The sequence below is a fragment of the Motacilla alba genome, chromosome 2 (genome assembly GCF_015832195.1).
Source record: "Motacilla alba alba isolate MOTALB_02 chromosome 2, Motacilla_alba_V1.0_pri, whole genome shotgun sequence".
Classification (NCBI taxonomy): Eukaryota; Metazoa; Chordata; class Aves; order Passeriformes; family Motacillidae; genus Motacilla; species Motacilla alba.
Window position 1 is genome coordinate 137710912 of NC_052017.1, and position 257500 is coordinate 137968411.

General features: G+C 43.1%; 1 protein-coding gene and 1 long non-coding RNA gene across 2 annotated transcripts; both read right to left on the reverse strand.

Annotated features, from left to right (window-relative positions):
• Positions 1–12761: 12761 nt before the first annotated feature.
• On the reverse strand, positions 12762–16121 carry LOC119697834. The gene is made up of 3 exons (XR_005255957.1): positions 15885–16121; positions 15627–15750; positions 12762–12918 (listed from the first exon to the last, which is right to left on the reverse strand). It is a non-coding gene; the product is annotated as an uncharacterized LOC119697834 (long non-coding RNA).
• A 51575-nt stretch (positions 16122–67696) lies between these two features.
• EXT1 (exostosin glycosyltransferase 1) lies at positions 67697–243315 on the reverse strand. The gene is made up of 11 exons (XM_038128528.1): positions 242022–243315; positions 93193–93286; positions 90390–90497; positions 86677–86796; positions 81043–81175; positions 79570–79688; positions 78754–78849; positions 75686–75775; positions 71855–72015; positions 70684–70855; positions 67697–68161 (listed from the first exon to the last, which is right to left on the reverse strand). Exons 1-11 carry the CDS (start codon positions 242966–242968, stop codon positions 67976–67978), a joined length of 2226 nt encoding a protein of 741 aa, XP_037984456.1. The 5' UTR covers positions 242969–243315; the 3' UTR covers positions 67697–67975.
• Between the last annotated feature and the right edge of the window lie 14185 nt (positions 243316–257500).

The window sequence follows — 257500 nt, forward strand, 5'->3', positions numbered from 1 at the left end:
CATATTCACATGCTACAAAATATCAATTCCCTTCTTTTCAATCATATACTTTTAACAAATGTAAAAATAAATCACCAGTAAAAAAATAAGCTAAACAACTCAGCTGCCTACACACTGAACTGTGCTATGCCGTGCTTGTCAGTAGGTGTCATGCAACACCACGGTTTTTAAACACCTGGCTTGCACAAGAATATCCCTTAAAAAGGATTTTCACCTCCAAATGGCTTTTGTTGTTATTTTCTTAAGTCACAAATATTCTTATCTGGGTGATGAACGAGCGTAATGTGAGCATCCGCTAACGAGGGACTGCAGCTCATTCCTGTCGCTTTGGATACGCTGTTGGTTGCCTTTGGGAAGGCAGCAGCAACCAGCAATGGGCTGGGTGGACAGGCTAGCAAAAAAGAGAGCCCTTGCTGGAGAGACTGAGCACAGAGGCACCAAGCCTAATACCTGCTCACCTCTAACTTACCTTTTCTCTCCCCTTTTCTCCCTGTGCTCCAGTAATCCAATAAAAACTCTTTGTTTCTGTCATAGCTGCAAACACAACTCAATAATGTCATCATACAGATCAGCCAGCTCAATTTTTCTCTAATCCAATCAATAAAATGACCATGCTGTGCTCCCTGCTCCAATTTAAAATTGAGGATGATAGCCTGAAAGAAGTAAATCCCAGAGAGCTGCTGATCAGACCTTAGGGTATCATTTTGTTTGGTTGGTGTTTTCACAGCTTGGTCATACACACACTGAACCTGCAAATGCAGCAATGAAGCTAAACTAAGTGGGCAGCAAAACCAAAGCTGAATTTTGCAGAATTTAGGCTGACTGGGGCCCTCAAAGAGCCTATCAGATGCTCCAGCTGTGAGTTGAGTGAGTGCCTGGGTGCTCAGTAGGAAGAAATAGGGTTCAGTCACATGCCTGGCATCACACATGTGAGTGATTTGGCAGACCACAGGGATTTATGGTTCTGTGCCCTAAAATCTAGATCAATGCACAGCCCTGCGGGGTTCAAACTGCCCTGAGACAGGACATTACATATAGTGGCTGACATCAGCAGGCATTTCCATCCCAGCTCCCTCTGGCTAATTCCTGATAACACTTTGAATGTCTATTGATCAGGCAGAAATTTTTCTATTTGCTCCTGCAATTGAAATCTCATTTGATTTGTTGGCATGAAGATATCACCAGCTTTTAATACAAAGAGAATGATTTTTTTTTTTAACATCTATAAAGCAGAAAATTGTTGCAACTCTTTTTTTTTTTTTTTTTTTTAACAGCTCTAATGCCAAAACAGCTGGGGAAAGCAATCCTGAATTTGTCAGACAGATAGATAGCCCTCATTGCAGAGAAGTGTTTTGGAGTGTTCCGGTTAAAATTGGTTTTCATTTGCCAGAGTTAAGAGCTGTTGAGAATTGCACATGCAGTAAATATTTTAACACTGATAATGCTGAGCTGGGAGCTGGCAGAAGCTCGCGGTGCTGCTGCTGTGGCTGTGGTCTGGCCAAGTTTGCTGAGGCATGGGATGTTGGAGGCCCCCGGGGGTTGTAAACCGAAGGGGCCAGGTGCAGAGATCCAGAAGTGAGCTGGAGCCAAAAAAATGCCAAAGTCCCCCGCGGCACCTGACTTCTCAGACCCCCTGTAAATCCAGGCCTAGGACAGGGTGAATTTTTTCTCCCACACAAAGGCTTCCCAGGGGAGATGCCATGCTGGTGTCGCCGGTCAGGCAGCAAAGTACTCTGACAGCATATTGATTTTGCACAATATAAGATACTTCAAGGAAAGAGAGAGATTTAGTGTGTGGCTGATGGACAGAAAGGCAGGTAGCTGTGTAATCAGAGAAAATGGAGTCTACTAGCAGCATCTTATTTATGGTTGTTTATTGTGAAAACACAGAGCACCCAAGAAGGACTGTTATTTTCTCTTTAAAAGCCCTTGGAACAGTTTCCCAGCACCACCTGCAGTATTGCAGTGAGTGAACTATTGGACTAAGTAACTTGGACCGATGTTTTGTTAACAGATATATATTGCTAACAGCAAAGCTATTGATCTATCTCTTGCGTTGGGGCCAAATCTTGGTTCTAGTCAGAACCTCTGGGGTATCTGTAAACTGTGCAATGCCATGGCTGTACCCCCTTCCACAGAAATCTTATTACCTTCAATTCATGTCATTGTTTCTTCATCCTGTGAACAGCCACAGCAAATTTATCTATAGGGCCAACATCTGGGGGTGAGCAGAGAAAAGATACGGATGGTGGCAGTGTACTTGTCTGTAAGGTTGTCAATAAAATCTATAGATTGAGAAATAAATATGGATCCTCTAAACAGCTGGAATATATAAAGAAGTAGAGACACAGCAGGGGAGTGGGCGTGAATGAAAGACAAATTCATTCATGAGATGTATTCAAATATATGTCTGCAGATACACAATTTCCATACATATTACAAGACCGTAAAAAGACAAGGTTGGATATGCATTTTCAGAGATACCCAATTCCATAAGCAAGGGAAAATACGCAAATACAGCAAATAGCTCAGAGCAGCAGAACTAATGCAAGCTGGTTTCCTATGGATTTGTGTCCTGGCTTGACTATATAATATATAACAACCTGTGAGCTCCAAATTACTGTTTCCCATATCTGGGAACCTGACAGGGTTTCCTAGCACCAAAGAAAGGGTTAGGCAGAGCTTGTCTGCAATCTTTCCGTCAGTGGAGATGACAGCACAGCTCTTTCCTCCTTTTGGCTGCTGATTTTCATTAAATCTATAAGAATACAGTGCCACTGAGATTGTCAAATATGTTTCAAATTAGTCAAGGAGTTGAAAACGTATTAGTAACACATACACATCCATACATGCACACACGTGCAGCGCGTGCTTGGAGAAGCATGGGCTCATAGGAAGCCAAGCCTCAACAAACATGTAAAAAGCTCTCTGATCTATAAGCTGCTCATTCCCAGTGTCAAACAAAACAGCAGAATGCATTTTATTAAAATATTTGTCAGTCTGTTCCTAATTTAGATTCTGGTTCTTTCTATAGGAGAAAAAAAAGAGGTGCCCCTCCTACGAGCAGAACTAGAGGCAAATGTGGAAACATTTGTAGATTTGAAAGCTGGAGGACAATTACATTCATGTAGTCCCACATCCTCACCAAAGAGTGTACAGGTGAGGTAGCTCCTGCATGCACAAGGCACACTTAGTGCATTAAGCTGAGAAAGACTTTGTTAAGTCTGTACCTGGAGTCTCATACCCAGCTCTCCTGCCATGTGGTAACAAAGAAGAATTCAGTGGGGTAGATCAGGCCTTGTAGGATGTTCTGGAATTTTAACATTTATTTTTTTGAAGGAACACTAAAAAAGGTTGACTTTTTTAGCTTATCAAAGTGAAGGTTGGGAGAGAATATGGTCATTATCTGTATTAAAAATATCAGGGGCAAGTGTGAGCAAGGCAGAAGAACTGTTTAAATGTAGAGAATACTGACAGCCTGAGAGCTCACAGTTGTAAGTCAATCTTCTAAAATTAGAACAGAAGTTGAAAGAGGCTACCTAGCTAAGAGAGGAGCTAATTCCTAGATCTGCATTTTAGCACAAGTGGGAGTAAATTAAAAACTCATGTTAAGATCTAGCTTAATGAAAGATTGCCAGGAAAGTATTTGACATAGCAGTATATAACTAGAAGAACTTAAACTTTGCCACCCAAGATGTTCTTCATCATCATGAGGTTCCAAAGGACTTAATTCAACAGTTCAGAGACTGGAAGCCTGAAGCTGAGCTGTACACTAAACTGGAAAAGCAATGTGCCAAAGGGTAGGTCTGCAGTGCAAAGCTACATTCAACACTGAAGGAGGATTGGGATCTACCCAAGAACGAAGGGGAATTCAGGCCCCTGTCCCTACACACCACACCAAGTGGCACATGATGCAAGCCTCCAAGGGATGACTGCAGCCCCATCACACTTAACCTGGCACCATATCAACTCCTGTTAACTGCCTTTAGTGAGCACAGTGTTCTGTCCTCTTTCTTGAACTTTATGGGTTTCTTTGCTCATATCCTATTTACCAGGCTTATAAAAGATGTATAGCCTACAAGTGGCAGAAAGAGTTTGACTAGAAATATAATTAAGAGAATTTTGTACAACACAGACATGGAAACTGTGGAAAGCATCAGCCATAATGTCAATGCTGTTGGATATGCATAAATGATTGCCACTAAGCCACCCAACAGCGTTCCATGTTGCGTGGGCTTGATTTCTTTTTCCCAGATTCTGCTGAACAGATTGGTGGGAGTCTGAAGAGAAGAAAACAGAAAGATTTATATTCTGACTTGCACCCTAGATGCTGAGCCTCACCTCTCACCAGCTCTCCAGCCTGAGATAATTTCTGCAGATATGTAGGTGTAGGAGAAATCTCATTCCTAATGTGGCATATAGGCTGTATTTCAGTCTCTCTTTATGTTTGTCAGTAACATAAATCTCTCTTCTTACAGTGCAGAACATCTCTTGGAGGCAGGAACTCATTGACCACATGCTGCAGCAGTTGGAGAGCCATGCCTACTAATTACTGGCACTCTGCAGCACTTCATCAACATTTGCAGTTGTAATAATAATGAGCCACAGCATGGGTTGGATCTCACAACCAGTAGCTTCCTTCCTACTTCTTGGGTTTTTTACTCTAGTTTTTTCTTTTCACTTTTTGCCTTTGCACCCTGATCACCTTCCTCATCCCTGGACGATTAACAGTCTCCAGGTTTGGCAAAACTTCCAAGTAGGAACAAAGGAAAGTAAAGGCATTAAACCTGTCTGGAAATTTGTCTGAGAGAGGTTTCCCCTGAGCCACTCACTCATATTTCAAGAAGTATATTTAGGTTAATGTTCCCCAGGGTGTGGCAGGCCTGACCGTGACAGCATGAGCTGGTGTTACAGGATAATTTTCCTATGTCAGGTGAGGAGGAAGCCTTTCTGGATTCTAGGTAGAGAAAACTGATTGTATGTCCGTCCATTTTTTTGTGATGTTAACAATCTGCACTCAGATTAAAAAGATTGAGAGAAGTGATGATGCACTAAGCTACCAGAGAGAGTCAGGGAAGTCTTCTCAAATGAATGGAGATCCAATGCTTTAAAATGCCTGTGAATATTAGAAGAACAGAAGTTTTGCACAGTTAGTTTTTCATGGTGGCCTTCTTTTCATCTCTTACATCTCTGCAAGTTCCTCATAAGCAGGTAGTGTCAGCAAAGGCTGGACAACTTACAGATAGCCAAGATGGATGCCTCAGGGTAGTACTGCAGTCCTGACCACCCCTGACATCTCCCTCCAGATGCTTTGCAGGTTATTCCTACCAGACTGACATCTGTGGTCTGAGACCTATTGCTAATGTGCTGGATGCACCTGTGTGCTGCTCTGGTTTGTGATGGTGCCACCTTGCCCTGAAGCAGGACACAGTACCAGCACGAAGAGCAGAGCGTGGTGGATCTCCCCGGTCGCCTTTCCACCCAAGTGATTTTGGAGCAGTCAGCTTTCTCAGAATGCCAGTGGGAACAACTGTGTGTCCATCTGAGGCAAAGCTCACCAGCATCACCTCAAGAACTCCCCGCATCTTCCAGCCATGCCTCAAGAAATCAGATGTAACATCAGAAAGTCCAGCTCACATGGTCTCTTGGCTTGAGCTACAAAGGGTGTTTCCTAAAGAGTTCCTAAGCCCATACCCTGGATCCTTCCTCACCAGAAAATGACTTCCTGATTACTTTTCTACATGGCAGTACAAATCCCCTTCTTTGCACCCACAGGCCCCCATGGTCCCTCCTTAGCCAAATTAACATATGCCAGCAGCCAGGAGACTCACAGGGATGCTTTCCAAACACGTCCATGGAGAGCATCAACCTGCCACTGCACAGGATGAGGCAAAGTACAGCCCATGCAGACTGCAAAGCCTCGAGTTTAACTGCTGTATTTTCTGGTATCTTCTTTCTTGTTTATTTTGATTAATATTTATAAAACCACCACCAGTACTAAAGTAATTGCCAGTATTTTGACTAGCAACTTGCATTTTCAAGATTAAGAAGTTAATGTTGGTCATAACACATCAGCCTAAAAACCTGTGTTGTCTAATATCCTGTTCCTGAGAAAAAGCAAGGGAAGAACTCAGCCACATAAACTGATACTGACATGAAATATCCTTCCTGCCTCCAGCAGCTTGGGGACTACACAGGCTGTGCAGGCAGTTTTTGTGTGAATGATAATGTGATAAATGCTCTTTATTTTTAGTCAGCCAGCACATATAAGAAGCTTTTAGGATTTTAGTCTACTAAAGTAGGAAGCAAAAAGATTTTTAGATGTTATTTATTTCTATATAGAGAGAAAACTACTGTTTATTTCCCCCAATGTATTCCTGTTTTCTTTTTATTATCAAGGTTTTTCCTGCTAGAAAAGCAAATATATCTGTGAGTTAAATATATCTTTTTTGTTGAAACTGATATGACGACTTACTGGAAAAAAAATAAGGTAAAATACTGTCTCGGTTGAGTCTTATTTTTTTCAAAATAAAATACATATAGATGAACACTTGTCAAATCAGAATATGGATGGTCCACAACCAGGTAAATAGTGCTACTTTGCTGGCTGTTTTCCCAGCTCAGAGCCAAGATTCGTAATGGCGCCAAAGAGGAGTGTGCCAGAAGTCTGTACCAAGTGCCAAAAAAGTCTGTACCATTAACAACCCAAAGTCTTAGTGGTCCTACCCAGCCTAAAAATTATCATACATGCTCTGAGTGTCCTTTCCTGATGCTTGTCTATTGATCTGCTAAAAACATATGTGCTATAGCATAGTTAAGTTGCCCAATTTGAAATATTAGTCAGTCTTCAACTCCCACTGATCTCAGTGTTTAGGTTTCAATGAAAAAGAAAACAAACCGCAAAACAAAACAACAAAGATTTGGCTGTCTTTTCAGGAGTCTAGATGTGGAGACAGAAAAACAGATACTCAAATCCTGGCACCAGATATATGATGGCATGTTTGCAGAATTAGTAAGACTGAAAAGACAAGAAAAAAGGAGAAGTTTTCACTTCCAATATGATTGGAATGTATCTGCTAGCAATTATTACATCATTATGATTTCACAAACAATATGTATCAACTGGTACACAAATCTTCATCAGTGCTAAATGAAATGTTAACCATTATATTCCAAATGCTTTATCACAAGAGACATTTTGTGACATCAGAAACAAGTTTTCCTTCCACTCCATTATGTCTATTAACTGGTAATGTATACTGAATCCCTGCCATGCATTTTGTAATGCTGATCCTCATTAACTGAGTAAACAGAAGGCAGCCTCATTGGCAAGGCAACTCAAGTGACCAGAGAGCAGGGATCACTCTGGCCAGAGACCATCCATCATCATCCCTGTGTCAGGATGGGAAGTTAGCATGTAATTATTGGGCACTTGGGGTGAGCAAGACCACAGATGGAGTCTGGAACAAGTATAACACTTCCACAAAATACTACAGCTGTGGCAAGGTGAAAGACTTTGCTTTATAGGAAGCATTTTACAGCATCAGGTAGATTTCAATGCCCCAAAACATGAAGCAATTTATAAAGCAAAATGACATAAACCCAAAAAGCACAATGCACACAAACACAAAACCCTTCTCTCTTCATGCGAGAAAACTTTTGTTTTCTCCCATGTAGCAGTGCAAAATCGGACAATTATCCTTCTCTTGAAATACTTGAATTATAAATTACATTTCTAGATCTCTGTAAATGAGTAACTCTCACACTCTTGAGTAGTGGCCTGATGCTTATTAACTTTGACATCATATATAAAATGCTATCAAACCAAGGACCCACTTCAGAAAAACATTTAAGCACATGCTTAAGCTTAACTACTGCAATGAAGTTGATAAAAGTGAGCTCATATTTAAATACTTTTGTAGCACAGATGTTGTTATGAGTTGAAAAGAAGCCCTGAACTGAAACTGCTTGGACTTCAGAACGGCTTCATCCGCTTTGTCTCACGACAGAGTGGTTTGAATGGCTGAGCAGGGAGCACAGCTGTGCAAAAATAGCCCCAGCCCCAAAATCCACCAAATTCAGCTCTGCTGGCCTCTCTCCCCCGTTTGGTATGATTGCATGAGCACAGCTTGAATCTCTTCTCACTTCTGCAAGTGTAAATCACAAGTAAATCCTCTGAAGAGGGGACTGAATAGTGGAAAACAGGGAGAGAGTGAGGCCAACTCTTCTCTCTGTAGGTGCTCAGTAAAATCACGCCAACAGTGGAAAAACAATCCCTAAGAAAAAAAAGAAAAAAAAGTTTCTGCAAAACTGTCACACCCTACAGCTCTGGATTTCCTGCTGGCTTTCTGTCATCACCTTCTGATCACCCTTTAACTTTTTGCTTATCTAATTCTTCCTGAGTTTGCTGAGCCTGGTTCTCTCCTGACAACACTTCAGTGTAGATCTGCCGACGGTGATTATGTGTGATTTACACCAGCAGGAGCAGGTGACTGAAGAAATGGCCCCAGTAGCCCTTACCTTCCCACCACTGAGCATCCTTAACTCACAAAGAGTAGGGATCACACCCAGCAGCTTGTCACTCGTGGGCTGAGTTGTAGAGGCATGGAACCTGTTAACAGGATTTATTAATGGAGAAGGTGGTGATGGCAGTGCTGTTTTTCCTGCAATCTACATAAAATCTGTGCAGAAAAAGGGAGAAAAATTGTGAACATCTGGCTATACCCGTAGCCAGTACAGAATTCCATTACCGTGTTGGCATGAGCCTGTGAGCATGGCACAGCTAAATAATTCATTAAATTAGCAGGAATTGCATGTGGAAGATATACTCTAATACAGTGCAGAGCAATACTGTTCTCTGTGTCAGAACAAGCTTTACAAGAGGAGGTTTTTACTACCTGATGTACCAAAGCCAGGAAAGATGTTGGTCTTCGTTCAGTGAATTTAGTATGGGATAGAAGTTCAGAGGTCACTTACTGTCCATCTCATGGATGCTTATTGTGCATCACAGGGTACAAGGACAGCTGCTCTCCCTGCCTCCACAGAAGTTGTGCCACTGGCCTGCAAAGAGACCCTGCCCAAGTGCTACCAAGACAGAAAAAAGGATATAAGCGGGACTGAGTGTGTCACCCACTAGGTGTTGCAGCTCCCTCAGCATCACTCTCTAGATAAGGGTAATAAAGAGCTCTCAGCCAGGCAAAGTGCATGGCTTCTGTCCACCTGGAACTCTTCTATTGTATGGGTGTTTGTGTCTCCCAGCCACTGGGTGAGAGCCATGAGACCAGCACCTTGAAACTTGAGCATGAGGTTCAGCAGGGAATGCAGAGCTCCCAAGGGCCAGATCCAGGCCATCAAGGCCTAGGCTGAGGTCCTTGACAGTCTCAGAGGAGCTGGGAGCAAGTCCCAGGGCAAGGACTCCTGCTGGGGTTCAACGCTGACCCACCTGGGACTGGCATTTCCTCACTGTGTCAAGGCAATTCTTGATGTCCTTGATGTCTGCAAGCAGCTCAGGTACTCACAGGAGTAACCCACAGAAGAATCTGCTTAAATAGCAACAAGAGCATAACCAGAAATCAGCATCAAGTGGAGAACCCAGACAGAAGCAGCCCAGTGTTGGTCACTTACTCAAGATTAATTCAACCATCTCTAATTTGCCTAACATAATACATTTGCATTTACTCTAAATTTGCTATATTAGCTTCCACACAGCAAGACACTGGCATCCTGCAAACACCATTTCTCCTCTCTTTGTAAGCTAAATTTTTACTGCCTTTTTTCTTTCTTTTTTTATTTCTTTGATTTTTTTCCCCTCTCTCTCTATTTTTAAGGCAATGAAATAGAGTTCCTTTCATTGTTTTGAAAACAACTGCTGAGTAAAAGAGCAAAACTGTGTCAGGTCTCTGTATTGCCTGAATGAATGCCATTCTCAGAAAGGACAGTGCTTTCATCTTAATTGCTAGCTAGGAACAAAAGTGTTGGAGTTCAGCAGTTCAATATAAATCAATGATGGAAAAAATCACAACAATTTACTAGGAAAGAGAGTACCTTTGTGGATATTTATAGTACTGCAAGAGTAGGAGAATTACATAGTCCATACTAACACAATATTTATATGTCCCATTTATGCCGGTTTTCATAGGTTTTTTTCCCTACTCCTGAGCAATTTGCAAATAGTGCTTTAGGTTCTGATAAACACTGAAATACAGACACCTTGCAATACCCTGTACTTGTGAGCTTACAAATGAGCTGTAGAAAACCCTAGTAATTTAAAACTTATTAAAAAAAACCAAAACATACACATCTCTGATACTGCAGAGCTATAAAATATCACCTAGAATTGGAGTGTGATTCATTGTGATGTATTTAATGTCAGTAATTCATTATTTAGCATGAAACCTGGTCAGTGTGGCTGGCCCCTTTCCAATGAGTACTGCAGTTCCCATAGTCACTCCACCATAATCATGTGGCCTGATTGAGTGGTGGCTCAGACCAGTGGAAGGACTACAATGCTAAAAGGGGACTAATGATTTGAAGTATCCACCCTTACCTTGAAAGAGCTTAATCTCAGAGATAGGAAAGAAACTGAAGGTCTGTCAGGTATGCAGAAGCAGAGGTGCCTAAAACCATGGATACTAGTGGCTGCCACCTTTCCCTGAGGAGAATTTTCTATCACAGAGCATCATCTGAGAATTGATATAAAAAAACCTCCAGTCTCTAAATTAAATAGTATTTAGTTCATCTTTTATCATATTTAGATCATATTTATCATTAAAGATAAATCTTTCTTGCTAAATTGCTAAGATTTTATTATAAACAAAACCAGTCTTGTCCATAAGTCCATGGTGATCTTCACTATGAGATACTGGCACAGGCTCCCGAGAGAATCTTTGGATGCCCCATCCCTTGAAGCGTACAAGCCAAGCTGGATGGACCTTTCAGTAACCTGGTCTAGCAGAAGGTTTCTGCTCATGGCAAGGGGATAGCAACTAGATGATTTTAATGTTCCTCTCAACCCAAACCATTCTATCCATGTTTCTGTAATTCTGTGATTCTATGATGAATGCTTTAAACATGTACCCACAAGCCAGTGTGAACCACTCACATTACCATCTGAAGCTGACATCCCAACTTCTCCAGCAGCTGGTCCCTGTATCCAATTAGTTTTCTTGACAGGACCTGAATATTAATTTGCTGTGGGTTTTAATTAAATATTGAAGAATTATGGTGACATAGCATGACAGCCTACTGCAAAATAATTTACAATATCCTGTTGCACTGTTATTCTAAAACAATTTTCCTAGCATGTTTAATCTTCTTAAAACCTGCTGCTAAGTGAAATTACTGTATTTTGCTATATATCAAATAATGATAAATGGCATCTTGTGTTTACATGTGCCTTCCATATCCAAGGAGCAGAGTACTTCTTACCTGCTTCCCTCTCTCCCTTAAAGAGAAAAACATTTATTTTCATCACTGAGAAGCCGAAGTTTCTTTAGAACAGATCCCCAAGGGGGTCACTTATATATTAAAAACTGAGCTCATGCTGAACATATGCTGTTACCATCAAAGGCAGAGAGGTCAAAATGGATATTGCAGATCTGTATAAACCCTCTCTGTCTTGCAGCTCAGGTCAAAAAGTGCCAATTCATATATCTGATGTTTTGATGCAGTTTTGTGCATTGGCTGAAAAATAAATCACAAAATCCACCGTTCAGCAGAAATTAGGTGTGCAATAAAAATGGGTAAGATCCTGTTCTCCCCTTCAGCTGCAAAACCATGGTGAAATTTCTTTGGTAAGTGCAATCCAGAGATGGATTTACTGAACAAGTGGCAGTATCAGCATCAGCAGGTATTGTGTCAATCTAGTCTGGAAATACCTATAGAGCCGGGCTTATGCTTCTTTTCAGGTTTTATGCAGTGCCCATCACCTCATTAGCCAAGCAGTGATCTGCTGTGCTGATCCTTCCACAGACCATGAAATCACGTATTTAAAATAGACCGTCATGATACCAGCGTTTGAGGTATCACTGGTTATTTGAATGACACTAGAATTGAATTTTTAATCAGCTTTGCTTGAACTAAACCAGCAAAGGAGCATAAGATCTCTGAGCACACAGTATATTTTTTCAAATGTTAGAAATCTTTTTCAGCATGAACAGGAAAAAATGGAGAGTTAATTTTGACAGCACAGACACTGCTACCATTGTGCAGGCAGAAACTCGAACTTCCCAGCTGTCTTGCTGGCTCAACACTCCATTAGACATTTGAAAGGGAAGAATACATACTGGAAATTTTGTTTGGAGGAATAGCTGAAGGACAGAATGCTAGACCATTGTCAGAGTGTTCTGGAAGCAATATTATTATTATTATTATTATTATTATTATTATTATTATTATTTCCATTCTTCTCTTTATAATGTCCAGCTTCCAGGGACATAATGACACACTGCTGCTTCCTAAAACCATAATCATGGCAAATGAAGCTTGGGCCAGCATCATCAACAACCTGCAACCTGAAAGTAGAGAAAACAGAGGTGCCTGTGGACTAGGCAGAATGCCCCTCCAACAATCCTGCTCAGTGTCAGTCTTATCTGAAATAATGTAAGGCACATCTGTTCCTAAAGCAAAAATTATCATTAAAACAAATAGTTTCAATCCAGCTGCAAATACAGCAATAAAAAGATGGATCAGTATGTGGGAAATAACAATAATGTGGATTAAAAACCAGAAGGATATATGACACCTTTATTCATAGCCTTTCCTCTGAGCCCAGCAGCCTGCCCAGGCACACCATTCATTTTCTTTGTACAGTGTTTTGATGCATCTTCCTGGAGCAGGGCAGTTCCTCCATGCCACCCCTGCAGAAAGACCATCCATGCTAGTGGCAGTCCTGCACACAGCATGGGTGACATCTTCATGCTGGAAAAGAGGAAAGAAGTTTTACTTTCCCTATGATCCTCTTAATGCATATTTGTTTTTCAAAGTAAGTGACTAGGATTGCTGCCGTGGAAGTGCTTTGGGGAGCCCATGTGACGAAAGCTTTAAAAGCATAAAGGGAACTATTAGTTTTCATTAATCCCAAAAGGCTATTCTGAGAGTTGCCCAAAGGAAACGCATGAGCAATACTTGAGAAGAAGAAATATTATTTTTCAGTAAGGTATAAAATATTTACTATCTGCCAGTGATGGGCGCTGAACAATTTGTGGATATTACTTTGACAGTGCAGTGTTTAAGGATGCATTTCTCCCTACAAAGGCAGCCATCAGAGCCATATATCAAAACCTAAAAATCTCTTGCCAGTGTAGATATTGACTGCATCTGAAAACAAATGCATGCATAACTTACCCAAAAGTTGTGCAATTTTTAAATACGTGCATACGTATTGTATAAAGTTCCTGTTGGATGAAACTCACAGCTGCTGTGCCTTGTTGCTCAAGAATGAAAGATCAAGGTTATATTTTACATCACATGCAGGAAATTTAGATGTCTTTCCCATTATTTACTTAGACAGGGTGCCTGCCCTCCATCCTGTCAATTGATGAATAAAAGCCTGATCCCCAGACAGACCAGAGCAAAAGGTAGCCCCAGGGATAATGCACCTTCTCTGTCTTGCCTTCAGATGGGCACCTCTCACCAGGGAACACTAATGAGCTGCTTAGCACACAGACTTGAGGAGGGAAGAAAAGTGGATGTCTACTAGTGAAAGAGACATAGAGGTATTTTGCCTTTATTTTAAAAATATTTTCTCCAAATTATTTATCAGCATCTTTCTAAATTGTAGATCTGTGCAAAACTCCTGAAACAGTGGAATCTTTGCTCTACTGGTTTTAATTCATTTACACACAAGCTCAGTGGGCTGCATTTTTAATTCTGGCTTCGACTGAACCCAAATTGAGCTGAAAGGCTATGGATATAATTGTTCAGTACACAGGAATATTCAAAGCCTAAAGCTTTTAATGGTTTCAGAGCAGGCAAGATAAATCCCTTCAATTTTCTCACTTTTCCCCCCAATGTTATGTTTATTTTTTAATTGGTTTGAAACAGAAAATTTAAACAAAGGCTTCACATTTCCTGCAAGGATTTTGTGTAGATGTGCATAAAACTCTAGGCCACTTGAGTGATGTTATTCTTCTGAGTGCATTGCCCAGTAGTACCACTGGACCTCTGGAAGCCTAATTACACACCTCTGGATTATTCTGAGGAGCAAAGCCTGGAAGACAAGGCTCTCCTAATGAGAGATTGCTTTACCCAAACCTGACATGTAGCCACCTCTAATATGGATTGTGCTAGCATTTAACAGTGCACAGCAAGATAACCCGACTAAATTAGGACAAGAAGTGGAAAAAGAATAATGCTGCCAACTGGATCTCCGGGGACACTGAAAGTAGGCAGATTGCAGCTACCCAAGCTGTAACCAGGCCAAGGAGCCTGGGGGAATGCTGTCAGTAGCACAACAGTGGCTGCACTGTTCCAGTGACTGGAAGGAACTAAAACCTGGTTTATCTCTTACACCTCATATTAAACTGCACAGCCCCCTTATAACTGGCTCAGGTGGGAGTAAGGAGCAATACCTTGGAGGAGCTCTGTAGGTAGCAAAAGGACCAGATGAGGGCTGCCCCTGGGTGCATTCCACAGCAGGGGTGACCCAGCCACCTCTGCCTGTCTCCATGCTCTTAAGGGAGGGCATAAATCCCTAGGAAGTAATCTGCAGCTATTATGGTTGCTATTACTTTACCAGGGCTTACTTGCTTTATGGAGCTGTCTGGGCCATTAGGAAGTTTCTGGATTGTATGAGACTTTTGAACTTTTTGGGTATCTATGAATAAGCTGAGACACATTAAATCATAGCCTAAAGGAAATTAAGAGTCTGAGTTTAATTCTGGATGCATGCCTGAAAAAGTCTTGGAGTGCACCAGCAAGCTGAGATGCCCTCCTTCATACCAAATTTCTGGTGAGAACTTTGTTGGTTTTTATTGCGTTCTGTTGCTCAGCTTCAGCCTGAGAGCATTTAAAATGACCCCAGCAGAGGCATCTGAACTAGCAGGGCTAGAAAGCATCTGTCTCCACCTCTTCAATACAAAGACTTCATGCTATTTTGAAACAGCCTTTTGGTGGCTGCTCAGAGCATCCCAGAGAGTGCTAACATGAACATAAAGTCAGTTCCTTAATACCAGGAATGCAGTTGTTTAGGTACCCCGTGACATACCAGAACATAGATTAATATTAATGAGAAAGCCCCCTCTGCTGAACTTCTTCTCAGCATTAATTTCTCAGCCAATCCATGTTCTGTGAACTTGAAACCACAGGCAGAATCCACGTGAAGAGAGAATCTGGTGTGTCACAGGACTCAGAAGTTTGGAGCCCAAACCTACCTCCCCGGGACGTTCCTCTTGGTCTTTTCTGGTGGAGTAGTCATTCCCTGTCAATACTAACTTGTTGCATGAGGACTTCCACATGGATTCTGCAGTTAGCTGGAATGTGTTTCATGCCTATCTGCGACTGACTTCAGCTGTTCACTCCTTTACCACTAGTGTGATCTAGTTACATCTATGGGATCAGATGGGATCCATTGCAGGGTGATGAGGGAGCTGGCAGATGAGCTTGTGAAGCCACTCTCTGATACTTACCAACAGTCTTGGCTCACTGGTGAGGTTCCAGATGACTGGAAGCTGGCCAGTGTGATGCCCATTCACAGAAAGGGTGGGAAGGAGGATCCTGGTAATTATAGGCCACTTAGCCTGACCTCATTACCTGGTAAGGCAATGGAACGGTTTATACTGAGTGTCATCACACAGAACTTAGAGGATGGCCAGGGTATCAGACACGGTCAGCATGGGTTTAGGAGTTTGACCAACCTGATCTTCTTTAATAACCAAGTGACCCACCTGGTGGATGCAGGAAAGGCTGTGCATGTTGTCTAGGCACACTCCTGGAAAAGCTGGCAGCCCATGGCTCGGACAGGAGCACTCTTTGCTGGGTTCAGAACTGGCTGGGTGGCTGGGTCCAGAGAGTGGTGGTGAAAGGTGCTGCATCCAGCTGGGGGCCAGTCACCAGTGGTGTCCCTCAGGGGTCTGTGCTGGGGCCAGTTCTGTTCAATATTTTTATTTACCACATGGATGAGGGTATTGAGACTTTCATCAGTGAATTGGGGACGACAGTAAGCTGGGAGTGTGTGTTGATCTGTCGGAAGGTAGGAGGGCTCTGAAGAGAGACCTGGAATGGTTGGATGGATGGGCAGAGTCCAATAAGGTGAAGTTCAATAAGTTTAAGTGCCAAGTCCTGCATTTTGGCCCCCTGCAATGTTATAGGCTGGGGACACTTTGGCTGGACAGTGCCCAGATGGAAAGGGACCTGGGGGTACCGGTCAGCAGCCGAGTGGACATGAGCCAGCAGTGTGCCCTGGTGGCCAAGAAGGCCAAGGGCATCCTGGCCTGTGTCAGGAACAGTGTGGCCAGCAGGAGCAGGGAGGTCATCCTTCCCCTGTACTCAGCACTGGTGAGTGCTGTGTCCTGTTCTGGCCCTTCAGTTTGGGAAGGACATTGAGACACTTGAGAGTGTGCAGAGGAGGGCAACAAGGCTGGTGAGGGGCTTGGAACACAGGCCCTGTGAGGAACGACTGAGGGAGCTGGGGTTGTTTAGCCTGGAGAAGAGGAGACTCAGAGGTGACCTTGTCACTCTCTCCAACTTCCTGAAAGGTGGCTGTAGTCAGGTGGGGGTTGGTCTCCTCCTCCAGGGAGCAACTGACAGAAGGAGAGGACACAGTCTTAAGCTGTGCCAAGGGAAGTTTAGGTTGGATATTAGGAAAAAGTTTTTATGGAAAATAAAATACTGGATAAAATACTGGAATGGTCTGCCCAGGGAGGTGGTGGAGTCACCATCCCTGGATGTGTTTAAAAAAAAAAAAAACCTGGATGTGGGACTTGAAGCCATGTTTTAGTTGAGGTGTTAGGGCATGGGTTGGACTCAATGATCTTGAAGGTCTCTTCCAACCTAGTGATTCTGTGATTCTGTGAGACATCTGGTGTAAGACACTCGGGTTGTACACCAGAGATTCACACAGCACTTCATATGGCAGAGCTGACCCTGAAAAATCATATTTTTCCTTCAGATCTTGTATTGTCTTTTCAGACACAACAAAAATGGAGTTCACAATGTGATCAGTCATTCAAATAATTCTCATCTTGAGCCCAAAGTACCTTAAATACTGCTTAAAGCCCTCAATAAAACCTGCACTCGGTAACTTTGCTCTTCTGCTGCAACTGAACCTCTCTAAAACTAGGGCAAAGCTTATCTGTGGAAGCAGAAGTGGTCAGCCTGTGACTGTGGAATGAGGTCCTTCAACCTAACCTTGTCTCTCTAAAATAAATACAGAATAACATGTGCATTTTTCCAAGAAAATAAAGCTAAACAAAACCAAATCTGATAAAGCTGTACCAAAATAAAACATTCAGGGAACACAGTTCACTCCAATGCAGGGATGAAGAGTAACCATCACATGATAGATACTAATGACAATCACTTAAGACATCAGTGCAAGGCATTCAAATACTATCAAGATAAACCTATGCAAATTAAAAACCTGAATTTCTTGAATAGTCTGTTGTGAAACCTTAACTTCTGCCTCAAAATCACTTTGGAACTGAGAAACAGCAATGTCCCTTTCTGTACAGGAGATCAAGGGAGATATCGATGTGTACAACTGACACAACAAACAGACAAATTAGGAATTGTAGTTAAAATAGGAACAGGGGATGCCTGAATACATATGATGTATTTTTGGAAGTCAGTAAAGCTATTATAAGTATAAATCCTGCCTTAGAAATCTATGATACCCCTTTGAAGGAGCTACCAAAGAGGTGAATAAAGGAGATCAGCTAATAATGGATTGCTCTTTACCAAAGGGGTTTGTGCACGAAATTTTGTTGCACTGTTTCACAGAAAATCCAGCATATTAATGGGAGAGGAAGAAACAATCATTTCTGGTACAGAAGGCCTCTAAGCTGAAAATGATTAAAAGTTGCTCCGAGGATCACGTATGTTTATCTTGTTCTTAGCCACGAACATTTTCACTCTTCCATAAACACACAAGAGTACCAAACTGCATAGGCCTTTAGTCTGACCATTTGTCATTTTATCCAGCTGTTGATCATTTCAGCATCTTTCAATAATCACCAACAAAAGATCATCATCAGAGTAAGAAACAAAGTTGGACATTCGGTTGGAAATGAGTTTGAGTCTCTCTTTTCTCAATTTTCATGCTGGACTTTAATCCTTCCCTGCCAGAGTGAATGGGATTCACTCTGCTTCCTTACATCAGTGACATTATGTAATGGACTGACAGGTGCCTGGACTTTCCAGTACTGACAGACAGTAGACACCCTATAGTTACAGAAAGGGCAGGAAATAATGTGTGGTGGGAATACAGGCATGGTCTGGTTTGGGTTCTGTGAAAGAGATAATTATGGCAAAAAACCATATACTATCTTTTGTGATGTTTTTGAGTACCCAGGACAATCACATGAAGTTGCCACATGGGGCTTTGAGTTTCCAGGGACCCATCCCTTTCAGAGGGTCAGTCACACAGAAAGAGGTACCAAAAGCTCCTGAGTGGCACAACCAGCTGCACTCTGTCACAGCCACAGAATGGCTCAAGTTGGATCGAGATGCTTTGAATTTTGACCTCGGAGAACTAGAATGACAGCTGAGGCCTGCCACACTGGTATGGATGGGACTTTTTCCTCTGAAGTGACAGAAGAGAACTGCTCTGGTAGCTGTGAATCACTGCCTGCTGACAAAGACCATCAGCTCCATGGAGCTGCTGCTCTTTTCAGAACTGTGCTGTGAGCTACTTTTCTACAGTCTAAACCAGATTTCTTTCCTAAATGAGCCCAGCACTTATGTGAAAAAATATACAATATACACGAATATACAATATATATGCCTCTGCTTGGGACTCCAGCAACCACACTGGGCAGAGAAGGTTCCAGAAATCAAGGGAGAATCAATGTCAAGCTGCCAACTGTGAAAGAGTCTTTTCTGTTGGACAGCCTTCAGCATCAATTAGACTTTTTTCCCCTTTTTTACCTAATTTATTGTGTTTTCACGTAAAGGGTTCAGAAAATCTCTAGTAAATAAATGCCCTGGAAATAAGAATATAGAAATAGGCTTATGTTCCAATTTTTCACTTCATACAAACCAAACCTTGTGGCGACAAGAAAGGTACATTGCACACATTACTAAGTGCATACAGGAGAAGGTGAAGTAAAGCTGGGGTCCACTGAGAAAAGCCCAGGATAAAAAGAGAAAGGCCAAGAACCTCCTTGAAAGCTGTAAATATAATTAAAACATGGAAGGGAGAATGTCAAATGGATTAAGGTTAATAGTTCATGCACTGCCACGGTTTGCTTATGAAGATCATTAACAGTTTTACCAGAAAGGAGTGGTAAAAGAGACTGTGAGCAATTTGTCTCACTTCTGAAGCAACCTGCAGAGCTCTCAATGCTGACCTCTAAGTCCTATCTTGACCAGTCAAGAAGGGCCACCTGAAGACTACAGTATAATAAGGTAGGGAGGGAAAAAGACTCAGAAATAAGTCTGAAATCTGATTGAACCTTCCTGGGTTTGCAGGCTGATCCAAAAGAAAATAAGCAGAAAGCTTGGGCTGACTTGAAATATTATCTCAGAGCATCTCTTTCAGCTCCCTCCTGCATTATTTGGCAGTCTTTTGACAGCACTGTTCTTTTCTCAGTGATTTCAGACACAGCTGGCTTTCCTCCAGGCAAGTGCTGGCTGAGAGCTGGGGACAGGCCACTGAGGAAAAAAAAGCCCTTGTTTTATATGTTGTGCATGGAGAGAAAATCTTTATGGTGTCCACATCATGTGGAGGGAGGTATAAAGGGGGTGCAGGGGCTGTACACTGAGGAGCCAGATAAGAAATGGAAATCCCTAATCTGGCACAGAATGTGATGTAAGATGGTAATACTTTGAGAAATGGTTCAGAAGTGTAACAGTTCTGGTTTCTTCAGGGAATTAGTAACACAAAAGTCAGTCTGATTTTGCTCAGCAGAGGAGAAACAATACCTAGCTGACAAGATAGCTCCAAGTACAGGAGATGACTAGTTAGATTACACTGAACAAAGAAGGCTACTGTGGCAGCAAAGTTTCCTTTCTTGTGTCTCGCAATCTTAACAGATGTTTACTGAGAATACTTTTTTCCACTCACTCTTTTAAAAAAACCTGCTTCAAAGGACTTAGGAATTCATGACCACTGACATAACAAAAGAAGCAATAAAATTATGCATATCAAGGCTGATGTGTCAAAAGCCTCAAAGACCCAAGAAAGAAATATAGTGGTGTACTATGATATAAATAAGATACTGTGATGCATCTCAATAAATTATTTTTATTACATAGTCAGAGTGTCTCAAAATCCCCACACCTTCTGAAGAAGGGGCTTCTCTAATAAGCATTTCTCTTATGGAGAGAAGTATGTGTTTTACAGGTATACTGTGTTCTTTATTAACTGGACTTTTCAAATATAGCAGTAGTATTCTTATCCTAGTTTTTCTTGCCATAGTGTCATTTTTATCATAACAAGCAAGCAGATTTTTTTTTTCTTTTGGGGCAGAAATCCAACACCATCCCTGGAAATACAGGCAGCCCCTTTCATCTTGGCTTTTCTGTTGTGGAAACAGAGACACCTTTACCTTCATGGATGTAAGACCAATATTTTCAAAGTGATCACTGCTAGACCTCATCTCTGTCTGATCTGGGTTCATTTATCTTGTTTATTTCAATTTTCACATTGTGGCCTAATCTAGCTGTTTTACCATCACACACTAGCTTCACATTAAAGATAGCAGCAAAACATATATTTCCTGATGTGTTACCTCCCAAAAATGTTCTCTGTCTTCAAAGAAGAAATAGGATAAAGGAATTCTGATAAGGTGGAAGGTGAACCTGTTTCAAGATGCACTATTCTATAATGAGCCAGAGCTGCCACTGTACCACTGCACACTTTAAAATCTGAACAGAAATAAATAAAAATGGTAGGCATCTACAACAGCCCCAGAGCCTAGTGAGGGCCACAGATTTCCTAATGTTTGATTAGAGAAATCCATTTATAAATTTACTCTTGTCCTGTGAGCTGCTTATGGCAGTCAACAAGTGAAAAATCCTAAACCCCTATGTTTCTGGTTAAATATTATTTAAAAATGGCAACTGTGTTTAAGAAGAAAAGCCATCTCTCTGCTACTCTCATCTCAGCTTTTGAGTTCAGTCTACAAGCTCCTGGGCAAGCAGTGCGTGTTTTGTCTGTGCTGCAAGTGTAACAACTGCCACAGCAAGTGGTGTTCTGCATCATGGTCTTGCTGCAACTCCTGAAACACCTCAAGGGTAAGGTCAAAGAACCACCTGAGATGTAGTTGCCTCACAGCTGTGAGGGAATAAAAACACCATTAAAACAAGGTCCATGTTCACAAAAAAGATGCTACTCTTCCGTATTTAATGGAAAAACGTGTTGGACAGCAGCCATTGGGTATAGTAAGCGCCATCTGCCCCGTTGCCCAATATCACATACCAGCTGCTGTGCACACAACTTGACCAGAAAAGGGTTAAAATCAGCTCCTGCCTCCTCTCTGTATAAAACATAACATCCATTGGCATAGTCTCATAGTAAGAAATAAGGACAATTTGACCCCACCTTCTTATGGATTTTAGTGTTAACACAGAGAAACTAATCTCCAGCATTGTTCTTCCATCCATCCATCCATCCATCCATCCATCCATCCATCCATCCATCCATCCATCCATCCGTCCATCCATCCATCCACCCAGACACCAAGGTACTTACCTGACACTGGTTGCCATGATTACTTTTGCTGTGAACACTGAGGCATGCAGACAGAAATATGATACTACCAAGACTTTGGACTTGGGCCAGTTGGTTGTAAAGGCAGGGGAGTTAGAAAGTATTTTCCAAGCAAGGAGGCACACATACATCTGGGTAAGTTAGTGCAAGCAGGAAAGGATGGGCAGATAGCCACAACTTCTGAGGCACATGTGTTATTTTAAAGCAGTTTTCCTTCAGTATATCTGTCACACCTAAATTTAGTATGGTCACATAAAACTCATTCCTTTCACAGAACGGGCTTCTAGAGGTCCCTTTCTAAATTATATTGGTTTCTCTAGTGCAGTTGTGCTCTTTGGAAAAGAAACTATAATCATCTGGAGTAACAAGTCCAATTCACACAGAAATACTTCTTGCAGAAGCTCTGTATTAAGATGGTAATATGCCTTAGGCTCAGTATTCCTATGTCAGGGAGATTCTGAAATTCACTAGTGAGATTTATGCTCAAGAGCTAAATAAATATCTATCTGTGCAGGAGGTTCAATTTCCACATAAACTCAGGAGTTTATTGCCCTTGTGGCCACAAGTCTTGTGCCATGCCCTTATCAGCAAGCAACATTTATCCCCCTCTGCACCTGCTTTGCAATCTCAGGATACAAACTGGTGATTAGAGATGGAAGAAATCCAAACTGGCAATTTAATGTCATGGGAAAAATTTAAATTTAAAATCATGGTAGGCAGGGCTACTAAGTTCCTCTGGGTAGTAGCCTCTTCCTTCACAGTCAAGCTCTTGCATGTTGTTTGGGCATTGTCCACGTCTGCTTTGATCCAAATGCCTGACAAATTACATAAGAAGGAAAAATAGGGGAGAAAAGACTGAATAAAAAGTTCATAAGAGCATGAGCTGTCCTTTAGTATTGCATGTGACCATTGCTAGTGACTTTCCTCAGCTGGCCACCCCGTCTCAATGCACCACCAGATGTGTCCTATGTGTCCAGAGTTGTCATGACTCACAGAGCTCACCTGAAGAAAGTGAGCCCAGATCTTGTTGATACTTGACTTCAAGAGGAAAACAACAGTTTAATCTGACAAACTGACTCTGGAGATTCCCATTTCCCTCCACCACCCACATCCCTATCCTTTCCCTCCAGCTCTCTTGAAGGTAACCTGAGCCAGTAACTGTCAGCTTGCTTTTGCACTTACTTTTTGGGTTGTCCTTGCCTGAACTACATACAAATGCAGAAAAATGTCAGTTTTGATACTGTTGAACACCTCTTAGTGTGAGACGGAAACCCGCTGAAGCAACTAGAGGCCAAACCGTCCCGTTACATATGGGGCTCCTCGGCTTCAGGCAGGTGAGTGATTGCTTTGGGCATGGTTCTGTCAGCTGGAACAAGCCACGTGTCCAGCAGCCAGGAACTCGCTGGGCTTGGTCTTCGCCTCCCGCCCCAGCCTCCCATCCCCTCCGTGGGCATCTGGAGGAAGGCGTCTCTCCAAGTGCCCCTGGAGAGGCCCAGCTGTGGCTCAGCCGGCGCTGGCAGCCGCGGGGGCTGCGGGAGAGGCCGGCTGGCTGCCAGGCTGTGGCCATCCCTGCCGGCCAGCCAACCAGGGGGTCCCCAGCCACACAGCAGCCATCCCTGCTGGCCAGCAAACCAGCCACAGCACGCCTGGAGACCACGGCCTACAGGAACAGCTGCCAGCCATGTTTGACTTGTCTGGAGCGTGCTGTGTTTTCCTCTGGTTTGGAAGTCGTGTCGAATCAAGGCATCTCTCATGAAGCTCGTGTGTGTGCCAGAACAGTGTACCTGCATATGCTCTTTGGAGCCGGCAGATCCCCCATATGGTGTTGAGAGCTATGGTGTGAGATAAATGGGAAGGAAAAGCTCCTCCTCTGATCTTTCCTAGCAAGCCCGAAAGATAAACTGGCAACAAAATCCTAAACTTCCCTCTGGCAGTCCTGACAATAGAGAAAAGCACCTGTATTTAAACTCTAGAGGACAGCAGAGAGAAGGAGGAGGAGGTGAAGGAAGAGGAGGAGGAGGATAGCCCTGCTGGAACAGGCACAAAGGGTCCCAAAGCCCCCCAGCTGCTCCATCTGGGGCTGTGCTGTGCCTGCTGAGAGCTTGAACCCCAACACAGCTATGCCAGTGTGACAAGATTTCTTCTTCTTGTCCCTGGGCAAACAGGTTGAGAGCAAGCATTGTATTCAGTCACCAGCCAAGCAAAGGGTTAATCCATCACTGCCACACAGTGTCACCGGCTTTCTGATGCTGCCTGATTTTAAAACAAGACTTAACAGTATTTCTGACCCAGACCATAAGTTATTGCCATGCTTTTCTCAATAGCCTTCCTCAAATATCACTGCAGCACCCACAGATTATTTTGATTTACTGCAACCACAATTTAACCACAGGTGAACTCAGATCCTCTTCCCTCTCTGCAGCCAGTTCCCTCTCTTTCTAACTGGTATCACAACAGTCACAATTTTTTCCCTTGACTTACCAGCCCCTGTCGTTTTCCACCTAATAGAACTGTTTGCCTGGCTGCAGGTTCAGTAACAGGATGCAGAAATCCTAACCTGCCCAAAATATCATCTCAAGCAGACAATTTGTAAAGCCCCCAGTTGCTTTGCTGAGAAACTTTCATGGTCAATTAAAGCAAGGATTATCAAGACATCTACTTTCAAAGTCCAGAAAATTTACAGGGCGCTTTTTAAATAATAGAGTTTTTAGAAGGTTTGTAACTCTTGTACTACAGAAAAGGTTGACTCTTTTCTTCACAGATTTACTCATAACAATAGGGAGCTTGGTTTTCTCTCTCATTGTTTCCTATTCAGACAATTGGAGGATATTTCTGAAACCCCTGGAGGTGTTGCACATTCTGGGAGGGCTGGCTATCTTATCTAAGAACACCCACTGTGCGCATGTTTTCTACAGTCTTTGTCAGAAGTGTCCAAGAACCCTGCAACTCCCAGTTCATCTGTATAAACCAGGTAGGGATTGACAGAGGAGGCTTCTTCTGCTTTATCTCTGCCATCTGGTGCAGGACCTAAACCAAGAGAACAGCAGTGATTTTCCAAGATTGTTGATAGTAAATGTAGTGAATGTTCCTTCTGACACACAGTCCAGTACCCTAATTAGAGTTATCAAAGCATTGATTGCTTTGGGTGTTGGGGGAGTGTTGATCACTAATGTTTAACATTTATCTTTTCAGTCAACAGAAATAATACCCCAAGATAGAAATGACCATCACTTTTCAAAGTAAGAGAAAAGCATAGATGTCATCATTAGATGAGATTAGGGAGATATGGTCTGTATTGCATTTATAACTGGCCTGCATTACAATGAACATGTGCAGTTTAATGCAGATGAAGATAATCTGTATCGTCTGCTAAACACATTCCATCATTTTACATTTATGGAGCTCAAGGCAAATGTTTAAAATTTTGGCTAATGTACAATATGTCTAAAATGTTTTAGTTCCATTTGACATTTTTAAAATATTTTTTATTACAGTGGTAGGTCACTGAGTAATTTTTTTTTTTCTAGAGCTGGGTATCATATAGTCCCTTTTGCCACAGCATTCCTCGACCTGTCTGCCATGATGTCTTTATTTTTTGGCTCACTAATCTAATTTAATCTAATGTAATTGGTTTGGCAGCTCTATTAACTTTTTTTTTTTTTTTTGTATGTAGGTGCTAAATGAGGCAGAATGTGTGCACGGCATGCAAGGCTGCCTTTTTCCACTTGTCCATTCTAAAGCATGATTGCAATTTTCTGGACAGCAGCAAGAAAAGTGGGACAACACAGCCCCTCTGTGCAACCCACCTGGTGGCAAATGAAGCATCTTCCATGGTAGATTAGCAGTGAAGCCTGCTGGCAAGCAACGGCATGGTGCAGGTCAGGATCAACTTTGTGCAGACTGCTCAGGGTGATTAATGTGCATGAAAACTGCACCTCAATAGGAAGACCTTACACAGACAAATATAGAGATGGGACAAACACACAGAGGCAAGAGTCTGTCTGGCTTTATCCAGGAGAATTTAGTTTTGATACTAGCTGGGAACCCTTATATTACAGGCTGTGCTTTGGGTTCCTCAAAATAACATTAGGCAAAAATATTTAGGCAGATATAATTTCTTCAGTGTTTTCATTTATGCCTGCTTCTTCACACATAACTAGCACTCTGCTTTCCATAACATTGTAGCTCTCTGGAAATTCTGACTGAGAGCAACAGTGCAACAAGTTTTTCAGCAAGACACAAAAGCCATTATAACAAATGTCAAAATAGCAAGTCAGCCTAAATGTTTAATGAAGTGAGATTCAAACATAGCTTAATAGATTTTCTCTAAAACTTCACGGGAACATCCTTGTTGGCTCTGAAAGAAAATCTTCTTGTTTCTGTCTGGATCAATTTTGTAAATTAAAATTGTAAGGAAACACAAGTAAGTTTTATTGCTTAAATCTCATCATGAAACATTGCATGGAACATTTATTAGTATGATACTAAAATCAGAGCTCTCTGACTGCAGCAATAGCAAAACAAATTCTCTGCTGATGTAACTTAGTTTAGGTCCTGGGTGCTGTGCTAAAAGCATACTTCACCCGATACCACCATCACATTGTTCTAAGAGGTAGATTAACTTAGGTTCAATGGATTTATGTCAAGAGAGAATTTAGCCTAATATTCCTCACTTTGGCTTCCATCTAGGGAAATATTCTAAGAGGAAATTTAAAGGGATTTTGACTGATTTTATTTATCAAATTCCAATAGAAGACCTCACTGGAGAAAGGAGAAGGTCAGCTTTTCCTCAGCACAATCCAATTTAGATGATTGTCAGAACAGCAGCAGATGCTTTTGAGGAACCAATGATAAATATTTTTCAGAACTTAGGGACAATTTGTTTTTCATGGATGGTGAAGCACTGCTCAATCATGATGGGGTTCAATTTTCAAAAGCATATCTTTGCCTCTTTGGCTTTCTCCAATGACAGTTGAAAGAGGCATAAGAGAGAGGTTTGTTTACCTGCAGATTCAGGCCACAAGAGATGACCAGGACTGTTAAGAACAATTTACATAAATGTCTGACAGGGAAGGCAAATGATGGGTTTAATTGTGTCTGTCTAGGATGAAAAGAGAGATTGGACAACTTCTTGGTCTGAATGCCCTGCAGACCTCCCCGTGCAGAACCCACTGCTTTGCTGTCATCTGCTCTCCCACAGATCCTGCCCTCTTGGCACAGGACTGAAGTTTTATACTTCTCCCTTCAGCAAGACACTGCTTTATACAAATGCCAGCAAATGAATCGTGATAAAGTAATCAATCAGTTTAACAGAGTGAAATCCCTGTGTACAAAAAGGTGACATGAAATTATTGCCTAACATATTAAAGGAATACACTGCTGTACCCAATTACACCTTCACTATATACAATGAAATACCTTTCAAGCAATTCCTCAACAAAACAATAAGCCTGTCATGAAAGAAAAATTTATAGTTCATCAAGGCTGTGTATTCAGGAAGTAATACTACTTTCAGGGTCATGCTGGTAGTAACTTGGCTTGAGGTTAAAGAAAATTATAGGGAGCCTTCACTGAATTTTACAGTTTCCCTTTGTGGAGCTAACGAATGTCTGTCCGAATCCCTAAACTTCACCAGCAAAGGATTATTCAGTGAAAAACAGAAGTGCAAATTGATAAGAATAGCAATTTATATATATATACCACTTCCTACTTTGTAAGAACTTCCTTCCTGAAAATAATCTTGAAAGTTATACCATCTAAAACTAAAGTAACTACACTGAATTTTGGGGAAAAAAAATCTTCTGATTTGCATTGGTATACCTCAGAGTAGAATCTGACCTCTTGTCAATATGAAGTATTCAGACTCCATAATCCTGAATCCATCTATAATTCTGTTTGTAGTCTAACAAAGAAATCGTGAGGTGAACTACTTCTAATGATTTTCAGTATTAAGAATTCCCCTCTCAATCTTGGCAAAAAAAAAAAAAAAAAGACATACTAAAATAGAAAGTATCATATCTCAGGCTTTTGGTTAGCTGAGCAGCAAGTTAAAATCACAGAGAGAAAGGTTGTGAAATAGGCTTAAATATTGATTGGATGCCTGCTCTCATTCTGAGAAGTTTAAGCTGTATATTCCCGTGAGCTTCAGTTGCTGAAACCTTTTCTAACAGCTTTGCTAGGCTATTCAGGCAACTTGCTGGTTCACTAAATACTCACCTAATCAAGCTAATTAGTATGGTTTTCTATAGAGAAAAATTAAAAATTACCCAAAGCTGTATTAGAGAAGATGCACATTTGGTGAAAGGAAGAAATACAACAGATTTAAGAGCTGTCCTTTATAAAAAGAATGATGGTTTTCCCATTATGGCTTTTTGTGAAGATCAGTGGAACAATTCCTCCACATAAATATGATTTCTGAATCATTTAACAGTCATTTAAAGCAGAGCTTCTGAACAATTAGAGGTATGATCAGAAACCACAGAGCTGCTGAGGAGGGAAAGTGAAGCTAGTTTTAATTCTGCTCCTCCACAATGGGGTGAAGGATTGTCATATAATTAAACTTCCTCAAGCTTTTATTTTATGGAAACATTTATGAAATAAGACCCTCTTTTAAATACATTGCTGGTCCATTTATTATTCTAAAAATATCTAATTGACAAAATATTCACCCTGGCTTGATTGTTAAACACATTTGTGAGTCAGGCTCAACAAACATTCTGAAGATCTGAACATTACAACCACAGGACATTTTCAGTCTGTGCCTACTACATGACCCCATCAGCTCAGGCAGAAGAGACAAAACATACTGCGATCACAGCAAGTGGAACAGGGAAATTGTGCCTCCCCAGCATTGTTTTCCCTTTCCCTGACCACAAAAAGGCTGTCAAATAAACACTGTGAATTATGAGTCCCCTTATTTCAGAGAGAATATTGCAGAGCTGCAGGGCTACAGGAAAGCAAGGCAGGTCAATAAAAACAATAAAAGTCTTGGGAACATTCTCCTAGGAGAAGAAATTGCAATGATTGGAGTTACTTACCTGAAAGTCCCAGTTCAGGAATAGGAACCAGATAGCTTAGGATGGCTGACATGTTTTCTAGCCTCCAGATGTTGGCTCTGCCCTCTTGGAAGATCCCATGTGTGCAGCAATGCTGTCAGAGATGGTTGCAGAGCTACTTCTAAGCCCCTGATTTAAGGCAGCTGAAGAGAGAAGGCTAGGGATAGCTCCCTTCCGGGCTGTGAAGACCTTAGAGAAGGCAGAAGGGTCTTTTGTCTTTTCCTGTCACTAAGGCACAACCTGGAGGCAAGAATGGAGGTGGTAAGAAGGGAATAGCAATGAAATTAAACACTGAACCAATTCAAATACAAGAGAAACCTCTTTCCTGACAAGTGGACCTATCCTGTGAACCTTGATGCTCAGGGCACTGCTAATGGTGAGAAGGTGAAAGAACTGGATGTGAATATTGCTTTGCTAAAGGGGGTGTAAGTGAAAATTCCTATAGTTTTGACTCTTAGAGTAGTAGTCTTTCTTATGCTTACTTTGAAGTCTTGCCTCATTGCTTGAGCCAATCTGTAATGAGCAGCAAGAGGAGGATGCCTAAAGCAGTAGCCCTCATCAGTGGAGGTCTTTTGACACCTTTCTTTAAAAGGAGAAGGATGGAACACTTCCAGATGTATGGTGAGAGTACTGCCTCCGGTGCTCATGCCAGCCCTGTTGGACTGCAGCCCCAGCATGGTCCCAGTAGCCCTCTGCTCAGGGTCTTGCAAAAGGATAAGGCAAAGGTTACAGGCTCCAGCAAGGGAATCTTCAAACTAGCACAAGAAAGGAAAGTTCACTTAGGATCAGGGGCCCAGGAGAGACAGTGCCGTCTCCATCTTTGGAAGTATTCAAAACCAGCTTGGACAAGGCTCTGAGAAACCTGGAGTAAGATAGCCCTGCTCAGAGCAGGAGGCTAGAGCAGCTGTCATATGTATCTGATGGCCTCCTGTACCTCAGCACAGAGCCAGGTTAAACATTAATATCTCAGTATCAGTAAGACTTGTCATACAAGGTGCTGGAAGGAAAGATGGGAAGTTGACTCTACATAGGAATGACCATGTGGACTAGCCCTGGGCTTTACAAGGCTTTATGTGTGAGAGCAGAGCCAGTGCTGAATGCCACCAGCTCTCTACAGACCGTGGGTGGAGAGGAAGGAAAGCATCACCCTGTGACTGCTCTGAGGATGTCTATCATGATAGCTTGATCCTTGCCTTTCTAGAGGATCTACTTCAGAGACAAAGAACTTAAATAAAGATTAACCTTTGTATTCTTAGGGAAATGAGAAAGAAATGTAGAATGACCTTTTACCAATTCACTGATATGCTTTTTTTCTCTCTATGTCTGGTAAAAGGCAATAATAATCATCCTACAGAGACTTGAGGAAAGTCATCAGTGCACATTGTTCCCATCTGATTTTTCAACATTTCTGTCTATCTCCTGCCACAAATCATCTGAAATTGTCTCCATTCATTAGAAAAGAATATAATTAGAAATCATATAAAAACATTTCTTTTTTTTAGGAGCACTAACTCTGCAAATGTCTGGTAGATCAAGAATATTTTCCAGATCCTCAGGCCACATTGAAATTAAACAGAAGCTCAATTATTTTTCAGAGATACCCACAAACCTCCAACATTTTAACTTTATTTCAATACTTTTTTCTTGTCCCTACTGACCTCAGAAACTCATGTCCCCAAGACACAGAACAATCAGCTTTTCTGTTATTATTTGAAGGCAGATGTTTGTTCCATATTTTTAAATAGCAATATGATAATAAGGCAGAAGTTTATTTGACTCACAGATCCCAGCAGCTGCAGTTCCCCTTAGTAGAATAACCATAACTTCCCAGGCTGAAAGGTTTATATGACATCCTTGCACATCCCATGCATAGATTTATGGTCAAGTCCATCTGCAAGGCCACATTAGAAAAATTATTGTACAATTCTAGAAATCAGTACACCAAAAAGCAATTTAGTACATATTAGCAAAAAAAAATATTTTTTCCAAAGTGCATCAACCCTTCTGAAATATTAAAATTCATCCCATCTTGAGGAGCTTGTGTAACAGTACTTGGTATGAGCACTTGCATGACCTTGCAATGGCTTCATGCACTGGTGCTGAATGAAGTCAGACTTAACTGATGAATTCCTCTCCATTGCTTTTTGCCTTTCATTCTCATCTCCAAGCATGCAACAGTCACACTTGGATGCAGAATTCCTTCATATCTTTTTGACTGCTTATCTGTTCTTCTCTTAAAAACACCATACCCTGAGCAGCTGCAGTCCTTTGCTCTCTCCTGTACTTTCATGATGTGCTGCCACAGTGTAAGCCCCTGACTTTTGGGACTATTAAACTCCCCTTTCTATTCTGTGGGCATGAAGTGTTGAGTGCGGATGAGATCAGGACACCTCCATGTTATGCAAGAGCAAATACTGAGTGCAGCACAGTCATTTTCTATCTTTAGAATGATAATGTAGCCACTGCCTGGTTTTCTCCCTCCATTCCCTTCATTTTTGCTAGCAGCATCTGAAGGCACTAATTTTGCATATGCTCCAGTGGAAACAGCAAGATGTCTTTTTCTTCATCAACTTCAGTAAGGAAGGGATTTCTTCTATGAAACCTCACTGATCTTGAACAAAATTATTTTTAATGATAGGTGAATAAAATCAACAGAAAATTTCAGATTTCACTCAGAAATTTACTTAGAAGTATTACATTTCTGATTGAGTTCTGTAGTCCAGAGCTGCTAAGCCAAAGTAAATTTCTTTACCACTCTTCATCTCATCAAAACTTGCCATTTTATACCATTTGAAGATCTATCTCCAATTACAAAGCAAAATCATATAAAACTAATTTTCATTTATTCTGTGACCTTCCCTTATGAAATTCTAGTCATCCAGTGTAAGTAATTTCCATGGAATACATCTTCTCCGTTACAATCAATAATGGAAGCAGACAGCAGATGAGAAGATACTGTAGCTGCGTTAGAAAATTTTCCCAACAGGTTTGAATGACTGCTTAATTTCTCACAAATACCACATTTTTAAAGCAGTCTCCCAGGTTTTAATTGCAATGGGCAACAGCTCCCTGGACCATCACTGCAAAGCAGTGCCTGAAGCTCTAAAACACTGAAACTAATGATCTAAAATTTCACAGAGCGAACCACAGGCAACACAGCAGGTTTATGTTTCTGTTACAACAAAATATTTCTGTACGCCAAAATGACACATACAATTTCATTAATAGAGCACAGACCAAGGGAAAAGAAGTGATGTAGCTACTATGTGTATATATATACAGCATCTTCTGCAAGACACAAAAAAGTGTGACTGGTGGGAGTCTGTATTGCCCTGTCATGTCAGTCTAAGTGCATGCTTCACACTGGATGGGCTGAATTTCATTTAATTCTTTTCTCATGCCAAGAAATCAATTCTGTCATTCTGTCTTTTAGTTTTCATACCCATTCTTAGCTTATAATATTTGGTAATTTTTTTGTTTAAAAATGTTTTCACTAACTTTTGACAGGCTAGAAAGGTCACCAAACAAACTCAGAAGAGTTGTCTGGTGATTTTCCTATTATTCTGGTGAGCAGTTTCTCTATTTCAAATCCACGAACAACAAAACATTGTATTTTTCTTTCTACATGGGCAAATTTGGATTTCTGCTTCACGTTGGAAATTTCAGTGAATCATTTCAAGCCCACTATTCACTCCCTCTTTTCTGCTTCAGAAATTAAAGCAGTATTTACTGAGTTGGCAATCACAATGATTCTTCATAAATTAATTCAGGGTCATAAGGTAAAGGTATACAGGATGAAATGACATTTTTGGTAGACACAATGCAGCAACAGGGCACGGCTGCTCACCCCAAGTCTTTGGACAAAGGGCTGCGGGCACAGCATTTATGGGTAAGATAAGGATGAGTTTGGAGCTTTGATCTGTATGATCATGCATGCTGTGCATGTGCAGATGGGGATGCCTGTGCCCAGTGTAGGCTGGGGGAGACAGGGTAACTCCTGCTCTGAAATCCACCAATGTCCATTTGCATTAATGCAAAAGCAGAGACTCCATCCCAGCCTAAGCCAGGGCCCCTGATTTAGAGGCAGGACTTGGGCTACTCTTGTATCTGACATGAGCATGAGGCTGGAAGCAAAACTGCCTGCAGCTGGGGTGAGGAAGGGGCATCTGTCCTGCCCTACCCCGTGCTGCTGGAGAGGCCCCCAGCCTGGGACACTGAGTGTGGCCCATGCACCAGGCACTCTGCTGGATCCAGCAGGAGCAGCAGCACGTGCTGTCCCCAGCCCTCGGGGAACACCAGCACCTACTAGGTTGTTTTGTCACCTCCTGTGGCCACCCAGATTGCAGCACAAGCAATGCACAGTGAGGCAGCCAGAGTCCCATCAGGGGTAAGCATGAGAAGTGCCAGGCTTGGGCATCTTCTCACAGTTGCCCCTTGACTGCTGTAGAGCTACAGACAAAAATCTCCACTGTTTGAATGTCAGACAATGTCCTTCAGTTGTGGCTTTATTCTGTGATCTTCACGGGTGGTAAAAGAGCTGGAGAGGGAAATACTTGTCCCCTGCCAGGAATTATTAATGCCTTCCTTTATGAAATGAGAAAGGCATGTATGAGCAATCCCTAAACACAAATTAGATGGCTGGATCAGAGGATGCTGGTCTGGTGAGGTGCCATCTCCTGTTTTGTTATGAGATTTCAAGGAGGGCCTCAAGCAGTTCTTGAACCCTCACTTTCTTCCCTAGTTAGCATGGACCATGTGGGTAAAGGCACCAATTGCAATTCTTAAAGCAATAAGCTCTTCCAAGCAGTGGAGAAGGAGCTACTGACACGACGCATTTAGAAATCATGCCAAGTAATCGTCTACAGGGGTACGGAGCTGAGATAATGTCATCAGCCTGCTTTTAGAAAACTGTATCTCTGTAGATATTATATACATATTGTATATATTGAAGCATGCACCTATTTGCAAAATGTTTAAAGAAGCAGAACAGACTAACGGGAATATTTTTAATTGTTGTGTATTGTTTTAATCACTCTTCTTCCCTGGCAAAAACTAAATTGAGGGGACAAAATGGCCCGTCCTTGAAAGAGAACAAGAATGAAACTAGAGATCCAAGAGCAGGGTGGGTTTCTGATTAAAGCAGTAGAAAGAACTGGCTACAGTTATGTCTCTAATATATGACTAGTTACTTATTTTTAAGACTCTTTACCTAATTATCCTGATTTTTTTTAAAAGACCTACTAATTCACAGGTATTCAGTAAAATACTCCATTATTAATTACAGGGTGATTTATCATAAGTTTTGAAATACTCAGATAAGGAAATGTTCTGTGCTGAAGCAAAGGAGCAGCTTTCTATACTGTAACCAGCACTTCTAAGAACAAAGTCTTTACTGAAATAAACATCACACAGAAGTGGGATCCTAAATAACCCAAGTGCAAGAACTAAGGAAGTAAAAAGCATACCAGACATTTCTTTAAAGAAACACGAAGCAACAAACAATCCCAAGGGCAAATCTGTCTCTGATTCTTTCCTAGGAAGAACATTGTACCAAATGCTTGTAAATCCCATATACAACTCAAAGAAATAAGACTGCTGCCACCCTTTCAAAAATGCTCACCAGACCTTCTGGACATCTACAATCAGGCAATGACACCAGCCCTTTGCTTCATCAGTTGCTCCATTCTGGCAAGTACATTTGGGTACTTTATTGCATATTACCAAAGGTTTTGTAATGGGATGAATCCCATGGATTCAGGGACACTGTGCAAGTCCCATAGGATACAGAGCATTAAATCTGCTGTTCTGGTCTCCCAGCACCTGGGAAATGTTATTTAGTCTGGTCTTTTTCAAATGCTTGCAGAGTGGATGAAATGATGCTTTCCTCCTCAGAGGGCTTGCCTGGCAGGAAGGCATTGGACAGGCAGTACCACAGCCATGACTTTTACTAACTGAGATGTCATAGGTATGTAAAATAGAATGCAATGCTGCGCCGTGATAAGGTTTTCACTGGGGCCCACATGTCCTGGGTTGCTTCATTGCTCCTGTCGTCCCCAAACAGGAGGGAGGAGCAGGATTAAAAATAAAATGGAATCTTATGTATTTGCAGGTTTCCTCATATGGGTATGGGACTGCAAGTAATCAGCATTATAGAGAACATCAATATTAGAAAATAATTCAGAAAAGAAGAAAGTCATACAAAAAATGAAGTCAAATGTTTTTTCGTTCCTGCTAGATGAACTGCAAGAAATTCAGATTTAACAAAGAGTAATTGAAGATAATAACATAAATCATTAGACCCAGCAGGTAATATACTCAGGAAGACAGAGAAATCATGTTACATGGGGTGATGGCTGTAACAAAAAAATCTACACCAAACAAACTTGAAAAACTAATGAAAGGGTGAAATGAAGACTACATAAGGACTCAAGGTAAATAATAAAACTTTTTTCAAATATGTAAAGAAGATGGGGTCAATAAAGGAATCATTTGTGCCTCCCAGAGACACAAGACCAGATGCCAAAAGAGGTAGACATTACAGAAAAATTAAATTAACTTCGTTTGCTGTTTATGAGGGAGGAGGATGAAGTATTGTCAAAGAGAGGAACGCACATTCCTGAATGAGAAAAAGTAAACTCAAAAGTGAACTCAAGGTCAACATACAAAAAATGATAAAGCTATTAGATTCTGAAAACATTTCTGGGACTCTGGGGTTCAGCAGGTCCCATCCCATTCCTTTGGAAGGGCGCAGCAAGGAAATCCTTATAACAGAGTCATCTTGGATTTACTGAATGTAAATAATTTCTGATTGAACCTATTGTTTTCTGTGATCAAATAGCTGGGTTTCTGTACAGGGATCAGTGGATAACACGTCAGCTTTAGCAGGGCTTTGGAGAGTGTCTCCAACTACATTTGTACCTGAAGACACAGTGGTCTAGATGGCTGGGCAACCAACGGCGTGGGTAAAGCTTGGCTGGAGGGTTATGCTCAGAGGAGAGTGATTAATGGGTTGTGCTCTATCCAAGGCAGGCTGGGCTGATTGGCTTTACTGCAAAGACTGAGGACTCCTGGCAGACAGAGCACTGCCTGTGCATCAGGAGTGGGAAAGGTGGCCAATGGCATCCTGGGCTGTGCTGGTGGGAGCAAAGCCAGGACCTTTTGGGGAGGGACTAGCCTCCCACTCAGCTCCTGCTGGGCCACATCTAGACACTGCATTCTTTTGAGCAACCCAGTACATTAAAAAATGGAGAAGAAAAAGTGTTAGGATCTGCAGCACATGATTTGTTCAACCTGGAGAAGAGGTGGCTTCACATGGGCATTGTAGCAGCCTGCCAGCACCAACAAGGAGGCCTCAAGAAGGTGACCAAGCTCTTCAGAGTGATGCTGAGGAGATGAGAGACACTGGGCATAAGTTTGAACATGAAAGGTTAACTGAGATATCAGGCAAAACTTTATCCCCAAGAGGACAGTCAGATATTGGAGCAAGTTACCCAGACAACTTGTGCAGTCTACCCCCTGAGAAGTTTTCAAGACTAAACTAGATAAAGCCCTTAACAACTTAATCTGATCTCAGACCATCTTTGAGCTGAGGTTGGACCAGAAATCTCCTGAGGATCCTTTCAGCATCAATTATCTTGCAATCCTATGATCTGCAGGGGTCAACAGCCAGCCAGCTGAGAAGGGAGAAATGGAAGGCCTTGCTAGATCATGGAAAAACTTAGCCGTGATAAAAAATAACCCCATCGAGAGTCTCTGGCAAGTGAAATAGCAGCAATGCCGGTTAAAGGCAAGATTAGGAACAGAGATTAACCAGCAAGTGAGGAAAAAAGGAGCAAGGGCAGAGCCCACAACTAAAGGCAGAAAAGCTGCTTCTACCAGTACTGTCCTTGGCTTGCTGTGCAGATTTGGAGAAGCCTCAGGGAAATTTCTCTACAGGGGTTAAAGCCATGTTTTTTCCCCCCTTTCCGATATAAAAGTATGGACAACCAGCAATCCAGACATTTGAGAGTGTTTACCATGCAGAGACAGCAGCCGTGGAGCCAAGGGCATGAAGATGATGGCTGTGTTGAAGATACACAGATACATTCATAGCATTTTCTCTCCAGCAGAGAGACCAGTGGTCCAAGCCTGGACTTAGAAACAATTTTCCTTTTGCTGCAGAAACTACCCAGAGAACCTCACTGTCACCCTGATTTTCTAAGACTTTGCTAAGCCTTCTGATGTTTGCATTCTTGTAACGAACTTTCCCACACACAGTTCTGTAAACAACTTATGTTTTGCATTCTTTCATGGAGGAGGAGAGAATTGATGGACTCTTGGTCTGTCCAGTGTCATTGGAGAGGTGGCACTGTCACCCTCCAATCCACTGTCACTTTTGGAAAACTATAAATGTTGGAGTCAGAAAATAAAGGTCCCTCTTTTTGTTCACCTGGAGAGCAGCAGTGTCCGTGTCGTCTTTTTGTGTCGTATTACGACACCTCACCAGCAGAAGCAACCACCAGAGCAGGAACCACTCAGAAAACATTCACTATTTTTTACCAGAGTTTTCTTTATCTTGGGTTAAATGCTTGCCATGAGGAGACAACAAATACTGACTACCTGTGAAAATTCCTGAGAAACCCAAGTTGCTGAAGACTGGAAAAGTATCATAAAAGTATTATTGCTTTTCAGTCCCGTGCCTAAGAGACTGGGATGGGTAGACCTCTTTCCTGTTACCTTTTTTAATCTTTTTTCCCGAGTGATTTTGATTTCTATTCATAAAATGGGGGGAAAGCTTTTATTCCAGTAATTCAGAGACTATGTCAGACTATACTCACAACAATAAAAGGCTGTTTGATCTTCAGATAAATGCAGATAAAGAAAAACCATGTGTTCTTATGCTTGTAAATAATTGCAATTTAAAGTGCCATAAAAAGAAGTAAACCCATTCCCAAGAGGTCAACAAATAGCATTGTCCAGAGATTGTAACCCAACACTGGGGTCATTCTCAATAGACAGCTGTCTCATTTCCCTTTCAAAGAAACAGCCATATATCTCACTGCAGCTCATCACAAAAGTGTAATAAAAACGTACATTCATTAACCTGCAGAAAGGAAAAGGGAAGGAATAAAACATGCTGATGAAACAAAAATAGTTCAGCCTAGCTAAGACATGAGATTCTAAGGGGCTTCAAGTGAACTAAACCAAACTAGGTAATTGGACAGTAGCATACTAGAGGAAACTCAGCCTAGGCATGTGGTTTGTGGGAAACAGTTTAAAACTACTTGTAAACATTTCTGGGCTCTGAATTTGTTGTTACCACCAAGGAAAAAGATACAGGCATTACTGTGGACAGCTCAATGAAGACATGCATTAAACATGCAGCAGCAACTTAAAAAAAAAAAGGAATTAAAAGGTACAGGATATTGAGCACGGAACAGACAGAGAATAACACAGAGAACACTGGAATCAATGAGACATCCTCAGCCTTGCCAAGTCAATAGACATTTATTTTGTATGCCACCTCTCCTGAAATCTACAACCTCAAGTGCCTTGCAAACCAATGCAATCTAATTGCAGAATTAAATAATAACAAGGGGAAATAAATTTGGTTCTCTGTTCACAAACCGAGTTAAGGAGCAAAGGGCTGAAATGAAGTCTGGGTGAGAGCTGCAGTCCTTCACAACTGATGAAGAATTTCTGCCTAGAGAAGACCAGAGAGGAAAGAGAGAAGAGCAAGAAAGCAAAGGAAAAATATAGGCCTGCTCTGGCTGCTGGAAGGGAAGCAGTGTGAGTAGATGCCTTGGTTCTTTTGTGGGTAGAGATCCACATACATTGCAAAAAATCTATATATATTGGTTTATCAGTGGATAGCTCCAGGGGAATCATAGTCACTGTTTCAATAAGAGCAGGGCTGGACCTCCAGGGCTGCAGCCAGGGTTCAACTTTCTTCACCTATTTTTCACATCTCTGTTTTTGTCTGGTTTTTATTCCTTGAGTCATTTATTGTGTAGGTTGAAAACTATATTTCTTTGCATTTTCTGTATGTTTGTGCTGAATGGGAAAACCCCTGAGTAAAATGTATGGGGAGCAATGCTGGCAGGCTCAGAGCAGGAGAGCTGAACACCTGATCTGTCATGGCCATGTTATGTTTGCAGTTTCATAGCAATAGAAATAGTGTGGAGGAAAAGAATGCAAGGATAGTACTGAGATAACAATCAGTAAAACTAATGCAAAGCCTGAGTTAAGGAAGCTTTAAAAAATGTATGTAAAAGTAAGCAAATCTCAGATAAATGAAGTCATAGGCAAAGTACTGATGCTGAATCCTGCTGGAGTGGTTCACATTCCCACTATTAAAGGCAAAAAGCAATCACTATCCTCATTGCACAGATGAAGAAAATAAGAAGAGAGGAGTTAAAGATCACCCACAAAGTCATAGAGTGGAACATTAGCACATGGAGAATGAAACTCAGCTTTGCAGTGATCTACCAAGAGATTACACTGTAGAAAAGTCACTGAAAAGTTCAGCTATGGGAAACACCATTAATGTGCTTTGAAAATTTCCAGTTAGAGGTAAACAACAAAGAGTAAAAAGCTGAAAAAGAAAAAACCCTAAAATTATTGTGAAAATTACATTGGGTCACCTCTTTTCTAAAAAGATGTCCCAGAAACAGAATTGATAAAGAAATAATAGGTGGGATTGGCACTGCTCAGGTTTTGGTTTGTAACCCCAGGAAGGGTACAAAAGTCAGTGCAAGAGGGGAAGCTGAAGGGGAACTGTCACTGTATTATACTGAGAGCTTAACTTCTGCCCAAGGCATTTGTCCCTCACCTTTTGCCTACACATCCTACCTTAGAGGTCAAGTATTCACTGCAAATCTCTCAAAGCACACACTGGGGTCCACTATAAAATCTAAGTATTAGTATCACAGATATATATTTTATTCTCACAAAGTAAATGTAAATGTGCAGGAACACATTTTTTTTTTTAAGTAAGGAATTTCAGTCTGAAAAGATTGCATAGAATTAGAGAAAAATTGATCATGGGCAGACATTTGAGAGAAAAAAATAAATCAGATATTTAAGGTGGACCCATTTTGTACCTTTAATTAATTGAAAAAAAAAATGAAAAGGAAATCCTTTTACTGAATGAGAAACTAGAACCTGATCCAAATATAACCCTAAGTTTTATTTAGTAAATTCTGTTCCTTGAAAGAGTGAAATAAAGAATGGACTGGCACAAAGAAGTTGGGAAGAAGAGTGAGCATTTTTTCCTAAATATAGAAGTTCCAGTCTAAATTTGATTTTGTGTAAGACAGACATGTCCTTCTCTCTTTCAATGAGGTGAATAAGGAAAAAAAAATAATCAAAGGTGTTCCTCTTAGGCAAACACTCAGCATTGCTTATTTACATCTGCCTTCCTGTCAAAAGGAAAAATAATTAAGTGGGTAAAAACTGAAATAGGATTTTTCTTTTCTCTATCACTTAAAAACAACAAAAAAGGACAATTTTGAAATCTAATTTGAAAAATTTAAAATTACATAAAATAATTTAAGGAGATCCTATTTTAACAAAGAGGAAGTGTCAAATTAGTCACAGCCATGCAGGTCACTGTCTGAGACAAGAGCTGAGGAAAGACACACATGATCCTTTTCCTACAGTCAAATTCCCATTTCTACAAGATGGTGGTAAGGAGTCAGGTGGTGGAAACACAGAGATTTCAGAAAACTGAACTGGAAACCATATTGTCCTTACACAGCCCTCTGCTACCATGTTTAAATCCTATTCCCTGCTTCCAATGCTGTAATAGTTTCCATCTCAGTGTTCCCTCCTCTTAGCACTTCTCAAAGTAATACAGGAGACTAAATTAATTTAACCTGGAAGCATCATCCAACTCTAGAATCTACATTATTCCCAAGGTAGTAAGTTCCTTTTATTCTCTGTTGTCATGCCACTTTGAGGGGCAAGAGTGAATCTGGACTGTGATAAACATAAAATTTCTAAACCCTTTTTCCTATATACAGCTATACTGAACAGACACCACTGCCAAGTGTTATTTGAATCAAGAAGTATTTGAATAGTCATGGTCTGTAGCCACCTGCAAGTCAGTTTGAGCTGTGGAGAAACTACAGGTTCTTTGCTTGTGTTGTTGGTGTTGAATGGCTCTTGTTTTTCATAAGACATTAAAGTCAGAGAAGCTTCCTTCTGCAGAGCTCCAGCATCCTCCTCTGCTGTCTGAAGGCACTCTCCTTACTGCTACTGGGACCACTTAAATACAAGGGTTTGGTCTTTTTTTTCCATTTTTCTTTCAAATCACTGCCTGTGATCTCCCATAACAATAATTAGTTTGGGCAAACTTGCTCTTTGACTCCTTGAAAGTCTTTTTCATTTGACAGACCTTTCATAGATGTTGTTACTCTAAAATATTGGGAGGCTGAAGGAATATATTTCTGCCTCAGTCAAATAAGTGAAAAACCTACAGCAATGACAATGAGAGGAGCTCTTCTCAAATTCACAATTCCCTCTCCAAACAAAGTGATCCTGCAAGAGGTTCCAGCCCCTGGGCAGAGCAGTGTGCTCTGAGCCCTCCATGCAGGCTGGCCAGGTGGGATGTGGGGCAGTCAGCAGCACTAAAGGCACAAAGGACATTGGGGACTCACTGCACTGTTTTAGCAGCCTCCACCACAGCTCTGACCCCTTGAGCCAGCAGTGCAAAGCCATTGCAGGCCCACAGTTCATCTCTGGAGCTCACCAGCCAGCTCCCCCTTCCATAGTGATTGCACATCAGCAGGACCCACGTTTCCTTTGGGCCCCATGCAATACACCTGAGACCTGTGGCATTCACACCCTCTGAAAAAATTTCTACACCCTGGGTTTTTCTCCTGGGAAGCTGAAAGGCAGCGAGAGAGGCCTCAGAGAAAAGGAAAACAATTCTTATCTCATTTGCTTCTCCTGTGTTGTGCTCGTGTGGAATGTCTTTGGAGATGGCTTACTCAAAGGTGATTGCCTGATTGGACTCCAGTGTGAGTTGTTTCGACTCATTGGCCAACTGGGGCCAAGCTGTGTCTGGACTCTGGAAAGAGTCACGAGTTTTCATTATTATTATCTTTTTAGCATTCAGTAAGTATCTTTTCTGTATTCTTTAGTTTAGTATAGTATAATATAGTATTCTTTAATATAATGTAGTATAGCAAAGAAATAAATTAGCCTTCTGATAAGATGGAGTCAGATGCATCATTCTCTCCCCTCGTTGGTGAACCTGCATTTACAATAGAGACCCTCAAACAGCATTAGTATTTTAGCTCTTTTTTTGGTCAGAGACACCCAGCAGGACCCATACCACAAACATCAAAGCCCCACTTTACAGCATGGAGAAGAGGGCTTGTGTTGCCGGCTCTGCACCACAGCACAAGAGCAGCTGGTATTTTTTGGCAAATTATCCATCTTTAACATAAATCACTAACTATTGTCATGGCTGGCATCTTCCACATTCAGAGAAGTGAGTAAATCACAGAAAGAGCACTCAAGTCCCCTGCTTGTTTTTCAGAAGAAGTTTTGGATAACTGAGCTCCTTTAGATGTTATGGACTGACAATATCTATCTCATCTGAATATTGAAAATATCATGTGTTGTCCCAGGCCTTCCCTAAACAGCTGCTTCAGATTAGCTGCAACACACTTCTTGGTTAACAAGAAGCTGAGAAATTAATGAATAAACCATTAATCATGTAATACAGTATTGTCCAATGATTTTTTTAGAAACTAGCACTACAAAATTTAAGCACAAACACAGCTCTTAGACCCATATATCCCAGGTTTTCCTGGCGGTGTTTTTTTTTTTTGTTTTTGTTTTTTTTTTTTTTTTGTTTTTTTGTTTTTTTGTTTTTTGTTTTTTTTTATGTCAGTGGACTGTAGCCAGGACAAAAATTATCTCGTTTCAGTTTCTTTCCCCCTCTCTGCCTTGGTTTTTTTTCCATGGAAAATGTTCTGGTTTGCATGCACTGTTCTCCAGCAGTTTTTCAGTGATAACATGCTTCACAAAACACACTGGCAAGAGGACATCAAAAGGGGTTGTTAGTTCTCTGAAGCATCCAGAAGCTAAGCTGATGCTCTGAGTATGCCTGTGCAGGCAGGACAAGCAAGTCAGGCCCCTTTTGCTCACATCTGGGCCTGTATTATTATGTTCTATCCCTCAGGGATTCATGTAAAATATAGGGGCAATAAATGACTGACTTATTAAGCAGATTCCAGACCAGATGGAGTTAATGCAACTCTGCATGGCTGCACCCATTCAAGGAGACATCCTTCCAGGAGAGAATTGCTCTTTTAGTATGGCAGCTTATGATATTTACATGCTCATCTTCTCTAATTTTGGTTCTTGGTATCTTCCATCTTTTACACTCCACTCCCATTTTTGAATCTGGAGAGCACTCTAAAGAATTGTTTGCTTAGGACCATTGTAGAAGTAGGAAATATTTCTGAAAATCAATTTCCACAAATATAGAAGATTTTGATGCATAAGTCAGGGCTTGGCAAAGCCCTTCTCCTTCTCAATTATGCAGTAAAACTGTACAAAATGCAAGGAGGTCGAAAGATTGCCCAAGGTCACAACAGGAATCAGTAGCTTAGGTTGAGTGAAGCGTACAAACATGTGAGCTCTGATTTTCGTCATCTAGCTATTGGACAACACTCTTTATTTCCAGCTACTATTGATTTACACCCTTCTACCCTTAGAATACAGCTGGCATTTGTTAATTCAGTATCCAATAGCTCATAATGATCCTGCTAAAGATAGACTATTATGGGGTAGTCAAACTCCATGAAATGATTGCATAAAAGTGTGACCAGGAAGGCATTTTTCTTACATAGCCTGATTTCTAATTCCTCACATGGAAGGAACTTTTTACTCAGCTAAGTTTCATGTACAGTCACTAAACAATATTTCCAGTGGAAGAGTTTTCTGGTACAAATTGCTGAATACTTTCAAACTGAATGGCTTTTAGGAATGATTTTTTTAAAATTTTCAGTGGGATGCTATTGAAATTTCTCATTTTGATAAGATGGAAATTCTTTCCTTTAAAAGGAAAAAAAAAAGAAAGAAAAAAACTTCTCAGGAGGCATGACTATCATGAAGATCTCCTTAAAAGATAGACTAATGAAAAAAGAAGGAATTTTATCATGTTACAATTTTCCAGATTCCTCAGATGTCACAAGATGTCAACCAGCATCACTCACATCATTTGCCATGACAGATCCTGCCTGACACAGTGAATCACAGTGGCCAGGGCATGTGACTGGCAACCATTAGTGGAGAGGGTCTGATTTAAAGTCAGGCTTTCCTTGACACCTGCCTGCTGTACATCTGCACAAGCTGGGGCTGTACGTGCAGCCAGCTGCTCCCGGTTTGTTTGCAGATTCAGAGAGAGCAATAGCAAGGGACAGAGAGTCCTTTTCAGCACTCCTATTTCTTTCCAATTCTCCGTGCAAAATGACTAGAGATTTCCATTAAAACATCAAAATATCTTTCTAGGTGTAAGTCCAACTCTGCATAAGATAAAGAAATAAAAACTGTATAAACAATCTTAGCATTCAAAAGCCTTTCCAAGCCAATTGCTGTATAATGAATTCAGTGTAAATGTGTGCTGACCTTGGATACAAAATGGTCTCTTTCTGCCAAAAATTTGCATAGTGGATATTGCTTTTGAGACAGCACATTGCAGTATGAAGGTTTAAAGGATGAAAAGAAAGTAGAGACTGAATATTAGCTCAGAGAGACCTGCACAAGCCAGGAAGAACATCAAGAGACATTGAGGTCTTCCTCAAGTGAGGAGAGAACTGCATGGTTTTTAAGGAGTAAATGCCTATGTTTTTATTAATATATGTTAATTCATCCGCATGATCTGGCTGCAAGCTCATAAAGTAAATTGTACATAGGGTGGAGAAGACAGAAAATGGCTGTTCAAACTACACCTGCTGCCCTGTCAGGCAAATGCCCTCCCATCAATGTGGGCACACTTCTGTGCTGGGGACAGTGTGAAGGCATCTCCTTCCACACCATTGGGAACCAGCGGCTTGTGCCAGAACCAGCTGGCATGGAAGCAGGATGTAAAGGGGAACAAAAATCTTCTCTGACCTCTTGAGTAAAAGCTTCACAGGCACTAACATGTCATTGGGACTTCTACAATCCCCACAGCTGCAAGGACGGTGCTTTAGCACGGACAGAGCAGAGCCTCTGTCAGCAGCAGCCTCTTCCTTGGAGGATCTTCCTTTGGCCAGGGGCAAGGCACTGAATAGTCCTGATCCTCCCCACTCTTGTCAGTGCTTTCCTCCTTTTTCCTCATCCTCATGTTACAGCACCTCCTTGGGGTGTCTCCAGGATTTCCATATGGCTTCAAACCCCCACATCAAATGGGTCCACGGGCCCATTTACATATATATATATATATATATATATATATATATATATATATATATATATATATATATATATATATATATATGACACTTTCCAGGTACATTCAGAATACTAAAACAGTGCAGGGCACCTTGCTCATGCTGAGCACTGCTGACCTACAAGCAAAGGATTCTCTGAAATGATGGAAGGACTACAGCACCTCAAAGTTGCAGCCCTGCACCTTCAAAGCATCGTTCCTAATGTTTGCCATGTGCACTGCACATGCCTTTAGCAAGCTGGTCTCTACTGAGGGACTGGTTATTGTCAGTGTAATACCAAGCCGGCACAAGTATTTCCTGTAACTGGTTAATATTGTAGAGCATAAACTGTTGTTGCTATTTCTCTGTCTCCTTTTAACATATGAACTATTTAGTGAGCTATTCACACTCCATGATCTTAATCCAGCTCAGTCCTAATAAACACCATCTCACTTTTCTAGAACACCTTTGTCCCATAGGATCTGAAAATACTTAACAGGATTGTACTGTTTTCCTGGATAGACTCATTTTTATTCAACAAGATCATAATGTGCCAGAATTTTTTTAAGTGAATCTTTAGATGTGTCAGCCCTTGCCCAAGAGAATTTCAGTAAATATGCCTACATCATTGATTCATGCAATTCTGGACTTCTTTCACTTTATTCTGAAAAGTCAATATCTTTGAAGGATTCAGGAAGGAATGTTAGTACAGTACATTGGTAAAGACAGCTCTTCTTCTGAGGGGATATGAATACTAGCACCAGAAAAACACTGTAAATATTAAAGGAATATTGCCCACGACAGAGGAGCAGCTGAAGTAAAATGAGGCCCTGACTAAGCACATACATTGTTTATGGGGCGGATACTTACAACTGTGAGAAAGGGTTTCCTGCCACATGGCACAACACAGGAGATGTCAAAGAACACATCGTGCTTAACAAACCATGCTTCGCCTGCTGACTTAAGGCATATTCCACACATACCCCAAATAGTGAGTGAAGAAAATATGGGAGTGCATTGGACTGTGGAGCACCACAGGGGAAAGGGCTGGATGAGGTTTCAGAGACAGGGAAATGGAGCCCCACCTCCTTTGGTGGCATGTTGCACGGTGGATGTCACAGATGCCAACTGGACTACTCAAACCTGATGGTGCTTTTGTCTTCCTGCAAGATCAGAAAGGAGGCACATTCAGCTCTCTGGCCCCACTACTGCCCTGGGCTGTCCCTGCCCTCCTGTTCTCCTCATTTGCACAGTGGAGGAAAAAACCTGCTTACTATAGTGACACAAAAGGCTTTGAGATGCTGCAGTGTAAAGTCCTGGGTAACAGCCAGGAGCATTTGACCCTTCTTCCTCTGTTTGCACAGGGGGTGGAAGGGAAGGGGGTGGGCTGGAGTAGAGATGAGCTGTTACTGTTGATATTATCAGTGCTGATGATTATTCCAGATGAGTTGAGAACAATGGACTCAAACAGAGATATCTGTGCCAAATACAGTGACAGGCCACTTCCACTTCACAGTGTCTTTGCAGTCACCAGGCAGTGGCCACGACACTCTGCCTATCCTGCCCCACGGCCAAGACTGGCACAAAGGCAGACTGCTGATGCCCTGCCTCTGACCAGTGCCAGTGGCAGGACAGACAGACTGCCAGCACCCTGTGCCTGGCTTGGCAGCAGCAGCGTGGGCAGAACTGTTAATGTAAGGTGTGCTTTGCTCCTCCCACTGCTCAGGTGGAACCAAGGGACAGCTCAACTCTCCCCTCTTCCACAAGGCGTGTGCAGCGTGGGCTGCTGCTGCCAGGCAATGGGACTCCAGCTGTCCCTGGCAGGGCTCAGAAGCCACGGCATCGCCGGGATCTTGTGTTTGCTGTCAGTGATGGGATAAGTCACTGTATGAACACCTTGCTGCTCATCTTTCTTACTGCCTCAATAAAGCTTTGGCTCATGAAGCATTATCCAAACCATTCCTGTTTGGATGCCACTGAGTTAGATGGAAACCACTGGCAGTCTTAGAGCAGAGTGAGGGGTTTGGATGAAGACACAAAAACAAGGGTGAGAAGGTTTATGTGCAAGCAGAAGATTTAGTACTACCAAGCACACAATCAATATTGCAAAATAATCTCAGCAACGTGTGTTCAGCTCCTGTCAAGGGTCAGAACAGTTCTGCTTCCTGAGCTCCCTTTCATAGCTTAAAAGCAAAGAAACAAACTTTTCTTTAAAAGCAAAGAAACAAACAAGGCTGCAGAGTGCTCCTTCTGTAGCACTCTGCAGCCTTGTTCTTCAAACTATCCCAAGAAAATCAGAGTCCTGGACAGAAAGAATCCAGTGACACATCTCATAACAGAAGACATTTTTTGGGAAGTCCCCCGTCTGAGCTTCCCAATCCTGCTGCATGTGATCTTCATCATCTGTCATTCTCATTTTGTCACCTGACAAAATGCTCTCTAAATCAGCTGGATTCCCCTAACTGATTGCAGTGGGGTTTGCAGGTTACTTTTGCTGACAAAAGGATAATCCTTTGAGAACAAAAGGCATTAAATACTCAAGGGGAGAGAGTTTGGGTATTTGAGTGCTTGTGAATGCCAAGATCCAAAAGAAATTAGTTTGAGGTAAGTCATGGGGGAGACCAGACACAGCCATTCAAAACCACATTTTCTTACAGAAAGCAACTTCACTTTTGTCACCTAGGGACAGAATAAAAGGGAAAGGCAAAGGGAGATGGGAGCACACAGACCTGCTACAGACCACTGAGTTCTTGAGCAAGACCTGTGGCCTCTCTGATCTCTTTCTTGCATATTCTTTCTTCCAGTCATACAAAAGGCATAACTACACATGCTGCAGGACAGGTTCGGAAAGGAGGATTACACCACAAGTCTTTGTTGTTCTGTGCTGTGGAGACACAGTCTGTATTACAAATGGGGGAGACTAATATTATTAATTCCAAAATTACTGGAGCTAACAGGAATATTTGTTATCAGGACATTTTCCTCTAATCTCAGGGCTACTGCTGAAAGCTTTGTATTTTCTTCATAACTTGCTGACACAGAGTAGCAGAGAGGGAAAATTACTGCTGGACAGACAAAGCGGCCTGCAAGTTAGGAATGCAGAGGTAGGCAGTTAAGGACCTAAAAAACTGGTATAATGGAAGCAGATAATCTAATTTGTAAGACAGAATCAGTCCCTGTAAGAGCTACAAAGACATGGTCCAATGCCTCTTAGAACATGCCTTCATCAACAGTTAAGAAGGAGCTGGTATCCCATCTGACTCCACAGGTCTTAACTAAGTGCACATTTCAATGGATGACTTTGAGCAGCAAAAGGAAGCAGACAAAATATAAGGGTGTGTGAACTAGACAGAAATTGTTATGTATAGAATCACAGAATTATTTCATTTTGAAAAGATCTTTAAGGTTCTCAAGTCCAGCCATTAACCCAGCACTGCCCAGGCCAACACTAAACCGAGTCCCTACATGATACATCCACACCTTTTAAATACCTCCACACCTGGTGGCTCCACCACTTCCTTGAGCAGTCGGTTCCAATGCTTGACAACCATTTTGGTGAAGAAATTTTTCCTTATATCCACTCTAAAATTCCCCTGGTCCAACTTGAGGTTGGTTCCTGAGGTTATTTGTTCCTATCCTCCTAGAGAAAAACTAACATTTGCCTAATCTAACCACATGGGTCAAATTAACTGGGACAGCTACCAGAAACCAGATCTTCCTGCACTGCACAAGGAATTGACCCATAATCCATGGTTACAACCAATTCTTCTGTTGTAACCACCGTGTTAAGCTCCAGGAGGTGATTTTTCAATTTTTCACTTTCAAGCCTGATTTTAGCATTTTGCCTAAGGGAGGATAACAAACATGACTGCTGGAATCTTTGTCTTCTGAGGGTTATGTTAAGTGAAAATGGATTATGCTAATTTATATTGGCTACACAGGAAGGCAATGACACAGTTATTAATGATCAACACAACCCAACGCAGGGAAGTACCAACAGACACAAAAATATAGTGGAGCTGGTCTTATGGATATGTTCCCAGTTCCCAGTTGTGCCCAGGCACAGGCAAATTCCTAACTCATGCAAGTAAGAGTTGTATTGCTCCTCACATCCCAGGAGGTTCCTGGAGACCAAGGGGGGTGATTTTGCAGAATCTTTATCAGCTACAGCACAGAACTTTTCTGCTACCTTGGGGGACAGTCTCTGCTACTGGCCTGTATTTTTGAAAGTAGTAAATACAGGGACATTTCAGAGAGCTATGGTATGTGCTAACCAGGAATTCCCCTGCCCTGATGAATTTACTGACGAGGCAGCACCAAAGGAGGGTGGGTGGCTGCTGACATCATGGAGACCATAAAACAAGTATTTCCAACCATATATATTTTTATTGTTCTTTGCACAACATTAAGAAAACAGTATAAACCTACTCTTTGCATGGATCAATAGATGATCAATAATAAAAACAACTTCTCCTCACAAGCAGGCACTTTTATAGTCCCAGCTAAAGTGCAAGATAACTAAAAAGGGACACCTCTCATAATAATTTTAGTATGTTTGTGTGTTTAAAAGCTGCGTGGTACTGTTGATTTCTAGTCCTGATCTTCAGAGCCACACCACAAGCACTGGAGTCCGAGAATCTTCCTGCCACCCTGCATGCAGCAGCAGCTCATGCAAACATCCATCCTGGTGCTAACTCAGCTTTCCAAGCGCGATCCTCATCCAACAAGCAAATAAAGGGTGGTCACAGGTGGTCAGAACTGGCTGCTGGGCTAAAGAAGCACCATGATGAATATGGAAAAGGAGCTTGGGAAACTACTTCAAAGCAGAGGTTTCATGATAAGGCATTTCAACCTCTCCTCAGGCCATGACAAGCAGCTGAATTTGGGAGAGCAATGCATCCAGAGGAAGGACTTTGGCTCAACACTCTCTTTCCTTCTTTTTGGCTGGAGAAAGCTCTTTTCCATTGACTGTCATCGATCCAGACAGTATTTACTCAGATTTCCACAGACAGCAATAAGTCAAGGGGCCCAGGCAGGGAAAGTAGTTAAGTTTTCCATGCAAGCTGGATCTACCATTTCTGGAGCAGACTGGTGTGCCCAATCCATATTACAGGCCTGGCCTTTGGAAAGATTTCAGAAAGAAAGAGGGACATATTTTATCCATCAGCCTTTTGATTTCTGTGTTGGGACAGCCAGCGTTGCAGCAGTAGATTTTCAGGCTTTAAGGCCAGCCAGCTCACCATGGCTGTCTCATCTGCCCACCTGCATAAGGGAGCCCATCAGTTTTCCCTGGCAGTGCCCCCATCCAGCCCAACGCCGTGCAATTCGGCAAGAGCATGCTCCTTGGAAAGCACTCAGGCTGATTTAGACTCCAAGTGATGGAGATTCCCTCCCATCCCCAGGTAACCTGTTCTGCTAATGAATTATGAGAAGGAGGGGAGCCATTTAGTCAATGGTATTTGTGTACGATGATTTTACACGTTGCAATGGTGCCCACTGCAGTAAGTAAATTGCCCCCTGGCTTTCATAAACATCATCTGTACACAAACATTATCCAGAGCAACTCTATGGCAGGGAAATTCTCAAGTGTAAGATAATGTCATCTCCACAGCAATAAGAAAGGTAAAGCAGTGCTTGGCAGCTGGGAAAGAGGGAGAGGCGACAAACAGCAGCCAGCTGTAAAATGACCATGTCAGGGCTGCAGCTGCTTGTGTCTGCCTGATTTAAAGCACCAGCCCCACAAAAGCATGCTGGGGAAACTAATTCTGTAACAGAGTAACTTCATACCCAGGAAAATTATGAGGAACCCAGAGGTCAAGCTGCTTCTGTGGGGGTGTCTTTATAATACAGCCACCAGCAGAAAAAATATCAGAAATTAAGTTCCATCTAATCAGATAGAATTGGCAATAAAGCCAGGACTGCTCCATTTATTTATTTATTACATTAGGTCCAAGGGAACAAGAGCCCATTTTCCTGCTAAATTTGGATGTAATTGCAGACAGCCCTTCATTAGTGCTTTCTAACCTCCATCTTGGAGCTGATGGCATCATTCCTGTTTTATTGGCAGAGAAACTGATGCCAGAAATTGAGAAGTGATCTGGCCAAATTCTTGCAACATCTCAGTAATAGGCCAAAGAAGGGAATGTGTCCCTGCTGCATCATATCCCTCCCCGACGTCCTCTCAAGCTGTGCCCAGAAGGAGAAAAGTCCTGACAATCCAGTGCAAATCTACCACTTCAACCAGCTACAGTTAGACTGAATGGTCCATTTTGAACACAGCCAACTCCCTGTCTACATCTCTGAAGGCTGCAACAACATCTTCCATCATGTGATCAAGGACAACAATATTTTTCTCATGTACCATAGACTCATCCAGTCCTGCTTTAGGCAGGTGTGCAGAGCTCAAGTGTCTTTAAGTTGTGAGATCTCTTGGTTGAAAGATGGAACACAACTGCTTTACGCCATTTAGTCCTTATTTTTGTCATTGAATGTTGCCTTCTAAGACAGAAAGACTCATCATTTTGTGGCTGAGCAGCAACCTAGTTATTAGAACTAATACTTTTCTCACCCTGATAGCAAACAACCCAAAAGAAAATGTTAACCTGCCTCTAAAACCTAAATGGATTTGTTCTAGGTGGGCTTCTGTCTTCTTCATATATGTTTAAAAATTAACACTTCTTCATTCAGAGTCCATTTGTTAACACAGATCAAAACAGGAATTCAGTTTTTACCTGTAGTGTCAATTGAGCAAACAGCTTCTTCGTGCAGCAAGACAGGGACGGAACCTGAAGCCTTCATCTTCCATCAGCATCTTCAGCTTCCAAAAAAACACAAAGAAAATTATCTGTTCTTCCAAAAGGGGAAAAAGGAGTTAATTTTATAGAAATTATCAGGACATGGGCCCAACACTAAGGACATAAAATTAATAACAGTCATTGCTCCTATGGGCTTACAAATGGCTGGATCTTTCTGATCAGTTCAATATATATATATTTTTTTTTTTTTTTTAATCTATGATTAAGTGTCCCAGGGGAGGCAGCTGCCTGATGAGCACTTCAGGAAATTTGACCCTTATCTGCAGGTGCTTAAATGGGAGCTGAGCCCTGGAAAAAAACCATGTCTCTGAATAGCCCAGTAAGTGGCAATGAGAACTGCAGGGAGCTGCTCCCTTGTCAGGAGACCATGGCTGTGATCCAGTCTAGCCCAAGTCAGGGCCAGTGAGAGCAGCCTGACCTCCAGAACATTCCCAGCCCTGGAGGTGGCAGCCATGAGTGGAAGGAGAAGGAAGGGCAGGGACCCAGCAGCCAGAGCACCTCAGGGAGAGCCCCTTCTCCTGCTGGCATGGAGATACCTCTTGACCTTGGTCAATGCCACCAACAAATATGAAAAGCAAAATCAGGATCTACCAAATCAAAGAACTGCAATAAGCCATCTGTACAACACGTACTCTGCTCTGGTGGTTTTTCTGGCTGTTCAAGCTCCTCAGGCATCACCGAGCATTGCCTTTGTATTCTGGATCCCCTGTCTGAGCCCATGAACATCTTGGCAGTGTTTCTGCAGGGTCAGAGCACCCAGCTGCCTGTGCTCCAGCCCACTAACAGGCTGCCTGGCATAGATCTGGCCCGTGCCAGCTCCCTGCCCCTGAGACATCACCCACACACGATTCTAGGGATGGCACAGGTTAGGAACTGTCCCTACCAGCATCTGACCACATGCATATTGGGTTTGAGGGTGGAAAGAGAGGGAAGGGAAAAAGTAGAGGTGGGTGGAAGCAAGCCAAGCTGTGACATTCAGCCTCAGGCCTGGAGAACAGACCCTGTGCTGTTATAGCTCCATAGCTGGAGTCATTTCCTGGCCCTTCCCCATTTTCAGTCCAGGGTATATGCAAGCTCTCCCTGCTCCCCTCTGTACCCTCCATTCCCTTTCTTTGGACCAAACACTGAAGTTATGGGTCTGGGCATGCTGGTGCATGCCTTAGTTCAGCAGCAGGACTTGATGCCTTTATTAGCATGTTACAGAATATTGATAGTGGAAATCACATGAGCCAGCCAAATTTCCATGCCTCAGAGACAGCTCTTATATGCTGTCTTTGCTAAACAACGAGTTTCTGATATGAGCCAGCCCAGACTCAGGCTGACTTTTTTCTCCCACTCTTCAAATCCTCAGCTTGTCCCACACAACTTTTTTCTCCAGAGATATCTTGCAAAAGAAACCAAACAAATAACAAATGACCTTCTGCTCCAACTCACTTCCTTCGCACACCCCTCTCGCCTCCCCCAGCAGGTTGGGGTTTGTCTCCCTCTAGTCCCTGAAATCCCCCAGGACAGAACACCTACTGTTCTCTCATGGCTATGTGGAGTCTTGAGCTGTGCCAGGGGAGCTTTAGGTTGGATATCAGGGAGAATTTCTTCACAGAAAGGGCGATTGGGCATTGGAATGGGTTCCCAGGGAAGCGGTAGAGTCACTGGAGGTGTTTAAGAAAAGACTGGATGTGGCACTTAGCTCCATGGTCTGGTTGACAAGGTCAGGTTAGGCCATAGGGTGGACTTGATGATCTCAAAGGTCACTTCCAACTGACTTGATTCTGTGATTCAGTGAAATATAATTTTGATGCTTTTGCTCTTTACAAAAAATCTGTCCCAATTTGTCTTCCCTTTCCTTTTCAGTTTGGAAACCTTTGCCACTTTCCCTGATTGCTCTGATATTTTTTAATGATTCCTTAGGGCTTTTCTTCACCTTGTCTGCAATTTTCAGGGAGAAATGACATGGAACTTGGTTCCCATTTACCTTCTCTTCCTCTTCCGAGGTTTATTTCCAGCCTATTCTGCTCAAAAACTGATTATTCCTGGACCTTGCTTCTCAGTTCAAATCTGCAGGGACCAAGCACAGTGTGTTCCTCCATATGTTCTACCACATCTTTCTGTTCACTTGCTCTCTAGGCAAATTAATTGTTAATTGGTCATAAAATGTGAATCTCTTAAAACAAAAAAAGGAGAAAAAAAAAAAAAGAGTGAAGAGGAAGAAGCAAACAAGGAAACAAGCTCTACAATGGAGCATGAGTGTGGTAATGGGAAACAAAGCTTGGAAGTCTCCCTTGGCTCTCATCTCACAGCTTCCCTGGAAGGTGAAGTGCCTTTGTCCCCATCCTTTTTTCCTCCTCTGTCTGCACAGAAAGCCCCTCTGAAGTAGCTGGGAAGCAGATGTGGCTTCCCAAAGTCCCCAACAGCCCTGTGAGAGCGCCACTGCCCCGGCAGGCCCCACTGCCATGGCCAGGTGCAGAGCAGGCTCATCTCACAACCCCAGCGTGCTAAAGACTCAGCCAGCTCTTGGGTGCTGGTCTCTCTTCAGCTGGTCCAATGGCAGCTCTGTGTTTTTATTGGTACCTTCAGCACTATTAGGTTGTCCCTTTCTTTCCCTTAGGTATTTTTAAATATACTAGACACCCAGTGTCTAGTAGTGGGACAGAGGGACACCAGAGGGACAGAGGGACGCCAGTCCAGATGCCTTCCCTGGGTATACAACAGCCACAGATGAGAGTTGTGCTACACATCTTGCAAAGGCAAGATCCACACCCCTGGCAGAGGACACACAGTAGATATTGAACATCAAGGTCCCCGTTTTCTGCTATGCCCCAGCTGCCGAGAGCCACTCTGATGCAGCAGAGGAAATATAAACCCAGCAAAATTGGGTTTACAGCTGCTTTGTGAGTGAATTGGCACAAAGCAGCTGGAGCTTACCAGCAGAACTGGCCCTGTTCCTGGGTCCACATCAGCCTCATTTTGTGAGGACACTTCAGATAGCAAAGACAGGAGCTGTGGATCCTGAACAGAAATACAATAAAATCAGTTAAAAACAATTATGTACTCTGTGTGTAAAATTGCACCATAGCATATTTTATGGGGACCCCTTTGAAGTTGGCTGCTTTGGAGCAAAGAGGAGAGAACTGAGGCTTCCAGAAGCAGCAGTGCTGCAAAGATCTTACCCAGCAGCACCTTCCTCACTGCCCAACCCATGCTGGAGCATTGAAATTAATTATGCTGTGGGTTGAAATGTGCTGCCTTACTTCTGAGTATTTGTTCACTAACTTTCTATCACAAAGAGATTCTTTTAGATTCAAGGAGATTCTGGAGTTACGTGTGAAAAGTTCATTGTTCACACAAGGTTTGCAAAACCTCCTAATATGATGTGATTTAAATTTGAAGTAGCATAACCTTGTAGCCAGATTAAAAGGGATAAGTGCAAAGGAGTGCAAGACAGAGCACACTTAAACCAGTGTTTTGGAAATTTAAAGTGAAAAAGTAAAGAGTCAGCACTCTTTAGTAAAAAACGAGGTTGTGTAAGCACTTGAGAGAGAGAAAAAAGAAAGAAAAAAAAAGCTTTTTTCTACATGGAGAATTAATCTGAGCACTGACCTCCAATCTGCTCTGGCACTTACACAGGGAGAGATGGGGACATAGTGCAAATGACACAAACAAATTCCTGCAGAAGAAACTCTTCTGATGGAGACATCCATTCTCCAGACTCAATCCCAACCATGCTAACACACTTGCATCTTTTGTCCTGCACAACTCCTGCTCTGCTAATGGAAATCTTTCACAGAAAAAGCATAGCTTACAAGAGAAAAAAAAATCATTGTGGGCAGGTTTGAATTTCTCTAGTACCAGAGCTGCCATGTTCTGGCACTGAAAGAAAAAAAAAAGCCAAAGGCTTTTCAGGCTCACCAAACCCATGCCGAGCCCATGCAAGTTGCCAGCCTGGAGGATCTACAGGCTCTGATCTACTGCATTGCTCAAGGCAGGATGAATGGCAGCAGGCTCAGGCAATCAGCTAGGCTGAGTGACTCTGTTGGGCAAGAAAATAGATGCTATTGCCTGCTCAGCAGTAAAGGGAAAAGGGAAAGCAGCAGCAAGAGAGAGAGACAGTTATTATAAGTTTGACTAGGGACAGAATTAAATCGATGCAGTAAATGGCACTTAATGCACTTTAGTGACCCAATGCATTTACTTCACCATACTGTGCCATGTGGCTGATCACATTTGATGCATAACACATGAAAAGCACTGGAGGCCCTTGCTGGAAAATCTCAGGATGCAAAACAAATTGTCTGGGCACCTCTGTATTTTTTCCATCATTTCTGCACGCACACATGCACCCTTTCCTACCGGCACACTGGATTCCACAGCAGCTTCCAGAGGTCAGCTTGGCACTGACTGCACATTCCCACTGAGTTTGCCTTGTCAGGATGAGCAGTCGGGGCTCATAAATAAATTCTGATAATTTCCTTAGTTTGGTTTGACTGAAACAGCCCAGCTGGGTTTTTGTTTTGGTTTGGTTTTTGGGGTTTTTTTTTAAATAAAAATCCAAGATAACTTAGATTGGTGCAATCTTGGAAAATTAAATAAGTGGTGACGTGTGCCAGCTGCAAAATACAGCAGGACTTCACTCATTCACATGGCATCGGTCCAAACACACAAACTAGGCAGGCTATCCTCAGAAAGTTCAAATCCAAGGGCTGTGTGAAGGCTCAGATTTCCTCATTTACCTGACACCTGGGGGATATACAATGTCAGAGCTGTGGAGATAGAAAAAAGACAACACAGTTCTAGAAAGATGATAGTTGTTGGCAAAGCTGGGCTCTTCTTCTTGTCCTGGCACTGATTTGCCTTTTTTTCCCTTGCTACCACATGGACATGTGTAACACGAGGGCATGGATAACCTCCAGAACAGCTGGACTTGCAGACAGTGTATATCCATAACTGTAATGAGCTGGGACTCAACAGGCTGGGGTAGCCATGCCTTACAAGACTGGACCTCAAAAGTCTGCCCCTTTGCTATGCAGGATTAATGACTTTCAACCATTTTTGTAAGTGGCTGTGACTTGTGATATTGTTATTGCTGCATGTCACCATAAATCATTACATTTTTCCAAATCTTCTCTTCAGTTAGAGGTTAAATAGAGTAAATGAGTGGAAACTACAACCACACATGTGACAAAAGCAGTTGGAAGCAGACACACCCAGTGCTCCCCTATAGCTGCCCGGTGCCCCTGACGCTGGAAATAATGTGCTCTGACTCCATGAATCAGAAGGCTGAACAATCACTTTATTAAGCTATTCTATATTTCATTAATACTATACTAAATTACATACTAAAAGATGCTATACTATACTGTACTAAAGAATACCTGTGACTGTCTGAGACAGCCAGAACACGGCTTTGAGTGACTGGCTAATCACTCAACTTTCACTGGTGTCCAATTAACCAAATCACTTTTGGTTAACAATCTCCATAACACATTCCACATGTGCAAAAACATGAGCAGTGAATAGAGACAAGAATTATTTTCTCTTCTTCTCTCTGTGCTTCTCACTTCCTTTCACAGGAAAGATCCTTGGGAAGTTGTGCCTGCTGCTCTCTGTGAAGAGAGCTGTGGCCACACTCCCCACTATTCATACCAGTTCCAGGGCTTCTGCACGATGTAATAAAAATTTTCTGTTACACTGAATGTTTCACCTGAGGACCAGAAAGCACCAGCTATGAACCCCTAAAGTTCACATTCTCCATTGCAAAATGAGGGTATTTATGAATACCCACTTGCTATTTAGAACAGTGAGGGGCACTGAGGTGAGAGAGGTTAACAGAGAGGTTAAATGGTTTTTCACCTCAGACTAAATCATTAGACGAGTTGGGAAGTGGAGCAAGAGTCCTACCCAAAGACCAAAAACCACATCAACCAGTCCTTGATCTCATTTCATGAAACACATCTTCCACAAGACTTCAGTTACTACTGACATTGCCCCTCTAAATGTTTCACACTTGAATTCTGTTACTAGGGCCATAGAATGGAATTCAGGGAGGCTAAGCCCCATCCCCACCTGAGATCATGTCCCACTTTTGGACTTGTATTGCACAACAGCACAATGAGCACAGCAAAGCCACTGTGAGGGGATGTGCCAGGCCCAAGCCATGCTCACCCCAATGCCTCACAGCTAAGGAAGGTCACTAACCTCCCGTGAGACCGCAGCTTGGGGCTCAGGGAAGCAATGAGGAACACAATAATTTTGGATTCACTCCAGTGTTGCTGAAAGCAGAATTTGGCCCTGCTCTAAGAGAGAGAGACAAAAAATTACATTTGATTTATTTGCCTTTGGAGCAATCTAGACAGATTTCAACACTTAAAGGGATTGCATTTAAATCATTCATGGATTTTGAAAACAACATTATTGCTTGGTATCATAAACAATTCCCAATTTTTAGATCTTCCTGGGCTAAACTCAGTTTTAGCCCTAGTAGCAACAATTCTATTAAGGCTGTGAGGGAAATGGAATTGCAATGAACTGGTATACATTTTCCTTAAAAGTTATAATGTGACAAATGTTTTATTTTAGCTTCTCTTGAGAATTTCCTGGATATTAAAAATAATCTTAATGTAGTCCCTGGCTGGCATTAACACAGCACTTTAACTGCCTGTTTCAGGGAAAACAGAGGACTGTATTTTCCTGGCAGCCTTTCACAAGGTGCTGTTGTAAATGTGCTTTGTTATCTAGAAGTACCAAGACATCACTGGATAAAAAGGTATTTTAACTTCATGCTTTGAAAGTCTAATTCTGCCCTTTCTTGGGCTGAAAACAATCCATTGTCTTCACCACAATCAAGAGGGATTTACACCAATCAAAGCAAGAGGAAAATCCGTCTTTTTTCCTAATATATTGACCTCCATTACTCTGTTTTAAATTCTTGATTTTTGAATACAGTTTCAGGTACTCTTAACTTGTCCATTTTCATACTGTCTTCCCAGCTCCCTGATGCTCCATCAGTGGTAGCAATAGGGTGGATATGACAATTGTGCATGCTTTATCTACCACATAGTACAGATTCACAGAAGTTTAGGTGATGAGACTGTAAAATGGGGCAAATTTTCAGAAAAAGACCCAGCCTTGTATCCACAGAGCAGACCATGGTGGAACTAAAAGCTGAACATTTTGAAACACCTGACTAGAGTTACTGCAGGTATCTCTCCAAGTCAAGATGGTCTAAATGAACTAGATGATCTTTAGTGTCTCTTCCAAATCAAACCATTCTATGATGCTATGAAGATGTCCCAACAGATCCTAAATTCTTCCTAAAACCTTTTCTGTCATCTACAGGGCTACCAAATCAAATCCTCCCTGGGGGAGCCACAGACCTCAGGATGCTTAATACAAGGAGGAACTGGCTGTCAATCCATTTTAGAAACAAAGAAAACTCACAATGTATCTCTCAATTGCCAGCAACTGATTTGTGGTTGTTTTGTGATTGTGAATGGGAGCTGAATCTGTGTAGAGGGAAAGGGATGAACTCGAAGGAAAATATTTTACAGGCTCAAAATTCTCATTTCTGCTGAAACTTTGAGAAAGTGTTGTATCTATTGCAGTCATTACCTCAGCAGTTTGCGTTAACACTCCATTCTTCTTCTGAAATCTCAGAAATGGCTTTAACTTACATTTTCTGCAAAGAAATATAGCTGTTCCTTAATTTGCTTCACCACCACCAGCAAGAAAATAGTTAATTACAGAAAGGAGGCAGGGAAGAGCTCAAGCTGCACAGAGCAGCCACTGCAGCATGGAGCACCCATCCAGCCTTAATGTGCAATAGAAATGCAGGGGATGTGCAAATTCAGCTTCCCACGACTAGCAGTACCTGGAGCTGGCAGCTCATAAAACCTGCACACAGCCCTGAAGTCATGCAAGGAAATGAAGTGTGGAATAAACCATATCGTGCAGCGACTAGAATGTCACCTCACACTGCTCAAAATCTTGAGTAAAATCTGTTTCTCTCTGATAACATTGTGGATATGATTAGCCAACAGCTTTAGAAAGGGAAAGAGACACATTTCTTTTCTCTCTGCTAATCATTTAAAAATGAAAATAAAATAAGGCGTTGGTCAGTGCCAACTCTCTTATCTACTTCCATTCAAGTGACAGCAAAACAGGCTTCAGTGAGGTTGTTCAAAAAAGCTCTCAAGAGTGCATTCTAGGTCAAACTGATTATGTGCTAAATATTTTGAGTCAGATCCTCACTTCATGAAAGGAAGCAAGGTCCCAGGGACTTTGCAGACCTGGCTTTGGTGTGTTCCAGCTAAGAACAGTTTTCATTCCCAGTGTGGCAGGCTAGCCGGCAAAATTGACACCAGCGTGGAATTCCCTCACTTAACACATCAACACAGAGATCTCCAGGGCAGGCTTTTCCTCCTTTATGGGACCACTTTTCTGTAGAGCAGAGAGGAAGTGGGCACAAGTCCCCAGGGATCCTACTCACCTGATTGGTTTTGGATTTGATCTCCACTTCCTCTGCAGGCTACCGAGGGGCACACTGTGACAGCAGGGGTTTGGTTCAGGTCAACATTGCACTTCTGAGGTGACTATTCCAGTTTTCTCCTTTATCTCATTTTGGTTCACATCACAGAGCTGATGCCTCAGGTTTTAACTTTTGTATTTTTCAGATCCTGTACTGCTTTAGCGTGTACTTCATATTAGGGGATAGTAAGCTCTCTTCACAGAGTACGTAGACAAAACAATTCCTTCTCTAGCTGGGGACCCAAGGACAAATGATCCAAATTTCAGGATTTGGATCCTGAGAGCCCAAGAGTATAAATAACGTGGACTGAAGAGAGAAAAACAAGAAGGATGGGACTTCATGGGCTAAAGCTATAACTGGACAGTTAACTCCAATATTCTAATGCACCAGAACTTATAAAAGTGTGAGACCCCGTGACCAGTTGTCCATTTTGTGACCATTTTGGGTTCATCTTGGGTGTAGCCCTGGCTGAGCTCTTATGCTGCCCAAGGTGTATCCATTGAGGCCTTTTAATAAATCCCTACTTTATTCTTTAGCTCCGTCTAGTCTCTGTTCTAGGTCAGCCTTCACAAGGCATCAGGGCCACACTGGAGCACACAAACTGGACCCTTTTCAGATGAAATAAAGCTGGAAGGGGCAGATGTGGACCTGAGACACTCCACCCCTACATTGAAATCCCCATCTCCAAGGTAAATATAGCAATGTGAAAGTCAGGTTTCAGACTACAGCTGTACACCACTCAGTCCATGCTAAATGCCAATGGAGACACCAGTCTTCTGGTGGCTTCTACAGATGTAGCTACTTGCATTTAATCAAATTAATTCCACCACAAGCTGTTTTGTACAAATACCAGCAAAATCAAAGAATTCCAGTGCTGAAGGAGTGTTGTCAAAACATTTTCAGGGAAACATTTTGTGTTCATTTTCTGGCAGGGAGAAGCCCATAGCCAGTATCAAACACCACTGGCTGCTGGGACGCTGTTTTGAAGGAATCTGTAGTGGCACTGAAAACCAGAAGAAAAAACTCACATCTTTCAACCTCTTCCCAAGACACATCAGTTTTCCATGACTGGCAGATCAGATGGCTTGACAGTATAAGGACCTCTTCACGCCCTGGCAGTCTGAACCCCAGAAGGGATGAGGTCAGCCTGAACACCTCTGATGGGAACAAACCAGTGACTAAGCTCTCAAACACACAAGCCATGATCCTGGGCCCACTAGCATTATCAGGAGCTTTCCCAGTGTGGGATTCATATGGCCAGATGTTGGCATCTGTGCTGCAGATCCTGCAATCAGTGTTCTTGTACCATCAGCACAGAGAAACCAGCACACGTGAGGCACAACTTATCTCCTACTAAAGCCCATGTCTGAAACAGGTGAGGAGAACAATCCCCAGCAGTTCTCGTTCTGTTTGTCAGCTGTGCAGGGAGACAGCAAGGCCAAGCTGTGACAGAGAGAGAATGCTTTGTGCACATATAGAGTCAGGTGGGCTGACTGCAAACCCCTGTGACTGGACAGGCTTCTGACAGCCCCCCTAATAATAAATATGGGTCATAAATCTATATATCCTCAGCCTGCATGGATCAGTCTTCAAAGGCCTCCAAGCTGGTGGAGTGATTACTTTTGCATGTACACATTAGAGCAGCTCATTCTAAATGTCACCATTCCAACCAATGACTGTGTCACAATGCAGGGACACTGTCCTGCTTTACACAAGTGACACAGACCAAAAGCTCTGCCCTCAGGTAAGACAGCAAATGCCTGTCAGTGCTGCTGGATTAGGACACTGTGTATACATGCTGCACCACATGTTTGTCAATGCAAAAGAGACACAGGATATGCACAGAGCCAGTGCTCAGTTCAGGCTGAGGAGAGAGCAGATAAAGAGCCTTTCATTTAACTACCCCAGACTTGAGATATGTGGCTCCCAAATTTGCATTCTCAAGAACCAAAGCAAGATTTATTATTCTACCTTAAAAATAAGAACACACTGCAACAGAAATGTACGTCCTTTATTAACAACTTTTCAAAATAAATCTGAAGAAAAAAAGTCTTTGGTGACACTATCTATAAAACCAACCTATCTTAGATGGTAAACCTATGATGGTATACAGGTTAATGAAGTAAACCAAATTATATGGCTTTTAAATTTCTCATTCTCTCTTTTTCTCTCACTCACACATTTGCTTTAGGTTTAATTGCACCATGTTGTCAATAGTCAAACAAAGAGGGAGAAACACTTTAAAAAAGATGTGGCAGCACTATGAAAACATTGGTAATGCATTAGAAAATTTTTCTCAAAAATGTACATTTTATACAAAATAAGATTGTATTTTTGTTTGCTTTTTTGCTTTACATTTGCCGACCTAAGAATTCCCATTTCAGGTTTCCATTCTCATAATCCAAACACTATACATATTTTCTCTCAAAATAAATATACAGAATTATGTACAAGGTCGCAAGGCCCATTGGATCATCATTAACCCACTGTGAAATAATCACTAAAAACATTGTGAAAGAGTGGGAGGGAGCATCTCAAAGCATCCGATGAGTCCCATACCCCCCCAGCCCCCCAGTTTAACCCTTGCCTAATTTAACTCCCTCTAATTTAATTCCAACTCAAAAAATGTGTGTGAAGACGGTTAAAATAGTGGTATAAAGGCCAGCTTGACTTAGTTTTAAACAAGGGTGAGATGTAGAAAATTTTGGAAGATGCAATTTTATTTCCAGCAGACACCAGCTAAGACCCTGCGTGGGGCAGGTCCCTCCTTGGAAGACCACAGGTGCATCCTGTGAAATCCCACTAACGCCCAGGGAAATGGCTCTGTCAGGCTGATGCCCTTGAAGGCCACATTTCCAGAACAGACATCAGAGCCCGCCCGGGAATAGAAAAAAAAGAAAGAAAAAAAAAAAAAAGCAGACAACAAAACCACCCTCTGCTGTAAGAGGATGTTTAAATGGAGGAATTAACAAATTGTGGTTGATCGATAACAGATGTTATGGCATTCCTTCAGTTTCAGTAGGGGAGTGCAAAAGAGGAGGAAACAACATTGTACACTGGGCATGTAAAGATTTTTTTCAAATCTGAGTCTACATCTAGATCTTTCTTTCATTGCCTCAAATGATGACTTCCATTCTCCAAACGACATCTTTTGGTAAATGAGCTATTTTAAAAGGCGCTCATTGGCGAAAGATTAATTTCTTTGCCAAAATTGGCTCTAAAAGAAAAATTGCAACCTGAAATTGATCAAATCCACGATGTTTTCCAATGGAAAAGATCAAAGTGCTCAACAGCCATGCATTAGCACACCAGTGTGTTCACTATGAAATTATTACAAAGCTTAAACATTCACATCTAGAAAAAGGTAATCATTAGAGATTCTCACCAAATAGAAAGAGGGCAAATAAAATCTTGTGCAGGCCCAAGGGACTGCAAGGAGTGCCAGGCACTTTCTATCTTGGAAGTTTGCCCCCATTTTTGTGTCTCATTTTTCTCATGAAACCTTTCTCCAGCAATAGATCTCATTCAAATTATAACTGGGAAGGGTTTCTATTTTTTTTTCTTTTGCCTTTAATAAATTCAATTAAAAATTCATCAGTTCTCCCAAACTCTAATCCCTACTTCTATTCTGTTTTAATGGCATGGATCTATTCACATTCATCCACCCATCTCACCCCTGATTAAATTAAGGTCAGTAACCTTTACAAAAGGCCACATGCGTAACACTCAGTCAAGTCATCAGGCATTCAAGTACCTGTAAAGTAAAGGCTAACATAGCCTGCTGTTAATGAAAAATAATAATAAAAAAAACCTACAAAAGGAGCAACAAGGAATGAACCTTGTTTCAGCACCATCCGAACTGGGAGAGGAGAAAAAAAAGAATAAAGAACCATTAACTTGCACCTAGGACACGACGAAAGAGTGATTTCATTCACTAAGGAAACAACACAGCTCTGTCCAACACAGGTAGATGCGGGAGGCTTTGCCTGCTGTCCTTAGGAGCCCTGGCCAGTGATGGCACAGTGAGTATAACACACAGAGTCTCTGAGCTGGGTCTGTGTCCAGCTCTTCCCCTGCATCCTGGGGCTGTGGACACGGAGACCCGCGGCCGCTCTCAAGATTGGCCGTGAGTGACATTCTTTCCCAGCAAGACGACTGCACCCGGGTAACGCACGGCAAAGAGAAACGCTCCTACCTATCCACATCCCTTCTGGAGCTAAGCCTTCCATTGTCACTTGTTTAATTAGCAATCAGTAAACACAAGGGGCCTTGAATCACACTGAGAGTGAGCTTTAGCACAGTCTCTTTCAGGCACCCCCAAAAAGTGACGATAACGGAATGTCAAACAGCTTAAAAGCTTGGCTTGACTTGCTGCACTCCAAACATAGCTAGTTACTCTCTTTCTAACTAAAACTCCAACCCACGTGCCCCCAAATGGCATTTACTAAAACCCAAGTGGAATTCTAATTTTGTTTTAGTAGAGGTCCCTCTTGCTGGCTACAGACCAGTGACTGCTTCCCAGAGGTGCAGATGCTCTGGTGGACACAGGTGCTCACTCACCTGCACATGGCACAGGAGCAAAAACGTGAGCCCTGCAAGCCTTATCCAGTGTTTGGCACATTCTCCAAAAAGGGAGTCAAAGGAGAAGGTCTGTTCCAGTCCTTGAATGAGCTACCTGATCTCCAGGTCATGGGAGCCACTGAGCCATTCATTCTGGAAAATAAAATCACTGGATTTCACCTTCCCATGCAGATCACCAAGCACAGACCTGAGAGCACAGGGAAGTGAGGTTCAGATTCTTACAAGATTTGGGCAGCTGAATTAGGAGCTCACCCAAACACAGACTGAAATATATCCTGCTCCCCTTCCCTCCCTGGCCTTGCCTACCGGCTGCTGCCTCTTTACATTTCTCTCCACATGAGGATTTAACTCTCTAAAATGGTATTAGAAAAAGCCAATAAATCACTGGACAGTTCTCCATGAGTTTAAAGACCTGAATGGGCTCACAGAAGCACCTGGTGTCCACCACCATGGCAGAAGGTGTCAGGTGAGACTGTACCTCTTCCTTTCAGCAGCTGAAGTCACTAGCTGCAGTCTCACATTTTGGCAGATTCCTTTAAAGATTTGGTTCAGATTTACATGGGTATGTAGTGACAGGACAAGGGGTAATGGTTTTAAACTGAAAGAAGGTAGATTCAGATCAGATATTAGGAAGAAATTCTTTACTGTGAGGGTGGTGAGGCACTGGAACAGGTACCCAGAACATGCTGGACGTGTCCAAGGCCAGGCTGGATGAGGCTCTGAGCAACCCGGTCTAGTGGAAGATGTCCCTGCCCGTGGCAGGGGGACTGGAACTAGATGATTTTCAAGATCCTTTCCAACCCAAACCATTCTATGATTCTAAAACAAAATGCCAGGAACCTGATGGTCCTGTCCTAACTTGATGTGCTCTGTTCAAATATTGCAGTGCATATGCAAAGCAAAGCACCCTCTGCAAGTCTTCACGTCAGGTTGCATTCAACATTTAGCAACATGTACTTTTCACTTTGACAGCAACCCTCTGTTTAGGGATAATAATCTTACCAGCAAGAGAAATTATTTAAGCTTCACAGCATTCTCTCTACAATCAGTAACTATTACTTTTACAAAGAGGAAATCGAGGCATGCCCTGGTTATGCGAGTTGCTTAAAGCTGCATATTAAATTGGTGCCTGAGCCTGAATGAAACAGGTGGTCATTCTGGTCCAATTACTCTTCATCCCTACGAGATGAGACTGGTAGTGACTGAAGAGTTGCTACTCCTCATCCCTGCTACCAGACTGCCTGCTTACAAAGAAGTGAGGTATAGAAAGGCTTGCTGGTCTTCTGGGCATCAGCACTAAACCCTCTTGCTGTGACTTAACAGAGCTCCTCTTGGGGTGGGGATAATTACAGAGCACCCCAAAATGTGAGGGTTTGAAACATTTTTAAAGTGCTTATTTTCTTAGCAAACTGGAATGGCATCTTCCTGACCCAAATCACTGCTTCTGTTTTCATTCTTCAATGCAAAGAAACACATAAATAAGCAAAGGATTACAAAAAAATAAACAACTGGAATATTTCAATTTAAAAATACTTATATTTGAAATGCTAAAACCATTTTGGAGCATGAGCAGCACTCATCTTTCAGAAGCAGGTTTTTGTGTGAGTTACTCTGACCCAAGCATGCCTGGGAACACCACTGGTGCCAGGACCCAGTGTCTGACCATATGCTTTACTTCAGGTGTCAGACCTGCATGAGGGAATGTCTCTATATATTTGCACTTCCAAGAAAAAAAAAAAAAAAGAAAAAAGAGAAACCCATGCTTTGATTTTTTTAATTTATTTCAAATAAGCCAGTGATAGGCCAAATTCCTGCACTGCAAGCACCAAAGTCCTTTCTTGCTCTCCATCAACACTCCTACCCTCAGAACGAATCTGCTTCTGGATGTTTAGCTGCCAAGTGGCACCACTGCCTGCAGCAGGGACTTGCACAGGCTCTGGGTGTCCCACAGGACCACCATGCTGGCCTTGCGGACTGCCCCAGGGTGCTCTGCCATTCATGGGCAGGGACACCCAGATGTACCTCTCTGAGCACAACCCCTGCAGCCCTGCTGTGCACGTGTGTCCCTGTGCTCCTCCACAATAGTGCTGCTCTCTCCCTTCAAGGCAAGGCTGATTGCCTTTAAAACAGAGGTCCCTAACCAGAAGGATCTGCCCTCTCATTTGGCTCCTTGGAGATTCTCCAGTTTTCCAGCTGTCCAAAGGATTTCAGCCACAGGGGCTGCTACTGGATTGGGGAAAACAGGAAAAAAAGTTGGTAGTAAATGAGAAATATTAGTACTTCAGTTCTGTCCTGTTTGTGCTCAGTTTGTTTCTGAACCTGCTGCATTTTTCCCCAGTGAGATTCCAGCGTTTAACTGTGCAGGGAAAAAGGAATGAAAATTGCATTGACAATCAAATGCATAAAAGAAAGAAATGGCAGCTCTGAAATATTCACAACCAACACAATTTTGATTAAAGAAAGAACTCTGTTTTTAATAGGGTTTTTTTTTTGATCATTAAAAAAGTTTAAACCTGCATAGCAATCATTTCAAAAATAATTATTTAATGTTCCATAATGAAACTGTACACGACCTAGTCCCAGCGACAGCAGCGTGCCGGCGGTTCGGCGCAGTCCGGAGCAGCGGCCCCGGCACCGGGACGCGGCTGGCGGGGTCGGGCGCTCGCTGTCGGCGGCACAGTCTGGCTCCCGCGGGCGAGGGCGGCTCGGCCCCCTCAGCAGCGTCCTCAGAGTCGTTCAATGTCTCGGTACTTCTTCCTCAGGATGGAGACCTGGTCTTTAAAGAGGACAGGGTCGAGCCTCATCTGCGAGTGGATCAGCGGCATATAGCCAAACCAGCTGGCAAAAGTGTTCATGCAGCTCTGCCGCTGGGCAAAGTGGTCGGGGTCGGCCCAGCGCGAGGCCCGGGACGTCTGTGAGGAGAGGAGAGCAGAGATCAGAGTCGGCCTTGGCACACAGGATGCTGGGAAGGGCGGGAGCCGGGCCAGGCGGACACCGTGGTGCCCTGCCAGGGCTCGGGGACACGCGGCTCTGTGGCGGCTTGGGGGGCTCAGAGAGGGGAAGAACACCCTGCCCACAGCAGATCCAGTGATGCTGAGCTGGACACCCCTGACTTCCCAAAGAGAGCAGAGGGCAGGGCAGCATGGAAACATGAGTTCGACCACGAGCCAACCTGTGGAACACAACACCCACAAGCAGCCCTCCCAAATCTTGCCAGCACTCTATTTCACCCCATCCCTCACTCTTCTTTTCTTCAAACCCTCCAGCTATTTCAGAGATACAACAAGTTCTTAAAAACCACCAGGAAAAAACAGAAGGCCATTGCTTTCCAGCAGAGGTGCACACCCAAGGCCAGGCCTGTTGCTGCCCATGGTCTTCAGCCATAGGAGGAAAACAATTATTCAGGGTCAAACCTGCACTTTTGCAATTCAGATCTGCAGGAATTTATGCACAAGTAATTTCAACCAGCTTGTAACTTAGATGTCCTTATGTGTTTGGCATTACTCGTGTGTGGGTGAAAAGCAAGGTGCTTCCAGGAATCGCTCTGGCCAAGTCCAGTGCATCAGACAGCACCATCTCACAGACTCAAAAAATGAACTGGAGTCCCACACTACATCATATTTAACTCTGACCCAAGGAAAACACCATGGTCTTTGACTGCATACATGCAAAATATTCTGCATGATTTTCCAAAGTTCAGGGCAGCTGTAATCCCTGCGGATGTCCACTGAAACTCAGCAGCGCTGGAAAAAAAGGCCCTAGCAGCTTTAAAGCTGTTATTATTCTTTGTCTGTACCAAAAGAACATTTATAAACATAATAAAACTATTATTTAAGATAAAGTATGGATGTTGAGAACCTAGGGGTTTTTTGTGCCATTTCCCATGTATCTCTCTAAAGCACTTATGTTTTCACTATACTTTAAAAACAAATATAAATTGCTAAAGTCAAAGGAGGTAAATTAAAACATGAAGAAACAGATAAAGTCAGGGACTTGCCAAATGACTGTGATACCAGACTTGATCTTAGTCCAAGGCCTGTCCGGTTTAGCTCAAGTGGTAGGTTATAATATGCATTGGTTACAGCCTCCTGATTATACAGAGCCACCAAAGAGCAAGTAAAAGCTTGTTGCTAGAGGATTATAGCAGGTATTTTGGCCATTAACACTGAATTTCCATATGACTATTCATCTCTGTCACAACACTGAGGTTATGTTAATTTTTTATTTGTCTTTCAAGGAATTATGAACATGGTCCATTACATTTCCCAAAGCTGCAGGAACAACTTGTCTTTAGGAGAGAGTTATAGTTCATGGCTGACTCGAGTCACCCTTGCTGTAAGATGAAAAATGAATGCTCCAGCTTTGCCAAGCAGCCAAAGCACAGCCCTGTGGAGAGGTGAAGCTGAAGCTGGAAGCAATAGGTACTTTCTGGATGGCACCTTGGTGTTCACAGAAGGTCTCCTGGGCACCCAGATGAGTCAGAACTGCTGAATGCTACCAATGCTACCTCAAGTGCAAGCACAGTGACACAGAGATAATGAAGTTATAAACTGGCATGGCAACTCCCCAGTCAAAGAGCTGAGTAATGCTATCAGGAGAAAAGGGGAGGGGAAAATCGAGGGTCCTTCTTTCACCTGCCCCCTGGTAATCGTGGTTCTGTTTGCATTGAGATCACTGACACCGTGGCAGCACAGATGGGAGGCTGCTCAGGACTTGCAGGCTGTGCAGGACTTGCTATTCCCCCCACTGTTCTCTCACACAGGGTAGGAGGAGGACAAGTGTCCCCACACTACCATGTATCCCTGTTACTAGAGGTTCTTCTGCAATGACAGAAGGCTTAACCAGTATCTGGAAGAGCACCTAAAACAAGTACTTCATGGCTGCTAATGAGTGATGGCATGACTGTGGGATAAAATGTTCCCTGTGGGGAAAAAACACTTGCATATCACAAATTATCTCTGTTGTGACAGTTCAGTGTCAGTGCTTGAATCACACTATATAATTTAAAATAGCACAGGGACAGCCTGGTACATTATATTAATTAATAATAATAATAATAAATAGAAAATCTTTCTAGAATTTACTTACACTTCTAGCATTCCATTACTAAGTCTTGGGTCTAGAATACTTACTTAGAAAATTAGGGTTTAACTGGAATTCAGTCACCACAACCATCAGTTCCAGGAGTTTGGGATTACCATGAATAACACCATGTCAGAAAACCATGACGGGAAGCAGCATTCACAGTAGACATTTGTTAGTTTTCTTTTTTCTTCATTCTAATAAGCATATCTAAAGTCTATTCACAGTTCTGCTAAACTAGAAACTGCAAAAATATTTGACAGAATTGTATCACTCTGTAAGCCTAACCTAGAAATGAACCTGTTACATTATCAATACATCCCCACTGCTGAAACGTGCTGTGATTACATACCTGTCCCATCATGGTCTCCTTATACTGTTTTTTCTGTGTTACTTTGATTGGAGGCAATTTTGTCACGGCTGACACCAAAAAATTCATTAGAATGTCCTCACAGTTGGCCAGTTGGTCCACCATATTCTTTAGGCTGGCAGGCAGGTAATGAGTGTACAGGTAGTGATAATATCTGAAAACCAACAGCAGTGTTATCAATACAAGTCACTGGGCTTTCAGGTATCCAGGACATTTCTATCTCAGTTGAGACCCAAGTTTTGTACTCATCTCCCAATATAGCACTTCCTTTCTTTGGTCTCACCCTCCAACAAGAAGGGAAATATCAGTTTCTCATCAAGACAGTAAACAGTGCTAAAGGAGAAAGAGAACATATACCTTTTTTGCAACCACGTTCAAAGAAACAATGTGGGCCTAAGTATCAAGATAATGGACAAGGAGGAAGGAGAGCCCCACTGTGCTACAGTGTGATAGACAACACTGATGAATTCATCCTCCCTACTTTCTTTCCAAACTGTTCAGTTGGAAAGAGTGATGGCACTCTTATTAAAACTGCCCTACTACTGTTCTTATTGTTGAAATTATTCTCCTTTGGGTCTATATAATCCCCTATGGCTTGTCTTCTTCTTTGTGGGGGTGTGGATTAGAGATTCCAGAATTTTCTTTTTCTTTAAATGTAGAGAGAACTTTGGTCTGCTAAGTTCTAACAACACAGGTTTTCTCCAACATGCTGCAACATGCTGAACTGTCACATGCCCATTGTACTACATTTCTAGAGTAGCCAGAAGACTTTGCAGTCTGTAGCTGTCAGCCAACACATACCCAGAGCTGGTCTGGAAGTAACCTCCTTTCTGCTATGCTACAGGCCATTCAGCCAAGCAGCTTAATGAATTCAGGAACTCTTTGAAGTATGTAATTCCTGATGTTAAAAAGAGCAGTCCAACTGCCTCAAAACACAAGTGACTTCAAAGAGACCCAACAAGTGCAGTAATGATTACCAGATCCCCAGAGCTAAACCAAGAACTTAAATTATTACCCCATAAAAAGTAGACCCACTTACTATCTTTCCATTTTTTCCCCTCCCCAGTAGAATGTTCTTCATACCCTACCCCCACCCCCTCTTCACTATTTTATTTCATACAGAAGGAGGATAGCAGATGCTCTGGATTCTTACTTGTGGTAAATAGCAGCTCCTGTCAATACCATGGAATAGTCATTAGTCCATTTGGAGGTATACCCCCACCTTTCCTTAGTGTTGTCCCAGAAGTGACTGCGTGCAGGATAGCCTACAATCCTCTCTGGAAAGCTCTGCCAAACTGTAAAGGCAAAATCCACCTGTGGACAAAGGTACAGGCCAAATGAATACCAAAACTGCTTCAATAAATGTCAACAAAACAAAATACTACCTTGCCACTAATTCGCAGTTCAAAATCTTGGAACTGTTGCAAAACAGTAATTCTGTGTATTCATCAGTAAATTAAACTGACTGCTTGACATTTTGCCCTATAATTATGCACATTTTAATGGTTCCTGTTAAAGGGAGTCTAGAGCATCACAGCATTACATTAACATTTTCAAGCTTGCCCTTTACATATCAAACCTTTTCAAGTTACAGAAAGAATGGGTGTAGGTGCATGTATTTATACCTCGATGTAACACCAAGGGGTAATAGCCATGTGGTAAACTAAAATCTTTGTGCATTGCACCTACCATTTTATCACTGTTAACACAGAGTTTGGAAAATCAGGAGTCAAGCATTTTAAATGGTAAAGGTGGCTCAGTGAAAACAGTCAGTGTGGAGTCCTTTTATATTTTCCAACTGTTTTGAGCCTTCTGAAGACCATGTCAGTCATACTTTCAAGACTGTCAATATGAACAAAAAGGATCAAGATATAGCTTAATAAAGAGGAAGATAAAATTCCCATTTACTTAAACGGCATAGGGAGCCTAAACTTTAAGAAAAATGCTTTAGATTGTATGAGACACAAGACTATGTCAAATGCTGCCGATGGCATTTTTTTACTTTAATTTTCCTGCTGTAACTATTCTAACAACTCAAATCTCTGAGAATTGAGAAGTGACAGGATATTGCTACCCCATGGTCCCACCAAGAAAAAATCTAGTGATATTAGGAAAGGGATGATCTGAGTACTTTGCAAAAGGATCGTCAGCATGATATTTGAGAAGAGTTTGGTAAAAATATAAATGGAAAGATTTTATCAATGGTTGGCAGTCCCTACCCTTCAACTTCAGTTTTGGAGATCAAGCTAGACTGAAATTTTTAAAGTTATAACAATTCTTATTGTCCTATTCAAACCCCAAAAAAGGAGGGCTTTGTTGCTGCACTGCACATTAGGTTCCCCTCAGTACCAGAGGGACCTGAAACTTCACTCAAAAATGTTTGAAAAGCCTTCCAAGAATGCAGTCAAAGTTAAGGGTGTTGAGGTTAGGTAAAGAATAGCTGCTCTGAGAACAGTCCCATTTTGTGTTGATTACTGTCAGACTTCTCACATTTACAGTGTTTTTATGAAACAGAAGAGTCGCACATGGGCTGAAATACGAAGTTAGGGCCTGGTTATTTTCTTTAAAGATGTTTCAAGGAATCTGAGGCCAACCAGAAAGACAATGTGCACAAACCAGTTACGTTGTGATAGTTCTGATCTCATCCAAATCAATACCACATGAAAGAACTGAAGGGTTTTTTCCCTGTAAAGGCCTTTCCCATAAAACGTGACATCTGTTTTCTTTTGAGAAATCTGAGAATCTCAAACTTAAATAAATAATAAAATTGCTGCACCCAGTGCCCTCTCTTCTGCTTTCAACTATCTGCCCTTGCACTAGGGAGATGCAGCAAAGCAACCACCCTAAGAGAAAACTCCCTTTATTAGAAGAGCCCCTCAGGTCTCATCCTAAGTAATTTCCAGCAGCACTGCCACTCCTGGCTGATCACTAGGAAAACCCAACCAAGCTGGCAGTCTCTTAACCCTCTGGATCATGACCCACACTGATTTCTAATGACTTCCCACGCACACACCCCTCTGAGCCTGTGGAACAGCTCCTCTCACAGAACAATTACACGCTGTTCTGTTGAGAATGGAAAACCTTTACTACACTGGGGTCAGATAGTCCAGAGGATGTGCCTGGTGACTGCTGCTCTCACTGGAAATGTGATTGTTTTTGACCATGTTTCTAATCTGCCTTTTCTGGGCCTTGTAGCTGTGCCACCACAACCCTCCATGAGTAGCTAGTTTCAAAGGAAACGTCCCATCACATTGGGGTAAGCTGTACCGTGGGGGAAGCAATAGAGAGTTCTCTCTTCATGGAGAGCCACCAAGCAGAGCTGCTGGTGGTGGCACCCTGGCAGACACAGGCTGGAGCTGCAAGGTGGGTTCTAGGAAGAGCTGGCCAGCTGGATCTGTCTGCAGCACAGGGACCAGGGGGCTTGTAGAGCAAATACCCACTGCACAAACACACAGGATCAGCTCTAAGTTGTTCACAGGAGCAACAAAGAAAACAAAGCAAAGTAACAAAACCACAAAGAAAAGTGTAGGCTGTCTCACACAACAGCAAGTATTTGTGCTTCAAAATGTTAAGGGTAAAACATGGCCAAGTCAAATGAGAAGCACTATTTATTTCAGATTTCATACATGTTCCAGAAGCCTGTGTGACTCTGAAGTTTGTAGGATGACTAAATACCAGTTAAAACAAAACAAAGCCTCAAATCCTCAGGGAATCCACAGGCTGGATTGCTGTAAATATCCTGTCATGCGATGAAGTCCCTTAGAGGTATTACCATGATCCCCAGGGCAGCTGAGATGGGACCCTTCATCATGAGCAACAACCTGCTTAGGAAGTCCAGCCCAAGGAGAAATATCTTTTATTGCTTTGGGGTTTCTTTGGGCTGAGCAGGGCTTTGCACACAAGTGCTTTGGCAGCAGCCATATTCTTCCTCATCTAGCAGGAACTACCAAGGTGTAACACTGGTATCAAACAGGTTCAATGTCAACTATTTCTTTCATTTTTGAAGCAAAAGAGGGCTACCAAGGATGTTTCTTGAGCAGTCTAACCAGAGCACAACGTCTGTACAGGGGAGAAGAGTAGTTGCAATCTCATCCATTTAGAACAAATTCAGTGACATCTTAGGGTATATAGCAGTGACTGAAGACTAATGTTACGCATTTCTTCACTGATATATAAGTACTGGCAGCATCAGTGAAAGATCCCCATCACTGACAGAAATGCATTTTTATGTAGGTGAAGTGGGGAGAACAGAATGACCATGGACATGGAGGAAAAAAGGGAAAACAAAAGAAAATCGAGTTTTTCAAGCTATTCCCTGGCCATCATTAATAATGTATTTCCCAAGTATTGCACTCTATATAAACTGTCATCGGTTTCCCTTGTGGTTCTCAGGAAGAGGTTCTAGAAATCAATACTCATCCCAGTTGTAAAAATTGGTTTTCTACAGTATTTTTCTTTTCTTAGTGCTATCTTGCTCTTGGCACAGACACTCGAGCACCTAAACTAGCAAAGATCTCCAATTTTATGGGCTGACACAATGGGGAAAGAGCATTCCTCAGTGAAATCTGCACTAGGGTGGCAATGCTGTCTTCTGGAATGATAGCAGTTCCCCTCTGCTGACAAGCCTTCGCCCTCTACCTACGGATACCGTGGCGGGGGAAGCCACCCCAATCAGAAAAGTGAGAGCAGAATATTAAAGCTGACTGCTCTCGGCTGCCTACACCCGCCTGCAGCTATGTTACTAAAATAATAAAGAACGGAAGAACCATATGCTAATGATGAGCCAATTAACCAGGGCAAAAAGCTCCTCTGATGACAGGCAGTTGCAGGGTTGCTGAAACAAGTGCAACACCTTAAATCTGAGGAGTGTAGCAGGAAATCTCGTAACATTTGCTCACTGGCAAAGCCAAGAGAAGAGCGAATCTGTTGTGCTCAGGCTGAGCCCAGGAGCCAAGCAGACTCCCAAGATGACAGAGACCCTTACCTCAGTGGTTGAAAGCACGGTGTCCTCATCCAGGCTCAGCACTGCATCTGTCACTATGTTGTCGTAGGGTAGGAAGCGACTGCTCATAACCTGTGGGTATTCACGGCAGGAAGGGAAGGAAATAAACATCACTTGAAGGACTCATTTCCAAGGCAAATACTTAATTTTATTCCTCACTCTTATTTCCTCTTGTCTGAGGTAGGTGGCATATTTCTGTCTGATGGAAAGGACTCTTCAGCTCAAAAGTGAAGGAGTGTCATTTTTGTCACCCCAGCAGTCAGCCTGTACCTTCTATCTGAGGGGTAATTTCTGAATAGACCTCCCTCTTTGCAGCCGGCTGCTTTCCTTTAGTGACAAACTGCACTGGTCTGTACAGATAATTAGATGTACCTACAGCTTCTTTGTGGAGATATTTCCCTGGTGGCTAGGACTGTCCCTCTGCTCTCCTACAGGGTGTGAGGATCAAAGGTATTGAACGCCGAGAAGGACTTTGCAGCCTTCATAACCTTACACAGCTGGGAAACCAAACAGCCCAGGCTGTGTGTGAAGGATGTAATACTACCAGGATGGTGCAACACTCTCCATCAGGAAAGGAGAATATGCTAAAGAACTTGAGCTTTTAAAGCTCAAATCGAGCTTTATCTGCATGAAGAATTATATAGGTATTGCAGCATTTTAAGAAGTCACATTCTTAAATGGCCTTCCAGTACCTGAAGGGAGCCTGAAAGAAAGATGGAGAGGGATGTTTTATAAGAGCATGTAGAGACAGCACAAGGGAGAATGGATTCAAACTGATAGAGAGGAGGTTTAAACTAGGTATTAGGAAAAAAATCTTTCCTGTGAGGATGGTGAGGCACTGTAACAGGTTGCCCAGAGAAACTGTGGATGCCCCATCCCTGGGAGTGTTCAAGGCCAGGCTGCACAGAGCTCTGAGCAACCTGGTCTAGTGGGAGGTTTCTTAATCCATGGCAGGGGGGTTGGCACTGGATAGCCTACGTCCCTTCCAACTCACACCATTCTATATATAAAAACCTATATGCAGAATAAGCTTTTTAAAGATATAGCAGGACAGTTTTCAAAGTAATAGGAAATGGATGGGAAAGCTGGATCAAAAAGATAACAGCAAGAAATAAAAATCCATATGGTTTCTTTATCAGACTAAATAGCACCTTCATGAGAACTCATGAAGAATAACAAGGACATGACACAGTTTGCTTCCCTCATTTACTAGGAAATTTACTAGGAAAAGCCTGGTTAGTTACTAGACTTCTTTACCAATTTACTATGCCAAGAGAATACTTCAAAGGTCAAGCCCAGTAAGAGGAATCCACTGTATGGAAACAGGGACGTGGAGAAGTTTTACACAACCCTTCTAATTGACATGGTCAGTTCTACATCCCCTGCAACCTGTTTGGGAACAGGCCTTTGGAATCTATGCCTTGATTCAGAGAAAGATCTGTCTCCACAATCAAGATGTTCACAATGTCTGTCTGGAGAGCACCCCTTCAGCACTGTGATGGCCTCGGTCCAGGGAGGCAGGGCTCTGATGAAGAGGTCATCTGGCTGGGCCTGAGGGTTTTGCTGTGCTTAAGACAAAGCAGAGCAAGCAGCCAGCAGGAGACCCATGTTTTCATCCCTAATCTTTTACAGACTGTGCAAAAATTTTAGGTAGTACAACAGTCAGGATTTGCCATGTATTTTTTTAATAGCTAAAGTACCATTTTGTAAAATGGGTGTGATAATATTTGATTTCAAGAGAAGAGTGAAGGTTTGATAGAGGCAGACCACCATGACCAGCTGCATGGAGTACTGGTGCCTGCCAGCAGGCCTTAGTCAAGTTTGGAGATGAAAAGCAGTTCCTTTGTGCAACCTTTGAACTGTGTTGCTCTGGCTCTGCAAACTTGGTTCAAAAAAACAGCTTTGCACATAAGAAGCCATTTGGCATATGCTGGGATATTAGAGGGAAGAGACTGTCCACTATAAACACACCTTAATGTACTCAGGAGACTCATTTGTAATCTAAACAGTGCCTGGGGCCAATTTCTACAAACATTATAGTACTGGTCAGAGATTTCTCCTCCATCTCACCTCTGCTAGTTTTACAAAAAGAAAATAAAAACACCCAGAACATTCAAAAGGCTCAGAAATCTCTACAACCTTTCTTGGCCCTGCAGCAATTCTCCTGATACTGTTTACATAGCTAGCTAAGGCCAGAGCCTTTAGGTGCCAACCTTGCAGGGCTCTCTATCTCTTGTTAAGCTGACCAGGAGAAAAGACCAAAGACAAGATTACAAATTCAAAATAGGATTGTACAGGCAAAGCAACTATGCCAACAGAGCTCTGGAGCCAGCTGACAGAGACTGCAGAGAGGTCCAGCTCAAATCCGTTTCAGATTCTAGAAGCAAGAAGTCTTGCTTCTCTCAGGCCTGCATTTTGAAAGGATTCATCCACTTAAGTGAGAATTAAAAAAACCCCTATTTTCTCATCTGATGGCATCTATTTTCACTTTGTGAAAGTACAAAAAAGACGTGTGTTGCACAGCAAGAGATGACATGGTGATTTTGTTCCCACACAAGTGTTCCATGTCCCTTCCCTTTTTTTTTTTTGATGGCAGCAGTACCTCTCAAGGCCATAAAAGAAGATACTTTTCAAAGGTAAGCTCTCATTTATAACTATGCTTTTGAGTCCATAACTGACCGCCAAGTCTTGCATGTGACTTCTCAGACTCAGTGAGTGCAGCTGCATCACTACTTTCATGCACCTGCAGAGAGATGGAATCTCCAACCATGGGGTGAGCACTCTCTGCTGCTGGGGTCACATTTCAAAACTGGGTCCCACCTGTGAATCTCAGATTCAAGGCATTAATTGTCACGCTGATGATTTCTGAGTGCACAGGGCCCATGCGTGAAACAGGAATCTGCAACTAAGCTGGTACAAAAGGCCAAGGAATAGAAGGGAGCTGTCATTTTGTTGGGAACTACAAAGCTTTCACCAAAGCTGCTGGAAAAATAAATTCCTGTCCCGTCAGAGAATGCAGGAAACCTTTTACCGTGCTTCTCTCCACCTACCTTGCTTTCTCCTTCAATGACTATGACAGGCACAGAAGTGGCAGGCCAGCGGTGTTTGGCTGGGAGGGGTTTATCACAATTCCATAAAACAATAATCTGAAAGAGAATATTGGACCATGATCAAAGACCTTTGCGGCACCATATTCTAAGGTCTCAGATTTCCAGACAGACATGTTAAATTCAAATTAGAAATTTCAAAATCCAAAGCAATGAAACAGATCTGCATAAAAATAACACTTCCTACACTGATTTCACCCAAGCCGACTACTTACAATATATATCCTCTCAGGCAAATATAGGTTGGACAGGAACCTGGGAAGTCTCTGTATCAGCCACATGATACAGATGTGACTGATTTACTGTGGCTCTCATTAAAGGCAAAACCGCCTGTGACACTCCACTGCAAGAGGGTGCTCCTACTTAACTCCCCGGAGTTTTATTTAGAGAAGCCAAAATCCTGGCACTGATGAGATTAAAAGTCACAGCAGGAGGAAGGAAGATCTTGTAATGGCTTTTGAGGCATAGGAATCCTTGTGCAGCTTGCAGCACACACACACACTATGCTGGTCTTTAAAGTGCACTCATTATTTTACCTGTCTCATCTAACAATGGGTTTAATTACTATCTCTATTCCACTCCCATTATACTCAGAATTTTTATTTCCCATGCATGTAGGTCATTGACCATAGAAATCTCAGAGGAAAGAAACATCAGAATTGACACAGGGGGTTGAAACAGGGCTGAGTCACTAGGCTCCACATTCCTGGCAGAGTGGTTTGTCTCTGCTGTGACTGACAGCCAAACAGTGCTGCTTACCTGTGCACAGTACTGGGACTTGGCTACAGCAACCAGGAGTTTCAGCACAGGCTGAGATTGGGAAACCAGGGGAGTTACTGCATGGATAACGGCAGTGAATGTGGAAAGAGGCTTCAGACCTGAGTGAAGAGAGATGTGTTCAGTAAAGACAAAATCGCCCCAGTTATTACAGATTAAAGGACTTTGGGGATGGAAAAAACAATCTGCACTTAATGCAAACCTTGCCAGGTTTTTTTAGGTCATCTCCCTTCCTCTCAGATACCAGATGCTTCAGAGGAGATCACACTTCCCTTTAACTCCCACTCTGCGCCTTTAACTTCCACTCTGAAATACCGGACTCCAAAACAATTATTTCCTTTTCTTACTCACTGTTTCCACAGATGTTCTGTTATCTCTTTTTTTTTCATCCAGTTTGTCCCAAAATATTGACATCTAGTTTGTTCAGGCAAATGTCCTTCTTGACACAGGCTCTGTTTTGCTGCCTGGCTCTGGATGCTTGATGTTTTTTACAGATTATCTCCACAAATTCCAGAAGCTTATTCATTTTCCTCAGTTCCATTACAGCCTCTGTCAGATTTTTGCTCTTTCTGGGTTGATTCCTATCCACATGCATCTTCAATTACATTCTGAGCTGATAATTCTGCTTGCATCCTTGCATTCCATTTTTATATTTTTGTCTTGCTATGAGTTCTTTTTTTGCCTGGAATAACACATCCTACTGGTGCCTACCCTTCATTACTGCTCTCAACCTCATCTAAATTCATCAGTGTGGGGGTCATAGTCGTTTTTCATCAGAATTAGCACAGAAACCTTCTTCTCCCTTTTTTAACACAGTAACTGTCAATTTTTAGCAGGTGAGCAGTACAGATCCACACAAGTGGGATGGCACAGGCTGAGCCAAAAGTAGCAGCAGTCTGGTAAGCAGGATCCCTTCAGCCTGGAGGCAAATTTGCCTGCAGAACTCATTGTTCAAGCTCTGCTTCAGGAAAAAGCCATGAACCTAAGCCCTATTCATTCCTTCTAGTGGGATTCATATGAAGACACATAGTATGCAGAGTAAATCCATACCGAGTGTGCACTCCAATAAAAAGTGTCATGGGTAAATTACCACTTTTCCAATTTGCCAAGCACAAATAAACAAAGAAAGGAAAAAGCTATTCCTCTTATGTCCCCTCAGGCCATTAATGGGTCAGCAACTCAGGCATTAATTACTAGCAACTGAAAAGTATGAAGGAACATACTTTTTTTTTTTTTTTCAAACAATCTCTGCAAGCAAGAGGCACATGATGCATGTTGATGAGTCAGAGATGTTACAGTCTACAGTGGGCAGTGAAGATTGAGACAGGATAAATGAAAGGCATCATTAACTAGAAATGAATGGTAAGTCACTTGGCACATGCTACTGAAAGACAAAACTTCAAAATTCCACTAGAAATTCCAGATGCTACTACATTATAGCAAGGATTCACTCACCAAGATTAGCATAGTAGTAAGGAAAATCTCCCAGATATGAGGAATATTGTGGCAGTACAAATAACCCTCCAGGATGTTTGTTCCATATTAAGCTATTACGTGATATGTGCTTAAATATTCTGTCCTGAATAATCTGGAAAACAAGAGAAGTAATGATTTTTAAATAGACTGTCATAGTCACTGGTAGAAGCTTTAGGGACTCCAGCTGACTGGAATCATCACCCATTCTGCAAAAAGCTGAGGCACACAAATTACTAGACACTCCTCCTTGATCTCTCTTAAAAGGACTCAGAACCTGCACACACTGACACCACTTCAGCAGCTCAGGCTTTTGTGCCATAGGTTTTAGAGCACCTGATTAGTCTCTCTGGACATGGGGACCAGATAATTTATTGCATTTTATATTTCAAGTCAAATATTTTGTCTATTTGAGTATCTTGGCAGTTGTAAGGCTGATTAGTTCATTGTCAGCTTTACTATCCAGAACTCACAGAAGATAATTATTTGAGGATGGCATTAAAAAGTCAGGTAATATTAGGAGATAAGGAGAGTATTCAAAACCAAAAAGACTTTCAGCAAATCAGGCTGCACTAATTATTATTTTTTTCTTAATTATAAAGGGATATTAGCATTCAGATACATCACTGATTCCACGTCTCAGTTCTGTAACAGTTCCTTGTTGGATGAAACAGACGATCTTTTCACAACTACTGTCTGACTCTATAGGGGGCCAAATCCAGAGATTCCTAGATTTTTGAAGTCAGAACAGATTGCTAGGTCATCTACTTTATCATCTAGAATACCACAAGCAGAAAAAGAAAAAAAGATACCAGGCTGTACAATTAGTGTGCATTTATGAAATTACAGTTGCTTCACATCGGATACCTAATTGCAGGAACAAGAATGGTTCTTACACTGATGGGAAATCCTTTAAACTTCCTGCAAAGGCATAATGAGATTCAGTGGTGGGAATCTCTAATAGGACAAATCCAGCCTCCAAAGAAGATGCAACTTTTTAAGTGCAATACACTCTTGAGCCACATCTTACAGATTTGCTTTCCCTTGGAGCTTTAGAAGTTAGCAGGTCTGGAGATGGAATACTGCAAAGGGCCAGTGGGTGGTAAAGGATGAATTTTCCCCCAAGCTGGCTAAGCAGGAACGCCCTGACTTCTTCTGAAGTTCATCTTTTGTTATCTTCCAACGAGGTTTCCATGTAACTGGCAGTTTATGCAGAGGACAGGGCTTGAGTGCCAAGAACATGCTGGTTGTTCTAACCCAGTGTCTCTGGTCTTAACACAGATGTATCTGGGTGAAACTTCATGTCTCTGAAGCTGGACTGAAGTGTAGGAATACCAAAAAATCAGAAAGACCCACCACAAGAAGAATAAAAGCAGCTGCTGCAGTCTAAGCAAGCTAAAATGTCTGTAAGCTGCTAAGTTCAGGGACATTTGGTCAATACATGAATAAGTATTGCCACAAGCAGCAGTTTTCCTGGAATTTTTGATTGCCATGACAAGAAAAGATTAAAACACCAGTTACATTGTGTTAGACAATCCACTGCTGGTGGCAATACATGTACTGCTAAACTGGGGCAGATGTTAAATGCATGCTTTTCTGAATTTTGCCTACAGCCAATTACCATAGCTAATATGCAGTAATTCACTCACATGAGTAAGTTAATTTAACTTTTTGTTTTGGAATAACAGACTTAGGACTGTAATGCCATCACCGACAAGAATGTATCTGAATATTTCAGTTGAGAAGTTAGGTGTATCAGCCCCACATGGCAGTGGGGACAGGAAAAAACACAGGCAATGACTGTTGTTTACCCAACTGCAAGTTATGCCACTAAATAAGAGAGAACCTGGAAAGTATTTATTTTTGAGTGTTTACCACAAAGCATAAATATTGCAGCTCCTCCCTCTTGCTGTCTCAGAACTGGGGCAGAATTGGACAAGTAGAAGTCTGTAAATTTGCCTGGCCAGGAGGTTTGCACAGGCAGTGGACTTTTTCAGGGCACTGGTAGCCAGCAAGGCTGCAGGGCAAACACGTGGCTCGTGTCCCGCGCCTCAGCGTGCCCGGAGCCAGCGCAGCTCCAGCAGGGCAGGGCCCCGGTGCCACTGCAGCAGCGGCTGCTTGGGAGCCCCTCAGCCTCACAAACCTCACCTGAGTGCTCCTGCATCCTCCCGGGGAGCTGGGGAGGTGGTTCACCACCGTAAAAAATGGGTCACTAATTCATCACTCTCCTGGGCCTACATACGAAACCTAGCTGTCTGTCAGAACAGAGGGGAAAAACCTGGCAGAAAGAGAACTCAGAAGTGAAAAAAAAAAACCAAACAAAAACATGGAGGACACAAGGAATTAAAATGTAGAGTGTACAGTGTTGCACATATTGCAGAGACAGCATCTACCTGGTCTCTCCAATGATGAGGGATAACAGGAAGTTTAATAAGAGAAGAAAGGGGTTAGGATCTCTGGCAAGATCTCCTTCTTCTTTTTGGAATGCATTAATAGTCCAATATTTTTGTCTCCCTCATACTCACACTTCAAAAAGTTCACATATTGCCCTAATCATTGCTGCTTTTCAACAGGCCTTAGCCAAGCATCCAGAATTTATTTTCTGTACTTTGTGCTGTCCCTCTCTCCTCTTCTTCCTGAGTGGAGGACTGGGAATGCTGTGCAGGGATGTTTTGGGTTTGCTTCAAGAGAAGATGAAGCTGAAGAAGGGCAGATACGCTGGAGCATGCATCCGATGGTGCCTGCAGCAGCCCACTGCTGCACTGCCAGAGCTCCCACTCACCAGCCTGCAGCAGACACAGCGAGCATCACTGCCTAACCCACACCGTGTGCAAGACACTGGGCAGCTCCTCTGTGCCTGCCACAGGGGGTTGCTGACCAAATGATTCAAACATCTTATTTTGGGCTATCAGCTGCTTGGCTTAGGCCACTTCACTGAGGTAGAGTTCATTTTCTTCACAGTGGCTCCTATGGGGCTGTGGTTTGGATTTGTGCTAAACACAGGGTTGACACTCTAGAGATGTTTTTGTTATTGCTGAGCAGGGCTTGCACAGAGCCAGGGCCTTTTCCGATTCTCATACGGCCACGGTGGTGAGGAAATTGGGGCTGTCTGGGAGGTTGGGAGGTGACACAGCCAGCATGGGTGACCCAAACTGGCCTAAGGGAAATTCCAGACCACATGACATCATGCTCAGGATATAAAGGTGGGGGAAGAAGGAGGAAGAGGAAGACATTTGGAGTGATGGTGTTTGTTTCCTCAAGTCATTACACATGATGGTGCCCTGCTCCCCTGGAGTGGGAAGCAGTGACTTAATTCCTTGCTTTGCTTCATTTTTTACATAGCTTTGCTTTCCCTATTAAACTGTATTTATCTCAACCCATGAGTTTTCTGGCTTTTACCCTTCCAGTTCCCTCCCTGATCCCACTGATGGGAGAGTGAATGAGCAGCTGCCTGGGGCTTGGCTGCTGGCTGGGGTTGAACCACAGCAGCCACCAAATGCTGTGAGATGATCAAGGAACTTAAAATGTGATTTAAGGTTTCCAGAGATGTGCAGAATAAAGGGCTGTGATGTCCTTGCAGACATCTGATTTGGTGAAGACTTCTTCTGTGCTCATATCCTCAGACAGGGACATACACTGGCACTGCAGTTAGTGGGCAAGTGATTATTCTGATGATATCTAGAATCATTAGAGCACTCTGACACAACAATATTGCAATAGAAGATGGATCACATCCACCAAAAAAAAAAAAAATCCTGGTAGGAATTTACTTCCAGGCATTAGATTTTAAGAAGAGGATATACTGCTTGCAGGTTTCAGACAACAAAACTTTTGTCAGAGTGAGAAAAGTCACTCTCAACTGTATTAATCCTTTCCTAAAGAAAGTTAACATGGGACTTTACTTAGGCAAGTTGAAATGTGAAATGAGTGAAAAGAAAAAAATCCCCTCAGCTATCTCAAAAGATTGAGAGTCGTGAATCAAAAAAGGACAAAAAATCCCAAAACCAACACCTCCCCCTCCCAAAAAAAAACCTCAAACCAAAATCAGTCTCCCAACAGATGAAAAAAACCCAGAACATCAACACCAGGCATACATTAATTGGTTTCAATAAACTAAATCTTCTGGGAAGACTTTTGTCTTCACTTTGTTTTTTCTGCTCTGAGCAGAAACTCCACTTGCTGGTTACCCATCTGCTTCTGCCTTAGATGTTTTGCTGTTCCTTGGGCTCCTGAAACCACAAGGGCCAATGTGTCCCAAAGCAGCACCAGAGACACATGTGTGAGCACTGGAACTTGATGTGATGGACACCAAGGCTGTGGGAGCTGCAAGTTATGTGCCCTGGAGTCCAGAGCCAGCACAGGCACGAGGGGCAGTGGGGACAGCTGTGTGCCCCTGTCCTTTTAGCAACCCCTAACAATAACAGGGCATGTGCAGGGAAGGCAGAGGCACCTGATGCACCCTGGGAGCACTTCTGTAAGGGTTAATTAAACTGTGAGCAGTGGCACATGGTCTTCCACCTTTGTGAGCCTGATCCTGGTGTGGGCTGTGGTAATTATCACTACCTCATCAGTGCTCATGAGGAGTTTGAGGATGAAGAGCATTTCCCAACAGGCAGCACAGATGAAGACATGCTCTTCTGAGGGCAATGGGAGCATTGTGAGGATAGCTATGCCAGGGGTTTTGCAAATGTTCCCTGGCTGGTTTTCTTCACTGGCATGGAAAAACCTAAGGGACTGCCTTGCAGCAGCTGGAGGTTGATCAGCCATGGGCGCTCATTTGCAGTTTTCAGGGAGAAGCAGGTACAGCAGGAAATGTGGAACCTTAACAACTGTACATTTCAACTGTGCACAAAGACAGGTGCTATTGCAGAAGCTTTAGCATAAGACGAATGCATTTGCACCTACAAAGTGAGCCCCTTTCAGTGGTACAAATGTGTCAAGAATTTATGTGAAAAATTGCAAAACAGTTAGAAAAGAAACCTGCTTTTGAAACTGCAGCCTGGGCCCTACTTCTGAAGAGCCTTTCATCTTTCCCCTGTCTTTCAATTCAGAAAGGATTCTCTCTACATTTGAGATCATCTGTCTCCCCTTTTAATAGCAGTCTAATTATGATTATCTATTAATAATTTATAAGAATGATCAGGCCTTTCCCTTTTCCTGTGGGTGAAGATAACACATAGCATTTACAACCCCCCCTTTTCTTGAGCCAGATCAACACCCCCATCACGGGGCATCAAAATGTCAAGGAATGGTGCTCTACAGTAGCATTATTTCCAAAAAGAATTCCAGAAAGGTTTCTCAAGAAATACATTTACTACCAATGACAAGGATAGTGATTCATAAGCTATAAAGCCTTGCAAAGTCAAGATCACACATGACAACTTTTCCATGTGTTGGGTAGCTCCCATTTTTCACTGTGTCAGTTTTCTAATGTGGATTCTGATAATGAAGAAAGTATTTCCTTAGGGGAGAAAACTCATCAAGATGCTGAGCTTTTTTCCCAGTGACCAATTGCATGTCATGAAAACCAAGGTCTGAAGCCAGCTGAGGACAGGAGCAGTTGGACAGGTATGGAAATCTCACTGCTTGGCAAGGTCCCAGACAATTTTTACTTACCTCTAGTGTAGTCAATACAATCTTCTCAACTGAAGAAAAATAAGCCTCCCACAAGAACTGTGTCTGCTGTCTAAGTGCTAGGATTTTATCCTGATGGATAGACCTGATTGTAGAAGGAATCTGTAATACAAGATGTAATACAGTCAGAAGCTTTAGAAACAACACAGCCTCATCAAATTAATATGCTGCTGACAAGCCCTCTCCTCCATTAGCAGGTTGTACAGCTTCAGCACTCCAATCCAATGGAGATGTGTGTCAACAGTTAAAGCCTTGATGTAAAACAAATGAGACACAACCCTTTATAACCTCTGATATTAAATATAGTAACTTTTTTTTAATCTGCTTTCTTTTAATTTTTGATGGTTTTAGGGTAATGAGTGGTGTGGCATAGTAAGGAGCTCCTCCATGCAGCCCTCATGCTTTTCATCCCACAAAACACTTCATGGACTAGTATTTTAACAACCTAGTACCTGCAGGTCTTGAGAGTTCAACAATAATCCCCACATTCCAAGTATATTAATAGGATCTGGAATTGCATTTACCACAGCATGACAACACTAAGTGTCCTAAGGAAAACACAGCAATATCTTAAGTAAGACTCCACTTTCTGGGAGCCTGTGGATCAAATTGCATTTTAGTAATTACCTTAGGTGGAAAGAATAACATCTTCCACAACATCTATTATTCACAAGGGAAAACAGTGCTTATTTTTGTCCTCTTTCCACAATCTACACAGTAATTGTTGTATAAGTTGCCTTATAAATAAACCCTAAATTGTCCTGCTGCATCACTTTTCCATTAAAAAATGTAACTGCTCACTAGTTCAGAAGGGAAGGGCTTCATGTCTACCTCTTTCACCATCCCCATGTCCTTCTCAAAACTAAGGTGTGTATATGCCATTTTTTAACTTAGGACATTGACCAAGGTCTCCAGTACAACTTGGACAATGCAAAGTGACATTATCAAGGGGATTCAACTGAAATTTGCTTCAGTGATGACAGCTAGTCACAGGACTAGAAAGGCATTTAGAGTATGTTGCTGCTTTGCACTCATCTTTTTCTAGAAATGAACAAACATGTTCACACACACACAATCACTCAATCATTTTGAGATTTCTAACTGGAATCACAGAATTGTTTAGATGGAAAAGACCTCTAAGCTCATCGAGTCCAACCACTAAATTATGCCAATTTATTCTCAGACACTGGTTTCTCATAAACCTTTTACCCGAGTCATTAGTTTTAAAAGCAAATACCTGGGCTGTGTATTTGGTCCTTGTGCATTCCAGCTTATTCTGAAGTTTGCTGCCATCCCACCACATTCAACCCTTTCCTGACCAAAACACACTATACTTACTCCTAAAATATTCTGAGAAGAGATGGTGATCATTACTTGCTTTCACGTGTTCCCAAATCAAATTATTTCCCATGAAATCTCTTCCCTGAAGAAAATTTGTGACTTTAAAAATTTACATGTAAAAAACTTTCACAAGAACCACCAAATTCTTTGCAAAGTTTGCAACCAGGTCTGGACACTTTGCCAATGGCTCCACTGGGTGCAGTGTCAGATGGGCCAGTATTTGCTCCCTCAGCCCTTCAATTCTCAGACCATCATCTTAAAGACTCTGCTAATATAACACAGACTTAGGGCTTATGAGAGAGTTGGCACTGCAGCTAGGTGGACCAGAAGAAAATGGTCAGATTGTCCAAGATGCTGCTGTATTTCCCTCCCCTATAGGCCCCTTAAGTAAAACATGGGTCTTTAGGTAAAATGCTCCCTGCAAAAGTAGTATGAAAGACAGAACCGGAATACATGTAGTGGTACATGTCTAAGAGATCACATCACTATTCATTATGTGCTCCAATAAGTAGAAGGATAATAAACATTACTTGTACTGGCTGCATATATGTGTATTAATCACACTCAGAAACATTATTAGTAGCAAAGACAAGATTTAAGTCACTTAGTGGCAATACAGAATTTTCTCAATAAACATTTAATTGCAGTATGTGCAACCTGTAGTGTGGGTGCACACATGTGTAATCCACCCATAAAATCAATACTCAATCCTCACTACATCTTATGAAAGGGACTGCTGCTCTGACTGTGAAGGTTACTGCACAAACTTATGATTTTACACACCATAGCATGCTCCTGAGTGCCAGCAAACACAGTGTCAAGGTTAAAAAGAGCCTTGATGGGGGCTCTGTTACAACAGCTGGAAAGAAAAATCAGAGCTCCCATTTTAAATGCATTTGCCTATTAATCTACTTGTCCAGAAAGACAGGTGGGGAAGATGATGTATTAATGCTAATCCAGCATGATTACACTGGAATTATTAGAACTTTAATAAAAGGTCATTTCAGCAATGAGTAGGGGGGAGGGAAAAACCACCCTGCACAAATAAATGCAGAAAAGCTCCCAGCACTATGATGAGGAGAATATGCAAATAAAAACATCCGAGTTGCTCTCAAACAGGAAATGAAAAACTGTAACATAACAAAAACATTTCCCAGAGCAGACATTCAGGCCCTCTGCCAGCTCTTTAAAAACACTGTTAATAACAGTGCAGTAGCTGTTCAATATGGAAGCAGCTGTGTGAAGTGAACGAATGGCACGTTACCGGAAAACATGAAGATCAGCAAATTATTATTATTTAAAGAGAGACATAATTTTGCTCAGAAAAAATGTGCTGTCCACAGAAGCAAAAATCAAATGGTCCTTTTACATTTGCAGCTTGTATGATATTAAGTTGAATAGGCACTCCAGGCAAGGCTTGCTAGGCCAGCTCTTTACAAATATTTACTTCCTTAGACAAGTAAACAGCCATGTGATGACATTGCAAAGATACTTTGTTTTGGGGTGCCACCACACCTGTACCTTTGAAGGCTTCTCCTCTCTGTGGAGGACACTAAACTCAAGGATAAAAAAAAAAAAAATCACTTTTAGTGGCTACTTTGTGCTTATTCCAGATCTTGTGGATCTCAGTCTTATGCTGGACAATGGCACTTTAGGAAAAACAATTTCTCAAGAACTTCTCCTAACATGAGCTTCTCTGCAGAATTTACAGAATATACTTGGACTGTAATTCCCACTAACAGCTGAAAAAAATAACCATAGTGCATTTAAAACCAATGCAGATGCTGAAAGTAGGAGGGAATTTGGAACTTCTCAGCCCATTTTTGTTCTATGACCTAAAGATTGACTATAAGTGACATGAACACTGCTTCAGAAAGCAATGCTACATGGTGCACACATCAGAAAAGGGACAGATTCTGCTTCCCACCAAATGGCTGGATGATTACTCCTGCCTGAGAAAATACCTGCTTTCCGGAGGATACCCCTGAGATAAACTGTTTTTTAAGGACTGGGGCAGAATCCACCCTCAAATGTTTTCCCCTTTCATCACAGTACCTGGGCAGGTCTACCTCAGATTGGCATCCAAGTGCTCCACACCAGAAGAGATTTCATGCTTTTTGCAAAAACAGAAGTTTCCTGCACTTAAGAATGTGGCCTGGTGGCTGCAATGACCTTCAGGTCAAATAATGAATGATGTCATATTAAATGAGTTCACAGCCAGCCTGACACAGACAATCCCTTCACGATAAAAAAATCTTTTACAACCCTGACCTTTTGGATTCATCTTCCCTGTCCATTTAGATGGTGGCAGCGATAACCAAGTGATCGGCTGAAGGCCGTGGTCTCTTCCTTACCTGTAATAACAATCTCTCATCGCCTATGATGGCAGCTTGGTTCCAATCAATCACTTCCGAGAACGGCAGCTCCCATCCGTTGCTGAGCATGACTGGGACGCAGGCAGCCTGTGGGCACAGAGGCACAGCCACCGTCAGCAGCTGTCCCTCCAGCAGGGCAGCTTCCAGCTTCCCACCAACACCCTGACCCCTTCTTGCACAAGCTCAGGCGAGGCAGCACCAGAAGGCGACACCTGACCAGGTGAGGTGAACACCAGAAGCCACAGCAGGGCAGCCCAAGTGTTTATAGCTTTCCATTTTGGCCTTATTCATCTGCACTGAAAGGTGGGGTTTGCACGGACAGTGGCATTTGCAGTCTGGTGCTCACGCTGCCAGACAAAGGCAGAACTGTTCAGTGCGGCAGACGGAACACTGGAGAATTTAATGCTAAATGATGGCCTTCCTTGCTGCTTTGTGAACCACTTAGCAGGGAGCAACTTCCCTAACTTTCATAGTAAATTGCTGACAGCCCTACAGAAAATACAGATTGTATTTAACTCCTCACCACCTTTCCCCTGAAGGAGTAAATTCTCTATCCTGTTTGGTATCAACTCTCCAAATAGAGGCAACTGCACAAATGCAACTCTTCTGTCATCACCTGTCTACAAAAATAAGAATTGTTGTATGTCCTAAAACAAACACATTTAGTATCTATTTCTTACCAGTATGATCTGTGTAAACTAATTAAACTTTTATGAGTTTTACAAGTTTTTCTGCACTGGCAGTTTGTGAATACTTAGCAAATAGGTCATTATTTCCATAAAAAAATGATCACCACTATGTTCTGGTCAGCTCAATCACAATATAAGATCCAAACCAAACATCTCATGTGATGAAATAACCTAGTATCAGAGGAATTTTAGCAAACCTGTGCTCTGGTTCAATTTTTTTTTGGATCAAACCAAGCTTAAGTGTTCTGAGTTTGGTCCAGACTAGGGTTCGGGCCTCCCAAAAGATGGTATAAGGGGAATCTTTCAGACTGCTATACTTTTCATGGTAAAATGCATCATACGGAGCATCTTAGACTGGTCAAGTCTACATTATAGCAGTGATTATGATGTGTAAACAACTGTGATCTTCTGTAAGGAATTAGATCAGTGTATGAAAAAAGCAAATTAGAAAACACTTAGTAATGTGTTTTCATGTTTAAAACATTGCACTAATATGGATCAGGACTTTCAACATCACCTGGATCCAGACAGAAACTGGGAATACATCATTATTGGTGAATACTGCTGCTAGCCTGATAGCAAAATCGTCAGTTGCCTACATTTTATCATTGACCAGGAGCCCACAAGTGCTTTGCAGTGAGGTAATCTCCTTGCTTTCCCCTCCTGAGATGATGTATCTAACAGAAGCTGCAGGACTTTGAGCCCAGACGAGAGAAGAGCTGAGGAGTGCTCTTCAGGAGGATCTGAAGTGACTTGTCATCTCATGAAAGCCAGCCCCACTTCTTCCTCTGAAGAGACTGGAGAGAGAACAGCACTTTTCAGGCTCTTAATCTTCTCCTTAGTAGGAGAAAGAGGCAAGTGACAATCCAGAATTTGGATCTCAAATTTGATTGCAGGAGCGGGGTTCAGCGGTTACACCTATGTGTCCAGGGCATGCAGGGTATCCAAAACACCCATCAGTGGTGGGCAGACATGACACAGGATCTACTGGAGTCCTTCTGGAGAAGCAGCTGAAAGCCAGAAGGGTTTCTGGGTACCCTGGGCTTCTAAAATGACATAATATACCTACACTTAGGTACCTGAATCCTGCTCAGCACTGCAGTGAACGATACTGTCTAACAGTGGCAGAGATGTTGTACGGTTGATGATGAAAAGGGATGGGATGCCATTCACTGACAGCTTTACTGTCAGAGCTGTGACACTTTCCAAATGGCAAAACAACTCCTGGAGGCATGACCCTGTAAGGTGTGTTCATTTGCCATTTCACTGAAACCAAGCACCTCCTTCTCTCCACTCCAGCCCCCATGGAAATCCAGATGCCAGACCCACAGGGGAGTTGCAGGACCTCACAAAATGCTCTCTATGCCTCACTGAAGGTCTAGGATTAGGCTGATGCTTGCCCAAAAAAACCAAAAAAAACCACCAGACAGGCAGAAGGTGGAGTAGGCAGGTGTCAGGCTTGACCACTGTGCTGCCCGGCCACAGGGACTCCAGGGCCCTTTTGTATTGCCTTCTGTGGCTGGCCCACAGTAAAAGGGGACCATTAACCAAAACATTTTTTGAAAGGTGAAGGATATTCAGGTGTTATCCCAGAAAGCACATGACGCCCCTGAGATCAGTTTATATCCACTTTCATGTGAAGCTTCTCTCTGGAGCTTTAACACCTCCAGGCCACCTTCTGTACATTCAGCAAGCACCATCTCAAAACTGGCAATGCATAAACAGGTCTGTTTTGGCTAAGTGAAAACAAAAAGCTATTTTTACTGCCCCAGGGCTTATGTGTAAAGGCCAGTGTCTCCCAGGGGAAGTCTCACAGCTTGACAAAATACTGTTCTTAACCAATCTCTCAGCTTCACCATATCCAGGGAAACCCTTTTCCTGGAGATAGAGCAATCCAACCTTCAGATGAGTTCAGTGCCTCAGCCCCTCCTGGGAAGAAGCTGCCAATTGCTCCAGAAGTATGAATAGAGGCTTTCGCAAAGTGGATTAGTGTCCACTAGGGAAATGAAATACATCTCCCTCCCCCCCGCCTCCCTGCTATTGCACACTGATTCGCAGCCAGCGTAGTCACTGCTTTAAACTGCAGCTCTTACCTGCAAGGCTTCCAAAAACCTGAAAGAGCCAAGCCTGCGGCCACGGGGAACCAGACAGAAAGTGGCATTGTGCAGCATTTCACGGTAATCATACCTAACAAGAACAGGGGAGAAAAGAGAAAATTCAATTAGCAGTGAGTCCTAGAGTAACTGAGCGTGAAAATGCAAACAGCTGTTGAGACACATCTGGATAAAATCATCCCCAACCAAGACCGTTCAGCACCAGGTTAACTAACTCCCTCCATGCATGTGTGTCAGCCTCCTCTCTGGCTCCCTTTTGTTCATCCTCAGGAGCAACCACCGTGGGAGAATGCCGGGGAGAGTGGTAGCGAGACTGATAAGGAAGGCAGTAATTTTGCCTTCGCAATAATGAGCCAGTTCTGTATAAACAGTGCACTACTTCCAAGAACAAACTCACATTAAATATTTTGATACCCAAAGCATTGTTGCAGTACTTCTGTGACCCTGATTTCTATTCAGATTTAGTCAAAGCCATGCATAACTGTGTTCACAAGAGGCTTGTACAAAGCAAAAAAATATTCAAGCTATGCCGAAGAAATATTTCCTTATCAAGCAGGCACTAAAAAGGGATGGGGGGATACAATGACTCACTTGGTGATTATTAAGTATGGAGAGAGGAATATACGACCACATTTTGGCAATTAATCACACAGCTGCAATGATCCATGCTTCTCTGAACAAAAGTACTGATAGACACTTCTGGGGTTTTTTCCCCAATTACATCAATCACCACAAAATCATTCACCAAAACCACACATCAAATCCCAAAGCTTCCCGCCTGTTATTAGCAAACTGTACTTCTGACAAGCCCATGGCACTGTGAATGGCATTGACCTCGTCTGAGTCAAAATGAGCCAGACTGAACATACTCCATTCTCCAGAGTGTCCTGGACTCTGCACATAGGTGCTATTTTGACAGCAACTTGTAGCATGAATTTTTTTGACACCAGTAGTCTAATTTTACCACGTCCTGCAGGCAGAGCAATTTTTTTTGTATGTGTGTCTATGTGCACACATATATACATGATTGTATTTTACATACAAAGAAGTTAGGATCTATGTTTGTATTCTCACACAGGCCAGACAGATGGGAGTAAGCCAATTTTCAATTATAAGCTCTGTCTTTAGGAAGAGACATCTTGCAAAGGCCCATTTGCTTAAACAAGCGTGTATAGCTAATTTGCACAAGAAAAGGTCACTGTGAATGGATTAAGATTATCTCCACTGAGAGTAAAATAAAACCCCTCATTGCATTAATTAAAACTACAAAACAGACTTCAAAGTCCCTTTTTTTCTTTTGAATCCTATCTCAACTTTGGTTAAAATACATATATACATATTCTATCTGAGTGGCAGCTATTTATTTTTCTCTGTGTGGGATAGAGATTGGCAGCCATGTCCCAGCTCACCAGTCAGCACTGACACAGCATACAGGGGAAAATATTAGGATTGGAATACAAAAACCCCAAATTTTTAAAAAAGTTGCCATTTTTAAGCACTCCTTTTCTTACATGTTGAGAGGTCTGAGGCTCATTGCTTTTACTGTGTATTGTAGGACAACAAATGTTAATAAATACCAAAAATAGAATACCCTGTAGGGCTAGAATACACCAGTCAGAAGTTCCCCATCATTAGCTAGCTAAAAACGTAAAATCCTGTTAATACCCCGGAATGCAACATTACCCACAAAACCAACAAAGGAAAGCAGAGAGGAAGGCCACTGCAAGGGAGTCTTCCATATCCCATTGATGTCCTATACTGGGCATCTTTTCTTTCATATCTAACTTGCTGGCATTAGGAGAGATTTAGAAAGGGAAAAAAAAAAAAAAAAAAAAAAAAAAAAAAAGAGGATTTTGTTGACCATTTTCCACCTCGAAACCAGTTAGCATCTTGCTCCCATTTTTGAGCCTTTTAAAACTTAACGTGTGATTTATTGCAGAGGTCTGTAATAGCACAGTTCCTGGTCATCAAGCAATTTATCTACATCATATGTACACAGAAAGCCCCATCCTAACTTTTAGGTATGGGCACAAAATAACTACTCATTTCAGGGAGGAGCCACAAATACAGAAGGAACACATCCAGAGTAAAGTAATATCCATCAAGAGCTGCTGAAGTGAACGAATCTCACCAGAGATTCTACTGAATACATTTCCCTGCAATTTCAACCAAAATGCTTTAAGGTGACTCAATGGGATCTTTGAGCTCAGTGATAAGGGACACATGCCCACTCTAAACCTCTGAGAGACCACTCTGGGATCAAGCATCTATTTGAAATCTGTAAACATGAGGCGCTATTTTAACTCCTAAGCGTTCACTGGGTAGCATGCCAAGCAATGGGAGCACTCTGCCTCAGCTGGAAGACAGAAGATGGCCCAGTATGTTTAAATACAAATTTGGGAACACTTTCTGTGCAACACATGTAAACCAGCCCCAAACATTTCTGTCAGGCTGCAAGCATAGCTTTGTAACTGGAAGCATCGCTTACAGAGGAAACAATGTACATGTACCAAACAGTATTTCAGAGAAAAAGAGAAAAACTTGCAGCAGAGACCTTTTTTTCTTTTTCTGGACTGCCTGGCAGCATCACTAGGTCCACAGGCCATAGTGAGGACAGAAGGCTCAGGGCAACTTTTTCACTTTCAGACTCCTCCTTCCCATTCAGCCCAGACAGAACCATGCATCCAGCAGCAAGCTTGATTTTTGCCAGCATTCTGACAGGGACTGCAAAATGTTTATGTACATAGTAGAAAGCATACAGCATTACACCTGAAAGCATCTCTGCGCTTTCCTTAACTCAGACTTAAAATACTTTCAGTGAAGTGAGTGAAATAATCTCTAAAGGTAAGTATACAAGTTAAGTACTTGCTGGACTTGAAATTTCTCCTTCACTTTTCCAGGAGAGAAATCAGAGCTGGCACAGACTTCCAGGAACACCCTCTCAGCTAGAGTACTGATGTTGTACATTAAGTACCAATCTGGCATTTAATGCAAACATCAGTACTGCATCAACAACGGGCTTTATTTCCCCACTATCTCCACTGACTAATCTCAGCAAAAGCTCAGGGAGGCAATCAAGTATGAGAACTTCCACTCACAGCTGGAGGAGTTGTCTTAAGCTATAAAGAAAATAGTCAAGTGTTTAGAAGAGGTTTTTCCAGGGTTTCCTCTTATTCTTCTCCCCAGCAATGGAGGTTAGATCTGTTTCCACAACTACTTATTACCATTAGCTGGTAACATCTGAAGACGGCAGGGACATTTGTTACAGTCTTCCAGCTTGCATTGCTGTGGTTTCTGCAGACTCAGAGCTGCCAGCGTGTGTGGACAGCTCTCCTTCACCCTGCCTACAGTGGTACCCCCTCTTTTTTTACCCAGCTGTGGAGGTTTTTCAGGCTCCAGAAAATCAGAGCAAAGACCAGCACTGCAGAGCACTGAGCAGGGGCTGGCTGGGCACTTCTTCCTTACTTGTGCTGCCTCGGTGTTGTACTACTTCTGTCACTTTCCTTTCCTTCTGTCAGTTTATCTTCTGTAGTATTTACTGCAGAAAAGCTTTTAGAGGAGTCCTCTGTTTTGCTCAGAAGGTATTTATTTCCACAAAGCTCCAGGTTTCCACATTAGAAGACTGGCGGGGAGTTGGGGCACATGCTTATTGCTCATACATTCCTGATCTCTTCATTCTGCACGCTTGCACAGAGGTAACATTTTACTGCCAATTTTAGGGTCGGCTTGGCCTGGGTCTCAGCTGCAGCATTCAAACATTAAAATCCAAAATGCATATGCCTTAAAAATGACAGTTGGGTCTTCAAAACTAAAATAGCTAAAGATTTAATCCAAAGCTGGCATCCCTCTGTAAGTATTAGAGGCATGTTTTATTAACTTTCAGGCTTCTTTTCATAATGATTAAGTGTACCTTGTTCACAGCTAGTACCTTTTTAGGCAGCATAAAAGAACAGCTCTATTTGCAATCAATTCTAATTTATTCACAACTTAATTGAATTATTCCCTCCCTGCCACCACCCATAGTTGAGGAAATATGTCTGGCCCCATCGATCACCCAGGTGTAAACACTGCAGGGCCCTGTGGGCAATTATCCAAAGGAGAAATGCTGCCTGACCAAACGCTCCTACCATTTTAACTCCTTGATCCAACACACAGTGTCTGTCTTTCCCCAACCCCCTTTTTTCTTTTTTTCTTCTGATGTGCCGACCATGTCAATCAGCACATGGATTAGAAGGCTGTTTGGCATTCCTGGTTCTCCATTATCCCAAGGAGCCCTGGCAGGCTGCAGAAGCTCTGCATTGACTAATCAGCCATACCATACATTCCTTCCAACAGCTTAAGCATTTCCCCATGTCACTACACTGTAGAGATTATAAACTAGCCCGGGAAATATTTTCACTATCAATTTTAGTATAAACTATATTTTTTAGAGCCACTTCTTCATCACCACTGATTGAAGAGAGGTCTAAAATCTAAGAAGACTGTTCAGACCAGCAGATACGCCTAGATGCAGTGATTATCATAACACTTTATCTAGCTATATGTCACCTGTCATGTAGACAACATGTTTTTTGACAGGATACAATCACCATTCCCATTTCAGAGATGAAACCTGAGACACAAATGACTGGTGGCTTCTCCAGCAGCTAGAGGGACCTTGAGAATGCTAACCACAGCATCCTGACCTTACTTCTTCCTCTCTGGTGATGCAGCATTCACTGAAATCCAGCTGCATGTTATGGCTATTAAAATTCAGATGGAAATACAGGAGCAGAACCCAAGCCAAATACAACAGGTTTAACTCAAATCAAATGCAATGGGTTTAACCCAGCAGTACATATTTTAACAGTGCCACACATAATCCATCTTTTGGAAGATGCTGGAGCTCATCTTTGGCAGGGACTATCAGCACATTCCACTGTAGATGTCAGATGCGACTAGAGCTGCTTTTTTACTTCCTGAGCCAAAAAAATCGTGATGGCACTTAACCAACCATGTCCAAGGCTCCCTCTCTGAATCTGCAAACCCATGAATGCACACTGCATCTTCCAGAAGTTTCTGTATCATATAAAGTACTACAACAAAGACAGACAGTAAAACCTGTAACACAAGGGTAAATGGAGAAGTGTTTCTCAGTTTTCCAGTATATTAATTTTCAGCTATTAACCAATTGGCCATTTTTCCACATGTAAATGCTTAATACAGATGGCTCTAAACTACTGGCTGGAGAGCCTGAGAAGAAGTCCCACTCAGTCACACAGAGCATCTCGTTGGTTGGTTTCCACTAAGGTATGTTGGCTTTTAAATGAACTGTCAGGTAAAACTTGGCATTGAAAACACCAAGTGAGTAACTGCCTTTGTAGAAGAGCTGAGAGCCCGGCTGTGTGTCAGACAGATAGCTGCCCAGGACTGAGCTGGGAAGGCTCACGCATCCTGCCTGGAAGGGTGCCGTCACTGCGAGCTGCTTGCTTCTGGATTTACGGCTGCGCAGTGCTTTGGGGTGATCCGGATGCCAGTTAACTGGCCACTGGCAGTTCACCTCCTGCTCTGCAAGAGCCGGTTCTGGAATTAGAAAGTTTGGAGGTGCAAAAACATAATTGGAAAACTTTTTTTTCCCTGTTTAAAAGGCTAATTGATTTCACAGGTGTTTAATTATCATTTGCTGTGAGATAATACCTTGTAGTGCCATAAAAAATGGATTTAATTTTCGAGTGCTTGCAAAACCATTGCCAAAGCCAAGTTAGAGCGAAAGCTAGATAATTATTCTATAAATCAAACACACTGCCTCCTTTCTTTGAAATTTTTAATACTTGGCTATAATGATATCTGACGACCTTGAAACTAACATAAAAAGGATTTTCTTGCCAAGTGCTGAAAGGCAGCCATTGGAGTATTTCTTTCAGTGTAGCTCATCACTGCAGCCACTGCCACCAGACTGCCCAGGCTGCTGGACTCCAAGGGATGCTACTGCCTAACTACAACAGCAGGTGTGAACAGCGACTTCGGAACACCGGTAACAGCCGAGTATGGGTATGAGCACGAGCCCAATCTGAAAACTCTGAATAATTCTACTAGGCCTTGCAATGGAAATTAAACTCTGTAAACATGCAGCAACCAAGCATGAAGCACAACTGTTTCCTTCATTTCATGTCAGCATCTTCCTTTAATTCAGAAGGTTGGATTAACAAAGAAAAACAGGGAAGTAGACTTTTCACCGCTAAAGAAACTTCATTTTACAGTTAAGATGGACAGTAGCCCTTAAAACTGAAAGTATCTTTAAAGTCTTCAGTGACATCACTGTTGGATTCAGTTCACTTCAATATTATGCGGAAAAACATTTGGATACACAAGCCGTTAACGTCAATGTGCATTCCAACAAATAAAAATGCTCTAAAGATTTCTGTCTAAATATTTACACATAATGTCCTGTAAATCTATATGATGCATGCAAGGCATGCACAACACTTGGATTGCAAAATGCTATCCAACTGGCTCCCAGTGTAGCAGCTAGGCCACCCAGAATAAGTATCTTACACAGCAAATGTGGTCTCACCTACATCATTTGACATTTAAAGATAGCTGCATATTTAGCAAGTGTACCAGAGTGGGGTTGTAAGTGGCATGTCAGAGGCAAACCTTGCAGAGGTGCCTCTCTAGGCAGTGTTACACCCTGATTACCAGCAACCTGCTAATGGCACTGTGTAGTGCTTCTTCTAAAACCAAACACCGGCTCCTAGGCTTTGAAGTCCTCTAAAAGCGCCTGTTTCACAGCCGCACCTCACTGTGCTGGCAGCGAGAAAACTCACATCATGCCTGAACACGAACAATCCATGGAGAAGCAATTGCAGTGCTTGCCTGTATCTTGTGAAGAACGTAAAGGCAGCCCCACACATTGTAAACACCCTCCAGGTCAGTGGGAAAGCAGGGATACTGATGAATGCACGCGCGGATGCACACCCAGGAACATGCACACACAAAGCCACATGGTAAGATTTTACCTGGCCCCACCTCCCCTGACATGCCCTCTGAAGTGACAAAAGCATGTATGAATGCTTTGTCTGAAAAGTGCCCAGCTGGCACTTATTGACCACAAGGTGCTGGACCCTTACAAGGTAAAGATCAGACCAAGCTATTAAGATGATCCAGTGGCTCAGACAGCTACTTTCTAACAAAATTCTTCTAACAATAAATTACATTAGCACTTTGCATCATTATGGTATCTCTACCTTGCCATTTTCTGGAGATCACAAACTCCTTTTAGAATATTTTAATATAAAGAACCCCAGTCTGCTGGCAGGAGTACAAAGCAGCACCAATGAAACCACCATGTAGTCTGAACTTGGGCTTTATCTACTCAGCCTTGCTCCTCAGTATTCTGCAAAGAAAAATGCAGGAGTAAGTTGAAAGTAGTATCTAACTCTTGATAGTCTGCTTTGGTGTTGCAACAGGAAACTTACATACTGGGCTGCATCAAAAGAAGTGTGACCAGCAGGTTATGGAGATGGTTCTCCCCCTCTACTCCACTCTGGTGAGAGCCCATCTGGAACACCGTGTCTACCTCTGGGGTCCCCAATGCAAGAAGGACATCAACTTGTTGGAGCAGGTCCAGAGAAGACCACAGAGACAATAAGAGGGCTGGAGCACCTGTCCTATGAGGAGAGGCTGAGAGTTTGGGCTGTTCAGCCTGGAAAAGACTCCAGTGAGTCTCTACTGTGGCTTTTCAATATATAAAGGGGACTTATATGAAAGAGGGAAAGACTTTTACCACATGCTGTAGTGACAAGAGTAATGCTTTTAAATTAAAAGTGATTTGATTTACATCAGACATAAGGAAGATTTTTTCCAGTGTGAGGGTGATGAGGCACTAGAATAGATTGTCCAGAAATGCCTAGGATGTCCCATCCCTGGAAGTGTTCTCCCTGCCCATGGCAGAGAGGCTGGACTAGATGATCTTAAAATATGCCTCCCAACACAAATAATTCTGAAATTCTATGATACTTATTTTTAAAATTTGGGATATTCTATTCTGCCCTTCTCAGAGTGACTTTGTTTGGACTTTAACCTTTTCATAGCCATGCAGCGGTGTCAAACACTTGTCCTAAATAGCTTCATCTACTTCAATTAACTGAACTCACATGCTGTGACAGTCCAGTAGTGAACATCCTTGGGATAACTTCCCACATCCTTGGGATAACTTCCCACTGCAAGGACAATTTTCTTATTGATTTATTGTCTAACTTTAAACCCCCCCCCCCCCCCCCCCCCCAAAAAAAAACCCCAAAAAAACCCCAACAAGTCAAAAAACCAAACCACTACTGGAACTTCAGTTGTTAAAGAATCAGCTTGGATTAAAGATCCAAACAAAGAAAAATCTATACTGCATTTTCTGAACAAAGAAACAAATTTTAGTTCATCTGCTACCCACTCTAATTTTGAGATTACAGGACATACCTGAGAGCCTCAGCATGCAGAGATATAAAAGAATTATTGTGAGATCTTTCACTTGTCAACACACCTGTTGGCTCTGAAGGTGATGACTGCTACCTACCTGTCAAAAAATAAAAGGCCTCCAAATCTTGCTTAATTATTTTTAAATAGCTCTTTATTAAAAACTTGGGGTTAAAAATGCTGAAGAGGATCAGTTTTCTATACTTTCACACTTCAGTATCTGAGGGTACTGAATGTTTTAAATAACCTAGAAAGAAAAAAGGTTGATTACTGGCCCCGGAGGGTAAAATATGGATAAAATCAGTGTTCTGCATCCATTTATGCAACAGTCCAATAACGGGACCCAGAAGAGACCAGAGGACTCTCCATTAAGCTGCCTGTAGGACTGGGGCTTCAGCAGGACAGTAGAGAAAGTACAACCCCCTGAAGATCAAATTAGAAGGGGTCAGAGTTTCTATTCTTGCTTTGAATGTCTGGCTGAGCTCTTTACCAAACAATTTAGAATAGTCCTTATGAAGCTTATCATTTCCTATTCAGCTCCACAGATTTTCCCATTACAGCTATCGAGCTCCTAAGTGGCTTGTTGGCATCTTTAAAAGTTATAATCCTCCAGACGTAACATCTAAAAATGGAAAGCAAAGCCATGATGTGCAATGCTGGCTCTAATTATGCAGGAGTTCATTTCTATGAATGACTGGATTTGTTTCCAAAAAAACAAAGAGGGACTTCACACAGGAACTGCTGGCACAGCCCCATGTTGTCTAGGCATGCTGACCTAAAATGTGACCATGCTTGGAGGAGAAATTAGTTCAGCAAATCCAAGGAACAACTTTGAATGAAATAGAGAAGTGATTTTTTACTCATACAGAGTCAGCTGTAGCTTAGTCTCCAGGAGCAGTACACCACAACACATCCAGATACTTCGTTATTTTGGCTGATTATTAATTCTTCTACTTGTCTTCATCTCAGGATCTCCAAGTATTTTCTTCCTCCTTTCTATAAATGAGACAAAGCTACCTCAAAAACTGGATTAGGACACAAAGTGGGGAGGGGGGAACAACCTTAACCCTGTATATGTTGGTTTTGTAACTCTGAATTTTAGGGTTAAATCCCAGCATTGTTAACAGTCCAGGGTGGTTTCCACTGGCTGACAGCAGATGCTGATCTTCTGGATTTAATGAGGACTAACTTCTGCAACAAAGCAGAGCAGGAGTGTGAACTCTGAAAGGGCAAGAAATGGCAATTTTTTTTTCCTTCTTCTTGCAGGCAACAGTCAGTATTAAAATAATTTGTATTTTCTAAGAGAGAGAAAAGAGAATATAGCAGGAAAAATCCACTGATAAATGTTTTTTGGTGATGCCTCCTATAACCATTCACAGTTTTGCCTAGATAAAGCTAAATCAAGGCCATGCCATGTGTGGTTTCAGAACCAGGACTGTACTTCACTGAGTGGCCAGGTAAAATGGAATCTATCACTCTGCAAATCTCCTCCTCGGGGCTTGCCCACTTCTGCTGACTACAGTAAAATCCAAGTTTTCTCTTATATATTTTTCTCAGCAAAAAAAGCATCTATAACTAGTGCACTGGTCTTCTTCATTTGTGCATCACCAAGTGCCCTTTGGAGCCACTCTCCTCTCCTCCTCAGCCAGAGTGAGCTGCATGCCATCAAGGATCAGTTTAGAACTGCAAATGGCTTTTATTAAGTGTTTCCTACCTTCCACAGTATTGTTGAGGAAACTCCAGTGATCTTCGGTCAATGTTGAACCAGAGCAGGGTGTCTATACTACATTCAGAAAGGGTGGAAAGAGTTTTATCCTTTTTCAAAGGTACAAGAGATAATCATTTCAAACTGAAAGAAGTTAAAGTTTAGACTGGATGCAAGGAAGAAATTTTTCACTTCAAGGGTGCTGAGACACTGGAATAGATTGCCCAGGGAAGTTCAGGATGCCCCGTCACTAGAAGTGTTCAAGGTCAGATTGGTTGGGGTTTTGAGCAATCTGATCTATTGAAAGATGGCCTGTCCACAGCAGGGGATTGGACTAGTCCCAGACCTTTCTATGGTTCTGTAAGTCCCCACTGTGACATATAGGACCTTTAGGTAAAATTGCTGTCTAAAAAACCTCAGAAGCACATTTGCATCCATGCATACTTATATGCACACACTTCCACACTATTTAGAAAGGACTTTCATCTGGAAACCACTGATGCATGTGTTTAGCCTTCTTCTCCTGCCTAACCCTGCCCTGACACATAAAAGAACCTCACACATGATTTTTGCAAAATCGCTTTTTCAAAAAACAAGGCCCATTTTGAGAACAAAGTTATAGGAATAACCAACCACAGCAAACTGAAGGACAGCTCTTCTTAAGCATGCAAAGCAAGAAAATCAGTTTGAAAATATTAAATGCCAAACACTATCTTAACCAAACCATTTCATAGCTCTGAGCACCACTGTCACTCTGCTCCTAAGGGTCGCACGGACATACCTGCTGATGGTGATTGCCTGACTGCTCACATCTGCCCCTCCAGTGCCTCACCACAGTGCCAGGCATCTGAGCTCTGTTGGGCCTGAGCCTATGAGCTGCAGATGGTGTTTCTCTGTCCCTACTGATACCCACTCCTGCTCTCGGTGCTCAGCACTGCTCACAATCCCGTTTCCCCTTTTTAGCATTCCTGCCCCGCTGGGCAGTGTTTGCCTGAACGTGCTACGTCTGTTTGCAAGCTAATAAATTATTTACACAAACTATTCAGGCATAGCAGCAAAGATATAAAACATTTATCAACAAAAGGAACAGTTTGTCATTTTAAAATAATTATGTTTCTTTAAAGAAACCAACAAATTCAGTTGTCTCAGAATTACTTACTAGTTTGTACAGACTTGAAAAGACTCCCTCTTTTGCAGAGAGGCACCTCTACTCCAAATAAAGCCTTAACCACAAGAAATTTTATACCGCAGCAAGGAAATCTAAAGCTGGTAGGTTTTGTAGCCAGAACCCCAATGAGAAGCACAGATCAGGTTGGGCATATGTTGGCACCTTCTCCTGTGATCTGCCACACACTGAAACACTTCACATGAGCTGTAGGAGAGCAGGGAACTCCTGAGTGTATTTGCAACTCTGCTCTGGGGCCAGTAGCTGAAGCACACGTTCACCACTCTTACACCAGGCAGCAGCTCTACCAGCCCCATCCCTGGAACACTGCCAGACACCTCCTCCATTCCCACAGGAAGTGTGCAGGGCCTCTGCCTGCCAAAAAAAACCCTTTGCTCTCTCCCTGCTCCCTGCCCTGCCTTTAATATCTCCACCAGCCATGAAAGTGCAAGGACAAATGGAAAGGGAGAGGCATCAGCATGCAAGTGCTCAGAGGGACCTATGATCTGGTGTGCTTTGCAGATTGCCAAGGAAAACATGACTGTCCAGACAAAAGGTTTTGGGAGAGGATGCCAGCAGTGATGAGATTAGTCAGATGAACAACAGCTCTTCAGCCAAATGCTAACAGCCAAGAGATGGATGGGAAAAGTATTGACTGTAAGAGAGGCCATGCAATGATGCAGTGCAACATGCAACTGCTTTTTATACAGGTGGGTTAATGCTGGTATTAGTTTTAAAATATTTAACATTATTTTTGAAATTCCACTGATAAGCACAGAGCATGTAAAAAGACATAAAGACATCTGTAAAAGAGGCTTCTGTATCAGGGTAACTTCAACTTCCTACCTCTCAAAACCTGTAACTGCAGCCCCCTGTGCTAGTGGGAAAACAGGCTGCACTGTTCCAAGCTGAGTCTGGGTTTTGTGTGTTGTGTCCCCAGGGGGTATAAATAAGACCTAGAGCTCTCCCTACAAACTTCTCAGCAGCTGCCCTTCCCCAGCTGCCCTCCTCAGACTCCAGATGGGCTGTGATACAGGCATTTTCCTACAGCAGTGCCTCAAATCATGCGTTAGATGTGTCAGCAATTTTTGCCAACATTGGAGGCTAAAAAGGTGCAGACCTGGAGCAGGGTTCTGGAGCATCCTCATGTAGCACAGACATCTTTCACATACTGTTTAAGAGACTATAAAATGCAGTAAGCCAAAATATAATGCTTGGCATCTGAAACAAGACGTTTTACCTTAGAAAGGAACAACTCTGTATAGAATTAGAGTGTCATTGTGGACAAGCAGCTCAAGGCTGTTACTGAAGAGCAAATGAATCCTTAGACATATCAACCATGTACACACAGAGAAGAAATTGTCCCTTTGTACCTGGAGTCAGTGAGGCAGACACCAGAAAATACACTTTCCTAACATCTCCACATTTTATAAAGATGGTGAATAATTGAAGACAGAGAAAAGGGACAGAGAAGTTATTTAAAGGACTGTAGTAAATACCCTTCTGAGAGAGACTGAAAGACCTCGGCTTGTTCAGCTTATCAGTGAGAAGAGGAAGAAGTGGCTTGATTACAGCATATAAGTGGCTCTACAGAGAGAAAAATAAAAGGAAGCAAGAGTTCTTCAACCTGCTGAAAAAGGGCATAACAAGAATCAAGAGGTGGAAGTTAAAAGTGAAACAAACATCAATAGAAATCTGTAGTAATGCCTGGCACTGAAGATATTTTAAGCACTGAACCAAAGTGCCAGGAGAGATGGTGACTCCTCTGTTAAGTGATCTCTTGGAATGGGAAGGAAGCGCTTAAGCCGAGGACATGCTGTAACTCCTCCCGCTTCACTGGATGCAGCACGGGGTAAAGCGGGTGACACACAATGGGCTGCGCAGGAGATCAGACACAGTAATCTCCTGGTCCATCTGGCCTTCCATTTTCTGTAAAAGCTACTAGTATCTGGTGCTTTTCCACAGTCCTGAGCACAAAACCTCTACCTCCAATATTCCATCATGTAAACTTCATCCAATTACATTAGTACTGAAATGCCTGGGGATATCTTCTGATAAGCAGCCCAGGCACTACTTCGATAGCTGTACTGGAGGTACAACAAATTCTGCAAGACTAAATAACAACAGCCTACACCTCATAACAAATAACCTCCAGGATTTTTCTACTTCAGATCAACACATTCAACTTACTCAAGAATTATTCATCTGATGGACGGGCAGTTACAAATGTATCTTTTTTTTAAAAAAACTGGTATCAATATTGTATTTCTATAAGATCTCAACTGGCTTCATTCCTATAAAATTCTCCACAAGACTCTTCCACAAGGATGATTATCCCAAATAAAGTATCAAGGTTGATTATCATTTTGGCAAACTTAAGAGAGGCATTCATAAATTAGCAGAGTAGAAGGGGGAAAAACCCCAAACCAATAAATTATTATGCCTAGATGGAAATTTAAAAAATATCTTGTTTTAATGTATTACTGAAGCCCTCCCGAGTTCATCCGCAGATGCTGGAAGCATGAATGGATAAAACTGGATGCCTAGGGATTAGCAAAGTCATTAACACAATCACATTTTCCCTACGTGGAATATTTTCTTTTCTCCTCCCTCTGCCTTTCAAAGGTTTATGATCTCTGTCTAGTAATGCAGCCAGTTCTTATACAAAACCTACAAAGACCTTTGTAATTTAGTTGGGAACATCAGTGTTTATTATATTTTGCAAGGAGATGTCCTGTTTTAAACTAGCTTCTCATCACAAATTAATATTCTGCTGCGGGAGGTTTTAGAAATGGAGAAAGAATGAGAAATAAATTTGAAGGCAGCTCCTTGCTTGTTTTATCACGCCCCAGGTTAGTTTATGTTCAGAGGGGAGGAAGGTCTGAGCACCGCAGTCACACCTCCCAAATAAAGTTTTTTTTGGTTTATACTTTCCTCTTTGGGCTTTTTTGCTCTGCTGAATAAATACATCTCTGGTAGAAACCTGACCATGCAAGGAGATGTGTGGTTTGTGTTTTGCCCACACCACGGCATCTCCAGCTGGCTGTGGTTTCACAGGTGTCTCCTAGATCTCAGCTGGCACAGAAAGGAGCCTCAGCCCCTTCTCCTTCAGCCTGGCAGGTTTGGCATGGTTCTGTGGTGACCTTTTCCATGGAGTTTTGAAGGGTAACATAACTGCTGCCTCAGCAGATTCCGCAAGAAATTCATGAGAGAGCTTTCAACTCCAGTTTTGTGAGAAACCCGGAAAAAATTAAGCCTTTAAAGTGACACACGACCTTACTGTCTGTCCCAGTGCTGCCACAAATGTCAAAAGCCTCAGACAACACTACTTGAATCAGAGATTTGACAAAAGCCCCATAGAGAAGTTATGGCAGAAGATATTAACCCATTACGCTGTGAATTCTATTGTAGCTGGTAATTTCTGGGTCTCTCCTCAACCTCCACACTCCTGACAAATGTGCAAATTCACTTTGCTCAAGGAACCAGCACTCTGTGCATTCAGATAAATGCTACAGGGAAATGTCCATGGGCATCTTCTGTAGCTACTTACACTCATCACAGCTGCAGACCGGCACTCTCCTAGCCTCAGGTCTTAATGCATCGGCACTCTTACTTATTTGCAGGAACATAACTAGTCTGCATGTGCTACACATGGAGGGAAGGGCTGGAAGATACACTGCTCCACAGCCCCCCAGGCAGGGATGGTGGTGTAGTTTTGCCTTTCCAGTGATATAAACCAGATCCCACTAAAAGCAGGTACCTGTCTCATTCTGTCTTGGTAGCCCTGCTGCACAGGAGAGTTAAGAAGGGCCTAGGGCAGAAGGGAGCAGGCTCAGGAGACAGCCAGATGCTGCATAGGAACTCCCTGCCTGCCAAAGGAGAGCTGGGCTCTGGGGCTAACCAGGACTGGAAGGCCAAGCGCCCAGCAGAGACATCCCCACGGGCTGCCTGGGACCCGGCAGTGGCTGGGTCACCAAAGGACAGGGCAGCAGCCTGCTGGCATGATCCTGCCACAGGAGGTTCTTACCCACGCACTGCAGTCATGCTGCCCTCAGGGGCCAGCCCAGATGCTCTCATAAATTAGTGCATCGAGGTCACCACGGCCAGGTTTTTGCACATCCCAGTCTACAACAACCCTGTTAAAAGCTGTGCTCTCTTCCTGGAGGCATGTGGCTGCTGACAGCAGTCCCAGGCCAAGGACACGTGGTGTCTGTGCCCAGCGGCGCCATGGCCTCCTTTGGGGCCTCCTGCACAGAGCCACGGTGCAGCTGTGGGCGTCCCCTGCAACCTCAGCCCTGCAGCTTCAGCCTCTGGAGTTTGAAAAATCTGGCTGAATTTTCACACATCGACAGCAACAAGGCTTTTACTTTGCTCTGTCTACTGCTTAGGAAAACACACCAAGGTCAAAGAAAGAACATGACTGGAAGGTTCTTCTCAGCAGCACCAGGGTCTTGGTGCCTAACAGAGGTTACACCAGCAGGAAAAGCGCTTCTGCTGCTGACGTCTGCGTGGTGACCCTGAGCAGCCAGCACCGGGCCAGTTCCGTGCGTAGCCCGAGGACTGTTTGTAAAATGATCGATGACGCACACAAATGGCCTCTTGTTTGTCTTACTGTACACTGCAAATATTGCTTTTAACGATGAAGTTTTTGCCAAATGGTTGTGAGCACACCCAAAATGGGATCTTGGAGATTAAACTGCACAAAGTAATGTGATCACCGGCTGGCTTCCAAGAGGGACTGATCAATGTCCTCTGGTGTGGGCTTGGATTGCAGCACTGTTTCAGCAGAGCTGAAAAGTGGATGCAAGTAGCACCAGCTACCCACCTCTACTGCTCTTAAGATCAGCCCAGATTGTAGAAAGCTGCTGAACTCCTTTTAAGCTGAAAATCCTCTCCTACTCAGCTTCTGGACCAACTCGAGCCCTTAAAATTTGAATTTTCTCAGTTTCCAAAGAAGATTTACTCAGAATTTGTTTTTGAAGGGGTCTAAGTCAATAATGAATACAGAAGTGTATATTTTTTAAGCAGAATCCTACTTTTACCAATCAGTAAAAATAAATCAGTGGTTACATATGATTGTACTATGTCTGTCCCCAAACTGAGTAAAATTGCCTCTCTAAAAATCAGGTGCAAAAGGCTTGTAAGAGGAAGGCAAGGGAATTATTCTCCATCCGAGCCCTCTCCTGAGGTCAGGTGGATGATGTTGGCCAGATTCTGCTCTCAGTTACTCTGGTGTGAATCTCAGTGGAGTTGCTCTGGATTTACACCGATGTAGCTGAGAAAAAAACCTGCCCTGTCAGTTTTCCTTCTTCGGTGACTGTTCTTCTAAATCCTGGGCTCCATCTTAGACCTGCTTCTTCTTATGAATTGCCTGCCTTCACCACGATGCCAGCTGGCATCTCTCTGCGGATCTGCCAGTGTTTAGTTCAGAGGATTTCCAGACGGCTTCATGGATACTCCTAGAAAAAAAATGCAGCTCAAGAGGTACCTTGCATATTCTGAGTGCAGTCATTCAGCAAACAGGTCCAAATGGCTTTGCCTGTGCCCCAGAAAAAATCAGCAGCACCACGGAAATTGGAGTTTAATGTTCTGCATTTAGAGCTGAGAGTTTTTTAATCTTTGGCACTCGTGAAAGGCTGTTTTTCACAAAACTGAGTGATAAAACCCAAGAAGAAACACTCATCCCCAAACTATCTGTGTGGCTTTTGCACACATCTGTTTCTCTCCTGTCCTCAAGAGATGTCTAAAATCTAATTAACCAATTAATTTGCAAATATATTCTAATTTATTCAAGACAGATTTTCTTAGTGTTAAATTATCTGACAGTGAACCATACGCTGTACACAGGAACAGGACTTCATTAAAATACCAAAGGTTACACAAATGGAATAAAAATTGTATTTGTACTACAGTCAGCACATACTTATATCCCCTAATGAGAAAATGTGTTTGTATTTCCCTATTTCTAATTTGTTTTTGCATGTTTGGTGCAAACCTGCAGTTAATACATTTGCTACATAACTACTACACCTAGTGTGGAAACATGACTATCCTGAGAGGTTTCCATGTCTGTTTAACTTGCAACAGAACTTAAATGCGCAAATACCACCATCAGCACTGGTAAAACTCTTCTCTCAGCCCAAGCAATGCCACAGCTCATTTGTTACTGCGAATTACATCCATGCCCCTGATCAGCTGCGCTCCTCCTGCCTCCCTCCACAGGAAGCACCTTGGCTGAGAAATCTCAAATTCTAATTGACAGCACTTGTGCAAAGTGAGTCTCGAGGAAAAGGCTGATGCCTTGCTCTTGATTGTTGCATTGAACTGCTGTTTCTTTTTTTTCTCCCCTTGCAGACTCAGGGGCTGTGTGGGTACAAGTTCCAACAGCTGGTTTCAATTCTGCCAGCTACTGGAGAAATTGTATCATTCACCATTGCATGGCATCAGTCACAGCTCCACTCGACCTCGAAAGCACAGGAAATGCACTGCTGTGCCCAGTAACAACCACCCAACAACAACAACCACCACAAAAACCCCCCTCCCTATTTATTAACTCTCCAAGAATTTTATTATACAGTGTTAGTACAAACAAAAATACTTCGTCAGTATGCACTGGGCACAAAATTACTTCTTGAAAACATTAATACCGAACAGCTGGGTTTTTTGCTTGACAAGCAACTTAGTATTTTTATTACAGCTCATTACATTCCAGTTGCACCACAATCAAGACCAAGCTATGGTTCTTCTAGCTGTACCCAAGGGACTGCTCCTCTACTGAAAGGCACTCAAACTGTATCTGTAAGTCATCAAAAAATCTGGGTCTTCCCCAGTCATACAACAGATCAGTGTCTGAGCTAGAACAGCAGGCAGATCCCTTAGCACTGCAAACCCTGGGCTGTCAAGATGCACCCAAGCCTGTTTTCATGCCACCAGGACTTTGTGCTATCAGCAGACTCCATAAATCAAGCACTGCTCATGGCTGCAGGCACCAGAGCATCAGGAATCCATCACTGGCAGAGCTTAGCTCCTGGGAAAAGGGCTGGGGGCTGCAGGGGACATGGCAACTCCCGTGGGGTTTGACAGCTGAGTGGGATGGTCTCAGCATGAACTGAGACTGCTGGCTGCATTCTTCTTAATTAAAGAAAAGGAGTAAGTGCAGACAGCTTTTCTGGGGGTGGGTGAATTAGGTCAGAAGACCAATAAAGCTGGAGAAGAACAACACCCCTCTCCCGGGGCACACTATCAGTTTTAAAACTACACTTTTCACATTTTTCTCCACGTATTTTTAGCAGCAATATTTAAGGCATGTACATGAGGAGGCAGAAATGCCCTGCTGCTCCCACTTCCTTATACTTAATTTTTAAAGTGTTTACTTTGAGCATGCAGTGACCTGGAGGAGAGGAGAACCTGCAAAGTGACTGACTCTGCAGGTGACTAGATGTATAGCAAGATGTATAGCAACTGTCAGAAGGGAAAGAAAAGCATGAAAGCAATGGGATGAAGGAAGAGAGAAGGACCATTTGAGCTTAGTGGTAGGTTATGAATGGCACTGCTCAGGCAGCCACGAATGCTTCCACAATAGAATCTGGTGTGGGTCCAAGTACTGTTAATGTGAAAGAGCAGAAACAGTTTTGCAAAAAGAAAGCAAGTTTGAGGATGAGAGCAGAGCCAGTCCCATGTGGAATGCAGAACAACAAGAAGTATAAAGCAGAAGACACTTGGCATTCCCATTTGTTTTCAGCCGTACAATAAGAATAGCCAACAAAAAAAAAAAAAAAAAAAGATGGATTTAAAGCACTAAAAGATTTTTTCCCCCCAGTCCATAGTTTATAATTAAGACATGGCACTAATTGTCTCTAAATAAAATTCAGGCCAGGAACTTCTGGGGGATCAGAGAAAGGATGAGCAATAAAAGACTATCATGGCTACATTATATTTCACATAAAATGAGTGAGGGATGCTTAAATAAAGTCTGTGGCATACTTTGGACTGGAGGTGCGGGGGAAGCTAAACTCTGGGGGGACTATTTTATAGTTACCCTTAGGGACTGTAAGGCCTTCCTCACATACTGACCAGAGCCAGAGGCTGGAGGAGGCTGCCTACAGATGTCAGTTGGCAAGGAAACAGCCCATTCCGGAGAAGCAAAGGAACCCTCTCCCACACCTGCAGGAGAAGGAAGGCTATGGGGAGGAACAGATGGAAAACAAGTTGCATGGGACTGAGAAGCAGTGACAGCTTGAAACTAGTTTTAATTCTTATTTGTAGTCATTTCCTTCACAGCTGCAGGTGAAGCCTGTAGAAAGCAAAAGCACAGAGTACACAGAGGGTCAGGAGCACAAGGGGAGGCTTTGGCAGTGAGGTGAACTATTTGAGTTTCCTATTGTGGCCCATTATGTCAGGAGGACTGTCTGCATGGCTTGACACAGCCGATTATTCCTTCGAAAGCCTTTCAAATTGATTTATTTTTGCTCATATCCAAATCAAAGAATTAAGCAGTGCAGCTATTTATTTGCTGACTGCAGCGGTCAGAGCTACCTACAACCACTGAGGTCTGAAAACAAAGCTCTTATGATTGTGCAAACAAATCACAAAAATCTCCTCATAAATGCTCTCAATTACTCCCAGCCTTTGCCCTGCAGCCCTCCCTGCTCAAGCTCCTGCAGACCAAAGGATGGCATGGGGACTGTCACACAGCACAGCCCCCGAGCAGTGGGGAGCACTGCGCTCCTGCTGGCTGCCTTGTGAGGCAATGTGGCTGTAAATGTACACGGGTGCAATTGCCTTCCCTAATGGAAAACTGATCAAATTCATCACTTGGATCAATTGATTTCATTAAATACCTGAGAATCTTTGCTACTCATGATGCTCCTGAGCCTTCTTCCATCCTCAGCCTCTGGCTGAAGACCTCTGAACCCTTGAATAACAGGACACTGCCTCCTTTGCCCCACTTTGAAGCTTTCTTGTCCTATAAGCTATACATATTTATATACTTGGTTATAATGTACCACTTTGAAACTGCAATCGGCCATTTCTCTGCTTAGTTATTAAAAATCCACAGACTCATCCACCAGTGATCAAACATGCAAAGGCTGTGAAACTTGTAAAAGGTTGGTCAGCACCTGATCCTATTTTAGTGCCATCTTAAGCTATGTGATGGTGCATCCTCCCTCCCACTCCTGTGATCTCAGAAATGCTTTCTAGGCTTTGCCCTTGATGAACAGCGCCTGAGCTAAGCTCCTCTTGACCATATCAGAAACAACATCTGCTCCCAAGAGCAAGTGCTCTCTAACAAGCTCCTAGTTTTTAATAAACAGCCATGGAAACTTATTTTTGCTGCCTGAGTAACAGTCCCCAAGTGGAACAACATTTTTGTTATCAAACTTTCAAAGAAAGTTACTGACCCAAATTGTGGCCACTTTGAAAATTACTATGACTAAAGCCAATTTCTCTGGTGACCCTATAAACAGCAGCCCCAAGTGAGACCCTTTGAGCTCTCCTGGACCACAACGGCTGTGAAGGGAGTCCTGTCAGAGTCAGTGAACTCTCAAGATCGCTATAACTTGGAGGACCACTGCCAAAAGCCAAAAATGAAGCCTGGGCTGACACCCCCACTCCTCAAGGTTCAACACTTTGCCTGTTAAGAAGATACAAAGGCGTTTGATGTGAGTACTTCACTGAACTCAGGGGGAATTTTTCCCAGGTATGTGCTTTGTACACAGCCCTTCAGCACTGTGTGTGTGAATGGAAATATGCTACAGCAAATATACTACGAATATCCTTATCTTAGACTCTTATGTATGTTAAATTAATAAGTAAGTTAGGCCTAACAGTGAGTTACTGTAGTGCTTATAGCAAATTCTACAGAATCTATTTTTAAATGTTTAAATTAGACTTTTGATTAGGTGTTGTGAAATTAAGTGGTGCTAGAACCTTTAGGCCTAAACCATGGGTCTAGTCTGGGGCTAAGTTTGGCAAGGGGGTCCACTCCAAACCTTGTGAATCAACATAGGATTATCCTAACCCTTTCTCATTGTTACCCTCTTCCCATCCCCAGTCTCCATGAAGATAATTTTAGGTTGATTTAGTTTTAAATATTGATTTTAAATTTTAGTACAATTTTTCTCTGTGTGCCTTAACCATCTAGTGAATAGTACAGTGAACCTCATCAACGAACTTTGTCACTCAAACTTTTTTCACTTTTATACTTACCCTGCTTTTGCCAATACCTTTGCTGATGATTCTTTGAGAAACCTAAAATACTTGCTTGCAACAAGCTAATCAAGTGTAGTCAGTATCATCTGCCTCAATGTCAATCACTCTAAAATATTACTGTCCCAATACAGACAATTTCAGGAGCAGAACACAATTTCTTCTACATTTTTGTTACAAAGCTGATGACACTTTTTTCCTTGCTCGAGCAGGGCCTAATAACTGACAATACATATTATATGCATACAGCTTTTGGCTCGCCTCTGAAACAGCAGTATATGCTCTCAGATTTTCCTGACAAGCTTTAACTTATTTAAGGCTCGCTCAATATTTTCATTTTAGCTGTTCAGAGAGGAAAATAAGGTGGGAAGAAGTCTGAAATTGTTACAACACAAAGGGCATTGACTATAAGTACACATCTGTGATATAAAATCAAGTGACAGTCTATAATTGAATTGTCTGGGGCTGCCTATGGTTTATTTACTGAATTCAGACAACCTGTATGGGGGTTAAAAGAGAACAGGTTTTTACTTATTCATAGGGAAAGCAGGAGGGGGGCCTTGCCACTCCAGGTACCTCTGGTATTGAGGAATTCTTGACATGTGTCTTGACTTCTACATCAGCTTCACGGAGCGGCAGCTAAACATCACCTTGTCAAACAGAAGGGTAGATGTCCTCATTACATGGGACATCCCAGCAGAGGAGAGGACACAATTCCTCGTAGAAAACTGCTCAAGTCTCTCTAGACAAGGTTTTCAGCAAGCTGAGAGACCAAAGACATTTCCCAATCCAGTGCCTCCATACCCCCCTTTTCTCCAGGGCCTATGATAGTATCATAAAATCATCACAGCTGGAAGAGATGTTCAAGATTATCCAGTCCAACCATCAATCAACTCAGCACTACCACTGGAACTCCTAAAACACTAAACCATATCATCCAGTGCCAAATCATGATGCCTCTTAAACACCTCCAGGGATGGTGACTCCATCACCTCCTTGAGTAACATATTGTAGTGCCTGACTACCCTAAATTTTTTTTTTCTAATATCTAATCTGAACCTACTCTGTCTCAGCTTAAGGCCATTTCCTCTCGTCCTCCCACTGTAGGCATTGCAGAAGTCCTGTGTGGCTCTCAGGATGGCATTCTGGAAAGAAGTACAGCTTCTTCTTTAGCCTACCTTGGATTAAAAACAAATAGCTGGGATAAAGCACCCAGATGGACCCATGCTGCCATACCAGCACAGGGCTGCACAAGGCTGGGGCAGTCGCACCAGCCCAGGCTCCCAGCAACACAGTCCTGTTTGCAACAGCCTCCAGATCCATGGGGTCAATGAAGCACGTGGTGGAAGAGAAGGACTGCTAACGCCTCTGCTGCAGGGAGGTGACGCTCCAGCCCTGACCCCAGCCTCTCCATCAGGCCATCATTTGGACATCTGTCCATGGAAAAGAAAGATCTGAGGCTACAAAAGCACTTGACACCAAAGAGCTAGCACAGTGTGTTAATCTGCACCAACACAATGTGTCAATCACCAGCCCCTGCCAGCTCACGTCTCTGCTTCTCAGGAGTCACAGAAGAAGCACGATGGCTTACCATACGTTTTCCCCAGTGAACATGCAGCCCGATACTTTGGATGTTTCTACAACACTTACAGGCAGAATGCAGACATACAGAAATCTTTCTGTATATGTCCTAGAATGGCTTTTGCATGCTTTGCCATGTGAGATTTTAAGAATACCCTGTTGTCCACCGTGTTTGCCCTAGCAGTGAGCAAACAGCACACAGGTGTTAGGAGGGATTAGCTCTTGTACCAACTTGTAGGTAGGGAGAATTGACAAACATGGGCTCACACCCACAAACACACTCAGATCCAGCTCACCCCCTCCAACTCAAACTGGTCTTAGGTCTGTTCACAGCTGAGGAGCCCTTGCTGGCACAGTGGATGCACTGCTCTGTTCATTAGGAAAGAAGATGCGAGTGACAGCGGCTCAGGCAGAACAGCCTGGGACAGCATCCCAGCCACTAACACAAGATCCTTTGACAACACTGTCTACATTTCTGTGTGCTTTAGCCAACTCTAAAATAATCCGATCACGTGATCCTGATCTAAGGAGTGCTCTGAAACACAGTGTTTTAACTATGGCACTTCAGTTGTATTTTTTTAGTTAAGGACCCTTGTTTTTTGCCCAGTTTAGATCTTTTTACTCATTGTACTAACCTGGGGCCATCCAGCTGAACCAGCTGGCATTTCCTGGTGTAACAAAGGGTGCAGAATTAATGGGGGGTTTGACTTTGGGACTTTTGGGATGGCATTTAATAGTTTGATTTTCTGTTCTCTCAGTAAACTGCTAAGGAGAGAAAGGAAAACACACTTCAGTTCTAAGTGGATAAACCTTGAGTGTTATGGACTTGCTGTTCACACTGTAGCAAAACTATGCCTGTTAGTGAGAAAAAATAATTAGGACCCAAATCTACATTAAAACATTTTTGCACGATTTGGCTCTTCAAGTGTAAAACTGTTCCCATGGTCTATTTTTAGGCATTTTACATTAAAGAGATCAGAAAAAGTCTTCATTCAACTTCTCAGAGGCAAGTTTTTACAGAAAAGGGTACTGGATCCAGGATAAGGAAGACATAAGAGGGAAGATAACTATCCCTGAAAATACAAAAGTCTGGCTAAAACCATTGCAGGGGTGATGAGGGACATGCTCAGCTCAGTCGCCTCAGCAGCCAGGGTGCCCCTCATTAGCCACAGCTCCTTTGTGCCTTATGATTACTTTCATAATAATTTCACATATGTTGGGATAATGAACTATCCAAAGTGAATGTCTCAGCGCTGAGCCTTTTGGCCTGGTTTTATTGAGTCAGGCATCGTACTTTCAAACCAAAGTCCAGAGCAGGGTCAGGGATACCCCAGCACTCAGAAAGGATGCTCAAATCCCTATGGCACTGCATAGAGGGGAGAGCAGGGGATGAGGAGAAGGGAACAATAAAGCCACAGAGGTGGAGAGACTTCAGTGGGAAAAAGGAGCCACTCCTCCTCTTGTAAAGCTAGTAGAAGGTTTTCTTGCATCAGACCTCTGTAGCAAATACTTGATTTTGTTTTTAAATTGTCATGGAATGACTGCAAGGCTATGTTCCAGCAGAGCCTTGGCACCCTGGATTCAGTTTTCAGGCTGATGCCCAAAACGCTGAGATTTTCTTTCTTTCACAAACATGTTTTGTGACTCCCCCATTTGTATCACCTGAATGAATCTTTGGGAGGAAATTGTGTTTGTACCAGAAACAAACCATGATTCTGCATCATCCAATGTATGTTTACTATTTCACATGGTAAGGAAGTTTCATCCTAAACCCTTCCAACCCAGCCAAGAACCCTTCAGATTCACCTCCTGCACATTTCTACACACCAAAGAGCAAAAAATAATCCCCTTGACCTCGGAGACATGCTCTTCCAGTGCCTGGCCAAATGCATTTTGCTTGCAACTGGATGGTTCTTAGGAGATGTGGCATTTCATGCTGTTGGAGAGCCAAAAGACAGCTACTTGAACAACAACTTATTGCTTTTTTGCTTGGCACCAACTAAGAAGAAATGACAATAGGAAGAAAAATTATAGAGATGGAAATGTCATCTAGGGCTTCTCCCTCCCTCCTTGGCATGGTGCTGAGCAGCAGGCAGCAGAGCTGAATCACACAGCATCTCGTCATCCAGGCTGGGGGATGACAAGCTCCCATGATAACTACTGAGATGTGATGCCTCCCAACACTGTGCAAATGAGGGACAGGTATGATGAACTCATTTCTACACAACTGGATGAGAGAACATAATTTTGTATTTGTCTGCTTGATTGACACAATGAGATTTAAAGGCCTAATCCTGAAAAACACTTGCAATACTTAGCAAAGCCAATGTTTCCAACTACATCTTCCTAGTGGGAGAACATGAGCAAGGTTTAAAGCTATACATGTATTTAATTTCCTTTTGAAATAAATATGTGAACAGTGCCCTATGCAGTCCTGCATATCTGGCCTGGAGTGTTCAGTTCTGGTATATGGCCACTGAGAGCACTAGAAAGGGCTTGGATCACTCTAGATCCCCAGGGAAAGGAAGTCATCATGTGCATTTGCAGCACAGCCCCAAGCTGCCTCTTGACCTGTTGCTGTCACTCACCTCAGCACCACATCTGCCTCAAACCCATAATTTTGGTATTTTACCACAAAAAGAGGTGAGGGAGAAAGGGTGTGAACAATCACAGGGCTGAGAAATGAACCGAAGCAGCAATTTAATTCATGCTGACATGGTCCGCTGCAAATAGCAAGGAAACTTTTGATTTATTTGGTCTTTGGCAGACAAGTAAAGTGGACACCAAGGGTACCAGGGAAGGCAGATCACATGTCCCATTTCAGGCAGACACCGCTGAACTAGTTTGATGGTCCTGACAGCCATTAGCAGTGGTATGGGACAGTTCTGCATGAGCAGGAGTCTTGCGTCCCCCACCATGGTCATTTTGCATCACTAGGGAATTACGTGGGCCAGACAGCAGTGAAAATTGTCTCTTTGATCTGGTCTAGGAGAACTTTTGGACAAACGTCCACCTGGGTGAGATGCAGTCCATGTATCTCCTGTACCCCTTTGGCCTAGGAACAAGGACATGGCACACAAGGACCTGTATGGAGCTTCCACACTGCCCTCCCCTCTCATAAAGAAACATTTTGAATAATAATTTAATGTTGTCTCTTATAGTAAAGAGTTCTAAATAATAATTTCTGACATCATCCGGTTAGAACTTTTCATCTTGTCTAATTTCAGACGGAGTGCTGCTAATTATTTAGACTCCAGAGCTCGCAGATTAACACAGAAGATGCAGTCAGTGCTGCACGCCAGCAGCTCTCTCTGCAAGACCAGTCCCAGTGTGATCTCAGGGAGCCGCCGCCCAAGTGCACAGCCAAGTGTCTGGCTCCAGGCTCCAGGCAATAACCAGCAGCAGGCACAGGGCATGTCACTGCATTCACGCAATGTTTATGGTTATTCTAGGAGTAAATAAGAGGCTCTGTCATGTCACCAGTCATTTCAAGCAGTTCCCAATGATTTGAGCCATTTTCCCCGATAAAGATAAGGACATCATGCAACTCAAGAGCAGAAATAATGAATGTCTGATGGACCAGAGCAAATCCTGGCCCAAGCTAGTTTTTAAATCAGCCAATTTTTGAAAGGTTATTTGGCAGAGTTGGCTGTGTGTTCAGAGACCTGGACTTCATTCTACCATGCTGATGAACTCTGCTTTTGAACTTTCTGTGCTTTAGCCCACTGCTCATTCATAACCATTCCTAACACTACGGATTTTAAAACACTGCCAGAAAATAAACCTGTATTTCAAGGTGGCAACTAGAAAACAGAAAGCAAGAGAGAGGAAGGGCTGTGTAAATGGGAGCTCTGCTCATTGGCTAAGCCCTCTTAGGAGCTGGATGAATATCTACTTGGTTTGGCACCCCCTTGGCCAACAACCTGCACTGCACAGCAATGTCCCCCAGTAAAACAGCTGAACCACCAAGGCTCATCCAAAATATCAGGCAGACAGAGCAGGATTTGGTTCTTGCAGTGCAGGGAATGGAGACCAAACACAAGAGAGGTGTAATGACATGTCTGGGTCATAAGTCAGTTAAAAGGTTTTGACCAGTTTGATGTGATGGGCTGCAGCTCAGGAATGCTCTCCTAGTTTCATGTGCACAAGTTCTGGCTCGCTGCTTAAACTGCTTTCCTTCTCATCATTTCTGTTTTGGTGATACCTTAACCACTCAGCTTGGGAAGGCAAAAATGTGCAGTGGGGAGCAGAGATTCCAGAGGAGTAATTCTTCTTTCAGAAAAATGATTTTCTCTCATTTTGTATCAAACTTGAAAACAGTATCTCGGTAGCCTTCTGCATACTTGAATAGAGGTTAATAAATTACTCTGCTTGGAAAATGTCCATATGTTTCAGACAGTGAGCTTCTGCTTGGAAGTTTCTTTAAAATCTGTTTTCACAGTGAGAGAATAAAACCAACTGTTTTTCAACCTTGCTCCCCTGCCCCTATGACAACACTTCTCAGACACTGAAAAAGGACCCAAAACCAACCACGGGCCCAGGTTCTCTTTGGGTGAACACCTTGGGGCAGTGGATGCATTTCTGTGCCCAGCAGGACACCAGAGTGCTCCAAGCACCTTGTCCTACCCTTGCTGCCCATCCGTGGCAAGTCCACCCACTTTCTCCTGCTGTGCTCCAGATTTGGTTACAAGATAAACGTCCCTGGGATGATAAGGAAATGTGTCTTACATTCACTAAAATGAGTTCCACAGTTGAAAGAAAAAGTGCTTTAGACTGAAAATAACATCTTCATTAAAGCTGATTATGACAAAAACTCAAATCCTTCCCTAATTAATTTCCTATCATCAGGCACTGCCCATTCACTGAAATCAGTATTTTTAGTAAAACAGTTAAATTTTTTTTGATGCAAAATCAAATACTTGTTATTTTTGGTTTTAATATTTTAGGTGGTTGAAAAAGTCTGGATTTCTGGTAGCATCTTGATTTAAAAATGAAGTTGAAAAGCAAAGCAAGAGCTTAAAATCCAAATGGGGCCAATTCTTCTTTCATTTCCTGTTCTCCATTTGAATTTTATCTCTGCCTCAGACTCTTTACATATTTTCATTATTTCATAATCATATTTTCCCTTTAAAAATAAGTTTCTTGTTACTGGAAGAACATCCTCAAAATCACCAGAGAGACACCGCCAAACACTACTGGAAAAATAATTATCCTGACTATGCAAGACACTGTCAAGCAGAGTCAAGGTGAAATTCCTCATGAAGAGAAGCAGCAAAAGATTTAGGGAATGTGCTTATTAAATAGAATAGAAAACAGTATTTTTGCTACTTTTCCTCTGAATCTGTCAGTTATCCTAGCTGTTGGTAGTACCACGCCTTTGTAAAATACTTCAACAGCACGTTCAACAGAACTTGTCATTTCTAAAATGAGGAGCCAGTTTTCTCAGTTTCCTCTCTTAAAGGACCGATGAGTCTTTTAAGAGAATTATATACTGAATCCAATGCACAAAGCCTGTGACTTATGTACAAACCATCCCAGACCAAACAGGAGATACTGTTACTAATAAACTGTAAATAAAGAGGAAGTGGCTTTTTCGATTTCCCAATTAAGCAAGATAATACTTCCATCAATTATGTTTTTATGTGACATATTCCCAATATGGATGTAATAAATGGTATTATGCCTCCTGGTTAACAGCTCAAAGAAAATCCATTTAATTGTCCCTGCCCTTGCACAAAATAACGCCCGTTGTCTGTAAACCATTCCCTAACTCATAGTCCATTGGTATATTTCTGGAAGCCCAGCTCAGCTTTACATAACATTACTCACTAATTAGCAGCTGCTGAACACCAGTCCTACACCACTTCTCTGCTCAGAGAATATTGGTTCTTCCAAAGCAAAGGCAGGACTATCCCAGCCTCATGGAAGTCCCAGGGAAGGCAGTGTCCTTGCAGTTCCTGTGCCAATGGCCACAGGACTGCAGGCCGAGGTGCATAGGGCTCCTGTGAACAGGAGTCAAAGGTCTTGCTGGTTTCCCCCTGGGAAAGCTCCAGTGCAGGGCAGAGGCAGGTGGGAGAGGGTTGGTGAGGATCACCCTTTGGGGGGCTTTGATGGTGGTTTGGTAAAACAGCAGAAAATCCAAAGCGCTGCTGCTGAAGGGCTGCAGCAGGATCCATGCAGCTCATGCACAGTAACTGAATCAATGCAGGTGAATGGAAAGGCAAGTAAAAATCCCTGCCCCAAGTCAACCAAAAAAGCTGAGCTGCAGAGGAAAAAACCAAAAGTGAAGCCTGCCATCTCCTCTTGAGGGCAAAAGAGGAGAAAGGTCTGTCCAATTGTGGCTACAACCTCCATCCAGGCCTTCTCATGATCCTCCACTCTGTTTCAGGGCAATAAACAGAAACTGATTCTTCATGTATTTTTCCCAGAGCTGTTTGTCTCCTGGCCACCTGTTCTCCTCTATATAAGCAGCATGCTTTATGTACTCAGTGCTTAGCAGCTATTTGTAGGAGCTCCCCACACGTCACAAAACACTTTATCCCTAAATTTCATTCCGCATATCCCTATTTCATTTAGGCTGCTGCTTTGCATCAGAGCAAACAGTGGCTGGCAGTTGCAACCTCATCCATCTCCCCCACATGGGCTCTGAGCATGCTGGCTGAGTATGCTCACAGGTTTGATGATTACACCCTTATTTCAGTGTAAGGATGAAGTGACTGAATATCCCAGTTAAGACACCAAATCCTTGAAAAAAATCTCCTATATTTTTCAGAAGCCAGGTGCTTATGAATTCCAGCCAGGAAGCTTTTGGATGCTCCACTGAATGGCTACACCTCAGGCCAGCAGCATCAATGCATCCCAGTCCTCAGGTTGAGTCTCTCAAGGAAGCAGATGGTCACCAGCAGTCAGCTTGTAAGCTCGACACAACCTCCACTGAAACGTCATGGATACTGCTTTGGAGGATGCCCAAGCCTGCTTTCAGACCTCCACAGCTACTTGTCCCATGAAGGGACAAAATTTTAGTAGTTTCTCCATTCCTCTGCAACAGTGATGTCTGAAGACCAAATGTGATGGGAGCTGGGACCATGCTGGAGGTTGCATTGTTTGAGTGCAGACACCTCTTCAAGAACAACATCACCAGTATCCGATGGCTGAAGTCCAGTGGGTGACTGTTTCCCCCCCTGTGGAATATATCATGCTGGGTTTATGGAAAACAAGCTAACATGTACCTGTTTCTACATTTTAATTTCAGGTGGGCGGTGAGAGAACATCTCAAATGCAGAGCCAAACAAAGGTCATCACCAACTTCTATTCCTCAAGGCTTTGTAAAGTGGTAAAAAAGAGAAAAAAATCTATTATGTCTAAGGCAGGTTGCTTCTACTAATTAGTGAGTCAGCTCTGCTAACAAGGATTACAACAGGGCATGAAAGCAGTGCTGAAGATGGGAGTATTTATGCAGGTCAGTGGGGGTTTTCCTACACATTTTGATTACAACTTTAACTGCACTAAAACACATGCAAAAACCCTATCATTAAATTTAAACAGCCTGATGATATGTGGTACCAGACTAAGAGAACTGCAAATAAATTGCTGTAATCTGCCATACTGTCACTTAGTCCTGCTCCTCAGCAGCCATAATTGACTAATAGGATAATAAAGTGGCAGCTATGAATCTGAAGGCTCAACTCCATTGTTCAAACATCCTTAAGGAGAAAGTATTCCAAGTTAAGAAGATGAAGCAGCCTAATCACAATCACCTCCCCCAATTCAACTTTTTTAAATACTCATCTGGACTCCAGGATTACTCTGCATAAAATGTGATGCCATCCTGGTCTTCCAGGGTGACCAGTGTCCAGGCAATGCCCATGTTCCAGAGAGCCACCAGCATTCCCTGCTGCACTTTGCCAAGCAAGCCTGTGAAGCTGCAGCAAGAAGCACTCCCTCTGGCTGAACAGCTAAGTGAGGGATCTCAAGATTGTGCAGCCAGGCTTTGTCTCAACTAGGGGAAATGCCCTTTTACTCCACAGAGGCCATCTGCGGAGTCATCTGATTCTGTGACCACAGCACCAGCAGCTACCCCATTCCACACAAGGGTTACTACCGGGGAGCCAACCTCAGGCCCATTTAATCAAGTAGATCTGCCATGTGAAAATGGTTCTGGTAAGCTAGGACATGCTGTATTGATGCCTGGGACAGATTAGGAGCATCCACTCTTCAGTGCTGTTTACAGAAGAGTATTTGAGGGGCTAAGAGCAAACAAGTTCTTTTTCAAGCAGAGCAGAGGCCAATCTGGATTAAAGAAATAGCCTTTTTGTTATTACAGCACTCCAACCATCCTGCAGTCATCCTACAGCTGGAATCAAAACTCAGATAGAGACCTCCCACTATGTGTGTGTATACATGCAGGAGAGCTGGATCATGAGAAACATCCTCACCAGCACTCAAAATCCTTAGAGACAAAAGCATGGGGTAAGATAAGCAGATGTGATATGGCCACATGGGCACCAGAGCAACCCCTCACACCAACGAAGTCTTTCAAAGAGTTTAGCAAAGAGTTAAGCTTCCTGGTGTAAATGGAAAGCCAGTGATGAGAAATGAATAAGCAAACTGACCTCCAGGAAGAGAAGTATCTGTACTTTTGCAGCCAAACACACTCTTCAACACAGCTTGGTGCAGGACGGAAGGCTGGAATTGGTGCCAGCCCTCCATCTCCCACGGCTTCCCTCCCTGCTGCTCCAGCCTGCGTGCCAGACAAGCACTTTATTGCTTTTTCCCCTGCCCTTTGCCTTTCTCAGACATCAACAACTCATTTAGTCTCTTCCTTATGGGGAATAAAAAGGAGCAGCGGGGCAGCACTGCTGCGCTCTCTGCAGCAGGGCTCCCTACAGCCAGTCAGCTGCTGCCAACGCTGCATTTCACCCTGAACCCACGTCACTCTGACCACCATCAGCCTGGATAAGAAAAACACAATGGAAAACTCTCCACTCATTTCACAGGATTTGGTTTTAAAATCTGAGGCACTGGTGCCAGTTTTGGGAATCAGTCTTACAGATCCCCATTATCCCTCACTCCTTGCCCTCAGCAACCATAGGGCTCCTGCCATGACCGAGGGCATTATTTCTCCATGGTGAGCATCCATCTTGCTCCAGATCCTTCAGGAAAAGCATGTTTTGCAGCACTGCCAGAGGAGAGGAGAGCCTCGCCTCGCTCCATCAGGACACCTCTAGACCATCAAAGAAAGACAGAGTGTCTGCAAAGGGGGGACCTTCAGAAAAAGGAAAAAAACCTGGCAAGCCTCAAAGAAGCAAGGTCAGTCTGTGATCAAGAGGGAGAGAGACAAACACAGAGGACAGAAAAAAAACAGCCAGAAATAGGATTCCAGAATCAGAAATGAGATTGCTCTGGAAGCACCTAGGGCTAAAAATCAGGATTGGAAACTACTGAAGGTGTTTTTTTTTTTTTACTTTTTCTTTCAAGGACTTATTTCCCCTTATTTAAGAATAAGTATTAACTCTTAATTTAAGCCAGAGCTTTCAACCCTACCTAACAACAGAGCTGGAAAGGACTGTTGTTTATCCGTGATTCAGTCTGTTTGCAGCACGGAATGTTAAAGCAATTAAGGGCCCTTAAAGATAAAATACTTCTGCACAGAACACCATTAGGTCCATTTGAGCATGCAGTGTCAGCAAGCAAAACAGTATCTTTGACTCGGTGCTCTGAGAAAGCTTGAGCCTGGGTAATAACTTTTGTTTAATAATGCAAATTATAGAAAATAATGAGAACATTTGCATGCTTCCTTGACAAAGAGGGCATTTCAAAGTCTCAAGGACCAGTCTAGGCAATAGGAAATGTTCTTGTTCTCACGTGTCAAACTGCTTTGCTTTTCCTCTTTCCTGCTGACCAAAGGGTTTCATGCTGGAAATTCTAATCACGCTCACTTATAGTTCGCTATAGTTCACCCGCTTGTTCTCATCTATAGAAACCTGCAATTCAACCAAATCGCCATCACCCACGGTATTCACCAGAGCACATCTATATGCCCACACATGCTTTACCCAGGAACTCCTCTGCACATCCACGTGCATGAGTTATAGCAGAATTCAAGGCAATGGGCAAATGCTGAAACCTCTGAAGTGCTAAGCTAAAGAAGATGAATCCTCTTGTTTTTCTCACTGCTGCCAAGTTCTTAGCTTCACATTCCCGTTCAATCATCAGATTAAAAAGCCTGATTTCCACAAACTTTGAAATTGAGCTTATTTGAGAGCCACAAGATTAGAAGCCAAGGGCGCCTACCACTGCCTGAACAGGCTAAACACTCATTAAGAAAACTTGAAAAAAGAGGGACAAAATATTTTTCAAGGCCTGGACAGGAACGTAAACAACTGGACTAATAATATGCAAGTAAGAGATTTAGGGGCTCTAAACTGCTCTGGACTAGCACAATCCACCTGAGAAAGCCCTTTCAACATACAGGTGTGCTGGTTTTGGCTGGGGTAGAGGTAATTTTCTTCAGAGTGGCTGGTGTGGGGCTGTGTTTTGGATTCGTGCTGAACACAAAAGTTGATAATATAGAGATGCTTCTGTTATTGCTGTCTAGGGCTTACGCAGAACAAAGGCCTTTTCTGCTTTTTATACTGCCACCCTGGCAGGGAACTTGGGGGCGCCTGGGAGACTGGGAGGAGACACAGCCAGGACAGGTGACACAAACTAATTGAAGGCATATTCCAGACCACATGACATCATGCTCAGGATGTAAAGTTGAGGGAAGAAGGGAGACATTTGGAGTGATGGCATTAGTCTTGCCAAGTCACCATCATGCATTCTGGGGCCCTGCTCTCTTGGAAATGGCTGAACACCTGCTAGGCCACAAGAAGCAGTGAATTAACTCCTTGTCTTCCTTTGTTTGCATGTGTGGTTTTTTCTTTCCCTATTAAACTGTCTTTATCTCAACCCACAAATTTTCTAGCTTTTACTCCTTTAATTCAGTCCCCAGTCCCACTGCTGGGGGAGTGAGCAAATGGCAGCCTGGGGCTTGGCTGCTGTCTGGAGTTAAACCGCAGTGATGGGAAAATCTAGGCAGAAGATGCATGTTGATGATAAAATCCAGCATCAGGTTTCCTACTACTGTAACCCACACACAACATCCACACACCACAAAGATGTCATCAACTACTCATTGAAATTTGCCCCCAAAAAATTCTAATAAGCTTTAACTGGTACTAATCCCTCTCCTGCTCTCCTGAGCAACTTAAGCTACGCCCAAACACAGACATCTGCTACCTTTTCAGGCTTCCCAGGGTCTTCTCCCCAGCCTCCAGCTGTCACTTGCTCCAAAAGACTGCAGACATCCACTGCATCCTGAACTACATATGCCAGGCCTGGGCAGATGCCTTAGATACATTTTGTCTGCTTGTGGTGCCTGGATCCTGCTCCTGGAGTCTGCATGGTGTTGACAAGGAAGCAAGGCTGTGCAGGCACCTTCAAACCCAGCAGTGCTTTGGCCGTCCAGAGGGAAACGGCTCCGCTGTGATTGACACACCATACCCTCATTAAAGCAGCACGGGGCTCTGAGAAGTCTTCCCTTTCAACTGTATCTGTGGAAACCAGAATGTTGATGGGATGCTGAATACCTGGAGAAAATATAAATCTGGAATGGTTTTCAAGCCCCAACACCCCACTAATGTCTCAGGATTTACAAGCCAGGTAATTCATTTATACTACTTGTACACAAGATCCCTGAAAAATTACTGTTTGTTTTCAAACAATTTTGCTGTATTACTCCCCATGACTCTTCTGACAAGGTAGGATGTGAAAGTTTTCAAAAATGCTATTGAAAAACTTAAAATTACATTTGCAAATGGAAAAAAAAACAATGTGTAAAAAATTTTACTCCAGTCTTTCCATTTCACCTAAGCAATTTTTTTACAATAGAAAGCTCTGCATTACCTACTAAATCTGTCTGTATTACAGGGCAGAAAAAATTAATGAATAGCACTTTCTAGACCTAAAATAATGACAGTGATCAGCTCAGAAGACCGTGTGGAAAATGATTTCTAGGCTAAGTCCTGATTCAGTTTGTAACACAGGGGAAAAACACAGAAAACCTAAAACTGTATTACATTTTCACTAATCTACACTAAACTTTCTGCTGGATAATAGGGTCTTCTAAATGATCCTAGAACATCTTTTGAATGAGAGGTCACTTGCCTGTATATAGAGCTATTTGAATGCATTTATGCTGATGTAATATACACTCTCTCACTACAGAGGAAAGGTTGCATTCAGGGAAAGCACTTATCAAGATTAAATTTACATTTTCTGAAATTGTCAAAAAGTGCCTTTTATGAAGAACAACTGCAGAAGCCGCACTCACATTCAGAAATACTGCAAAAAGCACTTTCTGAAATAGGCTTTACTACTCCTGAACCTGACAAGGCTGGGAAATCCACTAAGGGACTGATTTACCGTTTTTAAAGAAACATGTTAATGTCTTGAGATTAAAAACAATATCAAAATTAATTTGGAATAGAACTTAAATGAGATGTTTACAGACTGAACTACACACTTAGATACACCTCAGACTCAAGACCTTTACATGCATGTATATATGCTTGTATATTTGCAAGAACCAAGCATCTTTGCTGTTTTTATGTTGGTCTCAACACAGCAAAAATACATTTCCTATATCTGAGTTTGCACTTTTACATTAGAAATGTGTGCATGTTATACACTGGGGACACACATGCAAGAAATTTCTGAGATTGAAGAAAAAAGGGTTCAGAAGTTACATGAACCACAGCTTTCTCTTAACACAAAAGAATGAAAAATAAAACAATTTCAGTAAGGCTCAGCAGTCATCTCCACTCTTTCAAGAATTTGCACTTTGAACTAGAACCAAATCCTGCCAAGCCTGATAAACCAACAGCCCTGAAGGACTTAAGGCATTAACAACTCTCTTCCTTTCACCTTCAGCACACACATCTGAAATGAGGGTTACATTCTCATTTTGGATACAGGAGAATTTTATACCGACAGCAGCATTCATCAACAACAACAAAAAAATACACTCTCAAGTTTAGGAGAGAAGTTAGATTTTGCAGGCAACATTAGGGATGTCATTTGCCAAATGGGTTGTTGCCACTCAAAATTTCTGACCACATGAGGAGAGTTATTGGAAAAATTAATCCTTCCTGGTCTGTGCTCTGAAGTACCAACAATTTGTCTGAGTTACATTCTGCACTGAACCTTTTCTGTGTCCTATGAGAAATGAGTCTGGTATGTTTAGCCCAGTTGCCAGAGAGCTAATACTTCTGCACCACAAAAATTATAACATCAGTTATTGTTTCCCTCGCTGGCAATTCTCAGCACAGACCTCAAACACTGAATGTGCTTCAAACCAGAAATGACTAAATGGTGGAAACAGCTAATTTTCAATTGCAGGGAGCATTGCTGTTACCATCAACAGACTCAAGATTTTGCTTCTTTTGAGAGGAGGAACCCCAAGCTCAAGTTGAAAGAAAGACTGAAGGAGCTTATTGTACTGCTGCTATTCCGGGACTCCATGTGCTTCCTAGAAATGTCAATAATTATCTATTATTGAAAAGAAGCTAAAAGATGTGGCTTAAAAGCATTCTCTTTTTGATTAATTTCTGCCACTTGTAGGCAGTTACTCATTAGACATTTAGACTAGAAATAGGTAATTTTTGGAGATTACTATTACATTTGCAGAGGCCTAGCAAACAAGGTGCTGCTTAATTTTCAACTGTCACACTTTCTCACTAGAAATTTTTTCAAAAAGTATAAAAAAGTGGTGTGCTAGATCACCAACAATTTGGTTCACTGAGATGGCTTTATTCTTTTCCTCAAATTTCTTAATACAGTAAAGATAGTCTCCTGTGTTATTTTAAGAAATACATTGTTTCAGTGCCAAAGCCAACAGTAACAAACAAAAAGACAAAGCTGGTGTATTTCTTTCTATGCATATGCTTATGTATATATATTTATTTATATTGCTGAAGAATACAGCAAAGTGCTCTTATTAGACAGCTCCCCTTAGCGCTAAAAAAATCATTCCCCAAATGTTCATCCTTGGCGAAAATTTATTTACCTTGAGGAATAATCTACAAAACGTGCTATTTTTTTCTTTTTCTCTCAAAGAAACAAAGAACAAGAAGAGCCCCCTTGCCTCTGCATAACACATAAAAAAATTAAAGTTCTCTGTATCCTGTACATGCCTGAAAATACTGTTAGTCATTGTCAGAAGAATTAACACTCCACCAGCCTTCACAACTACAGTACTCATAACTATGGAGCAGAAGACATACGAAGACTGAGCCCAACCTACTCTACAGTCTCCAATGTTGCATGGAGCTGAGAAGTCTGACTCCAAACCTCTGACATTAATTCAAAACAAAAATTCCTTTTCTGTTACAGAAATAATAGTCAGAGAAAATAAAGCTGGCAGATTTAGTAACTCCTCCAAGGTCACAGAAAGTCAGCGGGTGGGCAGGAAACAACTGGTGGAACCCAAAACTCTCCCCGCTCCTGGTCAACAAGGAATTCACTTACTCTGGTGAGAACACACAGCACTAGAAAGTCTGTTCTCTCAAAGCCAGCAAGTCATTAAATATTTCTCTTCCTTTCCCCCTCATCTGAGAAAAACAAAAAATATGTAATTTTTGACAATTTCCTACTTTCAAGCTCACTATGACGACTGCAAAAGAGCAAAAGTAGGGAGAAGAAAATCCATCCCAAAAACAGTATTATAGATGAAGGCAATCTTTAACTATTTAAAGACTGGGAGCAGTTGATGGTGTTTAGTAAAACAGGGCAGAAATTCTTAAATGCTGGTGCTGAAGGGCTGCAGTGGGATCCAGGCAGTTCAAAAGTTAAATACAGTTCATTACTTGAACACTCAATCCCAAAATGACTTAAAAACCTACATACATGGATGTATGATGCTGTCTAAAAAAAAACTCTGGAAAAGCTCTTGGCAAAGGGTGATTCCCTTGTCTCTATTTGTGTCTGTCTAAAAGAACCAGACAGAAAATAATAGCTGCCTCCCTGCAAACAAGTGCTGTTGGGAGTGCTGGAAACAGCCAGCGACCAGAGGTTAATTTTTTATTAATTAGAGCACAAAGCATCCTGGCTTGTCCCTCATTAGGCATCTCCAGGCAGTTTGGCTTGGCTGAGCAGAGAGCCAAGGGAGGCAAGAAGCACCCTGTGACAAGGCTGTCGTGGAGACAGCTGATCACTCCTGCTCCAGGAAAGCTTCTTCAACCAGGACATGGCAAATTTGATCAACAGTAGTTTCTGAGGCTGCATAAAGGCAATCCCAGTGCATTGCTCGCTTTGTTGTCTGACAGGCTCCGGAAATCTGAGCCTGCAGCAACAAACCCCATCCATTTCAGCCAGGCAGGTTTTATTTTTAATAGGTGGAGAGGGAGAAAGCACCAGAAAAGGCAGGCAGGGAAAACCACCAGGAAAACCAGCAAAGAGAAAAGCGAGTGAGACTGAGTATTGCAGATTCATACATTTAAATATAACCGTATTATGTTTGATCCACCAGAGCTCAGGGTCTCAATTTGAAGATTAGAAAGAGCCAACACTGTGGAAATGAACCTTGTGGGGCAGGGGCACTTTGAAATACGTAGCACCAGGAGTGACCAAACTTGATTATTTTTTCTTTATTGCAAAACAGACTCCCAGCATGAAAAACTGAAACCCCTCTAGAACATCCCCACATCCTGAGAAGTCAGTTGAACATGTCCAGATGTGACTGATAAAAGAACATACAGTGCCTGCATGTACATTACTGTGTATTCCTTCCCTACATATGCTGCAGATAAGGAATGCTGCTTTCCCCAGGATGAGTTGAGGGGAGGTGTGTGTCTGTCCTCGTGCACGTTCACATGCCAGAGTTTCCTCTTCTTTCATTTCTTCTCATTTTTCGTTTCTTGCTCTCCTGGGAAGATAGCTCAGACAGTGTCTGGCCTTACCCACAGATAAAGGTCCTTGTTCTTGTCAAAAGCAGTACTGAGAATGGCAGCACAGGCAGCATGGTATTTTAACTCTTCCTCATACAACTGGCAGCAGAGTATTAGTGCTGGCACAGGTTATGCAGTACTCACCAACATTATTCACATCTTTCCAAATCAGCTGCTATTTTATTGAAGTGTCAGCCAAAACATTCTTATTTGCAGTTCTTAACAGGAGCCTATCAAATTATACTTGCAACATGGCAAGACATCATATCAACTAAAGGACAGTTTAAAAATTGAAATTAATCACCGATTTTAAATGGACTCTTCAGCAAGCCCAGTGTTACTATCTACTGGGTTTTTTTTTTGCCAGATACAGGCAGTTTCAGTCCACAGCCATCCTTTTCAATTACTGTGTTTTGGATTCAGCTGTACTGCATCTGCCTGAAGATCAAAGCATGCTTTTCAAAAAAATTACAAAACCCTAAAGAAGTAAATAAATACATAAGTTGAGGTTGGAACTATCTAGGAAATATACCTCAGAGTGAAGTTAACCATCAGCAAAATTAGAAATAAAGCTGATTTCTAGATTCAGGTTTCTTTTAAATCAGAAGTATTTTCAAGGTTGTGGGGAAGCTGAGCCATTGGGATGCAAAACCAAATATCTAATTCTTTAAATTACTTTAAAAGGTAACTTTAAACATCAGAGCCCATAACCGTTCAAGTATTTTCAGAAAATTCACTGAAAACTCATCAGTATGCCTTTTATATGCTATACTGTAGCCCAAAATGGAGGCAATAGCCATAGGTACTACATTTGCATTTTTATACAGACATTTACATGAATAAATGAAGTGTTTTGTATGTCTGGATTCCCATTTAGGCACAAATCCCTGTTTCCAAGAGCACATTTTCAGAAGCATGCTGAAAACAGAGCCCTTAAACAACGTCTTGCTGCAGCAGCCTCCCCCCAACGTGGCAGTGAGCTTGCAATTTTAAACTCATTTTTACTCTGTATCTCCAGAGCTCTGCAAGACCCTTTGAGGATTTTAAACCCCTACAAGCATGCCTGTTTACCATGGCAATGCTACAGCTCACTGCAAATTCATTCCCTTGCAAATGATCCTCTTGGCACTACATTTTGGAATTTACTTCATTATTTCCAGAGAAGGTATGCTAAAACCTATGGAAGCATCTAGGCACATGCACCCTGCATATTTTTAGCTCATTAGAAATTCAAACAATTAAAAAAAATTGAATGGGGGGGGGGGGGGGGGAGGGGGGAGGTGGTGGAAAGGACCGTGGGAAAAAGGTGATTAACCAAAATATTCAGACTCCCTGCAGGAAGGCTCACTTCAGTTGCAGCTTCTGCCAGATAGATGGTGAGGAGAAACTGCCAGGGATTTCACACCCTAATCAGTCTCTGGGGAAGTCTGCTCCCACAGCGACAGATATAGGCTCTGGTCCTGGGTCTGCTCTGAATTTCCTGTGGGACTGGGAGTTATTTAAAATTTGTAGTGCTTCAGTGTTTTATTAATTCATCAGTGGGTCAAATCACAGTTTAACATCAGTTCCAGTTTCTAAAAGGAATCTATTCCATTCAGAAGTCAGTTGTATATACTCTACTCACCATGAGACAAAAGGAAAAAAATCCCCCATGCCATTACTAAAAAAGCTCCAAATACCCACACTGTCCCTTGTTGAAGCACTGCCTTTTGCTAAATCCTGTGAAATGCTATGATGAGCTGTTTGTTTCCGTCCCCAAAGAATTCCCCTCAAAAACTCTGCAGCTCTGTTGCAAAATCTTTATTTCAAACCTTTGGAAAGCTGGATTTTTCTGAAGGACACCACAACCTTCACTCTCCCTGAGCCCTGAAGTCCTCCTGCAGCAGGAAACATGGCCAGGAGAGCATGGGGCTAGAGCCCGCAAAAGCCAAGCAGAGCTTGGAAAGAAACCCCAAACCCACAATTCCCTTGGTGCACATGTGTTTTTCTCTTCGAGTTGAATCCCCTGCTTGCCGTCTCTCAGGCTAAAGTTAGAAAAAGCTATAAAGTGTCTAAGTCATTCCTTCTATTTTAAAGGTTCAGGCATTCAACTATTCAGTGAACAACTGCTTTCCGGCATGAGAATAGCAGATGAATCATTATTTTTATCAAGTTCTGTATTCATGACAAAAGTCCCCTATTGGAAAAGAAGACTGCAGAAAGACTGGTTTTCTAGACATAGCAGCAGAAGGTAATACTGCTACTCTCCCATGAAAAGACACCACAAAATACTCAGACCCATACCCTGAAGTCCCTCTCTCTACAGCTCCTCATCTGAAGATGGTGCTCGAGTAGTGCCCACCAGAAGGTCCTGCTCTACCACTGGAGCTTCAAGGCCTGAGTTTCCTCCTCCATAAAAAACCCCAAGGGTGAAGTTTCCAAAACTGTTCAATGTCTACGATCTCATTTGTTTTTTTCCCCAAGGAGACTGCTTCTTCTCCAGCACAGCCTGCCTGCAGCTCATCATCAGGTTTTTTTTTAACACTTGCTCCTGCTATGCTCTGAGTTGGACGGAGGCAAACTAAAAAAACAGCTCAAATATTGCATGCGTGGTACAACTATTATCAAGTTCTCACACCTCCTCTGTCAGGTATGGCAGAGCACACCCTCAAGCTCATACTCGGATGGTGTAATGAAGGACATGCCACAGTGGTCCTCAACACTCCAACATGATGACAGCAGCCACGGATGGAAGCACATCTCAGCAGCGATGAAGGGGGCATTTCAATTCTTGTTAGCTCAATCATAATAAGCTTAATGGAAATGAAAAACATGCCTTTTGTCCACCAAACAAAGGCATCAGACAAGCTGAGGCTGCTGCCTCAGCTCTTTTAGAGTTATTTTTATTCGTGTGTGTGTGTGTGTGTGTGTGTGTGTGTGTGTACAGTAAGTCTGGACTCCTCTCTCTCTACGCTTTCAGTGTCCACATACAGTACCTGAACCACTTCTCTTTTTCCTGTCATTATAATGGGCAGAGGAGCCTGCCCAGACCTTACTGGGCTATGATGCAACTTGACTGCTGTTTGCAACATGTGATGAATTTTTGGAGGAATGCAGCACTTCTGTTAAACTGTTCTGCAACTGAAAGCCCCAGGACTCAAAAGCTGTTTTCCTACTTGGCTCTTCTTCTAATGGAAATTCCTGTAACAAAGGTAGAATCATCAACCACACCAGGAACTACTGTAATGCACACTCATGCTAGAGCCTTTCAAGTCCAATTCCAGTGGTCCTTAGGTAGGGTGCCAGGACAAAATCTGCAAGGCAAGGAAAGAGAACTAGAAGTGCAGAAAGTGCCTGCGATCCAGCCCACTTCATGCCAGGTCTACCAAAAAAAGTCTGAGACTTATTTCTCTGAAAATTACCTGGAAGAAATTTCAGTACTGCAGGTCCGCCCACCTGAGGCAGCAGGGTTGTGGGTTTCCTGTCCAGGGGATCCCACAGGATGAGCTCAAACTGTACCCCAAAGACTAGATGGAGCATTTCACCTGGCTAAAGACTACAGTCAGTAAAAGGTCACAAAGCACTACACTGCTAACACAAAAAATACAGATGCTATTGCATGTGCCAATAATGTGTTGAAAACACAGTTGTGCTGGAACACAATTAAGGCTCCTGAAATGTTCCGATGATTTGTAGGCCCAGTAATGCCAAGCTCTTTTAAACCTTTTATTAAAAATACATCTTCTTCCACACAGTGAAATAGAAAACAGTGCCTTCAGATACTTGGCATAAACCACCAGGAGGCAGACAAATCTAAACAAGTTCACATAGGTGCAGAATTAAACCTGCCATACTGCTCCTCAGCAAGTAAACAGTATGACCAAAGGGAAGTGGTGAAACGTCCCCCATTTGTAAAGCCAAGCTTAATTATAAGCAAAAATCCATCTCAAAAAAAGCTTTGAGAACTGATGGAAACCAATGACACAGCCTGTCACTGCAGGAGGCATCATGGGCTTTGCCTGGTGTCTCTGCTCCTGGGGCAGTTTTTGGCTGGTGGCTCTGGGATACTGTGTGAACTTGCTGAGGAAAGCCACACTGGCAAAGGACACAATTGCTCCACTGTCCCAGCACAGCCAGGAAAGCAGAGGACGAAGAAGCCAACCTGTCCCATGTCCTCCAGGACCTCCTGGAAAAGTGGGTTACTCTACGGGCTGACCTGCAAGAATGAACACCCAAAAAATCCCTGAAAATGTCTATGTGTAATTAGAAAAATGCTGTGAACCATGGTGTGTAAATCACAGGCATCTCTATAGAATGTGAGAAGGCATTTTAAGGTAGCTGAATTATCTTGACACCTCTGTCTCCTCGGAGTTATTTATACATAAATTACAGTAACTTTGCCCATGCTAACAATGCTGTCATCCCTCCCTGTGATTTACCACGGTCTTGTAATGCAAAAGCTTCATTTCCCTGGCACTGGAGTGGTTATGGGACTGGTAATTCCTGCACCATGAGCCCTTCCCTGGCCAAAGGGGGTGGTGAATACCAAGTGCATTTGCAGGTCATGGCAGTCCTGCTGGCTACCCCAAGCTCATGGAGGCCACCCAACACACCTGCATCCATCCCTGACCCCCTGGCTGCTGGGGCAGTCACAGCTGGAGGATGCCTGCCCTCATCTAGCAACCAGCTTGGAGGAAATGACATCCATATATGAGCGACTTAAATGAGGAAGACCTGGTTTAAAGCTGAAAGCTGAGTAGGAAAACTAAAACATACCAGAAGTGAATTATTTCATAACAAACACATGAAGAATTAGCCTTGTGTGGACATTTGTTTTTACAAATAAGGCATTTTGTAATTTGCCCTCTACATGAATTGTGACCCACAAACTCTCTCCTGCCGGATTTGCTCTGCCACCACTGGGCTGGCCATGGCAGCAGACCCCAAGCCAAGCAAGGGAAGGGAAGGGAAGGTGAGAAGATGTCTCCACTGCAAGACACAGTTTGGCTATGATTTTCAAGTCCAGCCACAGCTCCTGGCCCAAGAGGGGCTCTCCAGTCACACTCTTCCCTTCATCCCTGCAAAAAGACTCCGGCTTTCCTTCCCCACCCCAGCTTCTGCTCAGACTCGAATCTGCACAAATACAGGACCTTGGTCCTTCTGCATTTTTATTGTTTATGAGGCAGTAAAAAGATATTTATCTCATTTTCAAAGCAGCAGTCATCCTGTGCGAGTCTAAAATTTCCAACGTGGCAGTGTGCTGGCTCTTGGTGGAGGCTACAAACTAAGCCAAAATTATGGGAGTTGGTGTGAAATCTGCATTTATGCTAAGATTAAACTAGAACTTGTTTAATTAAAATACCTGACGGGGAAGTACTGGAACAAAGTAACAGCAATTAGTCAAAGCACTGAGTTTTCTCCAGCTGGATCCAGACACAGAGCAAAACTGGGCAGAAGGATCACCATAACCCAATTGTGCACTTGGAGTTAAAAGCCTCACATTTGCCTAGCTTGGGTCATTCCTTTGCTGATGCTCTGTCCCTGTAACACACATCTAGCACAGAGATACAGGGAATGAGATGAGCCCAGATCCATCCCACAGTGTGGGACTAGCTCCAATGGCAGCAGAGCTTTTGGGAGAGGAGTCTGTGACATCCATGGCCACCATTCTGCTCAGCCAGGAGCCCCCTCCCAGGAAAAGACCACAAATCCAGCAACGTAACAAGGAAGATAAAACTAAAAGAAGAATTTTGTCTAATCTGTCAAAAGAAAGCCCACAGTGCCACCATAATCATCCACATAAACTCTTCAGTTTCCAATCTTTCTCCATATTTAAAGAAGTACTTTGCTGCTACACTGGCAATTTAAAAGTCCCTTAAATCTCCGTAAAAAAAGAAAATTCTCCCTCACACTCAGCGGGGCTGTCCTGCTGAAGAAGATAATCCATTTAGGAACAACTGTAACTGTTCTTGGAAAGAAAACAGAATTCTCCTTGAGAGAGTTCCACCTCATTCTCCAGCCTTCTAAGTTTTACCAATAAGGCTGCTTATTTCTTCATTGCAGGACTCAGGAGTCTTGATTTAACATGAAGAAAAAAGGAGAAGGAAATGGCAAAGTGTAAAGAATCCCCCTCAGTTCAAAGAGAACTATTAACTCTGATTTTCTGTAAATAAGTGTAAAAGAAAGCAGACAAGTTATTTTATACTTTTTTTTTAATGCCTTCAAACTATTACCAGGCAGTCTAAATGCTAGAACCTGCTACTAGCAACAAACATGGACATGAAAAAGGACTCATTTTCCCTGGGAGGGCTGGCTGCTTTTCTAGTGGTACTTAGAAAGCCACTCTTGACCAGAGGCTCACCAGGGTATTTCTTGGCTGACAAGGCTGCTGTAAATTGAATTGGAATAATGCTAAATGAGGGGGAATCCCTTTGGTTGCACTGCTAACAGAAGCTAAAGAAAATTATCTATTTACACCTTCATGCAACATCCTCTCATGCAACATCCTCTCAAATCATCTGAGCACAAAGGTAATCAGCATTTGCCAGGGATTGCTGCGTTGCATGGCTCATGGCAACTTCACACTGGCCTCATGGGTTATATCATATGCTTCAGAGAAAAAACAATTATCACTGCAAGCCTAAACAAGTCAAATAAATAGGAGATGTGACCAAGCATCTGCACTGCTGTCCAGCAGGTTTATGAAAGCAGAGTAATTGTTACTGTCAGACCTTGGAGGCATAGAAAAAGAGGATAAAAATGCACAGAGGTAATTTGATCCAAGATATTTTGTATGCAAAGCAAAGTGATGGTGAGTGACTCAAGGTCCAAACACCTCCAGCCAGTAAACTAGCTGCAAACCACCTATGTTCCTATTTTGTTGATTTTTACCCTCTGTGAGCTATTGCAACAGGGATGTTTCAAAAGAGCTGACTCTTCAAAGCAAAAGTACCAGTGGGCCAGCTTACACAAATAAGCTTACACTGGGACATACCATTTATCTTTCTGGTGCATGTAGTGATGAGAATCCCCATCCCACCACACCACAGTGCTTGAAACACAAGAATGAAGAGGGAAACATTGTGAAGAAGTGGGTCAGATAAGAGATAAACAGAGCACAGCAATCATTTCCTGCTGGCAGGGCAGGCACAGGACAGGGCAGGAGCTACAGATCCCTAGGCTCCTTCCATCTCTGCCCATCCAGCTCCTTTGGGGTGGTGAAAAACCTGTCAGGTGCCTTCTCCATGAGTTAGTTTCCATATCCATAAAAGGGAAACAGGGCCACCCATTTTTTTTTGGTAAAGCTCTTTGGGATTTATAACTCTGTACTCTGCAAGGTTTCTGCTTTGCCATGCACATGTGCCAAATGCATCGTTTACAAAGGACTTTCTGAAATGAACCTTTCCTGTTGTTAATACACTTCATGTGGGGTGGGGAGTAACTAATAGATTACAGCCTTTCAGAAAAGGACCTAATGATTACAGTGAATCATAAATGCAGTGTAAGTCAGGATAACGCCTTCTGTAAAAAAATGAAAAAAAAAAAACCCCAAACCAAAACCAACAGAAAGAAAAACCTTAAATGCTGCCCAGCCTGGAAAGCAGAGACGGGAGCACAGACTGCAAGACGCATGAAGTCATCTTTCCACTGCTGTCAACAGCTTGCATGGCCCCAGCTGACAGAGCAAAGGTGACGTGCCTCCAGAAATATGTAGGGCAATTGAGTTTCTACAGAAAGCCCAAGTGAGGCCACATTGTACACCAGGGGAGTAGGAAAAGTCCTTGAACCAGACAGCACTGCAGTTCCAAGCTGCCCAGCTAGCTGTGCATTTTACCACTGAGGTGGCCAAGCGCATGCAGCTGGGAGTAGCCAGGCCAGTACTGCTGCACAGCTGATGGGGAGGACATTTGGCTACCCTGACAGTGAACAGCAAGGAAAACACCTGAAGCTACAGGTGTCATCCCACCCAAGACAGCCTCCATGGCTCAGGAAATAAAGCTGTATGCCAGGGATGGCACACTCCTGCTGGGCACTGCAACAGCTGCCCGGCCAAAAAGGAGCTGTGAAAAGCAAAGCCATGAGCTCTCTCCTATCTCCTGCTTGGCCTTAGCACAGATCCCATTTCCAACAAGGTAACAGGTCAGTCTTTACTTCTATGAGACCCACTGTACGAAGCAGTGAAGAGATGTGGGTCCTTCTCCTACTTGGTCTGGGCTTTGGTCTCCTCCCCCTCCCCTGCTCCCTGCAATATTTCCTTGGGCTCAGCTGGAAGGGATAAATATAGAAGCAAGTCGGGATGTGCAAGCTATTCAATATTTGCACCGAAAGAGGTCAGGTGCCTAGGGAACCAAAAAGGCCCATTTTCCTCCTGGAAAAGGAGCATTAGCACTTTCTTAACAAGACTTCACCCAGTTAAATTTAGCACACACATTGCACAAGGTCACGCTGGCTTTTCAGAAGCCTATCTAACTTTGACATCGTCGCACCTCATTTCTTTTTCATATATTTGCGATAAACCAATTTGTCATTCATGCTTGAACATCTATCCTCTGAGTCATGTCTAGGCACAAGGATTTTTTAAGACTGGCGTCTGGGGGCATGAACAAAAAGGCCATTAATGGCAGTGGAGGCTATGGACAGTCAGAGGTTTAGCTTACCCAGTTTATGAAAGCAATTTGTTTTCAGGTTATTGGCGATGATGGTGGATATCAGACTCACATCACAAATAAGAAAAAAGAAAAAATATCAGAGAACTGAGAACCAGGCCAAAAACAAAGCTGCAGATGAATAAGTGTGGAAAACATTACTGAAAATACTGTATATCCTCTTTCCCAGAATGGATAAACCCCTGAAAAAGAGGCCAGGTCTGGAGACTGGTTCTCCTACAGTCTCTTTTTCTCATTTCCCCATTGTTTCTTAATATTTCACATTCACCAAGTACAATATTAGATTATGACTGGCATTTCTCTTATGTGGCTTACATTAGAGAAGGGCCCAAGCAAGAGCCAGCTGGAAGAAGAAAGGGAAAATATTTCCCAAAATTTTTCATTTAAAAAGTATCTCCTGTGAAATCCACATCTGGATTTTGCTGCTGAGACTCATCTCTATCTTACTTATTTAAATCTCTTTTACTATTTTTGCATATCGTTTATTGAGTTTTCCTTATGCATACACCATTATGTATACTCAGGTTCCCAGATAATCTTGCAGCCAATAAAATCCTTTTCCATCTAAAACCAAGTTACTTACCCCCCCCCCCCCCCCATCAACTCCAGCCCCACTTTAGTATAATTATTACCTAGTCTTCAAGTCATCAGTTAAGCTGAATACTGCATTACGCTCCACTTTGGTCTAAGTTAAACAATGCCTTTCTACATGCTGTTGGGTGGATAACCTGTTTCTTGGCAATTATGTCCTTTTACTAATGAGCGAGAAGAACTAAAACATGTTTTCATACAAGTTAAATTTCCCCCCTAATTTTAAGGTCCTTTATGCTGTTACACCCATTCTGGAATGGAAGGTACCATACAAACATTTAATCATACATATGAGAATATTATGTACACATATACGCTTATATTTTATTTATGCGGTCATTTATAACTCAAATTAAATGAATGAGTTTCAGCACTATCACTTAAACAACATCACCAGTCATTTGCGCATTTTTTTCCTCTGAATTTTCCATGAGACTGACAGTGATTGAAAACAACTGCACCACCAAGGTCTCCTTGTTAATGGATGTGTCAAAATCCCAGAGGTAAAAGTAGTGACTGCAGCTCCACACATTACACTGCATTTCTCTTCCATTTCACAGCACAGAGCTGAAGTTATTTTTTAAGCCATATGGTTTTGCTATACTTGCAACCTACAGCCAACAGTATACTTCCAATGCATGAGCAGGCACTTACATACATGGAATACAAAACTCAATCTTCCAGTACTCACCTCCATATGTACCTTTGCACAAACATGTCAGATTGATGTATAATGAATGCACTTAAGAAGTCCCTTCCAATCCTTGAGATATTGGCACCTCCAGTGCGATGTTCCACGTTTCAGTGGAGGCAGGTATCTCTCTATTCCCTGCTCCTTCTACATACTACTGGGAAGGCATAAACTGGTCTACATTAGCATTATGTATTTATAATATATAGTACATTTATGCCCAGAGAAGTACTCCCCATGCATCCATTTTGAGCAGCTTGTGCACAGACTGATGCATAAATCACTGGTGCAATCTCGTAAATCAGTCACCCCTAAATTGAATCTCCCCTGCCACAAGCATCTTGTATGAAGATGTTATAACTCAGCAACAGTACAATAACCACCTCTCATGACCAAGTAAAAATTGCATGCCCCTACTTGTGACCCTACTGCCTTAAAAGTCGATGGTGCACAAAGTTGCTGTGCTCAGTTGTACACCTGTGCTTGGAGATGATCAGCTAAGGAGTAACTGGTAGCTAACCAAAGTTGCATATACTCAGACATAATGAGCACTGGCACCTCCCTGGGTGATCTTCCACTACTTGAGGCACAAAAACCGCAGACACCTGCAGACAACTCAGCCAGAGAACTTAGCTGGGGACTGCCTCAGTACCAACTGATGCAGCCGCTGCCTCCATCCCCACTCCAAGGCTTATCTGTGAACATGACAAAGAGGTCACAAAGCTTTGAAGCCACTCTGGATACCAGCTGGAGAAAGCCAAGCCAGGCTGCTCAGCTGTTCCACATCACATAGTGCCCAACGCACTTTTATTTGTTCTATAAGACAATAATAAAGATTGATAAATAATGAGAGTTGTTGAGACACTAACTTTTATTCAGGTTTTTAATTCAGACAGATAAAGCACTGCTGCCTCTGCGGACAGGCTGAGATGTCCTGAGGTACAGCAATACAAGCAACAAGAAAAATTTAGAGGGGGTCATTCCCAAGATTAAGTGCTACACAGACATGACATGGACAATGTATTTGAGTTTGGTTGGGTGTTTGTCTTCAGCAGGCCAGGCAGCAGGGTCACACAGCACCTATGCATACAGAGAATATGTGCTGGGGAAGAGAATTACTGGAAGGCTGTAAAACACAGCACGGGGTCCAGCCGGCATCACATCAACCAGAAGAACAGAGCTCAAAGGGTTTACAATGCCAAAGGAAAGCTGTGAAGTGCTTAGTGATGGGTTCGATGTCACTGTCATTTCTCTTTTGTACAGCTCTGTTATTCAGATGCTGCAACATAGGCCTTTTTTACATTTCATGGCTTTTCTGAAAAGGTTATTCCTATTCCGTCTTCTTTTTCCTGAACTACATCAACATGAATTTCAGCATTAATTTCCACAGATTATTTGATCTGCAGATGGTTAGGCACATAAATATCTATGTGTGCCAATCATGTAGTTTCAAGGCAATCATTCAAATATATAAAGAAGAGCAAAAAGGTAACAGCAAACATGAAAACAGACAATAACAGAAGATGCATCCTCTTCAATATTCTTTTAAAAATAAATACAGGTTAAAAGATACAGTGGTAGAAACATTCTTGAGATTATTCATGAAGTATGAAGTGGCATGATTTTTTAATGTTTTATTTGTAACTATTGCTTTAATTAAGGGAATAAGTTAATTAAATAAATGAGTGACAGACAAAAGAAAGCTGCAAAAACCTGAGGTACTGGTGTTCATATTTGCCTCCAATGTCATCCACAAGGCTACTGCACTGTAAGTCCTCCTTAAACACCTTGAGACTAATTTGCCTATAAAGCGGAGGAGACGTATTTTCCCCATGAGAAAGAGTAATTTCATTCTGGAAGCAATGTGCTACACAAGCAAACCCAGAACCTGGCAATGGAGAGGCTACGTGTGAATGCAGGGGGGGAGCACAGCTGCTGCAGAGGCTGATGATGAGATGGATGGAGGCACTGCTCCCCTCCCAGTGCCCGGTCCCCAGCAAGACACACCCAGAGACTCCATCAGCAGACAACCCACATCGCCTGACAGATGCACCAGCACTTCAAACCATTAAAACTCCCCCACACAGAGAGCCCAGCAACAGAATCTGGTCCAGAACATTTATTTATTGCACTTTTCAAACATGCGTGGATGCAAGGAGACACTGTGATGAGAGATGGAGGAGACGTTCTCCTTCTTCCACCCATCACTCCCAAAATAAAGTGAAGAGATGAAGTACTACAAAAAGGAGTGGGGAGGAAGAGGTGCTGCCCACAAACCCTGCTGGCAAGGCTCAGGCAGTGCTGCAAGGGCAGCACGGGGCACAGCTCTGTGCAGCCTGGGACACACTGCCTGCAGCAGCTGGGGAGGGTGAGTGGGTAAATCCTGTTTAGGGAAGCAAACTTTTCCATGCCTAGCACGAGGTTCAGAAATTAGACCCCTTTGTTTTTGGAAAGAAGTAATTCTAACTAACTCCATGCCTGTTACAAATGAAAGGCTGAGGAAAAAGGGAAAAGGCTTAGGATGTACAATAAATTTAAATACAGACATTTGTAAAAAATTAATCTCCAGTATTTAACTGCAGAGCTGTACAAATTGGTGCTTTCTGTTTACACAGGAGGCTTATGCAGTCAATTCTCACAGTTCAGCGGAAATTGTATTTTTGCATTTAACTCTATTAAGCTTATTTTTCTGTGACAGAGAGGAAGGGTCCAGGGAGCACAGTGTAGATTACACTCAGAACAGATATTCTACAAACATGTCTGGAATGGTTTAACAAACTCCTAAATTGACAGCAGCCAGGATGCAATAGCTTTCACAGAGAAAGGGCTGGGAGGAAAAAATTAAACAGAAAAGGTCATTGTAAGAACATTTCTGTGCCTCTCAGATGACAAGCTGCTGCAGAGCTGTTGGTTAAACTGGGGATGCTTCACAAGCAAATGAGAGCTGCTCACCTTCTTATCCCACTGTCCTGGTCACCCGTCCCACACCAGCAGGACTCCAGAGGCAGCTCTGCGCCACCAGCACACTGTCCTGCCCTGACCACTGCCCTGTGCTGGCCCTGCAGGAGCCTGGCCCAGCCCTGCTGGCAGGAGAGAACAGCTTCAGTGCCTGCTTTGGATTTTAAAAAACTCTCCCAAAATAAACAAGTGAAAAAAGGGTAGATCTCCACAAACAAGAAACACATCCCAATTCTGCCTTCCTTGCTCTGTAACCAAAGGTGGATTTTCTATATGCTGGCAGAAATAGAGCTGCAGCTCCACACCCTGCGTTTCCCCAATAGAAGCACAGGGTGCCATTTATCACTGATCCTGTGCCGTGATCAATCTAAACTATTTCAGCTGCTCATTAGTTTCTCTCTCTAGATAACACTCCAGGTGACGGAGGGAGGGACAGAGGGAAGGAGAGAAAGCAAGACACACTTCCACTTATCTCCATGGTAATCTTAACATGTATTGGGCTATCAGATACAAATTGGATTTTAAGATCTCAACAAACTTCTAACAATATTTGAGATGGCAACATAAGGGTATTAATATGCCTAAGAATTATGTCCTTCTTATTTTTCTTGAAGTAAACACAAGTTGGAAAACTTACACCTAAAAATCCCAATCTTGTGTACGAAACACTTGTTTAAAGGAGGTGCTCTGTAATGGCCTGCAAACAACCAGGCTTGCACAGAACTGATGTCATGCTGTCAGATGCACAAATCTCTACTATCAGTCAGGCTGATTAATATTTGAAAAGCCCCTATCTCTACATATACAGGAAAATATGTGCAAATGAGATACAGCAACGTAAGGGAAATTAAGAATCCAGTACAACATGAGATTAAAGATATTGCTTCTGCCTGGGTCTGAGGTCAACATCACTTGCTCTTCCCAAGGTGCAAAAGTGTCTCTCCCAACTCAGAGTACTCTAAGGAACATCCAAGGCTTTTTGGCTGACTTCAGTTGCAGGAGGTTACACAGGTCTTTTGCTCTGGTGGTGGGTTGTTTGGAGTAATTTTGGCTTCAATACAACGCAAGCCAAGTATCAGACCGAGATGAGATGCTCTTAGTGCCCTCCTGCTAGGAAATGCAAGGTCTGGAGGAGGATCATGAGTAGCATAGGGCAGGGCTGCTCATCCCAGCACTTGTGCAGGGGGACTGCACTGGTCAGAGGTGCTCAAGGGATGGCAGGACACATTTGTCAGAGCCAGCACCTCTATAATGTGGCTTCATGGTCTTAATGTTGATGGAGCTTGTCTGAAAGAGCATATGTGATGTCTGGCCATGGCTGTCTGTGCAACACTGAGAGGCTGCCATCAGATTTACCAGCCCCACTGGCGGCAATGGAGCAAGACAGCCTTGAATGGCCTGGAGCCATCCAGTAGGCAATAGCTGGCAGCAGCTCTGGGTCACTGTCAAGCCCTGAGTTTGCCAGGGAAGTGCTTCTGTTGACTGACCTTTCTAATCCTGCTGCATCTCATATGCAGCACGGCAATTCGAGCCAAAGCGCTAAAGTTAGGCTTGGGAGTGCCATTCCTCGAAAGCCTTATCCCTCTGACACAGCTCATCATCTGAAAAAGAGATTTTCTCAGTCAACTGGATCTGCTCCGAGTGCCTCACTCTGAAAGAAGGCCAAGAGCTGGGATTCAGTGGAGATGAGGCCTTCCTGCCAAAAAACATCAGCTACTGGTATCAGGTGCCTCTGCTAGCTGTTCATAGGACAAAAGCTGAAGCCCATCAGCCCGGATGAGTGGATCTGGATGTTCAGCTACAGCAGTTAGGATCAGTTTGGCGGCACAAGGCTAGGCAGGGGTAACACTTAACACTGCAGAGCCAGGCACACCCATGGTGGGCAGTGTGGCTGAGGTGGTGCACAGCTGCTGGGGGGCAGCAGTGGTGTGCCAGCACTGCCGCTTCCCTTTCCCTCCCTGACTGTCCAGGCAAAGTTTGTAACAGAAAAGGTCTTAAAACAACAAAAAAAGGCCAGACAGCTCTGCTTTTCTGCCCCTTTGTAATGACATGCTGGCCTCCAGTCCATACAATAAGATCCAAAGAAGGATACAAAGGTCATGCTAGAGGAACACAATTCCCCTAACTTCAAAGAGAAATGCAAAAACACTGGCAGATTATGGCTTAAGACTGCCTGTAGGTTTCCTGGTGACACATACCACTCACATCTCCGTACGGACCTGGCCCCCACACACGGGTCAGCATTGCTGCTCTGCTTGCAGCTCCCAACGCCCCATAAAGGTGCATTTTTTTTTAATTCTGCTTTTTTTTTTTTCTTAAATTTAATTGCTTTCATTTACCAGCATGTCATGCTGGACATCTAAAATACAAGAACTTTTCAGACCAAGACATGAACAAACTCATGGAAGTGTTCAGGGTCAGACTGGATAGGGCTCTGAGCAACCTGATCTACTTGAAGATGTCACTGCCCATTTGCAGGGTGGTTGGAACTAGATGACCTTTAAAGATCCCTTCCAACCCAAACCATTCCGATTCTGTGATCTCAGTCAAAATATGCACTTGAGGCAGGGCATCCTGTGCTAAAAGGCTGAGCCATAGCAATCACTTCCTCCCTGAAAAAAGGCAGCAAAGACTAAAACCACACTGACATCAAACTGTCTGGCAAGGACCCTGTTTATTTCAACATGTGAACAGACACACATACATCCATGTCTGCCACAGCTGCACTCTGTGTTACAGCCATGTTTGGTAAAAGAAGAGCAATCAAACCCAGGTCACTGTTTGCACTGATCAACAGCTGCATATAGCTAATCATACTGAAAAAGTAAATTTTCAACTATATTCTACATAAATTATTTATCACACTCCATTTCAGAACCTTTTCTTTCATACAACTCTGATGAGTAATGGATGCAAGGCAAAATTTTGAAAGTACTGGAGTATATGGCAAGCCACCTAAATCCTATTGACTTCAACAACACCTAAGTAAATTCTGTCATACTTAAATAAATCTAAAATACCTTTTACATAGTCCTAAAACTGCATTTAGAGTGAAAGCAAAGTCCCATGGTGTGAACACAGGTAGTCAGTCCTGAACTGGAACTGATGGCAACTCCACAGAAGGGCTTTAGCAATTCACTTCCCTGCCTGCAATTCTTGCCTCTGTGCAGAGGATAATAATAACAGGGTTTTACTGAGTATAATGGGGTTCTGTTGGGATTAACATTTAAGAAGCACAGTGCAATCTAAGTGTTACATTTGATTAGGAGCAAAGTCTGGCACAGAGAATATCTAAGAAAAAGGCTGTATAAAAATCACCATATGAAAAACAGCTCTCTAAGTCAAGAACTGTTCTACTCAGCACTGAAAGACCATCCCATGTGGAAACCTTCGAGCTATGATTTGGAATTTCTACATAAGATTTTTCTCCTCCTCTTTATCTCTTTTTTTACCCCCCCATGTGATTAACAGCTTTATTAATTTAACAGCTCCTTACTTAAGAGGATTCCAGCAGCTTACTGGGAGGATCCTGGATAGACAGCACAGACTGTACTGTATACAGAAAGGCAATCTAAGCTCATCCTGATATAACAACTTCACACAGTACTTAACATAATCGAAGACACACAATAGAAGTATTCTTCCTAAACTAATCAAACCATTAAAACATCAGCCTCAGCCCATATCCATGATGTACTGTGTTCAGCTGGTGGGGAGTCAATTCAAACAGTATCTCCCTAAACCTCCCTGATTCAGGAAGTCTGACCCAAACTTCCCCGTCTCCCTCCTTGGTTCTCGGTGCTGCCAGCTCATGAAAAGCCTGGGCAAGCAGATATCCTGGCACCAAAGCACAAAGCAGAGGCTTCTCAGCCCCCTCCCCTGCCGGGCTCTCACCAACACTAGTAATAATTTCAAAAGAAAAATTAATAAAACACACTCTGGGATGCAGCATGCTTTGGTGTGCCTGGTTCAAGTCAAATGCTCAACAAATCAACCCATAAATAAACGCAAGAAAGGAACGAAAGAAAAAAACCCGGATAAAATACGTGGCAGAGTGGGAATGGGCTGGGTGTGCTAGCAAAGCAGCACATACCAAAAGTCAGACTGATTACTCAGCAAGCAGGAAGCCAGTGTCATGATCTGACTCACATTTCTGAAGTCACTCTGTGATGACTACAGTATCCACAGCCAGAGATGGCTCAGATTGCTTTTAAAGAGGTAATGCCAAAACTATGAACAGCTAGTTTACAAGTTCATGGGAATTGCGTGACTTTTTTTACTTGACAAACATTCAGCGTGCCAGACAGCAACCTTCTTACCCCTCTGAAAAATGTTCCTCTCTCCCAGAGACAGCTCCAAGGACACTGCACCCTGCACAATGCAGGCGTTAGTTGCTCCAAGCCCTGTGAATGCTTTCCTTGGTGACTCCACTCATATGATACAGAGATTTCTTTTTATTTTCTTTGGAGCCAAGTTTTATGAAAACATTTTTTAGGTATTAATGATACTTTTAATAACTGTTCCTTTTCCCTCCAGTCTCATTTTTCTGAAAGGCTATACTGCTTTCTAGCACAAGCAATAAACCTGGCACTGGACAAGCCATGCAACAGCCCACCTCCTGTCCCAGCCCCTGGATCCTCCCACCAATCCTTCCCAAGGCTCAGGGGAGGCTCCTTCCCAATGCTTGTCCAGGGAGGCTGCATGTGCTGGGACAGGGCTGTGCTCACCTCCTGCCTGTAACAGCCCATTTTACCCATCCTTGCCTAGCACACGATTAATTCACAGCTCTTCTCCAGCCTGATTTCAACAGTAGACACAGGGAGTACAATTATTGTGTTTGGAACAGCCTTGTCCCCACTTTTTAGCAAAAGGAGCAAAGCTCAGGGGTAGGCTTGTCTGGTGACTCAGCTTTCCACTCCTCATTCCCAAGAACTTGGCTTCCCACTCTGCTTTCCCTTGGGTAAGCAGCTCATGTGCAGTATTGCATCTGGCTGGATGTGCAGAGCTGCTCACACGGTCCAGGGAGGTTCCTTCTGGACCGCAAAGGATGTTAGTTATCACGCCAAGAAGAAAACTCCCAAACTCACATTCCCCAGAGAAGCTCTGGGGAGGAAAAACCATGCAATCTTTGACATTGAAAAGGCAGAAATGGGGCAGAGTAACATTTCAGTGCATACCAGAGAGAGCAACTCAGGCCAGAAGTATCCCATGTGCAACTCTGTTTCGCCCCTTTTGGGGGGCTTTGGTCTACCAGGCATTACCTTCCCCATCAGTTTATCAGTTTTTTTCTGTATTTTAAGTCTGAGTCTCAGCACCATGGTACTTCCTTGCCCCCAGGGTGTATGAGCCACTTCTTGGCTCTTCAGATATCTTGGCTGGTGAAACATCTTGGACTTGTTCACCATTCCCCTACAGAAACTTTTTATTTCCCTGTTCCAAAAGATTTCTATGGAAATGTTCTTGCAACCAGAGCTTCCATCCTCAGAGCAACATGTATTTATGGTGACAGTGATCCTTCCTGCACTCACCAACCTCCAAATGCCCAGTCTCCTGCAGGAAGCTCTGAAACAGGCTCTTGCATACAGCAGTCATGTCTGATTCTCTTCCAAATTTTTCTGTTTCCTTTTTGGGACAGCACTGGCCCTTAATGATCTTTTCTTTGTCCTTCCCACTCTTCTAGCATTACTCATACATAAACTGAAGGACACCTACAACCTCCACCACATGAGCATCCTGCAGTCCTTGCAAGAGTTTCCTCCCATCAGTTTTAACCACAATGATTTCTTACTCATGAGGAAGTGTGAATTCATAAAGAACATACCAGAATGTCTCTCTGGGGTATAATTTTGCTTATTAATTAGTTTAGGATTAGAAATAGCATCAATGAGGTTCAACTGAAACATCCCTCTGTTCTGTAACGGGAAATCCTCCCTGGCTGATGGCCGAAGCTATTGCTGAAGTCAGATAAGATGTTATCAATCTCTTCTGGTCTTCTTGGTAGGAACTGACATAAATATGTGAGCCAAGGGAGCCTTCTCCCATGTGCAGCAGCACAAATGCGCTACAAACTCTGAAGGTGTTCAGTGAAGGTGCTTATGGGCTAAACTGTTAATCTACTTGCTAGTAGAAGGGACTCTTTCTGCTAGTCCTTCATATTTCCAGGGGAAAACCTTCCTTTTCCACCCTCATCCTTATTTGAAAAGATACATAGAGTAGAAGTTGCCAGATGGAAAACACAAGGGAAACACAAGGCATAAAATAGGATATCACATAAGATTAACAAATGGGAGAAAGAAAACCCATTTTTTCCATGGTGTGGTGTGATCTTGGCCAAATAATCATACCAGGATTTGTGCAGGTCCATAACCTGCTTCAATAAACAACAGATTTTGCTCCAGAAGAGAAAATGTCCCAAATAATTAACTTTCAAGTTGCTCTGTGGGATTTTCTGATGATCCCGTGCTGCCATTTGGCATCTCTGCATGAGACTTTTTGAGCCTGACTCACATCTCATTATAGAGTTTCCTCGCACCACTATAATGTAATCAACTCCAATAAACTTACTCATGATTTACATCAACCCCAGCAAGAAAAGAGTTGAGCCCTCCATCAGTTCCTCATTCTTAAGAAAAACTTATTTTTTAACTCGGCTAAATTGCGTTCAGCATAGCTTCTCTGTTAGAAATGTAGACATATGGAAAGCTAATGCAAAGATTTTATTATTACAGGGAAAGGAACAGACTGATTAAAGTAATTTATAGGATGTTCTCTTCAATATGAACACTATCAACACTGCACAAGAAAGACATGCACAAATCCATATGAAAATTATCTACATACACGCACAAACTCTGGCATTTCCACACTGACAGAACCACTGCAATTTCAAACTCTTCAATGCTTTTCATGAGTCTTTAAATATCCCACTCCCCTTTATTTTTAACCCAGGGTTCACATAAATATGCTTTTCTCCTTTTCACACTTAATGATCTTAAAAAACCCCACAATTAAAAAGAAGGCATTTTAGAAGAAATCATTGACCTTTCTGGGCATCAGGAAGAACAGCAGGAATGCTGCAACAGCACTAGCAAGCAGAGATGTTCTGTCAAACCCAGGACATCCCTACACAATGCCTGTGCTAATGTCCCCTGCAGCCAGGCAGGACCTTCCCCTAAGTGCTATTCCCCATCCCAGATTTCCATGAGAAGGGCCCCAAGCCAGGGCCCCACCAATGTCGTGCTCTGCCGCCCCAGCAGCCTGACCTGCGCCTGGATCTGGCCCTGCAGGGACTCCATGCCTCCAGAGCACAGCTCTTCCTACCTGGTGATGACTGAAATACTTAAAGACTGTCAAGTATTCAGAAAATGTGCATTCAGTCTCCAGAAGACTGGGTGTTCATTTCTCCTATGAATTTGACCCAGCCTCTGAGAAGACAGATACTGAGTGGGGCTGGCCCCCAGCTCTGGCTTTATGTGAGCGGCAGGTGCCCGACATGAATTAAACTTGCTCGGTTTTACAGCCATCAGATTTGAAATGAGATCAACAGAGTAGGAACAATCTCCGTGGTTTTCTCCCTGGCTCAGTTGTTTATGCATTTTCCGCCTCGTGTCTCCAAAACGAGTAACCAGCTTCAAGTGCACTTGCACAGGCATTATGAATAGGAATAACGCCTTAAGCAGCTGCTAGTCATTCAATTCTTCGAGGATTATGAGTCTCGCTCCAGTGATCTCTGCTTTAACCTACCCATAAAACCAGCTGTGCATTAGCCCTCCCCATTTATGGTCACTGACACTTCTCGGGTAGTGTTTAGATCTAAACCCAGGTTGTATAAACAGCACAAGGCAGGCTGCATTGTGATTTCTTTCATACACACAAGCCCCAGCTTCTTTCTTTGCATAATTTAAAAAAAGGCTCTCCATTATTTTGTCCTTATTTGCTTTTCAAATAAGAAGGCAAGGCACTTCTAGCAAGGAAGGAGAATTGCATTGGGAAAGATTAAGAGGGATAATAAGCACAAAGGCCACTTATGCACCCATGACCTATGGTGAGGAGACAGAAGCAGGAGAGGAGGAAAACAGGAAATCTCAGAAGCTAAACTCTGTGCCTTATAACTGATGCCGCAGGTCCTGCTTCCCTCCAGCTTGGCTTCTGTTCCCCTTCATTACATCTGCTGAAACAGCACTTAGGAGCTGCTGTCTAATGCAAGTATTGCAGCTTGTTCAAACTGATGGTTAAAGCCTACAGGTGCCATTGGCCCCTGGCTGCAGAGCCCAAGCCACTGTCATGGACCTCCCAGAGATTCCTCTTTAGCTTGAGAAATAGAAACCAGTAGTTTGCAGCTGATAATGTTGGACTCTCTAGATATTTTGGTAATGACCTTCCCCACAGTTTATCCTCTAGTCTATTTTGCAGCTTGACAATATACTCTATAAGTCCCAGCTAAACAAACATTTAAGAGCATGACATCCATCCATAATGGGATGGTGAGCACTGCCATTTATTAGAGGGTCCTTGGTTTTGGACTATGATGCCTTTTTTCTGCCCTATTAGTTTATGGTGTTCCAGCCCAGAATTATCCACTTTTCAGGAAGGTCGCAAGTGAAGTGCTTTAAAGTCTTCTATATTACAGTTTGGCATGCAATCATTAAACAAAGACCTAAAAAAATGGGTAAAAAACCTCAAAACAGAACACAACTCTGGGACACACAAAAAGTTCTAAGAAAAAAACAAACACCTAAACCCCACAATCTAAAAAATGGAAAGGCACGTTGGGCTGCAGGAGCATGAAACCACAAGCCTTACAAAGTGACTCCCAGGCTCTCACAGTTAACTGCAGGCAGGAATTCACATCCTGCTCTGCTTAGCCAGAGCAATCCAACACTAATTTTTTACCAAAGAATGCAGCCTCATCTTACACTCCTCAGTTAAAAAAAAAAATCACCAACAAACCAAAACAGAACATGCCTAAAATGCTTCTGCTCCTGTCTAGACTTATGCAGTCAAAGGGAGTAATTTTCTTTTGCCCAAGCTTTGAACCACCCAGGGCAATCAAGCGATGCTGATGGTGGAGGGGGATGCAGAACCTGCAGCAGTCCCTGCAGGAGCAAGAGCTCTGTTTAAAACAGTGAGTGGTGCTCTGCGGCTCCATGTTTGCTCTCAGGACACCCATCAAGCCATCCTTCCCCACCACTACAACTCCTTCCTTGGGGAGAAACGAGAGCAGTGCTGCTTTGGTACAGAAAACATCCAAACTGACATGAAGAGAAGCAAGCTGGCCATCCTTCCTAGCAGGGTCCATATACCTCACTTGATCAGGGCACAATCTTCCAAGCTGTTGGCTTCTTCTCCAGGTTAAGTGGCTGCCCTACCCACAGGGGATGTTCAGGGAGTGGGGCAAGGGATGCAGCTGCTATGTCTACCCCAACCCCACAAGGACTCCCACTTAAGGCAAGGCATCTGAGTGGTTTAACCTGTAAAGTGCTTAAGTGTTTATATTGGCACATGTTTCGTTATAATTGCAAACTGCTCTCAGTAAGATAAGGCTATTGGGATTAGGCTGCCCAAGTGATCTGATCCATTTAACCAGCTACTAGCAATGGCTTTACTAAACAGAGGGCTAGAAAGCAGCCAGGCCAGCCAGGGCAGAGCAGCCTCTCCATCAGACCTCATCACTCAGCATGGCAGACTGAGCACTCAAGAGTTCATTGGGACAGAGAGGTGAAGCACATTTGTAAAGACAGGACCTTACTTTAAATTTATATCAGTAACTATTTCAGTGGATATCAGGAGCTCTGAACCTTCTTTTAAGATCTAGGAAGCAGTGGGGTAGAAGGAAGGTTGAGGAAGCTTGGCAGCATATTACAAAGTGACTATATTAAAGCCTCTTGGAGAGGTAACTGGGGATTTCTTATGATTTTAGAAAAATCCCTTGTAAACAGAAAAACTCAGAATGATTCAGAGATATTTGACTTTAAAAAACTAGACTAGCTTTAGCCCATAGTGGAAATTTCTGTTCAGAGAAACATCTGTGTTGATTTAGGTATCAGTGAAACCTAACATGTTCTCTAAGTAGTAGCACTTCAGCAACAAAAACCAAAAAAGTGCAAGAAAAGCTCCTGTCACCTTGTACCAGATCTGGATCTCAGCAGTACAGATACAAATGTAGAGGAAACAGTGCTGACTTCAAAGCTAAGACCACTCCAGACTTACACTGGACTCAGAGACCAGCACCTGCCTGTCTAGTCCCAGCCCAATATGCAAGCAAGAAAAAAAAAAGCTCCCTATGATAGCTGAAGTGATGCTCACAAGAAGTGGGGAAACTCCAGTGCCAAGGGCACTGAGTCACAAACCAGTGGTGTGGCTGTAGGCAGACAGGACACAGCAGCACTGCCAGCACAGAGCCAGGCACCATGGGGAAATGGCTGAGCCTCTGCTTTCCACCACCACCTTTTCTGCTGATGCCTGGACTCTGTCACTCCTGAATCATCAGCTCCCATACGTGATACATTTTAAACATGGCACACCATGGCACAGCATGGCAAACATTTGATATCCAGTCCAATCCTCCTCCCACCCAGTCAATGTCCAACATAAAACTACACTATTGAATTAATGAAATACCCTGAAGGAAGTTTCTAAGAGACTGTCATGCATATTAAATCAGAGCAGCAGAGGGCTTGAAAGACTGATATTCCTGACTGTCTGATGCTTAGGTTAACATTCCTGAACTTTCCACTCATTAAAAATTAGATGTTGCCAACAAAAAAGCCTTGCAGAAATAGATACAATTCCAATATCATAAATGCCAGGCATTAAAGAGTACAATAGAAAGTTTTAGGAATATCAGTTATTGAATCAAAACTAATTTTTGTATCAAGCATATAAAAAAGGATAATATCTGCTCCTTAATAGTGTTAGTGGGGAGGGAAACAAAGAAGGACTTCCAAAGAAAAGGGATGGGGCTCCCCACTGGGCTCAGCAGAAGCTGTCTCCAAGTTCTGAGAAGTCAACCTCAGCATGGCTAAAACAGTGACTTGAATGTGAAATGAAAAAAAAAGTAATTAAAATGGTCTCTCTTAGCTGACAGCTGTAGACATCCACCTTCCAGACAACCTCTGTGACAGCAACAGTCCATAAGCCAAGAGTAAAAAAGAAGGAAAGAAGTATATAAAAGAAGTAGTAATAATATAATGCTGTCTGTGTTCAAAAAAAGTTTTTTGTGATCAGTAATTAATCCTGGAAGAGAAGGTAGGGTTGTTACATCTGTGTGCTCAACAAAGGGGTCAGACAGACATCTGACTCTGATCTCAGCTTCCCTAAGGTAAGCAAAGATCATTTCTGGAGATCTTGGTCAAGTCACACAGTGTTCACAGCAGATGTGTGGCAACACACACAGAGGTCTGCACAAGGATCCTGAACTAGGAGTTTCTGGCCCAAATATTTAGTACATCAGATCACACTGTACTGCTGGTTCACAGAGCAGCACAGAGTTATTTTATGCTTTGGGAAGCAGGTCTCTCATTGGTACCTACCTGGAGGTTAATCAGTGTGGGGATGAAAATATTTACATTTATCCCCCATGAGGGATGCCGGGATCCTCACCAGTGAGCTACAAAACCACAGCAGGACTCCGAGCGCACACATTGCCCCAGACAAGGCAGCAGCAGCATGACAGGCTGATGCTGACCATGCTGAGCTGCACTCTCCCGAGGGCCCAGGCAATCAAACACAGAGGACACCTGCAGTGTCAGAAGACCTCCAGGTTGTGAACAAGCTCAATCCTTTGCCCTCTTCCCCTTCTCCTTCTCACTCAGCAGTTACCAAGCATTTTCTACAGGCTGCTTTCATCCCTTCAGCTATCACAGGGAGCTTTTCCCATTCACTGCAGTTTACAACAGCAGTCCAAGTGATTTTGGACTATTTGCATACTAATTTATAATTAAAAACAGAAAAAAAAATCCCAACAGGGTAGTTTTAAATTCCAGGAATCTTTTTCCCTGGTAAAGTTAACAGCTAATGCTAGGAATCCTCATTTCCTTTTACACTGATAAACAACACCAGAGCCTTGCTCTATGGAACACGAGTGCCTGGAAAACAATTGATTTTCTGTCCACGTCCACCCAAATTAAGCATGGGGGCTGGCAGTGGGAGTGCAACACCTCTCTTCTGCACCAGCAGTCCAGCAAAAAGCTTCCCTGAGCATGGCAGCCACCAGAACACAAGGAAGAGCCAGAGGAACTATGCATCACGTCTAGCTGGTTGGGGATCACCAGCCAGGCTGACACTTTTACAGCTGGGTCAGCCCAGGAGGCAAAAGGGCAGGGAGAGAGGGAATGTGTTCAAAGCAAGCCCCCAGCGAGCCTTAGATTCCTTCCTCCAGATGCAAAGTTGCCTCCAAGATGTAAACAGAAGGAATTGCTATCCTGGCTGGCTTGGCTGGTGATTTAGACACATTATCTGACTTCAGAGCATTTCAACAGCATTGTCTGGCAACAGGTAAATCTTACCCGCCATGGGAAAGTCCGAAAACTGAAAAGGACAGGAGGACAGGGGGTTAATGTCTGTTGGCACTGTTAGTAACACAAGTGTGCTTTAAAGCTCCCGACTTAACTACTCTCTTCTTGTGTTTGCAGCAGAATCTCTGCAAAGACAGACACTAATTAGCTTTGACTAATTAATGAAGAAAAAATCTAATTAGCAACCCTCCAAACTTTGGATGACCTCTCTTCCCAGAGATTGCTGTTGCATCCCTGAGTACTCATAAATTACTTCCTTAGTGCAAAAGGAAAGGACAAAGGCTAACGAAAGGGTGAGGGGCAATAGTAGCCATGGGTCAAAATGCAAGATTCATTTGGTAGCCTCCACCACCAGCATGAAAAGGGAAAAAGATTGGATTGGTTGGAGATAACAGCAACTAAGGTACCCAACAGCTGGCTCCTGCCCCATCCCCTCTGTTCTGAGGCCAGACAGTCCCAACTTTTGTGCCACAGACCACCTCCAGCAAAGCCCATGAAGGACTCCACCATCCACCAACAGTTGTGTGTTGCTGTGTATCCTCTGATGTATTCCTGATCCTTGGAATCCCACTGCCTCAGAAGATAAGAGAAAAAAGAATAAAGACATAGGTATGTAACAGGCTGAACTCCAAGTCTCCTGCCCTGGCAGAAGGAGGCACCAGGTGCATTCTGCCCTGAAAAGAGCGCAGATCCTTCCTAGTGGGACTCAGCAAGGGGAACACTCCCAAAACACAAGTTCTCCACCTTGCCTGATAGTCATGTGAGATTTGTACTTTGAGAGGAGAGTTCAGTGGTTTGACAGCAACGGCAACAAGCACCATAAATGTTCTTATTACAAATTTGGGATAAAAGTGAAGCATTTACTTAGGCATGAAAATCTGAGCTATTCTTCCCCTAAAACTTCCTCAGTAAAAGGTCTATATTTACAGTACAGGACATTTGAAGAGCTTATATTAGCCAATAACATTGACAGTATGGTATCAGACAGTACAAACTGAGGGCTCACTGTTCATTTGGTGAATTTCAAAACATTTTTACTGGAATAAGCTCATTCCACCCCATTTTTTTCCCTTCCCAGCAAAATGGTATCAGCAATCTACTTTAAATCCCCATTTCCTGGCTGAATTAAAAGTCAAAATCACTGAGAAATGCGTATGTTTAGAAGATTTCAGCTTCATGACTCTCAGCTAAAATAAATTTGAAGACATGATTAACATTGAATGCATTGATCTATCTATTTATCCAGTAAGATGATGTTTTAATATACCCAGGACAAACAGTAATTCATGTGCAAACATATTTGAATTGAAAAATCAAAGTAAACCATGAATTATTCCACTATCCATCATATTTACAAAAAGCTGCTATGGCCATTTTAGATGGCTAAATCATAATATCATCCCTAGAAATACTAAGCAATATATTTAATAGTTCCTTCCATTGTGTTGTGGCATATTCTTTACTTTTTTTTTTTAATTTGCTCTCTCAATTTACCCTTCATTTCATTAAAACTGCACGTTAGATATCCGTTTCCCCCACCATTTGTAAAAATGCAATTAAAATTACCACAGATGAGAAAGAAAAATATTTCCCTCTTTTTTTTTATCCTGCTTATTTTGTATATTCTAAGCGTCTCTGTTTCTTCTGAATATCTGGCAGTTCCTTTGTTGTCTGTGTGTGTTGTCCTCCACATAGCAACAGAAGAAAGAGAAGGGATAAAGAGGAAAAAACCTCTCCACATGGGAAAATATGAGCTACTCTCAAATCCAAAGAACTTAGTACACTCAGAAGAGCTAATTAACAAGCTAAATAATGCACTTTGGAAGCAAACACTGATGCACAAATACCAGAACCAGAAATGAGAATCTGAGGGTCATAGTAATTCACAACACAAACATGAGTCAACAAAGTTATGCTGCTACAAAAAACCCCGAAATCTTGAGTTTTAGGAAGAGAAATGGCATACATGAGAAATGGGAGATAATTGCTCTGTTTATTCAGCCTCTGTGAGACCTCAGTCACATTCCTGTGTCCAGGCTCAAACAATGCATTAACACAGATACAGCAGCAGACAAATTTTAAACAGCCCAGACCCTTAATAGGGGAGCAAAAGTCAGAAGATATTTAAGAAATTTAACCAATGACTGAAGGATAATAGAATTAGTTGCACAAGGTAAAAAAAAATAAAAGAGGGTTATGAAATAAAAGCATAAAAAGTTAAACTGAAAAAAAATTTAAAATTTAAAAAAAAAGTTGAAGATTACTATGACCAATGGTAAATGGACAAAATACCTCCAGTTGCAACAAAATGCATTTTAGTTGGGTATCAAGTGAAAACATCAGTGTCCAAGACTGGAACAAGGATTAACTTCATGGAATTTTACAACAGCAGCTTAGACAAATGAGATCACGGCAAGACTTTTGCTTGTCCCAGCGCCAGAAACGAGATAATTTCTTGCAAATGTGTATCATTTAGGATTCTTAGGGAATCCTGTTCCATGCCTGAAGCTGAGGATGGAACAGCAATGCCGGTAACAATAACCTGGGACAGAACAAACAAATAAACAAGCAAACAGAAATGAATCACTCCCATCCAGCACCTCCTTAGATCATAGGAAGGATAACAGCTTGACAAGAGACATTCATTGCATCTGCATTTCACTGACATTACCCTATGCTAAGATCCTTGATGTTCATCTTCATACTGCAAAAAATTTATTCCTATATTTAGCTAAACATCCAACCCTGACAAATAAATGTTTCATCAGCACTCCTGATTAGCAAGGATGGAAGAGCGCAGATCTCTGCTGCAGTTCTATCTCTGCTCCCAAAAATATTCCCCAACCCCACTGAAGGGAGGTAGTGCTTCACGGACCAGAAGCAACTGCAAAAAGTCCAAGATTCCCACACCCCGTGGCTGGTGGGCACTGCCGGGCAGCTGCCCTGTGCCCTGTGCTGGCACGGGCTCGGAGCTTTGCTTCAGCGCTACCCCGTAACTGTTCTTGCCACACCTGACTCCTTCATGGAGCCCCTGTAAAATACCCAATTCATTATGTCCACTCCATTCCCGGAGGTGATTGAAACAAAAAGCTGTTCTGGCAGAAAAGCTGAGGAAATGAAACACGAGGGAGATGGGGAAAGAGAAGGAGAAAAATAGAAATCAAGAATAGAAAAAAAACACTCAACCAGGTGGATGGAATGAGTCCAGAATTACTTACAGCTCTGGAGCTGAAAGAAAAAAGAAGAAAATGAACACCTGGGCATATTGTGAGATTAAAAGTGTATTTAGTATGTGTGTCCCAAAAAGGGCAAGTCATAGATCTGAACCATGGGCTGAGAAAAGAAACTCTCTTTCCCACAAAGAAGGAATCTCAGCATTTAAGTTCTGGAAAGAATAAGTATTTATTCATAAAGATAGCTTTCTCTTTTCCTGCCAAAAGTAATGAAGATCATACTCAAAATCTACCACCTGCACTCGATTACCAGTTATTTAACCACAATCAAAGTATTTTAAAAATGTAAATGAAGTACACTGATGGACAGAAATGCCAGTTCCCCATGAAATTCCTTCCGTAATGCTGGGATTGCCACGGGCCATAATTAAAAAATTGTCAGTGTCTGAAGCCCCAAGTATTTTCCCACAGAAAGATCCAAGATTTGTACGCTCTGTGGCAAATGTTAACACCGGCATTGGGAAGGTACAACTCGGGAACAGCTAAATGGAGGCTGATTCACTGGTACTTCTATAGTACTTCACAGGTATTAAAGCACCTCTTGTTCTCACTCTCTTTCTCCTTTTTACTCTGTTTTTTACCAAACAGAAGTGTTCAGAAGTACTGATCCTACATGGTTAACTCAAACAAGAAATCACCAAACTACATCTAAACTGAATCTGCTAAATTGAATCAAATCTCTTCCTTTCTTTGTCATCTGGTGCAACTCATGGTGACTTACTGTAACACTTCCCACCCTTCCCAAATGCCTTTCAGTTTTCAAAGGGAAAAAAATGCACAAGTACAAAGGAGTTCATTCTGGTGCTCTACACAAGCAGGTAAAGAAAGAAGTCTATCAATGCCAAACATCAGGGCACTGCCCCCCAAGATGTCCAACCCAAAAGCTTTTTCACATGGCTGAGATTCAGCTCTGCAGCAAGCACCCAACAGGTGGGTGCCCCTGGCTGCGTGCAACAGCTCCTGTCAGCCTGCCACAGACCCACAGAGCCATCCCCAGGAGCAGGATGGGTGCTCTTCTGAACAACCTTTCACCCAGGAGGGATCTGCTGCCAGTTTTTGGCAGTTATGTTACAAAAGGAGTTTGAAGTGATTTGGTTTAGACACTTAGATATGGGTGGTTGCAGAGGTAAATGGGCCACTCCCTCATCTAACCCAGGAACTTGAAAACACCCCTTAAAAAGAGTATAATCTGTTATTAATAAATCTTCAAAAGCTGCTGACATGCCCAAACACACAGAAAATGAAGGTTTGCAAATGATGGTGTTCAAGGCTACTGCCTGCTTACCATCCAGTCACGAACCAATATGGAGAGCAACAGAGGGTGGCTCTTATAAACACTGGAAACCCTAAAACCTGATTGGTGTCCCATGCCCATTAGCTATCCTACTTCTTTTTTCTTATGTTTTAACTGCACATTTTCCTATTTTTACAAACCTGCTTCCTGTAGCTATAGGAAAGAGCCATGCAAACAACAAGAGGAAGCTGATGACACAGGGGAAAGAGTGAAGCTGCCTAACAAAGTTGAAATAAAGCATCCGGAAAACAGCGATTTCTTTCCTCTAAATTCACAAAGTTACAATGAACTTCTGTAAAGGGAATGGAGAAAAAGAGAGCTAACATGAAATACGCAAGGGTTCTTCTTTCTTTTTTTTTTTTTCCTGGTGTTGTTGGGTTGGCAGTGCTCCTCTAGAAATGCATCCCCTCCTTAATGAGGAGGCCTTAAGAAAGGGTGCTGCTAAAGTCAGAATGTGCTCAATTCAAAACCAAAACAAACTTATTTCTCTGGCTTGCACATATTTCATCACTGAGGTAAGGGATTAGCAATATTATTAATTAACTAGAGCATTTAAGGTATTTTAATCCCAAAGGCTACTTGCACGTAAGCTTGGCAATGGTCCTCGGGGGACAACTCAGCAAGGAAGCTTACTCAAAGCAGATACTCCATGGTATAGCCTTTATGCTGACTAACATGAAACACTTCTACCAGAATCCAAGCCTACCACCAACCAGTGAGGGTCATTCTGGGGAGAAAAGGCTTAGGCTGCACATGCTTGGATGTTGGAACTGCTCTTTTGGAGAGGTTGTCCACTACCAGGACAAACCACAGGTAAAGTGCAGGGTGAAGCAACTGAGGGAGTTGCTGTTTGACAGCAATTGGCCAGTCTGCTGGGCCCAGCGCTGCAAAGCCTGCTGTCATCATAAAAATGACAGAGAATTGAATTGGTCCCATTCACCATGGGTGGGCCAGGGCAGGAGCTGGGTTATGGGCAAGGAAATCTATAGGTACAACAGCACTGTTGGTGGCCACCTTTAGGCACAATAATGCCATTTATCACATTTCCTTTCTTCTCCCAGATCTCTCAGCAGGGTTCATGGGAAGATTATTTATAAAGCTCTCTTCAGTACACTATGATTCAATCAGGAATAGTTTGAATATTACAAGATGTATTAATTACCATTGTTGCGCAATGAAGAAGTAAAATGTTTCTCATTTGCACAGATTGAGAGTATTTGTTTAAAATGTTCTTAGTATCATTAGGATCTAATCAAAACAGAGTGCATGATAGTTATGCAGGAAACACAAAAAAAAATTACCTGCTACTTAAGTATCCAGTTTTCTAATAATATTGCAGTAACATCTTGACAAATAATTGGTTTCCCAGTTATAATGGAATTTCTGATCTATGTTGCTAAAATTACTTATTGGTATTTTCAAAAGACAAGGAAATGTTGGGAAGGAAATTATAATTGTCTCCAGTATGGAGAGATTTAATCAGGAAGGTAAGTAAAGATACATGACCTGGCTTATTTTGAAAAATAAAAATAAAAATTATTGAAATAAGTTTTATGAAAGCTTCAACCCTTTTGGAAAATTATACAAATGTCATTTAAAATTAAAATTTAGAATAAATTGATTCATAACTGCTGGGTTGTTTTTAATGACCTGTTTGAAGGGCCCAGCAGGTAGAACACCCGATTTGAATTTTACAAATAAAGGTAGGAAAAATACAAAATGTTTAAACAGTTTTACTTCAAACTGTTACTAATTGTGATGTCTCCTTTCCTGTCTATCATAAAGAATGAAAAAAGGGCTACATTTTCACCTACTTCATTACTGCCTTTTTGAATTTTCAGTTGTCTGAATCCCAAGAAACTGCAAAGTGACTCAGTTTCCAAGATCCTGTGCATACAACCTTGGAAAAGCAAAATCTTTTAGAACTTCCCAAAGCGTTCTTACATGAACCATAACACTGCTTTTGAATTTCAGCAAAAGATTTTATGAACGATCACATCTTCCTACACTGTGAACAACACACAAAGCTGGAAGAGTTCCTTCATGCAAGCCTGTGCTCTGTGGCCATCCTCACAGCCCTCTACCCCATTTCCAGTCTCTGCAGCTTCAGCTCCACAGCCACTTCTGCAACCTTTGATCTCACATACAGAAATGCATTATCAAAGTCACAAGCTGGACTGCAATTCATTTTCAAGAAGATCTTGGTCTTCTCAACATCCTGTAATTCACAATTGCCTAGGAATATAGCTAAAAGATGTTGTCCCCAGATAATTGAAGTTACCTCCTGAGACAGATATAAAATTTCCCCAGAGTTTTAAAAAAGTTTTTTCAAACCTTTGTTTTTTTAGTAAATCAATACATCATTTCTTTTGTTCTTTACTCAAAGCACTTCTTTAAATGACAGCTCTTTTAATACTGTGGTATTAATACTTTAGGAACAAAGCTGAAGCCATGACTTTAACACCTATCATTTAATGTTGTCTGCTTTTCTTCCAGAAATATTCAGGCATTCCTCTAATCTTTCCTTGAATTTTGCATTATACCTCACCTGGGACATAACATTTCAAAAGCAGGATTATCACTTGACAAAATGCCTTTCTAAGGAGGCATCCCTCAGTACGGTCTTCCCTTTCATGAGCAGTTAGCAAAGTGTGAGCAAGTATAGAGCACACACTTTAATGTGACCATAAGAGGGGCTGGAGATGTGGGGTGGGGGGAAGACAAGCCTACAGTGTTACAACTTCTAGGTAATTCTCTCTGTACTATAAAAAGCATATGAGTCAGCTAAAACTATCTACTAGCACAGTTTAAATGGCATCAACAGTAAATAAAATTTACTAGTTGTGAGAGTTGTGCCCTTTTGAGGAATTGAAACTAATAGGCACTTGCAGAGATGGTAATTTCTAAGTAGTGGAATTTGTTTAATGCTTTTTTAGTTAACATGCTTTGGTAGAAACAGAGTCTAGCCACAAAATCTCACTTCCTATCTGAGCTCTAGTGTCAGGCTCCAGAGCAAAGTTTTAGTCACTGTGCAACTAACAACTATATCCAAAATTCCACTTTAAGTCTGGCTAGAAAAACCAGCTCCTTTCTGTCCCTCAAGCATTCAGAGGGTCTGAATCCAAATGTCTTGTTCAGACCTACCCTCTTCACAAGGAGGGTAAGCCAAGTAAGTCCCAATAGAGTATGTATTTGCAAGTGGCCTAAGAAAAAAACACTTGCAAATGAGGGCTGTACAAACGTATACAACTCAGCATTTGTTCTTCTAGAGAACTGCCTAGCTGATGGTTTCTGTTGATTTTATTAACACTTGCATTTCAGGACACCTTTGAACGTTATCTTCATCTTACAGATAGGAAACAGAGATATTTATTCAGATAAGGCACAGAAAGGTAAAGTGACTTGCCTGAGGTCACATTAAGGTTTCTGGCAGAGGCACGATCTTTCCTAATCTTCTGAACTCCAGGCCTCTGTTTTAAATTACAATACTCCATCAGGTTTATAGCATCTCACCCTGCCCTACTGCCAATCGTCTGCAGTGTCGAATTTGCTCCAAGCAAAATGCATTCATTGATGAACTCTATTACTTGTTCCTAAACATTACTTATGGACTGCTACTTCAAATGAAATTCTCTGCACTGCAGTCATATTTTACCTACATGGTTATTCTAATTGAGTATTGAGCAAAGTGGCTAATTAGGAGTCTTCAAGGGACTGTTTGTTTAATTTTGTTTTGGAATGTGTGCTTGCATAAATGCCATACAAGAAAAAGTCTGGAGGCCACAATCATCTGCAATGTAAAAATATTTCAGTTTCTGTGAAGTTTTCCCTCCCCCGAGGGTTCTAATTCATCTTTCCTAGTTGATAAATCAAGTCAAAAACACCCTCCCCCCCTTGCTTTGGTGTCTAACAGAAATATGACCCTTTTCTTGTCCAGGCATGCAGACAAGTGATGAATCAGACTTTCCCTGAGAAACTGCTGCAGCTCTTTTCCTAAGGCACATTACTGCCTGAATAACTCAGGTTTTCCTGAGCAGCAGGCCTGCTTAAGCAGCCTTTATTTACATGAAGAGAACACAAGAGGTATGGTCTGAGTCTCATCTGTAGAAGGTTATCAAGTGCCATCCAGATAACCTCTCCAGAACACCAAGAGGTCTTACATGGTGCTTTGCTATGTCCCTGTGCTGCTCCTGTCTGACTGCTGAGACAGTGCCAGAGCTTTCAGTTGCTTGCAGCAATCCCAGCCTATTTTCTACCATTCACTGAGAGGCATTTAGGCACTCTGGGCACACCAAAAATATCTGTGATGAATGCCAAACGTGACTTACCACTACCAGCAATACACATGAATACCCCCACCTCCTTAAAGTGTTAAAAGGAGTTTTAACTTGAATCAGTAGTATAATGCATTATGATCTAAATCACAAGTATTTTGAAATACTTCCAACTCATTAGAGCCCTAGAGCAAGTGGATTTCCCCACAAAACTGTTTCTTCCCCTTCAATATGGAACAGGGCCAATTTCTTTTCTGCCCTATAGCAAAAAGACAGAAACTGATGCAAAGAACAGAAGAGATGTAGGCTATTTAGAAATGTGAAAGTAAATTTCCTATAGCTTTAAATACGTAACTGCTCCCCTGATTATCCAGACTTTCTGATAGATTGATAGTCTCAATGGTGAAGCCCATGCTCTTCCTTAGCATGACATTCAACACTGTGGTTACTAAACCTTTTGCTCACACTGTTAGGTACAAACATGACTGAATCAAGAAAATACAAGTTTGGTCAACGTTCAGGCAATAATGAATTAATTTGTTCTCATCGTACTCATGCAACATTTATGAACACTCCCATTCTACAGAAGAAATTACTTCTGTAGAAAGACAAGGTGAACACCCTCATTTCCTGCAGGTTGTCAACCAACCACATAAGAAATTTGAAGTCTGGTCATTTTTATTTCTTGTACCCCGAGGCTTGCAGCAACTAAGTGCAATGATTTGAGTTTCCCTATCCACTTCATTTTCTGCAATCTTTAACTCCAGGTACAAACATGGCTCCACTGAACTGACAAGCAAGCAACTTTCACACTATTATTTAATCAAGCCAGGATCTCACTTTCTCTTATTTGATAAGGCACTGGTCACATAGAAAAAGAAACACTTGCTCCCAACAAATCATGTATGGCCTGGCAAGGACTCAGTCCAGCTAGGGCAGGACCTGCCAATGACATGCAGCTGAAAAAGTGAAACAGTGTATTCCTCTCACTAGCTCTAAAAGTAGAGAGAAGGCTGTTTGTAATCTTTTATCTTCCAATTCTTCCAACTGTTAGTTGAGGGGGGGGGGAGGGGGGGGGGTGTGTGTTAATTTTTTTCAATTTTCTTTAAAATGAGAATAAGCTAAAAACTGACAAATATGCCAACTACTTGGAGGGGGGAAAGAAAGCAAAAAAAAGCAAGGCATGGAGAATCTGTTCCTGACCATACTGTCTGGCAGCCTGGCAGGGTACTTTGAACTTTGTTTGCAGCATATGGTTTGCTACAGTATGTGCTCCATAGGGGAACAGTAGGGCAAGAGTAAATAAAAGTCCTGCTAAAGCAATAACCTTGTTTATGTTGGACCTTCCTATACAGTGCTTCCAGTTGTTCCCTAATCTCTTCTTACTTAATCAGGTGTACTTGGCTTTGTATGTTTCCCCAAACTGCTTTGAAATACTTAAAGAATGGGATTAAGGAGCATAAGCTACGTGCACTGGAAACAAAATACAGTGCACCCCACGGCTTTACAGATGTTAAGTGCTAATCAGTTGTGGAAGGCACCAATATTTAAGAAATTTGGTGTATCAAATAGGGCATGCCCTATAACATGAAACAGACTACCAGTCTTGAAGCATTTTTCTACAGCCAGGCTCCCATTTCTTTCTTGTAACTAAGGAAGACACTAAACAGACTTTTTTTCATCTCCCAAGAGCTGTGTATTAGAGTGCTGCAGAATGTATGCATCCAAATGATTGTTTATTTGGATCACTATAATCCAGACCAATTTACACAAGAAGGGTCCCCATGTACGTGGGCTTGTTTCAGTTCGTTCCTACTTCACACTTACACCAGCACTCCCCATGCTCCCTGAGTAAACACACATGTTTGAGAGATGAATCAGTAACTGAAACCTAATATAAAGTTTGCAGACACCAAGCAAAAAGCAGCACAGCTGTAATGCACAGACCCCCACTGTGCAAATGACTCCAGCTTCCTCTCTAAAATAGCTTCAAGCATTTTATTAATTCAGAGAAGGCCAGACTTACATATCAACATCCACTGGCTTCAAGAGCTTGTGCTGCACGTTGTGAGATCACCGGGTATGGTAACCGGCCAGCCAGGTATGTCTGAGCAATGAGTATCCTCCGTGTGGCTGAGAGCCGAATACAAAGCCTCAAGAACTAAACAGAGCCTCTGCAGCACAATAACTGAAAGCTTTTGGGAACGGCAGTGAGCTGACATTCAGGATGATAACTGGGAGAAATCAGCTGGGATGTGTATGTAAAGCAGTGCACTATCTTGTCTCGATAAGGCTTCTGTTAGTCACCCCTGCTCCCAAACTACTCCTCCACATCCTTGGCAATCACATACTCCACACAATTTCAAGGAAATGACTGAACTTGCACACTCACAGTGCCACTCTGAACATGCCACAGGCAGCATGGTTAAAGCTGCAGTTCACCATTTTACAAACCCCTCCACCATCATCACCTTGTAAAAACTTGTGGATTTGGGCATTCCAAGTGCTGCGCCCCACACCTGACAGGACTGCTCCTCACGGCTCAGGGAGTCACACTGTACCCAACTGTGTAAGATGACTACAGATGACTGGAAAGATGAAGATTCCAAGTGCTTATTAAAGAGGCCGAGTTAATTAAATAACACTGAACACTGATTGTGCTGAGCTTTGCCCGCCCTCCACTAGCTGAGCCAGGCTGGCAGAGGAGGTCTAGGGGGATGTTAAACTTCCTACCTAGTTAATATCAACTAACTTGAAAAATTAATCAAGGAAATTCACATTAATACAACTGACAGGCAAATGTAATTACACTGTGCATAACATTTAATTCAATATGGTTACTGAGCCTAAAAAGCACATTACTTTCTTTATGAGATTGCTTTGCTATTTATTAGGGAAAAGGTCTTTGTAAAATGACTCTTTATTCAGCTGCACAGAAGAAAGAGAGATCTGGGAGCTACTCCCATAGCATGGAAATTGCTTTATTCCCTTCAGCTAGATTTGCTGTTTAAAAATGAGATGTAAATCACGGCCAGAATTGCACTACTGCTCTTCCACTTCTTTAGAGTAACTTCAGGGTGCCCACTGTGGAAACCCAGCTTGAGCTGCTGCCTTCCTATTTGTCCAACTCTTCAGACAGCTCCTATATACACTCCAAATTGCTGTTTATCTTGTTTTAACCAGACTTTTGTTTTCTCCCTTGCTCAATAAATGTCCTGTTCAACTCTAGGTTTCAAAACTGTATCAGATGGCAGAGTTTAGTTTTCTTGCTTCTTGGGAAAGGAATGAGCAGCAGAGGTGACAGAAGAGTCATCTACTTGTAGACCTCAGCAGAACTCACTAATGCATTTTAAATTAATTTGAAAGGCTGTCTTGGCACAGAAAGGTCAGACCTTCCTCTTTTAATTAAAACTTAAAACAAAAAAAAAGCAGGGTGAATTTATACCTTAATCTCCTTCTCTGGTCAAACCACATAGCTTTACTCACAGCTAGCAAGTGGACTTTTTTTTAAAGCTCTGCCCTTCACTCATAAACAAAACCAGCCAGAACTCTGTCTCATTATAGCCTGCACAGACACATGGTCCTGCTGTGAGGGCAGCCCCATGCAGAGAGCTGCACAACAGCAGAAGGAGCAGTTGTCTGCTAGTTTCTTATTATAACAGAGCCTCCGTTCATAAAGGGCTGGAACTGCTTAGAAATTGCAGTTTTAAGCCCTGTTCCAATGGTTTGTAAACCTGGATGGGAAAATTTGTGATGGATTGAATCACCACATGCTTATGCAGCAATACGTGATCCCCTGTCAATGGACACTTCTGGATCCAGGGCACTGGCTCCCAAAAAGCCATCCTCTCCAGCTTGTCACCTCTGCTCTCATGCAAACTGACTTTGGTTGCCAGTTGCAACAACAAACCACAGTGTTCTTATCACTCTGCTACAAGAAACGTTGCATGAGGAAACATTGGAAATGCAGATTTTCTCATTTGCTCTTTGGTTGCGGATTTGAGAAAAACACGGCAAATTTCACAAATACTGTGAACAGAAACAGATCCAATGGTTAATAAAGACCTTCCTTCTGCTAGCCCATGTGGTGCTAGCCTTAGCTACACTTTTACAGTTGTCTTAATGAAGTTTCAATTATCTTAATACAATCAAAAAAATGCAGCAGTTTAGAACCCTGAAGTAACAATTATAAAACTAATGGAGAGCTGACAGATCTGCCAAAACATGCACCACGACAAGCACCCTTTCTTGAGCTGCAGATCAAATGCTACAGCAGGCCTGTCAGTCAGCTGCTGAATGAGTGTGACAGCCCTGAAGTTTGTGTGGCAGTGAAAAGAGATTAATAATTGGAATAGAAGTGTGCATTGCCCACAGCTAAGACAAGGGAGGTGCTCAGGGGCTGGTGGCCCCTGTGCTCCCATGGCTGGGATGTAAGCAGGGAGCTGGCAAGGATGTGGGCAGGCTATCACGGCGGCTGCTGGCAGCACCCACAGGCTCTCAAATGGCAACGCTTGTGCAGGGAGCCATATGCCTGCAGCTGCTCTGAGCAGGAGCTAGTGACCACCTTAAAAGAAATCCTTCAGAGAGTCCAGCCTTACCCACTGACTGCTCTTCCCATCTGATGGCTGGCAGAGAAACGTGGGCTTCCCTCCTCTCCTTTTCATGAGACACATGGACACATACCACCATGCCCACTCCTCTCTGGCTCGGGCAGGGGTCCACAGGCTGTGTCGGGGTGCATGGCCAGCCTGGCAGCTGGCTGCTCACCCCTGACATGTCCAGGGTCTCCACCTGGGGAGGTGGACTCCAGTGGCCTTCGGTGACCGACTGGTGTGACCAATTATCAACCAGCTGGAAAAAACAAGAGCCAGGCGAAGGACCTGCGATGCCCCCCGGGTTCAGGCTCCCCAGCTCCCCAGCTCCCAGGCGAGGGTGCCCGGGCACAGCGAGGAGCTGCCCGGCCTTGCCTTCCCCACGCCTGGGGGCCCTGGCCCCGCATTCACCTCAGGCGCTCCATGGTAGCACCAGCCTTCCCTTCGGATGGCCCTGGCCGGGCTGGGTGGCCCAGGGAACAAGCAGCGCAGAAGGCATCAGCCACCCCAGGCTCCAAGAGCTGCTCCTGGGTGCTCTGGGGCTCTGCGAGGTGCAACGCCCACCCTGCTGCTTGGGAACTTCCCAAACATGAAAAAGAGCCAGAGGCTGCTCTGTTGGTGGATGCTGTACAACAGGACACACATACACTGGTATTGGAGAGCCTGCAAATATAACCAAGAGGGTTTGCATTTGGAAAGTATGAAGTGACCCAGCTTGAAAAAAAAAAGTTTAAAACCCCTAAAAATCTGCTTCAAGTACATGCCTTTCAGTTCCACACTCAGGGCCATTTTTCAGCTAGCTGTCACTTTTCACTTCAGAGGTTATTCCTTAAATCTAAATAAAATATTTATGTTATTCAGTACAAGGCATGAAAAATTTCTGGTTTGCTCATTTCTGCACATGGATTTGAAACCTGCCTGTAATTTCCCTTCTGTTGTTTGCAGGCTTAGCTGCAAATATTAAGTGTTCATTATTACTAAAACTGAAAACCAAGGTCAAACCCAGATATTAAGCACTGGGTCATTTCCTGCCTCAGTGACAGATCTTCCCCAAAATGCTTGCTATCACATCAAATCAATTAGATTTTTTTTCCTATCTGTATCAGGTTTTTAAGAGCTTACTCACTGGTTATCATAATGTGGGTTCCTACCCTGCAGGGAACCCTGCACAGGTTGCAAACTGCCAGACTCCTATTGACACACACACACACACACACACACACACACACACACACCCCCACACACACAGAGTAAATGCAAATACCACTTATGAAACAGATTCTATTTATTTATATCAATATATCAAACATATCCAATTTTATTTTCTTCAACCAAGGCAATTAACAGCTCACTGCATATACTGTGTAAATAAATCTCCTAATACTGCCATTCCACTTTTGTTTGTTTAAACCCCCAGCTTTAGCAGCTCACAAATCAGAAATGAAAAGGCAGGTTTACTCATCCCTGAGCAAATTTAACTCCTGCTAAATTCAGTGTTATTTTCCTTCTAATTTCATTTAGGCTAAGGCTTTCTTATTCCTAAGTTAAATACTAAACCTATAGTTTTCACCAAACTGAAAGGAAAAAGCTCCATAAAATCACTATCATTATGCATCTACTCCCTATGCATTTGCTAGCAAAATCTAACCTTTGTAAAGGCCAAATTTTCCTTTTAGTTTTGCATGAGTAAATTTAATGCTGTTCTACTGACCTCACTCCTATTTTTCTATTTTAACTTGGCTTAGGCAAGTTCAAGTCACGTGGATGAGACCATGGTGTCTTGCACAGCACAGGATTTAGTTTTTGCAAATATTGGCTTTATCAGAGTGGGTGCTGGTATCCAGCATATAAGAAGTATCATTGAAGCACTAAAAATATTTTTAAAAAAGGTTACTAAGGCATTTTATTACCTTCAGTATAAAGAGCCAAAATACACCTTCAACTTGTATCAGATGAGAGGGAAATTCCTCCCTGTATATGTGAACTATCATCTCTGCCAGAGCAAGCATGGAACTAAGTGATACTTCCTGAACCAAAAACCAATCTAAGCTACAAAGGAAAATCAAACCTTCATTTTGAGGGAGTGTAACCAAACATACTTCAAATGCAACACAAAACATTAGGAGGCCAACTTTAAGGACAAAGGCTGCATTCACACATGAGCTATGGCAGCAAGGTGCCCAACATGTTCTCAGACCCCAAGGACACAAACAAGTTTCACCCTGGGAAGAGATCCATCCAAACACATCTGGAGGTATCATCCAGCGTGTCAAAATGTACAACATCATCTTAAAAATAACCCACTTGGTGTGATGATATTTGTGTGGGGCCATCACTGCTTAACACCTAACAGACACAAGAACAGCCTTCCCTAAAATCTTTGAAAAAGTCCTGATTAAGTCCTGATTTAAAGTTGTCCTCATCTTGACAGCATAAGAAACACAAATTGAGCTTAAACCAGTAAGTAAACTGTTATCACTTGGGTGATTCAAGTATTAAGAAAAAGCTACTTAAAGCCAATTGGGAGATAAAATATTAAATAATAATGTATTAGAACTAATAAATTAAAGATGAATCATGCTTTACAATTCGAGTCAGAACTATACCTGGCTTTAATCGGAAAAATGCAACATAACTAAGAACAACTGAGGCTGCACTCATCTCTGAATTCAGTGCTGTGTCAGGGAAAAGTAAAATAGAAGGGCTCCAATCTCATATGAGGTTTTACCTTGCACTGTTTTGATCTGGAAAACTTGTTTTTAAGTTAGCTTGTTTTTATAGCATTTACTAGAGAATCATGACAAAGGCCAAGGTCCTCCATTCAACCAAAAAAAAGCTTCCCAGTATCCACCAGTCCCTGCTGTCCTTGCTCTGTTGATGATGCAACACCCAGTGTTCAACCTCTGCTGGCTGCACCTCTATATGTGAAGATAAGCACGCCTGCAATCTGTTCCACTTCATGCTAATTACAGACAAATCCTGTTTAGTCTACCCATGAAAGTAAATTGATTTGCATGGGATTATTTACAGGAGTAAACGGGATCTAGACTCGCCCTAAGGATTTGGAGCTTTTGGGTGAGATATCGATGAATTCCCAGTTGGATGAATTTCTAAGGTCTTTCCCACTGTATTAATACAGGTCACCAAATGTGATAGAGAGATATCGTCCCTCCACCAGCCTTCCACAATACAACTTCTTTTTTTTTTTTTTTAAATAGCAGGGTTAGTTTACTAATGTGAATCGTGAGCTTTGCTTTCAATAGCCAAGGGATCTGGTAATAGTAGATAACTGTAAATGTATTTATTTATTTAAAGGTATTCCCAAAGGGACTACCTTCTTTAAGCCTGTTTTCATTTTTAAAGGAGACAGATAAAGCAAAGCTACAACTTGGGCCAAACCTTTCCTTGCCCCATTTACTGCAATCCTTGGGGACCCATACATCTGCTTTAAACGAGGCATAGCTTATACACCTCATACATTATTAGCACAGCATTTTCTCCCCAGGCTTTCCAAGCTTTCAGCTCCCTACAGAGCTGCTGCTAACAACTCACATGCACCTACTACTTTGTGGACCCTTTGTCTTACAACAAGACAATAGGTGCAAGGTACATAACTTTTTCCCATGTAGTTGCTAGGAGGCTCCAGCACAGGGCAGTCTTCCTTCAATGGCAACCAGGCCAGACATGACATATGGAGAGACAGCTGGAGACCTCCAATCCCTGCATTTCAACTTGTGGGAATTTTCCCATTACATGACAGTGCTGGTGCTGGCAGAGAGGAACCACCTCTCCTGTCGTGCTGTGAAGCTTCAAAGTCTCAGGTCCAGCACAGCTCCATGGCTCTTCCATCTCAAAACAGGTGCTATGGATTAAACTGTTCCCTCAAAGACTACAGTGTTTCTACACTGACTGTACTAAATTCATAGGTATTAACACAGATGTTTTTCTCTTGAATATCTAAATTCAGGCAAGACTAGCCCAGCCTGGCTGGGACCCCTTCTCTCACTCAAGCTAAGCCAGGAGTTCAGCACTTTCTCACTTTATTCACTCTCAGACACCACTCAGGTCAACTTACTGCAGCCAACAGAATGGGTGGGATTTTTTTAAACCACTTCCAGGTGACAGTATTTTTAAATATACTAAATGTTGCACCAGTTAAAAAAAAATTCCTTTGCTCTAGCTGTCATAGCTGGGTGGCTCCATGAGTAGTTCTGTTTTTTTTTCAGAGGCTGATAACCTTCCCCTTTAAAGCTCAGCAAATGTCAGGTATTTACAGTGTCATTGCTCTTCTAAGGCCTCTCTGACACAGATACTCAACCATAACCAGGGCTCTTAAACAAACAGCTGCCTCTTTCCCCCCCACCTCCAGTTTGCCTGCCTTAACAGCACTTAAAAAGCTTTTCAAGCAGTAAATTCCAAGTCAGCTAGAGGACAAGAGACAGAAATGCCTCAACCCAGCTCTTCTGCTCTCCCTGTGATCCTTGCTTACTCTATCCACCAGTGACCTCATGTTAGCATGGCAATTTTCCTGGTTTATTTATTGTATCCACCACAGCCACTCATCTGCTGCTTAGGACAGGCAGCACCTCTTCAGTAAGCAACTGCAGGGACACAGAAAGGCAAACCCGAACTCTCTAAGCTGTTTAGACTCCACAACTGCTAATGCACAACAGCAGTTGTGTGTGCACAACACCCAACAGTTCACATAAATGCACAGTTCCCACTCCTGGGAATCAATGAGCATGAGGAAGAATTATATATGACCCTAAAATACAATCCAGTAAGCACTTCAGCCTCAAGCAGTTCAGGGGTAAGAGACAGTCATGGATCTCCTGTCTGTCTGTGAGCAGTCTATCTACAAACTAGCAAGCCTTCATGCGACGAGCTATCCCTTTGCCAAAACTGAATCATTGAATGGTTTGGGTTGGAAGGGACCTTAAAGATCATCTGGTTCCAACCCCCGCCATGGGCAGGGACATCTTCCACTAGACCACTTTCCTCAGTGCCCATCCACCCTGGCCTGGATGTGTTGAGTCACATGATGTAGTGAGTCATGCATTGTGTTCCTGACTCCACAGTGTCTCAGTTCGTGACAGATTGGGATTTGGAAACACACATTCAGTCATTTCGTCCAAGATACCCCCCTTCAAGAGAAGCTTGTCTTCACTGGTTCAGTCTGGCTAAGAAATGCCACAAGGCATTTGGCTTTGCTTAATGGTGGGTGTATCTAGCACCGGTATCACAGTCAGGAATGACAATAGAAGGCTGCAACCCCCAAACTTAGTTAATTAGAAGAATAAGATGAATTCAGCTAGATCAGGAGATCTCCTCTGCTAACTTAATTTATTGTCTGTATTGACCAGCACAATCTGGCCAAATCCCCATTGCAAACAAGCAGCTTCTGCCAATATCGTCACAAAGCCAAAAAGTCTTAATTTGCTACAGGAAATGTTCATTTTACTGTATCTTGTACATCTGGCAACAGCTAAAATGCATCTAACTTAGTCAACAGTCAGATGTGATGAAACACAGCCAGCATTTTTCCACTGGCGTAACACAGAGCTCAGCAGACAAGCTGAATCCAAAATGTGAACACCACTGAACATCAGCTGTTTCTACATTCATTTTCAATTAAATGTTTTTGTGTAGAGCCCAGACAGAGAGGTTGTCTAGAAATATGCTATGTGACAGAAGATACATAAGCAAAAAAAATAGAAGCACCTACACTAAGTGCAAGCCTGTGCCAGTAGCATGGCAAATAAAATCTCTTCATCTTGCAAATCAAGTCTTCCCCCATCCATGGAAATACTTCAAAAGCTGAATTATTCTTTGAAAATTCAATAAGGGTTTGGGTTGGTTTTTTTGACAGCTGCCCAACAGAAATAATGAAGTTCAAGAGTTTTCCCATCTAAAACACACTTAAGCCTTCTGATCTATATTATATCAAACCCACAATATCTGTTTTGTATTTGTGCAGCATTTTGTAAACATGTTACTTCCTTCTAGCTCTATTGTCAGAAGGAAGAATTATCTTCCTACATGCCAATGCTACCTACAAAATAATGTGCAGCCAGCTCTCTCGTCCACCTTCCCCCACTCTTCCCTCCATGCACACACTCTCCACTCTGATTTCAAGTTTTCCAGGATGGAAAACTGTCCACACAGTTGCATACAAGCCATGGAGAGAAGACTGGGAAAATTTTCCTCTGTGGCTGGAAAACATGACTAACCAGCATCTGAGATAGGTCCAAAACTGACTTGTTCTCCCAGCAGAACAGACGCATTGGTTGCTAACGTGGAAAGCCCAAACTCCCAGCAATCACACTTGATTTCTTATTTGTTCCTATTGGCATCATTCATTTATCCCTCTCTCCTTTGATCTGATCCTTCCCTGACCTCCAAATACAAAACCTTGTGAAAAAGTAATGCAGTAGCAATTGCATTATATTTTGTATTCACTTCGAGAAACTGTCTCCATTTTCCTTGATGATCAAACGGATAGAGGAGGTGATAATCTCCAGGGCAGGCACAATAAACTAGGTCTGTCAGTGAAAGTTTGCATCTACTGCCCTCCAAACAAGCTGAGCTTCATATGAAAGTTGAGGGTTTTCCTGTTCCCTCCCTTTTTTATAATATCACTTGCTTTGGGAGTCTTTATTTTGCTCTGACACTTTTCACAGGGTTGGGATCAGCACTGAGATTCACAGGTTTTCTTGTGGGAGGGATTTGTTTGGTTTAAGAGGAAGTGGGGGAGGAAGTGTTTCATTTTCCAAACTCAACCTGCACACGAGGATATTTTTATTCCCTTGCTTTCCTATCAAAAATTTAGACTCAAAACCACTGAGCAAAAGTTTGATTTAAAATAGCAAAATTAAACTGAAGGCTGCAAGATGGGAGCACTTTCAATTTTCACTGGGGGTTTAATCCTACCCACTCTGCATTACTTTGCTGTCAGCTGGGGCATGAGAAAGACACTCTGGATGTAGAATTTTTGCTCCTGCTGCACTACAGCTGGTGTCCTAGGAGCCTTCCACTCATTTCTACCTGGTGTCAAACAGCAGCTGAAAGTCGAGGCAGACAATGAGCGTGAAGACACCAGGGCATCCCACCCAAAGGCTGCTAGAGGGACACGGAATTCCCCATGGCCCATCCACTTGTGCCTCCTGGGGCCAGCCAGGCAGCCCAATGGGGATGGCTGGGACCAGGGGAAGACTAAGAGAGACTTGGCTCCAGTTTTTGTCCTGCACTTGTCCAGCAGCACACAGAGCACAAAACAATCTTTCCAAATAGTATTTTTTCATGCCAAAAGGAATAGCCTGCCTAATGATGAAAATATCCTAACCTCTTCTTCCACCTCTCTTGGGGGAGAAAGCTTTAAGGCTCTTGCACTTGGTGGTTGGAACATCATAACCCTATTCAAAAATCTCAGGGGAAAGACAAAGCAGGCAAACTGGTGCTGTGCTTCATTCCAGGGCTTAACAAAAGAAGGCTCCCAGCCAGCCTGCTCTAATGAGATGCATCACATGGGCATTTCACATCAAATCACAGAGAGTTTTCACTGCACGTCTCCCACCCTCTCTCCAGGAGGATTCTCTGGCTCTCAAAGCCCCCTCCTGCCACAGGCTCCCTGGATGGAGACCTTGGTACTGGCTCATGCAGCAGGAGCACCCCCAAAGCAGCTGCTCAAAGGAGCTTCATCTACCCAAGCTCTCCCAAACACGGGGCCACCTTCCTTTGGCCTCCATGTGTGCCCCACAGGAGAACAGGGCAATTCGCTGAAATTACACAACGAGCCAAAAAGCTTAAAAACCTGTGCTAAAGGTGAAGTATGAAGGGGATTCATTGCCAAACCTAAACAGCATCGGTGTGCTACTGAAGTCAGCAGCAGCATCTAAAAGTATTCAGCACATTTGAAGAACCCATGAACAACCTAATGGATTTTTTTTTCTGTCTGGAAATACTACTTTCATGTAATTTCCCAAGTGCATTCAAAATGACAGGATGTGTATCTTTCTTCTGATCCTAAGTAAAAATGTGTGGTTTTTACATCTCAAAGCCAGCTACAAATACCTATAACCTATGAATGCAAAACCTTTTAGCAAACATAAGTAAAATCCATCTATATACTCTTTTTTTTTCATGCAAGAGATCAGGACTGACAGAGGGCTCTAGAGCTGGAACAGGTTTTCAACTCTGGTAAAAATGGTGATAATTCTTTATCAGATATAGAGGAATAAAAAAATTTAACCTTTTATCTGCCCTCTGCTTCTAGTGTTCCATGCATGATGCTCTGTCACAGTACAATAAAAATTTGAGTCATTTCAGTAACTTCCCCCCAGAGAAAGAAAAAACTAAGGGAGTGGGAGATGAGACAGACTCACATTCATATCTGGAGGAAAGAAAGCCAAACCAAAAGCAATCTTAATTCATTTCCAATCAAACATACTCTTTGTGAAATGGCCACATTCTGCAAGAAAGCAGCAAGATAAACTTCATTTCCAGGTAAAATAAATACCTGGTTAGAAATAGTTTGAATGAATGAACCTGGTGTAGACCATATGAATGCAATCCTCAGAGCTATTTACAGCTAGACAACAATAAAGTGAAAAACACTTCAACTGAAGAAATGGGTTACATTCAAGCTGCATTTCTTTCTTATGTATTTACTCCTTTCTCCTCTTATGAAAATGCAGTAAATTGATGGAGCAAAACTGTAGAAGCTGGGGAGTTTTGTTTCATTTAGTGTTTGGTTTTTGTTTCGGAGCAACCATTTCATAACCATAAGTATTCACAAACATCGTTTGCTTTTCAAACAGATGTTGCACTGTTACTGTGTCCAAATGAGCTGATTTGGGGTTTTCTGTTTGATTGGAGAACAAAACAGATAGGAGCAAAACCACTGGGGCTATGTGAAATTTGTAGGAATTTCAATGAAATAACTTGCGAGATTGCCTGGAAGCAACAAGACCCACCACTTGCACTTCCAAGATAAATTCATCAACAGAAGCTTTCTACTTCCCTCCCTAGTATGTGTCTCAAAAGTAGCCTCAGGCATAGCTTCTCTCTTAATCCACGAGCATGTTGAGGTCTAACAAGCTCCTGGGGATTGAGGTGAGAAGAGAGGAGCAGGACACTAGAGACTGCACGCACACTCACAGGCAGGAGCTGCATGAGCCTTCTCTCCCCAAGAGCCCACACCCACCCAGTAGAGCAAAACCAGATCAAGGTGGCAGAAAGTTACAAAAGGACCTGAAATGAGGCTTGTCACAGAAGAGATAAGGGAAAAAACTCACACACATGCACCAGGGGAAAATGATTGTCCCAGAAGGTCAAATATTGTACAAAGGAAAAAAAAAATGTTGGCTATTATGCAATATGAGATAAATTAATCGAGGCCAGAGGAACAGCAGCTGCTATGCAGATGGCACTTTCCCCATCTTGACTGCCAAACAGGACAACCCAGGACTCTCTATTTCCGTTAATCTTCCTGGGCAATGACAGGCTGCAGCAAGCAATTTAAACAGTCATGTCCCAGCATCCTGGGAGGCTGTGGAAAGCCAGTGAAAAACGATGGCTCTGGGGTTAACTAAGCCACGATTCTGATGAAAAGCAGATGTCATTTAATTATTGGGGGGCTTCCACTAATTATAACCCATGGACATATTTTATAGTATACCAAAGATCAGTTTTTTAAAAAGCCCAAGGCTACTAGTACACACAGTTCCTCCCATGCCACTAAAATTGTACAAGTGGGAAGAGCAGAAGAAAGAGCCATCATTTCTCTTGTTAGAGTAAGTCCCGCATCTTGTTATAAAGAGCAGTGTTGCCTTAGTTCAGCCTCTTCTTCTACTTGTCTGAGAGAATTACTTTATCAAAAGCTAAAAATCACAAATTAAATCTGTGTTAACCCAGAAGTTTTTTCCCTTGCTTTCACTCTTGTGAATAGAGTACCATTCCTGACTGAACTACAACACAGCCTTTGGGAGATGATGTTTTTTTTTTTAAATTCAGTTTCACATTTTCTGCCTGTAGGAGCCCCGAATTATGTAATAGGATCTCAGTCATACATTTTTTCCCCTGCCTGCATAGTGATTGTAAAGGCATCTAAACCACAAGGCTCTTTTAAGCTGAGTTCCCAGTCTGCTATGTTTGGAAGAAAATGCTTTCTATGAAGAGTGAGGTAGGAGGCAGTGGCAGGTAGCCAAATAAACTCCTTGCTTTGGTCCATATGCAGGCATTTCTCAGTACAAAGAAATCCTAATGACCTCAATTTCTGTGCTTAAGGTTCACTTTTCACAATATTTTAAACACACCACCGCCCCAAAAGCTCTTCAGATCTAATATATGCAACAATCCCAGGAAATTCCTTTTGGTTTACCCTTTGCTTACAAAGAAAGCCTCACATATGAAATTCATTTCTCTTAAATTCTTTAAACAATATGCAAGCAGCACAGGCTTCGAACACAGTGCTAATTATGGGTAGCGGGCCTTTTCCTATCTAAACGGTCAGGTTAAAATTCATGGTGTAGTTTACAGACTACAAAAATTCCTGATTTAGTAGGTAATGTTTGTGGCCCTTCCCCATGAAGATCCTGTCTATAAGCAGGGAAATATAAGGACATTAAAATGTACATCAAAACACAAAGAGCAATATTTTAAATAATGTGTGGCAAAGGCTAAGGTAATCTCACTTCTAAGTTAAAAACTGGCACATGCCAAATTTTCCCAGTGTTTTTATTTTCACGTAGTTATCAAACAAAAGCTATATATGGGTATGAAAAAGGAGCCACTACAGAAACAAAAGTTTGCACAGAAAGGTGACTTGCCAGAAGAAAAATCAGCCCAACTCCTTCGGTATCAAGCATGGCAGAAACTCTCAGCTTCCCGGGTTAGTGACAGCTTTCACATCCCATAGAACTCAGCACCTCTTTCAAGCCAGGGACAAAAGCCTGGAGAACACCTGCACAAGTACCTTGCCTCAAAGCCATCTTCCTGCAAGTACACTCCTCTCCTGCCTCTCCATCTTTAACTCAGCCCAAGATACTGCTTTCCTGCTATACAGTGAACACCTCAAGCCTTGCATTTTGTACACTTCAGGACTGCTCCTCTGGCAGGCAGGAGATGCCAGGAGACAGCAAGTGCAAGGCTGGAGGGTCAGTCTCCCCCTCCCACAAGGGCAGGCCACACACTGGCTTTCCTGCAAACCCACAGCCCAGCAGCAATGACCATCCTGTTAATTTTAAACCCCCAAGGAAAGACAAAATAGGATGTGTGGGGTAGCAAAGAAAGCTTTTTGTGCCACAGCTTCCTCACTTTGAATGGTTAGGGTTTACTTAAAAGGAGTGGAGGGATGGTTTGAATTCTTACATCGCTTCTCCCCCTTCCTGAGGAAGCTCTGGCGTTCTAGCCAGATGCTGGGAGCAATTCCAGCTCCATCTGTTTGAGAGTTTTGAGTTGTGCAACATAAATTTTACTTTAATGTGTGGTAATAATGACCTCCAAAACCCCATCTTGCCTCATTCAAATATGCTAGCTGAAAGCCAGTTTTCACGTACATTAACACATTAAGTACTGCGGGGTGCATGTTAATGCTGTTTATGAAGATTAAGGCACACAAATTCCTATTAGCGCTAATGGTGGTTTCATGACCTAAAACCCAAGAAACACAAAACACTGTACTTTTGAGCAGCTCCAATATGACAGCCATACTCCCTAGTCATGCTTGTCTGATCATTCCCACCTTCAAACATCCCATAGCATCCATTCTCATTAGGTCTCCCAAGCACCACAATTTCAGGACAGTCAAGCCTTCAGACTCAGAAGGCTTTTAGAGAAGTTGCACAGGAAACAGTACCAGCACTTCATTGAAGTGGACTTTCCCTTGTAAGATACCAAATCTGTGTTAGGGTTTGTTAAGAAAGTTTGAAAATCTTAAACTTTGCTGACAGTGAGTCTTGGCATTCTTACTAGACATCTGCATGGTCTGTTTTAACAAGCCAGAAACAAATGCTGGCTGTGCTCCGTTTCTGTAGCTCTGCTTTTCCACAGCCAACCTATCCTATTTCACCTACTTTTTCAATGGCAAAAACAAGACACAAAGGCTGATGAACCAAATGTTTTCAAATGTAAATCTCAATTCTCCTGTGAAAAAGCAGAAAGCACTGTATTTTCCTCCCACAGGATGCTCCCCCAATCTTTGTTGCTTCACTTTAACTCACATCTCACACATACAGAGAAGCACTGAAGTACTGCTTTCTGGATGATGTATTATTAGCATAATACATGTTATTTGTGTTCACAAGCACATGAGAGAAAAAAACTATCTCCTCTTTTCCAGGTGGCACATGTTATTCAACACTTTTGCAAGCAAGCGAGCAAACATCCAGCTTTGGCAAAAATCAGCATTCATTCTGCAAAGATCTTTGCAGAGGTCAAGGTCATGTAAGAAGGAGCTGTGTGCACTAACAGATTTTGTCAGAAACCAAGGGAGGGAGCAGAGCCAGGTCTTGGGCAGGTTCATGCTGAAACTGCCCCTTGCAATGAGCCAGGATTCCTAAAGGAGCAGGTTTTCTCTTCATGCTCTCTCACCTCCTCTATCCCAAGATAGACACTAAAATCAGACAGCTCCTTCCTCTCCCCAGTCCAACTCTCCAAGTACCCCTAAAGCTGATGGCTGGGCGTTCCACACCTGTTTGCTACACTGCCACACTCAAAGCAGCTCAGGGCTCTGGCTTGGTGGAGGCAGGACTCTCATCTAGACACTGAGCTACAACACGTTTCGTGCCGTTTGTCTCATTTACAAACTCAGGTCAAGGCAGTAAGCTACACACAAGAAAATGGAGTAAAACAATTACAAGCTTCATTTACCAAAATAATTCAGCTCTCAGGACTGATAGAGTGTCTGCATATCCAGTTACCACATAAGAAAAGTTGTCCCAAGGCACACAGAATGAAGTCACACATTTGGCCTTCAAAATAAAGGAATTTTTCTCATGAATTGTCACTGATAATGGATAAAGGAAAAAGTGGCCATGCAGTCTGTTGATGACACTACAAAACACACCAGGTTATATACACTGCACTGAAGCTTGCCTTTTAGCTTAATCTAAACGGCAGTGAAGAAAACTAATAGATATACAGACTTCAAACGCACTCTCTCCCAGGAAAGAATCAAAGAAACCAGTGTTAGAAAAAAGTGGGCATAATTTTGTGCAACACAATACTGTGAACACTGAAACCAAAACAAATTCATCAACTAACTTGTCTTGCATTCAACAATCAGGCACAGACGTTTGTCCATGATGAGCAGTGACGTGATGGACACAAAATGTTTGTAATGGGTGCAAAAGACTACCATGCACTTGAATTCAGTTTGTATTCACTGTTCCTAGCAACTTACACTAACCATGAAGGGAGAAAAAAAATCAAATGCAAAAAAGGGAGTTTCTTGTCTAAGCAACCTTCAGAGCTTGAAGTTTAATAGGAACTAAGCAACTAAGGAAATTGGATGAACCTTGATACAGAACAGCTGACAAAGAGCAGCTGAAAATATACATTGGAATAAGCCCTGAGCTACATTTGCAAAGCTTGAGTTGGATGCAGTGAAAGAGCAGAACCAACAATCAGGGCAGATTTGAATGCCTGCAATGAAATAAAGAACAACAGAGATTAGGCCAAAACATGATGAAATCACAATTTATTTTCTTTAGGGTGGGGAGCCCAGACTTTTCCCACTGGCCCTTTTCTAAAATAAATAGGAAAAACTAACTAACAGTCACAAACTACAGAAAGTTCAATAAGCAAAAGGATTTAGCCATGGGTTCCACAGGATGAGTTTTAATATCTTACACTGGCATGCCCCAAGCTTTCCTTTTGCCAATTTTTCAACAGCTCTAAACGGTCAAAGAGAATCATGTTTTGGGCTTAAGAGTTTTGGAGGAGGGGAGAATTCAGACCCTCCCTTCCCACATAATGTAACAGAAACACTTTATCTAGTTTCCTCAGTAGGGCCCTCTGCCAAAATATTTAGTCACTTTTAGTCTGTTTGCTCTTGATACAATTAGATGTATCTCATTTGTCATATCCTTATCTGATTCAGCTGGTTATTTGTTCAACATGAGTGGCTGGGAATGGGGCATATTGTTTGTGTGCACATATTCACATACACCTCTGACCATCATTCTCTGAAACACACCCCCGCACTCCCACACACGAACACAGAGATTAAGTTAACTGCCATAAGGAGAAACAAGTATGCCTAAGACATCCTGTGAAAGAAGACAAGATTGGTAAACTCCCAAGCAGTACATAAAGAGAAGTTTCAAGGCTTTTATCTGAGGAAGAAGTAGGATCATCTAGCATTCTGTTTTGGGGAATTTATGTCAAATTGACATTCCAATTTCGGCAGCATACATAAAACTGCACCATTATTTAGCACTGTAGATTTTACATAACTCTAAGTTATTGACTCACTTCATTTTCCTTCCGACTATAAGACAGATTAATCTGAAATGAATTAAGACAGGCAACCAGAAGTAATGTTACTATAGCTGGTAAACATTCTTTAAACTGCTCTATCAGTAAGCTGCTTAAAAGCCTCACTATCATTGTATGCTGCATCTGCTCAATAATTACTATCTCTCAAACCAGGGATTATGACTATGTGCTGAGTATTGCAACAGAACAGGCAAAGAAGTGCAGGTAGCCAGGAATCCCAAAAGCAGAAACTGGTGAAGTACTTAATTGCTCACACATAAATGCTGGGCCCTGGAAAATCAGGCAATACAGCACCCAATCCTTTGTACAGGCAGATGCTCTGAGCCTTGAAATCAGAATTTCTATCTCATCTTAAAAAAAAAATAAATCAAGCAACAATGTGTTTCATTACAAGAGGCAGAAATATTTCACAGAAAGAAGGAAAAACTGCATTAAGGACAGGACATCATATTGTAATTGCAGCTACTAAGGTAAGCAAACAAAAAATAAAAGGCAGTGACCAGAGCAATGTGGAGCAGACAGGAAAGATTCCTCTCACCAGAAAAGGCTTTAAATTTCAAGACTAAAACAAGAAGCACATTGAGGAAAGACCTGTTAATCCCTATAGGACTGTGCTTCTGTCATGGTTTAGTCCTGTACACCTAAAGGAAGTGAGTGTGTTTCACAAGTCCACAGCTCTAGACATGCCCAGGATAAAACATAACCTCTGCCCACAAGTAATTTAGTCCAGAAAAGGTTTCTGATTGCACAGAAAACTTGGGAATTGTGCACTTAGAGAGTTTGTGCTGGTAGGAAGGAAATCATCACCACCGAGCATGAAGCACCTCCAAACTGACAACAGTGCAAAATTGAGTATTACACAGGTGCAGTAGCTGTACTACCTGCAAAAAAAAAAACAACCCCAAAACGAAATCACTCTGCTCAAAATGCTCAAAAGACAGGCACAGACCACAGCAAGGAATAAGAATAAAGAGAAATTTATACAATAAGAACATGTCTGCTGAGAGTTTAAAATTTATTTTGCTAAAGTTGCTGAAGAAATATGTATCACCAAAATCTTAATTAAGTAATGTTTCAGTCTACAGCAAAGAATCAAAGGAAGATTTAATTGGCAATGCAACAGTTTCCAGTTTTGATTTGGTTTGTGTCTCCTTGAACACTACTTTGCGCATAAATGTTCTAAATACCTGACATTGGAGGCATCTGGATTTTGTTCTCAATTACCAACATGAATGCAAGAACACAACAAAATAACTGTCTTCCACCTGGGCACTTGCTTATATTCTGCTTATCAGATTGTCTCCCCTTAAAAGGAAAATTTTTAAAAATCAGTTTAGTTATTTACACAGAAATTTTAATTACTGAAGCTAACTCCTAGGCTACTAGGAAGTTTTGAATCTCTTGTCAGGACTGATTTAGAAAAATGTATCCAAATACCCAAAGATACCTAAGTTTACAGAGAAACAGAGCTTTAATCTTAATTCTTTTGTTTTAGGTTGTTTGGTAGCACATGGATTCTTTCCTCACCAGTAGTCTTTTGAAAGCAAATGCCACAGTCAAAATTTCAGGCAGAACCAGAAATACCCTTAAACTGTAGTTCTGGAAGAGACTCAAAAGAAACAGAGAGTACACAATCCTACAAGCTGCTTGTTTTCAAAGCCATGATGTACAATTTAATATCAAGTCAAATTGCGGCTGGCTGGCATAGTTCTCCTGAATGGGTGTGACTACAAACGTGCTATTTAACAAATCAAATGTGTGAACCATGCAAATATTTCAACAAAATAGGATCAATGCTTAATATAAACTTACTTAAACAATGCTCAAGATAAAAGAAAATTACAGTCTACAATGAGCATTATTTAAGATGATAATTCTTGTATGAAATAAGCCCTGTCTTACTCTTGCTCCTGCTTTCCCATCAATAATTAATTTCGGCTAGAGAAAAAACAATGGAAGGACTCCCATGAAGGATACCATTTTGTCATTACCCAATACATTGTATAATTAAATACAAGCCTGAAATTAGCTCAGCCACAAGCATTTGATCACCCCTGCAACATACTTAAAACTCTCACTGCTGTTGCATAGCTTAAAAAATTTCAAAAACGACCACCACAGAATCGGAGGAATCAAGTCAAAGGGAAACTAAGGAAATTACCTCACTATTATTTCCAGCTTGTTTTCTGACTCAATTACGTGCCCCTGCATAGCCACAGTGAAGGAGGCAAGTCTGGAAGGCCTAATTCTGCAGCATGTACACACACAGACAGCTTCAAAAATCATTTAGGGGTCACACAACCATCCTGGGGCCAAAGCAGGTCAGCGACTATGCACCCAAACTCTCCCAGGGCCTTGAACAAGGATTTAAGTACCTAAATGCCTGATTATTAAAACCACAGGGGGGACGCACACAGATGTCTGCGGATGTCACACTTGTGTGACCTGCTGTCACACACTAGTGCAGGGGTATTGATGCTATGAACAGAAAAACCTGCTCAGGCTCCCAAACTACAGTCCCCTGCCCAGCACAAAACACCTGGAAATATTTCTGAAGGCAGAGAATAAACACTCACTGGCAGTCAGAGTAACAGAGTAACCACCCGTTCCCCCTATAGCAATAACTATACACCTTCCCCATCTGTTCAAAACAAAAATAAATTACCTCTACATCCTGAGAACCCACCTTTGCAGGGCTCACATCCTCCAACGCAGTAATCTGGTTTATGTACGTTAATCTGGTTTGCGTGGACAGTCCTGATGGCTTGCTATCACCAGTGAGGTGACCAATGCTGGTTTTCTACCCCAGAGGCTGAGTGCTCTTCTGCATACCAGATTTGTTTTAGGGTGACATATCTCTCTGTGACAAATGGGCTGAGAACTTCAAATGACTTGGGGGGAGGGGACAGCTTTTCCTTATCTGTGTTTCGTTAGGAAAACACTATGGTTCCAAAATCCAGTAAGAAAAATTCACTGTTATCTGAGCAGACAGAAAATGTGGATCTTCTTTTCAAATATACACTGCAAAGCATTAGACAAAAGAGAAGTAACTAATCCTTGTTTAAAATAGCTTGCTTTGTTTAAAATGCAACATATTCCCTTTGGCATTAACTACCTCAGATCTCAAGGGCTTGAGGTTATTTCAGGATTTGGTAACTAATGGAATAATTGTATTACTAGGAGTTTAAGTAACAATGTCTACATTGTGTAAATATCTTCCTGTAACTGACTGGTGATAACTACATTACACATCCTCTGGAAAGCATTATATTCTGAATATTTACGAGTTTATTTCAAAGGTTTCTGATTTTTATTTAGAGTGTTCAAAGTATGCAGGCATAGTCAAAGCAATAAACTTTAAAACCCTGTCATAAATCATTCACTGTGCAAAAGCAAATTTTCATTAAAAAGAAAGTGCTTAATTGCTGAGAACTTCCTGAATGTGAACTGTCATTCTGGATACCACCTCCTGCACCTTTATTTGTAGCAGTCATTAACTTGTGGCAGGATGGACACACACTAACCGAGTCATCCAGTTCTGCTGTACCACCCTCAGCGAGCCTGCTGATGGGTCCGAGATCCCCCAGCCAGCTCAAGCCCTCTGCAGTCGATTCAGCAGCACGGAGCACCTTCATCACCCAGGGGCCCAGCCCATCCCAGTGGCTCCCAGCCTGAAATTCAGCATTTCAGCATTTGGTGACTATGAACTGAACCACTGAATAACCATCATCAAAGAGACCAATATCTCTTGCCAATATGAAGATTTTTTCTCTAGTGCATGTTCTTCAGATTACCTTGGTGATATAAATAAACATTTATTAAACTTATGGATGTTAATAACTGTCAGCATTTTAACTGCCTTCATGCAAAACAAGATCTAAGAAAGATTTCAAGACATCACAAGCTGTGAAACCAAATACCACCACTTCCTTCCATGCCAGTACTTCTGAAGGCCATTTCACATCTGGATGAAACCATTCACATTTTAATATAAGTGCTTTGACTTCACAAGGGTATGCTGATTTGCTTCTCCTTTCCTGGTTGCTCCACTGGAGTCTTAATGCACACTGACACCATACCCAGCAAGGGACCCAGCAAGGATCCTTTCATATGCAAGGGCCCCCAGGCCCAATCCAGGTGACACCATCCGGTTGGCCAGGAGTTTGCAAGTGACAGTCAAAAGACAGAGATGCCGAACTTCTGAAGGTAAGACACAGGATCAACATACCCAGGAAAAATAAAAAAAGCTTTAGTGGAAAAGAAATACAAAAGATTCCTTCAAGATAGCTGAACAATAAAATGAAGAGATGAGTGTTCCTTTCTGAACCCAACAATTGTCGAAGATATGGACACTGAGTTGTGTGCGTCACAGTGCTCACATCAGCCCTCTGTACCTTCACACAGGTAAATAACTAAAGAGATAACAAAAGGTGAGGGAAGAGGAGCTACAATTATCAATAAAACTCTGATACTGTTTACAAGTATTCTCAGAAAACGTTACCTCACCCTTTCAATCTCAGCTTCCAACAAAGAACAAAATGCTCTCACTCAGAAGAGCACAGCACTGCCTGCTCTTAGCTTTCTTCACACCACATCTCATACAATATCCCTTAACTGGAGAGGCTGGGGCCATAGCCCAGGGCACAGCTGCTCTAGTTACTGTAAAAATCGATTCATTCTCCTGTGCCATGTTGATTAATATCATTGAGGAAGCTGAATTTGTAAGCATTAGAAACATCAAGTTGGTTTCATCTATATTACAAAAAACTAATTGCTTTTTTTCATAAGCACTAACTAGCTTTGCTTATCCAGATTTTCTAGCAATGAAGCCTGGTCCTTTAAAAGGTGGTCAGTGAGTCTTTTGTGAGCAACATTCTTTTTCTACTGGTCAGAAACTTCACTTAGCTTTAATCTTACTTTGTATCATGTAATTGAGAAGAAGAACATTCTGCAACAGCCCTACTCTTTGTAATATTATCATCTTCATGAAATTTTGCATGAGAGCTCTGTCAGCTACTGTGATGGTTGCAACTGGAAGAAACCATGCTCCAGGGCAATTTCACCATTACAAATATCCAGGGAAACTTCCAGCTCCCCGTGTGGTTACAGTCCATAACACAGTGTTTGCCAGCATAGATATTTTCATATATGCTGCTATTCATGTAATGCAAGATCAGACTCAGTAACAAATGTGAGAAGAACAGGGGCAGCCAAGTGGAGGAACCACTGTAGATTAAACACCATCCACGCTGCTTTGCTGAAGGGAGGACAATAAATAAAGGCAGAACTGCTGATCTCAGCTCAGTCCTTGAGGAGCTGTAAGGTCCGAGCCACAGAAAGGTACTGGCAGAAAAAAAGCATAAGGTACACAGACAAATTGGGTAATGTCTGTTCAAGAGAGAAATCTGGGCTTGAGCAGGGAAGGATCACAGACATGTCAACGCTGAGAAGGAAAACCCAGTCAGGTAAAAAGATTTAGGTCTCCTGCATAGCAGAACGAGGAAAATCCATGCTGGCTGACTGCCCTGCATGTGACCCGCTAGTATAAAGGCTCAAATCTACTCTCCAGACAGACAGCTCCTCACAAAGGAAACTGCAGATTAAGACTCTACTGGAAATGACCACTTTGGAGATTAATCTGGGCACATGCACACATGTACACACACACACTAACACACTGGAAATCCACTGTTGGAAACACATCTAAAGCAGGTGGAAATGCAGGATGGAGAGCGTTTAGGCTGTGGGGTTTAATGCAGCCATAAATATTACCAGTCTCAGCTATTCCAGCACAACTCACCCACCGCTCATCAATATTGCTGTCAGCTCTGTGTTAGCAGCAAACCACATGACAGCCACGGTCACCCATTCCCCCTGGCCAGGAGGGGCCGGCTGCAGATGGAGCTCAGCATGCCCGCACAGGCACAGCCCTGCACACCTTCCTGCAGGGGCAGAAAGAGGAAACACAGACTGGAACCCGACACCATGGTGTCATCCAGGAATTCGCTTTATAGCAGCTCTGTGATCAGTTGCTGGGGTAGCCTTTTCAGGAATTATCCAGGAATGCAGAGGCAACAAGAAAGCTCCCTCTGAAGTCTCATTGTAGCAAGTGATCTGCCCAAATGCCGAGGTGAGGTGATGGATTCCTGTGTCAGTCAGTCTGTCCTCAACCTCCCCCCAGCCTTGGGGGGGACTCAGGGGCAGGGATGAGTGCACATGTCACTGGGTATCCGCTGAATGCTACAGAGCCATCAGAACACTTTGTTAATGCAGCCAATCTTCTAAATAGAAAAATCAGAAAATCTCTTCAATATTAATTTTTACATTTTCATTCCAAGTTCTTCTCAAACCTCTGATGCTGAACTGACCTAGAGAGGGGGCCTTGCTCCTTCCTTTGCTGAAATGACAGCTTTTAAAATGGCATCTGCAGTAAGATCCATCAAAACTGAAGTTCAGTTCATGGGATTTTAGAAAGCCTTCAGTTACTGTTCACTGCTACTTGCTTTAAAATACTCCCCACTCCCCTTTGCTTTTACATTACGTCTTCCTATAATGTCACATGGGTTGGATTGTCAGAAAGAGCAAACTGCAGCATGCATTCACCCCCACTTAAACCAACATTAAAAATATCAAAGGCTTTGAACAGCCATCACCGAGTAACAGCTGTGGAACTTCCACTACGAACACTTATTTTCAAATTTCATTCTGACTATCCATTTTTAAAGCTTTAAAATCATTTTAATGCCCCTTTTCCACAAAGCAAGCAACTTCACCACAAGATTCATGAGCAGTGATTAGTCTAGATTTCAGAGACAAAATCAAACGGCTCTTGGTGAAGGAGACAGAGAAGCAGGCTAAACATTGTGGAGAGAGAAGCAATAGAGAGCCCAGTAGAATATTTTCTTACACTCACTGTAGATTTTACTAGGTCTCACCATCGCAGCTTTCCTACAAACAGACTGCCATAATTACACACCGGCCTCTGCATGACCCAGGGGGCAAGCCTGGAACACTGCACCCCATCAGATACACCGGGCTGTGATACTTTGAAGAGACAAGAAAATGAGTTTTTTAGTTATTTATGTAAGTAATTCAGAAAGCACATCCACCAGTTTCTCTTCTCAGAGAGATTTTATTTTTGTGGAGACTTTTCAAGGACAAAGGATTTAGGAAAAGAAAAAAAATTATATGAAACCCCCATCACACTATTTTAGAAACAAGCAATGCTGCACCAATTGCAACCATTGGTAACTTCTTGGTGTCCCTGGCACAAAGCAGGTCCAGGTCAAACGTGATGACAACAGCATTGACTGCTTGGCCTCACTTCCACAGCATTCCTGATGGGTGCTGTGCTGCTGGCAACACAGGAGCATGGTATCCTCTTCTGGGCACCTAAAGCCCCTGCCTCCAGAGATAAACTCCTGATGGAACAAGGAGTCAATAGTGAGATTCAAGAACAGCGGACTCGTGTTCTCTTCAGGCAAATTAATGGGAGGATTAAAGTTCGCAGAAAGGTAGGAGGGAAAACAATTGATAAAATACACCCTCAGAGCCTTGCAGGGTGCAGTGTACGTATTCTCCCTCAAAGATGTTGCACATCAGACAGGGATCTCTGAACACCTGCCCTCAGAAGCTCTGGCTGACAGCCCAATACAAGGTACATGCACAGCAGCCAACTGAGCCTGGCAGAAGGACATGACAGACTCCACACACCCAGTGTTGAAGAGGGATGTCAGGGGGACCCTAGCCAGCCCCACAGACACAGTAGGAACACCTGATCCCTCTGCCTTTCAGGGAGTAATCCTGCACTCTCCAAGAGTAAGTGGGCTTAGCTTAAAGAATAGGCACACAGTCCTCAGAGCAGAGCCAGGAGCACTCTTCGCACTTCCTGCATGAGCAGGGAGCCAGCTGTGCCCAGAGGGGTGACATCCAGCACAGGGATGGCCATTTGCCCATCGGCCAGAGCTGATCCTGGAACTGCCGGCCAAACCCTGCGGTGCCCTCTCTGCTTTTCCCAGAGTGCAGGAGACCCAAAGCAGGACCACAAGGCTCCTGTGCATTTTCCCCTTGCTTCCCAGTTCCCTGCACTGTAATTACTGCCAGCCATGTTAGACAGCTAAGTGACAGGGGCAGTGAGAGGAGCAGGGAGGTGCTGGCCTTGCTGCCTTGTAATGGTGGGGTCCTTCCCGGGTGGCACAGAGGCTGCCCATTAGGGGCCTCACCTGTCACCAAGCCAGAAATCACAGAATCACAGACTTAAACATTTATAAAAGACACCATAAAGAACCCGATCTCTCTGGTGACAGGAAGGATGTACTTGACAGGTTGCTGGAGTGTCTGAACTAATGATGGGGACAGAAAGGTAACGAGGGGCACACTGATTTGAAAGAGAGACCAAGGGCATCTGAAAAGGTTATGTGTAGGGAAAAAAGAAACCCCATAGTTTTGTCAGTATTTCTCTAGAAAACACAAGTGATAAAATAGGAGATGAAAAATATCAGTGTCACATTCTCAGCAGCACTCTGTCTTACCACCAAAGCCATCCTGTTACAATTTACGTGTTGCTGTACTGAGGTATTCCTGTGCTCAAGCCAAGAACAACACAGTTGTTTGCTAAAGAATAGACAAACAAGGCATGAATCTGAGAAAGAGGTAACCAAAGCTAACTGAGAGGTTTCCAAAAGGCTACTGGACAGGGTAAATAAAAGAGAACTGAAGAAAAAAGTGTGGCTGTGCAGTAGAAGTGGGAGGTAGAGCTGACTTCCCCCTTCTCAATATTTCCAAGGAATACCATTGCTAAGTTTTGACAATTACGAAGCATGTTAGCTAATCATGAAAATTCATCAAGTATGTCATAAGTGACAAGGAAAGAGTACTTGACTGCTAAAATTGGATGAGCCACAAAACCTCCTGACAATCACTTACATAAATCACAGGCACATATCCATCATTTGACACAGAAGGTGTTTCCAGAGAGTAATATTTTTATGCCAAGAACAAGAAAGTTTGTATACCTCTTTTGGAATCACACCATATTGTGATCATTACCATATCAAAGCATTTCAGTGGGAAAAAAAAAAAAAAAGGAAAGGGTTATGCTTTTGTGGTCTAAAACTCCAATATTTGCAACTGAGGCAGATGACCTTCCTATCCACACCAAGGCAGCATGAGCAAGGCAAAGTCACATGCCATCAATGCCGACTGCTGCTTGCATGTGAGTAATGAGGAATGACAGCAAACACACACAAGTACTTTACACAGTGATACTTCAGTCCAGGAAGCAGCACCAGATTACAAATGTTAATCCTAAATGGTTTACAACATTACTGAAACAACAGAAACCAGGCAGAAGGTTTATTGCACTTTGTTTCAAGGACCTACATGTGGCATTATACCATATCAAAAGGTAAGAGCATTTAAGTGAGTGCAAATGTAATTCTTTTGTTTTCAAATCTTACCTTCTAGTTTTGCATGTGTAACTAGAAATGTTAGTTCATTTTGTAGTTGTTTTTCAGGCTTGTTTCTTCCTCTACATCCCCCCCCTCCAGTCCCAACTATTCCAAATACAAATTGGTAATGTCATTAATATAAAATTTCACTTCTTACTACAAATACAAACCCAAGCTAAGAACTTGCTATCTAACTTGAAGTGCCGTTTGGTTTTTCATCAAAGGAAACACAACTCACCTCCTGTGAACCTTCTGCTCTTCAGAGCTGATCCCAGTCAACAGCCAGAACTGCTGCACTCTTTAGAGGTTTGGTTGCATCCACCTCACACTGGGACTCTCTGCATGCTTCCCATTAGAGCAACTAACTGACTTCCTTTTCCATCAATCCTAGTGCAGAGAAGGAAACAGCACATGGACTAACACAGCTTAGGAGTTTACCAGCTTCAGCAATTCATCTTTGCACCATTGATTTTCCTTTGGGAAGGGATAACACAGAAGAAGATACAGTAGGTAGTTCTGCATATAAGGCAGCAGAAGGATGCAAAGAGCAGCAATAAAATACATATTTTTGACACATTATTTCAAGAAGAAATAACCTGCCATCCACAGCTTATTTCCTTCCTTCTGCAATTTTCTTTTTTGTTTTAATTCTGAGTCTTGACAGTAGCTCTCAATTTCCCACCATGGAATTTTACATAACATTATGCATTGTCAACATCCTATGGAGTTTGAAGATGTCAATGATAGCTTAAAATATAGCCCACTTGTTCTCTTCTCTACCATTCCTGAAATGCTGTCAAGAGATATATTGATAATTAAATCTCTATGTACATCAAAAGATATCCCTCAGCTCAGTAAAATGCATACACTCCAGCAGCACAATTAGTCTGAGATGACATCCTAGATTTTCTAGCTAATAAGGTCAAGAGAGAAAAGATGGGAAATCACACCTATCCAACTGCAGTCTTTACTGGCATATGTCTGTGAATGTTTGCTGTATTTCTTTTTTGAATTTAAAACTTGTCTTGCTAGCAAAAGGAGAAAAAGATTGATTTTATAGTCCGTACACTAAAATATAGCATGTTGAAAAACAGATGCTAGAACACTATTCCACACGCCCCAGCAACTGCACAGCAGTTCTCTCATCTTCCTGCAAAAATTTCTGCACGGTTGCCAACTACTCAAAAATGAAATAAAATTACATTATCCCAATAGAAGTAAGGGTAATATCAGGGGCAAATTACCCTGGTTACCAGACCCACAGAGAGGTGGATATTTGAAAAACAACTTACCTTCAGTAATTTTACAATCATATTTGCCACCAAATGTGCTAAGTTAAATTACTGTCTGTGCACCTACAAGTATGTGGGAGCACAGTAAACTGCTAAAACTCTTCAACAACAGCAGCACTGCTTATGGCCACACAAAGGAAACAAAGAAATCATTGATATTTGTACTTTACTCTGTTTAAGTGACATTATTCTACAGAAGTGAGTAACTCTGAAATCCCAGTTCTTCAGATGACCTGCAGGGTATGCAATATAATACAGCTCAGTAATTTTGCTCTTTACCTCTCTACAGAAAGGAATTACATTTCTCTGCACATGCTGTGATTTATAGCACTCTGTTTTGTTTGTGCTCAGAGATTCCTATTAAGGCCATTAAATCATATAGCCACTGATGGACTTCAATTAGCACTGGAAACACAAAAAAAGCTTTGTTAAAAAATAAAGTTAACTGACAAAAGACATTTTCGAATCCAAGTTTTCTCATACAACAAAACAAATAACCTGATGAAACAAAATACAATGGGAAAGTAGTTGCAACCTTAACTGTGGAGAAACACCCCATCAGTTCATAATGAGCACGGGACTGTCATTTATCCTGAAGCTCAGAACAAGGCATTGTCCATCCTCTCCGACAGCTCTTTGTTACTACCCCCATGATTGTTTGCAAGCATATTCGATCCAATTAACAGTTTTTAGTAACAAGTATCTGGCCTTTGCTAGGAAATGTAACGAACTCTTTGGAGAGAAATCAGAACCTCTCACTGAATTCCCTTTCATTACACAAGGAGTCCAACTCCTTCCCACCCCCAATCCCAGAGGATGGATTTTGTCACGGTCACTTCACTCAGGGCTGAACCCTCAGAAAGCATGAAGAAACTCAAATGAATGGCCTAGAAAAACGTGTGAACCAGAAATTAATTTGAAAAAATATATATGGCACAGTTTAAGTATAAATTCAAATTCACCAAAGGCACAGGGGTGACAAGAACTCTAAACTCTGGCATCTGACACCACTGGAAGCAGACAACCAAATGAGCCAAAAAGCAAAGAAATCATAATGCATTTCTACTTAACAGTCTACCTGCAATCTACTGCCAATACTACAAAATTTGGTGGTTCATCAAAATCCGTCTTCAAGGTAACAAGAGAAAATAAAGGATTAAGTTTAAAATAATGACCACAAAAATAAACTAAGAGGCATGAAACAACCTTTACTACTGTGTTTGCTTTCTAATAGACGTAGAACAAGACAAATTGCTTCCCAGCATCTCCAAACCGATTACCTCATGGTTTAACACCTTTACTGTACAAATGTCTGCCTAGTAATTACAACAGACTAATCTTTTGCAACAAGACAGAACTAGATTTTTTTTAAAGCCTCCAAAGAATCTACAGTCAAAATCAGGAGTCGGGGGGGAAAAAACCAAACAAGAAAAGAATCGTTTCTTTTTGCCCATTTTCTTTCCTAAAACAGCTCCAAATAATTTCTAAAATAGTCAATTTTAAAAATCTTGCATCAGTTGTTTTGGTCTAAAACCACATAATATGCTTTTAATTAGCATAGGAAAAACTGTTTATGTGTTTTTAAGAATAATAGATAGATTTAAATAGTAAAATATGCACAAAATGAACTTTCAAATATTTGCACTGACAGCAAAGTACCAACCCTATAAACCCCAACCACTGGACACAGCACTTTTGCTCTTTTGTAGCTCTGGAAGGAATGGCTATTTTAAGCAATGGATCCCAAATTACACAATACTGGTCCTTAGAGATCCTGGAAAATAAGGAACACAGTGAAGGACCATATAACATGAATGTCTTTATTAGCATGAACATTAATAGCAGGTTACTTTTTGAACAGCCGGCAGTGGGAGGAAGGAACTTTGTGGACTGCCTAGGAATTAAATTTGCCTGTTGGCAAGAATGCATCACTATTTGTGGAGTAAAAAATGAATGAGAGAATGTAGCCAGATCATAGCCCCTGGTCCTCAACTCAGACCTATGTAATGAGTGTAAGTTTTCTTTTTCCTTCTAATCTGATAAAGCCATGGCCCATTTAAACCTCGGGGAAAAAGAGGAAGTTCCAGAATAGTGCAGATAAATTCTTAACTGCAAGTAGAGTCAGACACTGGTGATCCAGTGATTTATAATTAGTGGTGAAGAGTAATGAAGAAGGAATAACTATATATTTGTGCTAAAGTAGCCATGGGGAACTTTTACAGAACAGGGTCTGCATTTTCCCATATAAGAGGGAAAGCAAAACAATCAGCATTTTAATTGGAATCCTTATTAATTAAATATTCAGTCTCTCTTTGACTGAAAGCAACAACCCACATTCTGATCATAAACAGTTGCAAACTTGTGAATATCTTAATTTCCAGTTTTCTACACCAGACTTCTGGCATTTATTAACAGTAACACAGGTTTCTACAAAGGGAACTGGCAGGCATCGCGTCGCCTGGTAAAAATAAAACCAGAGATCAAGAAAGAACAATGTTTTTGTTCAGAACTGCCATCTTTTTGCAGGGAGATGGCCTTGCCTTCCTTTGTAAGCATGCACTTCAACAAATCTCTGTATAGCTCAAGTAAACCAACTGACCTAATTAGCAGACCACAAACTACAGGAAACAAAGGAAAGCTTCCTTGGGAAGTGTGTCTGCCTTTCCACTGGTGCTTAGGACCACACTAGGTTTATTAGTACAAAAATGTTCTACATAGATCATATTTTGACCTAATGTCTAGGAATACAACTCTTCTCTTCCTGGGTACTTTACTAACTTTTAAAAATTGGTACAAAACCCAGTTCTGATGGCAGCTTTTTTGAGAGAAAAGGAACTGGGCAAAACACTCTCAACTGGCAGGTAGGCTGCTACACCTCCCTCCTACTTCTTTCCACCAATTTAGCACATCCACATTAGCAGATGGAAAGATGACAAAGACCTATTTGTTCAAAAACACCTCTCCAGTCAGCAGCAGACAGCTGCCCTCTATCTCAAGGAGCAAGCTCTATTCTGACAGGCACATCAAATGCATTTGTCAATATATATTTGGGCATGTTGATACCTGCTGCCTGTCTCATTCCCAAGTGGAATCTCTTCCCATACCATGTGATGTGAAATCTCCACATATACTCACATACATACACATCTTTGATCCACCTAAGCTCCAGACATAGCAACTCCCCTCCAAAATTCTTACCCTGACATTTGACAACTGCAGGAAAGAGACCAGCCATTTCAAAGCAAAATGACTCTCAAACAAGTGAACAACACTGGAGGAAAAAGGAAGACACACTTCCAAATATGCCAAATAACTTGATCAGATGTGTGCCCAGACTACTGTAATTTCAGGAGAGCACAAGATCCAGATTTGAATTTTGCAATTTGGCATGGCTCACTCCAGGCCACCCTCTCCATCTTCCTCCACAAGCTGTAGCTTTCAATTGAGGCACATTACAGCTAACAAAGTCATACAATTTAGCTGATCCAATAAAATGATCCAGATGGAAAAGATCCTTCCTCAAATGCCTTGTTATCTTGATTAGATAATTGAGCTTCTAAAGTTATTTCATGCTGCTAGGAGGCAGGCACATACACATTGACTCACTGAATGACTCTGGGCAAAGTTCAGCTATCTCCTTGCACCTGCACCCAATTTAGCATGACTGTTCCTTGCTCCTTCACTACTTGCCACATTAGCTCCTTGAGATTCTACAAAATCCCGAATAGGGGCAAAACTCTGTCTCACACAGTCTCTTAATAAAATTGATCTTTGAGAAGGTTTCCTTAGCCTACTCTGGAGTCTTTTGTTTCAGCCCCCATACTATTCATGCCAAATAAAAGAGGCTACACATACTAACTGAGCCAAGAATGGAAAAAAGTCCAGATGGTTTAGCAAGGAGTTTGACATGATTACAAGAAGTTTCCAGAAATTAGTAACTTTCATGGACTAAGCTGTGTCCTACATTAGCAGAATGTGTTTTCCATGATCTCCTTTGGTCTTTTGAAACCTCCCAAAGGCTCAACGTTTCAGATGGTAATTTGCTTTATGTCTGTTAATTCTTGCTACATTCTTCACAGAAAATGTTCCTTTTCCTTCACAACAGACGTTCCAGAAATCTCCTTCTGTTCGTTTTCTGAGAAGCTCCACACGTTCTAGATGTGTATCTCTAAGAAAAGCTCTACTGAACAGGGTAAACACATGCAGACATAACTAGCCTAAGCAAGAGGAAGGTACTTAAAATTGCCTCAAAACATGATGCAATTACAGTCACAATATCCAGAGCTTATACATTGAAATAATCTGATGAGAGACAAAGGTGTCAACTAAAGTTCTTGACCTTCGTTCAGGATCCACTGGAGTGAGATATGGGTGAGATGGGTCTCCTGACACCTAACTTCAGACACCTGAAAGCCAGGCTCTGTACGTCAGCTCTACAGACTCTCTGAGTCAAGAAAAAGAGATGGGTTTCCTCAAAACCCACTGTATTCCATCTGTCCATGTCTGCAGTGGCATGGATATAAACCATGCAGATACCAACCTGAGGAGGGCAACACGAGCCTCTGGAGCTGCTCCCTCTTTTCACTGTGTAGAACAGGAGGTTGGTCACACATCCTGGGTGAGATATTAAGGTTTCAGAAGACTAATTCAGAGCACTACAAACTCCTCTTTAACAGCAGGTACTTTATACATCTCAGAGATGTTATGGACTTTTATATACAAATCTCACTCAGCACATCTCATAAACAGCTACTAGAAGAAATTACTGATGGAAGTAGCACTCACCAGAGCACCTTATGTTGCAACCTGCCAGTGGCACACAATCACCACTCACCCAGGCCATCAGTCAGATGCTGCAGCTTTAAGCTTACTTTATATACCAGAATAGGCATAGATGAGCATGTCCTATAATAGTGTGTACAGCTCACTGCCCTGTTTAGCACATCTGAAAGCAGAGACTGTAGAAGCAAAACAGAAGCTGATCTGGTGATAGAAGTACAGCAGCAGGAAACAAATACTGAAAGCCACTTCTTTACAGGCAGAAAGATACCTCCCAAAGGAAACAACTCACTTTCTTCTTCCCAGCACAAAAATGATGTGGCAGTCATGAATGAGTAAAAAGGAGTGGAAACAACACAAAAGGAACTGAAAGCAGTCTAAAGCCCATTGTGCAAACCATGGACTTTCGACCTGAGAGCACGATCTTGGGAGAACTGCTGCCACTGAGCTAACTAAGCTGAAACAACCTGCTGTTCCCAGGCCACAGGGTAACACCTCACAATAAACGGCTGTGGAGTGAGTTCTTAGGAAACAAGGTTAGCTTCACACACCATGCATGCAAAATCCAACATGCAACATCCAGTCCTCAAAGGAACAGCACCATGACAGCCTGAATTTACTCAGAACACTATCACTCATTTTATTTATCAGTTCAGAGAATGCAAATCTCAAGGCACTTTGTGAACAAACTACAACAATTTATGACCCACAATGATGGTTTAATATACACTCAAAAGCAGAATACCAGCATCCTCTTAAGTCGAACTGAAATATATCAGGCCCTTATACAAGCATTGAAGCAGTACTAATAATTCAGAAATCCTGCCGTAACTACTGCAGTCATTCAAAAAAACCAAACAACCAAACAACAACAACAACCCAGTCCTGGCACAAAACAGATCAAAACTGAAGTTTAGAGGAGAAACAATATAAAAATATAAGCAAATGGGGAAAATTCAGAAGGCTATTTCAAAGTTAAGGCTATGCAGTTCTAGATAACACTGGGTCTATTCTGTGTTCCAAGATGTTGTCATTACTATTCCAGCATTTTAACTTTTTGGACCAAGAAATAAGGATCAGGCTCAATAATAACTTCCATCCAATAATGTGAAGACTTTCTGTTCTTGGGAAGACAGATTTCGCAGACATCAACCTGTCAGACCATGTTAAAGTTTGTGAACAAAAAGCAACAACATGCAGGACCTGAAATTTAGCTCAGTGGTCTTATTTCTGAAGGCCAGTAGACAAGGAGCACAGAAGAAGGAGCACACACTCTCTTGTGTGCCAGAGCAGCACAAGGAGCTTGAGGGAAAGGCTGGCTGCTGGCCACGACAGTGGTCACTGCTGCCTCAATGCAGGACTCGGTGCTATTACCAGAACAGTTTCAAATTGAGTCTTTGCAAGGGATGGAAAGGAAGGTAAGAGCCATTGTCTTGTTTTGGATAGGAAAAGAAGCTGTGCACTGAAAAAGGATAAATCAATATGAAGATTTTACAATGCTGAAGTATGCCTATTACTCTGAGCACCTTTATTACAAAGAGAAACAGCTAAGGGAGAGCTGCAGAGGAAAGGACAAACATAAAGACGCCCCATTTGAGCCAGAGCCGTTCTGAACACATCCTTACACTCACCCCGGCTGCTCAGACACACATGTGAGATGCTAAAGAGTGGTCAGGGTGAAAAGGGACATCTTCTCACCCATGGCCATGTGGTTTTGACAACTTTCATATTCAAATTTCTACATGGTGCAAGTCTTCAACTTACAAGCTTCCCTTCACATCATCAGGGAAAACAAGCTCTTGTTCACTAACATCCAAGTCATAACTAACCTCAAAGCATGACTAGAGCAAAACCATGCCCTAAGTGCACAGCCCACGTTGCACAACTGCACAATCTCAAATCAATGCTGCCCTTCAGAGCTGGCCCTGCTGCAGAGCCACCAGGTCCTCAGAGGGGGGACCCGTCCTTCATGCCACTCCATGCTCTGCCCTCTGAATGGTTTCTTGTCTGTATAACCCAGGCAGTGGACAATTCCACTGGGACACTCACAGACAAAAATGCTGCATGACTTTATCAAGTACCTTATCAGAGAAATGGAGGGTGAGGGGGTAGGAAGCATTGCAGGCAATTTAATAAGAAAATAAACACATACGGGCAAAGTCAACTGCCTCTGGCAACATTGCTTTTACCTTTCAGGTGTTAATTTAAAAAAACCAGACGTACTGGACATATCAAGACAGACACAGAAGACAGTCAGAGGAAATGGCAAAATAAACACATAAACAGGAGTTTTGGAAAGGGAATTAACTCTAACATGTAGAATTTTATAACACAAACGTAAATTTTACTTAATTTTTTTTTCTTTGCATTTTTCCAACACACACACATTACAAGCAAGTTGTTGCTGGTGGGCTTACTCAGCTATGAACGCTGCACTACTGCTATCAGTAAGATCAATCATGCACTAAACTGCTACTGAAAACATACTCTCTCTTCTGGCTTTATTTCTCCACATGGTTAAGCTGCTATTCTCTACTGTACATTTTTTTATGTAGGGAGTAACTGCATTTTGAAATCGCCTACAATTTAACCACTGGCTTCTGAACAAGGCTCAACATGAAATATTTTTTCCCATACTATGGTGATACCAAAAGCTGTGACCAATATGAACACACAGGTTGTGGTCACATTTTGTTTGGGACCATACTGGTTAACCAAGGAACTAACAGGCTCTTAAATGGAAAAACATTATTTTTGTCAGTTTTCACTGACCCACAATATTCTCTTTCCTCTCTTCAGAACAGGCAGATTTCCACTACTTATCTCACTTAGAAACTAATTAAATAATGTTTACACTTAAAAAAAATGTTTGAAGAAAAAATAACTATCAACAATCTAGCACCACCACTTGAAAATTAAAACATACTTAAATAGAAGGTTCACAAAGCCTCTGCTTGACTTTGATTTATCAGCAGCGAGAATTCCAGGACATACCTGGGCACCCTTTAAAGGTTTCCAGCTTGTTAAGCAGAGATGCATGAAGGGAATGTGAGGCAGTAGGGTCAAGGATAACCCTGTGGAGGGTGCTTCTGATGCAACAAATACTGCTGGACCCAGTGACTACCTTAAAGATATCTAGAATGGAAAATTATTTTTCTAGCAATTGTTTGGTAGTTTGGGTTCGTAGGTTTTTTCCCAACAGACTGATTATAGTTTGCTGGTTCTTTTGGAGATTTGAAGTAGGCCTGGAAGGCTAGGGGGTAGGGAAGAAGAACTGGGTTTTGCAGTTAATTTTTACATTACAGAAAATACACAGAATCTGTTTTTCCCCAGTGGGATACTGAAATGTGAGTCTTAAATTTTGATTTAACTGAAGGCTTTGAGGTGCTCCATTTGGGCTCACTCCTTGTGAAAATTCATTAGATGCTGAATTTAAATCCGCTTTGTAAAATTTTAAGACACTCTCATTCATTTGTTTTCATCCTCTCACAGTTTACAGTTGTGGTTCAGCCCACCAGCATGTGCCTGCCCATTTCTAACACATTCTCCACAACATCTCACGACACTGTCAGCAATATTATAGCAATTCTGCAGCTTACAGAAAACTCTGCATACCACAAAGAGAAAAAAAAGATTGCAACATTATACTGGGAAATGAGAAATAAGCAAGCACTGCTTCCCATCACTTAAGGTTAGGTTCAGCACTGGGTTGGCAACTCCAGGGTTTGTAACACCAAGCAATGCAGGACTTCATTTTCTGTGAAGACTCACAATTCAGAAAGTAAGATCTCTGTACCTCTTCCAATTCTCCAGCTCTTAGATAACCTTATTCTAACACTGGCCTAGCCTGACAGGTTGGGTTTGGTAGTATGAAATATATTAATCCTCACCCTCAGACAGAGGAAGGAATACAAAGAGAGTAGGTTTAGGATGGATCACAGGGCTGTATAATCCTGAGCACACCAGTTAACCTTCCCATGCTTCATTCACCACCTGCAAAGCTGGGATAATGCTTAGACACTCCAAAAGCCTGCTACAAGGCTTAATTAAGCAGCATTTGGGCCTTAGCTCAAACATACTGAAGTGACCAATACAGTTATTCACTTTTTCTGAAGCTGGGGCTGGAAAAGGGAGGTATTTTACCCTGTGTAAGGTCTCTGAGAGCACTGCTGTTGATTGGTAACAACTTGTCCGCCGAGGGAGGGTGAAAGTATCTCAGTCAGGACATACAAGTGAGCAGGACCACTCGTCATGCTCAACCCTCAGGCTACAAGTCCCTGCACACGCAGGGACCTGCACCTGCATCACACCAGGGGGCCACCCCAGGCCCTCATCTCTACTCTGAACAGTTTTCAGAGTACAAACTGTTCTGTTTTCTCTTTGCAAAAAGAAATTACAAGGGCACAAACTGAGAGGTCTAAATTGACAAAAATTCTGCAGCACAACTGGGATTAGAACCCACTTCCAGTACAGGGCCTTATCTGTTAGGCAAAGCTGTCCAAGAAGATAAGCTTTGTTACCACGTCCTTGTTGAAAGAGATCTTTTATGTGGGGTTTTTTTCCAGAACAACCTAACTCTTTCTCATTACTGTTTTCTTTGGAAACAAACATGTACTTTGCACAGTTTCCTCTGAACTCTGAGTTTTTTTGAGAATAATCTCTACTAAAATTAAGTAATTTTTTGTTTGTTTACTCAGTTCTATGTGGATCTCTCTGATAAGTGCAGAATGAAAGGCAAATGGACTTTAACAATCGTGATACTGAATAACCTTGACGTATGGATCCCAGCACCACTCTGCACAGATTTGACTGAGGAGCTGAGAAATCTTGGTCTTGTGGTTAGGCAAGGTGGCTGCTGAACAAGAAGCATATGTCAGTGTGGTTTTCAGGCTTTCCAAGCTACACTCTTACCTTTTCCTCCTGCTGAGGAGATATATCCTCAACTTCTGCATGCTATCTCTTGGACATCAGTCAGTATTCTCATGTCTCTTTTTTAGTAAAGAGTGCATTTATGTATGTGCTGATGTGTATATTTTGGGGAGAAAATTATAATGTATTCCATCAGAAGAAAACACTTGTCAGAAAAGAAGTTACCAAAAGCACCTGTTCTGTCAACTGGCTTACAGTTACAAAGTTGTCTATCTGGGAAATGTAAAGACCTGGTCATGCTGCACGAGATGCCTTAACTGAATGACAGAACCAGATGTAAAATCTCAGGCAGTTTCTCACCAGGAAAACCTTTTAGGAACATGACCACACAGAGGAGAGTATATATTTTGTTTGACTCAGAACAGCATAGTTATGCTTACCTACCAGGAGACCCCTTTTTTGGTAGCACAGAAGCTTCACCTTCATTTTAAAGACCCTGTGATTTAAATACTGCAATATTCTATTTTCTTCCAGCAGTGCTGTCACTGCTGTAAGGGTTCTCTGCTGTCACCACTGCAAGGGTTCTGTGCTATCACTGCTGCAAGGGTTCTCTGCCTTCTCACATCAGAACTGCCATTGGCCCCTGCTGCATCTCCACTGTAAGGTCAAAAGGTACCAGTGGTGAACATCAAGAAAGAAACAAGTTTAAAGTCTTTTTAAGAACAAAATGTGCTATACAAGCAAGGCCTCAGTCTGTAATCACCGCATATGGCAAAAGAGGGCTGCAGCAAAACCAACAATCAACTTTGCAAGATCAGTATTCAGAGAAAATGAAAAGCCAGCTGCCTGTGAATATACAGCTCCCAAACTATAGCTTTAGGTCTACAGAGCAGGACAGGTGGTATGCAATCCCTACCAAGCTTATCCGCTAAGTCACACCAGAAAATACCAATATTCTTGACTTTCCTACCTCTTCATAAGCAATCACAACAAGAACACAGTATGTTCACAAGTGTACAAGGAATGGCCTATGGCAAAGTTTTGTTCACACTGAAGTATCTGTGTAAAACACATCTCAGGTCATGGCTTATTTTGTGCCAAGTCATAGATCACATCCTCCCATGCATCATTCAAGTTTACTTCTTTTTGGAACCACTAAGAGTTACAAATCCATTTATAAAATTCAGTGAGAAACAGTCAATTATCTTCCTTTCTTTTTTAAATATATTAAAATTAGAATGCAATAAAAGTCTAATTTCACTGTGTCAAGAGTACTACTCAAAATCAAGTGCTAAATTATTCCTCACTTTCAATTCATCACTGTTTAGCAGAATTTACATACATCAAATCTCAGTAAAAACAACTTCACAAGGGTTGTAAACAACAAGAGAAGTGAGAGCTGGGCTGGACAACACTGTGTAATAAGAATGGGCATGGAAGCCAAACTTCTACCCTTTTTCAGGCTGTAAACCTGTGCACTTCGCACCAAAACTGAAAAGCGGGAAGTAAATATAACAAATTTCTTCAGTTGCAATGAACTGCAGAAACAAATGTTTTCCATTCCGTAAGCTTTAAGTTCTTTCAAAATTATTTTTACTCTTATGGCCCTAAATAGCATGGAAGCCAAAATTTATTTTAGCGTACACTTCTCTGCTCTTCTTGGAGGTGAAGCAAAGAAAGAAGGGATTGCCAAGATGCATTTAAACTCAAAAATAATCCTTTCAAATGACATTTTGCCAGGACATTCCCTTCAATGTAACACAAAGGAATTAATGCAAATAGACTATCCTTAAAAAGAGAATCTAAACATTCCCATTTTCTCTTTGGCTCTAAAACCTTTTACCAGAATGACTGTAAAATAGTTTTATTCAGGAACATGAGCACAATACACCAGACTCTTTTCTTGTTTCAGAGATACTGAAGCCCTTACTGCTCTAATCCTCCCACAAGCATCACACCACTCACAGCCCATTCAAAGCCCAACCGGGGCCACGCAGAGAGGCTGGCCTGCTTCCCCCCGCCACCCCACTGCCTCTGTTCACTCACATCCTGATTTTCCCCCAAATCAAAGTCTCATGACTGGTTTCAAAGCATCCTGCAGACCCTTTTAAAGCAGATGAGCAACTAGAGCCTTTGTCCTCACATGAAGGCAAGAGCAGAAGCATGCCCGGAGTGGCTGTGACATCCACAGGCCAGGTCTGGCACCCAGGCCCCACGGAGCCATCCTGTCCTGGCAAAGTTTGGGCACACAGTGAGCTGCCAGCTCCGAGCCACCTCTGCTGAGCACAGGCCAGTTCAAGAGCAACTGCAAAAACACCACATCACCTCGCCGGCCCTGCTACGGGAGACCTTCCTGCCGCAGGGGGTTCTGCTCCTGTCACAGGGGAAAATGAAGGGCAATGGGTACAAATTACTTCTGGGAAGATTTCAAGTGATCACAAGACAAAAGATTTTCACAATGAGAACAATCAGCTATTGCAATATTCTCCCCAGGGAAGTGGTGGACTCTCCAGCATTGGATGCATTTAGTATTTGGCTGGACAGGGTGCTGGGAATGTTGTCTAGCCCACGCATTTGCCAACAACGGCCGGACCAGATGATCACTGAGGTTCCTTTCAACTGCTAGTCTATGATTCCCGTAGCACTCAGGCTCTTCATGGAGTGCATGAGGCCAGCCTGTGGGATGCCAGCTGAAGATGGATTGGTTTTTCTTGATTTAGCATAGAGGCCTGAGAAAAAAGATGTTACTGAAAGGCAAGTGGCTGACCAAGTGAAACAAAGACACTTGGCACCTCTGCTCTTTGTGATGCTCACAGGGAGCAAACTATCACCAAAACAGGGGGTCACCATGAAGCCAAGATGCTACTTCAATTCACCTATGAAGTATTTTGACAGATACATGAGATATAAGTGGCACCTAGGTCTCACACAACACAGAGGAAATTCAGCTTCCTACAGATTAAAACCTTTATTGGATTTTTCTCTGCATGGCCTGAAAGCATTGCTATCCAAAATGAAGACTTGCACACGACAGAATTCAGCTATTGAACAATATACCATGGCTCACCCTTAAGGCTCTGCAATATTATATCCATTAAATGGTACATTTTTCGAAGCAGCCAATGTAGCTATGAGAAGCTACAATTTTCTCCATGTCTGTCAGTGAGATGCTTTCCAATACCTGTGGCCCAATGCAGAAATGCAGCACTGTGGACCACTACACCATTCCCAAATCATCCTTTTCATCAGATTTCACAATCCAAAAGAACCTTGTGGAGAAGAAGAAACTGAGAAAAGAGCATCCTCATTCCTGCCTCCTCCATGCCCTTTGTAAAATTTAATTTTATTTTGCTGTCACTTTTAAAAAAATTTTTTTATTTACTTGCATATTTAGATGCTGCAATCCTGCCCCCCAGAACTCAGAGCTGGCTTGCAGGCAGGCTACCAGCCATAGCTTGGAGCAATCAGAAAAACATATATCCACCACCACCACCACCTTGAGAAGGACAATAAACTATACACAAGCCAAGAGTGAAAACCACAACTCTATGAGAAATCTTCAAAGACAGAGCTTCATCCAACTTTTCTGCTTTCTTCTGTGTAAAAAGTAACTCTGGTATGCCAACAAATCACTGACAAAGCATATCCCTTGTTTTAGCTGTTATACTTATTTGCAATATTTGAAGTACTACAGAGGTAAAAGTTATAGACATTCCCCTTCTTTAAAAACTCAAAGAAAGAATGGGCCAAATTGTGTTTTCAGCATAAACCAGCATATCAGAGTAATATGGAATAAACTTCACTTTCAAATTTACTGTATGCAGAGTAATGTGGAATGAACTTCACTTTCAAATTTACTGTATTTAGATTTTATTGAAAACACGATCTGTATGTTTACATGGCAGCTATGTGCAGTATTTATACATCTGCAGAAGTTGGAGGCCCACTAGAGAAAAATAAGTAGAAGGTACTCACAGAGGTAATGGGTTATACCAGTTCCACAAAAATAAGAGGTGATGAAGATGCTCCATTTCCTTCTTACCACTTGACAGTGCTGGTTGTTTAAGGACTTTTCAATTCCTTGGGTGAAATGTAGCTGAAGGTTTCCAGACCAAAACCTTGCAGCAGCTGCACCAGCCTCTGAACACCTGGGTCAGCCTCATCAGACCCTCTTCAAACTACCCATCTGAATGAGAAGCACAGGACACTTGTAAAACACCAGCTTCCAAAGTCAGCTGTGTACACGAAAAGCTGCCTTTCACAGAAAAGGAGTTTTTCAGAAGCACTTTCAGTATTGAAGTGTGGCAGTGACTTGATCTTTGCTAGGTCTGGTGCACAATTGGTTTTACCTGAACCCATGTTGGGTTCAACAGTGTAAGGTAAAATTCTTCACTAAAGATGGAGGAGGGAAGGAGGATCAAAGCCTCTGTTTGGCAATCTGGATACAGGGGGCTAAGGTGATTTAAAAGAAGAACTGGCTTGTAGACAGATCTCCTCCTCCTCCCATCTCCAATCACCAAAGTATAGATATTAACCACACCATTCAAACCCTACTAAACAGAGGCAGAAGCTAGGTAAGCTGTAATTTCATGGGCTCTGCACTGTGTCTTCCCAGTGGACTGCACACATCACTCATCATGGTAAGCAGTACGCAACCAGAGTCATCAGGTCTTTTTAGAAATCAGCTCTGCAAATCAAACATGCTCACAGAACCCATGACTTAAAACAGATACATAACCCCATTCTTAACTCTATAGACCATTCGCCAAAAAGCCATTTAGCAGCAAGGGCACTATGACAGTTCCAAGGGAGAGGGCAAATGGGCGGTTGTACATGCCCATGGGCATGCTTGCTGCAAGGGCAAACACACCCGGGGACATTTCCAATTCAAAAGAATGCAGAATGGTACCTCTGAACCTTGTCACAGTACAACATCCAAAACTAGTGAAAAAAAAAAGCTGTTTATTTTCAAGACAACCTGAGTATGCAGCTTTTCCATAGGTATTGGAAATAACATTTGTTCTTCCATGAGAGCACCACCTCTGCTAAGACTTGTTTTAAGCACAAGTCCAAACCCATATTCATCTAAGCCAAGTACAAGTCATATCCTCTTCAAGTAGCTACAATCTGAACTAGGCATCTCTTCTCTGCAGAGCTCATAGTGGAGCTTTAGGGCCTGAATCATCTGACCTATTTTTAATGCCACATCAGGAGGGGAAGAATTGCACCCTGGAGTGTGCATTTCTCTCTAGCAACTATCACACAAATCCAGACAACCCACCCTGCCCAAAACCTCTCTAACATTTCATGTCTCCAGTTTATCCGGTCAGCAGATCTGATGATACTCAAGGCCATGCTTCCAACCATGCTAAACCTTAACAGTACCAGTCCCAGTGCTCAGGAGGGGCCAGCAGGATGGCTGAGCACAGACAGACTGCCAATAGCATGAACAGGCCACACTCAATGCATGGCTGTCCCAACTCCAAGGCACACACGTAGCATGGATTACCAAGAACATGATGCTTTTGTACATTTCCTCACTACAGACACTGAGAAAGGCTTGGCTGAGGGAGAAGATAAACCCTGTCCCTGCTTTGCTGGATTAGATAGATTCACTCACACACCAGTTACAGCTTCAAGTTCAAGAGCAAGATTTCCCTTTCCCTTCTCTTGAATGTTTCTTGTTAGAAGAGATTGAGGGAGTAGGACACCTGGGGATCAGAACCTAATGGATTCCAGCACAGACTCTGAGTCTCAAAATCAAATCCTGCTGTCACTGAAATGTTGCTAGGTATCTTTGTTATTCTTTCCAGTATCTGTCTTCCTGTTTTGGTGCTGTCAGAAGGATCATGTTTCCTTAGACAGCAAATGCCCTGGGTGCCACGGTTACCATGCTCCCAGGAGCTCATGTGGCATTTCCAGCGCCCAGGACACAACAGGGATTATTGCAGCACATGCCCCGGCCTGGGAACTTGCAGGGTGCAAGGACTAGACAGCAAAATATAAAAAAGCCATAGATATATTGCTACAGTAATTACACAGTCATCATGAAAGTATTTGGTTGCAGCCTGCATTCATTAAAAGTATAATCAAACAATTGCTTAAACAAGATTTTTTTTTAGCACACACATTTCACTATCAGCAACAGCACAAAGATTACTGGTGGCTGCACATCTGACTCCCAAGGACTTCTTAGCTCTAACTATTGATCCATGAACTAAATATACTTTTCTGGGCATTTCTGGCCAGGAATGTCCATACTGACCCAAACTACTGCAGGTATAACAGGTCACTCATAGACTATAACATTGCTCTCAGTGTTCATCAGGTTCATGCCTCTGAACACATTATTACCCACCAGTCTCCCACACTAAGTAGCCAACTGCTGGGATTTGATTCTCTCTTTGTTTGAGGGTGCTTATTTGGAGGGGCTGATGGGCTACTAACATCAGGGTTTAACTCAAGTACACAAAAGCCAGGAAATTCACAGCCAGGGCTGAAAATGTGTGCTGACACAGCAGCATTATCTCCTGCCATTAAGCCTTTTCTGGATCTTTTGGCACAACTGCCTGGGTTAAAGCCTGCATGTCAGCAGAGATTTCTCAGACTTTGCCGCTAATTTGTTACTTACGTTGCTAGCATCAGTCTGATATATTCTTCTTAACATTACAGGAACACCTTATGAAGGCCAAGCACATATGCACACACATCTCCAGACCCAGCACCTTTCCATTTGTGGTTTCACCTTCCTTCTCCCCAGGGCTCTGAATACAGCATGAACCAACTCGCAAAATCCCAGCTGGCCTTCCAGAGTGGACACAAAAGGGGATTAAGCAGCACTGAATAGTGCTGACAAACAGACCTGGGCAACCGTAGCAAGTGGTATTTCAGAGTAGCGTCACATCCCAAGGATCCGGCTTTGGCTCCCCTCCCAAAACCGGGAAGATGGGCGGGAGGAGGACCCTGGGGATTAGCCATGGCATAGCTCTCCTAAGGGGCAGAGATGCCAAAAATTGTGCTTGGGGAACTGCTCTTGGCTCTTTTAGTCACCCTCACTGAATTCATTTAGTCGCTCTTTTAACAGGAGGATGAGGATAGGAAGTTTTGGTAGCCTTTACTAGGAAGTGACTTCCCAGAAAGGGGATATTCTCCATTCCAATGGCAGAAGTGGGCCTGGGCTGCTGCAGGTGGGTGCAGCCAGGGCCACTGTCTGCCCCTTTTCCCTACTGTCCCAGCCACTCCAGGGGCTTCTCAAATCTAAAAATATCACAGGAGAAAAAAACAGCTCGAAGCAATAAGCAGGTGAGGTTTTTCCCTTTTCTGCTTGTGTGACTATGAGCTACACAACGGGGGATGGCTGAAAATGGATTAAACTGTGAAATTACCCCAGCAGGTGAGCCCTCTCCTGCAGGAGAGCTCGCCTGGACACAAGCTGCTGGCAGCCATGGAAGAGTGTCAGGCTGCTCCCCTTCCACACTGGCTTCACTGGTATCCCAGCACAACCAGCATGTGCCCAGCACAGCCCTGCTGAGTCCCCAGGGCCCAGCACACACAAAACGTCCCATACACGGGACACGGGACCAGCCCCACACATGCACGGCCTGGATCAGGACCTGCTGCCTCAGGAATGCTGAAGCAGGCAAAGCCTCAGTCAGGGAGGCTGGAAAAGGGAAGGGGACCCGGGTAAAAGTGAGGAGCCAGAGGAGGCTGCCTGGGTTAAACAAGTGACAACACAGCAGCCCCCAGCTCCTTCCCACACAATTTAAATGTTCTGCCAAGCAATGGCAGCTCCAGCTGCCTGCAGGGCTGAGATACGGAATACGTATACATTTTCTCCATCTACTTTTAAAATCCAGAGTAAGATTTAAGTAAAATTTAAGAAATTATTTAAATGAAGCAAATGACCAAGAGATCCTATCTTATCAAGAAAAAAACTAGCTAACTTGGCACTCTAAACAGGCACCTAGAAATTGCAAGATAATCTAATTAGAGACTTTATCTTGTTGATTATAAGGCACTTGTTTTAGATTTACCACTAAATTAAAAAATTAGGAGGTTACTTACACCAGCCCAAAACTTACCAGCTTAATACAAAGGATTTGCCAGAATGACTCAACATCAAATAAAAGAGTGGGGTTGGATTTTACAGTTTTAAATACATGTAGTTAATATAACCTATAAATAACTGAAACAGTGTTTCTGAGTGAAAGGGCCATTGTTCATTTTTATCACAGATGTGAAGACAAGCGCTGTGGTGAAGGAGGGGGGACTTTCCAATGGAACATTATAGATTCATCTTATAAAAAAACCTCAACAATACAGAAGGATACCTTTGGGCAGTAGTTTAAGGTATGTTTCAGTACAAAGGCAGGGTCGTCTTTGACAACATGGATGTCAAAGAGATGAACCTAACCAAAACACACCAGAAAGAGAAAGCAGACACTAGTGACAGAAAAATCTGCAATTTATTTGGACTCTAAATACTATGGAATTAATGTTACTGTTTATAGAATATAGCTGCTTAGGAGGATTTTTCTGATTAATAGGAGCCATTTTGGAAAATGACACTCAAACAATGTCATTGTCACTTAGAGCCTAAACCTGAATCAGTCCCTAGCTTTAAACCAGATCAGTTCCCAGTTCTGGTTTACTGGGCAACCACAAAAATATTTGTCTTATCACAGAGGAGGCAAAGGTACATTTAGAGGCAGATGTGCTCCTTTCGATCAAAGTGTTTTACTTTTGATGGAAGTGTTTACTTTTTTACATCACTTTGATGGTAAAGCAACAGTAAAAATTCATCAAGGGGTTAAATTCCTCTCTGAAAATGCTGCTGCAATAATAATAGCTGTCACGACCAGGCCATGTCTTGGGTGAGAGAACCTTAGCCAAACAAGCCTGCATCTTCGCCCATTAATCCAACTGGAAACCAGTGGGTCTGTGCAGAACGCACAGCGCTGTCAACTGCTGAGACCAGAGCTCCCTGGATTGACAGGGCTGGCAGGAAAGCAGGCGCCCACCCAATTAGTCTGCTCTGCAAGGCTGGCCAGCTGATGTTAGTTCTGTGGGGAAATCAACCCCTGGCTCCAAGCACACAAGAGATTAAAAAACCTCAGGTTCAGAACACTACATCTTCCTTGCAATTAACTGAAATAAACAGATGAACAATAGGGTGGATGAGGTTGCTTCAAAGTGGTAGCCTTAATGTCGTGTAATAAACAGGAAAACAAACAAAAAATAAAATTCAAAGCCATGCGACATCACCCTCCCCCCATACATGTTTTATTCCATTGAGGACGGAGGACTCAGTCAAGATCTGCAAATTGGTAGGCAGTACATTCTGTGCTGTCTGTCAGTATTACACATCCTAAAGGGCTGAATAAATAATTGAAGAATAAATAATTGTGCCAGGGCTTTGTCTCATGGGCCGTTTTTATAGATTGCTGTCTAATGATAGCACCATCTGCGACGCTCTGCATTAATATGGGATAAAATTACATAGTGCTTTGTTTGTTCTGACACTGTGATGTTATGATGTCTCTTAATATTATCTTGAATAGAAGGCTAGAGCAATGATGGAAGTGTCCCAATTGCTTGTAAGCTCTCATTTAGGGAAATCCAAGTTAGAGCAATCAGAGACTTTCCCCCAGGGACAGGACAGAGAAAAGTGGGGAAGTCTGGATGTTTCCAATGCATGTCTTACAAAGATGCTTAAAAAGAGAGAAGCTTGTTAGTAATGTTTTTATTATGCATGTCCAATTCAGAGACTATAGTTTAGGAGTCCTTTGCTGACAAGACAGCAGCCAGGCTCACCTCCAAAAAACTATATCTCAGCCCCAGTTCATTTCACAGTGCAGAGGGGAAGGCAAAGAGATCAAGCACAGGTTCTCACTCCCTAAATCCAAAAGAAGTTAGATTACTTATAACAGTTTAATCTGGCATGGAAGCATACCATATGTGATGGGGAATACCTGCAAAGAGACAAAAGCTTTTTGCATGGAAAAAAAGCAAGCTCAATACAGCCACCACTTGCTTTCCAGCAATGCTTTACACTTCTTCAAATTCTCCACTGAAGAAACATTTTCTTATTTATTCTTAGAAAGCAAAACCTGAAGCCAGAATTAAATATTCACCGATAGTACTCCTTCTGCCTTTGATGCACTTTTCCATGCCTGCAGGGCACCAGGAGCATTTCCCTTTCTTCCTGAAAAGGTCTTGTGGACATCATCTCTCTCTCCCTCCTCAGCTAAAGGCACAGAGGGCCAGGCAGAGTGGCACCAAGCAGCCCCATCCCCTCACTCCCTACATGTCTGTGACTGCTGCAATGAGCAGCTGTGGCTGGTAGAGTGGTAGGTCTTCAAGACAGAACAAATGCATTTGCTGCCTCAAAGCTATTACCTACCTGTGGAGCAATTGCGAAATTTTAAGTAGATTTTGCAAAGCCCAATCACACTGTTGTCACAATCCAGCATCACTCCAGGTAGGCTGCAATGAGAAGTGCTTTGGCCTCTCAAGCCCTAGCCCTCCATTCCCATGTACTCCTCAGCACCTGCCTCCAGACCTGAACGTTTCAATTTTCGCATCCTGCAAAAGCAAACCCAGAAGAGACACTGGGCACATGCGGCCCCTGCAGTTACGATACCCACAACAACTGTGACCATAGGCTTCAGGAACTTATTTGCAAAGCAGGAGGTTTCAAACTCTCCATTGATCAGGTTTAGCTTGGTGTCAGAACTAGAGAGACCAGAGTTTATAGGAAGTTTTGGAGAATGAAGCATTGTGGCTGCTCCAGTCAAAAAGATGATGGTGAAGGAAAAGCCTCTTGCCTTCAAGCCTTCCTTGTACCATCAAATATTTTTCTAACCCTCAGTCTTGCCTCACACTAAGAGATGGCACACAACTAATCCAGGATGTATGGTTGTAACAAGTTACATTTAAATTAACAATTAAAAAGACACCTCCTGATACAATCCCCAGCAGGAAGATGTCTTCAACCAGCACAAAACTTCTCTGAAAAGACAACACATGCAGCATCCTACCCCAGCTATGCCAGCATGGACCATGGTTGAGAAAACTGCAGAAGCACTTAAGCACTTAATGCTTACAGCAGTGTGCCCTTCAGTGTCTCTGAAACCTTAGAAACCCAAATGCGAGGCACAGGCTGCTAAAGCACACCACCACAACACAGCAGGGGTGGAAACCAGCTTCTGCACGAAGGGCTTGCTGGGACTTTCCAACAGATTTGGCCATTTACACATTAGCCAGCACCAGCACATGCGCATATGGATATCAATTCAACAGTGACCACAGTTCAAGTAACACAAACTCAAGAGCTTCACCCCTGAATTTGTATTGAAGAAGATAAGTAGACAGCTGTGGAAGGGCCCCATATCCTGGCCCCAGCACTGACACAGAGTTGCTGCACAGTTCAGACAAATTCCATCACCCATCCTACAATTCCACTGGGCCAGCTGGGGACACAAACCCCTCTACGCTGCAGCAACGGCTGGGCTGTTCCGCATTAGAGTTTAGGAAACATTCAAATGTAGCTAAGCAGATACCTCACTCACTTAGCAAAACTTATCCTAATGTCATAACACCTCCACCTTTGCCTCATGCAGCTATGTATCCTGGGCATGCATTATTCTTCCTCCTGGAAAATGTAAGAGAGCCTTCCTTGAGAACAAAACACAGCCTGCAGATATGCACAGCCAAGTGGGGGACAGGAGCCAACACAGACACAGAAAAATGACAAGGGAAAAAGTATTAATCGAACAAATTACCACCAAAGAGGACTTGGGCTACAAATCAGAAGAATGTGGTTCCTTCAGCAAAGGAATAAAAGTCAGAGGGTGTCCCAGACACTGCAGATCCATGTGTGCCCTCAGAAGTGGCTCTGTCTTGTAGGCATTCCTCTGCTTCTGTTGCAGATAAAGAAGGCCCAGCGACCCATGAAGCGTGGGGAATTCATCCCCCAGCACCCAGGCGAGGCACGGGACAGCTATTGTGCTCAGTGAAGTTCAATTGCAAATCCTGTTGGAAAGGGCACCGCTCCCTCAGGGCTACGGAGGAGGGCCAGGGGGAGGAGAAGGAGAAGTTTAGGGCCTTGCTAAACTACAGATAAAAAATGAAGGGGAAGGTACAAGTGGGGTGTGCAGGGCATGCGGCCGCCACCTGGTCTGTGAGGGCAAATATCCACTTTTGTCAAAGCAGAGCAATGAAAAAAGGAACAAAAGTAATGAAAAGTACAGCTCTTGACATTAAATATTCATGGCAACAGCTACAGTGTGGCTAATGGAAAATGTCTGTAAAACCTTTAAGAAGTTTGTTAATGCACGGAGACTGGCAGAGGTCACAGCACACTTGGTGCAAATCAGGACCAACAGAACAAAAATAGTTTGTTCCTTTTCAAACTAGCACTAAAAAGGTGTCCATTTATTGCACCAAAACCACTGAAGGCACCAGGAAGGGTCATAAACACTCATTAACAGTATTCCTAGTAGCTGCTGCCCAGCTGCACAGCCATTAAAATCTCCCCTTACAATCCTGACACCAGATTTCAGTCACTAGCTGAGAGGAGGCTCCCAGGCCCAAAGACAACGCTCTGCAATCCCAATGTCACCTTCCCCAGTCCCACACTAACAGGTGAGGGCCAAAACTCACATAAGGCCAGTAACCTCTACCCTAAAGTGAGATGTCATGGTTAGTGCACAAAGCATCTCTACAGAAACATCATGCAGGCTGTTCATCTTCGCTATCTCCATTTAGTAACGAAGCCACATACAGACCTCAACGTCCCTGTGCTTTCAGGAGTGGCAAACATCTCATACTCCAAGGCCAGCACAAATACAACTTGCCAAAGCACCCAGTTCTCTTCCTTGCCCTTATCCTCAAAATAAATCAGTTACCCCAAACTGATAGCTGCAAACTGAATTTTGCAGTTTCCATCACTGTTTTGCTCTGAATAGCAATAAAGTTCAAATTCTCACCCCATTCCGGGCCATGCAGGGGAACACTGGCGTTTCCTGGGCAGAGCAGCAGCTGAAGCAGTGCCAGCCAAACTCCAGCTTCTCCCATCAAATACCCACCTCAACCCCAGCAGTACAGACAGAGCGAGTGGGTATTTCCAGACAACTTGGTGGTGTGGTACACTCCCTGTTGACAACACAGGAGAGCACCATTTAAAACCACCCCTGGCCATATTAACCAGAGGTCATTTTAACCCCTGGCCATTTTTGACCAGAGAGGTCCTGCAAGATCACAACAGGTGGAATAAAAAGTACCAGCTTTGAACACCTCATGGTGACTCTGGCCTCTCCTTTCCACACATCCATGAGCCCCAGCACAACACCATTTCAGTTCTGATATCCACCTTCCAGCATTAATTCCATGCACACAACAATCACAGAGCCCTGCCACCAGTCCAGACACAACAGCAATTAAAACCCTGTAACATATGTGCATCAAACACTAACTGCAAGTGTATCTTTGAGGCTGCCAGGTAAGCGCTGCCTGAGGAAGGTCATCAGGCACATAACCACTTGCGGCCCAGAGACTGCACAGACACGCATGCCCAGGTGTTTTAAATATACATTGGAAGACTTTAAGGCATAAAAAATTGTGCAGATTTCTCTTACTCTCTGTTGGCCAATAATTTTAAGCTTGCGTCAGCACTGGACTTCAAACACTACTGCTAATGGCAAAAATGCATACACCAGTTGCTTTTTTTACTCTGTATTTCAGAACGCATAGTGCCCACATAAAATCATTTACAGTGCAAGAGTAGATCACATTAAGAAACCAACATATTAGTCATATTAATAATTTTTTTTTGGCAAGGATTTGAAGGCACAAGAACCTGCCATTTCCATTGCTTGGTTCAATAATCTTTACCAGTTTATTGATCTCCTATGGTTTCCTCAGCTTTCCTACCACTAGTATAAAAGGGTTTTCTTTCTTTTATTTTTTACTAAAAACAAAGTGGAAAAAAATTATTATTCACTCCCAGGACACAGAAAAATCCATTTGTGATGGAACAGAAACCAACACATGCAAGTGTTTCCTAGAAAGTCAACAACTGTTAGTAGGCCTTTTCAGCTTAATAACCATGACATTCCTTTGCTTAATTTTACATAGAAAAGGTCACCATCCATTAAATTTTCCTCCCAAACATTATTAACCCTCCATACTCCACAGGGCCAAACACCAGACTTTTACCAGAGGTTTTAAGATATCACCATCTTCTGTGAATGCCAAAATCTCTGGCGAAGCACAAGCACTGGTTAAACCACCCAGCACAAAAAGGGGCCCCAGATTCTTGGGTCAGGTTATGCTGCTCTTGCCACTACTCTGACTAGGTGTGAAATGGATTTACCAAAAAGTCAAGACGAAAGCCTGCAAAACCCACCGTGTTTCAGGTGCTGAGTTGTTTCATGTGTCTGAGATGTGGTGCCTGTGCCCTGCAAGACCAACTCTTTAACCTCTGAGAGTTTGTTTGGTTTTCACCTGCATGTTATTTCACAGAGTTTGCAGTGACCTAATAGTAAAGATGATTAAAAGTAAAGATAGGGCAAGTTGGTGGGATGACAACCAGCAAAACAGAGAAAGTTGTGGTGTATTCAATTCTGTTTAAGATGTGTATGTGCAGGCATGTAAACGAAACCTGTGATCTATACATACATCAGTTCTGAACATGAAGAGACACTTAAATCACACACATTCCATAGCAGAGAAAAATTTGGACACCACCAGACATAATGTACTACACTTACTCAGGCTATCTCCCTTCCCACAAAGGATATGGGCTCTGCAAATTAAACGTTGGTGCAAGAAAATTTCAGTTTGGGTGAAAGCTTCTGTTTTTAATAATATCCATTTGGCTTCCAGAAGCAATGCCAAACACAAGTAGAGCAAGTTATATGAGATTAACATATAGCTTTAAGCTCGTATTATGTCAAAATGTATCTCTCACCCATTCATGTGTGCTCCCAGGCATCATTTGACCACTCATTTCACTCCTGGTTTCTTCATTTTCAGATTGATTCCTAGCAAAAATCTCAAACTACAAATGTAATTGCACATTTTCCATATAAAAATACCATACTTTATTGTATTTAAATATGGGGGGAGGGGGGAAGAGAGATTGAGTGAACTTTTCAAAGCCACAAGTACAGCACAGGAGAATTCATATTCAAGACCTTCCCGGATTCGAGTTCAGCCTATGAGATCATTCCTTCCTGCAACAGCATTTTTCCTTATCTAGACTTTGCCACAACAACAAATCAAACACCTCCACAGACAAACAGCATCAGCAATGTCATTATCCACAAGAGACTTACATCAGGGATGAATATAACTGCAGTATCCAGAAGAAAAAAAAGTGCTGAAAATAAGACGTTAAGAGCCAAACTAATTGCTGACATAAGCAGGTACAAGCACATTGAGTGAAATGGAGGAGCTTATGCCTGCCATGAATATAACCGTAAGCGTTTAGCAGGTTCTTCCTCGAGTCTTTGTTTAAACAAATCTGAATTTATTAGTCTGCGGCTGAATAAATATGATAAACTCTTATTGAAATTATCCTCTGGTGAGCAGCAATAAATACTAGGCAAGATTCTTACAAGTGATCCATTATCTTAAACTGGCTAAGAGCAACTCCAGGTTTTCTGCCTGCACAGACTAAAGTTATCTTCAGTACAAGTGAGTGCAAAATAGCATACTGCTGTGAGTTTGGGGATGCACATGGAAACATTTCCAAGGCCAGTACCAAACCAAGCAACTCAAGACACCCCATCTCCACGAAGTTCATATGGTAACAATACAGAACATTTTCATACATAATTTACAATCTACTATGAAAAGCTAGATGTCAAAACTTTCAGGGCATAACGTAACAGGAAAAACGTGCAAGGCATGTTGGATCAGCTTTTCTGATATTACAAAAAAACTGCAGCAAAAACATAGGCAAGATTTTTAATTAAGAAGAAAAATAGTCAGCTTTTTTCAGATACAGCATCCAAACAGGCTTCAGAGTTTATTTCATTAACCACAGTTTAGAGACACACACATAAACAGGAAAGCAGGGGGAGAAAAATCCGGTACAAAGAATCCAGTTTGTGCTCCCATCATCCGAATACACACCCAGGGCCATTTTAGCACTTTCCAGTGTTCTCCAAATGCAATGTTTGGTAAACCTTTGTGTTGTGAGACACTTTCAAGCATTGCATTTTAATATCACAGACAATTATAACCTTTGGATGTTTCCATTGCCAGAAGCTGAGGCTCAGGTGGCTGCTTAACCACCCCCTGCACAGGGACAGAAAGCAGGCAGCGCCTAATCTTCTACATCTTCCCTTCCCTGCCTGCTCCTCCATCCCCCTTCCCATGTAGCAGCAGAGTGTCTCAAATACCACTGCAACACCTGCTTCCCAATGCAACCATGCCTGATTCTGCACAAAATAAAAATCAAAACTAAAACACATAAGGATTTAATATAACATTTGCATAATGGGTGTGAGACAGAAAAGACAATTTAGCTACAGTGATTACACCGACACAAACTCTCTGCCAAAGGGATACAAAACAAACATGCTCTGTTTAAAAATACATCTTGCACATCATTTTTACAATGTTAAAAAGAAAATCACACTCTTTAAACCAGAGGCCTGGCTGCAACAACCAGGAAGCCTGTGGTGCAGATGGCATCTCCCTGCAGGCTAACCCCCTTCTGCCTCCATACTGATTTTACACCAGTTTCAGGTGACATGGCACCTGAACAGAGTTGAATGCCTCAGTGTATAGCTGTCTCAGTAGAAACCCTGCCAGACCTACCTCAGATGATCACACTTTGGTGTTTTGGTTTGGTTTCTAATGAAATTTGGAGCAGTGGAGCAAGTTCATACAAGGTTTGTGCTTTGAAATCACATGCTTGTGGTGCACTGAGAGCCCTCAGATTTGGTTTGTTTGTGAATCAAGATGCCAGACACAAATGCCCTCACACCAGAAGTTCTCCAGGTCAAGATGGAGGTGTTTCAAGCCATGATGAGCATTTCCGTTGCAGGCAAATTTGTTTCAACTATATCACATTAAAAATTGAGACAGTAACCTTTGCAACTCCTCAGCACCCAAACACTGCAACCCTACTTCTAACAAACATGAGAGGAAACAGAGCGAAGAGGGAAGAAAAAGCTGTTATAATAAAAAATGTAGTGCTGCTTTTCTAATTCTTAATTCTCCCCCTCCTTCCATCCTTGGGCTTTCACACGCAATATTTATCTCCTTGAGATCTCCTTAATGCTCACCCTGCTTCTCTTAATGCCCAGAAGACATCTCACCCGTTACACATCAACACTGGCACTGGGCCATCCCATCAGGACAGAGGTCTCTCACACACCCTGGCACAGCTCAAGCAGAGACCCCTTTTTTCGACAGAAGCAAGCATAAACCTTCATGCCCTTGATCATGAGAATGCTCTCTACGACAGGAGTGTAATTTACTGTTTAAGTGTATTGGTTTTCTTCTAAGCCACTCCTACTTTAGGGTCATCTTTATTATCTCCCCTTAACTACAAAAATTACAAGGTCCCTCAGCAGAATAATTCCTAACAAAGATGCTAATAAACAGACTAGGTCAGACAACAGCTCTGTCCATACTTTAGAAAGTACTGCACTGTCTACAGCCTCCAGCTCTTCACTTTGGCTTTTCTTTGGAATCTCAAATATGGCTTTGTCTATGCATTTTTCTATCTCAAACACTTAATCAAGTTTATTGTTATTTGCCTGTGAAAACACCAGTAACTGAGAATATATCCCCTGCGAAAGGCAGCTGCTGCCTTGATCCAATCCTTTTGCACAGAAGCCTACACCTGACAGAAGTGTATCTGTCCTTTTCTCCACTTGTTTCCAACCTATCCAATAATCAGATGCGCACAGACAGCACCTACATGAAGATGTTTCATCAGGAGTACACCACTGACAGCAAACTGCCAGTATTCAGTAAAACCCATCCAGGAAACCGCTGCATTTCAGCACCAGATCCTTGGAGTCTCTTTTCCTTCTCCCTTCTTTCCACCGGTGTTGTTTCACCCAAGTATCTTCCCCCAGCAGTTGTAAAGAAAAGCAGATACAAGAATACACCATTCCCACTAATGAATTCACTCAGTCATGTCTCTAACAGTCCCACTTAACTGTATGCAGTATTCCTTTGGCTGCTTCTCCCCCCATAACGTAGGAACAACTCACCACCGTCCCAAGTGAGCTACCAGGGTTCCGTTTTCCACGTCACTTTATTCCCACACCAACCCCCCAAAAACCTATTCCATTTGACTCTTACTGCCCTGTAATTAAAAACACAGTCAAGACGAGAGTAGTCAATATCCATCTAAGCTTTCATGACCAACCCACGGACATAAGGTATTAAGTCCGTGGTAAAATAAAGAAATCACTGCATGGGGATACTTACCAGTGGTACCTTCATTACAGGCAAACTGGGCATTAATCAGGAAGTCCTAGATAACGACTTTAGCCTTTTGTAGCACAGAAACTAAGTCAAGGTTATATAAACAGCTGGCCTATAATAATAATTTTTAAATTAACCTCTGTCTAGGTACATAGTTGCCTTACCTTGCAATAGGAAGCTTTCACTTACTGTTCTAAGCATTCAAACACAAAAATCTGGACCTCCTCCCCACACTTTAAATATTTTTCCAGGCTATTCCCAAGTTTTCCCTTTCAGCATTCCCTAAGAAACAGCTGCACTCACTGCCCTACTATTGCTAGACACTCAGGCTCAGCTATGCATAAAGACCAGAGGGGTGGCATGAGTATGCAGAAGGGGATCTGGCAACCAGACTCTTGAGAAACCTGAGCTTCATTTTCTGTTCTGAATCAGCTTCCAGGGAAACCTCAGGGAGCTGCCTGGGGCTGCCACCTCCTAAAACCCAGCACCTGAGGCAACAATGGCATCCAGTACTTCCCATCCCTTTCACCTTTCCCTTCAGCCTGCTCTTCAGGGCCAACTCAACTAGATGTGGGAAGATGCCATCACTTGTATTTGGGCTGACACCCTGAATGCAATGAGAGCCCAAAGGAATCACCTCCCAGTAAATGTAAATCACAGACACACAACCTTTTTATCTCCATAAAGCAAAGTCCCAGCCTTCTGGCACCAGTTCTTCAAACACCCTCATCCTCTTAAGAGTTGGACAGAGGGAACATATCATGTCCCCAGCAGCAGGCCGGGGTGGCAAAGTGAGATTTTTGTATGCTGCCTGTTGATGGGGGACGGGGGGGAATTGTGATTGTTTTGTTGTGTACACTGACCTCCAGCACCACCATGCTCCTTAACATCAACATGCACCATGCTGATCAGTAAGTATCGAGCATGAGGACACCAATCCCATTTCTGTCAAAGCAACCACAGCACACAGTGTGATGTTTGCACTGGCCCTGCTTCCTGACTGGAGGATGCTTGCTCCATCTAGCTAAAGCAGAACTGCTCTAAGAGATTACATTCATCCAGATACAAAGTCTAGGGCCACAAATTTCCTTGTGCAACATATCTCAGTGACCTTGACTTTGGAGGCCAGCTCCCAGCTGGAGATCAAACTGCTGCGGTAGTGATGCCTGCTTCATCTGCATCATTGATGGGTCACACCTGACCCCACAGACATGCTTTTATTCAAATAATTTACTTTGTGTAAACTTTACTTCTTCCTTCCAGGGATTGCAATGGTGGCTTCCCCTTAAGTCTTTCAATTCTTCCATTCAGCTCTCATTTTCTGAGAAGCACGGCTGAACTCAAAAGCTGTCAGAACACACACTTCTCAGGGCTAAGGCTGCAGGTATTTTGGACCACTCATCCTCCTGAGCCTGGAGCCAGGAACCACACAAGGAAGTCCACTCCTTGGTGTGGGATTGCAGAAGCTCTGAAATCCCCCTTTACTGATAGATCTACTATCATCTCCAGCAGAGTCAGGAGATCCCCTACCTGCCCAAGCTCAAAGGAAAAACATGGAATAGTCTGAAGTTGATGTTTTAAGTGTAAGGGAGCAGAGATCTTCAGTGTGTGTCACACTTCCTATAAAGAGTCTTACAAGTGACTCAAGCTGCCCAAAGTAGTTCAAGCCAGCCCTTTCTTCCCTCCCTTTTTCATCCCGCTTCTTTTCACAGGACCACACTCATAATGATGGAAAAGTTTGAGTTAAAAGTGTCATCTACATAAAGGTTGCCTAGATACTTTGAAGATGCATGCCACAGGATGTGTGCAAATAACAGGATTTCACTTTACGTTGCATTTAAAAGAAAATGTGCCAAAAGCGATCACTCCGCACACAATGGGTAAGAGAACAAATGATGAGTCCATGCCACACTGATAGCAGGACTGAAGCTAAAGGCTTCACTTCATTTGCACTGGTAAAGTGAAACCCAATTATTCCTGAGAAATAAGAAGTCTGAATCAGAAGGCATCCAAACTTTTGAATTCAATTCTATTGCTGTGAATGCAAAGCAACACTGGTCTCAGAACATCCTGGAGACATTAATGAATTAAGGACCAGTAAACTTTCCAGGGAGATATCTCCCTATTCTACACCTAAGTGGAGCAATAAGAAATGGATTTAAAAAATACAATTGAATTCCAGATCTTGCACGAAAAAGTAAATGGAACATTATATACTGTGTGGGGATGACAAACATCCCACACCATTTGACTTGAAGCCAGACTCTGCAGCCTCTGATATACATGGCACATTTAGCTTAGAGGTTAAATGAGACTTTGGTGCAAAAGAATGCATTTACACATCAGCCTGCAATGTGGCATCCATCCCCCACTTCTCAGGCTTCTGTTTGAATAGATCAAAGACTTCTGACCATGGAAAGCAACATCACATAAGGCAGCTGGGAGCCTCCTAACACCTCCCCTGCTGCTGCTGGCCATGCTCTGGCTGAGAACCCAGAGCAGCCACAACAGTGCTGTTAAACAACTGAAGTCAGCAATGAGATTACACCAGTATCCCCAGATATGATTAATAAAAAGTGTATTTCAAGGAAAATGTTTTGCAAGGAAATTACTTCAACACAGGGCAGCAGCAGCTCAGCACATGGCCATGCCCAGGCACTGCTGCCACCCAGAAAGCAGGACTTGCTGGGGGAGCATCTCCTTGCCCTAGCAGTGGGGCTGCATCAAGGCAGCCTCTGCAGAATGAAAGATGTAGGGAATGATGCATTTGAAGATGATTTTTCTCTCCAAAGTGTTATAATTTGGCAATTTGTTATATGCTCCCAACCCCATTGTTTCTGAGACTTGCAGGACAAAAGCAGCCACTCATCAAGATTCAAAATTACAAGGCTTGTCTTGCAGAGAAAAAGCAATGCCTAAGTCATATCTCGTTTTGAGAAGGCTACAATTCACATAAAAGCTGAGCAAAGCTCTCTCCTATCACTTTAATTAATTGTGCACAGAACAGGAGTGAAGCAAACGTATCCAGAGTTTGCTGAAGTTGAAGGTGCATTGCAGCCCCACAGCTTTCAGTTCTCATTACAAAAAAGCAGTTTCTTGCTTACTAGTAATTTAAAGAAAAATTAAATAGTAATAAGTTCAGACTGTGAGTTTTCTAAAAGGATTTGGTTTTCACACTTCATCTTTAGACAGCCGTAAGATGCTCACATGTCTCACCTTACTGTCTAATTGGTTTAGATTATCTGATTTCACTTTTTCTCAGAAAAATATACTGGTAGCATGTGGTAGCAGGCAGGACTTTGCAGGGTTACTGCAAGCCAAAGGCAAGCAAAAGGGCATAGCTGCCTACAAACAAATTGCAAGCAGCAAATCTAAGGTGAAATGAGTATAATTAGCTCCTCAAAACTACTGAATCCTGAGCTGGGAATCCTGATGACCGGTGAAGGTGGATCAAGCCAGCAATACTCTGAGAAATTAAGACACATAGCAGTTAAAGTCTATTTAGTAATACAGTGAGGGCCAAATCAAAGAGTCCCACAGACATCCAAGCATGAGCACAGACCCATGACACCTGTCCTTCACACTGCCAAGGATGAGCAGTGTGCAGAAAGAGTTCAAACCCAACTTTAAGGCTTACAGCTCAGAAATACTGAACTGTTCATGCAGCCCACAGATTTTCCTCCCTCCTACTTTACCAAAGCTTTCAAATAAAACCCATTGTTGTAAGGGAAAAACTTTTAAAAGGAACAGAAATACTATCCTCACCTCTAGAGATCCAGTAGTGCTATCCCGTGCATGCATTCACACCACCTTCTACCTTTACACACCAGAGTTTAAAACACTCTAATAACTTGATTCTCTGTTAATCTGGAGAGGGGCTAAAACCATCTTACAACAAGACAAAAACAAGGCAGGAACAAGCTCATTCCTAGGCTTATAAAACAAGCCTTTAGAGATAATTATGTTTTATTACTTTTCATTTTATGAGGATTGTATTATACAAAACAAATACCAGATGCCTATTTGTTGCATTTGGGAGCAAGGCGGAATCTCCGCAAGCATTGCTGTAAGCAGCCCTGCTTTTAATTAAATACAATAAATGCATAGAAACTAATACTGTTGGAAACCAGCAGGTAGGAAGCAAATGGATAAACTGTAGATGCTGGAAGACCCCCTCCCCTCCAAGCTCCTGCAGAAGGAGCAGCCACTCACCAGCCTATTGCTCAGGGCAGGAGCTCTCTAACCAAGGCTCCTTATGCATTTCCCTTTAAAGCATTTCCATTAATGCCAACCTTTGCAAACCAAAAGCTTTAAATAAAAAAATAAATAAAAATTAAATTAAAAAATAAATAAAAAATAAGGAGAGGTGAAGTAAGCAGGATTTAATGCTACTTTTGTTAGAGACACCCATGCACTCAGCCAGGAAAACCTGCAAATAAAAGTCAAGTTCTCAATGATGGAAGAAAGATGGAGAAAGAGAAGAGAGAAGGCAAGGAGGTGAAAAAGGATTTCTGGCAACCTCAAAGCAACCATCCATAACCTGACGTATCCTTCGACTCTTAAATTGCCAGACTCATACAGAACACTCCCAAATGCCTGACAGAGGGTGTAGGACAGGCCTCCATACCTGAGATGAAGGGCATGCATCTGAAACATGTACACAACCAGAGCCAATAACCAGCAAAAATGGGAAGCAGTTCCTAAAGGACAGAAAAACATCAGCCAACTTTCCAGCAACTGCCAGATGTCAGCCATCCACCTCCCCAGAGGCACCGCTATGAAATCTATTTCCCATTTTCAATGGTGGTTTCCTTTTTCATTTTAAGTGCATTATGATTCAATCATGGGGTGACAATAGACACTTCTTTACTTAAGGCTGATACCAGCCCTACGTTGTAAATCCAGTTTTCAACATCATGTCTGATAATACTTTAAAGTTCTGCAGAGGAGACTGAAATTGTGTACACAGAATCCCATTGCAGTGGGGAGTCAGCTTCCTTTTTTTTTTTTTGAGGAGAGATTTTTTTTCAGACATGGTGCAGCAATAAACACAAGGTAAACAGCAGTGGGATGGTTTCCATGCTCTGCTGCTCATTTTCAGGTTTCCATCTGTTCTATTTATCAAAGCTGAGGATGGGTCTCTTCTATTATCCTCCATCAGTGCATATCCTCAACCTGCTTCCTAATCAAGTTTGTTTACAAATATTCATTAAATTCCATACTTTATTGGCCCAGTCAGTTAACTGTTAGACGGCTACCACAAGCTGCAATTACAGTAATCAGTGCATTGATTATTGTGAAACATGGTTACCCTGAGACCAAAGTTAAAGTAACAACTATTTGCTATAACTATTTGCTACACCAACAGGGCACCCAGGGATCACACCACTATCTCTAAATTCTAAAATCACCAGTTTTAGACCTAAACAACACACACACACACACTGTAATAACAGCACAGTAATTCACACACTGTGAATTATTTTACTATGACCTGTGTCATAAAGTATTTTCATTAAAAATGAAAGAGTAAAAAAACTTTTTGCTAAAAAGGGTTATTATTACAGGTCATCAGAAATAGCTAATAAAACAAAAGTTGAAAACCTGTTTTCACCGCAATTCACTAACGTTGTAGTACAGAAAGTAAAGAGACAAGTGCCCTGGTTATTGTGGTTCTCAGCAACAGTAACTGAAACAGGCATCAGCAGGCAGTGAGGAAGAGTCCTGTCAATGAATGGCAATGATTTTTTGACACCTTCAGTGCAAACAGTTAAGACAAGGACCAGGTTCCCCAGCACAAACACAGAGCAAGAGTCAACCCAGACCTTGGGGTGCTCAACTGCTGAGCTCCACAGCAAAGACAAAGGAGGATCTGAGGAGAGGCAACAGCTGACAAAATAGGCATCCCCACAGTCAGCTCCACGTCAAGAGACGTCCACAGAGTTTAGAGATGAGTGAGAGTTTGGGGCTTCTCCTGAGCTGAGGGGACCTGAAGCCTTCACACTGGGTGCAGAGCTCAGGAAGCACCATCCACTTGTGGCTCAGTGACAGGTGCTCCCTGCCCCAGCCAAGGGGTCCCTTGACAACACATGCTCAGGGTCTCTGAGCATGCAAGGCCCAGCTGGGGACAACCAGATGCTGCTCAGACCTTCCAGTTCTCATCCTGCCTCCAGCAACCCTGAAACAACACTGACAGGCAGATGGGACAATAAGGTGATGGGCTACCCTCGGCTGAAGGTGAACAACCACCTCCTGCCATCAACAACTCAGGTACTTGTCCCCTTACACACCACATCTGCAAAAGCCATATTCCAAGGAACAAAGCTAAGATTTTATTATTGGTCTTTGCAAGTAAATTTTGGGAAGGCCATAGAAAAGTAATTGCATTTGTGTACGTGTGAACTCACAAATTAACACCAGGAACCCTGTTTATGGCGGGGGGGTCATTTACAAGGAGAGGTGAGAGCAGCAAGCACACGTACCCCTGACTTTGATGTGTCACCCACCTGCCTTCCCACAGCTCCAGCCACTTGTGTGCTTTGATTACCCGAGCTTTCCCCGCCACCACTTCACTCAGCTGCTTTCATCTTGCCACAACAACAGCACCGTGAGAAGAAAGGGGGAGAGGGAAGAGGGTGAGAAAGAGAAATAAAAAGAGAAAGATTTGGGGCTGGAAAAGTCAGCTTGGTAGAGGATTCTGGAAAGAACTGACATGCTGTCAGGCAGAGATGAAAGCACTAGAAATAAGGGATGGGTCGCTAATTTATTAAAATCGTGGTATGATTCTAATAAGGAAAGCACATCTTTAGCACCTCCTTGAAATCCCTCCAATGAAAGAGCCACCCAACAATTTGGGACAGCTAAATTCAGCACCATTTTTATCTTTTGTCAAATATGCATAAAAGCTTCTGAAGACAACTGTCCAACACAAAACTGAAACAAAAAGTATTTTAAAATCTTACTTTAACTGATCCACAGGCCAGACTGACTATCAAGCCTGAAGTGATGCCAAGCAGTGAAGAGAAACCTAACACCAGCCTGAATTAAAACGTGCAGAACTGTAGTAAAAGAGCAGGCAGGGAAAGGGGATGAAGAACAGTTACAAAAATGCAGGACTGCCTGAAATATTTCCCTATCTTCAAAAAATGTCGCCTTGAAATTTCTACCTGCTTCATTCACCTTGCTGCTATCAGATTTTTTTATGATCCTCAGTTTTGAGAATTTGTCTGGCACTTAGTATGCAGGAGCAGTGCACAGGAATAGATCCTGCTGCCATAGATAATGCGGTTCTAAGGGAAACCCATCAATTGTTAATGGCCATGCAAATTGTTGAAACTAGAGAGTTATTCACAGTTATCTCGCTGTGATTTGGTAAGTGTCCATGCCTGATGTGATCACTCACTTGATATATTATTCCATTACAATTCAAGTAGTAGTCTTAGCTTTTGGGTTTAGAGAAAAAAAAAAGTGTAAGGGAGTGTGGAAGGGTGAAGGGATGTTATTTGTTTTAAATTATTTTGAACAGTTGTACACACCTTCTTATGTAAAGTATGATAAATCCCTTTCTGCAACTACAGTCATGCCTTACTGAAACACTTAAATCCCTCCGATCAGAAACTAAAGGAGCTTAGCGTGCAACTTTAGACCATGATCCTGTGAAGCACTTTCTTATGTTTCAACCATACACATGGTGCACACATCCTCTGTGGCACTGAATCTTCCAGCTGCAGTTCACACCGTTTTACAATTTCTGATCAGGGTTTTCTACTGCTTATGCAAAAATTTGCTGGCATTTAATAAGCTATAGGCATCTCCTCAAATCCATAATGAATTCACTCTCTCTTGCAGCAGCAACCTACTGATCATTAATTTTCAGCTTTATTGCAGCTCCAACATTTCAGCTGCTTTTTTTCTTTTGCATCTTGTCTGAGATTTATTACTTTTAGCAAAGTGTACTTCAGTTTTTTCTATTTTGTTTGCTGATTTTTAAACCGCCCTTAAGGGGCAAGTGTTACTATTCTTTATAAAATAATTCTGAAATCACAGTATTAAAAAATAAATCCTATAACTATGTTTCCCATTAGGATTAGATAAATTACATTTAATTTAAAAAAATCTGCTAGCACCCAGCACAATGGTTGGTGGCAAACTCGTAAGATTAAACATTCATGTGTTTATCTTCCTGAAGCAGCTGATTGAGTCTATGAGCAGACACACCAAAATAAGCCTTCAGAGATGTAAACTCAGACATTGTAACAAAAATTTGTCCTTCCCTTCACGCAAATATTCTGATTTTTAGAAGCAGCCTCTGAATTCATTCTTGACTGCTACAAAAACTACAATTCTGATGGGCTTTGTGGTAGTAACACACTGAACTACCTGACAGCACCAGGAATTCCAGTATTGTGATAAAATGTCTGCAATTATTTGCCAGGCAAAAACCAGTATCAGAAGTCAAGATCTTCTAGGAGAATGAAGAAAAACAAGATTCCTACCCAAACACTGCCACACTCCCCTGTGTACCACACTGCTGTTGGTCAGGTGATGTTCTCCATCAGCCTGAAGGCTGCAGGGGTCATAACACACATTGCAGCTCTAGCAAACTATTTATACCATGCTCCTTTTTACAGCCTCAGATAACTAATTATTAACAGGATAGGATCCCCCACGGATACACTCAGCAAACACTACGGTATGCAATTTTCCTTTAGGAATTTACTGCTATGCGCAGGCCGTCAGCATCACGCTCTCAATTTTGTTTGGGAGCTGAAGAATGATTGATCTTATTGATTTGTGTCAACAGTCTGACATGGCCATATCGACCAGCTGTAATTTTGTAGGAGGAGCTCGGAAGGGAACTGGAGATTGCATTCTCTGTGGCACATCACACTGCCCAAAGAGCAGATGATGTTAGAGATGCTGGTACAGCCATCGACGGGACCGCACTGGGACTCGAACCGACACAAGTGAGTGACGAGAGATTTCCCTCGACCATGTTTACAGCAAATCCACTGCTAAACACCCAAATGTATAATTATAATCTATTATAATTATGCAAAGAAGTAACATTTCAGAAAGGCCTTCTCATTTCCCATTCTTAGCATTGAATACTTTTGTTTTGCAGCCAATCAACTAAATTAGCCCTAATTCTGTTTCATTCATAAACACAAAGAGGATATTAGAGGGGGAAAAAGTGAATAAATGGAAAATTCACTTAGGAACCCAGGAATTATTTTGTTCTCATGTATTTCTGGACTAGAAAACACCACAGAGAAATAAGTCAACTTACGGAAGCTTTACTGAATTTGCTAACTGCACTGCAGGAGTCCTTGAAGGAATGATCAGGAACAACAGCGCTTCAGTGCCTGGAAAAGCAGTGGTCTTTGGTAACAGCTGAGTGAAGCAAGGAGAGTTAAAAGGTTCACATACCAAACATGTCCTCGCCCAGGACAAGTAAAACCCCAAAAAAAGCTTTAGAGGCTATTTGGCCTCACCAGACACACAGAGGAGAGCTGCTTTATACTGCTTCTGACAACTGCCACCTTTTATTGGAAAATCATTTTAAACCTATGCTCACTGATGCTTCCTGAGAAGGGGATACAAAAGTAGTATTTCAGTTTTACACAGGCTCTAAACATTATAAAGCACTAAAGTACACCTCCGAAATGCTTAGGAAAAGCAAAGACTCCTTTCCATTTTAAAAGCATATGGAAATGTAAGCATGGTTGCTAGCTGCAATCCTGACTGTCAGACCGCAGTCCTGAGACATCCAGGCAAGAGAAGCCCTGCAACAGCCTGCCAGCACCTCACTTTTCCCAGGGACTGCAGGAGGGCTGAGAAGTCTGTCTCACTGGACCATGAAATGGGAGCCTGATTTACCCAACACAAACATCCCACCCCTACCACCTTTCAGGGAACACCCATTTAGCATCCTGGCCAAGGAAACAGCACTGAACCACCCAAAAAAACTGAAGCTAAATCTCAGCAAGAGTTGGTGGGAGAGACAAGTGCAGAAACACAGGATTTTTAAAGGAAACGGCCTCTTCTTTCTCCTGTTATTGAGCAGGCCTAACCCCCCTGACTGGCTTACAGTTATGTTTTCTTGTTCTAAGAAATGATAACATTTTAGGAAGTCAGACTGCACTTGGAAAGCCATCAGCCTGGCAGAACTCACGCCAGTTTTTTTCTCAGAAAAGCAGTTAAGACACAACATCTTGCTGAGATAGGGCCTGTATTTCTTACAACAGTACTTCCCCCTTCTCATGTGAAATTAATCTCTTCTCTTTTGTTCTCATTTGGAATTAATTTCTTACACTAGTTTCTCCTGCACCACAGCAGTATGCTGATCTCTCACCTCTTGGCCTTCCAACACCCTCCCAAGCTATGCGGCACCCCTGCCACAATACCAGGATAGTCTCTTCTAGTGCGGCTGTTCAAATTATAATCTGTTGTAAAAGTGGAAGAAAGGACTCCTACCATTCTCTGGTTAGGATCTTTAATTGCTCCTGTGCACACTTGGTATCACAGGTACCTCCTGCCACAGCTCCCTCCCTCCCTCCCTGTCTTCTCCAGAGATGTGGGATAAATTGTATCAGCACTATGTAGCAGCAATGCTCCCTACAGCTGACTGAGGAGGCTCCCAAATTAAGGGCAAAAGAGTGATGATACATGTCCTGTATCCTCCTGAAATCTGGATTGAAAAAGAGCAACACAAAGCCTCACATAAAAGCACAGCATAGATAGGTGAACGCAGGAAGAGGAACAAATCTATAGCTCAGTGTAAACCATGAGGTTTTGAAACCTATATGTCCCAAATACTTCGAAATGTGGAAAGGTGCAGAACCTTAAACATAACCTGAAGTATATTCACACATTCCCACAAGCTAAACTAATATCCATATGACATGACACAAGAGTATAAATCTTGCATTATCATCTAGACATAGCCAAGTCCATGAGAAGTCAGTCACCTTAGCAGCTCAGAACACGGCATTTAACTCCATTCACAGGCCAGACAGTTGTCCACGTACCTACCAATTATTCTTCTCTGGTTAGCAAAACAGTTTGTTTACCCAAGACCGTAAAACTCTGTGGATTTTCTGAAAGAAAGCCTCCAGAGAGAAAAGGAAAACAATCACAGATAATACTCCAGAAATGATCAGATTACAGCACATTCTCTTGACTCACATCTGTTGAGTAAATAAGTGCTTCGTGCAGACCAGTTTCATTTACTTCCCTCCCCTGCAAGCAGCTGCTGGTTTCCTTTCCAGCGGGCTGTTCCAGGACTATATTTGGGGCAAAAGGATTATCTTCAGCAGTCAGACCAGCAGTCTTTTCTGTTTGGGTTTGTCTCGAGCTGGAACTCCTCTTCTTCCATCCCATTCTCCCAGAAAGATGCACTACTTCACAGATGCATGGATGCAAACAGGCCCACAGCTGAGAACACCCCCAATGCAGCAGGGAGCAGCAGGGAGCAGCAGGCAGCTGCACGCAACCCGCAAGAGAATTCCAAATTCAGCCACCTCTCTCCCTTAGGAGCAGTTTCAGTGAAGGTCACTTTAGGCCACTACAAAATGTCCTGCAGAAGTCAGACTTTGCCCTGTGAAATACTCAGACAGGGAGGGTAAGAAGGCAGGAACACGAAGGGATGCTCTGCAGCATCTTCTTGCTGAAGCCACCTCACTGGAGGCACAAGAGGACTTTCTCTTGACAAAACAGGTAGCTGGAACTGCTACTCCCAGCTCAATTCTGATCTGGGTTCAACAAGCCATTGAAACTACTTGTTTCCAGATTAATTCTACTTAAAACGATGACTCGGATAATTTTTTTCTTTGAATTTTGTTCTGTCATCAAGGGTCTCTTCAATAATGAGTTTTTATCAATAAACTATCCTAGATCAATTTTCCTAGGCAGGAAAAATAAAAGCAGAGCCCCTTGAGCTGTGAAAGCTGTGTTCACACACATTCTGCACGCAGGAATCATCTGCTGCAGACCAGATCACCCATCTACTGTAATGCTTTGTCACCACACAGCCTCATATGAGATGCTTCATAGAAAGACACAGAAAGGCCTGGGGCAGCCAATTATAATAATAACTCACCCCACAAGAAAACTTAATTACTTGAGGTTAGGAGGGCGCCCGGTTTAAGGCCCGTGGGCAGGGTGGGCTCCTCTGCCAGTGCCTGACCCTACACACATGGCCACACACGCGGTGCCCAGCACTACTCACAGCGGGAACACGCTCTCAACACACGGATCCACCCGCTCCCGCACCTCCACCGAGAGGGAAGAGCCTGCTGCAAACGGCCAGGCTGAGGATTGCACGGCTGCCTGTGAGCTCAGGAATGCCCCTGTCGCCCCTGCTCCCAGCTCCTGCCAGGGCATCAGTCTGGAGTCTCTGGAAGCTCCTACCCCTCAGGGCCCTACGTGCATTAAATCAGCATCAACAGGCACATACGGACACTCTGCAACACATATAGAGAGCAAGAACACAACAGAGCAAGTTCTATATTCTCAGACATCCATCAAAGCTTTGTTATTTACCTGTTTACTGCATTTTGGATAAATGTATTGTAAACCAGGCAAATTTCCAGTTTCTCAAAAATCAATATTAAAAAGTAGTCTGGTGGGGACAGGTCTCTATAGGAGCCAAGTTACCCTGGGAAAATGCCCAAGTACTCTCAGTAGTTTTTGAGTTTTATCCAAGCTCCCGAAACAGCCTGGTGATAACACAAGATGCCCTGACTGGTTTCCATCTCATTTCAGATGTCCTAAACAACAGCCACCCTAAACCTGGGTAATTTCTCAGACCTGTCCTAAATAGCCGCAAATGAGCTGACTTGTGAAGGCTTTTAGATAATTAAAAAAATAATCCAGTGAGTGATTAAGTGTGGCATTTACATTTGTATTTTAGTGCAATCCACGGAAGCTCAGTATATTACAAATACAAGAATTTCACCTTTGTTTGAAACATGCACATACATGCGTATGGAGCGCTCACATTATGATCACATGTTGGACGGGCAAGCCTAAGCCTTACTTCCCGTTCTCCTGCCAGCCTGCTGAGTGGCAGTCATCCCTCCCGTGTACTTCTACCACTTCTTTTTTCAGTATGTGCATTTTATTCCTAGTGGGAAGGAAGCAAAACTAAAACCTGCTTTTCTTCCCGTTCTGTGCCTATTGCATGACTGTGACCATTACTCACGATTTTCAAGGGTGGGAGGTTCAGCTGTGATTGGCACATGTTCCACCAGTAGAGTGCACACCAGGTAAACCTTCTGGGTACTGAAATCAATGAAAATGTTCAGCTGGATACATTCTCCTGTAGAAGTACACATCCAACCCTGCCTAGTGCTACTGTGTGCCCTGCAGAGACATCTCCCCAGTGTAAGCATGCAAGGTGCCAGCACCCACAGCCCCAGGCAGATCTGTGAGCAGCTCCTTCCATAGGCTCCTCCTTCACTACCACATGCCTCCAACCTCCTCTGGCAGAACTAGTCCCACTCATGAGGTCCTGCGTGTTTTACCTCCTTTTCTCAGTTCAGTCATGATCACACAGGCTTTTTGAGCACTGACCAGTCAAAAAACCTAGTCTACAAAGAACACCTCATTATCCTATTTGTCCTCCACCATAACTCACTCTTCTCCAAAAATATGTTTTTTTCTCATTTTTCCTCCATTCTACTTCTTTCTTTTTTCTTCCCTTTTGCTTCATTCTCATCATTAACTTTAGATATCAAGAACGGATGACGAAAAAAAGTCTCCTTGAATGAGCTTCTGGTGAGACCTTATGTTTTTGATACTATCTCTGCTACCCTCTCCATCTTCTGAGGGCAGGGTTGCTGCAGGTCAGGGGATATACCACAGACGTTCTTTTACTTTCCTAGAAAGATTCTCATTTGGGTGCAAACCTCTTCTCCGCATCTGGCTTTACTAGAACATCACATTCCTCCATTTCTTTTGGTATCCACAGTCATTTATATTACCTTCCAAAAAGTAATTATTTGGAACCAGTTAAGCCTGTATATGAATTCTGCCTTTGTTTAAAACACATTGTACATATGTATATATTTAGACCGTCATTAAATATTTAAGAGGCTGTCTTCAAACTTCAGCAGCAGCAGCTTTTATTCCCTTAACCCTTTGTGAAATGGAAAGCTTGAGGCTGAAATCTTATTGTGGAGGAATTCAGAAAGCCCAGCTGCCCTAATGCTGGGTGACAAAGGCCACCTCTGATAACCAAGGACACTATAAAGAAAACCAGAGGTTTTCTTTGTTTTCTTTTATATCCTGTTTGCTAGCAGTCTAATCATGATAATGTAATTCATTTTAGTCTGCCTCAGCTTTATCTGCTGAGATGCGTAACTAGGATGCAAATTAATTAGCTGTGACATACAGATGGATCTTTCAATACAATTCACAGAGACAGTCAAATACACACATGACCATCCATGCTTTCCCCTAACAAAGAAAGACACTCTACACATTTTCCAGAGGTCAGGAAGTCACCTTGCTTAGCTTTTTCAATCTCCTAGAGAGGAAACACCTCATCCAGCAGACAGGTGGGCCTCATGTGAACCCAACACCAAATGTTACACCCTAGATGAAATCCCATCACAAGTAACTTGTGATTTTTGCAGCCCCACACCCAACACTACTACCCTGCTAACACAAGGTCAGCACGTTTTAAAATCTGGTCACCTAATTTACCCGGCTTGGCAAAGCCTCTAACCTAGACCAAATCATTCATACATCACCCTGGCAAGCACTGGTATCTCAAGACCAGCTCTCCATGGCCAGGGCACCCACACTACTGTCTTTCACAGTAGTGAAAGCGGTGTAAGAATCACAGCAGAGGTGTGAAGCGGTGTAAGAATCACAGCAGAGGATAGGAAAATCAGCACAGAAAAGCACAATATGCAACTCCCAATCATATATGATATGCCAATAGACATATCCTGGAGAGTATGTTTTTCCTTTTTTTTTTTTAATAAAACCTTGAAGATGCATTGTTAAATCCAAGCTCTGAATGCCTCACAAGAGCCACTCCATGTGCAGTTTTCAAGGTCCAGATGTATTTAGAGACACTTCTTTCCAAGCACTACAGCCTCACTGATGATCGGATGCTGCTTTCCGCGGGGTGAAAAATTGAGTTCCTTCTACAGCTTTCACAGCTGAGTTACACATCAGCACAGAAGCATTTCAACTGGACAGCTGTGTCATGCTACCTTGGGGATATGATCCTAGTAGATTTTATAAAGAGAGTGGAGCACCAGGCATGGTCCCTACGGGCACAGAGGAGCCAGAAGACACAGGCCCTGGCAGGATGTGGTGCTGGGAGAGCAGCAGATGGCACACTCGGCTGTGCATCGGCACCGAGGCACAAGTGAGAAGGGGCAGCAGCACACTCTGCCAGGTGCCCTCGCTCCGGGAGGATGCAGGGTCAAAGAGCTGCAGCATCTGCAGCTGTTCACTAGAGCAAACCACTTCACCTCAGCAGCTTGATCATAGACTGAGCTTGCCTCAATTCTTGCCATAATCTTATTTTCTTGACAGCATCAGTTTTTAGTTCCTGTCTTTTAACAGCAGCACTGCAACAAATGTTGAAGCTCCTCACTCCAGATACAGCTGCATCCTAGCGGCAAGTATGCTTTTTGTATGAATAGCACAGCATAGTGGGTATGGTTGGGTGCATGCTATCATACCCCCTGAGGGTTGCTATATACAAATCTCACCACAATAAGTGGCAAGTACACTTTAGGGGGAGCAGAACTCACAGGGAGATGTCTATCTTTCATTAGACCAAATGGCATTGCTGCAAAAAAATTGGACTCACGTGAAACCACAGGCAGGCATGTTTGGTTTTATGACAGCACACACACTGTAGTATACAGCAAATAACCAGGATTTTTCCCATCTGTAAATTAGCTCAAATTGCTCAGATCTAAAAACAAAAAACCAATACACCCTCCAAGGCTGCAATTGTCAGGTCTCCCTTCTTTCCCAAAGCATATGTTCCCTGAAGGAGACCACAAGCCAAAGGTATTACTGGGTGACAAATAACACGAGCTTCGTTTCGTATCTCTACTCATCATCCGGCACTGAGGCTGTATCACATCCACATGTGCATTATTTCACCATTCGCCCATCAGTTTTCTGAAAATGAATGGGATTACCAGCCCACTGAGTATTTGCACTGCTCTTTTCTCCCCCTCTGCAGCAGAATTACAGTAACCAAAAGGTGAGCAGAGTTCACCCAGGCACTTCACGCAGGCTTCTCGACTTTGCAATGCTGACCTTCCCGGTCTCTTCCCAACCCCCCGGGATAGTTTCGGTGGAGAAACAGACAGCCAGTCGGAAATTTTCACCAATATTAATGCCAGCGTAGTTTCTTCCCAAATGCTCTCCAGAAGTATTTTTCCACCCACGTTCCCCTGTGCACCACAAAACCCTCCAGCCGCTGGCAGCTCTAGGTGCAGCTCCACTGCACATCGTGCAGTACTGTACGGCTGGTCTGTTTTAATTCAGTGTGTAATTCACGCTACCCAGGAAATATTCTCATGTGAAAAACTTCATATACAGGCACCTATTCTGCTGCAAACATAGCGGTGGTCGGCATTTAAATAAACTAATCAGCTGCAAACAGCTTAGTCAGCATCGCAATTCTGGAGGTAATTCCCAGAAGCGATTTTCCCGGCAGCTATATATACAAACCTGAAAAGCAGACTGGAAGACAAGGGCAGCAGTACAGCGAGACAAAATTTGGCTTCACAGTGACATTACCAACAAATAAAAACAAAAGTCGAGGAAAGGCAAGCAACCAGGCGTTCACACACTGAGCACACACTGAGCAAGCACACACTGAGCTCGCATCACTGGTGTATCCTCTCACATGTGAAAACCAGAAACTTAGACACAGGACACAAACACAGGCAACACTCCTTCTTCCTTCACTGATACTGTGCTGGTTTGAAATGAGAGGAAAAACACGGCAAGGCAAGTTACTGGCTCGTCTGCGGTGATACACAGACACAGGTCACACACCAGGCAATGCTTTTTGGGGAGTGCATCCCAGCCATCACCCTCAGCAACCAACCCCCTTCGGGAGCCTGGCTCACATGCGACCTGCAGAGCACTGAGGACTCGTACAAACTTTGTCTCAGGGCAGGGAAGGCACAGAGCATCTGGCCTAAGAGTCACTGGGGGGACAAAAGGCAGTGCCAAATGCCAGCGCATCCTCCAGCAGCACCTCCGCCGCTGGCAAGGTCTGGAAGCCATCAGGCTGGGCATGCAGGTCACCAGTCCCTGGGCAAGCACAGGCTGCAGGACACCGCATCGCCCTTCAGTGCCGCCCCGCCAGCTCCCTCGGCCAAGGCAGCACGGAGCCAGCCGGCAGCCTCACGGGTGACGGCAGAAGCCACCGACTCGCCCAAAGGAGCGATGAATGCCTTCCTCTGGCCACTGCCAGCGCACTGGCACACATCTGCTCCTATCTGCCCGGCGGCCCGGGCCGCCTGCAGCGGAGGGCATGCCGGCATGCCCTGGGGATACAAGCACGGGGAAGGGACACCGCTCACTTACTTTTCGTATTCGGCGTTGTCTCGATCGCAGCGCGAATCCTTGTGCTTTTGCCAGTCTTTGCCATGCTTGCAGGTGGTCAGGAGGACAACATCCTCTCCGTTATGGACGTGATATAAGGCATTCCTGGTGTCTGACCCTATCCCCGTCAGGTACCTTTTCCCCTTGAATACCAACATGTACTTCCTGAGAGGAGGGATGGTGTTAAACCTCAAAAATCCCTTCTCCCCTCCTGTCCTAGGATGATCCTTAGAAAAGAGCGGGATAGAAACGTCAAAGTTGGGTCTGAAGTTTTCAGTACTGATGCTGGCTTTGGCCAGCATAGCCTGGCCAATGTCGAACCCCACATCCTCAGTGTAGTCGGGCCAGGTGCCGGAGTATAAATTAAAAATTAGGTGGTTTCTGCCGTTGTTCCACAAGTGGAGGCTCTGCACCTTGGAGCGGAGGTTGTGCACATACTGGGGCGAGAGCTGGTCTCGGTCCAGCGTGTCCAGGCTGAGGACGAAAAGGCAGGCCTGCCCGGGGTCCGAGGTGTAGAACCGGGAGCCCTCGATAGCGGCCAGGACGTTTTGGTAGCTCTCGGCGATCTTCTCTCCCTTCTGCTGCGGGTACACGTAGACCTTGAAGCCGTTTTTCCGGCACTGGGCGAAGTCGAAGCAGGACTCCATTCGGCAGCGGCGCCCGCGGTAGAGGCCGGCGCTGGCGTCCCGCCGCTGACGGGGGGAGACGCGCCCGCCGCCCTCGGGGCCCGGGCGCTCGGCGGGCGCGAAGGGCCGCAGGGCGTCGGGGAAGCGGGGCCAGGGCCGCTCGGCGCCGCCGGGGCGCGGGCCATGCCGGCTACCGGGCGGCGGGTGCCGGGCCGCCCGCAGCCGCACACCTCCCAGGTAGAGCAGCAGGGCAAGACAGGTGCCGGCAGAGAGCAGCGTCAGGTAGCGTTTTTTGGCCTGCATGTGTCCGGCGGGGGTCCGGGGGGCTGCGGAGGAAGGCGGGGGCAGCCCGAGCTCGCCGGGCGCCGCTCTCAGCTCCGCTCCGCCATCTTCCCGCCGGCAAGCGCTTCAAACTCTCTTCGCCCACCTCCGCTCGGCGCCGTTCCCCAAGCCGCCGGCCGCGGCCGCGCATGTGGGCGACCGCCGCAACTTTCTCGCCGCCGGTGTCTCAGGGGCGGCGGGCGGCGGCCCGGCGGCGGCCCGGCGGGGCGCCCCGCATGCACTCAGGGCCGGCCCCCCGCGCGGGGCGGGCACCGGGCAGCGCCGCTCCCGCCTTCCCGCCGCTGCCGGCGCTCGGCTCCGCCACGCTCCCGCCCACCCCTCTCCGCCCCGCGCCGCCAGCCCAGCCCAGCCCAGCCCGGCCCGGCCCAGCCCAGCCCAGCCCCGCCGGCTCACAGCCCGCGGCCGCTGCGCCGCAGCCTGACGAAGCCCCGCATCGCCCGGCGCCCCACGCCTGGCCCGGGCATCGCTCGCTCCTCGCCTCGCTCACGCTGAATGGCCCCCAGGACAGAGCAGCGGCGGCGAGGACCCTCCTCCCTCCTCTTCTCCTCCTCCCTCTCTTTCTCCTCCTCCCTTTCTTGCTCGCCCCTCCCTCCTTCCCCGCCTCCCCCGGGCCGCGGCAGCAGCGGCCACCGAGCCCCGCGCTCGCCCACCCCGCCCGCCCGGGGCCGCGACCCCCGCCCGCCGCACCCGGCCCGCGCCGCCCCCGCCCCGGCCCCGCGCGCTGACCTCACCCCGCCGCGCACCCCGCGCCCCCATTGGCGGGCGTCACGTCCGGGGGGGCGGGGCTTCCGCCGCGCCCATTCATAACCCGGCGGGCGGGGGGCGCCGCTGCTGGGGCGGCGTTGGGGGCTCCCGGCCGGGGCGGCGCGCTCGGGGCTGCCCCGCAGGGTGACATCCGGTGCCCCCCGCCTCGGGGGCTCCTTCGCACCTTGCTCGCTCCGACCCTCTGCCAGTGCAGCCCTCAGCCTCTGGCCGAGGGTGCCCCGAGCCGGCTCTCCGCCGGCCGTGCCGGCGCCGCCGCTGCCGCCCCCTGCCGAGTGCGGCGCCGCTATGCTGGAGCGGCCCCGAGGGAACAGACCCGAAACCGGGGCTGAGACCCAGAAACCCAGTAACGAGGCGCCTGGTAATGAGCGTTCTGTGTGCTGCGGGCAGGGCTGGGGACCGTGGTCGCGGCCTCTCTCCCCGGCGGGGTCGGCCGGGAGAGGCGGGGACGGGGCTCCGCTGCCAGCGCTGGGGCTGCCCTCCGCACCACTGAGGCGGCTCCTCGAGGCTCGCAGATAGCAAAACGATGCTGATAAACGAGTGGTCTGTAGAGAGCTGTGTAAGCACCCAGCCATCCCTGCAGCCACGTATTTGAGCTTAGCCTCATCCGCTCCGTGGCATTCAGGTCCATCGCCAGTGGCCTGTGTTCTGGGAGAGCCCTCATCGCTCCGGCAGGATGGCCTGTACGGTGAACCCAGGCTGGAGGGGATGACAGGAACACAGCTGGGGGCCCCACATTGCTGTGGCACCCACAGTGCTGCGAGGGATGATTGCAGTGCCAATGAATGTATCTGTTTCAGTAGCAAATAATAGGGGAAGCTACCTGGGATGGGCTTCAAGGTGCTTGCACAAGACCCTGAATGTCGAGTAACTATGCGATGCTAAAGTCTGCCCCAACGTGCTTTCCTTGACGCTCACATCCTACATTGAAAGTGTAATGGATTTGCCTTTCCTGCATTGCAATTCTCCTCTCCGGCTGCCAGATACAGAGGGGTCTTACACCGCCTGAGGGACAGAAACCTCGTATCGGCCGAAAGCTTCCCTATCACGCCATTCTTCCACGCATGTCCCAAGAATGAGCTGAGGCTGCTGTTGTGTCCTTTCCTCTTGTCCCTGCACTGATGATGACTTGAGGAGGAGAAATGCACCATAATGTGTGTGAAGATAGTGTCTCTTCAGGAAATGTGGTGAGAGCTTACTATGGAAGAGTGTATTACTGATAGAAAAATGTGGGTTAATCACACTTGGCTCCAGTTGGAGCCAAGAGAAGACAATTCCCTTCAAAAATAATTTGACTGTGGGGAGGACTGTTGCAGGAAGAAGTTGGGAATAATAAGAAAAAGTCAGATTCTGAGAATGAAGTCATATTTGTGGCTGGTGTAGATTTAGGTACAGGAGTCAAAAATTTTGGACAATGACCCAATAGTGGGGAAGTGTGATTAAATATTAATGTATTCGTTAGCCCTGTAGCCTTCTCTGAAACATTTGTCACAGCTCACATTCCAGAACTGAGATGCTGCTCAGGAAAAAAGAGGTCAGCTTCTTGAAAGGTGAACCAAGGCAGCTCGCAGAGGCACCTTCTGTCAGGCACAGGAAGGTGGAATCTGAAATCCCATTACTGCAAATTTGCTCTGCAAATTAAGCCTCTGGGGACCAGTTTCAAACAGAAGAGGAAGGCTGTGAGCTTTGCTGCCTGTGCCAAGGATGGTAGCTGTTGCAAATAGATTTTGAGGATGCGGTGCTGGTGAGCCTGTGGTACCATGGTGCTGCTCCCTGCAACAGGGAAGTGTAGGAGGGAAGTGAAAGCTATTGGGTTTCCAGCTGAACTGTCCTGCACTTGAGGTACCCAGGCTGTTTCCGACTTCACAGCACCAGCGAATACTTCGGGTTTGAAATATTTGCATCTGGCAAAAGGCAATGAGGCTGTTATTTTAGACCACAGATAAACAAACCTCTACAGATCATTGCTAGCAGGTTTTATCTGCAGGATTCCTGAGTTACAGTCTGATTGCTCCAGAGAGATCCTAGACCCCATTGTGCCAGGCAGAACCTGCTCCAGGAGATGTGTGTGTGCCTGTAACTGGGGAGAGGGTAGCTATGGTGATCAGCTGCCTTTTTGAAGACCTTTCCAGACTAGCCATCACACACTGTTGATAACTTTCCTATGTCACAGGCTGAAATCAGCCTGTGTCCAGCCCACTTCATTGCTGCTGCTCAGGCCCTGTGGGCAGCGTGGCAGGAATCACACAGCCAGCCTTCAGTTCTTTGGCTGGAGAGTTATCCGCAGCCTGGGCAGGCACTGGAGGCTGGGCACTCCAGAAAAGGAAGCCTACCTTTTTCTGCCTGCATCTGCCACCTGGCAGGTAGATGATGGAGCAGAAACCAGTCTACAACAGAAATTCTGCCTGAAGATGAGAGAGAACCAGTGGAGAAAGGGAATTTCAGTGTATCCATGTGGCAAGAATGTGAGTAACCAACCCCAGGTTTGCTCTGGCCACTGATGCCTGCTAAGGGTCTGCAAGTTTGCAGGTGGCTTTTGACCCTGGTTCATCACCCTTTGCACTGTTCTAAATAATTTATATCTTCATGTGGCTGACAGTTGTCTGGGAATCTGTCCAAGCCTTTAAATGAAAGGCCAGGAGAGGGAATTGGTTTTCTATTTATGACTTTGTAACTTAACACCTGCCCAATCTGTGGCAAGTCACTTGGGGCCACATTCTTAGAGAGGCACATTAGTGTGGGCTCCTCATTTTTGGGTCTCTCTTGGTGTCCAGCTACAGCTTTAGATGCCTTCAAAAATTAATTCCTCAGAGTTCCTGGCTCAGCTGACATTTAAATTTGGAGGTACCTTCCACTTTTTTAATGTGAAAAATTTCCTACTGCTTCACACACTTGGATGCATGTTAGTTTTGATGCTGTTGAGTAATGTCCTTGACTGATTCACTGGGCATTCGGTGTTTCTTCATCTACAGATTTCAAACCTGAAGATAGAAACTTGTTTCTTGCACTGAAATCCACTCAAAACATAAGAGGGAAGTGCTGTCACTCGCTCTCACCTGTCCCTACCCCTCTTTTTTTTTGATCTGGTAACACTGTGCCTAAAGTGTTTGTCCTTGTAGGAGACCTAAAATCACCCCCACAATTTCCAGGAGAGCATCCTCTCTGAGAGGGTGGAATGGCTCCCCTGCTGAGACTGGCTTGTTACAGGTAGCTTAGCCTACCTGTGGGTCTCACATTTCTACCTAAATAGGATTAATAATATTTTCCGGGCTAAAAGAACAGCATGAGAGCTGATTTATCACCACTGTCAAGTGTGTCATGATCCTAGGGGAAAAAGGATAAAAATACAATGGAGCTAAGATGTTTGAAAGGGCTTGTTGACAGACACATGTGCAATTAAAAATTGTTACTCTGTTCCATGCTTAGCTCAAATCGCCATTCTTTGTGTCGCACATGCGCTTTTCCCTGGCTAAGTGCAACGAGGATTTCCAAAGATTAAAGTAAAGCCTTGCAGAACCTGGAGCTCCAGGCTTGGCTCTGTATTTATAAGCCTGATTTCTACAGATGCCACTTTGGTTTGGGTGGTCATACATAGATTGAAGAGCAAAGCTTTTAGCAGAAATCCTCACCTGGAGGCTGTGGGAGAGGAACTGACTCCTATTTGATATTTTTTCACCTTCTGGTGAGAGGCAAAGTCAGTGCTCTCCCTTTATTCAGTGGTCAACAATGCCAAGTTAAACTTAGGAAAGCATTTTTTGAAGTCCACTCCCCTGTATGGAAAGAGTTAAGGCTGCTTTAAAAACTGTCTCTGCCTTCAAATTGCCCTTACCCATGGTTGTGGTGCTTTATCAAAAAACAAAGGAAGAGGGGGGGAAAAAGGGGGGGGGGAGTTGGAACACGAAAGAGTTGTTTGTGGAATGCTAATTTTCTGTTAAAATTATTCCTCACTGAGGCAAATTGAAGTGGTCTTTGCTCCACAAATTAATACTAATGCTATGGTTGCTTATCATGTCTTGGTAATATCACATGGGAATAAAAATATTGACTCTTACCCATTAAAATAGCAGAGATGTAACTGAGCTTCAACATTGCAACAGCTGTTTCTCGGTTTCTCACATCCTCAGAAATAATTGGCTGTTTAAATGTGAGAAAATCACAGTGATTTTATAATTAGTTTATTTTAAAGGAAAAAATGTAACTGCCCTTTGTTAAGAAGGTGAGATTTTCAGGTGAGTTGGAGGAATAGCAGTGTTGGCACCTGATTTACTATGATATTAAACAGATAGCTAAAAACCAGAGGCTTATAAATATTAAGATCTTAATCTCAAAGCAGAGCTCTGCTGGGCAAAAGCCAGAGACACACAAGGCATTGCCTAAAACTTGCTGTAGGGTCGGGGCCCTGGTGTGCTGGTTATGGAGCAGGATGGCAGTGCTGAGGGTCTGAATACAAGCAGCTGGCTCTGACAGAAGCATTGTATGAGATTCATTTGAGGATTTAGTGCTTTGTGGCTATTTTGAGTGCATCAATTCATAAAAGTCTCTCTTTGGGTCCAACCTAATTTGGAAACAACTTAAATCCATGAACATCTAAAGTGGTGGGGTGTGGGAAAGCTCCTGGCCTGCCTGAATGCCTGCTCTCAGGTGTCACTAGGATTGGTGGTGACCTGAGGGCAACCAGCAGGTTCTTGGGTCCCACCTGGCTCTCCCTGCACAGAGCTGGCCCAGTTCCCCACCCGAGCTGAACTTTTCCCTCCATATCCCCCAGGAAGAGACTTGGCAAGCAGCTGCTCTGGGAAAGGGCTCCCCCTTCACTGTCCTGCCGGGAAGGAGGTCCAGCAGAGGGGAACATGGGCAGCATCCTGCCAGAAGCCCTGCAGAGGTGCCATGGGTTAAACCTCCGCCTCCAGTTTTGGGAAGGAGCTGGCAAACGCTTTCACTTTGTGAGTGAGTTTGTGGCCGGCGATCCCCAAGGAAGGGACAGGCAGGCATTGACTGTCCGCACGTGTCACCGTTCTGTCCCCCGTGTTTCATAAGGGCGTTTGTAATTAGTGCTCTGCCTCTTGCTTCTCCTGGCACGTCCTTGGGTTTCGCTGTGCGTTCCCTTCGCTCCAGCGCTGGATGCAGAGCACATGGGGGCTCGTGCAGCCTGTGAGGAGCCTGCGTGGAGCCAGCCGGGCTTTGGCCCGAGCCTCAGTGGGACAAAGGGTCAGCTCCAAGGGCTCCTGAGACACGAGCCGCAGGCTCTTTCCCGCAGCGGGTGTTTGCTCTGCAGGCTGCCTCAGGACAGCTGCGCGCTGCGAGGGCAGCCTGGCGCAGGGAAGGCTCCTGGGCGGCTGCTGTCCCCGAGAGCACCGGCAGCCCTAGCAGAGCCTGTTTATTGCCTTTTCTTTCTTTGAGGAGTAATAACTTCCAGATTTACTCCTTTCTAACTGAGCATCTTTCAAAGTGGGTGTAGAACTATTTAAATAGCTTCTGTGGAGGTGGGATGAGAAATTGCTCTTATTCCATAGTCTGCAATCAGCACCAAACAAGCATTTTTCCCCACTGCACACACAAACAGGAAAGTATCAGCCAGCAGCCTCAGCACTTTAGATCTGATTTTCTGCCCGCTGGTGTAAGACACAAGGAATTTCACTAACATCAACAGAGTTTCAATAATGTTGTTTTATTCTACTTTATTCTAAATCCAGTTAAATCTAATTTTTTTTTCACTCTAGGGACTTCTCAGTGACTGTGCTCTAGGAGAAGATGAACCCCCAGTGCAGAGCCAGTGCAGAGCTGCTGCGGCCCTTGCTTCCCAGCATAGCTGGGCCATGGCATGGTTCTGCACAGCTCTTTGCCTGGGTTTTGGATGGGTCAAGAAACAGCTCTGTGACCCACTTCTTCCTGGACAGCCAAATACATCCTACTGCCCCAGAGAGAGGAGCTTTCCTGCAGGTGGTAGAGGCTACGGATGTCCCGAGGTGCCCTCCTGGGATATCTGAAATTGCTTTTCCTGCTCACCTGTGGAAAGAGCCTCAAATCCAAGGGCATGCAGAAAAGACCTTGTTAAAGAGTGCAAGGCTCCAAACTTCTCTCTGCTTGGATGGAGCAGAAATGCAGTGGGGAGCAAAGAGTACAAAAAAGTCCCACACTCTCAAAGTTGTCAAAGAGCAGCCAGGCTCCCTGATGGCTTCCAGAGAGAGCTCCTGCCCCTACCAAATCAAAGTGTAGGCATTACCCTACCCCAGTAAACCCCAACCAAAGTTTGGGTCCTTGCTGAGTCAGTTCTGAAGCTGGTGATGTGTGTATTTTCGTGCATGGCTTTTCTTTTGGTGCAAACATGGGTGGCAATCTGATTAGCTTATGATTCATGATTTGGCTAATGTCCCTACTTCCCCCAGTCCCCACCTGTTCAAATAACTACTACTGTAATGTAGGCTGTTAACTTGAAATAACTTTTCCAACCCCTTTGGTAAATGAGCTCTGGAAACTCTTTAAGTTTTGTCCAGAAGCAGAAGTTGTAATAATTTAACTAAAATGCTTTTCAAACCAAGTCAACATGGTACAAAACTCTATGTGAGTATTTAAGAAGAAACAAGTTTACTTTGAGCTGTTTCTATTCAACTAATGCCATGATCAGACATGCTGTTCTGGGAGAGCCTGGTTTCCAGACCCTACTGCTTGGCACTGCCTCTTGCCAAAGCCCATCCTCTCCCCAGCTCTGCCACACAGAAATATGGCTTCTCACCCAGCCCTGATACAGGAGCCGGGTGAGCAAATCCTCCCATTCAAGGAGTCACAGCTGATCTGGAATATCGTGCCAGAGCAGGGTGAGGAAAGGCTGCTCCAGGCAGTTTGGCTGTCAGACCAAGGGAGGGAAAGAGAGGGAAAGCCTGCACAAGCAGCCATGGTGGATTGAGGCTGGTGACTTGAGCCACCTCTGCTACTGTCACATGAGCAGGCTGGGCACTGCTCCCTTGGTCACCTGTCCTGTGCCCATCACTCACCAGTACAGTTAACCCAGCCTGAGGGGTTACAGCAGCAGCTCCATATGCCCTTTGCACCAGCTCAAACAGATCAGGCAGGCTTAGGACAACTTCCCAAAAGCCTTAAATTATGTAAGCAATACAGTAAAAAACAAACAAAAACAAAACCCAAAAAATAAAGGAAATATGGGTACTGAACTCAACAGAGGATTGATTTAGTCTATTCCTCAACTGGCTGAGATATTGCTATATAAAAGTTGGAACATTTTGAAGGGCACAAGCATTTCAGCCTCAGTGCATACAACCCTCAGGAAGACCATCAGGCAAATCCTGATCTCACCCAGTCTTCTTCTGGCAGGAGTTCTCCGGCACTTGCCTGCCTCATTCCCTGCACAACCCTCAGCTGCTGGTTTGGTGCCCTGTCATGCATTTAGCTCTCACTTCCTCCATTGCCATGGATGTGGCAGGTCCTCAGGTTAGGTCATCATGGGCACAGTGCAGAGCCTCTGAGCCTCCCAAAAGCAGGTGGAAGGCAGCAGGTGTGTGACCATGCAGTCAGCACCCGCGTTTTTCACCAGGGTAGGTAGATGCTTTGCCTGTGGGTAAAAGCAGTAGGTTCACCAAGGAAGTGCCTCTCCATAGGTGGTGTGCTGATTTCACCCCTGGCAAACAGCATTAATATAATACATCAAAGCTGGCTGCATTAATAGCAAACCAAGGGAAAGGATTTGCTATACATGCTAGCTACTTTTCAAATGCAAATGTGTGTTTTAAATCAGATTAGGACAGAAGGAAGCCTAGAGAATGCCAATAATTAATACATGATAAAGGAATAAACATGCAGGGCATCAAAAGGTAAAACACAATCACCAAGATGAAAGTAATCTATCTTCTCCACACAGCCTGCTCTGCTGCACAGAGTAAGTGGGTGTGAGTCCCCATCCCCATTTCCATAGGTAGGTGGTGAGTATAAACCCAGAGAAGCTGCTGAAGAAATAAGAAGGCTCCTCAAGCTCAGCCAGGGAAGCAGAGAATCCTTGGGCTGGGCTTGGCTTGGTTGGGCTGAGCTCAGCTCAGCTCAGCCCAGCTCTCCCCTGAGTTTAGGGTGCCATTCTCTTGCAGAAAGGGAACATTTAGCAGTCACTTCTATTCACTGGCATGACCTTGGTCCCTTCAGGGTGTGCACAGCTGGCTCATGTGGCTTTAAACTAGTTTAAAAGGTGGTGTTTGGGTCTTCACTGAGCATTGAGTAGACCTCAGAAATACTTTGCCCTGGATTCTCTTCTTTTCCCCCCCATGAAAAGCACACCAACCTCTCCCTCTGTCCCCTCCCTCCCCCATGCACATAAAGTTACAGCTGGGGTTACAGCAGGACCCACAAAATTAACACATCTCCTCAACATCCAGTTTTAAAAGAAGATAAATAGGAAACTCAAGGGAAAGTGGTAACAAATTCTATCCCCCTTTCATATTTCTTTAAATTCACATGGTGCTGTATTGGACCTTGGCAGTGCCTTGTGCTTTTACTTCAGCTTCCTTTGGAAGGGCAGTGCTTACTCTGGCTTTGCTAGGCTCACACAGGGCACCAGACTGTATCAGGCTTTGTGTATCAATGGCAACAGGGAGCAGCAGGCCCAGCCAGCCCACAGTCCATGCATGTGGGAGATGAGCTTTGCTGAAGGCAGGCAGGCATCCTTCTAATGTTTGGAAGCTGCTGTTCACCAGGGAGCAAGGAGCCCTGTGCCTGCTGGTTTCACTGACTGGTCTGTGTACCAGTCCCTGGGTTTGAGGTGTACTAATCTCCCCAAATAGTTACTTATTTTCAGCTCTAGATACCAGAAAAGAAACAGAAGCCTCTTCCCAGACCTCTCAGGAGCTGTGTTGCTAACTTAAAGGTTTGCAAAGTGCCCCCTAATCAAAACATGGCTAAATTATGGGGTTGGAATGGCTGGAAGGGACCTTCAAAAATTTCTAGTCCACCCCCCTGCCATGGGCAGGGTCATCTTGCAATAGATATGGTTGTTCAGAAGCTCAAAACCCCATCCAAACTGACCTTAAACATTTCCAGGAATGGGGCACCCATAACTTCTCTGGGAAACCAGTTATACTGTGACCACCCTCACAGTAAAGAATTTCTTCTAATATCTGTATTGGGTTTGCATGGCAAGACTCTGGTAGCAGGGGCACTGTAGAGGTGGCTTGTGTGAGAAGCTGCTGGAAGCTCTCCCACGTCCAGCAGAGCTAATCTGAGCCAGCTCCAGGGTGGATCTGCTGCTGGCCAAGGCTGAGCCCATCAGCTGTGGTAGCACTGCCTCTGTGATAATACATTTTAGAAGGGAAACAAAAAAGTTATTGCACAGAAGTAATTGCAGCCAGAGAAGATTGGAGTGAGAATATGTGACAGAAACAGCCCTGCAGCCACCAAGGTCAGTGAGGAAGGAGGGGCAGGAGGTGCTCCAGAGGCTGTAGCAGAGATTTCCCTGCAGCCCATGGTCAGGCAGCTGTGCCCCTGCAGCCCATGGAGGATCACGGGGATGCAGAGATCCACCTGCAGCCCATGGAGGATCACAGGGATGCAGAGATCCACCTGCAGCTCATGGAGGATCATGGGGATGCAGAGATCCACCTGCAGCTCATGGAGGATCATGGGGATGCAGAGGTCCACCTGCAGCCCATGGAGGATCACGGGGCTGCAGAGGTCCACCTGCAGCCCATGCAGGAGCCCATGCTGGAGCAGGTGGATGCCCAAGGAGGCTGTGACACCCTGGGAAGCCTGCATGGAGCAGCCCTGGCAGGACTGTGGACCCATGGAGAGGAGCCCACGCTGGAGAGCAGGTTTGCTGGCAGGACCCTGCAAGGGACCCACATTGGAGCAGCCTGTTCCTGATGGACTGCACCCCATGGAAGGGACCCATGCTGGAGCAGATTGTGGGGAACTGCAGCCCATGGGAAAGACTTACATTGAAGAATTTTGTGGACTCCTGTGGAAAGGACTCTCCTTGAAGGGGAAGAAGAGGCAGAAATAGCCTGAGATGAATTGACCATAACCCACATTCCCAGTTGCCCTGCACTGCTGTGGGAGAGGAGATAGAGAATAATGAAGGAAGTTAAGCCTGAGAAGGAGGAAGAGACAGGGGAAAGTGTTTTTAAGATTATGTTTGCTTCTCATTATCCTTCTATTATTTTGATTTGTAATAAATTCAACAAATTTTCCCAAGTTAAATCTGTTTTGACAGTGATGGTAATTGCTGAGTGATTTCTCCCTGTTCTTATTTCAACCCACAAGCCTTTCTTTATATTTTCTCTCCCCTGTCCATCTGAGGAGGAAAGTGATAGATTGGCTTTGGTGGGCACCTGGGATCCAGCCCAGGTCAAGTCACCACATATCTAATATAAATCTATCAAATTTTCAGTTAAAAACCATTACACCTTGTTCTGTCACTACAGCCCCTTGTAAAAAGTCTCTTTCTTTCTTGTGAACCCCCTTTAGGTACTGGAAGGCTGCTAAAAAGCATCCCTGGAGCCTTCTTCTCCAGGCTGAGCAGCACCAACTCTCTCAAACTGCCTTCACAGCAGAGATGCTCCATCCCTCTATTCATCGTTGTGGCCCTCCTCTGGACCTGCTCCACAGGTCCATGCCTTTCCATTACTTGAGGTCTCAGAGCTGGATGCAGTACTCCAGGTGTGGTCTTGTAAGAGCAGAATAGAAGGGGAGCATCAGTTCCTGCATCACCTGCTGGCCATGCTTCTAATGCAGCCCAGGATATGATTTGCTTTAGCACAATATTCCAGGTTGAAATCACTGCAAACAAATACAAACTGAAGAGTAAGGAAACTCTGGGATTTTCTTTCACTTTGTGACCAACTTTGTAGGGACAAATCCCTCCTGCTGTCCCTTGAAAGTCCAGGAACACACTATTTTACAAATAAGCTGAAAAAATCTTAACACTTCCCACATGCTTCTTTTATGTTTCTCTTTTTCATTCAAACCCCACATTGGGCTGAAGGGAGCCCCAGGCTAGGCCACAGTGTGGACAGATGGACAGTGTGGGCAGTTGGCCCCCTGCACCTGACATGGCAGGGATGAAGGTTATTGCCTCCATCACCCACTGATAAATCTGTGCTTGCTGCCAGCAGAAGCAATGGCAGTTCCAGTCATTCTGGGAGAAAAGCTGGCTGCAACCCAGAGTGGCCATGCCATCATGGAATTGTAGAATCATTTAGGTTGGAAAAGACCTCTCAGATCAAGTCCAATTGCTAACCCAGCACTGCCAAGTTCACCACTAAACCATGTCCCTAAGTGCCACACCTACACATCTTTTAAATACCTGCAGGGATGGTGACTCCATCACTTCCCTGGGAAGCCTGTTCCAGTGCTTGGCCACCCTTTCTGTGAAGACATTCTTCCCAATATCCAATCTAAACCTCCCTTGGTGAAACCTGAGCCCATTTCCTCTTGTTCTGTCATTATTACCTAGGACAAGAGACCGACCCCCACCTGGCTACAGCCTCCTTTCAGGGAGCTGTAGAGTGACAAGGTCTCCCCTGGGCCTCCTTTTCTCCAGGCTGAACACCCCCAGCTCCCTCAGCTGCTCCCCATCAGACTTGTGCTCCAAACCCTTTCTCATCTCTGTTGCCCTTCTCTGGACACACTCCAGCCCCTCAATGTCCTTCTTCAAGTGAGGAGCCCAAAACTGGGGCCCAAAACCAGCACTTCAGGTGTGGCCTCACCCCACAGGGGGAGTACAGGGGGACAATCACTGCCCTGGTCCTGCTGGCCACACTTTCTGATACAGGCCTTGGCCTTCTTGGCCATCTAGGCGCATGGTGATTGAACATGTTCAACCACTGTTGGCCAACACTTCCAGGCCCTTTTTCACCATGCAGCTTTCCAGGCACTCTGCCCCAAGCCTGGAGTGTTTCCTGGGGTTGTTGTGACCCACATTCATCCCTGCGCTTCTGCAAGGGCCCCTGTTTTCCTGCACTAGGTGTGCATCACCGTTATCATCCTTCCTCAAAACATCCTGCAGGTACCTCCTGGAGGTCTCCCCAGTGCAACTGGAAAGCGTGACAGCTCAGGCTGGGCCTCTCACAGGGGTGCAAGAGCAGCTTCCCAAAGGTGAGGTCTCACAATGAGCTTTACAGTGAGCTCTGTAAGTTCAGCAATCATTGCTTGCATAAAAATCAGAGAATCACAGAATGGCTGAGGTTGAAATGGACCTCTGGAGGGTATCTGATCCAACCCTCCCACTTAAGCAGGGTCATCTAGAGATGATAAAATATGAGAGATGCAGTCAATGACTGCGGTGGTTGGGCTCTTAACCACAGGTAATGACAAAAATCCAGCCAACCCTCATTGGCTGATACTCTGCCACCCAACCAGTGGAATCAATCAGAGGGATTGAACAACAACCAATCAGTCCTTGTCCAGCCCCTCCTCACTGCAGAGAACCCTGGCAAGGGTGCAGATCCAGATGGCACCAACGCCGCTCTCAGGGTTTCATGAAGAGGAGATGCCAGTGCCACCATCAGCATTGCTGTAAGAGCAGACACATTACTGCCTTTCTGCCAGAAACTTTGTTGTGCAGAGGCCAGTGAAGCAGCCAGCAATGTCTGCAATCAGTAGTTATCCTCTGGAAGACAAGCTGGGTCAGCAGAGAGGACAGTCCTTTGGATTTCTGAGCAAGGAGAACATATCCCCTCGACCAGTGATTATTTAGGCTTCACCATAGCCCTGTTGACAACATCAAAGCCTTCTGGCAGATTGCAGATGTCAGCATGGACTCTGATCTTTGGCTGCTGCCCAGAGAAAATTATTAATCACTTTGACAAGCACTGTCCAAAGGAAGTCTAAACAAGTAGTGCTCCAGCATCAGGATTATAGGTAATACCAAAGCTGTAAAAAGTCAGAATGTCTGTCTTGGCCTTGGGACCCCAATAGTTTGATCTGAATAATAAATGTAATCACTGTGACCAAATATTGTAGAAATGCTTACCAGCCTTGGTCAAAGGGATATCTGAGGTGGAAATTACCCAGGGGTGGTGCTGAAGGCAAACACTGCTTCTAAGACCTGCATGTACTTATAGGGACCAGAAGCCAGGTTTGTCCTCTATATGTGTAGGTGATTACCATGTGCTGGACTAGGTTACACGTAACCCTTTACCTGTGTGAGGAAGGGGGAAAATGACCTCTTGAGATCTATTGCAATTTTGCCCTATATTTCAACAGGACTAAAATCCCACTTGGACAATTCCCACCATGGACTGGGCTGCTGTAAGGAGCAGCCAGCCCCACTCATTCCCTGCTGGCCTTACTGTTGAATCCAAATGGTCTCACAAGACAGTCTAGTCTTAAAACCCAGCATTTATCAATTCTAATGCTATTAAGAAAGTAGGGTTTTCAGTGGTGAAAGAAACCAACAGAATCTGGTTTGGGGACCTAGCTTCACTGGCAATGAAGTTTGCTGTGTTTCTTCTGTAATTTTCACAACTGGAGGAATGAGCTGAGTTTCACAACATTTTAGCTTCTGGTTGGACTTCCATGACAAGCAAAGGTGATATTTGCAGGTTGAAGTACAGCCCTTATTTACTTTAGTAGCACATCTCCCAGTAGCTTCAACCAGGAAAGAGTTTTGTCCTTGCTGTCTTTCACTGGCGGGGCTTTTGTTCCCACAGTGAAGTCAATAACCCTGCCCTTCACCTCCAGCCCCACAGCATGTGGCTGGGCAGCATCCTTGCTGTGCTCTCTCTCATAAACAGCCTC

Bases quoted from the DNA above. Each gene is read 5' to 3' on its own strand.
- EXT1 (XM_038128528.1), bottom strand. From the start codon at position 242,968: ATGCAGGCCAAAAAACGCTACCTGACGCTGCTCTCTGCCGGCACCTGT. The intron at 93,287-242,021 runs GTAAGTGAGCGG...TGTTCTTGTTAG, and splicing joins GACAACGCCGAATACGAAAA to GTATGATTACCGTGAAATGC. The intron at 90,498-93,192 runs GTAAGAGCTGCA...CTGTGCCCACAG, and splicing joins GGTTTTTGGAAGCCTTGCAG to GCTGCCTGCGTCCCAGTCAT.